Genomic DNA, 255,308 nt, shown 5'->3' with positions numbered 1-255,308 from the left:
CATGCCACTGAGAAAATGCCTTATGCATATTCTGGGGGGAAAAAATTTATCCAAATGGGGTTCTTTCTAGTTGCCTGGCAACCCAGGTATGCGATTAATACATGGATGAAAAAAGACGTTTAAGAGATTGAGAAAAAGAGGCTGAAATTAAAGGCTTTGACTGAATAATAAATAGGGCCAGCAGCAGTTTATATGTGTTCAGCTGTTTAAGTCATTGTAAAACTGCTGACTTGAGGTTATATCATGTATTATTGATCTTGAAGCAGGTGAAGGCAGGTGCTAAACGATTGTGAAACAGAGTGAGGCGTACCAACAAAGGTTACACGTGCCTTTTATTGCGTAGACTCCTCCCAAGGAATGTAAATGTTTGTATAGACTTTGATTTTTGTTACATGTGCATGTGACCAAACTGGGTGTAAAATATTTGATTGTAAATATTGTAATGGTTTTATTTAATGAGCATTTCTCCAGAGAAATAAACAAACAAACAAACATTAAATATATATTGTGGATTTCCTTGTCCATTTTTGTAACCATAGCTAGAGTTAATTCAGTATATTGTTATTGCTTCGTTTTCATGCTATCTATAGCAGTGATATGGTTTAGTTCCTGTTTCCTTTCTGTGATTATCTATCTAGAATCAGTGCTGTCATCAGTAACTCAGGAACAGTTTTGAAGCATCATACACACACGCACACAATACTACTATCAGGGCTGAATCACACGAAGACATGTTGCAGTCACATTTTTTTGTGGCCATACAGATTTTTTTGCATTGTGACAATATTTCTGTTTGCATATTTCCTCCAACATTTTCATTTCCATTTCCATTTTGTGTGTGTGTGTGTTAGTGTTTTGCTTTGTGATGTTTTGATTGTGTATTTTTAGTTCCCATTTTTTGCAGTGGTCATTCTCGTTCGGTTCTTATTGCTCTAATACATTGATTTTTGTATTTAAATCGGCATAAATAAAAGGCAGTTGCTACAACAAATACTATACTACCATGATACTAATTTTTCATTTCCGTAATGAGAATGTACAATAGGGGAACTGCCTACTTGTTTTAAAAAATAATGTAAAAATGCAAAAAACTTGAAGGTCCTTAAATAGGCTGCATTTTCAGCAAAATATAATTTCTTATTCTTGACCGGTTTCGTGAGATTTCCCCCACAGATGAAACAAATTGTGTCTGCCTTTCTGAACATGGACAACCCTCGAGGGAATAACTGATATTTCCCTGGCTAATGGTGACAGAAGACTCAGACGTGACATTTCTAGCAGGGATTGATCAAGCTTTCTTTGTCCCACCGGATGTAGGTGAAAATGACGAAAGTTTGAACTTGTAAAAGCATTTTGTAAAACAACAACAAAAACATATTGTAAGAACTTTTTATTGACTGTGGGAACAACGAGCTGAATTGCATTGGCCCTCTGATGTTGTTCCAGACTGCAGAGGGAGATGGGACTTTCCTTAAAGACCAGTGTAATTTAAACAGCACTCATATGTCTTCATTTCATGTGTAAATCGTTGTCATTAACTAGTGTGGGCGTGCTTATCTTTCTTTCCTCGGAGGATTGTAGGGAAATGATGGACGAGAGGCATCAACGTGATTGAGACGATATGTCCCTGAAATGGTATATGATCTTAGACTGTTCACAAACATCATCCATCATACGTAATTAAATTAAATAATCAATTTAAAGGAATAGTTCACCATCATGTCTTTCCAAACCTGTATGAATATCTTTCTTCCATGGAAGACAATTGAGAATGGCGAATTGAACTGTACTAAAAATTTACTGGACGCTCTTTTCCATATAGTGAATGTGAATGGGAACTTGCACTGTTTCACTAAAGAAGTCAATATTGTATTCCATTCTTCTGAAGTTGTGTAATAAAACAGATGGACATTTCAGTCATTATTCACTTAAAATCTTGCAATTCGCTGTTCACATCAGGTTTCAATGCTGACGTGCTCCCCCAATGCTGAAATTATTTTCAGTGAATAACAACTTACATCAGTCTGTTCATTAACACAAAGCTTTCATATGGCTTCAGAAGATTTGGAATATTTGAAACATTTTTTTGTCCTTTTAGGAGCTTGACAGCCATTATATGAAAAAGAACGATCAGTAGATTCTTCAACAGTTCTCCTTTTTTGTAAGTCATAAGACTTTGGCATGACACGAGTATAAGTAAATGATGACAGAATTTTCCATATTGGGTGCACTATTCGTTTATTATGCAGGCGCTTTTTTAAATTGCTCTATTAGACTTGCGAGGAAATGCTTGATATGCTTCGGAGGAGACATTACACATGCATTCAGACGTTAGCACAAGCCTCTCATTCATCACCGTGTATCTTGCTGCGGCACATCTGCCATTTTTGGCGGTCCCACCACTTAGCCGTGCTTCTGAACCCCTTGAGCTGCTGCGTTGTGGCAGTCCTCACTCCCTTTGCTCTCAGGGGCATTGCTGCTTCCCGTGGAGTCTGCTGAGGGGTGATAATAAGAGATTGTGTCAGAAGCAGTGAGAGAGATGGAGGATGGTACCTCGGCTGCACTGTGATCAGTGGGTGCGGAGAGGCCAGTGCTCATTTTGCTCACCACAGGGGGACCGCTGTATCTGCTCTGCACAGGGCTATGTGTGCGGTGATGGCCTGCTCTTACACAGCTTGCAAGAGACTTCTCTCCTGAAAGCAAAGCTGGAGGGGAAGAGTTGAATTTCAGATAAGTGTGAAACGGTTAAAGAGCGAAACAGGGAAAAAGAAAGTGGAATTAGAAGAGTGGTGTGAGAGATTTGGATATACAGTATAATATCTGTTGTTGTACTGTAGAGCAGTGGTTCTCAACTGGTTGGTCATGACCCTAAAATGCATATCTGATCTGATTGGGTAGCAAATGGCAGCAAACAATGAAAAGAAACAATGCTAAAAGCAAAATGAACTTCTTCAGACTAACCATATAATCATTCATAGTTAAGAGCACAATAAATAGGCATCAATTTTTACAGTTTTTCTCGACTACTAAGGCACATTTCATTAAACAATTCACCAGTTTCTTGAAACAATAAACACAGTCTCAAAACTTCACACCACTTTGTACAAACCTACAAACTTGCATATTATGTTCTGTCAAAATGTTGTAATTGACAATAAATGGCACAAACTCAGCAAACACACAAGCTATTGCACTCCTCACTACACATCAGATCAGTGGCATCAATTCAAAACACTGCTACAAAAACCTCTATCAACCAGGGAGAATTTTACAGGTCCATCTCTATACGTGTTGCTGTTATAGCACATAATGCTATGTAAAATATTAAAGTGTTCAAAAAAGTGTATTTGAGAGTAAGCCTACATTTAAAGATCTGTAAATGATGCTGGGTGATAATCACTGTCAAAAGGAAAATTCAGTAACTCTCAGAAGTCAGTCTTCTGGAAAAGTTCTTTGAAACAACCGTGCAACGGTATACTGTTTGCGAACATTCAGACACCCGCCAAACTGCTGTGAAAGGCATTTAGAAGGACATTTAATTATAAGGATGCTCAGTAAAACCTTAACTAATGTGACATTAAAATGTGTTATCAATGGCTTTATGCATCATTCTATGAGTAGAATTCACACTATCTGTAAAACGGTGCCACCGTTGGGCCCTTGAGCAAGGCCCTTGACCCCATCTGCTCCAGGGGCGCCGTATCATGGCTGACCCTGCGCTCTGACCCCAGCTTGGCTGGGATATGCGAAAATTGGGGCAGTGGTAGCTCAGCGGTTAAGGCTCTGGGTTACTGATCAGAAGGTCGGGGGTTCAAGCCCCAGCACCGCCAAGATGCCACTGTTGGGCCCTTGAGCATGGCCCTTGACCCTATCTGCTCCAGGGGCGCCGTATCATGGCTGACCCTGCACTCTGACCCCAGCCTAGCTGGGATATGTGAAAAAGAAGAATTTCACTGTATATGTGCAAATGTATAATGTGTGATAAATAAAGAAAATTATTATTATTATTATTATTATTAATTAATTATTATTAATTATTATTAATTATTAATTATTATTAAAATGCTTTTTTTTTTAACCACTCAATAATGATTTAAAGTGATATGCAGTAGAAAATGTGCAATTTGTCTTGTTTACATTCTGAATTCATGGCACTAATGTTAACATGCTATACGTGGCCATAAAATGCACCGATTACACTCTGTTGTTGTAATTTATAATGACACTGATACTACTGCAAATATTGGTGTAAAAAAGTGTGCTAATGTGAAGAATACAGGCAAAAGAATGATGATAGGCATACCTTACTATGGGCAGATGTGTGAATGGCTTTTACTACAGAAGGTAAATCAGTGTAGCAGAGTATAAAACAAAAGAGTGAATGGGCACTTTGAGTAGTATTTGTGTAGATTTGAAAAAAATAAATGCATGACATGTTCTTGGAAAATGTCTCTATAAGAACAATCGTACAGATGTCGGTAAGTTTGCACCAGTTCGCTAGTAACTGCACACATGTGTGTTCATGTTGACTGATCTTCCAGGTCATACCTACCGATGACGTGGACCAATGGCAGTAAGAAGGTGTTTAGCAGCCGGTAAGAATTTTTGCTAAAGTTTGCCCAGGCACCTTTTTGGCTTACTTTTTCATTCTTTGATATAAGTCTTCGAAAGTATATCAGGGCCTTAAAAATTAGCATGAATTTAAGAATATAATATACTGTAAATCTGTAAGTAAGAGTTGGCCCAAAAAATCGTACTACTCTGCATTGTAAGATGCAGAAATACAGTACATTACAGTAGAATAAGTACTGTCGGTTAGACAAAGTAGACATCCATTTTTACAAATTAACAGGGCAATGAACATGTGATATAGTACATGCACTACACAGTACATGTCCTCTAAACTTCTGTAATTAAGTATAGAAGCCTTGTATGTTACCTACTTGTCTACAGCAAGTTACTGTAACTACTGTACCTATTTTCTTGTCTGAAGGTTTACGTAAATGATAGATGTATGTAACTGTAAAACTACTCCGATTTAGCTGGACTTGTTGCCCAGCACTTTTGTACCATGCACAAGAACATAGTCCACCAGAATAATGTAGAGCAAATATTGTATCAACAGGGACAGCATTTCTTTTGCCCCTTTATCTTCCTCTTCCCCTATGTCTCTGTCTGTTTTCTCTCTGTCTTCCACATCTTCAAACACTGTTAGAATCAATTTTCCAAGGCACATAATCACCTGTGGCCATTTTTATTTATTTTGATATTCTGACTAGTGTTTTAAAAGTTTTGCTACTTAGTGTTTACACATGAAGAAATTTGTGTTAACTGATTCCAGACTTTGATGCCTTGGGTGAATTACTTTGAGTGCATGAGCTTTCTGAATGAGAACATGGTTAAACCTGTGCAAAATGAGGACATTTTTGTGTAGGGTTTTGCAGAAAATATTACACAAATTGGAACATGTGTGAAAACAGATGAATTGTGTTCATAGTTTAGATAAATGTGTCTTTGTTTCCAGAGCTGATGTTGGAGAATTGGGCCAATAGAATCATTTAAGACTGTAGGGCAGAGTCCTGCATAGGTCCTGTTTTGTTAATCCACACCCGCTCCACAACTGCAGTACTTAACAGAACAGCAGCACTAATTTAATTCTGTACCCGACATGACCCATTTAAAATAAAGACTGCAATCCGAACCACACCCGCAATAAAATAAATCTACTACATCAGGAAGACAAAAATTGTTTATTTGCTCACGTCACACAAGCAATCAAACTAACAATAGGCAGCATTTAAGAAATTAAGACATGTAACCTAACATTGTGGTGACAATTAACAGAAAAAGATAAGAAAGATGAACATTATTAGACATTTTAAAAAATAGCCTTGGCTATTTGACCCGCAGTCTGCCCGTGCCTATTGATTCCTGACCCGCACCCGCATCGCTAATGACAAAGTAAATATTTTTTCACCCGTTACATCAAATATTAGCGGTTCACCTCTCGGGTACCTGCGGATATCCACCTACGTGCAGGACTCTGCTGTAGGGCTCTATTTTTTCATGAGTGCGCCAAGCGCAGCGCTACGTGCGAAGACCATGCGCAACGTCTTATCCAGTTTTCGTGAGAACGCTAATTCTAAGTGCAATTTTCATGCCAGCACAAAGCACAAGTGTGAGTGGGTGGGAGTGTTTGCGCTGTCTGTGGGTGTATGTGCGTAAACTGTGGGTGCACTGTATTTAAATGAAGTGGTGCAAAACGCAATAGGTCATTGCGCTAAGATGTTTAAAAAAGCACATCTTATCTCAGCACAAAGTCAAAACTCAGTTCCTGCATTTGCAGATTCCACCAGCAGGTGGTAATAAAGTTAATGTCCAAATTCTGAAAATTTAGTGGAACATCATATTATGTCCCTGATGATGTTGTAGCCGTTTTATGAAACAATTATTAGATTTGCGTTAAACTATATTTAGGTCATACATATTATTATTATTATTATTATTATTATGTGTGTATTTACAATTGTATTTATGATTTAATTTGTATTGGTATTTTTCCATCTGTTGTTGAGTGATTTTTAGGTCACTGCAAAAGGTGGAAGTTGGTATGTTAGAATGTAAAATGTTTGGATTTGGTATGATTTTTTATTTTTTTTTTTAACCACACGTTATTTTGATTATAATTAATTTTACTTGAAGTGTAATTTGCATTTAGAAGTATTTTTTGGAATAACTGTTTTCAATAAATGAATAAAAATTGTCATCAAAATCGACTGGTAGGAGCGAAGTGCTTGCCGATACAATCACTGTTAATACTAGCCATGATTTTTGTGTCAGTAGATGAAAATGATTAATAATACTTACATTTTCTATAATTTAACGGAGCCTGACGAGAACCTAATTTTCCAATGCGTATAAAAGGAGCATGTCACTGTCAGAAATATGCCTGAACGTAAGTCCATATTTCTATTTTTCTAATTCATTGCATACAGTCAATTTACACTACCAACTTCCTATGCATGTGCTGTCTTTGTTTATATCACTGGTGCTTGACAAGGAATGGACTTTATAATAGGACGCAGATGGTGCAGGAGAAGAACCTTAGAATTAAATTGCACTTGACCCAGCCCATTTGTGCTTTGCATGTACAATTTCACCAAACCCATTTGGGCCTAGACTTAGTGCATGCTTACATGAAAATACCAAAACTTCATGGCCATGCCCATTGACTTTGCGAGTATGACTAATGGCATAGTGCTGCACTTAGCGCTAGCACTCTTAAAATAGGGCCCATAGTGTGTTTGAGGAAAAACTGGAAATTGAGAAAAACTGTAAAAGGGAGGAGAAAATTATTTCCGTATCGTTTGTTATTGATGTCAATGCTGTGCGTCCAAACTCTGAATTGTGTCACAAATTCAACTACACTGCAAAAAATGACTAGTAAGATTTACTTAAATTTTCTTTTGCACGTTTTTGCACTATAGTACTGAGCAAAAGTTTAAGGCACTTGTGAAATTTGTTGTATACTGAGCATGAGTTTTAAAAAATAATGCCATATATATATATATATATATATATATATATATATATATATATATATATATATATATATATATATATATATATATATATATATATATAAACATCATATAAAGTGCAGTGAACATAAAAATAAATAAATTAATAAAAACTAAATCAGTATTTGGTGTGACCACCCTTTGCTTTTAAAACAGCACCAATTCTCTTAGGTACTTTTTTTAATTAATTTTTTTGCGCACAAGGTTGTTGGCAGTTAGGTTGTTCAAAACATCTTGGAGAACTTGCCACAGTTCTATGTATTTAGGCTGACTCCATTGCTCCTGTCTCTTCATTTAATCCTAGACTGACTCAGTGATGTTGAGATTCAGGCTCTGTGGGGGCCATACCATCTGTTGTAGTGCTCCTTATTGCTCTTCTATTCAATTGTATTTGCAAAGGAAATGTTGAAATCTACTGTAAAATTAATATTCCCTATTGACACACTGAATATATTATCTTAAGACAAATGTTTTTGTGAAACATCTAATGTGCCTAAGACTTTGTTTTTTTTTTATTATTTGTCTTAAGATGGTTATTTATATCTTCAGCTTTAGAGTGTCAATAGGAAATATACATTTTAGACTCCCAAACATTCCTTTTGCAAATAGAATAGAATAGAAGAACAGGGAGCCCTGCAATAGATGGCATGGCCCCCACAGTGCCCCTCACTGAACATCGAGTCAGTCTGGGATTACATGAAGAGACAGAAGCAATTGAGACAGAAACAGCCTAAATAGATAGATAGAAGAACTGTGGCTAATTCTCCAAGAATTTTGGAACATCTTATCTGCCAACAACCAAGAAAAACTTTGTCCAGATATACCTAGGAGAATTGGTGCTGTTTTGAAGGCAAAGATGGTCACATCAAATATTGATATAGCTTTTTTTTGTTTTGTTTATGACTTTGTATGACATTCATTGATAAATGAAAACTATTTATGGCATTATTTTTGAAGACATCCTCACTATGCGACATTTTGTAAATGTGCAATATCAAGCAGCTCTGCCTAATCTTGTTATTTCTGGCACATTCAGAGATTCACCAAAAAACATGAAAACAAACTGAATTTTAACTGATCTTCATTTAAGAACAAATGTTTAATGACATGGTAGAGGGAGCATATTGTTCATGATTCAACATATATATGTACATGCATAAATGATATACAATATTAGTTCAGGTCAACTCAGAAGAAGCATGGAAAATTTTGACCTAAAATCGAAGTCAAAACACAGCATTCCAAAGCAGTGTTTGGAGAGAGTCTTTACAGGCAGTCGTGTAACTACATTGTGAAAGTGACATTTAAAGAGTCAGCCAGACCATTGATCTACTGCTGTCAAACAAAGGCTGGAGCACAAACCAGCGTTCACTGCTGTACATCTGTGTGTCCTCTTCCTGTATATCCTTAAATTTGGGAAAGATTAAAGCTCTTCAAATATATTGAGACCAAAAGCCGGAATGCACATGGTATGCAAATGCTTTCCTGATACACATCCAAGGAATTTAATGCCTTTTCCTTGAAGACAATTAACCATCATCCTCTTTATAAAATAAGTACAGCAAACTCAGGAAACACTCTTGAGATCTAGCACTTGGATTCACATTTGCACTTTTTTCTCGCCTATGCAGAGCTGTTATGACTTTTTTAAAGTCTTAATGAAGATCAGCTTAATTAGTCTTTTTCTTCTTTTTATCTTTGTTCTCCTGCTGCCCAGTTGACAGCTATTTCCAAGGCAAGAAGTTGTAGGATACAAATGCAGAAATGAGGTATGTCACCATCCCTGAGTATCCACCTATAATCAAACACAGTGGCTGGATCAGCACAAACAGTCAGAAAACATTGACCGTGGCACTGTCAGGCAGCTCCACACGGGCTTCATTGCTTGCTTGTAACATGCCGAAAAAATAGATTAATGCCACAGCTGGGTAAAACGCTAGCTCCACCATGGTGCCAACTTGGTCGACCTTGTTTACCCACGCAAGTATACTCTCTCGAGGGTGGTCTCCCGTATAAATATCTCACCACCAGTGGAGCTGGGGAATGCAGTATAACGATGGCACTTCCTGCGACCTTTCATTTAGGATTGAGGTAAAACATTATCTTCTTGCTGAGATAACATGCACAGGCGTGTTATCAAAGAGTGAAGTGCAAGTTCCTCTCCCAGCATCAGGAGGCCCCCAGAGACTGACCTTAACTCTCTAATGGAGTTTGAGAATGAGCCAACATCTGCCTGCAGGGCTGCTAGTATTAGCATCAAATACATGAAAGGAGACAGCCCAGAGTCCCCAGCTTCCAACAGATGCTTGGATTAGTCTAGTGCACTGTGCTTGGCAGAGTTTAGGCCCTAGGAAAGGACTTCTTTGAAAAAGTCCTCTATTGCCTCCATTTTATTTTTTATTTTTATTTTTTTGCCAGGGACTGGAAAAACACTGGTGGGAGGAAAGAAAGATGCAAAAATGGCTCTTGGTTTTTGTGATGTAATTTATTCATGAGAGTTTGGCAGACATTTGCTAGCAGCTGATGGCCTTTTGAGCCCCTGTGATCAGTGTTCATTGTTAGATTGTTATCTTGGTCTCCTATTTAAAAGATGGCAAAACAATAGATAAGATGTCACACAAATGCTGGCTTTGACACCGAGCAGGATGGGAAGTACATGCCTGTCTGTATTTGACCCCTGGATCTTTTTGCACCCTTATTAAGCATCTTATCAAGACTTTGCAAGGGTCTTCATTTGGACCTTACCCCTCCAATTCACTGTGTTTAATTGCACTCAGAATAGCCTATTTCTGGTCCCTTTGACGCAATGTGAGTAAAACACAGTAATTAAAGCCCCCAGTTCACAGTGAATGGTGCTGTTTGGCTGACATTATGGAAAACATTTCTTTTTTTCCTGCCTTTGTTCTTTGTGGCAACTTAGTCTTCCCATCTGCTGCCATTACTGATGCCAGTTACTAAGCCAGAGATCCAGATTTGCATCTCTGCCTCACCCTGGCATGACTGTCAGATCACCTACAGCAGTGTTGGTTTTGTTGGCAGTGGATATTAATTAGTCTTTGTCGGGGGTGAGAGTTGAATATGGGCACTGATTCTCCTCATTGCTTTAGTACTGAAAGCACCTCAATTAGACAGAATAATTGATTTTCCCCACATCTTTTTCATCTGGTGCACAAACAAACAGCCCCTCATCAGGAGTACATCTGCACGTGCTTGTGTCCACCCACATGCACATCCGGATGCCCACTTGCTTTAACGTAGCCTTTAAAATCATGACTCACTCGGAAGGGGATAGAGAGAGAGAGGGTTAAAGTGGGGAATGTACTCTGTGCCAATGCAAGGCTGTTTCCATGCCCATTGATCTCCAAAGTGGCGCCTACCTCTCCCCCAGGAGCTTGGACCATTCTGCTTAAGTCGTCCAAGGAAAAATGAAAACAATCGCTTTGCTTTTAATAGACTCGCATCCTGCGGGAGAGTGAGAAGTGGCTGCAAGAAACTTGGATCAGACACTACCCATAGCGACAAATATAGAAGAGCAGAACATTGTGTGAATGTACTGCATTAGCCACACATCCATTATGTGTGCTTGCTTTCTTTGAAATGGTTATTTGGCTCTGAAGAGTGATGCAATTTTCCAAATCCTGAGGGAAAAAAAAACATCACTGCCCACTACATTGCCCAGGACATGTCAATTTAATTAATTTATTTATTATTATTTTTATTTTTTTACAATCCCCAATTAAAAAGAGATTATCTATAATTTATACTGGTTCTATTTATTTTGCAAAATATTATTCTACAAATACCAGGATCTGGAAGGATGTAGGCTTATATTCAACTGGAAACATGTTTGCAAATAATGGCTGACTTTTCTGTGGTTTGGCTGCTATGCAACAAGTCTGGGAGCTGTCCACACATGGTGGTGCTGAACAATTTACATTTCTACTATTCAAGGATGGATCTTTAATGCCTTATTATTATTATTATTATTATTATTACAACAAAATAGCGTGTTTCATGTCCGTCGGACAAGTTTGGGATGCGAACGAATAAGATTGCATTTTGACTACTGATGCTACAGTATTTATAGCGTATTTTATTCTTTAAAGGAATATTCCAGGTTCGATTCAAGTGAAGCTCCATTAACAGCATTTGTGGCATAATGTTGTTTTCCACAACAAAAAAAATAATTTCGAAGACTCATTTTTTTAATATTTAAAATTAAATAAATAAATTGCGTTTACAGAAAGGCACTTACTTTACAATGGAAGTGAACGGGCCAGTCTATAAACATTTAAATGCTTAAAGTATAGCCAAAAGATGTTACCTTATCTGTGTAAAGCTGTATGAAATATTACAACTTCGTTGTCATGTCAACAAAACCCTGTAAACCTTGTAATGGATATAACTTTACACAGATAAGGTTAGTACGTGATTTGTATAATGTATAATGTTTACATCTTGTGGCCATACTTTTGAAGTGGTGCGTATTTTAACGTTTATGGACTGGCCCCATTCACTTTCATTTGTTACTTTCATTAAAAAAAAAAAAAAAAAAAAAAAAAATGTAGCCTACGCAAAACAATGTATTATAGAACGGATATGGTTCTGAATTCTAAATTCTGAAATGTAAAAAAAAAAAAAAGAAAAAAAAGTGACAGCACATCAGCTATATAAATATATGAATGGGCCAAATTGCTATGTTGCCAGGCAACCACACACAGCTTACTGCAGTTAGACTAATGAACTATATTGCTTAACGGAATAAGTGTTTTTTTTACTCATTATTACAATTTAAAAAAAAAAAAACATTTTGAAAAATCATTGTAAATATAATTGAGCGTAAAAAAAAATAAATAAAAAAAACTTGCACGCCCTTGTACACATGTGGTTGCGCTACTACACGGAAGACCGTGCGTTACTTTGATTTTACAGCCTTTAAGCGGTTTTAGGATGTGCAGCCTCTACCCCTTGTAAAATAACTGTAAGGCACGGACTCCAGATGGTTGTTGCTTTAATATTTCATATCAAAATTGCTTTTGGCACTTGGTGACCAAATTGGTGACAGATGTTTGATTTAGCTCTCAGTTCAACCCTAACGCCATAAGCAATCCGCCTATATTTAGTGTATTGGAGAGAGCAGTAGCACGCAGGGGCGTGTTATAGATAGTAGGGTAGGGGTGGAGAGCGCTGGATGCTCTTTAAAGTGTGCACATGTAGAGCACTTGATGTGCAGAATAGATTCCTCTCTTTTTCTCTGGTGATGAAAGGCAGCTGAGCACCCACCCGCCTTTCAGAGTGATTCGTTACCACACTTTTAAGCGACTTCCCTCCCCGACTTTTCACCCCAGTCAAGTTTCTTGAGTTGTGGTAGGGGCTCTTCATCAATACCCTGGCCTTGTTAACTCCGGGTTGGTCCGAGCGGGACCGTGAAAGCGTCCGCGGGGCCAGGCTGCGCGAGCCGTGGAACTGCCCCGAGCCCCGCGCGCTCATGGAGAGAGACATCATGGACAAACTGGAGGACATGGCTTCGGTCTACGAGTTCGATCCGTTAACGGGCAACATCCCCGCCACCAAAGTGGAGATCACAGTTTCGTGCAGGTAAGAACACTGGCGTGCGGTGACTCACGTCTGACAGCATGCGCATCTGGACGAACACTGAGGAAAAATTAGTGTGCATCACAAAATGCGCCTGTACTAACGTGCAATCTCATTTCAGATGTGTAAAAATGTTGATGGTGCTCTTTTACGCAGAAAAGTTCTCCAAAAACTTCTGCCTTTATTCATTTTATGTGAATGGCACACTCAAACCTTAATGTCGCATGTGATATTTGTGCATGAAAACTGTGTGAACTGAATAGCACTTAGAGACACTACAATCGACCATGCTCGCTTACATACGTATATCTTTTTACGTGTTTGAACTTGTGAATTTTCTATGGAGAGTCTGCATATGTATGTTTTGGTTATGGGTGGGGATAGTTGCGATTGCATGCAGCCAAAGTATGCCTGGAAAATGGGTAATGCTTTAAAGTGTTTAACTATTAAATATAATTTCTCACTTTAATTCAGCCTAACATAGGCAATATGCAGATAAATGCTTTTATGTAAGGTTTTATGTAAGTATTCCCGACCCACCCAACTGAGCTGTCTTACTCTCACAAACATATATTATGGCTTTCTTTATGCTGATGTTTATGAGATACAAGTGCATTGATTTATTAGTAGGAGTATGTGTAAGTGCGACTGTGTTATGTGTTGAGAGGCTCGAAAATGACATGTGATATGATAAATACAGGACAGTATATAGGCTAAACAATGCACACTGCTCTATTGTTCATTGATTTGACTGAGCTGATACTCACTGTAGGCTAAACATACTCTACACAGTGAAGAGAAGCTCAAAGCATGCCTGAATTGAGTGGTTGCACATTGACGGATTTTCTTTCTCTTTCTTTCTCTTGCCTGTGCAAACACACACACACACACACACACACACACACACACACACACTCGCTCTCTCTCTCTCTCAACTAAACTTAATGCAAATTAGATGCACAGTGCAACTTGTGTATTATTTACACTTTACCTGTCTTTGATGCAAAACAACTGGTTTTCAGCCCTAATCATGGGCATTCAACCTTCCCATTCCAAAAAAGAAAAACCATATTACTCAAAGCGGATTAGACATAAATATGACTCCTTGCCCCAGCTCAATGCCCTTAATATTCATATATCAGGACTTTCTCAGTTATTGACAGACTTATATGTGTATTCATATGGTCAAATGGATATACTGTAGGAGTCTTCGTTGGTTCATGTAAAGACATCATATAAAGGTATGAATTAGGTATGAATTTCACTATACAATGGTGATGATACATGGAGTGGTTTCTTAGATGATGAATTGCATATAAATGGAAAAGAATCTCTGTGGATAAGTGCAATTATTTTGTGCCAGGATGATTTGTCTTGATTTAAAGTTGATTTCAGATAAAAGAAGAGAGTGAGTGAGAGAGAGAGCACATTTGTATGGTGATTTATGGCAGTCTGTACCTGTGTACCATTTATCCTATATCTGTCTACCCCTAGATTTACTGCTAACATGTTATTAATAAATAATAAACAATATTGATTTGTTGCATCCTTATAGGATACACTGCGAGTCAAAATACCAATAAATAAGTGTGAAATCCATTGGCTAAACTCGAATACTCTTAATTGAAATGTCCTGTACATTTTTTTTACACAATAGCAGCATTTATTTTCTCTTAGCGCGTGCAAGTAATGCTGACAACATATGCTTAATATAGCAGATTTTAAAGCAAATTTGTACGATTTAAGCACTAAATACACTTATAGATATGAATATAGCAAACTGAAAAAATAAATACACTGAAAACCCTAATAATTGATAAAAATAACCCTAATTGAGTAAACTCAATCCTTCAATTGAACTGAGTAATGGCATCTGCAAAACTCATGTAATTAAGTTCAGTTAACTTGGTGATCATACAGAACAAACGTAACTATTTAGGTTAACTAGATATAGGTAGACTAAAATCAGATTTGCTATTTAAATATGGTTGTTTCTACTGTTGTTAATAATTTTAATTGAATTGATTACACTTTAGATCAAACAATAGCACAGCTCAAGTAAAGATCATAGCTGATTCTAGGTCAGTCATTAAAGGTGCACTCAGTAACTTTTGTCTTTGTGTCATCTTGGACTTACACTGACACCTTGCGGCTTGGATGCAGCATCATTTAAAATCAATAGTTATCAATTTCAGATGCCATTGTAGAAATTTAGTATTCACAGCCAGCCATGATTACTTTAATCAGTGAGTGAAAGTGTCAAATAACAGGACGGTTACTGATTTTTGTTTTGGGGCCACCCTGTATACGCGTAAGATTAACGCATTTCAATATCATAACATATTTCCATCAAATTGAATTGAGTAATCTTTAAGAAAATTTAATTAAGAACCTTTGATATTTTTTGTTTTATTCATTTAATTTGGTTAAAGATTACACAATTCAATTTGAAGGAAATTTGTTATGAAATTGAAATGCATAAATCTTTAAAATAGGCTTAAATATAAAAACATTCTACTAATACTTATCTGGGGAAACCCTTAGAATTTACATATTATTCATGAAATCATATAAAAAATACATTTTACATTTTTATATTACATTAAATGTTATTCTTCTGACATGAAATGCCATTAAAAGAGATTCATTTGTCACATTTGGATTGTAGGATACAGTTATGACTTGGACATGACCTCGGGCAGTAGAGCAGAATGTAGGGATCGACACATTTCAGCCAGAGAAGGCGAAAGAGGAATGATAGTGATTCCATTAGTTCCATTAAACAGGAGATTCATTTACCCTGGAGACCTGAATTGACATTCCTGTCACATATAGGGCATGGTTGAGAGCTGTTGTCATATAGTGACAAACAAAGGGGTCAGCAGATGAAATCAATAATGGGTTTCACCAATTTCTATCAAAGGTCCAGCCAATAGAATTCAATACAGTACATCTCACTGGTTGTCTGATGGTTATGCGTTTTGTAAACTAAATGGATGCCTTGTGGTGTGGAGCCTGGATCCCATGGTAGTCCTTCAATTTAAGCTCTTTTATTATCAATGAGATGTGCTGTGTTAATTTTGTGCATATGCCATAATGATGTTGAAAATGAAATGGCAGTGGCTTCCTTCTCTGGAACGCCAATCAAATGTTTCCCAAGTATACACCTGCCAAGATTGAACCAGAAGACTGTTACCATAATGTTCATGCAACATTCATACTTCATTATGAATTCATTCAGTTACTTCTTTAAGTGTAAATATTAATATTCTCTATAATCTGAACCACTCACTCCTCCCCCATCCCTCTTTATATAACATTTCCAAATCTCTAATTGGTGCCTGTTTAGAACCAAGAGATGCTTGGATCTCATATCATACTATACATATAGTTGTGAGATCAGAGCTTTGCATGCTTGGGAAGACTGTTTCATCTCTTCGTTTCTACCTACTGTAACTAGACATGTCTGATTTTAATCGCAGCCATTAACTTATTCAACAGCTTTGGAAAAACCTGAAAGGGATGTGGCACGAAGATCAATCAAACTTGTGTGTTGCATTGATTTGTATTTGTAGGGTTGTAGGGTTGAAATGAGGAGAAAGCTGTGATGTTTTAAGGTGAGCTCTGGGGTGTAGCCCCCCTGCTTTTTTCTTTTTTGATTCTCTAAATACAGTACCCATTAACTGTGCATGTTTTAGCAACATTGCAATTCAACTACGTAAAATGAGACACACAATCTCTAATATTTACCACCAGAGACCGTACCAGGTTTTTTTATAACCTTGCCATTCAAGAGATCCTCTCTTCATTAATATTCTGTGTGCATTGTGGGAGGCATGGTGTAAAGATGACCGATGCTTCCAAAAGCCAATCACAATGCACATAATCCTTTCTGTGAAATGTCAGTGTGTACCTGAGGACAGATCTCTCAGACCCTCTCCCCCTTCATGTTCATGCTCCAAACCTCTCAGATATGGTGATTCACCATTCTTCCCTGGCTTCTGGGGAAAATAAAAATTATGGCCTGTCTTTTGGCGTAATTACTGTGATTTTAGAGTAATTACCAGTTCGCTTATTAAAATCCCTTTCACAATGATAAGGCATCAAAAACCTGTCAAAGAAAAATCCTTGTTATGCATTTTCTCCTGCTCGGGGTGTGTGAGATAAGGATGGGATTACTGTAGCTGGATAACGGGGAAGCCAGATTACACCACACACGGTTCAATACTTTTCAAGTGCTGTCGACAATGGGGATTTTGAAACACCTGTTTTCTTTATCAGCAGCAATGCTGTCCGATCACAAAGATATGATGTTGGTGGGCAAGTAATCTTAACCAGCAACAAACAGTACAAGTTGTATGGAATTGCCTCATTGGCCCTGTCACAAATTGCATGGTTGTGGAGTCAATGACACTATAGGGAAAGGTTGCACGATAATGGTTAAAATGATAATCACGATTATTCTGTCATTTGAGAATTCTTTTCTATATTACAGGGTTGAATGATTTGGACAAAAATAATCACTGTTATTACTGCTTAGATATCAATTCTAAAAAATAAAAAAAATACATTAAACAGCAGCTCTTATGTTGTGTTAAATCTACAAACTAGTAAAAGAGTTACACTGTGGGGTGTTCAAACTTCAGTCCTGTTTAAAAAAAAAAAAATATATATATATATATATATATATATATATATATATATATATTATTATTACAATATACAATATTTTCTGTAATAATTCAGCACACTGCATTGCTATATGGAAGTGTGTGTGTTGTTGTTTCTGTGTTTAGTTTAGAAGGAGAAGCACAAAGCTGTTGTCAGCTCAAACATAGTGAAATGCTCTCATCTTCTCCTCACTTAACACAACCCCGGTGCCTTGCGGTTACTTTAGGTATGTTTAGAAACTTGTAATGATCAAAAGTATTTGGAATTATGCAAACTGAAGTAAATCTGGAGCACTTTAAATATAATGCGGTTGGCACATGTTAACGATGCGCACAAACCAAACTCCAAGAACAACTGTTCTGTATGTGACCAGAGACTATTTAGCAGAGTCGGGCCACTTCTATTAAAATCAATGGGAGAAATTGAACCATCAGCTCCTGCCAGAAGCGATGATGGCAGGGGAGAGGAGCTTACCCCCAGCCAGGACGGGACCTAAACTGGTGGTGAAGGAAAACAATGGAAGTATGCCAACAATGAGAGATAGCTGAGCAGGCTTATAAAGCGGATGGTGTATTGTGATTGGATGAGATGCCTGATAGAATGAATCCCAAGATAGATTAGAACTATGCCTACGCTTACATTGATCTTAATATTGACAAACTGTTTTTGAGATTTCGGTGTTCCCCCATTCAAGTAGATAGGAGCTGCACTTTCATGACTGGAATTAGCTTCCCAAGAGTTTGCCAAAGATGGCCGCCAGTGGACTGACATGCTGGAAAGACTTTGATATAACACACATAATCAAAGCACGAGATGGAATTAATTTCACGTGCGTCTAGCATAGAATTGCCTTGAGACCACTGAAATACCATAACATTATGTGTGTACCTACAAATCAGAGTGACGCAAATACGATACTCGTAAACAACTATGGCTCCACATTTGCTCGAAAGTGAAACAGTGATTGGTCAGTGCTGAACTTTTAAAAAGATAGGACAGGTGAGGTGAAAATGGACCTCGGATGAGCTTGTGGTTTGTTCTGTCATTCATAGACACAGCCCGTAATGAAAATTAACAACAATTTGCAACTTTAACTGGTTTATAATTTCTGCTTGTTAGCTTACTAATACCGTAGACAGTTATGCTTAATTAACCATGGGAGGCAGAAACCGTGATTGTGGTTAAAATATGATTTATTGGGCAGCCATACTATTGGGTGTCCCATTTATCTTTTTATGCTTCAAAGGGATGCTCAAGATTGTCCCCTTTGGCCCCTTGTTGTGCCTTGATGTGCTCACTGTGACAGATATTAACTGGTCTACTACCCAGCAGTCAATGACTGAGAACGCAATTTGGTACAGAGCCTTATTTTTTTAACATAACAGTTAGAGCTACTAATTAGTCATTTAGCTGATGCTTTATGCAACAAAACTTACAGTGTGCTTATTACAATGACAATGAGCCAGGCTGCTGCTCAAAGGGACTGCGAGTGATTGGTGAGCAAAGTTCTATAGCTGCATTCTTGCATCTCACAGAACTTCATATTTCGGAATAGTCTCTGAAAGCTTCTGCTATTTAGCTCAAGGTCCTTTGAGAGTTTCATGAACTGTGGCTTTATTTTCTGCTACATTAAATGGTCTCTCTGAAAGTTGCTGTGCAGGGTGGTGGACAATGCAGCTCCATGGAGCAGCTGGCATCACTTGCGCTCCACTTCTCCCATTTGTAACCCCTAATATCTTCTTCAGTTCGCACTGTCCTCGGCTAAATATTGAACTGAGTGGGCGCTTTCAAACTTTCAAGCCTCTCTGCAGATAGCCTGAGAGAGAGAGAGAGAGAGAGAGTTCAGAAAAAAGAGAGGGATATAAAAAAAGAGATTTAATGTAATCTTTGAGGTGAGCAATGTCGACAGCCTGCCCACATTCAACAGTCACTCTAATGAAAAAAACATATTCAACAGACAATCTGCCATGAAGACACTGGCAGTACTGAAGCATTGAGGAGGTAAACAAGAAAAAAAAACAAAAAAAAAAAAATGTAAATAAAAAAAAAAAAAAAACACAAGCCAAGAAAGTGCAAGAGATTACTTGAACTGCTGACAGGTATTTTGGTCAGTGGCAGATGTGATCGTCCCCAATAAGGATCACAGAAAGATTGGTGTTAGAGGCAGAGGTGGTGACAACCCTTGAAACCCCAGCTGAGTACTAGTTCAGCCTGAGCTGTTATGATCACAAGGAACAATGATTTTTCAAATCCTCAGAGGTCTGACCCTTGTTCTTGGTATTCTAACACGCAAACACTTGCCATTTGTCAATCTTGACTGGTGCTTTTTATTGTTTTTTCTGATGGACGTGTCAGAGAAGCCGTAAATAACTTCATCCAATTGTTCATTTTCTTGGACATGGTTGCCATGCCGGCGGAGAGACTGACTTTTGTTAATTCTGATTTAAAGCAGGAGAGCTCTCTCGTGAATAATTTTTTAGTGAGTGTGTTCATGAGGCACTCGACTCCACTGATTTGTTTTTTATATAAGTGATTTTAGAAACAATTCTCTGAAAATCTGACATCAGGTTCTAAATTATTTTGTTATTGAGAAATTCAAGCATGAGTGTAGAGATGTGCTGCAAACATCTGTTCCATCAAGCTAATTAAGGGAGATATTAGTGCCTTTGTACACATATAGTGTGACAACATTGATTTTAACAAAAGTAAAAAATGGCATGATTCAACATCGTTATATCATGATTAATGTATTAAAAAGCAATTCACCATCCAGTAATAAGTTAAATGGAATTGTTTACCCAAAATTGAAAATTCTCTCATTCACTTACCCTGATGCCATCCCAGATCATGTGTATGACTGTCTTTCTTCAGCAGAACACAAATTAAGCTCTGTCAGGTCCTTATAATGTAAGTATACGGGTACCAGCACTTTGACGGTCCAAAAGTCACATTTAGGCAGATTAAAAGTAATCCACATGACTCCAAGTTGATCTATGAATGTCTTCTGAAGCAAATCGATACATTTATGTAAAAGAGAAATAGATAATTAAAATGTTACTCACTTTTAAAAAGTGCTTCCTGCCAGCAGCTGACGCAAATCATGACATAAGTGCATTGGCAAGTTCACACGAGAATTCGGAAGCGGTGCTTATTTACAAAAGAAGAATGAACATCACGCGAGAGTTCGGCCATTTCAAACAGCAATAGAGCCATGGATGGAAGTGCTGATTTAAAGATAAAGACTTTTTAATTATCAACTTGTTTCTTACATAAACCAATTGATTTACTTCCGAACACATTCATTGATCGACTTGAGTCGCATGGATTATTTTTATGCTGCCTAAATGTGACTTTTGGGCCATTAAGTGCTGGCACCTGTGCACTTCCATTATAAGGACCTGACAGAGCTCTATCTTTTTCTAAAAATCTTCATTTGTGTTCTGCTAAAGAAAGACAGTCATACACATCTGGGATGGCATCAGGGTAAGCGGATAATGAGAGAATTTTCATTTTTGGGTGAACTATTCCTTTAAACTCATGTGCGAGGAGGCTTGAGCTTCCTTTGTGCTGCTTTGCTTTAAACCGTTCTGTGCCTCTTGGCTTGTGAATGAGCTGTTACCTCAACAGCAGTAGACAGGAATAAAAAGGGCAATAACATGCTTTCAAAAGCCCTCTAAAAAAAATCAGTCACTGTAAAAAAAAAATAAAAAAAAAAATTTATTTCAATGTAATGAAATATTTGCTATTTAAAGTTGGGGAAACATGATTTTTAGCATCGCAGGATGTAGTCATCTACCACCATCTACCAATATGTGCTAACAGTCCTTTTTATTATCAATCTCTACTTTCACTTTTTCATTCTTCTTTTTTTGTTTTTGGCGATTCACATTAATCACGAATATCGCTACCTACTGGGCATGGAGGAGAATTTAAAGTAAAAAGGACTTAAATATTGATCTGTTTCTCACCCATAATTACCACCACATCATATCGCTTCTAAAGATATGGATTTAACCACTGGAGTCTGGGATGGCATGAGGGTGAGTAAATTGAGAAAAAATTCATTTTTGGGTGAGCTATACCTTTATGGAGTCAGTTAATGCCATTATTTGAATGAGTTATCAGTTTATGCATGCTGGTTTATCTCAGATTTACCCACTCCAAAATGTCACATTCAAAACAAAATGTGATTGGTCGCTTTCCTTGTTAATAAGATAGTTGTTAGTTAGTAAGGTTTAAGTGGACAATTCTTTGCCAAAATAAACTGCACTGTGGACAAGACTTTGTCAATAGTCAAAAGTCTGGCTATGCACGACTATAGCTTTAATGAATTTTGAACCTCTCAGATTATTTGTGATAATCACTATTAATCACTAAAAGTTGTCCAACCTGTTGCATCCTCATCTTGAGTTCCCAATCATCCTTCTTTTTTTCCTTAGACTCTATCAGAAAAATAATCTGTCTCCTGTTTTTTGTGGATAATTTGACCAGATGAGACTGGTCACGTGGACCCTTTCATAAGCAAGCCATGTGGCGCTGTCAAAACAGTCACAAAGCACGCACAAACAACAACACACGCAGCGAACCACATGTCATTGCCAGAGAGAGGGAAACGTGACCAAGACGACAAATAACATACCCAAATGCACACATACTCACGGAGCATGCCATTCAGTACCGAATCCCGACAGAGAATTGGCGTCTCCCGATGCTCTAGGAGGGACTGACCTCCGACGAAGATGGAAATCATCGATGCAGAATGTCCTGAACAGACACCCAACACCTCGCCTCCGGACCATATTCCTCCCAGTCCACTAGATACTGGTACCCCCGACGTCTGACATCGGGGACGGTGGTAGTGTGAAGAGAGGACTGGAAGACCCTCAAGGATGCGGGAGATAGCATCAGGCTTGAAGTTTTTTTTTCTGTCCTGGACCCCGGACGAAAAGAGATTAAACCTGCCGAAAAAGAGGGCCCAGCAAGCTTGACTAGAATTTAAGCGTTTGGCAGATCTAATGTACTCTTTTTTTAATTTTATCCCCTTTTCTCCCAATTTGGAATGCCCAATTCCCACTACTTAGTAGGTCCTTGTGGTGGCGCAGTTACTTAACTCAATCTCCGCTTCAATCCGCGCATCTTATCAAAATGGGGGCAGTTGAGAACCGAAATTTGAGAGTATTAAAAGCCTCTTGTGCCTGGAAGGTCCAAGCAAATGTAACCTGGAGGTTAAACGTGTGAGGGGGAGTGGCCACCTGACTATAATTGTGAATAAATCACTGATAAAAGTTGGCAAACCCCAGAAATTGTTGCAAGGCCTTGTGCGAATCTGGGGTGGGCCAACTAGCTATGGTTCTCACCTTAACAAGGTCAGCCCTCGGAGGACACAATGTACCCCAAGAACGAAACCAACAGTGCATGGAACGCACACTTGTCAGCCTTGACAAATATACGATTTTCGAGAAGACATTGGAGCACTCGCCAGACATGCTCTATGTGTGCTTGGAGAGTTCTGGAGAAGATCAGAATGTCATCCAAGTACACAAACATGAACTGATTAACCATATCACAGAGTACGTCATTGACAAGTGCCTGGAAGACGGCGGGGCATTGGTTAATCAAGAAGGCACCCTGTATTCGAAGTGCCCAGAGGGAGTATTGAACGCCGTCATCCACTTATCCCCCTTCCTCATCCTCACCAAGTGGTAGGCGTTGCGGAAATCTAACTTCGTGAACAGTTGCAACAGCTTGAAGGCCGAGGACGTTAACGGCAGGGGATACCTGTTTTTAACCGTGATTTTGTTCAGCCTTAGGTAATCAATGCAAGGGCGCTAGGAACCGAACAGATGGAGAAACGGTAGAGGGAGCGGAGCCCAAGCTGGACGAGGAACAATAATCGCTCCACAAAATGACAGAATTTTCAGCCCAGTTAATGTGAGGACCATGCTTTACCAGCCACGGTTGCCCCAAAACAACAGGAGATCGGGGGGACCATAGCAGGTAAAAAACAATGCTCTCCCTATGATTACCAGAAATAACCAGACTCACCAGGAACGTGGCTTGAGTGATAGTAAACTGCAATACCCCAGTGAGGGAGTGAGTGTGGATGGGAGAGTCCACAGGCAGCACTGGAATACCCCAACGGGCTGCCACGTCCGGGTCCATCAAATTCCCTTTGGCCGATGAGCGCCCGGATGGAGGGAGAGGTATTTCACCAGGAGTTGATAGCAGGGAGGCCGGAATGAGGATCAGAGCATGATCCTGCTCACCAGTAGCCCCTGGTTTACTGGTGAGTGTTGGCTTTTACGGGGCATTTGGCCAGTACATGCCCCTCCCCCCCCCACAATACAGACAAAGTCCCTGAACTAATCTCCTCTCTCCTTCTTAGGCAGGTGGGCGTGGTCGACTTTCATGGGCTCCGTGTTGCCCATACCCCCAGCATGTGCAGACAAACCCAGGGCCTCTGAACAGAGATCTCTTCGGTAGGATATGAAGAGGGCTGCAGAGACAGAAAGGCTTTGCAAATAGCGGGATCCTCATCATAAGGGGCGGGTGTATTGAGGCGCTTTCCTTGGTAACGGGGGCTGGGGATGCACCACCCTGCGGCTCCAGAGTGGGAGGTTCAGTGAAGTGGCGAAGTTGATGAACTAGGACTGAGAGCTCCGTTAACTGGGTGGTGATCGCCTCCTGTGCCCGGTTGGACACCGCTAGCTGTTCGGCATGACTCCCTAAGAGCACATCTTGTTGGGCGAATGCTGTTCTCAGATGGTTATCATCTGCTGGGTCCATCCTGGCCAGATTGTACTGTCAGGAATGACGCGGACCCAAAAGCTGGATGCTAAATTCAAACGGTTTATTTGAAACAAAAAAACAAAGGAGCAGTACAGTCGTGGCTGAGCACTCTTGGCTTGGAGGCGGTGGTGGGCAGCGCTGAGGCGAGTTGAGCTGCTGAGTCTTCAGGGTCTGGGGGAAAAAAGAGGGAAGGCACAATGACTGGGCTGGAAGCAGAGAGAGACAAGGTGTTACGGGAAGGAATGGCCGATCCAATAGAGGGAGGGGATTAAGGTTGCAGGTAAGAGAAAAAGAAAGGGCAAAAATTCTCAAATGAAGATGAACTACTAACAAACAGACTGGTAATATAAGCAACAGACTGAGAGGGCTAGAGAGTGAGCAGTAGTAACTAACAATCTGTTGACTAGAGCCAGACAAGAGGAGAAATATAAAGTGACAAACAAACTAGCATCAGCTGAGAGCAATGACAGCCACAACTGTGTGAAAATAGCTCTCACAAGCGACAGGTGTGAAATGTCAAAACCCCCACCACACACACACAGCAAAACATGTGGCAAGTCATGTGGCGCTGTCAAAACCACCATTAAGCACGCACCAACAACACGCAGCGAACCACGTGGAATTGCCAGCGAGAGGGAAACGTGACAGAGACGACAAAAAACACATTCAAACGCACATATACTCACGAGCCTGGCGCTCAGTACCGAATCCCGACAGAAGGACATTGAAACAGAAAGGAATGCCAGTTGCAGTGGCAGAACTGGATGTGTGTGGGACAGTGGGACCACCCCAGTGCTTCCATCTGTTACAGCCACAGGCACACAAACACAAAGGCACATACATGGCTGTGAGGCACTGGAGCATGGAGGAACCTTCATATATACAGTATATTCAGACCACCACAGAGAACAGGTCCTGTCTAAAATTCAAAAGATAGTCTGATATGGAGTCTCCTAAATTATAATTGAATTATTAGTGGATGAAAGGAGCTTGACACCATAAGGTTTAAAACCAACGATGTGTTTCAGATAACTGAAAAATAGTTCTTGCTGGAATTAGATGGCAGAATTTAAATAATCTGGTAGTTTAGAGCATGGAATTTGAAAGCATGGCCATTGCACTGAAAAATCCTATTCTTAATCCATGTATTTTTCAAATTTTGTGCGCATGTCTTATGCATAAACGTTTAAGTGCAACTAATCTGGCAATAACACAAGACAAAACACATTTACATTTAAGATATATTATTGGAAAACAAGTCTCACTAATGTATGGAATTCTTGTTTAGATATTTTTACTAAAGCAAAGATACTGTGGGGATGGGGGCGTGGTCATGTGTCTGTCTGCAGGAGAGGGAGAGCGGTAAGGCTTGTCACCTGGGTTGTAATTATCTCTAACACCTGTCTCTTGTTATAGTGATGGCGGAGGGAGACCTGAAAAGGCGCACCAGCGCATCAGTTTGGGAGAGAGAGAGTGACACAAGAGCACGGTGTCAGCATGTACTGAATGTATTAAAGTTTTACTGAGTGTGGCGAAGAAGCTACGTGAATTGAGTGTTTTGATAAAGCAGCCAAACAATACAAAACACTGAAAGAAAATAAAAAGACTTTCCTAAAACTGCTTCATTGTCTCCTGAATCCTCCATTGCCCTGAAGAACCAAACCCTCCCACAGATACTTATTCAGAATAGGATTTTGGATTATAATTCAGATTCTCATGATACTGATATGACAGTAATAACAAATAATGCATATTTCAATTGAAAAATATCAGAATATTTAAATATTCTGAGGGGCAACAACAATCTTTTTTGGTAGCCTATAACAGAAAAGTCAAATAATGTCCTTGTTGCTTATTTAGCATCATTTATATTAATCCAATTAAACTGACTATTCCAGATGTTATATACTAATTGAATCTAAGGCTGAGGTTGTATCATTAAACCACATGGTTCAGTGATGTGGAATGGTTCATTGGCTTTTGAGCGTGTTCAAATGATTGATTGTTTTGTGGTTAAGGCCAGAGTTGGTTGTGCATCAAACAATCTGCATGTTAAAATGTGCCATTTTGGCAGGCTGAATCGTATTCACCAATGGTGGTGCTCATTTTGGGCAACATATGTTCCCTGACAGGGCTCATCACGTGTGCTGTCGTTGTGTTCCCCCTAGCTTGATGATGAATTTGCACCATTAGGTTTTGCTTTATTAGAATGAATTCACTTGCCAAGGCAGAGCATGCTGGGTACAGCTGTTGAACATCAGCATTGTTAGGAACATGTTGAAATTTCTTTTATTTGGATCAGATCAATTGCTTACAGAAACGTCATGCCCATTCAAACTGATTGTACATCCCCCTCAGTTTTTTGAGCCAAGCAGATTTTGAATGTAACTTGCAGGTCTTACACATTTTCAAAAAATGACTAAGAAAAAATGACTTTGTTTTTTCATTGGCATTGCATAATCTCATCTAGTGCACCAAGTGAGCAAAAAAGAAAAAAGATATTGCCTTTGATCTGATACACTATAATTTCCAAAGATGCTGCAAACTTTGAGGGAGGAAAATGGGATGGTTGTACTGTTTCATTTTCTAGTTTAGTGTTTCTCTTCTGTCCATTATGTTAAAAATTATAGCGAGACAAATTTATTCAGTTCTCTCACACTTTGAAATCTGAAACTGTAATGAAGGTTAAGTTAGCCTCTGAGTGCCAAAGGCCATAGATCAGTTTCAACATCACTGGTGTCTTGGGTGAAAGATCTCAAACAAGCCGTGTATCAAAGGCTTAAGTTGATCTGCTGTACCCCTGTAGGATTCATTCTGAATCTCATTCTGAGCACTTTTAACAAAACCAGCGAACTATTGCACACAGTGTGTGTAGGAGTAATTAATATCACTCTTTATAGAACAGATACATTTTAAGCATGTAGGAGTCTAGATGCACATAAATGAATGGGGTGCTTAGAAGGCATAATGAACATTTGCTTCACATAGATCATAAATAGATCTTATTAGTTTAGAATGTAAAATATGCACATTCAAATGTTTCCCAGAAACATTCATAAACCTCCTGAGACTTGAGTGTGACTGCTGTGTGCATTTTCCATTTCCCTTTTTGATATGTAGCTAATAGCACCTAATAAACATGGAGAAAAAAACTTTCTAGAGCAAATAGTTTTCCTAATCATTGATGGCAATATACAGTATGTGGACAGCAGGACTATGTTGTGAAATATGAAATAATACCAAGATGTAGAAAGTCAGATTTTTTTATTTATTTTTTTAAATCAAAATTGTTATTATATTTCCAAGAGTGTTGGTTATTCATGTTTTTGAGATGTTACAGACATTACATCAGAAATTAGCATAATTAATTCTGATTTAAAGTAATAGCCAGCCACATCCAAATACTGCCAACCATGTTAAAGAAAAATTAAGCATTGCAAATTCTGAATCTATGTACTGATTACCATTGTTTCATGCCTGCCAAACATGTTGCGTGGTCGAAACATCATCTGTAGCCTGAAACTGAAATAGGAAGTTTGGACTGAATGTACTTATTTAGTGAATGACTGTCTGGATTCCAGAATGGCTGTCTGGATGCACTGGTCTCAAAACAGTTCAAAATGTACCTTATATTCATCCTAACTCCATATACAGCCTCTAAAAGCAAAAATTTTCAGCTTTTGGATGACCACTGATTCTCAGTATGATAATGCACCGTGAATATAGGATTTCTAAGGAGAAATGCGCAAAAGTACACATTAGTGTTCATTGTGTTTAGCAGCGAGACGTTTCGCGATAAATCTCTCAAATTTTAAAAACGGCATATAGAATGAAACTAGAGACTCTAATCTTTTCACTCAAACAGGTTTCAATGTAAAAACATTATTTTGTTTTTTTACAAGATGTATTTGTTTTTGGTGTTTCTCCCAAAGACAAACTCCGCTGTGGTTGGCGCTATGTTTTTTTTGACCCATGACTCTGTGTGTTGAATGTTTAACCCTTTACTGACAGCACAGAGTCAAAATAGCAAAGCCAAAATACAACGTCCACGCATGTGCATGCGGGGTCACACGAGGCTAATGATTTAACAATGTTTCAGGTGCAAAACAAGTTAGGTTCTATCAACAGTATCTGTGGCATGCTATTGATATTAATAGAAAATCATTTTGACTTGTCCTTCAGTTAATAAATGTTTAAAACGCAGAAAATGTCCAGCTTTTATTTTGTTAAAGCACCATTGATAATTCATACAAATGTGTTACTTGAGATGTTAAGTTGTCTAAATCATCCTTTTAGCAGTGGAACTACTTTTCTAGGTGGATGACCTTCTGGTTATGCGTTAGTAACGTTGTTCCTGTGAAGGAATTTTCTCCATGTTAAGTACTTCGTGTGTAGCTACAGTATGTCATGCTTATCATGCACAATTTATAGGGTTTACCAACTTTACATATTCATGACAGGAATGAAAAATTTGGATATAACTTTGTGCAGTGTTATTATGTGATTATATCACTCTAGTCTCATATTAACATTGTTTGTGTCTTTACTTTCAAAACAGTGTGTATTTTAATGTTTATTCCTGTGCAATGCTTTGCCCCATATACTTTCATTAAAAGTGCATTACTGTAAACATGATTTTCCTTTGTTTTTACAAACTGAGTCAAAATTATTTTCTGTGGTAATCAGCAGCATGCACTGAACCTGGAACATTCCTTTAGTGATTTATTGACCATTAACATGTAAGGAGGACTGCCTGGTCTACAATGCATGTGTTTCCTTTGCAATATCTTTAAGTAGGTTAATTCTGGTGGAAAAATGATCATCAAAACCAGATCTAACATTTTGCTGACTACCACACCTGGAGTCGCAAGTTCAAATCCAGGGCGTGCTGAGTGACTCAAGTCAGGCTTCCCAAGCAACCAATTGGCCCGGTTGCTAGGGTGGGTAGAGTCACGTTGGGTTAACCTCCTTGTGGTCTCCATAATGTGGTTCTCGCTTTCGGTGGGGCACGTGGTGAGTTGTGCGCGGATGCCGTGGAGAATAGCGTGAATCCTCCACACGCGCTAGGTCTCCGCGGTAACGTGTTCAACAAGCCATGTGATAAGATGCGCGGATTGACGGTCTCAGACATGGAGGCAACTGAGATTTGTCCTCTGCCACCCGGATTGAGGCGAGTCACTATGCCACCACGAGGGCTTAGAGTGCATTGGGAATAGGGCATTCCAAATTGGGGAGACAATGGGAGAACCCCACCCCCGCACCCTATAGATGGATCATATCTATTTGCTGAGGATTACACTGACAATCAGTTTCACTGAATGTGATTCACAAATGTCATGCTCAGAACAAAAAGCTTAGAACAATTCTCTAGCAGCTCCAAAGCAGTTCACACACACATGCATTAATCTGAACAGTCTTTAGAGTATGTGTATAGAGCACATTCTTTGCATTGGGTTTTATGTAAGATGAAATTTCAGCTCACAAGAATGTTTTTATACCGTAAATGAGACTTGTGGGCTGGAGATGTCAGGGTGTGTGTGTAAGAGAGATAGTGAAAGAGAAAGTGTGATAAAGAAGCAGAAATGGAGCAAAATAAGTTTTTGGAGCCAAGATAAGAGTTGTAACAGTCACTTAGAGCAGGGGTTATAAATAAAAAAGCTTAGAAAGAGAGCTAGCAAGACCCTCAATGCAGATTTATAGAAGGAAAAGCTTAAGGAACAAGACAAGACCGTTCTACAGAGAGCTGAATTTCACATTGCGTGAGCTCTTTTGAAGAGACCACACAGGATGGCGAACCATTTGGCAGGTGCTGTAGAGATGTTTCCGCCACACTCATTGGTGCACTTTCCTGTTCTGGGACTCATGCAGGACTTATTCTTTAGTCATACTGCAGTATTAAGGCAACCTACAATGCTTTGTAGGTACAACCTTCTCTGCCAAGAGCCATTAAACTAATTCTAAAGACCCTTTCACATGACTCGTGTAATCATTCCCCAATACACTGAACTCTATGGATCGAAGCCTCAAGCTATTACCCCTGGCTCTGTGTTACATGCAGGTCGATAGAGATGGTGAATCAATCCTAAAGTATCGACTACTGCAATTTCATGAGTCTAGTTAAATGGAGCTTTTATTTTGGCAGATGTTTTTGACAACTTCACTTCTCACTTCACTTCGAAAAGCAGTTCGCTAAATGGGCTAATGTGCTTATTAAACAGCAAAAGCCTATGATTTAATTATATAAATATATAGTCTACATGTGCTATGCATGTCTGTGTCATTAATACACACACACAGTGCGCACGGGATGTTAATGATGCAGTTACTGTATAAGAAGTGTCTTCTCACATTCACTTACTATAGAAGCACGCAGCTAATGCAGAGTAAATCTCAGCCTTTTGTGGTTTAATCATCACACTAAGACATATGATTTTAATTTGATTACTTGTGCATTTATACATGAATTTCATCCCAAATATGTCAAATTCTGTGACATTATGTATTTTATAGTTAATTCTGTTTTTTGGACTGGATTACGCAAGTCCGTCCTTGTTTTCGTAGGGCCCTACAACTCATGTGAAAGGGAATTAAAGCTGAAGTGAGTCATTTATGCGCCGTTTGCATTACCAAATGGAAATACAAAAATTATGTTTTCCTGTTTTCAAACAGGTTTCTCGAACACACCAAACTTACGCTATTGGTTGAGCAAATGTTATTGTGTCAGACTGGTTGGGATGCTCAAACTAACAGCAATGATTTGATAGGGCCACAGAGCCACAGTTTTAAACATTTTTTAGGTAAATCAACCTAGAAAAGGCTTACTTACAGTCATCTCTGCATATTAAGCCAAGATAGGAGAAAGTATTTTGAAATAAAAAAAATTAAACACATCACCTAAACAGTAGGCTAACAGATATGGTTCACTTTCTTCCCCAGAGAGGGAGACTGCGACAGTTCTGCAGTGATACACCCTGCAATGGCCAGGCTTTCCTCTGCAACCTCTAACATTTCACACACTGCATAGAAAGCCCTAGAGGACATCTGGCCGGAGTGAATAATTAAATAGATGGTGGGAAAAGCATACTGTGTGGGCATCCAGATTGACCCGGAGAGTCCCAGCACAGTTTGCATCGTAAAATTTTTTTATACGCCTAGTGGTAAACTGGCTCCAACAACCACATATTGCACCATGGAATTGATCATGCTGAACTGGGTTGTGTAGTTGGGGAAAACACAGCATTAGCATGCAGAGGAGAGGAGGGCAAGTATTCCCAAATGGCAGAACAACTGAATGCTTTCCAAGAGAAAATCTAGAGATTTTGCAGGAATGAGGTGGTGTGACTGGAATGGAAGATTGTCTACGCTCACGTGGTTGGGTCACTTCACGAAAAATAATTTTAACTGAAATATTGTGAACTATGGCATATAACTGCAGTATTCTCTCTTGAGATCGGACACATAATTGCTTTGGGGATTAGAGAGGTTTTGTTTTTGCTGGAGCAAATTATATCTAGCAAATATCCATTATAAGAGCCTGCCCCTACTTTGAGCCTGTTCTTGGACACATAATCAGTCATGGCCTCAGATATTAGTTCTAATCTTCTACGCAAAAAGAGAGATCATTCAGAGGGATAGCAATACACAAACACCAACATATCCTGCTGTATTTCTTGTCAGGATATAATGTGCTTCAACATATGCATATAATTTGCATTGTAAATCTTAAAGGTTGATATGAGAACATCCTCAGTGGCTTGCATCCAAGCATGAAACTCAAGATCTTTATTGTGCATGTGTGGGTCTGTGGGCTCAGTGAGTTCATCTGAAAATGTATTGTTGCAAATGAATTGTATTATGATGCAGTCAGGCATTATTCATGATTCCTTCGATCTGCACTGACAAACAGTGTGTTGACAGCATTAATTGTACTGACAGCGCCTCTTTGGACAAGTTGTTTGGAGCACTTCTCTGTGGTGCATCTATTTATTGTTCTCAGCACTTTGATGTTTCATTTGTTTGATGAGTAAAATAATCAATCCTTCTATTGAAGAAATATGCAATTCACATATTTTATAGAGCTGTGTGGTTGTAAGGACCTGAACATTCCTCTCTTGACTCTATAAGCTATCACACTCTACCTCCCAATTTACTGTCTGACGTGGTTCTGACAGATCCAACCATGTGATAACATCAGTTACAGAGTTGCCAATGCGATACTTTGTACCACATTCTATGATTATTACTTCATTAAATTTAAGAAAATTTGTGTTGAAATATAAATACTTGTGCTTTGACTGAAAACTATATCAGTTTTATAAAGGTGCCTACACACTAGAGTTGTACACGCTACGTAAAAGCTGCTTGTCCATTGATTTCAATAAGGATGGTGCAGTGCAAAAACCTCATTTGCAAAAGTGACAATCTGTCATGCGACCAAAAGTTGAGAAAATCCTCAACAATCCTCAATACATATTTTAAAATGAACCTCGGTGCACTGGAGTGGAACATATATATTACATGTAAAACCATTTACACAGTACATGCAGTGTTTCCCATTAATCGCCTAGATTCTGGCGGCCCGCCACAGTCTAATTTGTCCCGCCACAGTTTCATAATGAACCGAAAATATTTTTACACTTCTCATAACATAAGATCTCTAACATTGTGTTTTGCACCATTGCTTGAGCAAAACATCTCTCACTCCCAGTCAGTCAGCCACCTGACCGGACTAGCAGACTGATTAAAACATCAATAACAAAAAAATAACCAGATATTTTTGCGATAGCCTAGGCCTGTGTCACTTGTTAGAAAGTTAATATTCTTATTCTGCTGTTGAAAGTAATCAAGAGCAAGTAATTTTATAATTCACAAGCGATCTAGTAACAGATACGCCCTGTTTGATTGACAGGTGGCGTATGTGTGTGTGCTGAACATGTGCGCGTGTTCTGAAAATACTTGCGCTAATGCGCGCCTGAATGGTCAAATACATTTCAAAATTCCGCCAAAATGCCTGTCTTGGTGAGGTATTTATGTAAACACAGAGAACGATGTCTAAAGTGAACGTAAACAGCTGAGAAAATGCGGATTTGTATTAAAATGTTGGACTTGTAAGTATAAATGTAAGCTAATAGACCTGCTACTGTCTAGTGTGTCATAATAATAATCAAACAACCATAACATGAAAACGAGAAAACACTCACTGCTCTTGACTGAATAACTTTAGTAGCTTTAAAAAGTATTAATGTATTATAGTCATACAGTGAAGACCAGTAGTAGTTTTATTTTGCATTTCATTCTGAATGTTTCCTTGAATACTTGATAGCCTACTGCTGTTAAAAAAAACACTGAATTGTTTTAATTTGCATTTTTTGTTCTATTATTTTAATTTATTTCTATTCATTTCTGTTTTTTATTGTTATTTTATTACTGACTGTTTACTAGTCTTGAATAATTACTTAAGAACTTGAAAACATTCTTCCACAATTAACATATTAGTTAGTGTTATTATTTGTTGTGGTTTTGAAGCTGGTATTGAGAATTGTCAGATATCACTACCAATAACTGAAATATTGGTACCATACATAACATAAAATAATTAACATATGACAATAGCCTCCTCCCCTACCCGGTGCAGTTTACATTTCTGTCGCAGAGAATTGAGTTGATTGCATAGGTACACTATAAGGTTGAGCGTCGGTCATAAATTTAGAAAAATATACAACATAAACTTTGCATGTTACTTGAGCATGTAACTTAAATATCCTTTTTTCTCTCCGGACAAGTAACTTTTCACTCGGACAAGTAAATGACCAATTTACTTAGCACATGACAATGCTTAATGTCGTGCCCTGGCTCAAATGTATGCTCTTGCCGATTTTGTGTTTTGACTGCGTTAAACTCTGTCTCGTTTATGCTTTTTGGGTGTGACTTTTTTTGCCATGTCATCACCATTCATATCTTTTCAACCAATGTGTTTATGATTAAATTACTACTAGAGCACAAAATTGTTTACAAGAGCACAAAGTTCTTCATAGATCTAGCCTCTTATTTTTGCTCTCAAATTGCACCAGATTGATGTATTTAACTTTAAAATGTACAACATTTTCTCACGGGGAGCATGCCCCCAGACCCCCCCAGAGGGTCCGAGGTCCACCCACCACAGTCTCAAAATATCCTGTGGGAAACACTGGTACATGAAAAGCAAAGCACCTGCACTAAAGGGAATAGTGTGCAGTTATGGAAGGCAGAGACAGGGTGGGAAGATACTTGGGAAGGAACAACACTGATTGGAGCCAGCGACCCAACACCCAGAGGGCAAAAGATGACTGTTATTCAGAGGGTATTATAATCAGTCCTATATTACAATCCCCCAACAGCCCTACTCAGGGTCAAATCACTGTTCCCGCCTCTTTATGGACCTCCATCTCTGAGATATGACTAGTCTCACCCTTAACAGCATCTCTCTCAGCCAGCTGGCCCATACCATGAACATTATCTCCAGCCCGGGACTAAAATAGTCCTCTAATGGAGTGAATGGAGCTCAGCTCCATCTAACCTCACTAACTTTACTGCTCAGGCAGAGTGTTGAGAGGAGGGCTGACGGTGATTGGAGGTACTTCAGGGGCAGGAACGGGTGCCTCTTGCCTGTGTTTCAGTCACATTGGCTATGCTCAAAATTCAGTGTTAGGGATTGTAACTTTTTTCAGATTGTCAACTGTAACAAATTATATATTAACATATTAACAGATTCAGCTGTCAAATTAACCTGTTCATACAACAGCTTACAGGAGTGAATACTGCTTGTATGAATGAAAAACCAAAGTCAAGCCCATTTTTGGTTCTTTTGATAGCCATGGATAACACATAGTTACGGTGATTAAAGCAAATATCAAAGATGGTGACTTCCATAACTCTGGAAAGTCTTTTTTTTACAGTAGAAACGAGTCCAATCCAGGTGCAAGTTTATCCATCAAATCTGAAAGGGGCACTCACTTTTCACAACTTGATAATGTTGTGGTGACACCTAGCGGCGTAGATGTAACATCACACAATGACAAAAGTTCTCAGTTACCAATGTCACTGTAAAAATGTGCTGTTCACAGTCAGCCATGATTAATTTATTCTGCGACTGATAGTATCCAAGTACAGGGAATTATCGAGCAATATTTGACTGGTCATATAATCTCAAAATGGCGGCGCTCATTAATGTGCGCCCAGCACCATGTAGAATAAAGCCGCTTTTTCTCTAAGACTGTGAGATGAACATCATTTTAAACAAGTAACACATGAGACAAGCATGTTTTCAGTTTACATTGGTTATTGCATTGTGTCATGACAGACAACAAGTTGTCCAGTGCAGTTCTGTTCAAAAAGAACATGTTTACCATACTCACTTTAAAAATGCAGGTGTGAGTCCTAAAAAATGTACTTCGGTTATAGAATGCGTTGTCACTTTTGTTCATAAATAAGCTATGTGTGATTTTAACCATATTTAGCATTGTAAAACAGTACTGACCACTGTGCACTTACTAAAAGGTACCAAAGAGTACAATGGTACTACCATAATATTTTGGACATGATAGCATGGTTCTACCTTATTTTTCTGTACACGTACCATGGGATTCTTGGAAGTACCTTGATGTATCACGTAAATACTGTGTGTAAACGTAGCCATTGTCTCGGCAGGTGGTGTATCTACAGTGTGTGTGTGTGTTCTTTGCGGGGTGTGTGTTAAAAGTCCAGCAGAGCTACACAGGAGGACACGTTGGAGAGAAGAGACTTGTAGCAGGAAAAGGTCTGTTTTATGTTACAGATCAACCCCTGAGCTTAGATTTTACATGCTGTTAGCCTAGCGGCACTAATTCACAAGAGAATCTGTCTTGTGCATTGACTCACTACAATTAAGCTGGACTGCTGAAGTAGCCGAAAAAATTGGCTGACAAAAAACACGACCTCAAGGTAGAATAATTCTCAAGGGTGATTTCTAATTGAGTCAGTTTATAATGCGAGAATCCTGGAGAACTAAATGTGATTAGCATATACAAAAAGCTTGCAAAATAACATTATGACTACACATTCCTCATGGTTTTTAACGATCTTCAAGAATCCATTAAGCGTGTAATATTTCAGTGTCATTTTTTGGTAACTTTGTGTCATTACATGCACATTAGACATCTAGTTAATCATTGCTAATTATCCAGCTCACTCCCTAAAGGGAACATTACTGAGGCAAAAAGAAGCAGAAATGTTTTTAAACAAGAAGTAAACAGAGGGAGCAAAACAATGCCTCCCACAGATCATTTAAACTCTAAATCACAATTAGAATCACACCTAGCCCCCTCATTAACACTTCTACATGCAGAACTGCGCAAAAAGAAAGAGAAACATGATGTCAAAAGATTGTTGTGGGTCTGTCTGCTGTCAGTTGAAAACTGTAAACTCATACAGAAATCTGTCACATTTATGATGAGGTCAGAATATCCATCTTACATTTTAATAACACATTTCCTCCAACAAAATCAACATCAACATGTAAGTTCTCACAACACACTCTCAAAAGAAAAAATCACTCTACTGACGGTTTTTCAGTCCACCACCAAAATGTCGCTTTGGTGTTTTTAACTTATGGAGGTTTCCATATAGCCTCTGGTATCTTCCAATCTCTTTCACGGATTTGGCTTTGATGTGATTTCATTGTTTTCTGCATGCGATATTCGAAATGTGAAAAGTATTGAGTCATTGTGACTAATATTAATTTAAGTAGCCTAATTTTAGTTTTGTCTATTATTTTAGTATAATTGATTTCAGATAAAAACTCTAAATGAAGATACCTAAACACATTACAATTGTACCTACTTTTCAGAGGCTTTTTAAATGTAAACCCTTAATAAAATCGAGAGTTCATGGCAAATTTGCCGCAAATTTGCCACTGATAATTTTCACATGCAAATGTGCTTTGTGGCAAACTTGCGGCAAATTGTCCATTGTTGCCAAAGGTTTGCTGGAGGTTTTCCACTACCGGCAAAGAGCTGCAAACTTCTGGCAAATATTTGCGGTGAATCAAAATCTCATTTGCATGTGAAAATAACAAGCAGCAAATTTGTGGCAAGTTTGCAGCAAGTTTAGATTTTTTGTTAGGGAAAACAGCACAATGTACTGGGGTGGATAAAGCTAATTCTTTGGATAATGGATTGTCTTTTTGAGTTTTGTTACTAATTAGCTTTGGTGTAAATTATTGGTGACTAATTTGATGCAAAGCTAAATAAACACAGCAACCTTAAATTCGTGGTCTGGTGATGCCAGATGCAGATTTGGTGTCTTTATCTTAAGACTGAGTTACATGGTCCCATGATACAGACTCACACCTCTCAAACATGCATTAGCTCTCCCTGAAGGTTTCCTCTATTTAGAGATCCAGAGATCCTGCCGTCAAATTGATACATCATTCCTGATATGCTGAAACATATTACATCGTTTCCTCTGATCCAGCTTAAGAAAATGGGCTTGCCTGAAGCTAATTTAACACAACATCAAAGCTTTGTTGCTTTGAAATTTAGAGGACCGATTTGGGATGGTGACAGTACACTCTTATTTTGGAACTCCTTCATTACTTTATGAAAGTCTTTTGTTTATTGGGTTTGTTATGCAGTAATGCAGATCAGTGGCAAGGCTAGAAATCTCCATGTGGGGGAGGGGGGACCTCTGTTCTGGGTATACTTCCAAATTTTATTGTGAATAAAATTCACCTATTTTATATTAAACAGCCTAGAAACGAGGGCTTGATCTACATGATGCTTTTATTAACAAAGTTTTATGGCAGGTGAAAAATGTTAATTGCACAGTGGATGTTTTTGATTCTTTTTTAATGCTTTTCCTGCTTCCACAAACACATGCTCTCTCTCTCAATTACACACACACACACACACACCCACACACACCAACACAGAGGACTGTGATTCCAGGGCATTGATTTAAGGAGGGGCGAGAGTTGTATTTTAAAGATCAAAGCTTTGGAGCTCATAATGACGGGAGTTTGATGCCAGAGAGAGACAGAGAAAGTGACACAGAGAGAGAGAGAGAGAGAGAGAGAGATGGCAAGAAAAAGAGAGAGAAATATGGTATGAGAGAACTGATGAGATAAAATATGTGAAATCAAGCAGAAGGCTGCAGAAAATAGAGCTGACATCTTCTCTCAAGCAGTCAGTATCTTCTCTCTTGTGGGAGAGCATGCAGAACAGTTTCTTTATTGTATTTCTGCTTTGGATGACAATTGTAGTGGCAAAGCAAAACTGCCACTATAACACTTTCTGGACTGCTCTCATGTACCTGGCTCACTTGGGATTCATTCACTGTCTGTCGTCCACTTCACATGCCAACTCGCAGGTTTGTGGTACACTGCATAACACTGCCACATTCCCATGTGGATGCCAGGAATCTTCTAAATGATCCCAGAAGAGGCTGTTGCCCTGGAACAAAGATAACTCTTTGATTCTGTGTTAAAGGAATGTTCTGTGTTATTTTCCACCTAGTGTCTACCCAAAGGAAAAACATACTATCTCTTTAATATCTCAATTGTTTCTCCAAGACAGCAATGAGGTTAAATGGAGAACAAATGGAGACCTTGGTTGAAGTCCCTTGCTTCTGTTCTCCTGGGATAAAGACACTTGTAAACTCATTTGTGTCACCTCTAGAGTTTCAAAAGAGAGCTAAACAATGGCTGTTTCTGAATCTGTGTTCTTATGTGTTCTTATGCTCTTGTTGACTCGTTCAACGTCATCATCCACTGCTGCAATACTCAAGATCGCAAGAACAGAGAATGCATAAAATGACCCGGATGTGTTCTTGATCAGGCCAAATATCGATGATGCATCGCATGGTGACTTGTGAGTAAGAACCCATTTGAAGTCCCAGAAATCATAGCGGTACTACAGTGGCAGAAGCACATTTGTCATTGCGTTTTCCCTCAAGAGTTGCCTGCTGTAAACTAACGAAAGTATGACGGCTTGTGAGAGTCATTATACTCGATCAACAATTTTTCTCTACTTATTTATTTACATGTTTGTTGAACTGTTGAAAAAGCATTATCACACTCAAAATTGTGTTGTATTGTCCATCTATCAGCACAGCTGTGATTCGGCAGTAGGCACGAGGCTAGACATAAAGCTGAACATACAGCACTCTTGCTTGTGTGATATTGCTTGAGTATACTCTATACTCTCTTTTCTATTACTGTATGTCAACAAGTTTCTCATTTGCAAATCTCATTTGTTAGTCCTCATTTGTAAGTCACTTTGGATATAAGCATCTGCTAAATGACTAAACGTAAATATAAAGTATTTTTATTTCTCCTAAGGAATTTTAGGGGTAGTTAATGGTTGGGTTTAGGGAAACGGTTAGGACTATGTTTTGTTTCACATAATGTTGTTCCAGTGCTAACAAATGATCCAGAAACTTGTCCTACTTGGCTAACTTGCAGTCACCTAACTGTAAGCATGTTTCCCATTTGTTTATACATACTGAGGGATATATAGTAGACTTTGCATTAATCTTAGATGTCCCTAAAACTGCTTAATTTTATATGATTGTGATATGAGCAGACCATGTCACACTCAGCAACAATACAATTGTTCCCTTTGCTACAAGAACTCATAATACTGGTACTCCAGACATGTCCAAGTAGTCCATACCCATCCAGACAGCTCTGAGATAACCTTTTAGAAATTAAATAACATTTTTGATTAATCTTTATTGAATTCTCTTTTGACCTCAACTGCACTTTTCTCAGGGTCACTAATTATCGAACTGAGCTCTTCTGTGAGATAGATAGATTTCACTGGGAATCAAATAATAGACACAGATATGTGGAAAACAAGGTGAAGTTATTCCTTGCACTTGAGACAAGGGGGCTCACAGCTATACTCATACTCAGAATTTAATGATGGCACTTTCTGTCAAGGAGAAAGCAGTTAACGGTGAACGGCAGGTACCCATGCTGAGATATCACAACAAATTGGTATAGCTGTTTATCTTTCAGAGGGTGTTCCTCAAAATTTTATTTTATTTGATCTTGATTGCTTTTCTATTGTTTTGAAAGATGATTTCAGTGCTAGATATTATTAGCAATAGATTTATAGCTTCAGCAATGAAACCAGGGGCCTTTGTTTGATTATTTCTTAAGAAGTGTCTTCTCTTTAGTTCTAGCATTTGCAATGTATTTCGACAAGCGTGACGAAGAAGATCTGGCTGATTATTTGCTCTTTGGTATGCAGAGGACAGTACTTAAAATTAATAAAATTTTAGGGCATTGAAAAGTGAATGAGTAATCGAAATTAAACTCACTAAACAAAGAGTGTAATTTGTGAACGTAATCATCCACACCTGCTTCCTGGTGTTTTCGACAAGCTTTCTGGACACAGCACAATATTTCACACGTTATCATAGAAATTCATTCAGATCTTTGAGTCTAATTAGAAAGGGCATGCTTCACTCTCTCTCATGTTAACAATGGATTTCACTTTCAAAGTATTTTTATGGAAATGCATGAATAAAATGGCTTTCACGCTAACATCAATTAAATTGCTGGAGGTCGCCAAGTTGCTGTACTGTTGGTTGCCAAGGAGGTCTATAATACCTGGAGAGAGCTATCCATTAACATTCCCTTTCATCTCAATGGCAGTTGCTTGGTTGGTGCAGGCCTTCCAAAAAGTATGCAACCTGCACATTGCCAAATTATTTAATCAGAATATACATCTACTTTTGAATGGTAGTCAATGAGGAAAAATTATTTTTGCCCTCAGAATGGTGTTGTTACAACATCTACTAGCAGGGGCTAACTGGACCATGCTAACCAGTCAAACCTTTACCCCTTGTTGGTTGCTAGTTGGTGTTCCTACTTGAATGCTGTATCCACTTGAGGTGGATTACGTGAGACCAATGGGAGTCTGCACTCATTTTATCAGTATGTGCATTCATTGGGAATCTAACCCATGACATGGTGCAGTACAGTTTGAGCTTCAGGAAATTCTGCTCCAACTTTGTCGCATTGCAATGGGTCTCTGTTGCTCATGTTGCCTCAAATAGCCAACTCTCATTGAAAATTAATGGCTGATTTGTCAATGCAAACCTCTCTCAGTGTGAATGAACCGTAATGGGAACTCCATGAGCATTTTTTTTTAACTCCCATATTAAAACCGGTTAAATATTTTGAGCATAAGCAGGGATGAGTGTTCTGGATAGTTATGAGCAAAGATGGTTATGAGTTTAGTCACTCTGATCTGTAAATGTTTCCCTTAACCTTTTCTGTCATCTGCATTTGTTCTGCGCGCAAGGAAAGTAATAACGTTGGTGACATTTGGCCTCTGAGCAACCATTTATGAAAGAGCAGGGAAGATTCATTTTCATATTTGAAATCTAGAGCACAGATTGAATGAAAGAGGAAGAAACAAAATTTCCTGATATAAATACCTGTGATTGCTGCCTGACCTCATAAAAACACGTGGCTGTTGCGACATTTTTGCAAAATGACATTGTGGTTTATTACATGTATCGCTGCAGTTCAAAGGTAAAATGTCCACTGTGTGGCGCTAAAAGCGAGTTAAATGTTCTCCTAAACAAGTGAGTTTTCAATGGTTAATGCTCTATCAAGTTTTAAATCAACAAAACTTAACTCCCTACCCTATACCTTAAACCTAAACCTAACTGATAGTGCCATAAAAAGCAAATGTGAGATGTAAAACAGATTAGGTTTTTAAGGTGTTCTAACGAGTTTTAAATCAACAAAACTGACATCCGTACCCTGAACCTTAGTTAAACTTAACTAATGGCATCACAAAAGTAAATGTGAAAAACACAATTGCTGAAGTAACCACATCATTTTATGGCACTTCGAAGGGCGTTTTCAGACCTGTAGACCATTTGCTTTGTTCCCACTTGGGGAAACCGTACTGCGGAAGATACATCACACAGGGTTACTCACGGGCAACCAGCACATGTGGAGCACCTACCCCAGTACAGGGCCTACTAGCACAGGTAATGGGCCGGCATTGAATTTCTCCGCTGAATTCGCCTGCCACAGGGCTAAGGAGGAAGGACATCCAGGGTCCACAGTCTCGTGTACTCGGCTGGGGGGAAAAAAGCACATGTCTTCCCCGCCAGGAAGGGAAAGGTGCTGTTCACAAGCGGAACACCCCGGCCAGTTGCCCCGCATACTTACCTGTTCTTACCTGACAACACACGGGATGTAACCGGCTCAACCCGGAGATTGTAGAATCTCGTGAAGGTATTGGGTGTTGCCCAGCCCGCTTCTCTACAGATGTCTGCTAAAGAGACGCCATTGGTCAGGGCCCAGGAGGCCACCACACTCCTGGTGGAGTGTGCTCAAAGCTCCAAGGGGGGTGGCACGTCCTGGGCCTGGTATGCCAAAGCGATGGCGTCAATGACCCAGTGGGTGATCCTCTGTTTGGGGACAGCCCTCCCTTTCCGCTGTCCTCCGAAGTAGATGCGCAAAGCATGCACCGGACACAGCAATGACAAGGCTGAGTCTGCCGCCTCCTGCGGCAGCGCTTGCAGGCTCACCACCTGATCCCTAAAAGGGGTCGTGGGAACCTTGGGCACATAGCCCGGTCAGGGTCTCAAGACCACATGAGAGTACTCTGGACCGAACTCCAGGCATTTGTCACTGACAGAGAACGCCTGCAGGTCCCCAACCCTCTTGATGGACGTGAGCGCAGTCAGGAGGGCAGTCTTCAATGAGACAGCCTTTAGCTCAACTGACTCTAGGGGCTCAAACGGGGCTTTCCACAGGCCCAGCAGGACCGCGGAGAGATCCCACGAGGGAATGGGGCACAGCCTATGAGGATTCAGCCTCCTCGCACCTCTAAGGAACCTGATGATCAGGTTGTGCTTCCCGAGGGACTTACCATCCACCGCGTCGTGGTGCGCCGCTATAGCGGCCACATACACCTTCAAGGTGGAGGGGGACAGCCGGTCCTCCAACCTCTCCTGCAGGAAGGAAAGCACCGACCCGACTGTACATCTCTGGGGGTCTTCACCTCGGGAAGAACACCAATTTGCGACAAACGCTACTTCAAGGCATACAGGCTGCTCGTAGAGGGAGCCCTGGCCTGAGTGATCGTGTCAACCACCGCCGGGGGAAATGCATACTTGCGCAGCCCCCAGGGCCAGCTGTGTGCCAGTGTGTCTGTGCCGAGGGGAGCCTCAGTCAGGCCATACCAGAGCGGGTGGTGGGAGGACTCCCGGGAAGCAAATAGGTCTACCTGCGCTTGGCCGAATCGATTCCAAATCAGCTGGACCACCTAGGGGTGGAGTCTCCACTCTCTCCTGAGTGTGACCTGCCGCGACAGTGTGTCCACTGCACCATTGAGGTCACCCAGGATGTGAGTGGCTCACAACGACTTGAGTCGCTGCTGACTCCAGAGGAGGAGACGGCGGGTTAGTTGCGACATGCAACACGAGTGTAAGCTGCCTTGGCGGTTTATATACGCTACCGTCGCCGTGTTGTCCATCCGGATCAACACGTGCTTGCCCTGGATCAATGGCCAAAGCCTCCGCAGAACGAGCAATACCGCCAGCCTTGTCGTTGCTGTGTCCGGTGCGTGCTTTGCGCATCTACTTGGATCGCACGCAGAGCTTTAGACGCTCTGAGCAGCTCTTTGTCTGCTCTTTGTCTGAAAGGGAGGGCTGTCTCCAAACAGAGGATCACCCACTGGGTCATTGACGCCATCGCTTTGGCATACCAGGCCCAGGACATGCCGCCCCCTTTGGGGCTTCGAGCACACTCCACATGCTACTGGTTGCCCGTGAGTAACCCCGTGTGATGTATCTTCCGCAGCATGATTTCCCCGTTGGTAAACCCGCGTCTTCCTTGGGCAGAGTTCCCTCTGCCACCGGTCGCTGTGTTTGTAGAGCTCCGTCCCCTCTGGGTAGGACCTACCATGGGGACTTCCTCCACATAAGATACTACCGGTCGGTAAGTCCATGTGATGTATTTCCACACAACTACCTCCCCTTCGGGCAGGGTGTGGTCTCTGCGGTGTCTTTCCCCTTGGGAAAGGACCCCCCCCCCACCCCGATGCGGACGCTTATGGCCCCAGCTGAACGATTTCCACTTTTTGGGGAGAAAAAAGAAGAGAAGAGGCCACGGCTGGTGCGGCCTGTCCCCATTATGGGCAGTCGGCTTGTCCCCGAGGTGCGGGGGACTGTATGACCCTCATGGAGCATTGGGGGAGGTTACGTGAGGGCCAGGTGCGCTTGCTACGAGGCACACAGTGGCTTGCCCGCACCTGCACCGCCAATCCACGTAACACAGTTCAGCTAGTTGTGGCGTTTCGTATAGGGAACCCTAGTGTCACTACATCGACACAACGTCAAGTGAGTGACAGATAGGGAACGTCTCGGTTACTGTCATGACCTCCGTTCCCTGATGGAGGGAACGAGACGTTGTGTTCCTCTTGCCACAACACTGAACTACCCGCTGAAATGGCCGGGACCCTGTCTTGGCTCCTCAGCACAAAACTTGAATGAGTAGTTGCGATCCAGCTCCTTTTATACCCGTATGTCCGGAGGAGTGGCATACAAATTCCACTCGCCAATTCCCATTGACCTTTTCTCAAAGATAAGAGGTGTTTGGGGCTCCCAAGAGCGACCCCTAGTGTCACTACATCGACACAATGTCAAGTGAGTGACAGATAGGGAACTGAAATATACCCATATGAATCAATATTGAATCGGAATCGAATCGAAAGCTTGTGAATCGGAATCGAATTCAGGAAATCTGTATCTATCAATACCCAGCCCTAGTTGGCACCCCCTTGTTATTAACATGTATGGCTTGCCCCTTTATTCCAGTGAAGACAATTTTTAAATGTAATGGCATCCAGTGGAATTTTAGAGAATTGTGTGCTTCCATTTTTGTGACAACAGATTTGGAAGGGGATTTTATTGTTCCACAAGACAATGCCTTTGTGCACAAAGTGAGGTCCATAAAGAAATTATTTACTGAGTCTGGTGGTGTGGTGGAACCTGACTTACCTGCGCAAAGCCCAGACCTGAACACATTTGCTGACTGTAAGCCAGGTCCCATCACCCAATATCAGTGCTTAACCTCAATGATACCCTTGTGTCTAAATGGGAGCAAATCCTCACAGGCATTGTCCAGCATATAGTGTAGAAGCTTATTGGGAGGCTCCCTATTTATGCCCATGAAATAATTCAAATCCATAAAAAAACATTGTTGTATGGGCCCAGTATAGCCTTCCTGTTATCATACAAATTAGCATAACATGTTTTTAGTGCCATAATACAGTGAGATACAGAATAAAGTCATGAATATGCAATTGAGAAAAGATTAAAGATTATTTATCTTGTGTATGTTTTCTATAAAACAAGGTTTTTATAATGAGATTAACCTGAACTCTGACAGAGATGCACTGTAACACCTTAGCAACAAACAAATGTGTTGCCTTATTACCATTATCGGTTAAAAATAATCCTTAGGTAGGATGCACACCAAGATCTGTTGCACTTATAAATAGAAACAGCAATCTACTACTGTTCCAAACACCACTGTTCCATATTGTACTCAACACACAGAGAGCACTGCTTGACTAGTGGCTAGAGTGTAGGAGTGAAAGTGTACAATGCTCTTTTAGGATTTTCACACTTGAAATTGTTAATCCAGGGTCATGTTTAATACTGGGTAGGCCTATATGTAATCCTAAATTGCCTTATTCTATTTTCTCATTTGCTGTACCTATAAACACAATGTGTGAACATTTCTGAGATTATACAAAGCACATTAATATTTAGTAAGGCAAGCATTGAAGCAGTTTATGGTTAGTTGTCTGTTGCGAAAAACAACTCGCCATAATGCTGTAGCACCGCATTGTTTCACACTGTATACATTTGGCACCACAATTAGGTGCTAACACTTCAGGAGAAGGGTGTCATAACTGAGGGTTAAAAGTGGCGCTAACCCCCTTTCAAAATTACAAGTGTGAAATGTTGCTTAAACTTGAATTAAAAGTGGCCTTTACCCAGTTTTAAAAAAAGATGTTAACCCAGGTTTGTGAAGGAACTTAGAGCAAACACTTACTTATGCTATCTTAAACCTTTATCCTGATATCTCCTTTTTGTGGAATTCTAAAAAGCAAATTTAATGAATTGTCAAAAGGCCTCTTCAGTAGAGCTTCAAATGTTAACGTATCACTGATAGCTTTAATCGTGCTGTCAAAATTATACTAATCTTATTTTTTTCTTTCTTCCCAGAAATCTTTTAGACAGAGACACGTTCTCCAAATCTGATCCACGTGAGTACAGCCAATGGAAAATTAAACTAAGCTTTGCGCCTCTTCATTTTCCACTCTTTCTGCATTAATTAGCGACCCCCACTCATTTTCTCCATAATCTCATCTTTCTCCTTTCATCAAACATCAGTGTGATTCTGATGAGATCTTCTCATCTGCAGGTCTTTGCTTGTCTCCAAAGAACCTGAATGAAACATGAACTCAAATGTGCAATAGAAACAAGCTTCGAAGAGACCCTTTGAAAAGAACAGAGACTTTAAAAAAGAGAAATTGAAGAGAGGATTCATTAGTGGATAAATACTGTATGCTTTAGGGAGATACAGTTTAAGATAGGGAGTTATTGTCTTAGAAATATGGTCTGGCCAAGCTCAGGCACATTATTAATTCTAACTTGATTATTTACAAAAGAAAATTACCCATTGATCAGTGATGGATTAAGTGTTAGCATGCGGGTGTCAACTTTTAAAGTTCATTTTAATATTTCTTAACCATCTTTTCTTAACCAACCAAATTTTTCATAAAATACAGATTTTTTTTGGTTATTTTATCTAAGAGTATGGAATGTTTTAGAGTGAGAAAAAAACAACTAATACCACAAAACTTTACAGTATTCATCAAATCCATTACTTACTGATGTTTGTGCTGTTTTTCCAACTGAAAACGATGTTACTTCCTGGTGGATGATGTGATTAATGACCTGGCTTTTAAGATGCTATTCTTCTCACCACAATTGTACAGAGCGGTTATCTGAATTACCATAGATTTTGTCAGTTCGAACCAGTCTGATCATTCTCTGTTGACCTCTCTCATCAACAAGGCATTTCCATCCACAGAACTGCTGCTCACTGGATGTTTTTTGTTTTTGGCACCTTTCTGAGTAAATTCTAGAGACTGTTGTGCGTGAAAATCCCAGGAGATCAGCAGTTACAGAAATACTCAAACTAGCCCATGTGGCACCAACAAACATGCCACGGTCCAAATCATTGAGATCACATTTTTCCCCCATTCTGATTATTGATGTGAACATTAACTGAAGATCCTGATCCATAACTGCATGATTTTATGCACTGCACTGCTGCCACATGATTGGCTGATTAGATAATCGCATGAATGATTGTTGATGCCAGACAGGCTGGTTCGAACTGACAAAGTCTACGGTAATTCAGATAAACGCTCTGTACAATTGTGGTAAGAAGAATAGCATCTCAGAATGTACATTTGTAACCTTTGTGTGTATGCATCCTGTGCAAGGAGCTCTAAAATATCTGTCCTATGTTGTGATATCTGTGCTTGCGACCTGCTTCAGTAAATCACCCCCTTGTGGTCTCCCAACACTATTATGGCAGACATTTAAGAAGCCCAACTGAGTGAATCGGAAAGCATGCAAATTAGACTTCTAATTTAAATGTCAGCTAATGTTAATACTGTATATAAATATTTTATGACATGACTAATATATATATATATATATATCACATGATGTGGACATTACCATTTACTACATAATAACATCTGTAATAATAATACATATTTAATAATCATTTATTTTGTTTGTGTTATGTTTTTTTTGTATGTATTTAGATATAATGCCACTCATTTATTCCTATTTTTTTGTCCTTTTCACAGTGTGTGTCTTGTACACCCAAGGGGTGGAGACCAAGCAATGGAGAGAGGTGAGCTCAAACACACAAACACACACACACACACACACACACACACACACACACATGCTCGCATGAACGCACGCATACATGCATGCACACACAGAGTTCAACCACTTATGTTGGTTGTGTTTTTGTGTCTGGCTGAGCTCTGACATCCCTGTTTAGTGTTTTGTCTAGTCTATGTGAGAATGCATGGCTCGCCCTTTTGGCGTTGTCATGCATTCTCTTGTCTTGTTGGTTATTGGCACGAGTGCATTGCTCTTATGTCATCTTGCGGCATGTCAATTGTTTTGTGTTTGCCTCTCACAACCTCGGGTGTGTGTCACGTTGCACTTGCTTTGCGCTGCGTGTCTGAGTCGCGATCCTTTGTCATGTTGTGCTGGGGTTCGGCCGCTTCGGTCTCGGTGTCTATTTATCTGTGGCCGAGACCTAGCACAAATGTCATGTGGCATGGGCGCATGTTGCCTTTGTCTCTGGCGATATGTGCTCCTGTCATTCGGGTGTTTGTGTCTTGTCTGTCGATTGCCATGGGCGCATGTTGCCTTTGTCTCTGCTGATATACGCTCGTGTCATTCGGGTGTTTGTGTCTGTGAGAGCGCATGGCTTTGTTCTGTTTCTGTATTGCCATGTGTCTCTCGGTCTTATGTCACATCCCGCCTCCTTGTCTCCTCATTATTAGTTTATTGGTTTCACCTGTCCCCTGTTATCCTCATCACTCTCCCTTTATTAGCTCCTCGTGTATGCTGTCCTGTGCTGGATTGTTTCACTTAATTTATTGTTCCTGTCATCATGTGCTTGTGTTTGCTGTCTGCCTTCCCTGTCAGTTCCGTAATTCTAAATAAATGTTTATTCTAGTTTGGTTTTGCTTTGGTTGTTCTCCATCGAGAGAGTTTTGGTTTTGTTTGTGTAACAGGTAAGGATGGGCAAGGAGGAGGCTGGAACCGGCTGAACAGTAAACATAAACTTTAATGGTAAACTTAAAACCAACATAAACAAACGTGCAGCGTGGCTGCGTGCGTCTCTCTCGAACTGGCGTTTCTGGCTCGTCTTTATCCCCCTCCCGGCTGATTAGCCCGATTCAGGGCCAGCTGTGTGTCCTCACAGCCTGGCCCCGCCCTCCTCCTCATCACAGTATGTTTTTGGTTTTATTTAATAAAAGCTCATTGTTGCCTATCTGAGCTTGCGTCCTTCCTTCAAACACCCCATCCTGTGACAGAACAATCCAGCCACTACTGGACCCAGTAGAGGCACAGTGGGCATCTTCCTTTTTCCATCTCCACCATGGTATTTTCCATCTGTCAGCGCATGATCCAGATCATCCACCTTCACAACGTCTGGCAGAGGGGAACTGACATGAGGGATTTTGCCTGTGATATTTTATTTTTATTTTTTATTTTTTGGATTTTTCCCCTTTTTCACCCAATTTGGAATGCCCAATTCCCAGTGCGCTTTTAAGTCCTCGTGGTTTTGTAGCGATTCGCCTCAATCCGGGTGGCGGAGGACGAATCCCAGTTGCCTCCGCGTCTGAGACCATCAACCTGCGCATCTTATCACGTGGCTTGTTGAGCGCATTGCCACGGAGACATAGCATGTGTTGAGGCTTCACGCCATCCACCGCGGCATCTGTGCTCAACTCACCACGCGCCCCACCAAGAACGAACCACATTATAGCGACCACGAGGAGGTTACCCCATGTGACTCTACCCTCCCTAGCAACCAGGCCAATTTGGTTGCTTAGGAGACCTGGCTAGAGTCACTCAGCACGCCTTGGGATTCGAACTAGCGAACTCCAGGGGTTGCCTGCTATTTTTTGATTGCAGTGGACGAGCTGGATTATGATGAGACTGATCTTAAGGAGGTATTTAAAATCTGCCTCAATCGGTCTCTCAATTGGGCGGAGATGGAAAAGCTGGGGCATTTGGGCTTTTGGGACTTTGTGAATCCTACCCACAACAAGCCTAATCCCGAGACCTCCTATGACCCGTAAATGGAAGAGGAGGATGAATGGGTTAGCTGCAGCCCCCCTACCTGTTCCCGCTGCCGACCACCAGGAGGATTTGCCCATTCCTGCTGTCAACTGCCAGGAGGCGGCGGCCGTTCCTGCTGCAGTTTCCCTGCCGCTGCCAGAGTTCCTGGCCATGGAGGCCGTTCCCCTGCCACTGCCAGCGCTCATGTTCACAGAGGCTGTCCAGTGCTCTGCTGTTGCTGACAAGCCCATCCAGTTCCCTGTTGCCACTCCTGAATTCTTCCCAGCGAACATTACCCTGCTTGCCCTGCTTAGTGTGTCTGTCCTGTCATCCCTGTTGAGACCTCATCCCTGGCTGCCGGACTCTGACTCTCTTCAGAGACTTCCCCCTTGGCCACTTGACCCTGATCCACTCCTGAAGCAAATTCCCTGGGTGCTTCATCCGGACCGGGCCTTATAACTCCCTCCTTCGCCACCGGACTCTGGCCTTGGTCTGGATCCCCTGTCCTGTTTTCCCTCTCCCTCCCACCCTTGGTTGGTCCTGCTGGCTCTGCCCTGGTCTGTCCTGCCGGCTCTGCCCTGGTTGGTCCTGCCGGCTCCTCCCTGGTCTGTTCCGCCGGACCCATCCTGTTTTCCCTCTCCCTCCCACCCTTGGTTGCTTCTTGGTGCCTGTTTATCTGTGGCCGAGCCCTCGCACAAATGTCCCCATCTTGTCTGTTGTTTGGCATGGGCACATGTTGCCTTTGTCTCTGGCGATATGTGCTCATGTCATTCGGGTGTTTGTGTCTGTGAGAGCGCGTGGCTTTGTTTTGTTTCTGTATTGCCACGTTTCTCTCAGTCTTGTGCCACACCCCACCTCCTTGTCTCCTCATTATTAGTTTTTTGGTTTCACCTGTTTCCTGTTAACCTGTTTAATTTCTCTCCCTTTATTAGCTCATTGTGCATGCTATCCTGTGCTGGATTGTTTCACTTCAATCGTTGTTCCTGTCATCGTGATCTTGTGTTTGCTGTCTGCCTCCCCTGTCAGTTCCGTAATTCTTGTGTTTATTCTAGTTTGGTTTTGTTTTGGTTGTTCTCCATTGAGAGAGTTTGGGTTTTGTATGGTTTTAGTTTTATTTAATAAAAGCTTATTGTTGTCTATCTGCGTTTGGGTCCTTCCTTCAAACACCACATCCTGTGGCACACACACCCATGCTTTGTTAGGCTTTGTTTTTCATTGTGGTGACTTTCCTTTGTTTGCACTGCACTAATTATATTTTCCATCTCCTACGTAAATCTACCCCAAGACTTACCCTCAAAGAAACCTTTTTGCAGTTTTATATTTTTATTTAAACACTATTTAGTATATTCATTAAGCCATTTTCCTTGTTGGGACCAATGGTCAGTTCCAAAAATGTGGCTGATTTTAGGTTTTACTATGCTTGATGGGACATATATTTGCTCCCCACAATGTAGGTAACAACGGACCCACACATACATATCACTCTTCTTCACAGCTTGCATTGCTGTGGTTTGACCTCTGGTGTTGTCCAATCATGCGTGTCTGCACCCTTAAATGCTTCTCTATTCTCCCTCCTCTTTTTCACCATCAAAACACAATTTTCACTAACAAGCAACACCCAACTCAGCTCCTGTACAACAGCTCTCAGTTCTGTCTCCACATGTTTTACTGCGTGGGTGTTATTTCTCTGAGTGGTGTCTTTATAACAAGATCATTTTCTGTACTTTCCAATCTAAGGTAATAAATCAGAAGAAGATTGTCTTGCTGGGTGCTGCTGTGCTTTGCTTTGGTGTTTTGAACACTGTTTTTCTCACTGTGATATTTTTCTCTTATTGGTGATAAGATCTGGTACATGTTTAGTAATTTTATCTTTTGTCTTTACAAGGACAATCCATAAGTTAATGGACAGAAGACCAATAAATATAATTTTCAATGGCTTATTGTTTTTAAATAAGTCCAGTCATTATTATGTGTGTAACGCTTTTCACAACACACATCGTTTCAAAGCAGCTTTAGAGTAAATCATGCATTAACTGAAAATGAAACTGTAATATCTAAAAAGTCTTAGTCATCATTGTGTAGTTAGATTAAATATGATTGTAAATTGTGTATAAAAATACATAATTAAATAATAATTGTATTTAGAACACAGTGAGCATGCCAAAGGCGACTGTGGCAAGGAAAACAAAACTCCATAAGATGTTGGTTAATGGAGAAAAATAACCTTGGGAGAAACCAGGCTCACTGTGGGGGCCAGTTCCCCTCTGGCTAAACATCATGAATATAATGCCAATATTAGTTATTTGTGTGCAGTGCAAGTCATGGTTTAAAATTAGTAAACTAAGTTAATGTTAAGTGCCAGTGTTTAAACAAAGATTTTATATGAACTGTAAGATTAATGACTAGTGTCTTTGAAGTACATCCTGGATTAACTGCAGAAGTTCACATAGATGTATTGTCCTTTGTCAGTTGGCTGATGAAGGCTTTTGTTGGCAATTAATTGATTCTATGTATTCCATTTTAAGAGTGTAGTCCATCATTAGACCAAGGTGATGCAGGAAGAGATCAGTGAGGTGCATCGCAGTTCAACCGGCAGGTCATTTCGTGGAGGTCTATCCAGGTTCAGGCAGTGGCATATGAAGTATCCCATGTCTTATGGTTGAAGTTTGCATCAGTTCATCCGCTGAAGTCCAACGTAATAGACTGAAGTGATGTCTGGATGGCACCAGCTGCATTTATTCGTCATCACTCAGAGACATGTAGCAGTGGAGAACGACACAAAGCAGGAATGGAGCTGGATCTGGCCGGCTCTGGTAACCTCGGGATATGAATGGATATGAAGACAGGGAAACAAATAGAATAATATTAGTGTAGATGCCATTAAAGTTTTTGCAGAGTTATAGGTCATGATAAATGTTTCTGGTTCCGGCAGACCTAACTAAAGCAGCCTAATTGTGAGTTGATGGATAAATTAGGTGTATGCCTGGCTAAATAGATGAGTCTTTAGTCTAGACTCAAACTGAGAGAGTGTGTCTGCGTCCCGAACAGTGTTAGGGAGACTATTTCTATAGTTTAGGAGCCAAATAAGAAAAGGATCTACCTCCTTTTGTGGATTTTGATATTCCAGGAACTTTTAACAGGCCAGAATTTTGTGATCATAATGAACGTGATGAAATATAGTGTGGTAGAACATCACTTAAGTACTGCGAAGCTAGACCATTCAAAGCTTTGTACGTAGTTTACAAAATTTAAAAATTAATACGAAATTTAACAGGTAGCCAATGTAACAATGATAAAATGGGGCTAATATGATCATATTTATTGGTTCAAGTCAACACTCTGCTGCTGCATTTTGAACCAGTTGAAGTTTATTTATTGAACTTGCAGGAAATCCTCCCAGTAATGCATTACAATAATCTAGTCTTGAGGTCATGAACGCATGAATTAGTTTTTCGGCTTCCGCTACAGAGCATGTGTTGTAACTTAGCAATATTTCTGAGGTGGAAGAATGCTGTTCTACAAACATTGGAAATTCGATTTTCAGAATATGCTGTACCAATTAGATATGTCCTCTTATAAAAAGTCTTGGTCTCTGACATCAACAGACTAAATGTAGTATAATTTTGAACTGTTCACCTCCTGGTTTTATTTTTAATTTTTTATGGAAACCACCAATTTTTTCTACTTCATTTTTCTATTTTTTTCCAAACTGAATTAAAAGGATAGTTCAACCAAAAATTTACATTCTGTCATTAACCCACACTCATGTTGTTCCAAACCCGTATTACTTTCTTTTTTTTGTGGAACACAAAATTAGACTTTTTTAAAAGAATAAATATAAAAAATAAAATCACTTCTGCCCTGACATTCACCGTTATAGCATTATTGACCTGATATTCACAAAGTGTATCCAATGGTTTCAGAAGACATGGAATATAGCGCACAAGAAAATTGACTACTTTTATGGTGCTTTTTTGTCATATTTGGATCTTGACATCCTATGGTTACTGGATACTGTCATTATATGGAGAAAAGAAGCAGGAACTTTCTTCAAATCCATGTCCTTTTGTGATGAAAAAAAGTCATAAAGGTTTGGTATGACATGAGGGTGAGTCAATGATGACAGCATTTTCATGTTTGGGTGAACTATTCCTTTAACTCTGCAACAAGAAGTCCCTCTTTTTGTCATCTGACATGCTGATTTAAGGTGAAAATAAAACACAGAAAGTCAAACATAAATACAAAGATATATAAAAAAATTTCATCCAGCGGCAGAAGCTTCTGCCCTGTACCCTGACTGTTATAAAACTGAAAGCTGGGGCAGACTCATACACCTGCAGAATATTTGAAGATCTTTGTGTAGGTGATGACAGCCTGCCACAGCAAAATTCCTGGCATGCTTCATTTCTCAGATGTCTATTTTTATAAGCAGTCTGCTCTGATCTCATGTGAACAACAGGAGAAACATGCCATTAAAGAAGTCAAGCGATCTGAATGAAAAGTTGTTTTTTGTTGTTGTTTTTTTTTTTATATATATGCTTTTGTTTGTTGCTTTCAGAATATTATCTGAATCACATATTGCTTGTAGGAATTGTTTACCCAAAAATTAATCATCTGTCGTCATTTACTCACCCTCATGTCGTTCCAAACCTGTATAATATGACTTTCTTTCTTTTTTGGGAACAAAAAAATCTGCTTTTGTAGAATATCCTGGCTTCTCTTTTCCATATAATGAAAGTGAAAGGGGACTTGGGGGTCTCATGCTACAAAAAAAAAAAAAAAGAAAAAGCATCATAAAAATATGCCATATAACTCTTGCACTATACGCCATTGGCTTTCCCATGTCTAGTGACCAAAATGTCAAACAATTATAAAAACAACATAAGTTTTATAAAAAATAAAAAAAAAATACTTTTGTCAAATATACTGTATGTGTGGCACAATTATTGGCACCCTTTTATTCAATACTTTGTTCTACCTCCCTTTGCCAAAATAACAGCTCTGAGTCTTCTCCTATAATGCCTAATGAGGTTGGAGAAGACATGGCAAGGGTTCTGAGACCATTCCTCCACACAGAATCTCTCCAGGTCCTTCAAATTCTGAGGTCCATGCTGGTGGACTCTCCTCTTCAGTTCAACCCACAAATTTTCTATGGGGTTCAGGTCAAGGGACTGGGATGACATAACCTTGATTTTGTGGTCAGTTAACCATTTTTGTGTTGATTTTGATGTGTGTTTTGGATCATTGTCCTGCTGGAAGATCCAGCCAGGGCCCATTTTAAGCTTTCTTGCAGGGGCAGTCAGGTTTTTATTTTTTATGTGTTGGTATTTGATAGAGTCCGTGATGCCATGTATCCGAACAAGATGTCCAGGACCTCTGGCATAAAAACAGCCCCACAACTTTAAAGATCCACCACCGGGGCCTGGGTAGCTCAGCGACTATATAATGCGCTTAACAAGCCACGTGATAAGATTGACGGTCTCAGACGTGCAGGCAACTGAGATTCGAAGTCACTACGCCACCACGAGGACTTAGAGCACATTGGGAATTGGGCATTCCAAATTGGGGAGAAAAAAAAAAGATCCACCACTATATTTAACCATGTGCATGAGGTACTTTTCCATATGGCTACCTCTCTGTGTGCGCCAAACCCATCTCTGGTGTTTGCTGCTAAAAAGCTCTATTTTTGTTTTATCTGACCATAGAACCCGGTCCCATTTGACGTTCCAGTAGTGTCTGGCAAACTGAAGATGCTTGAGTTTGTTGTTGGATGAAAGCTTTTTTCCTGAAACCCTCCCAAACAACTTGTGGTGATGTAGGTGACGTCTGATTGTGGTTTTGGAGACTTTCTGACCCCAAGACCCAACTAATTTCTGCAGTTCTCCAGCTGTGATCCTTGGAGAATTTTTGGCCACTCGAACCATCCTCCTCACTGTGCGTGGAGACAATATAGACACGCGTCCTATTCCAGGCCGATTCTTAACATCTCTAGTTAATTGGAACTTCTTAATTGTTGCTCTGATGGTGGAAATAGTCATTTTCAATGCTTTAGCTATTTTCTTGTAGCCACTTCCCATTTTGTGAAGTTCAACAACCTTTTGCCACACATCATAACTTTATTCTTTGGTCTTACCCACTGTGATGGATGACTAAGGGAATTTGACTTGTGTGTTACAGGAAACAGGAAGTCATGGCTGAACAATTTCATGTTCCTAGTCACCCAGGTGTACTAAAAAATGTAAAATGGGAATGGGAATATACTTTAGAAATAATTTACTCATAAGAATTTTTAGGGGTGCCAATAATTGTGGCAAACGTGTTTTGGAGAGAAATATTTATTTACACTTTCAATTGGTTTACTTAAATTAAAGGTTAGCTTTTGTGAATATTTGAATGAAAGATCCAAAGGATAAACAATAAAGACATATTTTTCATAGCCGCCTTCGCTCTTATTTAACAAGGGTGCCAATATTTTAGGCCACAACTGTATATATTTAAAATGTATATACCTCTTTGTGCTCATTTCATATAGGCTTAAATGATAACCATTCTTTAAATAAAATAACCCAGAAAGTTTATGAATGTATTGTCGATGGGCATTATAACAATCTGAAAAGTGTGTGTGTGTTGTGGGGAGATGGGGACATTATAAACCTTATCAGATTGGCTCATGAGTATTAATTAGGTGACATAATGTTTGCCCTGTAGCCCTAACTGATTTGCTGAAAGCTAAGTGAGCGCTAGTCACAGGAGACTTACCGCTTGCACATTCATTCAGACCACCCTAATGCCACCGATTGGCAGAGATGTCTTCTTGGTCTTAAAGCTGTTGTTTAACATGGCCAGCAAAAAAATTTCTTCTTCACAAACTATAATGTTTACGTGTATAAATGAATTAACGCCAATATTATCATGACCTGCAGGGTTAAGACAGGGTTATAGTAGTTTATAGTGGTCTGGTGAGCATCCCTCTGTCTCACTCTGCCTTATACAGTCTGAAGATATGACAGCACTGACCAAAAACGGGTGACTGCCTCTCACTGGCAGGTGTGTGTGTGTGCTGTCACTGGCAAGTCAGGTGGAGAATTGTCTTGGCTTGAGTTGCTTGCCCGAGAAGACCATGGGTGAGTAGTTTCACATCAGTTCTTAATAGATTAACCTGCAGTATCAACCACTAATTCTGTTATTATTATTTTGTTGGTTACATTTTTAGCATAATTAGATTATTAGAGAGCTTTATATTCATCAGAAATTATACTGAATGACGTAATAGTCCATTATGTCTTTTCACAAAATTATCCAAAATTCAGTTGAACCAACTGTCAAATGTATTGTGTTTTTAATTAATTAAATTATTTTTTAAGATGGAAAAGAACTGACAATTTTTAAAACCATCAACACAATTAAAACAAAAACTGCTTGCCATATTCTATCAACAAATGTTTAATTTCAAAGTTGTCAGTCATGAAAAAGTAATTGCTTATCTAGCTTTTGATTTCTCGCATAGAAAGACCTTTTTGTCACGGTCCTGTCACTCTGTCAGTCTGAGATTTGGTGACTGACAGGACCGTGGCATCATCGTCCTATGTCTTGTGTTTCGTTGGCCTGTCTTGTTTCATGTCGGGAGCATGGTGTCTGGGTGCTGACTTCCTGTCTGGTTCGGTTTCTGTCTATGTCGGGATCCGGACACTCATGCTTCATGTCTGTCTGTTACTGATGTGGGTGCATCACGCTTATGTCATCTTGGCAGCATGCACTTGCGTCAGTAGTTTATGTCTGTCTCTCGCAAACATGGGTGCACCTCACGTCATTTCATGTCTGGAGCGTGGTGTCTGGATCCGGACTTCCCTGTCTGGTTCAGTTTCAGTTTGTGTCGGGGTCCGGACACTCATGCTCCATGTTCTTTGTCTGTCTCTTGTGAACGTGTACACACGTTGCGCTCGCTTTGCGCTACTCGCCTGGGTCGTGAGTTGTCTTCACGTTGTGCTGAGATTCAGTCAGTTCGGTCTGAGATTTTGGGTTCGTGTGTGGGTGAACTCTCGTAAAGGTGCCCTGTTTGTTTTTGTCGCCTGTTGCACGCATCGTGTGGCGTTTGCCTCGCGATATACGCTCAGGTTTCGTTTAGTGTGAGAATGCGTGGCATCGCTTTGTTTAGCGTTGCTACGCATTCTCTCATCTTGTTTGTCGGTTGGCATGTGCTGTCATGCCATTCAGGTGTTTTGTTGTCTTGTGAGAGCAGGTGTCTTTTTTTTGTTTCTGTATCGCCATGTTTCTCGCTGTCTTACGTCATACCTCGCCTCCGTTTGCCCATGATTAGTTTATTAGTCACACCTGCCCAGTCTTGTTAACCTGTTGATTTTTCTCCCTATTTTAGTCTCCTCGTGTTTGCTGTCCAGTGCCAGTGTGTCTTGTTTCCAGTCTTGTTTGTTCTCCCTTGTCGGTCCTGCCAGTCGGTCTTGTTACTCTTTCCCTGGTTCCAGTTTTCCAGTCCGGTTGGTCCTGTTCCTTGTTTCCCCTGCCCAGCCTGGATTATTTACTTTGTGTTTTTCCTCTTCGGGGTAGTTTATGTTGTTTTTCCCCCTTGTGGGAGTTTTGGTTTATGTTTTTGCCCTTTTGTATTAAATAAATTCAATTTTATTTTTCAACTCTGCACCTGGGTCCTGTCTCTGACATTCCGTGACACTTTTAGTTTTTCCTTGGCAAAATGAGAATAAAATGAAACATATAACATTATTATACAGCCTACAGAGTGGCCTGCTATCTGACTATTTCAGAGTGATTATAGCAGTAGCACACATTAGCCAATAATTGCTAATAATTAAGGCTCCCTTTACATAGCTTTTAGCTTGTTTTAGCTTTTGAAATTAACAGTGGAGTTTGAATGGTTAATTTATACCAACGCAACAGCACATTGCTTGTTTTTAATTAGATTTATTCATTAGATGGTTGCCAGCTCTTTGTGGATGCTGCAATTAAATTTGTTAATTCTTGCATAACTTTGACATGGTTTTGCAATTGGCTTTGACTCTAGCATTTATTTTGATTACTACATTATTAAAAATGTTGTTGGTTGTATATCTTTTCTGCACTGAACATTTTACTCTTACTCATTATTCTATTTTAACAGAATTGTACTTTAAAAAAGATACAGGAGTAGAATCTGAGAATTTCTATAATATTTAGGATTTATAATCATTAACATAATTCTAATTTATTTGTGTATTTATTTTTATAACAAATGTTTAATTTACATAATATATTTAAAGAAGTTGCAAAACATTTTATATAAAATTATTTATAAAATGTAATAAGCCTGTTATAACATGTTAATACGCAATAGTTGGTCTATATATTGCTGGTGATAACTTCTCTCTCATTAAACTGTGACAAACCTTAACACAGAGTAATGCAAACATTTTGTTTACAAAATGTTTACATGATTTACATGTCATTTCATGGAAACAGACACTGTTTGCAGGCTATTTTTTCATTTATATGAACTCTTTGTGACACTGAATAATTTATGGCCAAAATATATTGCATGAACAGTCACAAGCCCTCTAGGTTAAATGTACATGTAAAACAAACAGTTGCTTTAACTACTATTCAGTTTTGAAAGCACATTTAACCTTAGAAGGAGGGGAGGGACCTTTCCAATTATTTTGTCTTTTTTACAAGAGGAAAAGGAGTTAATGATGGAGTGATGTGCCCCTAGCTGGGCTTTGGAGGGATATAGCACATTGTTTGGCTGAAGCCACCCCCCTAATTATGCAGACCTAATTGTCACCAATCTTCAGAGCTTTCCAGCTTGTTGAGGAGCCACACTGCTGTAATTAACACTGGCAATGACGACTTGTAGTTCCACTGAACCTCTCCCTTCCCTGCACAAGAGTGCACACCTCAGCAAACCAAACCTTTGGCCTTAGATGAGTCTCGGGAGGATAGTACGTTGTTAGAGGAAAAAGAAAGTAAAAAAGAGAAAGAGAGCCAAAGTTACTTGTCCTGTCTGACTACATAACATAGTCTTATTACAACTCATTATATTTCTTACGCTGAAACGTCTGTAAACAAATTTGGTTACTCATACCATATTTATTTATGCAATACAAATAACTGTGTATCAATAACCTATAATATTCTTCCCACGAATTTTCAAACCCTGATGCTTTCTTTCTTCCATGGTATAAAATATTGATTTTCCTATTAAAATCATGGTTAGGTTTAGGGTTTTGAAAAGGGGTTAGATTTTATTGTTAGATTAAGGTGGTTAAGCTTAGGAAAGAATCGTAAAATCATTGTTGGTTTGTTTATTTTTCTTTATGGGAATAAAAGTAGTACATATTTGTTCTAGGGCTGTATCGCCAGCCACCTCACGATACGATACATATTGCGATACATGTTACGATTCAGTATATATCGCGAAACATCACAATATCAAGGTTCGATTTCATATATAATTCTATATAATTCTGTTATAATGTCCATTTTTCTTGCATACAGTATGAAACAAATAATCTTTCAGCTAATGCTGTTAGTCATTATGCAGGGGACATTCTAACTAAATTATGGCCATGTCAGTTTTACAAATTTTATTTTATCACTAGTTTTTCATCTTTTTTTTAATTCTTATTATTTTTATGTAGTCCATATATTACATAAATAAATATAGTGTATTCAAATTGAGACAAAAACTCCAGGAAAGTCAGCACACTGTTGCTCCCAAAACATTTTTAATGAGCTCACCACAGAACTTAACATATGTGACGTTATGAGCTACATGCTCTTCATCAGGCTAAATTGACACTCACCAACACACCCATATATACACCTGTGTATACCAATCAAGAAATCACATGACAAACAAAAACAAACAAACAAAAACAAAACAAAACAAATCTGAATATTTAAACAACCATACAAATAGGATAAATATACCTAAACAAACATTTAATGCAACAATCACATCAATTTATATTTCATGTGTATATATAGAAAATAAAAATAAATATTTTTTATAATGAGCAGTATTACAATTATTTACCATTAGTTTCTTAACATCAATGATACAATGGCTAAAACATCAGGTGAAAACATCATCATACTACCATGTAAATACTAGAAACAGGTAAACACAAGTGTCAGAGTTAACTCAAATGATGAGACAAATATACAAATCCTAGAATAGAATCTTAAAATCTTACAGTACCCACAGTCTTACAAAAGAGTTCAGATCTAAGTCAAAGAAAGGGACGTATATCAAAGTCCTCATTAAGACCTCTAGGTGATAAAGTATTAAGAGTAAATATCCAGAATGCCTCTCTTTTAAGTTATTGCATTTTAACATCACCCCCTCTCCGATGTGGTTTAACAACTTCAATACCAATATATTTAACAGAGTAAACTGGATGATGTGCTGAAGTGAAATGTGTTGCCACAGAACTCTTTGTATCGTGATTTCTAATAGAACTTCTTTGTTCTGAAATTCTAGTCTTAAGAGATCTACTTATCTTACCCATGTAAGTTAAACCACAGGGACACTGGAGCATTTATGACGTTTATAGTCTTGCATGATATCACGCCTATGATCCTAAATGACTTTCCCTTATGAGGATGGTTAAAAGTTTTTGTTTTGTAAGTAAAGTTGCACTGCTGGCAACTACCACACCGAAAGTTACCAGAATGCACCTCACTCAAAAAATGAGAAGCAGTCGTAGTTGGTGGCAAGTCAACCCTAACTACCATATCACACAGATTAGGGGGTCTTTTATATACTATATGAGGGGAACTCTTAAGGGATGGATCACTATTGATAATATACCAATGCTTCTTCAGAATAGACTTAATTTGTCTGGTGAGAGGAGAATACTGTATAACCCTGTATATAACTAATCCTCGTATCTATAGATTTTGAAGTTCTTTTATTGAGGCACTCATGTTGGGACATCCTTGAAGCGATTAGCTGATGACATAATCCACTCTTCAGCATAAGACCTCTGCCTGAACCGCTGTATCAGGTCAGAAGCTTGCAGTTTATAATCATAATCTGAACTACAGATCCTTCAAATTTGGTTAAACTGAGAAATAGGAAGTGACTGTTTTAAAGGGACAGGATGATATGAAGTACCATGCAAAATAGAATTTCTGCCTGTAGGATTTCGAAATAGACTTGTCATTAGTCCATTCTGGCCTCTAATCACATACACATCCAGAAAATTAATTTTCATTTGTGAACTTCAAATCACTACTGTTAGCATTCACAAATGAGTGAAATTTCAACAGTTGTGATTCATTACCACTCCAAATGAAAATATGTCATCAATATACCTTTTCTACCCTTTAATGAACTGAAATTCTCTGTTCGAACAAGCCACAAAACAAAGAGGCAAAACTCTAAGCCATCTTAGAACCCATTCTTATGCCAGATATTTGTAAATATAAGTCAGAGCCAAAAAAGAAAATAGTTGTATATCAACACCAGTTTAATTAATTCCACCAAATAAGGAGTACTAGGTACATTGTTATTGCGCTTGTGTATATTCAAGAAAAAATCTGTTGCTGTAAGTCCTCCCTCAAATGGCACATTGGTGTATAAGAATTCAATGTCCAAAGTAACCAAACTATAAGGTAAAGGAGGAAGTTGAATGGACTGTAAAGTATTAACAAAATCCATCATATTTCTAGTATATGATGGAAGAGATGTTACAAGAGGTTGAAGAAAATAGTCAACAAAAGAAGAGATCATTTCAGTCAGTTAACCAATGGCAGCAACAATTGACCTGCCTGGAGGCAGGATTGGGAGGGTTACTTTTGAAATGTATTCCACTACAGATTACAGAATACATGCTGTAAAATGTAATTTGTAATGTATTCCGTTAGATTACTCAAGGTCAGTAACGTATTCTAAATACTTTGAATTACTTCTTCAGCACTGGTAGATTTTTTCACTTGTTTTGACTATAAAAAAAACTCTGCCAGTACAAGTAAGACAAAATATACATGTTAAAAATACGTAAAAAACCTAAATATCTTATGCAGTGTTGTTTCAAAAACAAGATATATCAAATTGATCTTGTTTTAAGGATTTTTAGATATTTTTACAGGAAAACAATACAACAATTATTATCAAGAATATAATTTTTGCCCTAATATCAAAGGTCTTACTAGAAAAAAAGAAATTATGATCCAACGTGAATTTTCTTGATAAAAAAATATGATCGTGCCTGGTAACGTGCATGTAAAATGGCTAGAAATAGCATTTTAGCTTAGCGTAAAGCTGACAATTTACACAAGGTTTATTTCTATTTCTTGTGCTCCAAACTTACTTCAAACTTACTTCTCTGTCTGCTCGTATGAATGTAACACATCTTAAATAAGTGTTTCACTGCTGTTCAAATGCACTTTGGATCGCATCATTTATATGTATAAATTTTTTCCATCTGAAAGGACTAAATATTAAATGAAACAAATGACAATAAAATGCAAAGTAATCTCTTCAGTAATCAAAATACTTTTTGAATGTAACTGTATTCTAATTACCAATGATTTAAATTGGAACTGTAGTGGAATACAGTTACTTATATTTTGTATTTTAAATACGTAATCCCGTTTCATGTATTCCGTAGGAGGTGTGTCAATGTAAGTGTATAAAACTGGCATTACAGGGTACTCAACACATAAAATTATATTCAGCCTTAGCAATTTCACCTAGATCCAAAAAGTATTTAAGATTTTGATGGACATGATTTTAAACTCATTTGTAGGATAACTGCTCAATTTCTGGTAAAACATAGTGTTGCTTAATTGTCTCTGAATCTCTTTATCATAGGCAGCCGCAGTACGATCAAGAATTACCAAGGCTCCACCTTTGTCAGCACTCTGAAATCCTATAGATGTGTCAGATTTAAGAGCCACAAGTTCCAATCGTGGTTTATGTGATTAGAGGCCAAAATGGACTAATGACAAGTCTATATCGAAAGCCTACAGACAGAAATTCTATTTTGCATGGGACATATCCCGTCGCTTTAAAACGGTCACTTCCTGTTTCTCAGTTTAATCGAATTTGAAGGATCTGTAGTTCAGATCATGATGATAAACTGCAAGCTTCTGACCAGATACAGCGGTTCAGGCAGAGGTCTTATGCTGAAGAGTGGATAATGACATCAGCTAATCACTTCAACTAAAAGAAGTTCAGAATCTACAGATATGAGGGTTAGTTGTTATATACAGTATTCTCCTCTTGCCAAACAAATTGAGTCCATTCTGAAGAAACATTGGTATATTATCAATAGTGATCCATCCCTTAAGAGTTGTTTTAGCAGTTCCCCTCATATAGTATATAAAAGACCTCCTAATATGCGTGAAATGATAGTTAGGGCTGACTTGCCACCAACTACAGCTGCTTCTCATTTTTTGAGCTAGGTGCCTTCTGGTAACTATCGGTGTGGTAGTTGCCAGCAGTGCAACTTTACTTACAAAACAAAAACTTTTAACCATCTTCATAAGGGAAAATAATTTAGGATCAAGGGCGTGATATCATTTAAGACTACAAACATCATATATGTGCTCCAGTGTCCATGTGGTTTATCTTACATTGGTAAGACAAGTAGATCTCTTAAGACTAGAATTTCAGAACATTTCACTTCAGCACATCATCAAGTTTCTTCTTTTAGATATATTGGTATTTAAGTTGTTAAACCACATCGGAGAGGGGTGATGTTAATACACAGTTACTTAAAAGAGAGGCGTTCTGGATATTTACTCTTAATACTTTATCACCTAGAGGCCTTAATGAAGACTTTCTTTGACTCAGATCTGAACTCTTAAGTAAGACTGTGGGTACTGTAAGATTTTAAGATTCTATTCTAGGATTTGTATATTTGTCTCATCATTTGAGTTAACTCTGACACCAGTGTTTACCTGTTTCTAGTATTTACATGGTAGTATGATGGTGTTTTCACCATTGTATAATTGATTTTAAGAAACTAATGGTAAATAATTTTAATACTGCTCAGTATAATTTTATTTTTTTATTTTTTTAATAACACAAACTATAAATTGATGTGATTGTTGTATTAGATGTTTGTTTAGGTATATTTATACATTTGTATGGTTGTTTATAAACTCAGATTTTTTTTTTAGGGTCATGTGATGTTACCATGTGATACTGTCATGTGATTTTTTGATTGGTATACACAGGTGTATATATGGGTGTGTTGGTGAGTGTCAATTTAGTCTGATGAAGAGCATGTAGCTCGAAACCTCATGTTCCATATCTGTCACTCACTCGACGTTGTGTCGATGTAGTGACACTAGGGGTCACTCTTGGGAGCCCCAAACACCTCTGCTTTTTTTAAAAAAGGCCAATGAGAATTGGCGAGTGGAATTTGCATGCCAGTCCCCCGGACATATGGGTATAAAAGGAGCTGGTATGCAACCACTCACTCAGCTTTTCTCTTCAGAGCTGAGTGGTTGTATTCAGTGCAGTGACCTCCCATTCCCCAGCATGCTCACTTGCCCCGATCGGGCTCTCGCACGAGACCGCCGGCTCGTCTCAGCGCAGGTTCGACTTCTCGTTTGGAACGATGAGTTATCCAGCGCAGCATCGGAGAGCAGGCTCGTCCAGTCTGATGCAGAGGCTTCGGCTGGGCTTCCTCCTTCAGGAATGGTCGCCCAGTCTCACGCCGATGCGGAAATGTCAGACATGCTTTCCCGGGCGGCTGCAAGCGTAGGGCTAGAGTGGAACTCTCCACTCTCCCCTGAATCCTCGCGGTTCGACGATTGGTTCCTGGGCTCGGGGCGCCACCCACGGCCATGCCTCGCCCCCATTCCTTTCTTCCCGGAAGTGCATGAGGAGCTGACAAGATCATGGGAGGCACATATTAAAAATAACCTTGGGAGAAACGAGGCTCACTGTGGAGGCCAGTTCCCCTCTGGCTTAACAGCATGAATATAATGTCAATATTAGTTATTTGTGTGCAGTGCAAGTCATGGATTAAAATTAGTAAACTATGTAAGTGTTAAGGGCCAGTGTTTAAACAAACATTTTGTATGAACTGTAAGATTAATGACTAGTGTCTTTGAAGTTCATCCTGGATTAACTGCAGAAGTTCACATAGATGCATTGTCCTTTGTTAGTTGGCTGATGAAGGCTTTTGTTGGCAATTGATTGATATTCTATGTATTCCATTTCAAGAGTGTAGTCCATTAATAGACAAAGGTGATGCAGGCAGAGATCTATGAGGTGCATTGCAGTTCAACCGGCAGGTCATTTCGGTGAGGTTCGGTGGGGTCCATCCTAAATCCAAGGTTCAGGCAGTGGCATATGAAGTATCCAATGTCTTACAGTAGGAGTTGGCATCAGTTCATCCTCTGAAGTCCATCGTAAAAGACTGAAGTGATGTCTGGCTAGCACCGGCTGTAGTTTGTTGTCATCACTCAGTGGCAAGTAGCAGTGGAGTCCGACACCAAGCATGAACAGAGCTGGATCTGGCCGGTTCTGGTAACCTTGGGATATGAATTATATGAGTTATAGATTATGAGAAATGTTTCTGGTTCCGGCAGACCTAACTAAAGCAGCCTAATTGTGAGTTGATGGATAAATTAGGTGTATGCCTGGCTAAATAGATGAGTCTTTTGTCTAGACTTAAACTGAGCGAGTGTGTCTGTGTCCCGAACAGTGTTAGGGAGACTATTCCACAGTTTTGGAGCAAAATAAGAAAAGGATCTACCTCCTTTTGTGGATTTTGATATTCTAGGAACTATTAACAGGCCAGAATTTTTTAATCATAATGAATGTGATGGAATATAGTATGGTAGAAGATCACTTAAGTACTGTGGAGTTAGACCATTCAAAACTTTGTATGTAGTTAACAGAATTTTAAAACAAGTAGCCAATGTAACGATGATAAAATGGTGCTTATATGATCATATTTCTTGGTTCTAGTCAGCATTCTGGCTGCTGCATTTTGAACCAATTGAAGTTTATTTATTGAACTTGCAGTACATCCTCCCAGTAATGCATTACAATAATCTAGTCTTGAGGTCATGAACGGATGAATTAGTTTTTCGGCATCAGCAACATAGAGCATGTGTCACAACTTAGCAATAATTCTGAAGTGGAAGAATGCTGTTCTACAAACATTGGAAATGTGATTTTCAAAGGACAGATTGGTATCAAATATAACGCCTAAGTTCTTCGCTCTAGAAGACAACGTAACAGTACATCCATCGAGAGTCAAATTATATTTTAGCTGCTTATTTTTATTTATTTATTTATTTTTTTTATTTTTTTTAGAGTTTTTAGAGTTTTTTGGTCCAATAATTAGTACCTCTGTTTTTTCGGAATTGAGTAGAAGGAAATTTCTGGCCATCCAATTTTTGATTTCATTGATACACTCTGCTAATTTGGAGAATTGTGAAATTTCATTGGGTTTAGAAGAAATATAAAGTTGGGTATCGTTGGCATAACAGTGGAAACTTATTCATAGATTCCTGATAATATCACCCAGGGGAAGCATATATAAGGAGAAAATCAGAGGCCCTAAAACTGATCCCTGTGGCACTCCATACTTAACTTTTGTTTGATTTGACAATTCCTTGTTTACACATGCAAAGTGGTAGCGGTCTGATAAATAGGACCTCAACCATGCTAATGCAAGTCCACTAATGCCAACATAATTATCCAGCCTATTCAAGAGAATGTCCTGATCTATGGTGTCGAAGGCAGCACTAAGATCTAAAAGCACTAGAAGAGAAATGCAGCGTGATCAGATGATAAGAGCAAGTAATTCGTAACTCTGGTAAGTGCAGTCTCTGTACTGTGATGGGGCCTAAATCCTGACTGAAATTGTTCATATATACCATTTCTCTGTAGAAATTAACATAGTTGGGAGGACACTACCTTTTCTAGTATCTTCGACATAAATGGGAGATTTGAAATCGGTCTATATTTGGCCAGTTCTCCAGGATCAAGCTGTGGCTTCTTAGTAAGCAGTTTGATAACTGTCATTTTAAAGTTTCTTAGGACATGTCCTAAGGATAGGGAGGAGTTAATAATATTAAGAAGAGGTTCTGACTACCACCACTGGAGTCACAAGTTCAAATCCAGGGCATGCTGAGTGACTCAAGCCAGGTCTCCTAAGCAACCAAATTGGCCCGGTTGCTAGGGAGGGTAGAGTCACATGGGTAACCTCCTCGTGGTCGCTATAATGTGGTTCGCTCTCAGTGGGGCACGTGGTGGGTTGTGCATGGATGCCACAGTGAATAGTGTGAAGCCTCCACTATGTCTCTGCGGTAACGCGCTCAACAAGCCACATGATAAGATGCATGGATTGACGTCTCAGATGCGGAGGCAACTGAGATTCGTCCTCCGCCACCCAGATGGCTAGTCACTATGCCACCATGAGAACTTGGAGCGCATTGGAAATTGGGCATTCCAAATTTGGGAGAAAAAGGGGAGAAAAAAAAGAAGAGGTTCTGAGATTACAAGGGCATACCTCTTTTAAGAGGTTAGTTATTATTGGATCTAACATATATGTTGTGGCTTTTAATTTTTTGATAGGTGTTTTTTTTAGCTCTTCATGACCTAAGACAGTGAAGGATTGAAGTTGCTCTGTTGCTCTGAGACACTGTTTTCTGAGGTAATGTGACAGTTGATTGCATAATTCCAAATTAATTTCTGATGATTTCTATTTTATCAGTAAAGAAATTCATGAAGTCATTACTATTGTGCTGCGACGGAATATATGGTTCAGGCGAGGCTTTATTCCTAACCAATTTAACCACAGTACTGAATAAACACCTAGGATTGTTGTGGTTATTTTCCATGAGTATGATAAAACATGCTGACCTGGCAGCTTTTAGTGCCTGTCTGTAGCTACAGACACTATCCTTCCATGCACCGCAAAATACCTCTAATTTTGAATTCTTCCACTTAAGCTCCATTTTCCGAGCTGATCTCTTGAGAGCATGAGTGTGATCACTGTACCATGGTGCAAGGATTATTTCTTTAATTTTCTTTAATCAAAGGGGGGGGGCACACTATCAAGAGTGCTAGAGAAGTCTGTATTTATATTTTCTGTTATAACATCAAGTTCTTCTAGACTTTTTGGCTTACTGAGTATGTGAGACAATTCTGGAAGATTAGTAGTGAAGCTATCTTTAGTGGTCAAAAGAATAGTTCTACCTGAACGATAGCATGGAGTAGATTGAGTGACATTAGCTGATCACAGCAAACAAGAGATGAGGTAATGATCTGAGATGTCATTGCTCTGCAATAGAATTTCTATAGTAACAGCATCAACTCCATATGACAGAATTAAATCTAGCATATGATTATGGTAATGAGTTGGTCCTGTCACATTTTGTCTGACTCCAAGAGAGTTTAGAATATCGATAAATGCTCATCCCAATGTGTCATTTTCATTATCTGTGTGAATGTTGATGTCACCAACATTTAAAGCTCTATCTACAGTAACTACTAGATCTAATTTGCAAATTCACAAGGAAATCAGAATACGGCCCGGGTGATCTATATACGGTAACAAAGGCAAAAGACAACAGGGATTTTTTATTTATATCTGACGGTGTCACATTAAGCATTTATTAGTTCAAAAGACTTTTAATCTGTCCTCTGAGTAACACCAAAAACTTCACTGTAATTTGTAGCAACACCTCCTCCTCGACCCTTCAGACGAGGCTCATGATTATAACAATAACCTGGTGGAGTAGATTCATTTAAAATAATATATTCATATGGTTTAAGCCAGGTTTCAGTCAAGCAGAGCACAATCATTTACAATTAGTGCTTTGGTTGAAAGGGATCTAATGTTTAGTAGCCCTACCTTTATATGTTTATTTTCATTTATGTTTTTATTTTTTTTTTCAAGTTTGACATTAATCAAATTTTTTCTAAATGATTTAGTGAAGGGTTTGTGTTTGGTAGTTTGGGGAACAGACACAGTCTCTATATGATTCAAATTCAAAGTGAGATCAGTTTGCTTGTACTATTATTACAACTTCTCATTAGACCTACTACATATAGACTGTTCCATTGGTATATACTATATGTATATAGAAGGTATACATCTGTTTGTTGTCTCCATAGCTTATATATTTTAATATTTAAATTATATGACATTTTATGTATAAATTATAGATCTGAGTTTGGAAAAAAGGTCCTTGCATCTGCTGCCCCTGCAATGTTGAGGTTGACTGCATATGTCAAGCTCAACCATTCATCCCTCCAGGGACTAACCTGGAAAATGAAAGTTAAAACATATCTGGGGGATTATACAGATTCTTTTTTCGAGAGGAGTTCTACTTTATTTCAACATCTCTACAGTGTTTTACAACAAACTTTTCCATCTCTCATTTTGTCTTCCATTACTCTGATGTAATTTTGTTCTTTAAATCCAATCTCATTGCTCCCTCTCCTCTTTCCTCCCTCTCTGACCCTATCTCTCTCACCACTGTCCCCTAATCTACTTTCTAGTTTGGAAGAACGGAGGTGATTGACAACACATTAAATCCGGACTTTGTCAGGAAGTACATCCTTGACTACTTTTTTGAGGAGAAGCAGAACCTGCGCTTTGATTTGTGAGTTATTCCTTTTGATCCCTGTCCTTAGGAGTGTCACATGATTGAGTCATTCTCCATACCTCAATAGCTTTTTGTGGTAATCATCATAATGCCACAAATGCTTTCGACTGAGCCTAATATATTGAACCCGGAATATTCCTTTAATTGAGAGGCAAATACTGTATGTGTGTGTTGAGCATGTTTCTGTGACCATTATGCTATTTTCTTTTTTCTTTTTCAAAGTCAGTCTTTCATGGCTTATCTTTTAATTCGCTACTAATTTTGTTATTCCCACACAAAGCCAGTAAAGTAGGTTAAAAATTTTTGTTCTTTTTTTTCTTGTATTCAGATACGATGTCGACTCTAAAAGTCCCGACCTTTCCAAACACGTAAGTAGTGTCGTAATGTGACTTTCATGTTACCTGAATGAAAACATTTACTGTATATGCAAGTCGATTTCTTTAAAAATAAAAGTATCCAAATATATTTTAAAATGTATTTACCCCTGTAAGGGCAGTCATTTTAAAGTCATATTGTATTGTTGATTGCAGTATATTGAACTGATAAATGTTAAATTGCCTTAGAAATCAATTCATCTTTGACTTCCACCATTGACATCATGTAGAATTGTATAAAACTACTTTTGATACAGCTTTTTTAATCCACATTTAAAACCTATGGGAAAGCGTTTTTTTGGATTATGAAAATAACTTGTTATATAAACACTGAATACAATTTCTGTCTGATGCCATGTGGAAGCAAAAAGTGAAACCATCCACAAAAGAAAATCAACGATCATGTGATCATATAATATATTTGGATATTTTTATTTACAAGTTCGCCATATTCCTATGATTTTCATCACACCTCATTAATGCATGCAGTGCATTCACGTAGATGTCACTAATGAAAGCTCTCTCACTCCCTTCCACAAAAGCATCTGTTCTGTGTCTTGTGCTTTCTGTTACTTGCTGTGCTCTGTTCTGCATGTGGTTGCCCTCCTCACCAGAAGCCCCTTGAACTATACATATGTCTTTGCCTTTCAATTCATTTTATAACAAGATAGCTGAACAGTGGGATTTGTGGAACATGATAAGCTCTAACCACCTCTTGCACTTGATTCTTGCCTGCCCGATCTAGGACTTTCTTGGCCAGATGTTCTGTACCCTGGGTGAGATTGTGGGGTCACCAGCCAGCCGACTTGAGAAACCACTTGGGTGAGTAGAATCTAAATAACAGTTGGCACCTGCTGAGTTTTAAAACGATAAAGCTCTTTTGGCTATTTTTCAGTGTCCAAAATTTACCTTTTTGCCACACATACCAAATGCTGGTAACTATTTCTTACTGACCATGAAACATGTATTTTGCATAATTTTTTTTCTTATTTATTTTTTCGTATGATAACTGAATTATGAAGTTTTACCCTTTCATATTTGAGAAAAACAGTTCAGATCATTGTATCATGTACATCATATACGAGAAGAGCCAATCTCTGTCTCTCGGTGAAACTGAAGCTGTCACACGAAAATGAAGACCCATTGTGATTTTGTTGCTCATATATTTTGTTATGGTGGCTTAATGCAATGAATATTTAATGAATACAAACTTAGATAATCTTCTGATTTCCACTAAGCTTAAAGTTGTTAGAAAATGCAGGGGGTTACAATTTCTGGGGTTCAAAACCAACTGTCCAACCAGGGGTGGGGCTATATGTCTAAAAAAATCTCTATATTTTTCAGGCTGTTTACGATATTTGAAACATATCTTGATAATTTTTTATTTGCTCTGAAATGACATAATGTTTTTTTAAATTATTATTATTATTGTAGATTCAAAATGTTTAATGAAATACAAATTTTCACCAAATTAACATAAAGAAGAATGGTATGTAATTAGATATATAATAAATATAATTGGTATGCACCAATACAACAATACAGTATAAAAAAAGAAATAATAAAAAAAGCAATTTTTATCTTCATATAATTTTACAAAACATTTTTGTGAATGAACAGGGTGTGCAATAACTACAACTTAACTTACTTCTTGGAACCCTGTTTGTTATTATAATGTAATGCAGAATTATTATTATTCTTTTTGAGGGCTTGTTTTATACAGTAGTAATATATGTATTTCTGTTGTATTGACTTCACATGGGGCTTTTATTTTGACAGAACAATGATAGTGCACTGCAATGTCAGTATGTATTTCAGTGTTTACAATGCTCCTCATTACAAATTTGGTGAAATGTGATCACCTCCTCCATTTCTGTGACACTGTGTCACATTTTTAGATTTGTATAAATCTAATAATCTAAAATGTTTGGAATTGGCCGAATGGGTGAACCTGTATCACTTTGCCTTTACCATGAATATGAACCGCACCACAACCACTGAAAACAGCATATCAGCACGTGAACACAGAACCCCGATGTGAGGGGCCCCAAACAATTGTGTGGTTTATGTGGTGATTTATACCTCTACTGAGAAGATGCTCAAGTTGCAAAAGATGTTTTTGTAGTAGGTAATCTGTATGTCATGGACTTGAAGTGCACATGTGCCATGCATCAGTGAGGGTCACACTATTGTCTGATTTAATCCATCTATTATGTTGCAGATACTAGGGTCACTGGCAAGTAACTCTAACTTAACTCTGTGGGGGGAATTCACTAAGAGTGTTTTGCGCCCGCTGATAGCATTGTTTATATGCATGCACTGTCTGTATTATTCCAGCTCCTGATTCACTAAAAACTATGAAAATTAGGTAACGGTGCAAATATGCTCAAAGATTTTGTGCTGAACGCAATTTGCACAATTCCAGAGTTATGGGTCACTTATGAGTGCTTGGTTAAGGAGGATTTAGCAAACCACTGCAATCTAGCATATCTTGCTGGGAATGTACAGCACTGTTCCACTACTGTGATCCAGGCACCTGAGTCAGTTCTTTAAAATGGCGAAGTTACACTCGACTACACCACCCGGTTGGATATATTCTCTTCTCCATCATTTGATATTTTTTTGATGAATATCTCCTGCCATGATCAATAGCAAATATACACAAACATCTCTTTGTAATACAATTCTATTTACCGCATGCTTTATGTGGGTCATATTAGTGGAATGATAATTGAATCAGGCAAAAGTGGCGCAACTGTGAATATGCCATTTCAACTAATTCTGTGTTATTTTCTTACCAAAGCCAATTTTTACTTGCATTTGATGGTTGGAAAATGCTCATTTTGGACTCTGCTTGTTTCTCTTGGCTGTTTCAGTGTTGGCAAAGGACTTGCTATCATAAACATTCCTTTGTGGCCTGTTTTTTTTTTTTAAAGCATTGTTAGTATTTTTGTTTTCCCGACACTGGTCCTGGTAATGCCAGTCCATCCAGATGGAGTCTGATGATGGAGCACAATATTTCTGGCTGAGAATCTCTAATTAGAAAGGCACCATGATTTCAACAGATTTCAAGGCTTAGCTGCTGATTCTCATTAGCTATACCCATGAGATGTGGGTAAACTTGTCAGAGAATGCTTTCCTTGTAGATATGTTGACACATGCGATTTTTCCTACTCTCCATAAGTTTTTGTGCTGCATTATGTCTTGCGATAGAAGAATCATGTACTGTATTTATGAAGTCCCAAGGCAGACAGAAAAATGTAGTACAGTAACTCACATGCCATTATTTAGTATCAAAATCGTATTTGTGAGTTGAGAAATACATTCACATGAGCTCTGTGTTAATGCAAATGACGATATTATTCGGAAAATTGCCCCAGATCTTGATTCAAGGCCTTCATACATGAAACACACACACATGTATCTCCCTATAAACCCCCGTTCTCCCTCCTATTGGATGTGATGATGCTTATGGCGTGTGTGGTAAAAGTGTTTGCTATTGATTCATGCCGTTTTCTTTGGGGAGTATCTCATAGTCCAGGAAACACAGGCTAAATTGCCTCCTTCAGGCTTATAGACCATCTAATAAACTGAAAAGGATAACAAAGTCTGCTTAAGAGGCATTATGAGCATCTGTTAGTTATGCTGTCAGCATATGTGTTTCCATCACATCCACAAGAAATCCAGTTTTCCCTGCTGCCATTGTCATGTGCAAGCTGCAATAAGTCTTTATTCCCCTGCAGGCATCTGAAGACATGCTTTGACCACAGGAAACCCTTATGACTTTGAAGAAAAAGGTCTAAAAAAGTAAACCTGAAACTTTAATGTCTAGCTAGCCTGCCCAGAATATTTTACAGGTGCTATGGATGCTCTTGTAAAGAAGACCTATTAAGAATACTGCAGAGATCTTAAATGGCACTTTCCATGAACAGGGTACAATTTGGTGTTCCATTACTTGTGTTAAAGCAATTGAAGCACAAATCAAATTTTTTTTTAGAGTGAGAATGTCATGTTTATTCTGCTGGTTCATGTTTTTCATGTCTTTTATTTTGAAAATCTAGTTCCTGTTTCATGTCATGTGGTCCCCTGGTCATGTGATTTCATGTTTCCCTCCATGTTCATGTGTCTTGTTTTCATTGGTTTATTGTCTAGTTATCTTGTTATCAATTCTGTCTTTTCATTGGTTAACTTGTTTGTCTTGTTACCCTTGTTCATGTTTTTAAGCCTCATGTTTGCCATTGTCCATTGTCAGGTATTGTGTGTTAATGTATCATTGTTGGTTCCATGATCAAGTCAAGTCTAGTCAAGTCATGTTTATGTTTATGTTTTGATTCATAGTCTAACCAAGTCATGTCAAGTTTAGTTTAGTCAAGTTCATGTTTATGTTTTGTTCACGTTTAGAGTTAGGGTTTCTGGATATCACGATTTATAATAAACTGCGCTTGGGTTCTACACTTCATTGTCGTCTTCGTCTGCATTGTCATTGCCAGCACCAGCCAAACATTACAGAGAACTATTAGAAAATGATTATACAACAAAAACATTTATTAATGAAGCATGAAAAGTATATAGTTTGTAGTTACTGATAAACTTTATTTGATAGTTTTTGATCAAATTGATATTTTTCCATGAATTGTAAAAAAATTATTGTTTGATCATCTTATAATCATTTTGGTATGATTCAATGGTTGGGACTAGGGCTGGGCAATAATATTATATCGATGTTTAGAAACAAAGTCATTTATCGTTGATAGACTGAACGATGGTCGATGATCAGGTGCGTGCTGCTAGAAAAACTCAAGCAGTTCGGCAAAGTTATAAACACATCTTACTAACTGAACTTAGTAATTAAATCAGCTGGCTATTAGCTGGCTAGCGGCTACATATAGTGCGTAATTTGGTACACATCTATAGCCCTACTGTCATATAAACCAGTAATAGCACCTAGCTATTTGGCTAATATGATATCGTTGTGCACCGAACAGCTATTGACTGAACACAACAGCAACTCCGACATCAACACCATTGCTGTTTATTTATGTACTATTTAGTTAAACGTTTTTTCACAATCCATAGCGCTGTCACGTTGGCTAATTTTTTGACACAGGCAAGAAAGTAGGGCTGGGAATCGATTCCAAAAATAATTGATTCCGAGGCGTTGTGAATTGAGAATCGACTTGAAACATTGGAATCGACTCGCTGTATTGTTTGGACATTTTATTCAGTGTACAAGCGGTAGTGGACAATTACTGTACATTATAATATAAACCTCTTTCTAAACAAGAACTCGTGAGTGATAACAGACAATTTCAGTGTAGGTTAAATGGTGTTTTTAAGATTATATGTGGTAGTTCTTCGAAATACAGGCACAACTTCTCAAACTTGGCTCAAATTTATCTCATGGGATTGAAGCATTGCGCTTTGGTATGTGCATATAGGCCCTGATTTAATCTTAGAATGGAGCTATTAATAGTAGGCCTAAATGTCATTCATACTATTATAAATAGTGCAAAAAACGCTTTGTGGTAAGCTGTTTATTATGAGATATAACTTTTACCTCCTTCGAAAAAATGAGTCTGGAATCGACTCTAAAACCAGGAATTGGAATCAGAGTCGATTCCCAAATTTCTGGAATTGAATAGCCCTATAAGAAATTATTTTTTCTTCTTGTGATGTTTATTTTCGGTTGGCAATCCAGATTAAGGTGCGTTACCACCACCTACTGAGCAGAAAAATTCAATTCAATTAATATAAATTCAACAGATTATGTCAAAATATGACATTGTTGTGTGATTTTAATTGTTGAATTCAATCATGAAGGACAAAACCACTGAGGTGGGACAGGTCAAAATCACACATTTAAAACCAACATTTGGTATCAAACTAACTAGCCTCTACTCAGTGATAAATTTGACTAAATGGGAAACCCTATTACTTACAACACTGAGCACGTAGTTTACATGCACCGCAATAAGATAACTACCAAAAATCAGTTTATTAAAAACTGCATTTACAGAGCAGAGCATGTGTACAGCTCTCTGCACATGCATCAAGCGGAAGGAAGTGTAATAGAACTTCTCTTATGAACGCACCAAGGAGACTGCAGATGTCAAGATATGTAGTGAAAATTTTACATTTTGGTCTGTTTCTCACCCAAAACCGATCATATCACTTCAGAAAACATGGATTAACCATTCAAGTCAGATGGATTTCCTTTATGTCCTTTTCAGAGCCTTTTTTTTTTGCACCCCATTGACTTGCATTGTATGGATAAAAACACCTCATATCGCCATCAAAATATCTTTGTTTGTGTTCTGCAGAAGAAAGTAAGTCACATGAGTTTGAGATGGCTTAAGGGTGAGTAAATTATTAGAGAATTATAATTTCCTTTAATTACTATTCCTTTAACCCAAATATGGGATTCGTAAATGAGCCCTACCTTTGGTCCTCTCGGTAATTTTTGACTGGAAAGAGCAAAGGTGTTTACTTTATTTTTTTATTTTTTTTTTTATGATGATGATGATGATGATGATAATGATACAATTTATTCTTAAAATAAAATAATGTACTTTTGGGATTTTATGCTATTTTGATCTTATTAACTGTATATGTAAATTTCTCAATTTTACCATTGATTTGCATATGCAAATAAGCACATTTATGAAACATTAGTACAGTAAAAACCTACACTTCTATAAGTTGAAACATGACGAAAATATGAGAATGTGACATGTATTGGAGGCAGATTATTGCCATCTGGTGAACAAATTAAAAATAACATGACTTGAAAATCATGTTGTGACTATAATACACAGTAGATGGCTGCAGGGTCTCCTGAACAGTAAAGTGTTTGCCATGGTGCTGCTACAGAATGAACTGTGAGTAAGGCTCAACGAGGCCACATTTATAACTAAGAGCTGTGCGAAAATGTCTTTGTTTCCATAACAGAAAGATGCAGGGTTTTGTCTAGAAGGTTAGGCACCTGCATCTAAGTGTAAATGTTCCCACAGTGGAAAAGATATACTTTTGTACATTGGGGTCACTCAGAATTTTATCTTTGATCTTTGTTCTCTGCGTGTGTATGTGCATGAGTGTGTGTGTGGGCAGGTTTAAGTGGTTTACGAGGACATTTTTTTAGGTTACAGACTGGTAATTACAAGGGTATTATGCTATAAATGTGGTTTATGAGGACATTTCTAGTGTCCCCATAATTCAAATCGCTTAAAAAAATATACTAAACGATGTTTTATTGAAAATGTAAAAATGCAGAAAGTTTTTTGTGAGGGTTAGGTTTAGGGGTAGGGTTAGGGGATAGAATCTATAGTTTGTACAGTATAAAAATCATTATGTCTATGGAGAGTCCTCATAATGATAGCTGCACCAACATGTGTGTGTGTGTTCTGCATTGTGGGTGTGTTATTGTCTCACCCCTCATTTCTGAGTGGATGTGGTTAGCAGTGTGGCTGATTTATTGGTTTTATTTGACAAATTAAAGAAAAGCTCTGTGTTATAGTCTCACCAGTTAATTTTTGAGTGTGAGTGGGTGTGTATGTTTTGCACTCTGGATGTTTAATAGTCTCAAACTTTAATTTCTGTGTGTGTTTTTCTGAATTGTGGCTGATTTCCATGCATCCATCACACAAAATGTGTCGCTTTTTTTCACAGCCACTTAGACTTATCGAATCATGCCCACATTTTTTTGTATGTTCAGATGGTAAGTGGAGGAACATTCACCAAGTCTTGTACCACTCAGATAAAATAAAACATTTTTATTAAGTCATCAAAAGTGATTCCAGTAAAAAATGACCAAAGACCATAGGTGGGTTAAGCACCTCCTTTCACCGATACTTTAATGAGTGTCAAGCCCTGTTTTGTACCCTATTCCTAGAAAGTGCCACATATTTTCAGCTATATTTTCTTGAAACTTTGCCAAACGTTTTACATATGGTCTGCCCCACAGTGAGCTGTCGGGTATCCCGCAAGTATTGCAATTAGTGTACTTTAACTCACTTTGCTTGAGCACCATCTGCAAATGGCAGGAAGCTAACTTTAAGTACTGGACCACCCTCCCACCATAATGAGGTCTATTACGTGTTGCAGTAGATGTAAATGTCAGAGTTTAATGACATGGAGAGGCAGCATGAGTGAAGGTATGAGAGGTTTTTAGTGTTTATTTCCCCCTTTCTGGACTCAGCAAATCCCAGCTCTCCCACCACACATATGTCTCAGGAGGGGAGAGCTCAAGGCCGGCCGGCAATCTTCAACGGTTTAATAAGCTCTCCTAAACCATTTACACAGCTTCTTTAAGAAGAGCCAACCTTCTGTCCACAAGACTCTTACCATGTTCTGCCTCTCCATTTGTCTGTGTTTTATAAGAGTTGTTTGCTTAGGCAAGCATCACTATTACTGTTGCTCATACTTCGGTTTAGGGATTTGAACAAGTCCCTTATCCAGTGTACTAAACTTCAACATGTAACTCATCCCTCATGCCTGTACGTACATAAATAATAACTTGAATCATGCGGCTTGTTGAGGAGAGGTATGCTATCATTTTTTTATGCAGTCGAACTTATGATTTTTGCCTTGCAGATGAAAAAAAAAAAAAACAGGCAAAAAAATTACATAGACTTACATTGTAGGAGAGATCCGAGCCACATCTAAAGTTCAGACTTAGTCAGGTACCAACCACCCAGAACACTCTAGCAACAGCCTAGTTAAGGCTTAGCAACCACCCATTGCACCCAATGCATTAAAAACACCCAGAACACATTAGCAGCCTCAAAGTAATGCCTGGCCAACCACTCACAACACCATAGCATTGTGATGGGGAGTTTTACCCAATCTGGTCATTTATTTACACTCTTTCTCCTGTTTTTGTAGTACTGCATAAATTACAGCTTATTTTAATACATGAACTATTTGACAAACAAACAAACTACAAACTAAAGAACTCAAGTCTTTCCTACCAAAAACGGTCTCTTGTCACTCCTCCTGGCCTTGGATTCAGTGTAGTTGCTATGGACAATTGTTCTTTGGGCCACATATATTTTTTCAAAACCACCTCAATGCAGCTTACCAAACAAGCAAACAAAAGCTTCTTTTTGTATTTCCTCCTCCATTTCCTGCCCCTGTCCTTTGCTTTTTAATTTTTTTGCCTTTAATCTTCAGGAAATTGGACCACACACTAATTATGAGGCGCAAGTCGGGTTTGATGATGAAAGAGGGATGTGTGAGAAGAAAGGGGAGGAAAACACTGAGCATATTCAGTGCAAAAAACGCTACAGATCAAGTGTGGCTTTGCGTGTGCTAGTCTGAAAGATGAATAAGAGCTAGTGTGAAGGTAACAAGCAATAAGTGTGAGGCAATTCTGAGCAAGCACAGGGGAGATCATATAAAGTGACTGGATTAATTTGAAGATATACAGTGTTGGGCCTCATGTATTCAGATAGAAGACAAAGGCAGGCCTAACACAGTCGTAAAAACCTAACTCAAGCCCCCACATTCCAAGTCGTAAATTATACTGATAAAAATCGCGCCAAAATCAAACAAAGGGAGTCCAAAACAGACTACAAATCCCATGAAGCCTTGCTCACTAAAGGATCGAATTCTCAACTCCTATTGGATGAGGCACACAACAGAACGTCCCTCAAACATGACATCATCAGGAGTTGAAATACCTCTGAAATGCTTCTGGGATTTGATTCCAGCAACTTTGTTCACAGTGTATAGACGCAGCTCATCGCTGCTCTCAGGTGCAACCTCGTGGCACAAGGAAGTAACGTCTGACTTGAAACTGTGGCCATACAATCTCCATCTCGCTGGACGGGTTGAGATTACTCTGTGTTCAACCGAACACTCTAACGGATCCGAAGGAGACCGCCGAGCAATCTGCATCTTCATCCGTTTGCCTACAGAAGTGAAGAGATTAAAGATTTCTCTTCCATCTTCAATCAAGTCGACATTTCTGAGTTCTCCGCCAGCCCGCCGAGAATCAACAGCCGTACCGCCCGCCGACAGAGTGAGGAAACGGCCTCCCGTCATCACCCGAGCCTCAAGGCACCGGGTCAGAGTTAAAGGACGGAGGAAAACACATTCTACCTGTGTCCTCATGCGATTCAAGTAAGAGGTTTACGTCTGGGCAGAGATAGAATATTATAGTGTGTTATTCTTGTGTTTCAAGGTTTTTTTGTACAGTTTACGGACCGCCATGTCCGCTCATTATTAATACTCAGGGTATTAATTATCACGAATTTATTTTGCTGTATTGTGGTCCAACCAAATTGGGCTGTTGTGCAATTTCGCCATCTCGGGTGAAACAGGTAAACTGAGTTCATCCATTAAAGAGTCAAACTACGCGGGACTGTTTACGAGCCGTCCACCGCGTCTCTGAGCGATGAACTAACAGCTGCTTTCTTTCCCACGATCACGAAATCGGCTTTAGGGCCGTCACTTCTCTCTCTCTCTCGTACTAACCACACACACACACACACACACACACACACACACACACACATGCGCGACCCCTCACAAACATTCTGGCATACATTTTTGGCTCCTTGATAGCTTAATGCTAAAGCTGATCTTTGTCCCTAAGCTATCGTACAAGCGGATACACGCGGTAACTGGTAGATGCCATTTACTGGTTTCTCGCCGCCTCCATTCGCGGTCATATTCCCTGGCCGGAAGTCTCGTGTGACATACTCTCCACGAGAGTCACGTCCGCCATTTTGTGCGCGTCCCTCCTTACACACACACACACACTGTCACACACACACCTTATGTGTTATAGGATTATTTTTATTTCCATATCTAATCATATCACTGTTTAGTTTATAGTTGTAAGTCAGAAGTTTATTGACTGCATTGTATTAATTATTAATTGATATTACTGCATAAATAAACTTTGTTTATATTACAAAGAGAAGTGTTTTGGTTTGTTTGTGTGTCATGCTGACGGTATGTCAGTGCTCGGATTCAAACCTTCATTCATTGTTTTTTTCCCGAAAATCGATATTCTTCGGATGTCGATTTTCCTAAGAAGACAATCTAATATTGAGACTGTTTTACTATCTGGTTATTAGTCCCTGATTCCAGGGTGGTGCCCCGTCAATGTTAATCCTTATTAATATTCTATTGATTTTTGATAATTGATAATTATCTTTGATCAATAAGCCAGTGTTAATTTTAATTAATGTTTTATCGATGTTAACAATTAACGATTATCTTTGATAATTGTTGATTTAAAGGATTAGGAAAAGCTAACATTGATTCTCATCAATGTTCTATTGATTTTAATAATTAATAATTATCTTTGATAATTATTAATTATTGCTAATAACCAAACCCGCTCCTAAACATAGCACACTACATTTACTGGAGCCCCATATGAGGTTTTAATGAGTTAGATTCAATTGATTAATTTAAATATTAATTAATAACTAAATAAATAATTATTAATTATTTCTGATAGTAACACTGATCTAAACAACCAGTAAAGCCCTACAACAGAATTGCATTTTGTCAGCCATTGATTTTTAGAATAGAAACTATCTTGAGTGTTTCCAAGATTCCCTGTTTTATCTGTAATATAAAGCCACTGGACTGTTTTATTTAGAAGTAAACAGCCTTTTTTATAATGTATCAGACCTTTTGTATTTTTGAAAGAGCCCCATTAGAGCTACAGCATGTAAAGCTGGTTTTTATCAACCTTCTCTGATCAAGTCAGGAATTGGTTTTCTATTCCAGATACATTCATCGAAACGTGTTGACTCAATCTATTGTAAGATGAATGTTAATTTACCTCTCTTAGACAGAAGGTCTCACATGCTTGCACAAAGTGTCTTCACTATTGGTAAGTCAGCGTGTGTTAATGCACTGGGATACGTTCTAATATGAACTCTTGAGATAAAGAAGAAATTGAGATGCGTAGACAGTTAGATTAAGATCCCAAGGACTTTCTTTCATCTTTACATGAAATGCTATTATTGCAGTGAATTTTATCGGTTGGAATGGCTTTTTATGAATAGAATATCAAAATAAAACTGATTTCATGATCAGAGATTGTATTATATATGAGTCAAAAACATTTTGACAGCCCCAACTTAAGGTTTCATTAGGAAATACTGTATGTCAAGAAAAGAAATCCATTTCATGGGGTCTTTAAAAGCGTTTTAGTTTACTTTGCTCATTTTTTAAAACAAAACTGTGGCTAAATTGAATTAATTCATATAGCAGAGATTATGCAACATAAAATGAGGAAAAAGCTTATAATAAAAATGGATTTGTAGCTTTTATGTGGCTATGTATGACCTGTAATTAGGCACATATACAAAATACACACTAATTGAAATTCAAAGGCAGTCCCACTGGCTGAGTAATAGGATGCTGCTAAATGACAGCAATTAACACCTCTTGACCTGAATTATTTTGTTCAAGCTCAAACCTGTTACATATACAATGTTCAAATTAGTGCACTGCCTTGGAAAAACAGTTCATGAGTTCATGACTTTCAACATTTTATCTCTCTTTGGAAAATCAAATTAGATTAACAGTGCTAAATACAAAGCTAATTTTATATTTTTTATCAATGCAGTGAATCTTGGGTGTCCATGTTCTTCTTGGGAGTTATTTGAATATAATTATATATAATATAAAGTTTGCACATTTTCTTCTGTAAAAATAGAGATCATTTGAGAAATGAGAATGTGAAACTGCCAGCTTTTTGCTATAAGACCTTTTTGTATTCAGCTTTGTGTTTAAATTATTCACCAGAATTATATATGCAAATGTTCAGTAGGACCAGTTTTATACTTCAGTTAAATTGAAATATGAGAACGAAGATCTTTTGCTACATGCCATCTGTGGCCTTATGTCACTTACCTCAAAATAATTTTGACTCGTCCCCTTTAAAAAATAAAAACAAAACATAAACAGCAACAGTAAATTAAGTTCCAAATGTACGTTTGCTAGGAGCTTGTTAATCTTGGCCTGCTAATCATATCCCAAGGATATATGTAAGAGGCTGCTTCCCCTGCACCGGTGATGATTTTTCCGGCATCCCTCCACCTCCCCATCTCCACCTTTATATTTTATAATGCCTATACCAATTATTTCAAAATCATCTTTCTATTTCTTGCTTTAGTCAGATCTAAGGGGATCTCAGAGCTCAAACCCAGTCCTGTGCTCGAGCCCCTCTGTAATGGACAGCACGACAAATACGTTTACCTTTTTGTGGTCTAGTACTATATGAACCAGTGAACTCATGAAATACACTTACAATGGAAGCGTTTGCAGCATCTCGAATAAACTATCACACTATTTTGAAAGTATAACCAAAATGACGTGTTAGAATGACTGTAAAAGAAATGTAAATTAAATGCTTACTAACCTTGTCTGTGCAAAGACCAATTTTTTAACTCTTTGTAAACTCATTGCTCATGGCTTTGTAAACTCATTGCTTTCAGTTTCTTTCGCATGATATCCACAAAAGGATACCGGTAAGGGACAATATGATCACACGGGAAGTAAGCATGTTGTTTCCAGTACCCTAATATCTGCCCCATTATGCCATTGACAAGCATCATCTCCCATCAGACATTTTTGCATCAGTTCAGTGTACTTACCTTCTTCTATGATGCAGCTGATAGTGCATTGCATCAGCAGTGTGGGAGACCCGGGTTCTTGTCCCCCATTTTACCCAGAAAGTACTGTAATCGTGTTCGCATAATCATTGATGAGTGCGATTTGGAGATTCCAGTTTCCCTCTAACATGAAACTTAGATTATTAACATTTACTCCACTGACAGTTAGGTTTAGGGTTCGGGATAAAGTTAATAAAATATGCATTCGTCTTCACTGTATTACATAATTTTCAGCTACAAACAACTTACTTTACAACTCACTTTTATCGTCCCTATGTTGCCATTTCACCTGGAAACTGGAGCTCACGTGCTATTACGTTTAAAAACACTTACTACTTAGGCCACTGGGGGCAGTGCAGGGATGGACTGGCCATCAGGAGCACCGGAGCTTGTCTGGTGGACCGGTTGAGTAGTAGGCCGTTTGGTTGAGTAGTGGGCCGATCTGCGAAGCAATCAAGTGCCATTTACTGCTGCGCATGGGAAACACCAAAAGCCAAATACTCCAAAATTGTGACAAAATGGCACTACCCAATTAATCATGGCTGAAGAATCTGTCCAGTGGTAACGCATGGCGTGAGTCATGCGACCATTTGAATTCCACACAGAATTTCTGTTATACACCTGGATAATATGGGAACATTAAATGGCCCGTGTAGCCCCAATATTCTAAAGAGCAGTGATAAGGTAAACAGGAATTTTTGTCCCAGTCCAGCCCTGGGGCAGTGTTTCGAATTTCAGTAAGAACAGACTGAGTTTAGATTAAGATAAATTCACTGACTGTTTCCAAATTCACTGTGAGATCAATCTGTATTAGATAATTTTACAGCTTTAAAGGCCAAGCTTTTTTTTTTTTTTTTTTTTTTTTTTTACTGATGAATTCATGTAAGTGCTTTAACAAAAATACAAATTTCTGCTTTTAAAGCTTATTGGACACTTGGGTGGACTTTCAGTCATTTTTGCAAATTGAGGGAGGAGCCGACAGGGGTGGATTGTCTCTTTATGGAGAGGTCTGACAGCCCATTTGAGGTGTAAAAAAAAACCTAAACAGGGATCATTATGTTTGAAAATATTTGTGTTTTACTGTGTAATTTGCATAATATCTATAAAAAAGAGTTTATGGCCATACTTTCTTATGATTGTCAGAAATTATTGTGTTGTTCCTGTGAATTCTAAGCCCATTACAAAGCAGGATTGCTAGGCAGTTTAAGCAGCCATTTCTAAGATATATTTGTTAATAACAACTGAGCCAAAACAGTCTATGTGCACTGTGAAAGACCATTATCTGAAATTAGCTGTCTGATTTGGGTTTCATAAGGGCATCTTAATATCCGCAGGAGCTTTCTTCATTTCTGCTGTGCATTTTCCAAGCAGCTTACATGAAAGCAAAAGAAACGGAAGATTTTAAATGATTTTTTTGTCAAGTGTTGTTAGATGTGACATTTGCAGATATTGCTGTTCTCTCTGGTTAATGCGTAAGACAAAGTCAAGAGGGAAGGAGTGAGAATTTTCCAATTCCTGCATTTAGAAAGTCTCTGTTTTTTAAGGAACAGTTCACTCAAAAATATAGATTATGTTTCCATTTACTTAGCCTCATGTCGTTCCATAGCCTGCATGCTGTTATTTATTTTTTTCTGGAATGCAAAAAGAGAAATATTTGAAGATTTTTTTTATGCAGTTCATGCCATGCAGTTCATAGTGACTACGGCTGTACAGTTACGTTATTATTCACTTATAATTTTTAATTCCCCTGAATTTTGATGCTAGCCCGTGTGTGTGGCCAGAATTAAAGAGAGAGAGAAAAAAATCAACATTGACAATGTAAACTTTGGTGGAGGTGAAGATTAACAATGAATAACAACTTTTTGTTTGAAACGTTGTTCTATTGTAAAAAAACAAACAAACAAACAAAAAAAAAAAAAAAAAAACAGCATATGGGTTTGGAATTAAATGAGGGCAAGTAATAAAAGAATTTTCAATTTTGGGTTAACTATTCCTTTTAGCATCAAGACCATATCTTTTTCTAATGATCAAAATCATGATGCAAAACATGAAACAAAATCTTTGAATCTTTGAAATTTGAATGCCTTTTAAAAACATTCAATGTCTACTTTGTTAAAAGCAAACAAGTTATGTATTTGTTTGTTCCGAATTATGATTGATGTATTCTTCGTGCAATGAGGGAGATATTATGATTGATGAATTCTGCATGTAATGAGGGAGATTTTAAATTGGCTGTGTCTCCCAGAATCACACTAGTTTGCATCACAGGAGACATCATAAACACTGTCACAAGCGATACACCTCATCGTTGGTATGGCGACCAGCTATTTAGAACCTTACCTAGATCGTGGCGGCTCCTTTGAGGATTGTTATTGTGTATCTGCAATATGCAGATGTGTATTAAAGCAACGGCATAGTAAGCTACCTTTCCATACAGCCCTTTTTCAGCCTGGCATTTGAGTTTGATAAGGAGAGTATTTTTAGCTCCAGGAAAGAGATTGCATTTTGTTTGCACCTCATTTCTCTTGCTCCTGGTTTCTACTCCGAGAAGTCCGGGATGTGCTTTATATGTAATTACAGATTTTGAATTCACCTATCACAACTGCCAGAAGGCAGAAAAACATTAAAGCTTTAAAGCTGCATTTAGATACAGTATATAATGGAAGCATGGAAAATACTATGGTTATGCAATATTTCTGTTATTTGTGAACTAATAGTACCTTGCTAATTTGATTTCATATGTCAGAAGATGTCTCAAACTGTGCTCAGATAGCACACTCAAAAAAAGAAAAAAAAAAGAAAAAAAAAAAGCTCTTTGGCTGAACTAGACAGTAGTTCCATGTGCTCAAAATTATTTTTCTTAACCTAAAATTATTATGTAATCCCAAAACAAACACTTTGTGTAGAAAGAATCTGGTTGAATTGGGTAAATCCAAAAAGAATTAAAAATTTCAATGTTACTCAAATTAATCTCTTTTATTTCTTTATGTAGTAACTAGTTAAGTGAATGTCAACATGCTTAATACATGCTGATTAGAGTGTAGTTTAGAGTGTTACAGAGTGTATATTGGCAATTATGTTATGGTTAGCACAGCATTTTCTCAGTTAAGTGAGCAATCAATTTCATTTGTGACATCTACCTGGCCTCATCGTTAGCTCAAGCTCAAGCTCAACTCTTCACCAAAATGGTAACCCCTAAAACTCCAACATAACAGAAGCTCTGTTAAAAACAAAACATTAAACACTAACATTCCCATTTATATTAATCTTTCACAGAAACACATAAAACAACAATTAATTTTAACATTTAAAATTAATTAGGGAGATTACTCAGAGATTAGTCTCCCTACTAAGTCCTACATTAACACCACAAAAAGTATTCATATAGTTCCAACTCAAATGGATTAAGTAAACTCCCATTTGCGTAGAAAACAGTTAAATAAAGTTGTGACTTTATTCTGGAATTGTGTTGCATTAGCTCATTTTAAAACCCCTTAAACTCTGGTGCATTTTTGGGCTGCCACAATTTTTCACACTCAAATTTAAAAACTCACCATTCATACTGTGGACTAATTGCAAAAAAAAAAGGACTCCAATTATTCATAAATAATATTGTATGTATTTACAATCTTATGATAAACAGATTTAAAAAAGAAAGAAAAAAACATTTTTGTTGTTGTTCTAAATTTGTAAACATGTAATTCTGGTTCTGTTCACTCAGTCTCATTTTGAAAAGTCTCATTTTATTCCACTGGGTTGCAGAAAGCACTAGAAATTGTTTTTTTCTCTATCACATTCCATCACAATATACAGATCTGAAATGTAGGTGGCTCTCTAATGTATTTTAGCCCTCACAGATGTGCTCGTCAATAGGCATTCAGTCTAATTTTCAGTTCAAGCACCACCCTTGTTGTTTCATTACCTTCTCTTAGAATATCTTAGCCTCTGAGTGGACTAGAAGCGCAATCTATGTGTCATTAGAATGCAGAGATCCACCCCTTTGCGATGATATAAAACATTTTATCATCAATAGTCGAAAACATATTTTCTGATGATTTGTTTTGCATGCTTTTTCTTCTGGATAGCATATTTTGTTCTGGACGTCTAAGATACAACATTGGAATATTCAGCCAAGCACCTTTTTGACATGGAGTGCCATTTTTTATTTTCCAGGTCAATGGCTGTGCCGACACCATGCAACCATGGAAATGTATGCGATTTTCTCCTTGTGAAAATGTTTCTATTTTGCATTTTTCTAATTAAACGTTTATTTTTCATTATAAATTATATTAAACTGTTTGAGTGAAAATGTTGTGCAAAACCCGATGATTATGATATAATCATGGTTCTGAATTTTCAGAGCATCTAAAGTGCTTTAATGAAAGAAAACCCATCCTTTTGTGTTATGAGTTAACAAAATTAATGTCACAAATTTGCTTATTTATAACTGATCACGAAATTGTGTGGAATCTTAAATATTTTTTATATTATGTCACTGTAATCATTTAATCACTAGCACGCAAGCAACAGTGAGAGAGGAGCAGGCTATTTTATTTATATGACATTTTTTGCACCTGCATTCCAATCTGCATCTTGATGTAGCCTAATCCTTCCTCATGATCACGCAGCGTGTTTTCATCAGATGAATGGGAGGCTAAACAGTATTAAAGTGTGACGAGACTCGCGCTGCGCATGCAAGCCATTCGCGCATCACAAGCCGATCAACTATTTTGCCCTTTTCAGTTAATCGCACCTGCAAAATCATCTCGGTTACTGTCATAACCTCCGTTCCCTGATGGAGGGAACGAGACGTTGTGTCGATGTAGTGACACTAGGGGTCGATCTTGAGAGCCCGAGACACCTTCAGATCTTTGAGAAAAGGCCAATGAGAATTGGCGAGTAGAATTTGCATGCCACTCCCCCCGACATACGGGTATAAAAGGGAGGCTGGAATGCGGATTCATTCAGGTTTTTGCACTAAGGAGCTGAGACAAGGTACCGGCCATTACAGCGGTGTAGTTCAGCCTGTGGCAAGAGGGACACAACGTCTCATTCCCTCCATCAGGGAATGGAGGTTATGACAGTAACCGAGACGTTCCCCTTCTGTCACTCACTCGACGTTGTGTCGATGTAGTAACACTAGGGGTCCCTATACGAAACACCACAATGGCTGAACTGTGTTACGTGAACTGCCAATGCAGGTGTAGGCAAGCTACTGTGAGCGTAGGAACAGATGCACTCGGACTGCACATAGCCTCCTCAGATGCCTCAAAATGTCATGTAATTCCCAACAACCCTGAGGGGGGGAAGGAGACGTATCTAGTATGGGAGCAGGCCACGCCAGCCGAAAAATTAGATTCAGCTGGGGCCTTTAAATGCCCATAAAATGTGCCGGAGAAGGCGTTCTTTTCTGTTCCTATTCTTTCAGGGGGGGAAGAATAGGGGAGGGTAAAAAAGTGGTGAATATGTCATATGGGCCTAAGGCCGCACATGGAAGAGGCATGGCGGTAGGTCCTGCCCTTCGTAGGGGAGGAGCTCTACAAACGCAGTGACCGGGGCAGAGAGGGCTCTGCCAAGGGAGGCGCGGGTCTACCAAAAAAGGGAGACCGTACCGCGGAAGATACATCACAGGAGGTTACCGGGGTAACCGAGACCTGTACTGCACATGTACTGGGTCCGACTACAAATTCCTCCGCTGAATTCGTGAGCCAGAGGGCTAGGAGGAAGGACATCCAGGGTTCACAGGTCGTGAACACGCATGGGAGAGAAGAGCGCATGGCTTCACCTCGTGGAGGGGAAAGGCGCTATACACAAGTGGTACACCCAGCCAGCTGCACCGCATAACGAAACTTACCTGTTCGTACCTGAAAGAACACGGGACGAAACCGGCTCAACCCGGAGATTGTAAAATCTCGCGAAGGTATTGGGTGTTGCCCAGCCCGCTTCTCTACAGATGTCTGCTAGAGAGGTGCCATTGGCCAGTGCCCACGAGGATGCCACGCTCCTTGTGGAGTGTGCTCGAACCCGCAAGGGGGCGGGCACGGACTGGGTCTGGTAGGCCAAAGTGATGGCGTCCACGATCCAGTGGGCAAGCCTCTGTTTGGAGACAGTGTTCCCTTTCCGCTGTCCACCGAAGCAGACAAAGAGCTGCTCAGAGCATCTAAAGCTCTGCGTGCAATCCAAGTAGATGCGCAAAGCATGCACCGGACACAGCAACGATAAGGCTGGGTCTGCCTCCACTGGGAGCAGCGCTTGTAGGCTCACCACCTGATCCCTAAAAGGAGTCGTGGGAACCTTGGGCACATAGCCTGGTCGGGGTCTCAGGATCACGTGAGAGTCTTCCGGACCGAACTCTAGGCACTCTTCGCTGACAGAGAACGCTTGAAGGTCCCCGACCCTCTTGATGGAAGTGAGTGCGGTCAGGAGGGCGGTCTTCAATGAGACTGCCTTTAACTCGACTGACTCTAGGGGCTCGAACGGGGCTCTCCATAGGCCTAAAAGGATCACGGAGAGGTCCCATGAGGGAAAGAGGCGTGTCCTCGGAGTGTTCAACCTCCTGGCGCCTCTCAGAAACCTGATGATCAGGTCGTACTTACCGAGAGACTTACCTTCAACAGCGTCGTGGTGTGCTGCTATAGCAGCTACATAGATCTTGAGAGTGGAGGGGGACAGCCGCCCATCCAACTTCTCTTGGAGGAAGGAAAGCACTGACCCGACTGCGCACCTCTGGGGGTCTTCGCTATGGGAAGAACACCACTTAGCGAAGATACGCCACTTCAGGGAATACAGCTGACTTGGAGAAGGAGCTCTGGCCTGAGTGATCGTGTTAACCACTGCAGGCGGTAGACCAGTTAGGTCTTCCGCATTCTGTCCAGGGACCAGACATGGAGATGCCAGAGGGTGCCCCATCCCTGAGAAAGAAGGTCCTTCCTCAGGGGAATTTGCCAGGGAGGTGCTGTTGCGAGGGGTGTGAGGTCCAAGAACCAGGTCTGGGTGGGCAATATGGAGCCACGAGAATGACCTTCTCCTCGTCCTCCCTGACCTTGCACACAACCTGTGCAAGTAGGCTCACTGGGGGGAACGCGTATTTGCGCAGCCCCCGGGGCCAGCTGTGTGCCAGCGCGTCTGTACCGAGGGGAGCTCCCGTCAGGACATACCAGAGCGGGCAGTGGGAGGATTCCCGGGAGGCGAACAGGTCTACCTGTGCCTTGCGAATCGACTCCAAATCAGCTGAACCACCTGGGGGTGGAGTCTCCACTCTCCCCTGAGCGTCACCTGCCACGACACAGCATCTGCTGTGGCATTGAGGTTGCCAGGGATATGAGTGGCCCGCAGCGACCTGAGTCGCCGCTGTCTCCAGAGGAGGAGGTGACGGGTGAGTTGCGACATGCGAAGAGAGCGTAAACCACCTTGATGGTTTATATAAGCCACTGTCGTCGTGTTGTCCATCCGGACCAACACGTGCTTGCCCTGGATCAATGGCAATTGCCTCTGCAGGGTGAGCTGTACTGCCAGCAACTCGAGGCAGTTGATGTGCCAATGCAGGCGAGGTCCTGAACAGGAGCCAGCGGCTGCGTGCCCATTGCACACGGCGCCCCAGCCTTTCTTGGAAGCATCCGCCTGGATACTTGCTGTATGGGGACTCCAGCCCGCAGGAACGCAAGGTCTGTCCAAGGGCTGAAAAGGCGGCAGCAGGCGGTGTGAGAGCCACACGATCTGTGCCGCGGCGCCATGCGTACTTCGGGACTCGGGTCTGGAGCCAGTGCTGTAGCGGTCTCATATGCATCAACCCGAGCGGCGTGACCGCTGCTGAGGATGCAGTTTGCCCCAGGAGCCTCTGAAAGTACTTCAGTGGGACCGACATTTCCCGCCTGGATAAGTTCAGGCAGTTCAGCACTGACTGTGCATGCTTGCATGTGAAGCGTGCTATCATTGACACCGAGTCTAACTCCATGCTGAGAAAAGAGATGCTCTGAACCGGGGAGAGCTTGTTCTTTTCCCAGTTGACCTGAAGCCCTAAATGGCTGAGGTGCGTGAGCACCAGGTCCCTATGTGCACACAGTAACTCTCGAGAGTGCGCTATAATCAGCCAGTTGTCGAGGTAATTGAGTATGCGAACGCCCACTTCCCTTAATGGGGCAAGGGCTTCCTCTTTGACCTTCATGAAGATGCGAGGGGACAGGGACAATACCTTGTACTGATATGCCCGACCGTCGAACGCGAACGGTAGGAAGGGTCTGTGTGTAAAATCGAGACATGAAAGTACACGTCCTTCAGGTCTACCGCCGCGAACCAATCTTGATGCCGGATGCACGTCAAAATGTGCTTTTGCGTCAGCATCTTGAACGGGAGTCTGTGCAAGGCCCGGTTCAGAACTCGCAGGTCCAAGATTGGCTGAAACCCACCGCCCTTCTTGGGAATGATGAAGTAAGGGCTGTAAAACCCCTGTCTCACCTCAGCTGGAGGGAAAGGCTCTATCATGCCCTTCTGTAGGAGGACCGCGATCTCCACCTGCAGGATGGCGGCACTATCGTCCTTCACTGATGTTTAGAGAATGCCGCGGAACCGGGGTGGGCGCCTGGCAAATTGAATTGCATAGCCGAGTCGGATGGTTCTGGCCAGCCAGCGCAACGGGTTGGAAAGCGATAGCCACGCGTCCAAACTCCGGGCAAGGGGCACTAACGGAAGGATCGCTACCACCGGCTGGCGGGGGTGTGGTTTGTGTGATGCAGTGGGGCACGCAAAGGCGGGGGCCGCGTTTGCGAGGCCCAGGCTGCAGGCGCTCAGTGTCCGCTAGCTGTGGGGATGGCGACCGTGAGCACTGGCGGTGTGACCCGAGGAGAGAGGAAACTGCTCTTTTTTTGACAATGTCAAAAAGCCCGTACGGGGTGCAGTGAACAGAAAAGAAAAAGGGAACAAAAGATTTTCCTCCTGGCCCTCCACCGGGGGATGGAGTGGTCTGGCTACCAGCTCCGGAGTTCCCGCAGACATCTCGATCCTTGGGTGTCCCGTCTCAGGGGGGCTTGGGAGCCCTCCTGGGGGTCTTCGCGGGTGGCTGAGAAGCGGGGGTGTCCCTCTCCTGCGGGGGGCTCTACGCCGGGGCCAATGCCCACGGCGAACAGACGGGGTGCACACTCTTGAGCCGTGTCGGGACAAGATGTGCTGAATGGCCTCCGTCTGTTGCTTCACCGCCGAAAACTACTGGGCGAAGTCCTCGACGAACTGCGCCTTGTCCGCATCCCTCATCTCGACCAGGTTCAGCCACAAGTGGTGTTCCTGGACCACAAGCATGGCATCATCTTCCCGAGTGCGTGCGCTGTGACCTTAGTCACACGAAGGGCGAGATTGGTCGCCGAGCGCAGCTCTTGTAGCACACCAGGATCAGAACTAGGCTCAGTGTTACTCTTTCAAAGCCTTGGCCTGATGGACCTGTAAGAGGGCCGTGGCGTGCATGGCGGAGGCGGCCTGACTGGCAGTGCTGTAGGCTTTAGTCACCAGAGATGACGTCTTCCTATAGGCTCGGGAAGGGAGTGCCGGCGACTCTGCCAGGTGGTGGTGCTCAGCGGGCACAGGTGTGCTGCGATCGCCTTTTTTTCTTATTTTTTCTTTATTTTCTTTTTTTTTGTATCCACCTGGGGTATCGTGGCATAACCCTCAACCGCCTTACTGTCGAGGGTAGTGAGAGCGGACGAACTGAAGGATTGGGTTCGGGCAGCGAAAGGTGCCCTCCACGATCGCGTCAGCTTGTCATGCATTTCCGGGAAGAAGGTGACTGTAGGGGGGCGTGGCCGCGAGTGCTCAGGGGCGGGTGGAGGGTTCCACTCAAGCCCAACACTCGCAGCGGCTCGGGCAAGCATGGCGGTCAGCTCCGCGTTGGCCTCAGACTGGGCTGCCACACCCAAAGGTGGCAGCCCGGTCAAGTCCTCGGCATCTGACATTACCAAGGCGCTCTCCGATGCAGTGATCGATATCTCATACTGCTCACGAGCACCGAAAGAGACATTAGGCTGGCACTGAGGCGAGCTGCCTGTCTCATCCCAGAACTGGACGGGCGCAAACGAGCGTACCGGGGAGTGGGTGGTCCGTGGGGGTTTACCCGGCGGAACCGTACCCATTGAAGCCCCGAATCACCTTCAGCGTCAACCAGGGGCGGCCTCGTACCCGTAGGTAGAAGGACCAGCGGGGGGGACAGCTGAAGTGGCTTTCCCTTGAAAGAAGGAAAGCCGCGACCGCAACGTTGCCATGGTTATGTTCTCGCAATGAGAACATGAACCATCCACGAATGCTTCCTCAACGTGATTTTGGCCCAGGCACGTGAGGCAGTGATCGTGACCATCAGAGGCGGAGAGGTGACGACCATATCCAGGAACTGCACAGAGACGGAAGGGCATCTTTAAAAAGACGTGTCTTTAAAAAGACGTTCAACGTCACTGTGCCTGCTCTAATAGAGGCAATATACTCTTTAGAGGAAATAAACTCTTTTAAAGCGCTGTCGAAGTTCCCAGGGGCGTAGTCTGCAGTGGAGTGCAGAGTGGAGAGAAAGCCGCTGGAATGCACCATATCTCCAACAGCACACGCTTCTGAAGAGGTGAATGGATCAGTCGTAGTATTCAGCTCGCTGAAATACAATCGCTCGACTCCGAAAAAAAAAAAATCTGAATGAATCCGCATGAAGGTGTCTCGGGCTCTCAAAATCGACCCCTAGTGTCACTACATCGACACAATGTCGAGTGAGTGACAGAAGGGGAACCTAAAACTTTATTTCCAGGTTTAATTTATATTTTGAATAGACTCAGATTTTTGAACCCCACCATGTGGGTTTATGTATTCTCTTTTAATCGTTTAATGTAATTTTGAATATCCATGGTTTAAGGAGGGTGTACCTGTATGCTGGGTTGGAAATCTCAAGGATTAATAGTGGTGTTTTTCTTATTGCATTACGTGTTGTTCTGAAAGCAAAAAGAAACAAATGAAACGGAATGTAGGCTGTCATCCGTGCAGTCTGACCGAAGCAAAGCGGGCGCGTTTACTCAAGCGATTAAAAGAAAGTGAAGTGCTACCTGCTCGTAACTTTTTGTTTAGCCTCCCATTCAGCTCATAAAAACATGCTGCGTGATCATGAGGAAGGATAACATCAAGATGTAGATTCGAATGCAGGTGTGGAATTTATATAAATAAAATAGTCTATTCCTCTTGTTGCTGCCGTGCCAGTGATTACCCCTCCGTGTGCCAATGCTGTTACATGTGCCATAGTTTGCCGACCCCTGTCCAAATATAAAAGCAGATATAAAGTTTTTAGCTATTTGGGGCTTAGAGCAGCAGTTATCAGAGCATAAAAGAGACATTTGTATTTTATGACTTACAAAAATCATATTTCACTTTGTTATTCTTTTGAAAATCTTTCGAACTGTGGTATTAGGGCAACAAAATTAACTGCACATTTACATATCTGAGAGGGAGAGCTTTCATTTGATATATGACTTGCCATTTATGTGCTATGTGAAGGACTGTTATTTTTATATAAATATTTCTACCCTATTACCTCTTGGGAGACAAAGTTGATACTTTGCATAACTGAGAGCTTAGTTACAGGACTAGTTCACTCCAAAAAATTTATTCTGTAATTTCTTTCACCCTCATGTCGTTCCAAGCCCGCATGCTGTTATTTTTTCAGGAAACACAAAGGGAGAATTTTTGAAGAATCTTCACAAAGCTCTTTCCCAGTGACAGTTGTCAAACATCAAAAGGTCTAAAAAACACCATAAAGTACCATAAAAATTGTCCATAGTACTCTTTTGCTATATTCTATGTCCTCTGAAGCCATACAACAGCTTTATGTTAGAAAAATAAATCAAATGTATATCTTTTTTCACTGAAAATATTCCTCTACACGGTTACACAAACAAACACAGCAGTATACATTTTATTTATATATTTATTTATTTTTCTGCCCAATTTGGAATACCCAATTCCCAGTGGTGGCGTAGTGACTCGCCTCAATCTGAATGGCGGAGGATGAATCTCAGTTGCCTCTGCATCTGAGACTGTCAATCCATGCATATTATCACGTGGCTTGTTGAGCGTGTTACGGCTTCACGCTATTCTCTGCGGCATCCACATACAACTCACCACGCGCCCCACCGAAAGCAAACCACATTATAGCGACCACGAGGAGGTTACCCCATGTGACTCTACCCTCCCTAGCAACCCGGCCAATTTGATTGCTTAGGAGACCTAGCTGGAGTCACGCAGCACGCCCTGGATTCAAACTTGCGACTCCAGGGGTGGTAGTCTGAGTTTTTACTCGCTTAGCTGCAGTATAAATAATAAAATAATTTTTATCGTGGGGTGAACTATTTCTCCTGAGCTACATTAAGTCCCTGAGCTATGACTTCAGAGCAATAATAATAAAAAAAAACCTCGGTGTAGTTAACAGGCTGCTGGAAACCTAGGTACAAAAATTACAACATTATTAATATTTTTCTCAATGCTTTCATCTGGTGTTGAATGTGACAGTAATTTTTCCATAAAAGCCTCCGAACTTTGCAGGGGAGATTGAAACAACAGCACAAATGGCGGTCGGTTTCTGCCACCTACAGAAGTGATGATGCCCCCCTATAGAAAATGGGCATCCCTCCCGCTGGCCTTTGGCTATAAACTGCTAAGACTGTGGTCATGTGACCTGCCTGAGTGTATCTTAATTAAGACTTCATGTACTCCCACACTCCATTTTTCTCTGGGCTTCTTTCCTTCCATCTCTCTCCACAATTTTATCCACACGGGATCCAAAAGTCTCAGACCACATTGAAAATCTGGGATTTAAAATAACATTTTAACCTTGAAATAAGTGCATTTTGGGGATTTTGAAAAAAGAAAAGAAAAAAGTAAAATAAACAAATGTTAAATAATTATGTAATTCTGCACTAATTCTACTTCACTAATAAAAAAATAAAAAATATGACTGTACAAAGGTTAATATTTCCTTTTTTTCCATTGCAGCACACAAGATGCTCTGTGGAACATTCTCAAATCATGCTGGAATATCATGGATAATCAGGGTTAACAAACTTGTGGAGTCAATGCCAGCTTGAGTGCATGCTTTCAATAAATCAAAAGGGGTACATACCAAATGCTAATAAAATTTGAAATTCTTGTTCATTTATCATTATTTTTTCACTGAAATTGTTAAGATGATAGCATAATTTGAAAAAACAAAAACAAACAAACAAACAAACAAAAAAACTTTCAAAGTGCAAAATAGAATTTGCACTAGTCATGTCAGACTTTGGACCTCACCATAGCTGAGTTAACTCCAATATACATTTACCCATCTAAACTTGCAAGAGTACTCTGGGAGCTAGTTGTGACCTATTCTCTGTAGTGTGATGAAAGATATGATTTCCATCACTCACAGCTCCTTGATTGTTCTGCTGTAAGGGTTTGATGACAGGCCTAATGTGTAAGGGAGACAGATAGAGAGAGAGAGAAAGGAAAGGTAGACTAATGCTAGTCCTATTGCTCTAGTGCTGATGAAGAGTAATGGACATGTATGTTATTAGTTCTTTAGGACCCCCTTTTCTTCCTTTAACACACATCTTTTCTTTCTCTTTTTCCCCTCTAAGTACCTGTGTGATGAATGGTTGCTCGTGGTGCCGTTCATGAGCATGGCACGGAGGACCAGTGGGTTTGTTTGTACTGTAAAGCAGTTTTGTCAGTTAAATACTCTCATTTTATCAGCCTGCGAGGTGTTGTGGATGTTGTAGTTGGTGTTTCTTTCCAATGATTGATGCAGCTGGTGGCTCTTAAAATGCAATGTGGTTGAATTACCAAGCAATGGCAGGAGTAAGTGTGATTTTGAGGGTGTATTCGGAAATCTGTTTGAACACAGTTTTTATGTTTGCATTCCATTTAGTGACACTAGTGTTGCAGAAATTCCACATTTCAGCTTTATGGGTGGTTTCTAGGGTGTTGCTAAGTGATTTCTAACTGCCCCAAATCTAAAGAGCTGAAGTATCAATGATATCCTGGTCCCATAGCAAGTCTATGGGATTTTTTTCAGGCATTTTATCATCCACCAGTTTTCTAGTGAAAGCAGCACAGGGCCTCATTTCTGACTAACGATTAATCTTAGTGGTTTTGAGTGTTTTTTGTTGTTTCCATTAACAATTTTACGAATGTTTGTTATTTTTTAACATGTGTTTCTCAAAGCTGCACTTAACATGAATGTGCGAGGATGCACTTAATGTGCTACTTAAGAGAGTCGCTGTCCAGTGTGAAGTGCTGAAATATGACCATGTAGTGCCGCTTGTATAACTTCATTGTTTATACATAACTGTATAAATACTTATAATTTACCACGCTGGAAAATGTTTACATTTATTTTCTTAAATACTCTAATTAGCCTAATTATACTGCATATATTAAATATTTAGTTTTGTTAATTTTGTGCAGAACCATCACTTGATACTTTTCACAATCACTGCTTCGTTTATCTGTACGCCTCTTTTCTGGTTTTTCAGCGGTGAAAAGGTTGAGCCCTGTTGGACGACACGTTGAAGGCATTGTGTCCCGTACTGAAGCTTAAAAAGGCCCAGGGGCGACCACTCCCCCCACCCCCCTCGAACAGCACCATCCTGTTTAAGCTCTCAAAATGTTTAATTCACCTGTTTTTGCATCACGAAAAATTGGCAACACTACCTCCCAAATACAAGCATACTGTATATGAATATGAGGTTTACTGTGATGCCAGTATTGCAGAGTACAAAACATGGAGGTGGAAGCTACGCAAGTGATGGTCTGCTCTTTACCACTCCAAAGAGATTACTATGGCATAAAACAATGTTTAGTGATGCGGGCGAGAACACCTTTAGGTGTGAGAAAAAAAGACACTTTTTTTTCTTCACTCCCTCTGAATTTGAAACATAGAGTTGTCTGCAACAATCATCCCACGCATAAATCAGTGTAGGCCATATTATTCATTTACTAATTAATATATGTATTCTTTCATTTTTCTATTTTATGCATTAATTATTATTTTTAATTGTTTATTAAAATAAAAAATAAATAAAACATAAAAGTATCCTGATATTAAAGTGTCATTGTATATTGCATTAAGTGTCACAGTTGAGTTGCAGAGATGAAGGACCCAAACGTAACGATGGAACAAAAAGGCTTTAAGCAAACTACAAAAAGCAACATAAACCTCTCACAGTGGAGGGAAAAATGCAAACCAAAACAGAACAGGAATATAACTAGAACACAGGTGAAAATAAAACTGACCAAAGACTAGAAGATAACACCATCTGACTGACTAAACTAGTCACCAGAGGGCTTTTCCGCCTCCTGGTGGACTGCAGCAGGAACCAATGCCTCCAGGCTATCAGCTGCAGAGGGCTCAGCTGATGGGCTGGGCTTCTTCCTTCTCCTCTTCCTAGGTGTGAAAGCAGTGGCTGAGGTGTCCACTTCCATGTGGGGGGGTGTCCCCATCCTCGGGTTGGGATGAAGATTGGAAGTCTTGTGGCTGTGATGAACATCCTATTTCATGGCCAGCCTGATTGTCTCGAAAAGACTCCCACCCTCACCCTGATCTGGGATGCACAATTTAATGGGACATCTCCAAGTAATTGCCATGACATCTCCAAGTAATTGGAGATGTCATGGCAACGGGGCTGGCATACTGCATGTCACCTGCAGACACAAGAGGAAGAGAAACAAACAGGGAAACAAGCAGACATGACAAACTAATAGAGGGATGGAGGCACAGTCACAGTCAGACTGTGACAGTACTCCCCCTCCCCCCCAGTGGACACCTCCTGGCATCCAACAATCAGACTATTACTGGTAGGAACTGATCCAGGGAGGGGGAGTGGGGTAAACCATGGGGGTGATCCAAGTTAGGGTTAGTGTCCAGTGGTGTGGGAGGAGGCCTAAGGAAAGGGCCAGGGAGCCAGGACAGGTCTGGTGGATGGCCAGAGAACCAAGTCCGGCATGGCAGATGGCCATGAGACAGGACGGATCCGGTGGGTGGCCAGAGAACCAAGCCCGGCAGGCAGACAACCAGGTAGCAAGGTCAGATCCGGTGGGAGCGGCCAGAGAAACAAGCCTAATAGGGCAGACAACTAGGGAGACAGGACAGATCCAGTGTGGGGCTAGGGACAGACCAGGCAGACGAGGAAGTGGACCCAGGGAACCAACAGGGACTAGGGAGTGGTTTGAGAAAAGACTGATCAGACTGGTGGGTGGCCGCTGCGGCAGGCTGGACCGACTGGTGGGCCGCTGCTGTGGGCTAGACAGACTGGTGGGCCACTGCAGTTGGCTTAACAGACTGGTGGGACACCACGGCAGGCTGGACAGACTGAGCGTTGGACGCTGGGGGCTGGGCAGTCTGTGCGCCGGATGCTAGGGGGCTGGGCAGACTGAACACCGGATGCTGGGGGTTGGGCAGACTGAGTGCCTGATGCTGGGAACTGTAGGAGATCAGGCAGGGTGATGGCCATTTGGGAAGGTCGCTGGACAGGGGTCATACTGGAAGTGGGCGGCTGCTGGGCACTGAATGGATTGAGCCACAGATTAGTGGCAGGTGTCTGACAGATGCTGGACACTGGACTGAGAAAAAGACTCCTCTGCCTCCTGGCGGTCACCAGCAGGCTCCTCTGCCTACTGGTGGACTGTAGCAGGAACCAACGCCTCCAAGTTGTCAGCCGCAGAGGGCTCGGCCGATGGGTTGGTGTGACAACGAGGAGGGCGTGGCCGGACTGTGATGACTGGAGTCATTCAGCATGCCCTGGATTCGAACTTGCAACTCCAGGTGTGGTAGTCAGTGTCTTTACTTGCTGAGCAACCTAGTCCACCCTGTCTTTGTTTTGTTTATGTTGGAAAGCAGTTTATGTTATGTTTAAGTTCCTTTGTGGCATAAAAAGTTTATGTTGATTGTTCAGCAGGTTCCCGCCTCCTCCTTGCCCATCCTGTGAATACGTTACAGCTGGGCTTCTTCTTTCTCCTCTTCTGAGGTGTGGAAGCAGTAGCCGAGGTGTCCACTTCCATGTGGGGGTTGTCCCTGTCTTCGGGTAGGGATGAAGATTGGAAGTCTTCTGAGGCACATGCTGTGATGTTCTCATTCCATTTCATGGCCAGCCTGATCGTCTCGAGAAGACACCCACCCTCACCGTGATCTGGGATGCATGATTTAATGGGCTCAGTAAGACCTGCCCTAAAAAGATCAATAAGGCAGATCTGATTGTATCCCAGACCCCAGGATAATGCCAAAAACTCTAAAGCATACACCCACATGGACTTGTCCTTCTGCCGTACCCTGCGCAGCTTCTTCACGTGCTCTACACGTTGGTGAGCAGAAGAACCAGGTTTTTAAAAAATCTATCTCTGCTGGGTATATCTGTGGCTCAATTGTTATGTCACAACTGTGTTGCAGAGATGAAGGACCCAAATGCAGAGGTGGAACAAAAAAATGCTTTATTAAGCAAACTACAAAAAGCAACATAAACTTCTCACAGTGGAGGTAAAAAGGCAAACCAAAACAGAACAGGAATATATCTAGAACACAGGTAAAAATAAAACTGACCAAAGACTGGAAGATAACACAGACTGACTAGACCGACTAACACACAAAACAATTGAGCACAGGACAAAACATGAGGGAAGCTAATATAGGGAGAGGTAACGAGAGACAGGTGACACAGCTGATGAGCTGATGGCAGTAATTGGTGATGTTATGGCAATGGGGCTAGTATACAGCACGTGGCACCTGCAGACACAAGAGGAAGAGAAATAAACAGGGAAACAAGCAGACATGACAAACTAAGAAATAAATTTCATACAATTCTTGAAAAGGTGTGTTTGCTGACTTTTTAAAGACATAAATCCAATCCAAAAAATTATTCTAGCTATACTATAATAATAATAATAATAAAAGATCTAAACAAACAAGAAATGTGATGGCATATTTCATTCATTCAAATCAATCAAATCAATTTATTGTCACTTAACCATATACACAATTGCAACAGTAGTTGAAAGTGTTCTGTGCAGTTCCAAGCAACATAGCTGTCATGACAGTGATGAGACATGTACCAATCTACAATAAACATCTAATTTACACATGACACAAATACAGTATACAAAAATAATATACAGTATACAATATACACAATATAAAATACACAGTATACAATAAAAATACACTGTATCCCACCCCCTCCCTCCCCATTTACACATGTAATCTGTTGGGAATATATATGCAGTAAGGTGTTGTATAGTGTTGTATAGACATTCGGGCTGTCGGTTGATAGTAAGGAGCCAGTGTGTTATTAAGAGAAAGTATAAAGTATGAGAGTCCAGTATGAGAGTGCAGTGCTGATGTATATTGATCGTGAGAGATCAAGAGTTCAAAAGTCAGATCGGTTGGGGTAAGAAGCTGTCATTAAGTCTGCTGGTTTGGGTCCTGATGCTTCGATACTGCCTGCCTGATGGTAGCATTGAGAGCAGCACATGGCTTGGGTGGCTGGTGTCTCTGATTCTCTGAGCTTTTCTCACACACTGCCTAGTGTAGATGTCCTGGAGGGAGGGAAGCTCACTTCTGATGATGTGTCTGACCGTTCACACCACCCTTTGCAGGGCTTTGCGGTTGAGGGTGGTGCTATTGCCGTACCAGGCAGTAATGCAGCCAGTCAAGATGCTCTCTACAGTGCTGGTATAGTAGAACAGTGTGAGGATGCAGGGTTCATTGCAAACTTCCTCAGCCATCTCAGGAAGAAGAGGTGCTGGTGAGCCTTCTTCACAATGGCCTCTGTGTGAACGGACCATATGAGTTCCTCAGTGATGTGGACACCAAGGAACTTGAAGCTGCTGACCCTCTCCACTGGTGCTCCATTGATGGAGATGGGGCTTTGTTCTTTATCTTTTCTCCTGAAGTCCACCACAAGCTCCTTGGTCTTGCTGATGTTGAGAGAGAGGTTGTGCTCCTGGCACCAGTGTGTCAGAGTGTGCACCTCCTCTCTGTAGGCTGTTTCATCATTGTATGTACAGGAGTGAGCTGAGAACACAGCCCTGCGGGGCTCCAGTGATGAGGGTCAGCGATGAGATGTTACTGCCCATTCTGACCACCTGACAGAAGTCCAGGATCCAGCTGCACAGCGAGCTGTTCAAGCCCAGAGTTTCACGTCAAGCTATGAGGGCACTATGGTGTTGAATGCTGAGCTGTAGTCCACAAACAGCATTCTCATATATGTGCTCCTTTTTTCCAAGTGGGAAAGAGCTGTGTGTAGTGTAAATGCAATGGCATCATCAGTGGAGCGGTTGCTTCTGTAAGCAAACTGTAGTGGGTCCAGGGAGGCAGGCAGCACAGAGCAGATGTGGTCTCTGATAAGCTTCTCAAAGCACTTGCTGATGATGGGAGTTAGGGTAGCAGGACGCCAGTCATTTAGGCAAGTTATCTTTGACTGTTTTGGTATGGGCAGAGTGGTGGACATCTTGAAGCATGTGGGAACCACAGACAGGAAGAGGGAGAGATTGAAACTGTCCGTAAAAACACCAGTTAATTGATCTGCGCATGCTCTGAGCATAGTCGCTTTGAAGTCTGTGATGATGTTGATTCCCTGTCACATACTCCTCACGTTGGTGGTGTTGAACTGTGCTTCTACTTTGTTCTTGTATTGCTGTTTGGATGCATTGATGGTTTTGCAGAGAGTATAACTGGCATGTTTATACTCCTCCATGTTCCCAGAATTAAGAGCAGAGGTCCGTGCATTAAGTGCCGCATGAACATTGCCATTAATCCATGGTTTCTGGTTCGGGTAGATCTGTATTGTTTTGGTCTGCACCACATCTTCTATGCACTTCCTGATGAAACACGGTATGGTGTCTGCGTAGACCTCGATGTCGTCATCAGAGGCGGACCAGAACATCTCCCAGTCCACGTGATCAAAATAGTCCTGTAGCATAGATTCTGATTGGTCCAACCAGCACTGGATCGTTCTGAGGGTGGGAGCTTCCTGTTTTAGTTTCTGCCTGTAAGCGGGCAGAAGCAGAACGTAAAAGTGGTCCGATTTGCTGAATGGTGGGTGGGGGAGGGATTTGTAAGCATCCTGGAAGGGAGAGTAGCAGAGATCCAAAACCTGTTCCCCCCGTGTGCTGCACATGATGTGTTGGTAGTATTTAGGCGTGATTGTCCTGAGGTTGGCTTTGTTAAAGTCCCTTGTAACAATGAACTCAGCCTCAGGGTGCATGGTTTTCTGCTCACTTATCCTCCCATACAGCTCACTTAGTGCTTGCTCTGTGTTGGCTTGGGGAGGAATGTACACGGCTGTGTTGATGACCTCCATGAATTCTCTTGGAAGCCAGAATGGTCGGCACAGTAGCATGATGTATTCCAGATCAGGCGAGCAAAAAGGCTTGATAGAGACTTCCTTCGATCACACCATGAATTGTTGATCATAAAACATACGCCCCCTCCTCTGTTTTTCCCCAAAAGATCTTATGTTCTGTCTAGGCTCAATTGCTGAATCTGGAACCTCAGTAGATATCCAAGTTTCTGAAAGGCAGATACTGCAGCAGTCTCGCATCTCTAAGTTTGCAGAGCTTGTTTTCCAGAGACTGAACACCCAGATAGAAGAATGCTGGGTAGTGGAGGTCGGTTGTCATGGCCAGCTCTCCTTCCCCTTTTCCGGCTACACTTCCGCGGTCGCAGCTGCACATTCCAAACAAAGGGCTCCACTGCTGTGTTTGTAAACAGAGCGTCGTTGGCATTGTGGAACTCAAAGCTTGGTTTGCGATATGTGACTGAAAAGACAATGTCTAGAATAGTTTGTCTGTCGTAGACAAAAACACTGATGACATCTTACACAAAAATAACATGAACAAGAACATTAAAAACAAAAAACTGCTAAGTTGTGTAGGAGCTCGCAACATGGATGCCATCTTCTGCGCCATCGCTCGGTTAGTTTAAATAAAATTCCTTGTATTACAAAACTCATGTATCTTTTATTAAACATTGCCATATGTACATCCAGTCAGTAACTGCACTGCTTGATTAAAGAAACATGACATTACAACAGTTCTAGAGACAGTTTAGACTGTTCTGTTGTCTAATGTTGTACTTCAAACTTTTAAGACTTCTACAGTTCTTATTTAATTTAGAGTTGGACATTCCTAACTTGCACATCAGTGTAAGATTAATACCATACCGGATTATACCGGAAGTGGCGTATGTTTCGTGCTGTAGATTCAAAGTAACCTTCTGACTTAGTCATTCTTTCGGGAATCGGACTATACCGGAAGCACTTTTGCGTTATAGCGCAGTTTGCGCTATAGATTCAACAGAATCGGCTTATTAGAGTCATTCATTTGTGTGTTTTACACTGTAGGAGGCAAATTGCACATAGGGGAACCATTACCGGAACCGAAAATCATGAAGAAGATATGATTCTGGTATTTTTTAAAGAATGGAACCGGTTCTGAACAAGAACCGGTTCCTGTTTACCTACCCTAATTAAGTGGAAGTACCTCAACATTATCTGCATTAAATTAAGTGTATTAGGTTTGATTGTCCTGCAGGCGTTTGTATGTCTATCTCCCTACGATGTTCTTAGCACTCGTAATTTCTACAACCATTTTCAAGTACTACTTAAGTAACGATGGCTTTGGGAAACAGGCCGTAAAGCTAAGATGAATCTTAAGATGGATTCTAAAATCTACTTACAGGGAAACAAGGCCCTGTTTTGTGGTAACTTTATGAGAGTAAGAATTTAATAATGACTTTTTGGTGTTTAATGTTCTAACCTGAAATGCAGCTCGGTTCTATTAGTTTTTTAGCACTCCTCACACGCAGTGCATGGGATACCTGATTCGCATCTGAAAGGAATGCAGTACTTGAATGAGCATAAATATGCATAGCACACACACATTTTGGGTTGTCAGCTTTCTGTTATTTTAAACTATTTTAATCAATACTTTTCAGTATTAAATGGATTATATGTATCTTTATAATAAAATTTCTTTCGCTTCATCTGCCATCTTGGATTTTCAATGTTACCTTAGAATTTGGCCAAGATGCAGTGTCTTAGGAGGCAGCATAATTAAGAACAGGAACAGCCGTATCACTTTGGGACAGCGAGACTTAAGTTTTAATAAATTGTAAATACTTGCCGCTAATTTTAGATGCAGAATACAGTAACTTATCTGTCAAAAGATATTAGCTCAGAGAGCAGCAAATATTTTCATTTCATTAGATACAAAACCCAAACCTCCCACTAATATCTCCATGTTATTGTATATTTTGTGGACAGATAAATATTAAACCTTGAGCTGTGAGAATTCACAATGTTTTGTTCAGGGAAAGAAGTAACCTATAATCAAGGAAGATGAATCACTGAAGATGAAAGTGTTTTCCTGCAGCTGTGCCAATGAGTCAGCTGGCCATGGGAGTGTTGCTGCAAGAATAGCTTCATCAAAATATTTCTATTACACACCAAAGCCACTTTATCTATTTTTATAACTCTGTCACTGAAATGTAGAGAAATGTAAATGTGTGATTTTGAAATGTACATATGATCAGGAACTTATCCACCTTGTTCCGTAATGCTTTGCGTGAAATATTGCCATTAATTCCGTTAAGGAGTAAACACAGTTCTCGTCGCGGCATACGTCCATTCATTCTTTTGTTGCAGTGTTGGTCATTAATTCATACATCTAGATGTGTTGGGATTTTGAGAAGAGGGTCTCTGATTTCATGACAAAATACATCAATCTCCATGTCAGTTACTGCAAAAAAGTGAGTGCAAAAAAAAAAAAAAAAAAAGGTACACTGTTTCTCCCAGATACAGTTGAAATTTAATCTGAGCACAAACGCAACATTTTGAGCAAAGTTCTCAGTTATTATAGTGGAGTACCTGTATTGCTTCAGATGAGTGCTTGTCATGTGTGTCCCTGCTTGTTGATATCAGACAAACTGAAGAAGATCTGTGAAGATCTTGTGCCTGTATCTGTATATGTAAGTGCTTTTTAAAATGTTCCGATCTGATTATTATTTTCTTTTAAAGCCGTCTGTAACGGGCAAAGTTTAAAACTCTTGTTTTAGCGCAGTTTTATTGTCACCTGAGGCTGATGCTGCGCTGTTGTCGTTGACGCATGAGCGTGGAGTTAACACCTCAACTTTGTTGTGGACACATATGTTTTTGACTTACTCCTTATGTGTTTTTTTTTGTGATCTGAACACAAAATGTTTTGCACCCCCTTTACACCGATATTTAGCGCTGACCACTTATGATCAGATCATATGAAACACAACTTAATACCAGTTTTAAACTGGGTCTTAAATGACTGCAGACGGATATAGCCAATGCTATTGAACGACTATCAGTGGAAGTCACACCCGCATCCACTTCCCTAGTAAGACCCTCAGGAAAAGGTGGATATACTACAAGACCAAAAGTAAGTGGTCACCTCATTCTAGTTAATGGCTATGGTTAATTTTAGATAAAGCTACTACTAGCTGGTGCATAAAATCAAGCATACAGACATGCAAGCTCCTTACACAGTTAAATGTTCAACAAGCATATATGGGTGTGGTGTTTGGCTGTCCTCATACTTTTGGGCATGTAGTGTATCAGACGTTTATGTTAAGCCAACCAATCACTCTAACCATTGCTGTTCAGCGGTTCTCAGGAGAATTCATTGATGTACTGTAATGTTCTTATGGATTCCTGACTATGACTGTTGCTTCATGGCACACAGAGGGAAGCAATCAGGTTTGTGTCAAATCTTTTGAGTGTACTTGTCTCCGTGTGTAAAAATAGGACGTGTGTTGGATATCCTGGTGAGTTGCGAAGGTATCTCTTTGCCACATAACTTAGAGAGCAGGTTTGAAGCAGATTCTCTCAACAGCCTAATTCAGCCGCAACTCATTAATCCAAGCGTTTGAACGATGGCACCTCAGCTCAGAGATCTGCTGTCTCCATTATAGATGACTGCACAAAAACAGCTCCCCAAACCCTGCTAATTGGAAAAGTAAACTTCTTTCTTTTTAGCTTCATTAGGAGATTTTTCACATAATTAATACCTTAAAACATTGATGGCCACTCACTCAACAACAAAGTACAAAGTTGCTCTTTCTGTGGGCATTTAAAAAGTGACCTTATCAAATTTTAAACACATTAATAAATGAGACAATTACATTTTCAGTAGGTATTGAAACGGTGTTTGACACAAGTTTTTAACCTTGCAATCTGCTGTGAATGCTGCTGGTTATCTCGCTAATTGGTTTTGAAAAGATGGACATTCATCACTGTGCGCAACGTAAATAGATAATGGCCGTCAATAGAAATGACTGGTGACTTTATGGCCACTGCCAGACATCTCATTATATGTACTGGCTAATCCAATTATGTCAGTGTGAGTGCACATCAGTGCAAATTATTCTGCGAATACCCGTGAAATTAGGTGCTCACAAACATGTTTCCTCCTGGGAGTTAGGAACATGTGTATGATAATCAACTTCTCCGATCGTCTTCCTCATTGAATGTTCCCACAATCTCAGTACCTTTCTGTTGCACCCTCTTCCATGCAGCTGTTGTGTCTAGAACAATGCAGAGGCCATGTTCTCTGTATGGCAGTGACAAGTCATGCTGACTTAATTGCTTTGGTCTGCATTTATATCTGGAATCTTGTGTTGATAATTTGCATTGACATTATTTGTGTGGGAAGTACCACTCAGTGAACTGCTTTCCTGTTCAACATTGTAATAATATCCCATTGACTTGGAGTACCCACACAAGTATGCTTGTTTTGCACAGGTGTGCAAGCAGAGAGCAAATTTAAAAAATGCACCACAGCATCCTATTCAGATGCCACTGTGAGTACGTTAAAGCAATCTTTTATCATTTTTCAGTGACATTGTTGTCCAACTCAAAGGGATGCAACACCTGCTGTTTAGAGAATCATCTATCTTTATCTCCATAAATTTATAACAGCCACTTCCAGACCTCTTCTGTTTCTTTTTGCTGTTTCAATGATTGATGTATGACCCACTCCTGTGAGTTTGAAAAAGCTGCTCCCATATTTTACGAGCCTTTCATTTGGATGCAGACCTGCTGTGTAGATGTATCACCACCAGGGTTCCATCTTGTAAGATGCCAAAGGCCCCATTTCTCTGCCTGAAAACTGCAGAATCCCTCCTTAGAGCGCAGATTACAGCTGTTAACTGCTCCACATAACTGCCAACAGAAGTAGCCTTTGGCATTATTCTCTATGTAGAGAGCAAGTACGGCACTACATTAGAAACCCATTACTGTGACTTATTTTACTTTTTTTTTGTGCCTTGAGAGGCTTTAGTTGATGCTGTGAAGTGCTAACAGAAGGCAGCTGCTCCTACAAAGATGCTTAAGACTTCTTCAAAAGTGAAAAAGTGGCAATGCATTGCCTAAATACCTTTTCCATGTTTTGAATAAAACACATCTAGATGTTTTCCCACCAATGGGAATACAACAGCTATTTGAACAAGAGCCCAGTGCGTCAATATGCATACGGCAAAAGCAGCTTTCGTCGTCCGTTTCCTTATGCGGCAGATAAGCCCAGGGCAGTCTCATAAGGAAGATAATACTGTCAATCTTTGGATATTATTGCTTGTACAAGCTGGTACAAGTACAGTCAAAATAATGTATTAAAAAAATAATCACTATAAATGTATCCCAAACCATTTGATTTGTTACTGCGAACACCGGGGGATGGTGAACATTGAATAAAGAAATGTGGGTCGGTTCTTCACACAAATCAATCAGAATACTTGTAATACACCTAAAACAGGTCACTTTAGCAATGCAGAATATGTACAGAAAGCGAATTTAACTTTAACCATTGTGAACTAATAAATGTTGCCAGTGGTGGAAAGTTTTTTTTTTTTACTTAAGTAAAAGTACTGCTACTGAAGAAATAATTCGCTTGAGTACAAGTAGAAGTACTAAGAAATATTATGACTCAAGTAAGAGTAAATAAGTAGCTTGCCGAAAAACTACTCAAGTAATTACATTACAAGTTACTTTATGAAGATTATATTATATATAGTATATACGCTTCCATTTTTAAAACACAAAGAAATTTTTGTTCTTGTTCTTCCTATCACCAAGGATGCATTAAATTGATCAAAAATACTGCCAAAATCATTAATTGCAAATTATTATTATGGTTTGAAATAATTGTTTTAAGTGGTATTTATTCCATTTTTTCTTTACCAGTGATGGCAAACATATACTGTGTAACCTATTACTTACAAAAGCATTCTAAAGAGGTAATTTGGTACTTAAGAACATTTTCTTATTATTAGAACAAATGAAATTTGTTGCGCTACCATGTGGAAATCACAATACAGTGAGGTTTTCCCCCATTTGCTGAGGTGTTGAGTTCTTACAAGTTGATTTACACTTGCAAGTCAAATTTTGGTTTTAAAAATAGGCAAAAAGAAACACATTTCTCCTGAAATTCTAATTTCTGCTAAAGTCAAATTTTTTGGAGAGATAAAGGCTATTCCATTCATTACTGTTTTGAAAAAAGAATCTCTAACCAGGATAGAGAGGGAAGTGGTCAGCCAGATACACAACAAAAAGACGAGTAAATCACAGTCTCTAGTTTGAGAAACAGACCTCTCACAGGTCCTAAACTAGCAGCTTCTAAATGCCAAAGACCTGCATTGGTGCAAGAGGATTCTTGGACAAACAGGAAATTTTAAGAATACAACATTTATTTAAATAGAAATAGCAATTTGTAACATTCTAAATCACCTCTAAACTACATAATGTGCATTGTAACTGAAACACATTCATATCTCTGGTTTATTCTCATTCACATATGTCCAAGTATTTTAGCCATTAAGTTAACATACTGTACAAAAATAATATAATGCAATATCATAGAGGAGGAAATTTATCCTCTATGATAGTGCAGCAATTATCCAGATATGGAATGAGATTTTTAAGCAAACTGTTATCAACTCCTACATGCCAGCTGAATACAATAAGGCAAAAATAAACATTTCACACAGTGTTTAGTGAGAGATATGATTGATTCAAACACTAAAAGTGGTTGTTCTGTATATGTATTATTGTATTATAGTTGTAATAATAAAGTCTTAATTAACCCAATTGTTCCAAACCCATATTACTTTTTTCTTCCATGCAACACAATAAGGAGATTTTAGATAGAATGTCAGCCTTGGTCACCATTTACTTTCAGTGAATGTGTTTTTTTCTCTATATATTTTGAAAGTGAATGGTGACAGAGACTGTCAGTCCCTAACATTCTGTCTAACATCTTTTGTGTTCCACAGAATACAGAAGGTCACACGGGTTTTGAACAACATGAGGGTAGGGAAATGATGACGGAATATTAAATTATGGTTGAGCTATCACTTTAAAATGAAAATTCTCTCATCATTTACTCATCCTCATGCCATCTCAGATGTATTTGACTTCCTTTATTCTGCAGAACATAATTTGTGTTCTGCAGAACACAAATTATGATTTTTAGAAGAATATTTCAGCTCTGTAGGTCGGTACAATGCAAGTGAATGGGTGCCAAAATTTTGATGCTCCAAAAATCAAATGCAGGCACCATAAAAGTAATGGACGATCTTCAGAAGTAATATGATTGGTGTGGGTGAGAAACAGATCAATATTTAAGTCATTTTTTGCTAGAAGTTCTTCTCCCACCCCAACAGGTGGCGATACGCAGAGAAGAATGTGAATCACCAAAAACAAAAGAAGAATGTGAAAGCGATCTGTTTCTCATCCATACCCATTCCATCGCTTCTGAAGATATTGATTTAACCAGTGGAGTCTTATGGATTACTTTTATGCTGATTTAAGTTATTTTTTTATTTTATTTTTGCTTTAAAATATTGGCACCCATTCACTTGCATTGTATGGACCAAAGGAGCTGAGAAATTTTTCTAAAAATCTTCATTTGAGTTCAGCAGATGAAAGAAAGGCATACACATCTGGCATGAGGATGAGCAAATGATGAGAGAATTTTCATTTTTGGGTGAACTATCCCTGTAAGGGCACTTTTCAGATATGGATGAATTTGTCAATAAGAAGAGAGATTTTGAAACCTTTCTAGTAATTATTACGATGTAAACGTGAACAATTTTATATTTTATATAATGCTGAAATATAGACCAAAGCAAGATCATGTTTTATTAATGCCTACTTTCACTATTTCATAGCTTTTAGTTCTTAGTTCAGTGTAGTTACAGTTTTCAGTGTCGAAAGAATTTAGATCATTAGTTCTGTACGCAGTACTGCCGCTCCCTAAATGCAGAGTACACAGCCTGCATAGGGCACCACGTGCAGAAATGCTGTCTGTTCGTGCTCCAGTTGTCAATAACGCGATTGACAGAGCAAAAGGCATTTCCACTTGGATACTTACATGGATTTATAAAGTAGGAAGTTTAATCCACATGTTAAGGATGTTTCCCTGCACTAATCAGCCCGAAGTAGCTTTGATAGTTACCAGTATCCCCACGAGGGTGCGAGGTAAATGCGTAAATACTGCTCATGACATGCGGGACGAGGGACAAAGCACACTGATATATTGCTGCAGATTTAAAAATTTACACTTAAAAACTGATGTCACAAGAGCCCATATTTACAGAATCACCCTGAAAATGAGCATCACCATGTTTACAGAAAAGCCTGTGTTATCATTAGAGCCACAACTTACCTCAGCATGCTTCCTTAAATTGGAGCTGCAATTTTAATCTTGAAATATCCGCTTGACTTGGTGTAAAATGGTGTTGCATGACGAAACTATTCTTTTTTCACTGTGCAGAGTAAAGAAAGTGTTTCACTTTGTTTGAAGAGCTAGATGCTGCAGCAGTGATGGACTCGGTGAGTGACAGTCTGTGACAGCGCATGCAGCTGTGTGAACTTCCACTCTTGTAATAGTCCTATTCAGTAATCACTCAATAAATTACGCATTTAATTAAAATTAAACCCAGTAATGTAACGACAAGAACGCCGCCCATTATTACGAAGTAAAAGTTAAAAAAAATAAATCATTAGAAATTTACTTAAGTGAGAGTAAAAAGTACCCACTTTTAAACCTACTCTAAAAGTATTTTTTTTTTCCAAAAAGTTACTCAAGTAAATGTAACAGAGTAAATGTAGCACATTACTACCCACCTCTGGGATTGATAGAAGGGATAGCCCGTCTGTGCGTGCAATGCTGCGAGGAACTGGACAGCGGTGGGAACATTTTTTCCATGAAAAGTCAAAAGAAGATCGCAGTATATGTAATTGTAACTATATCAGATATTATTAATAAAACAAGGTAACTCATTGCATGGGCATTTTTTTGCCCCCATATTTTGAATTTCTGAGATATTTTTGACAATTTCGGTAGCATTTTTGCCCGAGTCCCTGTTACTATTGGCATTGTATCTTTCTAAGGTATATAAAAGGTTTGTTTTAGACATATAGTAGCAAGTAAACAAGATATCCCCACATATATGTCAAACTACATTGTTTTAATGTTTGACACAGTTAAAACATTGGCTACCTTAAAAACAAGTGAAGTTTGATCAGTGGTTAAACATGTTCAGACGGTTCCCTCTGTACCTGAATGAACAGCTCCTTTCCAGAATAAAATGAAATATGCAGAAAATCACAGTATTACAGTTCTTGTATAGTGACAGGGCAGAAAGTCATGGAGAAGCTAGAGAAGAGAGGACACCGGCGGCAGTTTATGCAAGCTGCTGCTGTGCTCATGATGCTTTCCCTGCAGGCTTCCGTCGTGCACGCATAGTGTGTTTTAGTTTATAAACAGATTTAGCGCTTATAACTTTCTTCTTCCCAAAAATTCAGAAATATTATGTCTTTTTTTGTACTTTGTAATTGTGGTGGAAAATAATTGTAGCGAAGTTGAATACTTCATTTTTAATCAACTCAATTAAAAGTAAAAGTACTATATTTATTTATACTTAAAAAAAAGTGGAAAAATGTGAAAAATGTACTCGTAGTTGAGAGAGTAGTTGTAATTCGTTACTTTCCACCTCTGAATGTTACTGATTAATCTTTAACCACTGTGAATAAATGTTGCTGAGTTCAATTGAATTGAAAGATTTACATATCATGTATATGACATATATCATGATGGCAAAATGTTAGCCCAGCATATAATTTCACAATTCTAAAATTCTGATGTCCTTCGTGTCAGTCTATCAAAGCCAAAGGTTTCTCAATGAAAGAAGAGAAAACTGCTTTTGGCATCTACATATTGACACATGGGGCTCTTGCACAAGAATCAGTATTTGATGCCTTGGGAGTGAGAATGAGTTGGACATGACTAAGGCCGTCTACACACTAGAGTTTATGCTGCATCAGAGAACATTGCAACTGCATTCATTAAAATGGTGATGGTGTCAGATCCAGCTTCATCCTGCTCGATGTTCGACTCCCAATGCTATGTATCGCTGAGTGATGACTACAAACTGCAGCCTGTGCCAGCCAGACATCTGATGGCAGATGAACTGCTGCCAACCCCAACCGTAAGACATGGGATACCTCACTGGCCACTGCCTGAACCTTGGACATAGAATGGCCCTCACTGGAAATGAACTGCCACAAGCTTCCAGCTGGACTGCGATGCCACCCAATGACCTCTGCCTGCATAATCTTGGTCATAGGATAGACTACACTCTCTTAAAATCGAATACATCAACAATAAATGAATCGCCAAATAAAGCCTTCATCAGCCAAATAATAAAGGACACTGCATCTCTGTGGACTTGCGCAGTTAATTGAGGATGGGCTTAAAAGACTTTTAGTCATTACAGTTCATACAAAATCATTTTGTTTAAACATTGGACACCAACATTAACTCTGTTAACTTATTTAACCCATGACTTTATTACACATAGTTAATTAATATTGCCATTATTTTCATGCTGTTTACCCAGAGGGAAAATGTTAACTTTTTCTGCAGCTTACTCTGACGTAGACATCCATTAACCAAAGAATATTTGTGACAGGCAGGTCCAGTTGTGCTTTCAGAAATCCAATTCGCTGTATTGAACCAGACTCATTCCTAAAAACACATCTTACGCATTCTTCCTGTCAAACACTCCATCAGACTTTTTCTGCTGTCTATGTGCTCTATCTGTCTACACAACACCATCAAGTGTCATATATTTTACACTGTACAATTTGCATTTCCAGTAAAACCTGATGAAAAGCTCTGATAACTACGAGAAACTAAAATTATCTCTCTTTGCACCGCCTGAGGAAAGTATCTACACATTGCTTTCATCCCCACAAATCTTGGCAGTTCCCAAGGCAAATATGAGTTGAATATGTACAGTGCTGCCTCCATTATTAAGTTTCTCCTTTTGTTAGTTTTCTCTCTGTTGGATTTGTAATTACATGCTCTGGTTTTTGCAGAGAACAAAGGCAGTATAGCGGGAAGTCATGAGCCAGTCAGTGAGTGTGTGGGTTTTAAGGAAGTACAGAAGTCCACATACATTTGATTAGAACTCAGTCCAAGTCCCAGAGTGGAGCTCAGAGAATATATGTAATTCAAGCTTTTTTTTTAATTCAAGGTTTTTTTTTGTTTTTTTTTTCAGAATAACATTTTTATTGGTTGATTCTCAAATATAACATAGAACAAAGCAAAATATACATACACAGAGTCAACCATTGTCCCCCTTAACCCCCATTAACTGAAGCCCACCTATCCACATCACACGAGAACCATTTCATTATTGGGTCAAACTGAACTAAATTATTCAAATTTGCTGCAAATAAAATGCCTAAATACTTAATGCCTTGCTTGGGCCATTGAAAAGCACCATGTTGGAAAGCCATGGCAGGGCAATATGCTGTCAGAGCAAGAGCTTCCAATTTAGACCAATTCACCCTGTATCCTGAAAATTTGGAGAAAGAATTAATAATTTTATAGAGGCTAGACATAGATCTAATTGGGTCGGAGACAAATATTAATATAGCATCTGCATAGAGTAGAAGTTTATGCACCACACCTCCTGCTACAACACCAGGAAAATAATCCTCTTTTCTTGTTGCGGCTGCTAATGGTTCCAGGGCAAGACAGAACAATAAAGGGGGGAGAGGACAGCCTTGCCAGGTTCCCCTACCAAGAGAAAAATAATCTGAAATTAATCCATTGGTTTGCACTGCTGCTAACGGTTGTTTATAAAGTAACTTAATCCACCCAAATAAAGTGTTCCCAAACCCGTACATTTCCAAAATCTTAACAATATAGTCCTATTCCACCCTATCAAACGCCTTCTCGGCATCAAGTGAGATGGCAGCGATCGGGGTCTGATCATTCGCTACTGACCACATAATATTTATAAAACGTCTGGGGGCCTGGGTAGCTCAGTGAGTATGGACGCTGACTACCACCCCTGGAGTCTCGAGTTCGAATCCAGGGTGTGCTGAGTGACTCCAGCCAAGTCTCCTAAGCAACCAAATTGGCACTGTTGCTAAGGGAGGGTAGTGTCACATTGGGTAACCTCCTCGTGGTCGCGATTAGTGGTTTTCTCTCTCAATGGGGCATGTGGTAAGTTGTGCTTGAATTGTCGAGAGTAGCATGAGCCACCACATGCAGAGTCTCCGCGGTGTCATGCACGATGAGCCACGTGATAAAATGTGCAGATTGACGGTCTCAGAAGTGGAGGCAACTGAGACTTGTCCTCCATCTCCCGGATTGAGGTGAGTAACCACGCCACCATGAGGACCTACTAAGTAGTGGGAATTGGGCATTTCAAATTGGGAGAAAAGGGGATAAAAATTTATTTAAAAAAATAAAACATCTAATATTATCAGAAGAACTATGACCATGAATAAACCCCACTTGATCTATATGTGTAATAGATGTAATTACTCTACTTAATCGATTAGCCAGAATTTTAGACAATATTTTTACATCTAACTGGATCAGGGAAATTGGATGATAACTTTTACATTCGTTTGGTCCTTATCTTTTTTAAGAATGAGACTGATCAGGGCTTGCGTCAGGGTTGGGAGGGTTACTTTTGAAATGTATTCTACTACAGATTACAGAATACATGTTGTAAAATGTAATTTGTAACGTATTTCTGTAGATTACTCAAGGTCAGTAATGTATTCTAAATACTTTGAATTACTTTCTCAGCACTGATAGATTTTTTCACTTGTTTTGACTATAAAAACTCTGCCAGTACAGTAAGACAAAAGACACAAGTTAAAAATACATTCTCTGAAAAACCTAAATATCTTATGCATTGTTGTTTCTAAAACAAGATAAATCAAACTGATCTCTTTTTAAGGATTTTTTGATATTTTTACAGGAAAACAATACAAAAATTATTATCAAGAATACAATTTTTGCCCTAATATCAAATGTCTTACTAGAAAAAAAGAAATTATGATCCAACGTGAATTTTCTTGATAAAAAAATATGATCGTGCCTGTAAACTGGTCAATAATGGGGAAAGAGGACAATCCTGCCGGGTGCCCCTATCCAGAGTAAAATAATCTGAAATTAATCCATTTGTTTGTACCGCCGCTACCGGTTGTCTATAAAGTAACTTAATCCATCCGATAAACGTACTCCCAAACCCGTACATTTCCAAAGTCTTAAAAAGATAATTCTATTCTACCATATCAAACTTCTTTTCAGCGTCAAGTGAGATGGCAGCGACCGGAGTCTGATCATTTGCCACTGACCGCATGATATTGATGAAACGCCTAATGTTATCAGAAGAGCTGCTTCCCCGAATAAACCCCACCTGATCTATATGTATAAAGAAGTCATAACTTTACTTAATCGATTAGCTAATGGTCGATTTTAACGTCTAGCCGGTAACTCTTACACTCGCTTGGATCTTTGTCCTTTTTAAGTGTCAGACTGATCCGGGCTTGTGTCAATGGTCTTGCCCTGAATAGCCAAAACTCCACCTTCTGCGACAAAATAGTATTATATCTGTATTTCAATCGGATCAATTCTCTGAGGCCATCAGACGACATTCGGCACTTCAGCTCTGCCTCTGCACTTTTAATATTCCCTTCCAACTCCACGAGTTCTCATGGTTTGGACTTTTTGATGAATGAGGCATACTGTATGATCTGACCCCTAAGAACCGCTTTAAGTGCCTCCCAAGCCACGCCCACAGAGGATACTGAGGACCAGTTGGTCTCCATATAAACATGATTTCAGCCATTATCATTTGTTGGAATTCAGGATTTTGCAAAAGGGATACATTAAAGTGCCAACTATATGATTTCTTTTTCTCCATATGTGGCAACACCTCTAAACTCACCAGGGCATGATCTGAGACTAAGATGTTTCCAATTGAGCAATCCACAACAGATGAAATGAGGGACTTAGATATAAAAATAAAAAAAAATTATATTCTAGAATAAATCTTATGGACTGATGAAAAAAAATTTATAGTCCCTACCAGATGGGTTCAAAAGAAGAAGCCTTTATTTTTTGTCACACATTATACATTTTGAACATATACAATGGAATTCTATTTTTTGCATATCCCAGCTAAGCAGGGGTCAGAGCACAGGGTCAGCCATGATACAACACCCCTGGAGCAGATAGGGTCAACAGCCTTGCTCAAGGGCCCAACAGTGGCATCTTGGCAGTGCTGAGGCTTGAACCCCCGACCTTCTGGTAACCCAGAGCTTCAACCGCTGAGCCACCACTGCCCTGTCTCCAAATATCTGTAAGACCAAGTTTTTTACACATCCTGTGAACCATCAATGTTGCTCTAGGGGGCTTACACACTTTTGCTTCACTATGATCAAGGACTGAGTCCATCAAATGATTAAAGTCTCCTCCCAATATTATATCATGAGGGTTGCCAGTGACTTGCAACATCCCTTCAAGATCTATAAAAAAGCCCTGATCATCAGAATTAGGTGTGTAAATATTAGCCAAAATCAAACTTTGCAACTGAATTTCTCCTAAAACCATAATTACTCTTCCTAATTTATCTTTAATCTGTTTGAGACATTTGAATTATAGATGTTTACTTATCAATGTAATGATTCCCCTGCTCTTACTCGAGCCAGCACTAAAGAAAACATGTCCACCCCATATCTTCACAAACTTTTTCCTGTGGGGAAAGATGCGTTTCTTGAAGAAACACTATATCATATTTCTTACGTTTAAGAAAATAAATAGCCTTCCTTCTTTTTATGGGGTGCCCCAACCCATTTACATTCCATTTGGAGAGAGACAATCAACTCATACTAACATTTGACATTTTGACATATTAGAAAAAATAGATTGTGTCAAAAATAAAATTATAAAGACCACATTCCAAATTAGTGCAACAATCAAACCCCGAACTTCCCCCAGAACCAAACAAACAGAAAAAACAAAAACAAAAACCTGCACATTAACCCGGCGCACGACAGCGCCAACTGGCCTTCCTCCAAACTCAAACAGTCCATGTACGCCTACGAGAGTTCCCACGACAACTTTGCCGTCAGATTGCTTCTATACAAATTTTGTGAGACAGAATTACACAACAGAAAATAATCTATAAAACAAACTCCAGCCAATAGGCAGAATAAGCACAAAGAACTTGTAGACGCTAGCAGAACCAGCACAAAAAAAGTTCAGTTTCCTTGGGCTGTCAAATGAATGTTCAGTGAGCCAGCCCATTCGGCTGATACATGAGTGTAACAAATGCCCTAATCGTTCTAATGATTTGCAAGAAATATTACACAAAAAAAACTACATCCAATAGGAGGCATAAGCACAAAGAATGTGCAGATTCATCCACCAACTCTCCCGCAGGGTGTGTTATTCTACAAAACAAGCTCCAGCCTCTAGGCGGAACCAACACAAAAGAAACAATATAGGCACTCAATTTCCTCGGACAGTCAAGAGAATGTTCAGTGAGTCAGGCCCACTTGGCTGTTACACGAGTCCAACAAATGCCCTAATCACTCCAATATTTGCAAGAAATATTACACAAAACAAATTCCATCCAATAGGAGGCATAAGCACAAATAACGTGCAGATTCATCCACAAACTGTCCTGAAGGAGTGTCATTCCACAAAACAAACTCCAGCCGCTAGGCAGAACCAACACAAAAAGAAACAAAATAGGCGCTCAGTTTCCTCGGACAATCAAGTGAATGTTCAGTGTGTCAGGCTCACTCGGCTGCATCAAGAGTATCACACAATATCTTACTCACTCCATTGACTTTATGAAGGACATCGCTTGCTGTGGGCATGTAAATATTTTGCGGCCATCCTTAGTATCTATTCTCAATTTGGCCAGGAACATCAGTGCAAAAGTGACATTTCCATTGATGTAAGAGTTTCGTAACATGAGATCTTTATCGGATGATCTCAGAAATTTAGCCAGAATTGATTGGGGCCTGTTTCCATCAGCAGATCTCCGAACCGGAACTCTGTACGCTCGCTTGATTTCCAGCTTATGGCCTGTTATGTCGAGCAGACTCGGGAAGAGCTCGTCTAGGAATTTCACCTTATCTCGGCCTTCTTCGTTCTCAGGAATTCCAACAATTCGGACATTGTTTCACCGATTACGATTCTCAAGGTCTTCCAACTTTTCCCAAATGCACTCCAAGTCCGCTTTGGTCGCTAGCAGGTTAGCAGCTAATTCCCTCTCCAATGACTCCAGATAATCGATACGTTTGTCGACCTCCTCCATTCTTGTAACCAACTCAGTGAATTTTGTCTCCATGGCAGTGATCGATCGACTTATTACAGCAAGATCCTCCAAGTCAGCAACGACCTTCAACAGCATTGCCGTCATGTTCGACAGTTGACGCTGGATCTATTCCACCGCCTCGGCCTGTTGTTCAGGGGCTTCAACTTGAGCACATAAGTGTCTTTTAATATCTCCAGAGCCTGAAGATTTTGAATTCTTTGTCATATTGTCTTCATAGAACAGTTATGAAACTGAGTGTATCGAATCTCACCAGATTATGACACAAGTATTAAAACTAGTAAAGTGCACAGAGCTCGCCGTTCACACATCCGTACCTCGCATGGCACCCCTTGTGGCTATCATTCAAAGGCTTTATTAATATCTGTGGCAGAAGTAAATATATTGTCTCCAGAAGACTTCACTGAAGGAGTGGTGGAAAAAACTCTCTCTGTTTTATGTAGCTGGTAAGAGTTTCCCTGCTTTGTCCCCAATTCAAAATATGTCAAAATAATACTCAACCTTCTGTAACAGAATAGTATTGTACCTATATGTTAGCTGGGTCAACTCTCAAAGACCATTGGATGAAATTCAGCAATTCAGTTCTGTTTCAGCACTTTTAATACTTTTTTCCAATTCTATGAATTCTTGTGCTTTGATATTTTTAATAAATGAGGCATATTGTATGATCCGCCCCTAAGAACTGCCTTAAGCACCTCCCATGCCATGCCCACAGAGGACACTGAGGACCAGTTGTTTTCTACCTAAACATTGACTTCTGTCTTTAACATTTGTTGAAATTCAGGGTCTTGTAGAAGGGATGTATTAAAGTGCCATCTAAATGACTTTCTTTTCTCTATATGCATCAACATCTCTAAACACACCAAAGCTTGATCTGAAACCAAAATGTTCCCAATTGAGTAGTCACTGGTAGATGGAATAAGTGACTTAGATATAAAAAAAAAATCTATTGTAGAGTTAATCTTATGAACTGATGAAAAAATGTGTAGTCCCTCCCAGATGGATTCAGAAGTCTCCAAATGTATGTAAGGCCAAGATTTTTACACATCCTCTGAAGTGTCAACGTTGCTTTGAAAGGTCTACACACTTTTGCATCACTATGATCAAGGACTGGATCCATTAAAAGATTGAAGTCTCCACCCAAAACCATATCATGAAGGATCCCAGCAGCTTGTAGCTTCTCCTCAAGATCTATAAAAAAAGTTCTGATCATCAGTGCTGGGTGCATATATATTAGCCAAAATAAGGTTTTGCCACTCTATTTCAGCCAAAACAATAATGACTCTTCCTAAATTATCTTTGATCTGTTTGAGACATTTTAATTGTTAATGCTTATCAATGTGATGACTCCCCTGCTCTTACTCGAACCAGCACTGCAAAACACATGCCCACCCCATGCCCTACCAAGTTTTTCAGCTTCCTGTAAAGAAAAGTGCATTTCTTGATGGAACACTATATCATATTTTTTTAAACTTAAGGAAAGATACAACCTTCCTTCTTTTTATAGCGTGCCCCAGCCCATTAACATTCCACATGGAGAGAAACATTTTACCTGTATTAAAGTGTGACATATTGACATAAATTGTGTACCCAAGGCAACATTATATAGACCACTTTACATCATTGATGTAACAATCAAATCCTGAACAACCCACAGAACAGAAAAAAATGCGCTTCAACCCTGTGCACAACAGTCCCAACTGGCATCCAACCCCCAGAAATCCGATGGTCCATGCATGCTCACGAGATTTTCTGCAACACTATTGCTACCAGATTGCTCAAGTCCAGTGTTTGTTTGTTTTTTTTCTCCTTGTTTTGTTTTAGTTTGTTTTTGTTTTTTAACAAAACCATGCCATTCAATTTCACAAAAATGTATTCCATAAAATAAGCCCCAGTAAATAATCACATCGAACCCACAAAGTGAACAAATGAACTCAACAGTAAGTCAATAAAAGGAGAAAGAGAAAAAAAAAGAAAGAAAATAAGAGTAGAGTGAGAGTCAGTGGGCAGCCAACAGAATAACATACCCTCTCTGGCTGCATCAGTAAAATGCACGATGTGTAGTCTGTATTGTTGACCAAGTGTAGGCAAAATTACCCACTCACACCATTGATTTAATGAAGGCCATAGCTTGTTGTGGGCATGTAAAAGTCTTGCGACCACCCTTGGCATCAATTCTCAGCTTAGCAGGAAAAAGCAGTGTGAAACCCACCTTCTGTTGGTGAAGCAATTTTTTACACTCTGAATCCGTTGTGCTTTGCCGATTTGAGTCGATCTAGCAAAGTCCAGAAAAACCATGAACATTATTACGCCTGCTCCAGTTTTCCATATCCTCTAGTGTTTCCCACACGCGTTCCAAATCAGCCTTGGTAGCAGTTGGGTAAGCCTGTAGCTCTCTTTCGGCTGACTCTAGAAACTCAACCTGTTTTTCAACATCGTCCATTCTTGTGATCAGGGTGGAAAGTTTCGCCTCCATAAATGTGATCACTCGACACTGCATAAATGTTCGAGATATCCCAACCTACTTCACGAAGCTCGCTGCCACCATCGACTGGACCTCCACCATCCTGATCCTGCGAGGCGTCCAACATATGAGAATGTAAGTGCTTTTTAATGTCCCCACAGGCCGACGATTTTAGAATTTTTCGACATCCTGCCCTCCCAGCACAGTTTAACAAACACACTATTACAGTTCTCACCGGTTAATGTTGCTTAAAAGGATAATTGTTGCAAAGTTTAAGTGGAGCTTGCTTTTAAGTGACCAACCTATGCATAGCATCAACTGACTCCCCCAAGCTAAGGTTTTAATATCGATGGTGCGCACAGAGATTTATGAATGCGCGTGTGCTCCTCTGGCATGTTACTATTAATGAGACACCCTAAAGTAATGGTAGAGTTGTACTCATGAAAATACATAAATCTAGATCTCCTTTGAGATCAAGATGGGGAAGTGAAAGAGAGCTACTGAAGATCAAGGTGTAGGTGTAAATGTACATAGACAGAATGAAAGACAAACCAGCTTTCTAGAGCAGTGGTTCTCAGTCCTGTACCTGGAGTAATCTAGCACTCCCTAAATAAGGGAGACATCCAAAATGCACAGTGCTTGGGTATTTAAGGACCAGGATTGAAAACCACTGTTCTAGAGCTCCTGGTTTTTGAAAGATGACTTGTTAGGTAATTGAACAGATGGTTTTAAACTTGGTTGACGTACAGCAGAGCTCACAGCTTCAAGTCATTAATCACAAGATAATGTTTTCAGTTATCGCAAAGTGTATCAATGTCAGGTCAAGTAAACACCACAGACAAATGGCACAAACCTTGGATAAAGTCAATTTATCATCTTAAACAGAGTGTGTGAAGGTGGCCACATCATTTTGTGAAGTTTTCTGAAAAGTAAAGGCCACCTTCAACCATCAGAGCAATGAAAGTTTGAGATGTGGCTTCATTATAAATTTGGAGAACTTAATAAGGCAAATATATCATCTGTTTATCCCTCTCTTTAGACTCTGCATGGAATAACGATGTAATAATTTGCATTCAGGACTAAACTGCTGCAAGTTTGACTTCTTAGCTCATAGGTTTGCCTTCTTGGAACGTGTCTTCAGCATTTCAGATGCATGACTATTTTCGACATCTAAAGGCCCAAAAGTGCCTTTCTCTAGTTTTATGTACTGATTAATTGATAAATACTTATTTCCATTAAGTATTTGTCTATTTGATTGGTCTATCAATATCGATTCAAATGTTTGTGTGTTTAGGGTAGAGCTAAATAAAATCTTCTGGCATGAACAGGCAATGAACGCACAATGGACATCAAGATTTTCATTAAAAAATTACTTACATTTTGGGTTGTGTCTCTCCAAAACCTACCGAGTTGAATAGACTACATTTATTATACTTTTTTTGTCCTTTTTTAAGCTTAAAAGTGATGCAATATCTACTGTATTTCCATTGTATTAAAAAAAAAAGATGGATCGCAGATTCCTTTAAACATCCTTTTCTGTTCAACATAAGACAGAAACTCATACAGTTTTGGAACAACATAAGGCTATGTAATTAAATGTTCCTTTAAAAAACAACCTTTAGTTTGCTGGCTGATTTGAACAAGAAACACTGTCATGTTTGTATCTCTACACAAGCAGTCATAGCTGTTTTTTACAAGGCCCTTTTGTAAGAATACAACAGTATAAACCAAGACTCTTGTTGTTCCAGGGGGAGGTGAAGACTGAGAAATGAACTAATTTGCAAACACTTGAGTGTGAGCAAGCACCCGTGGGACCTCTGTCCAAACAGAGTAGAATGAGACATTCTCTCACCTCTATAGTTAAATAGTTAAAAGGATAAAAACAACGTGGTTTGCACAGTTGGCAAATGTATTAAAAGGATTAATGTAATATTTTAATTACAAAGTCTTTGAGGTGCAGTAGTGGGTTACACACTAAGAACTGATATAAAAAAAACTTGGCCACTTCGTTGTTGCAGAGCAATGCACAGACTGACAACCTGTCTGAAATGCTGCAAACACAAACACAAAAAGGGAGTGACACAAACAGTGAAGCATCCCTGTGCTGTTATTCTGTTTTACCATTAACTGCTGTTTAATGAAAAATAACATAGCTTTTACAGTTATCTGTTGGTTTGTTTTCAGATTTGTTTGCAAGTAGCTTACTTTCAAGAGATAGACAGGTTAAATTTACACATTTCAGATGTGTTTTGTGAGCTGCAGATCATAATGATTATATTAAATTCATATTATTCATATTAATTCATATTAATTTGGTGTCACTGAATTTGGCTAGAAAGAATCTGAGGATGGTGTTCAATAAAATGTTCATAACAATTAGTTTTAAACTGTAACAAATTCCTTTTTGCCCATTGTAACGGGTAAAGCTGGGAAAGGAGGCGACAGAAACCGGCAGAACAGTTAACGTAAACTTTAATGACAAACACAACTTAAAACAACATAAAACATAAGACACACACAGCGCGGCCGTGTGCGTCTCTCTCGAACTGGTGTCTCCGGCTCCCCTTTATCTCACTATCCCGCTGATCAGTTGACTCAGTGCTGGCCATGCACACTCATTGCCCGGCCACGCCCTCCTCCTTGTCACACTGCTCCCCCGCCCAATTCAGGCCAGAGCGCCATTCGACTGACCTACTCCCCCCCCCCCCCCACAAACTCTGGAGGGGAGACGCTGTCCTTCTGGCTGTTCCGCCAGCCGGTGGTCCACCCCGCCTCCTGGGAACCTGGGTGAGAGACAAGGGGAGGGAGAGGGGAGAGGGAAAGGGCAAGCAGGAGACACACACAGAGAGAGAGAGGAGAGAGAGAAAAAAACTTGCTTGTCGGTCCCAGGGCACACCGTCGCCTGGTCCTCAACCACTCCTCTGCCCTCTGGCGGACGACAGCAGCCCCTACCTGGCGGACGGCAGCAAGTCCTCCAACCCCTGGTGGACGGAATGGCTCCTCCCCTTCCTGGCGGATGGCAGCGGTTCCTCCAACTCCTGGTGGCTGGCAGCGACTCCTCCATCTTCTGGCGGACGGCTGCAGCTTCTCCCCTGGCGGACGGCAGTGGCGAGGACTCCAAGACAGCGCATCCCTCCTCCCTCCCGGGTTTCAGCACCAATGTAACGGTAAAGGTGGGCAAGGAGGAGGCGGGAACCGGCAGAACAGTCAACGTAAACTTTAATGACAAACTCAACTTAAAACAACATAAAACATAAGACACACACACAGCGCGGCCACGTGCGTCTCTCTCTCTCGAACTGGCATGTCCGGCTCCCCTTTACCTCGCTCTCACGCTGATCAGTTGACTCAGCTCCCTCACGGCCCGGCCACACCCTCCTCCTCGTCACACCCATATAACAGCTTCATTCATCGTGTCTTAGTGGTCTGACTATGTTGTAGGAAATGAAGTTGGTCAAATCTTTTTGAAGCTGATTGTTTTGCTTGATTGCTTTTTTGTCTTCTGCTAATGGCACAAGCCCCAGGCCTCGAGGCTGTCCATCTGGTGAGATGGTAACTTTGTTTTATGGCGATGTTATCCCAGAGAGCAGGATGTTTGCCGACAGTAGTCATGTGGAGCCATTATGGTTTTCAGCTAGAAAAAAACATGTCTTACAAAATGGTTTTCAATTGTGAACACATGTCCAAAGCACTAACACAGACTGCCTACATCTGCCTCTATTGCAAATGCATAATCCTGAAGGAGAACTTAGCCATATGGAGGATGTCAATGCTAATGAAACAGTTTATGCATTTTAGGGAGCGTGTTCCGTTTTAATGGGAGGTTGAGCAAAGTGCCTTGAATCTGAATGTAGGGATGTACATATGATGGATCTGTGGTGCCCAATAACAACCCTCTTTTGCAGATTTGCCATCTTTTTACAGCTGTTTGGAAGGAGATTTATTTATAGGCTATACATTTTGCATGTGTATATGTAAAATGTTACATAATGAATGCCATTTATAGTATCTCATAGTTGCCCATACACTTAATTAATGCTATTAATGATGACCAAAGACATCCCACTGGTACATGTATACATAGACCAACAATTTAAAAATAGTGCAGACAGAATGCAAAAACATGCTCTATGTTAACAGTCTTTTCAGCAACCAGGCTCTGGTACAACATCTACTATACTGTAATGGAAATATTAGCTAAATAAAGTAAATATTGCTATATTAGAATACACAGATCATTTTTAATTTGACGTCAATGGAACAATATTCTTTTAGGTACCATATTAATTGTAATTTCTGCACCAATAGTGCCACTAAATGGAATTGCAAAAATAAACGTTATTTTCAAACATCTTTTTGAATACAACATGTATGTCTTGCATTGGTTGATCAAACAGATAGTCTGGCCTCAAACTCACGCCATTGTTGAGTCAATGTTGTTGTGTCGGCCTGGATGGACCGCTCCAAATAAACAGAGCAATTTTTTCAGTGGTTCGCAACCTGGGCACAGTGGCACCCTGGGGTTCCGCCACGACTTGCTAGGGGTGCCACGGAATCTCTGCTCTGTTCAGTATTTTAATAGCCACTGATGTTAAAAGTACCAGCAGCACCATGGATGCCACGGAGTATAGCGTGAAGCCTCCACACGTGCTATGTGTCCATGGTAATGCGCTCAACAAGCCACGTGATAAGATGCGTGGATTGACAGTCTCAGATGCGGAGGCAACTGAGATTTGTCCTCGGCCACCCAGATTGAGGCAAGTCACTATGCCACCACGAGGACCTAGAGCACATTGGGAATTGGGTATTCCAAATTGGGGAAAAAAAGGGGAGAAAAAAAAACGTACCAGCAGCACCAAGGTCTGACTTAATTCGGTATCTGCACGCTCTTGGACTGCCGCTGGCTGCTTTCAAATACTCACATGCATATGTCTGTGCGTGCTTTATAGAGCACTTGTGTATCGCTGTGAATGCTGCTGCGTGCGTGAATAGTCAGATGCGGTTGTTGGTCAAAATTCCCTTTTTGACGCAATATTAATGTAAACACAGCTGTTAATGTATTGGGAAAGTGTGAACAGATGGGACAAAAATCTGTGCCGCCTTGACACAATATTAATGTAAACACAGCCGTTAATGTGTTTCCTTGTGTGTAAGCAGACAGTACAAAAAACATACACTACCGGTCAAAAGTTTTGAAACACTTGACTGAAATGTTTCTCATGATCTTAAAAATCTTCTGATCTGAAGGCGTATGCTTAAATGTTTGAAATTAGTTTTTTAGACAAAAATACAATTGTGCCACCACATTAATTTATTTCATTATAAAACTAAAATTTAATAATAATAAAAAAAAGTTTTTGAAATTGATGACTTGGACCAAATAATAAAGAAAAACAGCCAATAAGTGCCCAACATAGATGGGAACTCCTCAATACTGTTTAAAAAACATCCCAGGGTGATACCTCAAGAAATTGGTTGAGAAAATGTCAAGAGTACATGTCTGCAAATTCTAGGCAAAGAGTGATTACTTTGAAGATGCTAAAATATAACAGTTTTGATTTATTTTGGATTTTGTTTAGTCACAACATAATTCCCATTTATGTTATTCCATAGTTTTGATGACTTTACTATTATTATAAAATGTAAAAAAAAAAAAGTATAATAAAGAATGAGTAAGTGTTTCAAAACTTTTGACCGGTAGTGTATATCTCCAAATATTGAATCTGTGCGATGTGTAAATGCAGTCTGATAGACCTGCTGCTGTCTGTTATAGGCCTATCGTTAATATTAATTAAAAAATAATAATTAAACAAACAATATTGAAAACAAATAGAGAAAAGCACTTACTCCTTTGCTGGATAACTTTAGTTCAGCCATGACAACTCTGAAAGATTTAGCATGTTAATGTGGGTATGACATATTGATAGGATACTGGTCTTGGTGGACTAGATCTGCAGTGCTGCTGTTGCAGAGCTAGTACTGAGACTTGCTACTGCTAGAAATACACAGACATACTAAGTAAAGCATGTGGACATGCTGCTGCTGCACAGTTAGACCAAATGCAAGATATGCTGCATCCAGCATGTATGACATGCTGCTGCACAATTAGACATAAATACAAACCCCCAACAAAGTAGGGAAGCTGTGCAAAACGCATAACATATAAATAGAAAACACAATCCCCCAAACAAGCAGATCTATCACCAAGACTTGTGCACTGCTGCTGCTCCGAAGAGCCACGTGCACTATGTGTATGTGAGCTAGGTGTGCCTGGCCTATTGGCCGAATGGCTTAAATGGCTAGTGACCTGACTCATAATGTGTGTCTGGACCAGGAAGGCTTATTTAACTAGTGACTAGCTATGTGTGGATTTATTTAAATGTAATAATCTAAAATAGTGATGTGTGCAAGCCAAATTTGGCTTACCTTGTTATATGTTATATGTGTCAAGGCCAAAAGCAGACCTTATCGTGCAAGCTGACAGAGAAAATCCCCAGAAACCACCTGAGCAAGACCACTGACCTGCAGTCAAACTGGCTTATCTAAGTGTTAGACAAAGAGAGAATTGATTGGCTACCCGATTACATGTGAAATGACCAATCAGCTTACACCATACAAGCCGATTGGCTAACGGATAACAAGTTGATAACTTGCACCACATAGAGTTTCATAGCTGAAATTTTTTCATTAGCTTTAAGCCCAATAAGCTTTTCAGTCAAACTCTGACTGCATTGATTCAGTATTAATGTATTAATGAATCTAATAATCACAGAGTAATGATTATGTTAGTAATTTAAGAAGTTTTATTTTGCTTTATATTACTTTTTTATTGTTTTTATATAACGATTTTTCTCTATTCTCTATTGTATTTCTCTATAACTGGCTCTTGAATAATTACTAAAAAAGCTTGAAGCATGTTTACTTAAGAAACTAAGGCTACATTGTTTTAATTTAATTTAGTAATGTTAATGTTAATGTTAAACTTTTTTAAAAAAGGAGTGTTTTCAATAGCATATTTGTATATTTAGTAATTTTTTTAGTGGTTGGTGTGCCGCTGGGAAAAAACACTGCTCTATTTTTTCATATTGTGTTTGCAGTTTTTGCTTGTTTCTTATTTAATTACAGCTGTAATTACTACGAGTTAAACATCTAATGGTTTGATGTCATCTTTATTATTTATTTCAGAGGCATACCAGGGAAGAACTGTGGAATTATCATCTTAACCGCTGAAGAGCTTGGGAACTGCAGGGTGAGTCTGTCAGTCTATGATGTGTCTTTAGACATGTGTTGCAGTCATTGTTTTCAGTCTTCAAGAATATGGGGAAAAAAAACATGTTTTAGCAGATGCCGGCAATTTATTTTGTGACCTTCAATTAAAAAGACCTTGTCTCAAAGCTCAGAATGTGCAGCCTTGCAGATAAGAGAGTAAATTCTTAGTTTTTGCATTTCATCCATTCAAACAATAGAGACTGCCTCTTGTCTTTGCTGCAGAGGTCTTTAAAATGGGTGTTATCTTACTTAGATCATGGAGACGTGATGATAAGTGTAGAACTTTGTGCTTTGTTGTAGTTGTAATTTAAATCTTTCTTTTAATAGGCAAAAAAAAAAAAAAAAAATATATATATATATATATATATATATATATATATATTACTGATTATTAATTGAATTAATGAATTAAACTGTATTACATATAGCTAATTATTTACATTATAGCTATAGTCGCAGTATTAGTTATTGCTTGTTATTGCCAACTTAGAGTCTGCATAGTTGGTCAGAAATTGTTTTCCATTCTGATACACAATAACTTCATAATTATGAATTGTGTTATTGGTTAATGTTAACCAAAGCCAAATAGCTATTTTGGCATTGTTCACTTTTTAAAGTATTCTATTTATTTTTTAATAACCGTTTTTTTGGGGGAAATACATCACATTACAGAAATAAAGTGGGTTATGAACGCCAATTCATGTTGATTTTACTGTAATAAGCCAAGGGTTCATAATACCACTATGAATGTTAAGGCAAGAAAGAAAGCTCTTTTGTCATGGAGATTAATTCACCTCATCTCATGATTTTAAAGACAGTGGCACACTGCCAAAAAAAAGAGTGTTTTTCTCCTCCATTATAACGGAAGCATTAGAGGTGGAATACGTCTAACAGTACGGGCCGACAGTTCATTGTTAAGTGTTTGTGGTACTATAGCATTTTGCATCATGTGCACTGCTCTCTTGTTAGGACTGTGACTGGACAATGATCCTGTGAAGCACCTTCATTAAAATTTCAAAAGGATTTTCTACTTGCTCCATGCTCTCTGGATCAATATGAGAGTTCATTTGTAGCTCTTTTTGCCTCACTGTACAGGGCAGACTCTTGTTGTTATGTACCCACCCCAGATCCCTCTGCTGTAAGAGTCCTGAGCTCCAGTTCAATGCAGACTTTTCCCTTCCTCTTTGAAGAGACTGAATTGTAAAATTGAGAGAAAATTGTAGTTTTCACATATCCTTCGAGTACATAAAATTGATTATAGGCCACCGGAAAAACCTAGGAAGTTTTAATAAAATGATCCATCCTTTCCCCTTTACATTTTATGATGCTTAAAATAATTCCTCCAATCCCATTTTAATGAACTTAGACAAGTAAGCCATTCATACACTCAAAACTGTAAATACTGTACTGTGGCATTTTTAAAACTCTGTTACTACTATTACTCTCTATATAATATTTGCTTAAATTTATTTAGCGCTTTTCTAGACACTCAAAGTGCTTAACATAGTATAGGGGGAATCTCCTCAACCACCACCAGTGTGCAGCATCCACCTGGATGATGCGACAACAGCCATTGTGCGCCAGAACACCCACCACACACCAGCTTTTGGTGGAGAGAAGTGACAGTACAGTGATGTAGCCAATTCATATATATAGGGGACTATTAGGAAGCCTTGTTGGATAGAGGCCAAATGTGCAAATTGGCCAGGACACCTGGGTTACACCCCTACTCTTTACGAGACGTGCCGTATGATTTTTAATGACCACAGAGTGTCAGGACCTCAGTTTAATGTCTCATCTGAAAGACGGCGCTTTTTTACAGTATAGCGTCCCTGTCACTATACTGGGGCAATAGGACCCACACAGACCGCAAGGTGAGCACCCCCTGCTGGTCTCACTAACACCTCTAACAAATTCTGTTTGTTTGAGTGCTCTGACAACCTCTGGTGCAACCAATTGTGTTAGTTTAGAGCGGAGCTAACGGTTTGTCCTGACAATGTATACAGGTGGTGGAGCAAAGTGTGTAAAGAAACTTTTACCTGTTACTTCCAAAAAGCATACTGATTATGTGACATTCATTAGTAATGAGTTTCCACCAACACAGTGTGACAAATTTAGTTTGAGGTGTGCTTCATGTACTGAGCCTTTGTTTTAGAGAATCATCTGACAAACGCAGCACTGTCTTGTCAGTGTGCTAAGCATGAGAGTTGTGAGATCTGCAGTTCTTATGTTGAATGAGATTATACAGTAGAAAAATCCATCTTAAATTATTTACTAATGATTCTTGGTAATACTAATTACTCTAGTAGGCTGAGTAGAATCATTAAAAAAGCAAACTGAGTTTACCAAATCTTGAATTCAGTGCAACTCAATGAGTTTTAAGGGGATTTCTCATTAGAGCCTTTGGTCCAGACTCAAGTCCTTTTCACATAAGAGTTTACATTTACATTTATTCATTTAGCAGACACTTTTATCCAAAGTGACTTACAAATGAGGAACATAGCAAGCAATTTGTCATACAAAGTTCAGCAACATCTACAGCTTTGTACTGCCAAGCTCTCAGTGTGGCTGGAGTAGTATAGGTGCTAGCGCAGAAGAAAGAGACAGAGAAGGATTTTTTTTTTTTTGTACAGTAAGTGCAAGTTAAGTTCAATAAAAGTAAGTACAATTACTGTGGATTGGTTAAGTGCTAGCAGAATTTATGTGTTGTCAGCCAGTTCTTGAATGTTGAGATGGTATCAGCAGATCGTGTGAAGGTCTGAAGCTCATTCCACCACTGTGGAACAGAGAAAGTGAACAATCGTGAAATAAACTTTGAGCCTTTTGTGATGGGACCACTTGGTGCCATTAGTTCATAGACCGCTGAGAGCAAGTTGGAGCATAGACCTGGAGAAGTGCATTGCAGTAAGAGGGTGCGGTTCCATTGGTTGTCCTGAAGGCCATAGTCAAACCTTGAATTTGATGTGGGCAGCTACAGGTAGCCAGTGAAGTGAAATCAAGAGTGGGGTGACATGAGCCCTTTTTGGCTGATTGAAGCCCAGATGCGCTGCTGCATTATGGACCATCTGCAGTGGTTTAATTGTGTTAGCTGGGAGGCCAGCCAACAAAGCATTACAGTAGTCCAGTCTTGAAATGACCAGAGTTTGGACCAGGAGCTGTGCAGCATATTCAGACAGAAAAGGTCTGATTTTCCTGATGTTGTAGAGAGTGTAAGGGCCGCCCTCTGGTCCAAGGACAGCAGCCAATGGCGCGGTAGAAGGGTATCTGCATATTACTGTTTTTCCTTTTACTCAACACTACAAGATTAAATTAAATACATTTCCTTATATGTATTATTTCTTTATTTCATCTAACTCCAATAATGAAAAAAGGTTTAAATGATGTTTGATAATCATTAAATTTAGGTGAATGTTTGATTATTCTATTTAACACTTTACTTTGCATTCTACACTCGTTCATCCGGATTTCTACAACACTTTGAGTCTCGCACCGGCCAGGTATACGATCTCATAATCACAAATTCGTCAGTCTTGGTCATTAGACAGAGGCAAGTGACTAATATCCTAGACGGCCGTACTCCACTTTGCTCATTCTAGAATATATTATCTAGTCCCCATAGATCTGAACATACTTAATTAAGGTAAGACTATATCTAACCAGAGGTCATGACCATTACCATAGAACTAAGCTGACCAATTTAACTTCTTCTAATGGTAACTTTGTATAATCATGCCATGGCTTCCCACGTACACTTAGTTAAAATAATATTACAATAATCAGAGGTTGAGGCTCACCCCTATTTAGATTGGTCTGACAACACCTTGTTGTTCTGAACGGAAAAACCCATTATTAGCCTCTACAGTCTAAGTATACATGACTAATGCCAATGTGTTAGTTGGAGCTCTAAAACATCAGTCTGTGTGCCCCTCTGCTCCACCGAAGCTGTATTTTAGTCCGTTACTAACCTGAGCATAGATTTGTGGTGTTATGGACTTAACGTAATCTACTAGAGTTAATAACACAAGGTCAATTAGAATAATTTTAAACATAACAATTTATTAACCAGGTAACAAAACAATAATTCAAAATCCAATTCAAAGAATAAAATCATTAGCCAATCACATACAATATCAACAATTCAGAGATCAAGGAATTTAAGAATATTTACCTGGCAATGAAAACTACGCACAGTGATCATGCGGGAGATCTGTCTACATATTCTCCGAACCCTTTTGCCATCTCTCCTTAAATTCCCAGATAATTCAATAGGCTTACCAAATGGTGGTGTCTGCAATTATAATTAAGTTTTGGTCTCCTATTCAGGGGGTCACAAATGGGCAATCAAAATTTGTGATTGAATGGGTTCTCGATACCTGTAGAAGAGAGCACTTATTTACATACAGGAGGTAGTTTGAATGAAGGGTCTGGGGGAGGGCACACCTTAAGTGGCACACAATATTTCTCATCTTCTAGAACTTCTTGGAGGTTTGTACTATGGCTGGGAGAATGAGACCATTTTACCATACGCACTGAGACATTTGAAATGATACTAAATATGTATAGTGACTTATTGCACACACTTAACCTTGCATAGATCTTGAGTGAGTTTTAGGTGAGGGAGAGAAGAGGGGGAACAGAGAGTGATGGGGAGAGTGCAAGGGTGAGGTGTAAACTGCTCGGTGTGGTGCGTCTCAGATGGTGTTGCTACTTATGCAAGAGAGTGTTCAAATGTTAATTCTCAGGAAAGTCATTTGTTCTCCCAGGGAGTAGTCATCCCTTAGTCCAGACATTCCGACTCCAGCCTTACAAGAGCAAATCTGCAAGACCGGGCAGCTGTTGAGATGTGGGCGGTAAAATTAAGCTGGTCATTTACCACCACTCCCAGGTTCCGAGCTGTTATGGTTGGTGTTAATGTAGTTGAACCGAGATGAATAGTGAGGTTGTGGTCAACAGATGGGTTGGCTGGGATCATGAGGAGTTCTGTCTTTGCAAAGTTGAACTGAAGGTGAAGTTCCTTCGTCCAGGCCGAAATGTCAGAGAGGCAAGCAGAGATACGAGCTGAGACAGTAGAGTCATCAGGCTGGAATGATAGGTAGAGCTGCATGTCATCTGCATAGCAGTGGTAGGAAAAGCCATGTGCCTCAATGTTCGGTCCGAGTGATGTTGTATATATGGAAAAGAGGAGGGGTCCAAGCACTGATCCTTGAGGAACACCAGTGGTCAGCTGCTGTGACTTGGACACCTTTCCTCTCCAGGAGACCTTGAAAGATCTGCCAATGAGGTAGGACTCAACCCATCCAAGCGCAGTTCCTGTGCCCAGGTCAGAGAGGGTGGACAGGGAAATCTTGTGGTTCACTGTATCGAAAGCAGCAGACAAGTCAAGGAGGATGAGGACGGATGATTCAGAGTTAGCTCTCGCCAGTCGCAGGGTTTCAGCTACTGACAAGAGTGCAGTCTCTGTTGAGTGTCCTTTTTTGAAGCCAGACTGATGGATTGGTTTGTTTGGTTGGTTGGTGTGAAAGCAGTTTTCCTAAGACATAAAGAAAAATAAATGCCTTCGTATAGCGGCTTGCATTCCTCGCATCTCTAGCAAAGCATCCACGGCAGACAATCACAAATGCTGTTCTGTGTATATGAATTTTGGTGGTAAATCCACCAAAAAGCAAACAAATTAATGTTAAATCAGTTAAACAGGCATCTTCTAGAGATTATACCTAGCTACAGTGGTACAAAGCTGCCACTAATACTCATGGTGGTACTCTTAAGTACCAGAAGGGGGGTAAAATCAAATGCTGGTCTGGAGCAAGCAATCAAACCAAGAGTGAAAACAGCTGAAAGTAAATGTGCTCCTAATTGTGTGCCAACAGGATAACAGCCTAAAATTCATAGCCCTGAACTTCTGCACTCTCTGTTTAATAGGCTTCTAATGACCTAGAGAGGAAATTTAACACAGTGTTCAGGTTAAAGGGTGCATATTTCTCTTTAAGCAGGATCAAGCCGTATTATCTGGCACCCCACATGCTTACCAGGCTCATGTGTTGAATTGAGAAAGGAAATAGACATTGACAATACTGATAATACTGATCTTCCTTTTTATGCCTCAGGCATATTGATACTGTCTTAGCTTGTCTCTATTGAGAATTCTGCATATAAATGTCTTTACATGATGGACAATATTAGCAGATTACCTCTGTTTCTGATTGATTCTTGAATGCCTCCTGCTGAGAGTTGATAGCTGACTTCAGTTGTACATCATTTGCTTATGAATTATCCTCACTTTCACACATAATTTAATTCTTGTTTCATCTCCGAATTTGATTTCACTGCCAATTTAGAGCAGATTATGTACCTCAGTTTTATTTTGAGTCAGAGAAATCTCTTCTTTTTTATATATATTGTATTGAGGCCCCAACACACTTATGGAGAAGTTTTATTCATTCTTCGATCAAGGGTAAAAAGAAGTTTGAAACAGCTGAGCAACAACATACGGTTTGCGAACTTTCAGACACCTGCCACATGCATTTAGAAGTACATTTAAATAATGTGCTAATACGCTATACGCGGCCATAATATGTGCCGATTACACTTTGTTATTGTTGTTTATGATGACATTGATACTACTGCAAATATGGGTGTATAAAAGAGTGTTAATGGGCAGAATACAGTCAAAAGAATGATGATAGACATATCTTACTATGGGCAGACGTGTAAAAGGCAGAGGCCTTTACTCAGGCACTCTTTCCAGTATTGTTTGTTGAAATTTCATACAATAAAACCATAGGGTGTCAACCTATCATTTCTCATTTCAACCTATCATTCAAGGGAAGATTTTAGGGGTAGTTAATGGTTAGGTTTAAGTATAGTGTTATGACTGTGTTTGTTTCAGGAATGTTGTTCCAGGACCAACAAATACTGTATGTTGATCCAGGAACATGTCTTGTACTCAGCAAAATCACGATCACCAAAAATCAACAAGTATAATCTAGAGCAGTGGTTCTCAACTTGTGGATCAGGAGTCCAAAATTGCTGGTCTGTTCTAATTCGGGACCTCCTATCATAGATTGTTTTTGTATTTTGGCACAAATTCATATGTCACTTGGTAGAAGCTAGCCAAATTAGTTGGGTGCCAACATGGACCATCCACTCATCCTTGAAAACAATGCAAGGTAAAATAAAATATGACCCAGACTACATTAAATATGGGTCTATGTAGTTCATGATAATTTTAATACATTTTAATGTTTGATTTTAAGTACGCTCATTTTTGTTTACTTTTGTATGATGGTACTTTGTTTGCTCACCATTTGATGCCCAATCTAAAATCAGTATCCTGAAGCAAAACCAGTTGAAAAGCACTGTGATAGAATAGACACTGAGTGATCTGCCATTTGCTGTAATCAGAATAAATTTTAGCCTTGCTTATCTGACCACATTTCCATGCTTGACGCTGAAGGAGAATGTCAGGCTCCTGTTCCCTTTATAGCCCTCATATCCAGTAATGCAGTATATATTTATGGGGCTTTGGGGCATCACAGAGATTGAGTGGCATTATTTTATAGCTGTAAAGGGGTGTGTGGGTGGAGATCGCATTTCAGTCCATGTGCATCCTGAACTTTCCACCCTTACCTCCCTCTCATAAAGTGCCCTATTTAGGGGGTGTGTGCTTCAGGCAGATACTCAAACCGCCTCATTTTAGCTGGTGTCATTGATGATTTCTAGAGAGCTGCACAGCAGAGAACCCTTCAGCTGCTCTTAAAGTGTGATGTCCCTGTTGCGCTGGCAGATTCCTGAAGGTTGTCATGTGCAAAGACACCAGGGCATCATTCGCCACTGGGCCTTTTATGGGAGGGTGATAGAGGGGACATGATAGTTCTCATCTGCCATGCCATACTATCTAGACTGCTGGAGGGATGAGGTTTGAGGTGCTATAACAAGGGTGACTGACTTCAGAGGACAGTAACAGATGATTAGGGAGGGAAAGAGGAAAGTAAAAAAAACAAAAAACAACAACTCTAGAATTAGTTGATATTCAACAGTGGCCCCAAAACATATTTAGACACTTAAGCCACACTTAAAAATGTATAAGTGTAATTGCATTAGTTAGAAAAATATCAAACCGTTGATACTGTTTATTTGAAACAGTAAGCAAAACATTTCACACACAACTTTTTGTTTAGGTTTTAAATGAGAAAATATTACTGTTCAAAATGAAGACAAAACTTATTTGGACACTTTCTAGAAACTTGTTTTCTTACCCCTTTGGTAAATATATATATATTTTGTGGTTATAAGCATAAACAACATTTAAATTTTGTTAGATTTCTTTAAAAAAAAATTTTTTTTTTTAATTGGTTCAATAATTATAAAAATGGCTCAGAAAAGAGTTTTTTGCAAAATTCACCTATGATTACTTATTTTATTGAGAATAGATATTAAGGCTTGTTTTAGAGAATATATCTTAAATAAAATGTATTTTTCTTAACCCATTGATAAATTGTTTTTCTTGTTTTAAAAACCTCACTAAATTTAAATAGATTTATGCTTATACAATAAAAAATATTTGTCAATGAGTTTAAGAAAATGTAACTTAATTAAAGACATTCTCTGTAAGCAATTCTTAATTTATCATGCAAGATTGCTTCTCAAGTAATTGTCTCTTTCTTTCCATGGATGTTTTAATGTTTTACTGGAAAACGTCCTGGTTACTTTCGTAACCTCCATTCCCTGATGGAGGGAACGAGACGTTGTGTCGATGTAGTGACACTAGGGATCACTCTTGGGAGCCCCAAACGCCTCTGCTTTTTTTGAAAAAAGACCAATGAGAATTGGCGAGTGGAATTTGCATGCCACTCCCCCGGACATACGGGTATAAAAGGAGCTGGTATGCAACCACTCATTCAGGTTTTGTGCTGAGGAGCCGAGACCAGGTCCCAGCCGTTTCAGCGGGTTGTTCAGCGTTGTGGCAAGAGGGACACAAAGTCTCATTCCCTCCATCAGGGAATGGAGGTTATGAAAGTAACCAGGACGTTCCCTATCTGTCACTCACTCGATGTTGTGTCGATGTAGTGACACTAGGTGTCCCTATACAAAACGCCACAACTAGCTGAACTGTGTTGCGTGAACTGGCGGTGTGTGACGGGCAGACTGCGGTGTGCCTCGTAGCCAGCGCACCAGGCCATCACGTAACCTCTCCCAACCCTCTTATAAGAGTCGAACGGTCTATCAGGAACAAGTCGAATGCCCAACTATAGGGACAGGCTAGCCCAGCCGAGGTCTCTTTTCCCTCTCTTTTCTCCCCTAAAAGAGTGGAATTTGTTAACTGACTGGGAGCCATAAGTGTCTGCATCAGGGGGTGTCCCTTCCAAGGGGAAGACTTTCAGAGGGGCCTCTGCCTAAGGAAGACGCAGTTTGCCATCAGGGAAACAATTTTTGTGGAAGATATCACATGGGGTCGTCTTCAGGGAACCAGCACATGTGGAGCACCTACCTCAATACAGGGGCTCATTAGCGCTCATACTGGGCCGGTCAGTGAGTTTCTCCGCAAACTCAGCTGCCGGAGGGCTAAGGAGGAAAGTCATCCAGGGATCACAGTCTGTGAACACGACTGGGAGTCAAGAGCGCACGTCTTCACCTCAAAAGAGGGGAAAGGTGCTATGCGCAAGCGGTACACTCGGCCAGTTGTCCCGGAACTTACCTGCTCGTGCCTGCCAATACATGGGACGAGACCGGCTCAACTCGGAGATTGTAGAACCTCGCAAAGGTGTTGGGTGTTGCCCAGCCCACTGCTCTGCAGATGTCTGCCAAAGTGGCACCACTGGCCAGGGCTCAGGAGGCCGCCACACTCCTGGTGGAGTGGGCTCGTAACCCCGCAGAGGGTGGCATGTCCTGATATGCCATCGTGATGGCGTCGATGACCCAGTGGGCAATCCTCTGTTTGGAGACACTGCTTCCTTTCCACTGTCCATCAAAGCAAACAAAGAGCTGCTCGGAGCTTCTAAGGCTCTGCGTGTGATCCAAATAGATGCGTAAAGCTTGCATCGGATACAGCAATGCCAAGGCTGGGTCTGCCTCCTCCTGGGGCAGCGCTTGCAGGTTCACCACCTGATCCCTAAAAGGAGTCGTGGGAACCTTGGGCACATAGCCCGGTCGGGGTCTCATGATCACGTGAGAGTAACCCAGACTGAACTCCAGGCACGATTCGCTGACAGAGAATGTCTGCAGGTCCCCTACCCTTTTGATGGAAGTGAGTGCAGTCAGGAGGGCAGTCTTCAAAGAGAGTGCCTTAAGCTCAGCTAACTCCAGGGGCTCAAAGGGAGCTCCCTGTAGACCCCAAAGGACTACAGAGAGGTCCCATGAGGGGACGAGGCACAGTCCGGAGGGTTTCAACCTCCTAGCGCCTCTCAGGAACCTGATGATCAAGTCGTGCTTCCCTAAGTACTTACCATCTACTGCATCGTGATGCGCCGAAGTAGTGGCCACATACACCTTCAGGGTGGAGGGGGACAGCCTTCTCCTGCAGGAAGGAAGCTCCTTCTTCCAGCTTCTCCTGCAGGAAGGAAAGCACTGATCCGACTGCGCATCTCTGGGGGTCTTCGCGTCGGGAAGAACACCACTTAGTGAACAGATGCCACTTCAAGGCATACAGGCGCCTCGTAGAGGGAGCCCTAGCCTGAGTGATTGTGTCTACTACCGCAGGTGGTAGGCCACTTAGGTCTTCCGTGTCCACTGCGGTGTTGAGGTCGCCCGGGATGTGAGTGGCTCGTAGCGACTTGAGGCACTGCTGACTCCAGAGAAGGAGACGGTGGGTGAGTTGTGACATGCAATGGGAGCATAGACCGCCTTGGCGGTTGATGTACGCTACTGATGCTGTGTTGTCCATCCGGACCAACATGTGCTTGCCCTGGATCAATGGCCAAAACCTCCGCAGGGCGAGCAGTACAGCCAACAACTCTAGGCAGTTGATGTGCCAACGCAGCCACAGGCCAGTCCAGGAGCCGGCGGCTGTGTGCCCGTTGCATACGGCACCTCAGCCCGCCTTGGAGGCGTCTGTTGTAACCACGACGTGCCTGGAGACCTGCTCTAGTGGAACCACTGCCCGTAGAAATGCAAGGTCAGTCCAAGGGCTGAAGAGGCGGCGACAGATCGGCATGACGTCCACGCGATGTTTCCCGCGGCACCATGCCCATCTCGGGACTTGAGTCTGAAGCCAGTGCTGACGCGGTCACACATGCATCAACTCGAGTGGTGTGGCCGCCGCTGAGGATGCCATATGCCCCAGGAGCCTCTGAAAAATTTTCAGTGGAACCGCTGTTCTCCATCTGAACGCCTTCAGACAGTTCAGCACCGACTGTGCGCGCTTGTTCGTGAGGCGCGCTGTCATCGAGACAATTGCCCCATGGCCGTGTTGAGTCCAGGGACATCGAAGCACTTACCTGGCTCCTGCCTCCCACCATAAGATTGGCCAAGGAGGGGGGAGGAGGAATCTCGTCCCTGTAGTCCACTGGAACCAATCCCGCATGGGCTTGTTTGTGCCACAGCTGGGCGCACAGGGGCGGGGGGTCCGCCACTGGAGCGCCATACCTGCCAAAATGGGATGGTGGACGGTGGTCGTGATGACAGCCGTGCACACCAGATATGTGACCCAGGAGATGAGGGAACCATTCTTTTGTCAGGCATTTGGGTGCCACAGCCTCCTGGGCATACAGTGACAAAAAAGATTCTCCTCCCGGCCCTCCACCAGGGGATGGAGTGGTCTGTCAACCAGCCCCAGAGAAGTGGGTCTCCTTGCCCCTGGTTCGCCTGTCTCGGGGGCGCTTCGAAGCCTTCTTCGGGTTCTTAGCACCGGCCGCGAGATGGGTGGCATCTGCTTCCTGTGGAGGGCTCCATGCCAGGGGCGGGCTGCAGTAGAGCCGGTGTTGTTGCTGCAGGAGGATGCCCTTGGTGACGAGCAGACAGGGTGCGGGGTCTTAAGCCACGCCGGGGCAGGATATGTTGTAAAATCTCCGTCTGCTCCTTCACCGCCGAGAACCGCTGGGCAAAGTCCTCAACGGCGTCACCAAACTGGCCAACCTGGGAAATGGGGGCGTCAAGGAACGTGCCATGTCCGCCTCTCCCATCTCGACCAAGTTGAGCCAAAGGTGGTGCTCCTGGACCACCAGGGTGGACATCGCTCGCCCGAGAGACCACGCGAGATCGGTCGCCGAGCGCAGTTCCTGCATCAATCCTGGGTCAGAACTACCCTCGTGCAGTTCTTTTAGCGCCTTGGCTTGGTGTACTTGCAGGAGAGCCATGGCATGTAGGGCGGAGGCAGCTCTAGCCATCAGGGATGACATAAACCTACAGGCCCTGGACGGGAGTCTCGGGCGCCCACGCCAGGTGGCAGTGCTCTGCGGACACAAGTGCACCGCGAGCGCCTTGTCCACCTGGGGGATCACCGAATACCCCCTGGCCACTCCGACATCGATGGTAGCGAGAGCGGGGGAGCTGAAAGACCGGGACCGGGCAGTAAAAGGTGCCTCCCACAATCTTGTCATGCATTTCCGGGAAGAAAGGAATGGGGCATGGCCGTGGGCGGCGCCCCATGCCCAGGAACTGATCGTCGAGCCACGAGGGTTCAGGGGAGAGTGGAGGGTTCCACTCTAGCCCGATGCTCGCGGCCACCTGGGAAAGCATGTCCGTCATTTCCGCGTTAGCATGAGACTGGGCGACCGTTCCCAAAGGAGGAAGCCGAGCCGAAGCCTCTGCGTCAGACTGGACGAGCCCGCTCTCCGATGCTGCGCTCAAACTCATCGTCTTCTGGAGCTCCGAACGAGAAGTCGAACTCGCACTGAGATGAGCCGCCTGTCTCGTGCAAGAGCCCGATCGGGGCAAGGGAGCGTGCTGGGGAATGGGAGGTCCGTGGGGGGATACCCGGTGGAGGTGGTCCCATTGATGTCCCCAAATCACCCCCAGTGCTAACCGACGTGGCCTCAAACCCGTAGGTAGAAGGACCGGTTTCTTACGAAAGCAAGCCGCGACCGCAACGTTGCCATAGTCATGTTCTCGCAATGAGGACATGACTCATGTGTGAACGATATCTCCATGTGGCCAGTGCCCAGACACATAAGACAGCGATCGTGGCCGTCAGAAGTGGAGAGATATTGACCGCAACCAGGAATAACACACAAATGGAAAGGCATCTTTAAAAAGACGTTCCATGTGTGCTGCTCTTTTAGAAAGAAAATATACTCTTTTTAGAATATACTCTTTTAGTTGTTTCTGCCGAAGCGCCCAGGGGCGTTCTCTGCACTTCACGGGTGCAGAGGGGGAGAAGCCACTGAAATGCACCGTAGAATCCAGCAGATGAGGTGAATGAACTTTGCGGATGAATTCAGCTTCAATGAATAGAACCACTCGGCTCTGAAGAGAAAATCTGAACGAGTGGTTGCATACCAGCTCCTTTTTTACCCGTATGTCCGGGGGAGTGGCATGCAGATTCCACTCACCAATTCTCATTGGCCTTTTTTCAAAAAAAGCAGAGGCGTTTGGGACTCCCAAGAGTGACATTTAGTGTCATTACATGGACACAACTTCAAGTGAATGACAGATAGTGAACAAATCAATATTTGTTTATTTAATCAACAAATATTGATTAAGAAAATTGATATATTTTTCATTTGGTCCAAAGTAATTATAAAAATGGCTCAGTAAAGTGAAATGAACTTCTGAGAAAAGGTCTAGCATAATTTCTTTGCAGATTGCACCTGATTTGATACTATGTACAGTATATCTACAATGACATTTGACCTAAGTGCCCAAATACTTTTGGGGGCCAATTAAGCAGTCTAGGAATTACCCTTTATTACAAGTGTGCATGTTGCATTTGAAGCAGGCTATCGTTGTGTATGATAAAATCAAAACCAAGCTCATCAGCAATAAAAGTCCATTAGCATATCATCAGTATTCTGCATGCTGCTGGGCTTGCAAAAAACAAAGTTTGTTTACTAAGTGCTTTCTTGTGCTCTGACACCACAGCTCTACAGATAACAGGGCTATTCAACCTCTGCTTTTAGATTAGCCATGCCTGAGTCCATCCCTGCAATCACCCATGCAAGAGGCTGTAATTTGCAATACAAGCTCTTAAGAGTTGGCTTTTGATGCAGAGGCGTCCTCTTTGGCGCCCTCCCAGCAGGTGTCTGGGAGTTTGCCTATGCCTAGAAACAGCCCTGATCCAAAGCCATGTGGGCAGGGTAAAATAATATTTACTAACAATACATAGCCCACTTTTCATAACCCTATCAAATCCAGATAAATTCAATTCTGAAATGAACATTTACTTAGACAAACACATTAACAGAAGTTGTGTGAATAAATGTGTTGCAAATTCCTTTTCATGTTGTCTTTAACAGGTGTGAAAAATACTTGTTTGTGATACATGTTTTATATTTCTCTGTTGTGGGTGTTAAGTTTTTGACCGAGGTTTCCCTTGAGTCTACTTACTGTAGGAGTATAGTAGTCTTTCAGCTCTTCAACTCATTTGTAAGTGTGCCCTAGCTTAGATAATATATCTCTTGTTCAGCTTTGGAACCATGTGAACTCAATGCACAGTGTACTCACAATGTTTAATAAAAGTGGCATAAGCAAGGAACAAAGACAAATTGCTTTCTTAAATCAACACTGTGAAGTTTTCTTTAAGGACAAGTAAAAAATACAAATAATATCTCCAAGGTAGGCTGCTGAGATGGCATATCTTTACCAGGGGAGTGAAAAATTATTTCTTGGGAGCTCTTTGAACGCAGAGCAAGAGAATGAGAGACATTTTCATTTAAATAGTGTCAATCAGTAAAAGGCAGTAAAGAGAATCTCACCCTTGTTGTCAAACTGAAATGCTTTTTAGTGTGTTATTTTAAAATAGAAAGGAAACTAAACTGCGACTGGCTTAGGTACAGATAGAATGAATTAATGAGACCATTGTTTGCCTATAATGTAGACATGAAGCTTTTACTATTATGAACAAGATCAAACAAGGGAAGCTATTGTGAGGTTTCAGACATGTTGAGTCTTCTGAAATGTGGGACTGATGAGGAGAAAACTGATGTAGAATGTTTATCTGAGGAATATTCTATTTATCTAACTGCTAGAAGCCTTTTGAAAATGAATCACTTTAACGTTGACCCATTTCAGCAATAATATTTGCTGTGGTTTCCTATTAACCTCTATACACCAGTGGCAACATTTACCATGTTATAGTTTTTTATTTTTGTGTTCCAAAATTTGAAATGTGAATAGGGTCCTTTTTGAGTAAATCAACATACAGCATACTCTTCATTTATAGACGTCATCAACCTATGCTCACACTCCATTATTTACCATAGTGGTAACCCCCATAACACCAACATAAAAGAAACTCTTCTAAATCCCAAAATTATAGAACATTAAAAACTAACAAATCTCCCCCTGTTTTTAATTGCGCAAAAACACATAAAATAAGTTATTTATAAAAGTGTTATATATTACATTGTTAAATATCCCCTGCCCTGTTTAAGCAATGCTACATTAATGGCAATGGAAATTATTATTTAGTCCCAAAGCAAATGGATTAACTAAAATACTATTTTACTTTGAATTTAAAAGGATTGCACATAATTAAGTTGTTTGGACACATGCATTTGTGTTACTTTTAATTAAGTATATATATATATATGTAGTGTATGGACATCACAATCTCTCCAAGAGGAATTATCTTATTGCAGCCTATATCACAAAGTCATATCACTTGCACACTCAGTGAGTAACACATCTAATGCTGTGCAACACCTCTGGGGCAGAAGGGATAGCACCATAGTGATGCAGAGAATGGGCTGCAATTTATATCAGAGATGTGTTATACTCGGGGGGCATTGAGATACTGCACTGTTTTTCCAGTGACTTACTGCTAAGACTAGGGGCGGATTGGGACTAAAAAGTGGCCCTGGACTTTCTGGCCCAGAGTGGCCCACCAAACTTGGCCCACAACACACCACACCATAACACACCGACTCATTGATTTCATTTTCTGGCTCAATTTTAAAATTTTGTGTTGAGAAAAAAAAAAAAAAAAAAACGTTTCTATTTACTGCTAGTCATGACAACGGGCCACACAGTGCAACAATTGTTATAACTTTAATATATATAAAACCACTGTAAACGTGATGAGTGGATTTTTTTAGAGAAAGTACTAAAATAAGCACTTTATAGCTTAGACAAATAACATGTCCATAAACTTTTTTACCAGCATATACAGATGTTAGGTTAAAATGTACATGAAAGTACAAGGGAAACTGTGTATTTGAGGTGCTGTGACAAGTCAGCATTTTTTGAAGTTTTTAAAGATCTCAATCACCTTTCAACTTTTTTCTAGAAGTGCAAATAAACTATTGTCTTTGTTAAAATGAGGTTGTGGAAACAACAAGTAAAATAATAATATATTATACAGTATATGTATATATAATAATACAAGATCATAAAATGTTTAAACACTAGACACTGATGACAATGCTTAAATTTCATGTCAATTACTCACATAACTATGTGTAAATATTATAATTTTTTTTAATCAATGAAAACAAAGTTGGCCAGAATATGTACATATACAAATAAAAACAAATTTAAATATATGTAAAAGAAAATAAACATACCTCTTAAAATGTTGAACTTTGCGGATATTTTGCAGATTAATTGCTCATATTTTCACTCTATGTGAGTTTGTTGCGTCTTTATATCTGTATATATCTATATATTCCCCAGATTATTCTTGAGAAAAAGTGAAAAGCCCAATGCATTGAAAAGCGCTGTTTCTGCTGTCCTTTAAACAAAAGTAAGCCTCAAAGACTCAAATAGCTACAAAGTAATATTTTTCATGACTTAAATTCAGCAGTTTTTATCAGGCATGAACATTATTCAGCAAGCCACACTTTAGTTCCCTGTGGTATGAATAGATTATGCAAATGCCTATGTACTGGTCATAGCTTTACTGATTTTATATACGCTGCTGTTATTGTATTTGTTCTAACTTGCAGTTATTTGTCATTTTGTCATTATTCAGAGCTCATCTAATAGCCTTAGAGAGCCTTGGTAGGTTCCTCCAGGTGGCTGCACCCTGCGGGCATAAATGCACCGCTACAGAACGCTCTACCTGGGGAAGTTCGACATATCCCTTAGAGACACACACACTAGACACATCCGCTGTCGAGGGTAGTTAGGGTGGACGAGCCCGTGAAGCGTGTATGGGCAGAGAAAGGTGCCTTCCATGACTTTGTGAGTTCCTCGTGCACTTCCGGTAAGAAGAGCACCGCGCTCGGAGCCCAGAATCCAGTCATCCAGCTGCGAACACTCAGGGCAGGGCGGAGGGTTCCACTCCAGCTCGATGTTCGCAGCCGCCCGGGCAAGCACGGCTGCCAACTCAGCGTCCGCCTCATCCTGAGCTCTACCGCCCGAGAGCGGGAGCTCAGAAGATTCGTCCGCTTCTGAAAGCAGAAGCCCACCCTCCGATGCTGCGACCGATAACTCATCCTTGTCGTGAGCCCCGAACGAGACATTAAATCCACCTTGAGCCAACGGAAACGCTCCCATATCCACATCCAGATCGCCCATGGTGCTCGCCGACCCAGCCGCCTGGGTTTCAACCCAGGACGGACCGAAGAAGGAAGAGAGCCGTGACCGCAATTTTCTCATGGGCATGTTCTCACAGTGAGAACATGACCCCTCCACAAAAGCTGCCTCGGCGTGCTGACTACCCAAGCACTCGAGACAGATTTCGTGGCCATCCGGTGGGGAGAGATAACAGCCACACCCAGTAGCACAAAGGCGAAAGGACATCTTTAAAAAGATGCCAATCATTTGTGCGAGCTCTTTTAGAGAAAATATACTCTTTTGAATATACTCTTTTTACACCTGTGGACTCAGGGGCGCCCAGGGGAAGCACAACACTCGACCATGCGAGGGTGACCGCTGATATGCACTGTAAATCCAGCAGCAGACAGCAAGGTGATGGGACGAACACACACATGCGCTTGGCTCCGAAGAACAAGTCTGAATGAGTGTACGGCATCTCCTTTTATACTCGTATGTCCGGGGTGGAGAGTGGCATGCAACTTGCCAATTTTCATTGGCCTTTTCTGAGTAAAGCAAAGGTGATTCAGGCTCTCAAGAGAGAACCCCTAGTGACACTACATCGACACATCGTTGAGTGAGTGACAGACAGGGAACTGTCATACATTTAATGGCATGAATCACACTGAAGTCCTAGACTTTAAATGTACGGCCCACCGCTGATAGCATATATGGCTGTCACGTGACAAAAGAATGAATGACTCGGACAAGAAGATTCGGACCAAAAGAGTTGAAAGGTGAACAAATAATTTCTGTTTCCTGTACAGCGCCTATGTGGTTTTCACGTAACAAACGAAAGGAGGTTGCCCTATGCGCATGCGCGGCCAACACACAAACACTGTCTGAGACTACTCGTTCTTCTGAGTCACATAGAAGATTCGTTCAAAATGAATCGTTCATGAACAACCCATCACAACGAGGTACAGAGTTATGGCATTTATGCGGAAATGCCTTACAATGTGTAAGAACTTTCAAAATAAAGGCCATTGTTTTGGCTCTACCTTACAGAGTATTTTGAATAGCTGTGTCTTGTTTCAAAGGCTGTGTGCTAGCTAGGACGCGTCCTTTGAAGGCTGCAGTATACAGAGTATCCTCCTTTAAACAAACCTCGTTTAAACGAGATGGGCTTCATAGGACAAACGGAAACAGAACTTATCATAGTTGCTATGACAGCAAGCCACGCTTTAACAAGTGCGAGCGCTTTGAGTGACAAGGGAACAAATTCCCTTTGGAAGGGAATGTATGAGGTAAATTTTAGGAGAGTTCTAATGATGTAGAGAGAAAAGAAAATAGATTTTACAGATGTACTTTTAGTCTATAATACATTATTTTAATTATATGTTACTATAATTATACATATTATATACGCTACACCTGTCTACTGAGGTACTTCAACTTTATTATTAACATTACTTGCGTTTGAACATCATATTTACGGGCATATTGGCGTAATTTGTTTTTGGACAAATTATGTTAATTTCCACTGAAGCAAAGAATTGTGGGTTGTGAGTGCCCCTCATGCATCCTCCGAATTCCCGTGAAAGAAGGTCGCATTCGAAGGCTGCATTTGGAGTGTCCTACTCGCTTTTCTGAAACGAGACAGCCTCGATGATGCATGCGGCCGACAAATGCGACTTCCAGAGGACACAGTTTTCGAAACGATACACAGCTATTGTTCACTCTGTAATGGGGTCTGCGCGAGCATGTTGGAGCCCAGGGCGGCCGACTATATCGCCTGATGTGCTGGTGTTGTGAGAAAATGATTCCTCTCGAAAATCGTGTCTCCCTCTGATGTCACAGCAATTTCATTGGCTGAGGGACCCATTAATTGGTACTATATTTACTGCCTGAGTAGAAATCCTTTAAAATCGTTTTGTGTCGATATAACTTTTTAAATATGACATTTAATGAATTTTAAACCATAAGATACACATAATAGTTTATAACTGAAGTTATAGATTGTGAAATTAAATATGTGTCGTTGTTTGTGTTTTTCAGTTAGCCTAGACTTCAATGACATGCTATCACGATAACATGATAGGTTTTTGTTTGGGCATTACAAATGGTTACCCCCATGGGGACTCGATTTATCGGGCGGACTCAATTTATCATGACACCGGTACTTGCGCAGCAACGGGCCGGCCCAATTTACCCAGCGGCCCATTGGGAAAATGCCCAGTGCTCCCGACAGCCAGTTCGCCCCTGGCTAAGACCAAAAAAATTTAATAAAACTGCCCTCAGATATCCATCCTCTGTTTGTAGGACTGACATTGATAAATGTCTTGATGTATAGATCTAAAAACAAACAAACAAACAAACAAAAAAACATTTCAGTTTTTCAATATTTCAAACCTTTAGAAAAAACTTTTAAGGATACTATATATATATATATATATATATATATATATATATATATATATATATATATATATATATATTATATACACTATATAATATGGTCGCTTTAAGAATGCAATTGAGAATTTCACATTGACCTTGTTCTAGTTGAAATAGACACATCTTTCACACTAAATGTGCTTTACCAAAAGGGCCAATCCAAAAATTGCAAGCATGAGTTGATTCACATCCAGACTTATCCTTCACCACAGCATAAAACTGGTGATCCAGGCATGGTCATATTCATTATGACAGGTGAAGCAGAAACTGATCAGAGACCAGCACTCTTCTTCTAAGTGGTGTGAGAGATACAACCCTTGATGTACAAATTTTTTTTTTTCTGAGATCTTCACTATGAGCTTCTGCACTGAATAGAGCTCTAATCTGAAAAGTATGTGTGCAGACTTCATTAGTTGTTTTTTGGTATTGTGTGTGTCTTCAAAATCACAATTTAGCTGTAATGAGCCTCCTGCTCTCCCAGCTGAATTAGATGAAAGAGTTTTGGATCTATTCTGTCTGCATTGTAATCATTACAATGCACAAACCAGTACATTGCACTTTTTGTGTTTTTGCTGTCAACACACTGAAAGTAAAAACTGAAACAGAGCTAGAACTTTTTGGGGTTTTCTTTCTAGGACAGTGCAACCATGCAGTTCTGTGCCAACAAACTGGACAAGAAAGACTTTTTTGGGAAATCCGATCCCTTCATGGTGTTCTACAGAAGCAACGAAGATGGCACGTAAGTGTCTCATGTCTGTTTAAAGGGGAACTCTAGTTCACCTAAAAAAAGGAAAATCTTTTCATTACTTACTCACCTTCATGTCGCCCCAATCCTGTTTGACTTTCTTTTTTCTGTGGAACACAAAGGGCAAATTTCTAAAGAAAAATCCTGGCCACTCTTCTCCATATAATGAAAGTGAATGAGGAATGGGGCTGTCAAGCCCCCCAATGACAAAAAAGCATCATAAATATAAGCAAATTAAAAGTAGTCCATTATTCACCGATAATCTACCCATCCAGTTATCTGTTAACTGCTTCGATCGGGTCTTTTGGCTACACTTATTTTGAAACAGTGAGTATTTTAATGTTTATGGATTGGCCCCATTCACTTCTACTCTAAAGGGGCTTTTCCACTGCACGGAATGGCTCGACTCGTCTCTGTTCGCTTTTTGGGGGTTTTCCACTGTGGATAGTACCTGGTACCTGATACATTTTTTAGTACCACCTCGGTCGAGGTTCCAAGCGAGCCGAGCCGATACTAAATGTGATGTCAAAACCCTGCAGATCACTGACTGGTCAGAGAAAATGGTCACTACCAGCGTCATTGCTATAAGCTAGATGGCAGGTTAGCTTACCCTCGTGCGTCATCTTTGAGCTAACACAGTGATGTCCTCGTCTGCGCTTTGGTGTATGATTTCCCAAACTCTCCTGTTTTTTTTTCGCAGTATTTTGTCTTGCTGCCGTCAGCCTTTTTTGAAACAAAGTTTGTTGTCTTGCTGTGAAAAACAGCCACATGCAGAGAATCAAGAACACCATTCCATCTATATCCTCCATTGCTCCTTTGTTGTGTGTTTGTGTTGTGTTTAGGATAATGTCACTGCAGTAGAGGAGGCGCAACTATGACAATCAGCCTATAATCCCACCCACGTTGAGGCTGCACTAAACTGCAGTGGAAAAGCAAGTTCAGAAAAGAAAGGCGAGCAGAGTCGAACCGTAACGTGCAGTGGAAAGTGCCATAAGTGCCTCAATGTAACCCAAATTTGTATGCCTTTTTTTATGAAAAGGAGGAGCAAGTCAAACTGCATTCAACACTGTGCCACAGATGCTATTGATTGAATTTAACTTGTATTGAACCTGGATTATTCCTTTAAGGAAAGAAAATACAATTATAGGCTTCAAGAGTACGGTTCGGTGATTCATTTGGATTACACATATTAAAATATTCCCCCTCTGGAGATTTATGGTCTTAAAATGGCATTCTGTATGTGTATAGACCAACATAAAAAGGCCTTACTGTATGTCCCCCATAAAAGCCTCTTAACTTAAGTGACCATGGTTTCATGCTTTCAAGAGCTTTCATGTACTTTGCCCATTTTGTGTTTTAGAGCAAAAATATTGTGAAAAACTAAAAAGTCTCTGCGGAGTCTTGGATGTCAGATGATGCTTAAAAAAGCTTTAGGGTGTTTAATGATGCTCTTGGGCACTGATGAAGAGGCTAATTATTAAATGTAAAAAAAAAAAAATCTGTTTATAATTAGGCTAAAATGCCATTTCAAGGATTAGAAAAGTTAGAGACCTTTGCTCTTTCTTAGCTTGTACACCCCGAACATTTGTATCATTAAAGGATGTTTCTTCAACTCTGGAGACTTTTTGCCCTATTGACTTCTAGAAAATAAACTCCGCTAACACACACTTTTAACACCCTCACTAGTCTATTTAATTTGTCTAATAAAAATGTCCAACTATAACCTAAATACACACAATCAAACAATCTTTTTTAAATAATTGGACAAAAATACAGCTTGATTAGAAGTGACGGACCATAAAAGTATTCTGTTTGCAAGTGGTATTTACCTTGATTTCTATTTTTCTTCACATATCAAATATCTCATATTTCATCTCTCTGACAATGTTGTCTCATTTAACTTTTAAATGAGAAAACTTTTTTGGGGGAAAAAAAATCGCTGGCAAAATTGTTGGTCATGGTGGAAATTATGCCACAACTGAGAGACGGTTGTAAGCTATGTAAAAATGTATATACAGTATCTACATATTTAATTAGTTTATGTATATTTTATTTTATTTTGTTTAATATTTTCATATTTTAAGATAAAAAGTCTGGGATAAAAGAAAAAAAATATACATAAATGGCATTTGATAAGCAGCTAATCTAAATGATAAATAAATAGTAAATAAAGAAGACAGTTTTAATGTGACATTTATATTTACTCATGTTTATTCTTTTAATGCGTGGCTGACAGAAATCTGTGAGTATATCAACAGTCTGAAAACCAACAGGATAAACATGGTGACACATTAGTAATGAACTGATTTCATACTTCTTTAACTTTGCAAATAATTGAAAAGATATGGTTTGTCAGATATGACCACAAGCAGATGAAAAGAGCAGGTGGCTGATGTCAGTCATATTTAGAGTTTCCTCAGGAGTTATGCCATGTGTCCATGTCTTTGTCTCTTTCCATTCTCTCAACATGAAGGTTTACAATTTGCCATAAGACAGAAGTGATGAAGAACACCCTGAATCCTGTCTGGCAACCATTCACCATTCCAGTCAGAGCTCTCTGCAATGGAGACTATGACAGGTAAGACACAGAGACCACCAGTGGCTTTGACGTTCTTTGATAAAACCAATAGGGCTCTTCACAGATCACCCATAAAGCCTATACATATGTATGTTTACAGTTTGGCAGTAAAGACATAAATGCTACTTACTGTCCTATTTCATATATGTCCTGCTTTTGAATGTGTGCTCTGTTTTTTGATAATTTTGTTTAAAAACTTTTTTCAGTCTCGTGTAGCAAGACTTTTGACCATAAGAACTGCCCACTAGACAAGAATAAATTTTCTGATGACCTGTAAAGTGATGAAATGCAGTTTGTTTTGTTTTATGCACTGTAAAAAAAAAACAAAAAACATTCTGCTCATAGATATTTACCTTACCAGCCACTAAGCATTTTTTAAGCCACCAGCCTGGCATACTTTGGCAAACCCAGTGATTTGTTCTTCCTAAAATGCACTGGTTGTATCAACCTAGTACCTTGTAAACAATGTTGTTTCCAGGCAGACTGATGCATCACAACTCCCAAAGGTTGCATAAAGCCAGCCAATCATTTAGAACTGCTGGGTTTTTTTGGAAACACGTTTGCATGCAATATGCATCAGTCGGTCAGTGAATGGACTGTAGGTGGTCTGTGGGCATCCCATCTGAGGTTGAGACTAACCTGACTGTAAAGTGATAAGCCTCAAAGGAATTATGAAATGTCAGTGCTGAACTCTACACTTGCCTCAAGATGAATTCTTGAGATACAAGTATAAGGTAAGGTAGGTACAATTATTATATATATATATTTTTTTTTTTTACTACAGAAGTGAGACCATAAAGAAAACATATACAGTCCAGGAGAGTTGGTGTGACTTGATTGAGTAGCTACAGTATTTTTAAACTTACAGATGCCTGGAAAGGACTACATGATCTGCATTCCTCTCACACATTTAACAAAGAGAGGATCACCACCTTGTTGTGACCAATCAGCTTAGGGAATTAGAACTGCATGTAAAAAAAATTGAATCTTGAAAAGCTCTGGCCTGTGTGTGCTCTTGCTGCTCTCCAGGGTTAATCTTTCATGACAGGCACCACACTGTAATACAGTGCAGAAATGTGGCACATGCTGTGCAAAATCAAAAACTGAGGCCTTATGACAACATTTCTTGGTGCCCACATTCAAGAGAAGAGGGGAAGCATATTCAGTTTACCTTATAAAATTGCTATCTACCTAGATGAACCAACATGCTGGTCTTGGATGGTTTAGCTGGGAAGTGCTGGTTCAGCACTGGTGTAGATGGTGGTCCAGCATAGCCTAAACTAACAGTAACTGATAAAATGGGTCGACCAGCATAGTTTTTTGGGTAATGCTGGTTAACCAAGTCTTGCTGGTTAAACTAGTCAAAAAGCCTTTTTGGAACACCAGCCCACCAGCATCCAGTGTTGTGAACAAGCTTTCAAAGCACAACTGGTGACCAGCTATGCTGGTTTTATTCATTAGGTTTCTTGAGTCATTATAGCCATTCATAGGTTGACTTCCAATAGAGTGTAAACACTTAGGCTCTGTGGCACTATCAAAACATTGCTCTGTTTGTTTGAGCATCCCAACCATGGATGCGTTTCCCAAAAGCGTCTTTAGCAAATTATAGTCACAATTTTCATTATTACCAACGTTAGCATTGTAAAGTTGTGTGGTTGGAACTACAGCTCTACAGCTGTGGTTAGATGCATAGTTTCTTGTTAATTTGACTTCGCTAAGATCTTCTATGTCTTTCATTCCACATCTTTCATTCTGTAAGGCTTAAGACCGTTTACATGCACTATAGAAAACGACTTATTCTTTGGGGTTTTGCAGATAGCGGCATACTGAAACATAGGCCAATAAAGGGATTAGGAAAAAAGCGATTTAACACCTTGGTTTCGATCAGATAACGCGGCTTTGTGGTAAATGCATAAGAAAAGTTCTCATAAGTTTTTAAAGAGTGCGCATGTTCATATGTGCTCAAATGCGCCGGGGGAACCCCACGTAAGAGGGGAAATTTACAGAGCCGCATGAGTATGTGGGTAAAAATAATGGTGATAACAGTGCACCCAAACACGGACACCATTTTTGCAGACATCCACTGTCATGTGTCTATGTAAACATGCTATAATTTGACATCAATTCAGTCTCCACATTAATTATAACTCCAACCCTATGTGACATAAGTAACAAAAACCTCTATATTGTTGAATCAACGTGTTTCGAACGACAGATGTGTGACATAGTTACTACGGTTTCAGGAAACAGTTGTGACTAGCTAGTTAATTGCTCCAACGAGGCTTCATACTATGGTAATTTAGCAGTGAGTTACGTTGTTGTATGGGAAATGTACCTCAACCCGACACAGCAATGTTGGCTAAACCAGTTGCATGTGTTTGGGGCGGGACTACCTGCAAAAAGCAGTTTAGTAGGGAATTGACTAGTCTGTCTGAATGATTGCACATGAATGGAATGGAAGTGGCAGGTGGAAAGTTAGGGAATCCTGTTTGTAAACAAGCAATTTTGTTTCAGTCCCGTTTGGTGTGACTTGTGGTGCAGCAATTGCACACTTTCACCTCAAATATTGAGCTACAACTTGAAAAACCACCATCACCAAACTAAATTACAAAATAATGACAAGGTTAATAACAAATAACAATAGGTTTTCCAAACACTCCCCCATACTTGATCGGAAAAACAAGTAGTCCTTCGCCAAACTCACACCATTAGTTGAGCAAATGTTACTGTGTCATGCTGTTTAATCAAACAGAACAATGTTGAAAGAGCCACAAGTCTTACACTTTTCAAAGATATAAACCTATGAATGGCTTACTTATAATTGTTTCTGCACATTTAACTGGAATAAGAAAAAAAACATTCAAATTGAAAACATTACACACATCACCTTTAACTCTGAGTTGCAAAAACAGAGGCAGCCTGCTTTATTTATAAACATACAAATACTCTTCTCTTTCTGTATCTGGCAGTCTGCTTTGGCTCATCTGGCACTCCACCTGCCAGGCATGGCCGTATCTTTGACAGGCCATACACATCATGAAGGAATGTTAACAGCAGAGAATAAACCAGGATGGTGTATATGCTGTATATGGAACATCAATTATTTTATGGTGTGATGGTACTGCAGGCAGTTATCTGCTTTGGCCCCGGGGGAGTGCTTCGATCTCTGTGAATGAAGTTCCCGAAGAAGAAACCATCAGTACATGGTCCATGCTATTTGTTTAGATGGGAGGAAGCTCCAGAGCCTTTTCTCCCAATTTGGAATGCCCAATTCCCACTACTTAGTAGGTCCTCATGGTGGTGTGGTTACTCACCTCAATCGGGGTGGCGGAGGACAAGTCTCAGGTGCCTCTAAGACTGTCAATCCACGCATCTTATCACTTGGCTCGTTGTGCATGACACTGCGTAGACTCCGCATGTGGAGGCTCTTGCTATTCTCCGCGATCCACGCACAACTTACCACGTGCCCCATTGAAAGCGAGAACCACTAATCGCGACCACGAGGAGGTTACCCCATGTGACTCTACCCTCCCTAGCAACTGGGCCAATTTGGCTGCTTAGGAGACCTGGCTGGAGTCACTCAGCACACCCTAGATTCGAACTCGCAACTCCAGAAGTCCAGGCCCCCACACCAGAGCCTGAGATGTCAGTGTGCATTCCTTTTATTTAAAGCCTAAAGAAAGCAGATACTAAACATTCCCCACACATCTCCATAGTTTTATTCTGATGTCAATTAATATGAGACACTAATGAAATTAATCATAGATGTACTTCTTAAGACTAAGAATAAACTGCAGAGAACCAATGTGCAAAAAAAAAAGTTTTTGAAATTGCCAGAGGGTTCAGAATTTCACTTGACATGTTTCACTTGCATACAACGACTGTCATGCAGAGTTTGAAAATACAACTCTTTAATATTTTACCAAGAAACTGGTACAGCTTTGCAATAAATGGTGATGTTGACATTTGGTGTGGATTTCAAATCCCATACTACAAAATTTCCCTCTTTCAAATGTTAGTGCAATGCCCTCAGCAAGGAGGAACTCAAAGCAAAATTTTGGTTTGAGGTCAATGCAAGGGAATTAAAAACAGCCCAGAATTGAATTCTTCCAGCCTGCATAGCTCCTTCCCCACCTCCTACCCTCGCCCTTCGCTGTTTGGGCTCAGAGCTCAATCTATTTTCTTCTCCTATGTTGTAGGCTTGATAGACAGCTGCCTTGGGAGCCTTCTTGGCGGCTGTACTCTCTTACTGTCAGAGAACATGACACCCAGGTGACAGATACTCAGAGAGTTGCTGACTCACAACTTTGAAGATAACAAACGTCAAAGGCGCTACCACCCACATTTCCTTGAAGGGAGCGTATTTTGATGCCTTCCTCAACTACAGCAGATTTTGTGATATTTTGTATTCACTTTAGAAGAATGAGCATTTTTATGCCTTACTGGTGAAGTGGGCAAAACTTTTGCCTACTAGTCAAACGACAGTTGGGGGGAAAGTTTTTCAAGCTGGGAAAACAACGTGCCCTTTATGAATCTTGCCTATAAGCCTTTTAAAATGTGTTGAGTGAGTGGGTTAATATCAAAGGACATATTAGTCTACTAATTAGCTTCCCTCAGTGTAAACATAAAGATTACTCAGCAGAACCAATGCACTCACCCCAGGACATTCATTTGTGGTATTATTCAGTGTCCTGTAAACAATAGGCGCTTTCACACATACAGCCATTTCCATTAATTTAAAAGAATTTTTCCACTTTGAGTTCATGTACGTGTATGAACAGAAACTATTAGCGAAATTCCAAATCAGCTATAGAAAAAGTATGTAACTTTTTCGTTGATAAAATACTTTCTTCTATCCCAGCTTAATATGTAGAGACAACTATAATAAGCCTTTCATAGATTCATTTTCTTGAAAACTGTAAACACTGCCTGTGTGGCACTATAAAAATTCCTGTGTTTGTTTTGCATGACCCACTTAGACCCGCTCCAACGACGTTAGTCAACCAATGGCGTGAGTTGGGGGCGGGAATGTCTGACTGCGTATTCAGTCTGTAGATGACGTTCGTATTCAGAAAGCTGTTTTGAAAACATTGTTTATTTTTGCAATTCCATTCGGTAGCACTATTGTTGCAGAAATTTCAGACTTCAGCTTTAAGAAATTGTAACATTGCCGGAAAAGTGGACCTTTTATTTTTTTGGCCGCAGCCGAAATGGAAGAAACCGTTGAAACTGTATTTATCAACTGCGTTAATTAAATGTGATGGAATTGAACATTTAATTAATCTTATTGATTATGAATACAATAAAATCAACGATTACTTTCATAAATTCTATATTTATGGATTCAGTAAGGATTCATAAACATTTGAATATCACTAAAGTTGTTCATATGTAAAATTATTTACAGTTTAGATTCTGTCAATTCGTCAATTGTTAGCAAATGTAAATGTGCTAGAACCACACTTGACATAAGAATGCCTACGAATACTCATGAGATCACGTTGGAATAGCAGATGTTGTACATTTATCTGTCAGTTTTACTTCAATTTAGTGGGTTTCATGTGTGAATGTGACTATTGACTTTGTCAACCTAATCATATGAATTATTCATAGCCAGCACTTTATAAATCACCTCCTTTTAAAATAGGTTGAGTTTCATTGTATGAATTTAGCGGTTACCTCTGCAACTGCTCAGTGTACACTTTTCAAATTTGCAGACATCAGGGGACATATTAGCCCACTTATTAGCTTCCCACAGAGGTGAAGTAATACAGTTACCCCAGGACATTTGTGCTTATATTCCGGAAACATTGTGTCCTCTGAGCATTGACGTTGTTAGTGTAATGATAAGAGTTATTCACTCTTTCTATAAACGGCTGTAATGATTTGCGTGGGAGTCTTGGTTGGTGAGCAGAAAGGAAGTAAACAAGAGAAGGTTTTTCGCTAATCTATAAAGCTTTCTGAAAAGCCTCTCAGTGCACAAGCTGGTCTTGCTAATGAGCATGCTTTAGGAGAGTGTGTTAATCCTCATTAATATATGAGCATTAGCTAGCATTTTTTCTTCTCTCAATCTTGTTGAAGCCGTTGATCAAACACCTGCATCATGGACGTGTTTGCCGACCCACACTATTTTTGTTTAATTGTGACTGATGACTCAATTTAGGCTTTAGCAACGAAAGACCAATCAAATTGCGCTGAAATATGTTCAATGAAAGTCTTGCGCATAAGTGATTAGCCGAGTAATCCCCCTGAATCAACACCACATAAGGTTCATTATTGCCTGGGAAAGGCTGATTTTTGTCACCATTAACTGTTATGTTTGAAAGTGCTGTGTAAAGTTATTGAGAGTTATACAATTATTTTTCAAACACACCTGGATGCCCCCCTGCTTTTTGTTTTGTTTTCCAGAACAATCAAAGTTGAAGTATATGACTGGGACCGTGATGGTAGGTGAGTTGATGATTGGCTTTTGATGTGTTTAACCCTCAAAGACCCACAGTAATAAAACTGAACAACACTTGTCTAAACAATTTAAATAATACCTTTTATATGCCCCCTTTGTATGGCACCCCTGTACATTGCATATATAGTTTTTGTGCCTCTGAATCCTTGGGTCTTAGGTCTCTTAAATTGAAATAGCAAAAGAAAAGGAGAGTTTTTTTTTTAAAGAGTGATGCATAGTATTTTCTGTAATACATTTGTGCATCTTCCAACATTCCAGCCACGATTTCATCGGTGAATTCACCACCAGCTACAGAGAGTTAGCCCGAGGTCAGAGCCAGTTCAACATATACGAGGTGAGATGTCAACAACAACACTGCATAGTATGGTAATGCACATGAAGCACTTTTCATATATTATATATTCAGAGACATTGAATGTCTTAAAGGGATAGTTCACCAAAAAGTAAAAATGATTTTTTATTTTCAAAATAATTTACTCACGCTTATCTCATGTCATTCCAAATCCTTTCTTTCTTCTGTGGAACATAAAATAATTTGTTTTGCAGAATGTCCTGGCTGCTCATTTTCATACAATGAAAGTGATTGGGATCTGGAGCAGGGTTATTATAGTTTTGAAAATTTCACTAGTTTTTATTTGATTTTGCTTTGTGTTTTGCTTTTTTAATTTCAGTTTTGTTTTAATTTAAAGGAGCATAAAAGTTTTTATTTGGTTTGTATTGTTTGAACATTTATATATATATTTTTTTATTTAGTTTTACATAGTTTTAGTTTTTATCCATATAACACCACAACATATTATCTGTAACACTTTACAATAAGGTTGTATTTGTATTTATACTAGCAGATATTTGACTTTAAAAGTCATGGTAATGTATGGTATATGCTACCATTAACATTCACCAATATAAAAAAAATACTATAAAAATATTGTTCTTTGTTTGTGTATGATGCATTTACTAATGTTAACAAGTACAACCTTAGTGTAAAGTTTTAGCCTACCAAATTATCTGCCTGCGATGACACATCATCTCAAACTAGTCATGCTCAAAATCATACCATAAAAGTTTGTTAAAAGTTTTATTTCTCAAATTCACAACAACATAGCATACGTCAGCACTTATTGACATGAATGAAATGTGCTATAAATGTTACATTGCCAATAAATTTGCCAGTAAACAACCTGACATCTCCGCAGCATTTTTTAGCTGTGTGCACTGGAATCACACATCCTGTTTCAGACATCCTGCACAGTAGTCACTTTTTGCCAAAGTTTCTGAAGTTCATGGAATGAAATATTCGCAGAAGTTTTGTTTGAGGTCAACTAAATGAGGCTCTAATTTCTGTCGTGCTGTTTTAGCAATGTTTCACAGACGGCAGCACCATCATTTTCCTTCACCGATTTGCGTGTGGCGATTTATTGTGGTGTTGTCCAGAGCCCCTCCCCCAGATTAACATGCCTTTAAACATCATAGTTTCACTTTAGTTTTATTAATTAATTTTTTTAATTCCCATTTTAATTTTTCACTGTTTTCATCTTAGTAATAATTTTTGTTAGTAAAAAATACACCTGTACTGGGGTTGTCATGCTTAAAAAATAACAGCACCACAGAAGCCCCATAAAGTGGTTCATACAGCTTGTATGTACCACTTTGAAAGGTCCAAATCTTCTGAACACATTCAATAGCTTCATGTGAGGAAAAAAAAAAATATTTCCTGAAATCTTCCCCTCTATCGTAGCTTTCAAATCCAATTTACATACATTAAAACAAGCTGTGTCAATGTCACAGCACATTTGATATCAGTGATGATTGGTCATGAAACACTCAAGAACCACTGCCATATTTGAATATACGTGAACATGAATGAGATTTGAGAGCTACAATGGAAAGCTATTATATTGCTTCAGAGGTATATTGCACCTGGTTATATAAAGCACATTTATGATAATTTTATGGTGCTTTTTGTTGTTTTTGTGCTTTTGGAAAAAGCAACCAGGACCTTATGCAAAATAGCACCTTTTATGTTCCATGGACGGTTGAAAGCCATTTGCTTTTGGAATGACATGAGCGTGAGGAAATGATGAGAGTTTTCATTTTTGGATGGACGATTCCTTTAATTTTTTCAGATTATTTATAAATAACCTATGATCTCCACTCTCTACTAATTAATGTTTCCGAGAAACACAACATAGCACAATATACCATGCATAAATAACTTTTTTTTTCTTTCTGTTTTTAACTTTAATTTTGATTTATTTATTTTTTTCCTACTCTCGTCCCTATCCAATTTAGCAGGTATCCACACGTCTCTTTTTTGTTATTTGGATGTTATAACCATTTACGCCTTTTGGGAAGCATGCAAATAGGGATTAGCATGAACATGTTCCAAGGATTGTAAATTATTACAGTGATTTAACATCCCCTACCCAAAGGATTGTGTCTCATATCACAAACATTCCCTGTCCCGCTACTGTACGTATAATGTGTTCTTGTTTGACAACACAAAATATTTCATGCCAGATGAAACAGTGATCCAAGTGGTGTGTGAAAATGTTGTTGGGAGCTGTGCAATCACGGCTTATGAAACATTCATAGTGTCTCTTTGGGAGCTGACGTTGTATGGTTGAGACTTAAACAAAAATGTCAAGTGTGTTTATTTACCTTGGTTGAGTTCTGGTGTATGATTTAGTAAGGACAGCTCAAGTTTAGCTCAAGAAAAGTCAGCCTGCTGTTTTCTGAATTCACTGAGATTCATCCAAACACTCTTCCTACGCAGCACCATGTGGCTCAAGCATCCAGTGTGAATTCTCTAACCTATTAATATGGCACCAAAAAATACTTATTGCCTTTGATGCAATATGAAACAGGCCTATTGCTCATACTTCAACTATGGATATGCTACGAATATGAATGATACCTTAAATCATGCAGCTCATTGAGGAGAAATGAGCTACTACTTTTGTAAGTGATTGATTGGACTTATGATTTTCACTTGGTGGATGATAAATTGGGTAAAAAAAACATAGATTTATACTAAAGAAAGGACTCGAGCCATATCTTGGGACCAGAAAATCATAGACCCTTGGGGGTGGGCTCCTTCAACTTGGCCAACACTGCAGCAACCACACCTTACACCTTAGCAACCACATAGCAATATACTGGAAACCAACCACAGCACCCAAGCATTGAGGCGGCACTGATTTTTTTTCTCAAAAAATAATTGAGAATATCATAGATTGATTTGTATCTGACACACCATTCTCTGAGGAAAAGGCTGTTTTTATCCATTTAAACCAAATTATTTTCTGATTGTTCCTAGGTGGTGAATCCAAAGAAGAAGATGAAGAAGAAAAAATATGTAAATTCAGGCACGGTGAGTGGTGACTGTGAGATTAGTTTACTAAACAAATTTTACGATTGTGAACGTGTTCAAACACATGCAGAACCTTTAATTACAGTGGTTTCTTGTGTTTAATTATGTGACGTGAAAAGCAAAGACATGCACAGTAGCTTTCAATGGTCTTCCTGCATGTATTAGTATCTCTTTTTACACCCCTGCTAATTAAAACAAGTGCTGAAAACACAAGAGCAAGCTTTTCTTTTTTGAGGCACAGAGACACTGTTTTCCTTTGACAGGTCCTTATAAAACATAAACTACCGGTCATAAGTTTTGAAACACGTACTCATTCTTTATTATAATTTTTTTCACATTTTTGAATAATAGTAAAGTCATTAAAACTATGGAATAACATAAATGGAACTGTGGGAATTATGTTGTGACTAAACAAAATCCAAAATAAATCAAAACTGTGTTATTTTTTAACATCTTCATAGTCACCATTTGCCTAGAATTTGCAGACATGTACTCTTGACATTTTCTCAACCAACTTCTTGAAGTATCACCCTGGGATGCTTTTTAAACAGTATTGAAGGAGTGATGGGCACTTATTGGCTGCTTTTCTTCATTATTTGGTCCAAGTCATCAATTTCAAAAACTTTTTTTTTTTTTCATTACATTTTAGCTTTATAATGAAATAAATTAATATGGTGGCAGAGTTATATTTTTGTCTACAAAACTAATTTCAAACATTTAAGCATACGCCTTCAGATCAAAAGATTTTTAAGATCATGAGAAACATTTCAGTCAAGTGTTTCAAAACTTTTGACCGGTAGTGTAGTGTTGAAGTGCTTGTATGACATCTCTTTGTAGTCAACAAATAGTGGGATTGATGTTTAAATGAAAAAAAAAAAGAAAAAACTCAGGCAGGCACACAATAAACCAAATGTAATGCCAAAGTGAACATTTGTGTATGTGTATGTAAGAGAGAGGGAGTGTGGGTGGACAGAGAAAATGGAAGTGAATATGAAAGCAGGAATTTGTTGCACAGCAGAGATAATATGATATGAGCATTTTACTTTGATTGATGACAGTGCCAAAGTCTCCTTATTGCTCTGTATTATGAGCTCATCCTGAGAACATTTCATCCCTGAGGGTCCAACACCCGCATCATTCACTGCCTCATTCATATCAACAGAAACAAGGAAAGTTACAACAGTTTATGACATGCAACATCATGTGGCATAAGAATATGTTCATATTATTGTCTTTTTGTTTTGTAGAAAACAATTTGTCTCTTTTTATCTCTTTTTGATGCAGGTGACACTGCTGTCGTTTTCTGTGGAATCAGAGTCGACTTTCCTCGATTACATCAAAGGAGGGTGAGTAGGGAGTGGAACGTTCCTGCACATGTGCTGGAATACTGTGAATCTAGATTAACAACAGGATGGGTCACATGACTTCTATATTCTATAAATACATGTGAATTTCTTGCTGTTATTCATTATTTAAAAAGACAACCTGGTCTCATCACAAAAACGTGACTATAGCTATATTTTTGCCAAAGCGTTAAAACATGCAGTGCTGTATGCATTGATTCAGTTTCCAGGTAAAATGTCCACTGAATGGTGCCAAAATCAAGTTCTTTTCTCCAAAAAATAGTAGGCTTTACACGAATACGGTTAAAAAGCAGAATACAGTATATCTCAAAATAGATAATTCTTGTGAATTTTAATTAAATTAATGCACATTTTAATAAACCTTACCCCTAAGCTTAACCTAACTCTTTGTGTATTTGAAAAATTCAATTTAAATAAAAAATAAAACCTTAGTGGAAAGAATGACATTTTCTGATGCATTCACATGACTTACAGTTCATTTAAGGTACATGCTGTGTACTACTTGGGACTTGAATTCATGACCTTGGCACTGCAAGTGTCATGCTCTACCACTAGAGCTACACGGAAACTTACCTAAATTGAAATATTTGTATTTCAATAATTAACTAAAAATGTTAAATGCTTGTATTTTCCCTCAAACCCCACCTTTTCATACAACTTGAACACTTGTTTCAAGTGTTCTGAAATGATTGTGTGAGGAACAGATCAAAAGTTAAAGTAATTATTAATTAATCATTTTCTTCTCTTATCTTACTTTAATGAAAGTAAAATCATAGTGTTTTAAGCGTCACTCAGTGGACATATCACCTGGAAACTGCAGCGATACATACACAATGTAATGTTAAATGGCTTTTGGAAAAATTTACCCATAGTCACGTTTTTGTAATGCGACTAGGTAGATAAATCAGGTTAATTGTTTTTAAATCAAGCCAAATCTTCAACATAATTGAAACCAAACAAGACTAAATGGTCAGCAAAATCTTAAAATGCAGTGCAGTCGCACAACCTTACATCACATAAGCGTCACTATGGTGACATTTTACCTTGTTTCTGAGGATTTCATCAAGCATTTGCGAGCTTCTGATTTTATCATGCATTTGAATCAAGTAGAAGATATTACTTAATTGAATAATGCAAAATATGGAAGTAACTAAAACCACAATATGCAGAGATCTTTGTAGACACAGTGCAATATGCACAACATAATGTATGTTTGTGTGATCATTGTGTACTTTATACAGTAGAATAGCTCTGTAAAGTACATAAAGTATTGCAACACAAATGTTAATAGTGTGTAAGCCAACATACGTTATACCTGTAATGATTGAAGTCCTGAGAAGCGAGATGAGGATCTAAGTGCAGCTCTTACTGGAAATTGAAATCAAACTCAAGAAACCAGAACACAACAAACACTACAGCCTTACAACTTGGACAAGAACTGACAAAGACACAGAGAACATTAGGGCATATATAAACAAAGACTTACAAGGTTAACAAGACTAGTAACAAGACACACCTATAAAAAGTCAACAAGAAAAACAGGAAACAAGGGCATAACTTCAATATTAAAGAAGCAGGAGACCAGTAGGATCTAGAGAGGGCGGAGACTACAGGGGATCAGGAGGTGACAGCAGGCAACCAGGAGACCAGGGCAGGGCTGGAGGATGACCAGGAGACTACGGGGGATTCGGTGGACAGCCAGGAGACCACGGGGGTGCCGGTGAAAACCCATGTTGAGGCCATGGACCAGGGGACCATGGAGGTGTGGGCAGATCAGGAGACCACAGTGGATCCGGCGCACCAGAGGAGTCAGAAGAGAGCAAGGGTATGGTCAAGGCGGCTGAGGATTCTGGCAAGGGAAAGGTTAAGTGCAAGGCAACAGAGGACTCTGACAAGGTAAAGGGCAAGGCAACAGGGGACTCTGGCGAGGTCAAGGGCCAGACAAAAGGGGAATCTAGTGAGGTTTAAGGTTAAGGCACTAGGGGACTCTGGTGAGGTCAAGGCACTGGGGGACTTGGGTGAGACCGAGGGAGCTGCAGTGATGGCAAACATCATCAGGAGAATTGCAGAGATGGGCGAGCACCTCCGGAAAGTTGCAGTAGGGTTGTCCTCAAAGAAGGGGGCTGCAGCAGTGAGGGCAGCCGCCTCCATCGCGAGGACCTCCGGGATCACAAGTGTAGGGAGCGATGGGGCCTCCGTCGCTGGGACCTCCGAGACAACCAGAGCAGGCGACAAAGGGTCCTCCATTGCTGGAACCTCCAGGACCACAGGAACAGGGAGCGAAGCGGGCCTCCACAGCAGGGAGCAGAGAAACCTCCATGGTCAGGACCACTGGAGCCAACTCCTCCTTCTCCTCCTCCTCGAGCTCACCCCCTCTGGCGAAAGAGTGCTGGGTGCCACCTCCGGCGAGAGAGCACTGAGTGCCATAGTGGGGGTTTGGCTGTAACCAACCGTGTAGAAGGAGAAGCTGAGCCTCAAAGCATAATCGATGTAGTCCACCAAGGAGAGTTCACATTTGCTTCCTGACAGACATGATTTAATTGGCTCATTTAGACCAATTTTAAAATTGTCTGTCAGGGCTATATAATCCCAGTCTAGCCTGTGAGCTAAAGCACAAAACATCTTAACATACTCCTTAATGGAGTCAGTTTCCTGCTGGAGAGACAGGACTTTCACGGATGCTAGATCCATAACTTGGTCAGTTCTCCTGTAATGATTCAGGATAAAGACCTGAGAAGCAAGATGAATGCAGCATTTAATTGAAATTTAAATACAAGAAACAAGAAACACTACAGCCTCACAAAGACAAGAACTGACAAAGACATGATGGCACAAAGATGCACAAAATATTCAGTCAAGCCATGTCTTGAGCGAGGAAGCACAGGAGCATCCGATGTGGATGACTTTTCTGTTGTGATGCACACATAATTTCTCCTCTCCCTTTACATCTGGCACAACAGTTTTTATGTATGTTTCACCTTTGCAGTTTAAAAAAACCATAAATGTCACATACTTTAACAGTGCATCTTGAATTATTAGGTTTTATTATGAAAATATCAATCAATCAAGTTTCAACAACATAACGGCAAGCACTCTAAGGTGATGCAGCTGCACAGAGACGGCGCTTTAAGATGGCGCGTGAGTGAGCAAGACATTCCGTTTTACAAATCTGTCTTGCTTCGATTCCTCTGTCCTCGTTTTCTTTCCTTTCATCCTTTCCTTGTTTCCTAAGATGGAGGAGTTAGGAAACAACGAAAGGAAATGAGGATGCACATTTTCAGAAATGAGAAGCACCCAAGACACACCTGGGAAACAGAAAACAAGGGCATAACTTCAAAATAAAAGACAAACAAGAAACCTATGAGAATACCTCTCCACAAAAGTCATATATTAAAGGTAACAGGCTGATAATTTACAGTCTAGAATAGATAATTTAATTCTTTAAATTTTGCATGAAAAATTCATCAAAATCACATGAAAAACCACAGCCACCAAAGAGATCCAAAGATAAGCAATACTACCTCCAAAAGAAGATCAGGGAACAACCAAAGGATTTATGGAATCCTCCCAAACAAGGTTAGAATGTTCCCAGAGCAATGTTTTCATGGTGTACGGAAAAATATTGGTAGTGATGTTTCCTTACGAGAGTGTGCATACTTAGTGTAAAAAATTGCAATAAAATGTATTTAAATCAGCCATGGGAGTCTGTAAAGAACATACAGATTAATATTATAATGTGCGGCCACATTTTGGGGGGGAATTCACTAAGAATGAATTGCACACACTGTTATGTGCACGCCAAATTCACTAAAGGAATTATGCTGATCAGGAAATGACGTGAACATGCCTACAAAATCTGTGCTGAACGCAATTTGCACACCGCAATCCCCAACCTTACAGGTTTTGTATTGTGTAGGATGCAGTAGAACACCAAGAATTTTATGAAATGACAGTCATGGAATGGCTGTCACCACATGCTACACGGGAGCATGCAGTGAGTGGATGTTCTCTTAAACTGTCTGACAATTCACAGAAAGGACAGGGTGATTTATTTGCATCAATCTGCTTGAAGCTCTCCAAAGCTGTTTGACTGAATGTCACACTTTCCTCACATATGTTTGAAATTGTTTGGTTTTTCTAAGCAATACCCATGTTATCGTTCACCACAGCAAGCCTAAACCAGTGGCAGCATATCTGCTGTTTCGTCATAAACAGTATATTTGTAAAAGCTATACACCAGCATTTAAAATTAATTAATGTAATTCAGTAATAAACTTTAGTTTAGTGCTAGGGAAAGCATAACTATTATTATTGCTCATACTTGGGGTTAGGGATTTATTCTAAAATGTTAAAATTTTCTTTTCCGTTTCTGAAAAAGAATCTCTGCCATTTAAACCATCCAGTTGGACTGACAGAGTTCATACTGCTCTTTTTAACTTTCTCTCATTTCACGTTGTTGTGCATGACACATTTGCCAATCATCTATACTTTGATTTGCTTTTATTCACCTCAAAGAAAAATGAAAATTGTGGTTTTTAGAGGGAAATACTGTACATGCCAAAGTTTTAAATGATGATGGTAGTCCACGCTAAAGTGTGCAGGGATGTGTAAGTGTGGCCATCTTTAGTGTTCTAAGGATGGAAGGACACTCCATTCTGCACACTAAATTTAGTGTCGTTAGACTAAACAGACATAGACATAGACTAAACAATACGTCTTCTAATGTGGTTATAATAAAGGCCACTGGGGTAGAAGAAATATAGTGAAATGTTTAAAAAATCTGGGGAAGAGAGTGGGGCAGAAGTTTTGAGCCTAAGGCAAAGTGACATTTTGGCGAATCCCTGTCAGTTTCGACTGAGTGCACAGGCAGCCCTGATAGGGTTAGAGGTTGTACCGCCAGTGGGTTGTGTAAACATCAGGAGACCACCCACAGGTTTATGCTCGCATGCTGACAATACAATGAAATTTGGAGAAAGCAAGAGTGTTTGTGTGCGCATGAGTATTCATGAAGCTGCAACATTGCGTTTAAGAGTGTATGCAGCATGTGAACTTGTTTAGTGGTCTGACAGACCATAGATTGCCTAAAGCCCTTACCTAAATGAAAACCAGAAATTGCCACTTAGGAAGAGGTACCCTCTGCATTATTTTATTTTATTTATTTATTTTAATCCCCTTTTCTCCCAATTTGGAATGCCCAATTTCCACTACTTAGTAGGTTCTCGTGGTGGCGCGGTTACTCACCTCAATCCGGGAGGCAGTTGCCTCCACTTCTGAGACCGTCAATCCATGCATCTTATCATGTGGCTCGTTGTGCATGACACTGCGGAGACTCCGCATGTGGAGGCTGATGCTACTCTCCGCGATCCACGCACAATTTACCACGTGCCCCATTGAGAGCGAAAACCACTAATCACGACCACGAGGAGATTACCCCATGTGACTCTACCTTCCCTAGCAACCGGGCCAATTTGGTTGCTTAGGAGACCTGTCTGGAGTCACTCAGCACACCCTGAATTCGAACTCGCGACTCCAGGGGTGGTAGTCAGCGTCAATACACGCTGAGCTACCCAGGCCCTGTTTGCCTTCTGCATTATTGACAAATATTACTCTCTAAGTGACTGGGTATAGAACAGAAATAGAAATCATGGGTAAAAGACAGAGAGATGTGGAGAACATCAGAGCTGAGCTGCTCTGGTTTGATATTAGATCCTCCATGAAGAAAGTCAATCAAATCATAGCCAATCAGAAGGCAGACAGCACTGTGTTGACTCATATGTAGAAATCGATTATGACCTAAATCACATGTGCAGCAGCCAAGCAGAAAGGGATATAAACAGATAATTGGGGCTTTCGAGGGGTCTTGGCCAGTAAAACTAATACTTGCTATGTGGAGGTTCACCTTTGTTGCAGTGAGTGTGTTCTGATTAAGCGGTGACCTTTACCTGCGTGGATGTGCTCATGGCTGAGTGGCAGATAACCTGTTATAATGTGCTCGGAGTCTCCGGCCAGCCTGTGCATCCCACGCAGGACCACTTTTGACATTTCTATTAACTTGAATGAGATTGTGCTGGCCTGGGTGAGAGTCTATTTTGTGTGTGCGAGAGAGAGAGCAAAAGAAAAGAGGATGTTCAACATGCCATATTGTGGTGCTAGTGCAATATGTATGCAACCGCATTTGGAAGCAGTGAATATTTTCAATGCATAATGGTTTGTGATGTATCAGGCTACAACAAGACATGGATCCAATAGTCCTCCCAAATGAAAATACCAGCACTGCTGGCCACCGGCTTATGTTGTGTTTTGGGTGCTGGTCCCCCAGAATGGGATGCTGGTGTACTGGTGTCTGCACCAGGATTTTAAACCATCTTATCCAGCATCATCAGAAAAACCATGCTGGTCAACCAGCTTCACCAGCTAGGTTTTGCTTTTGAAAACCATGGCTATGCTGGTCCACCTGCTAGGCCAGCACCACACCAGCACAAACCAGCTTAAACCAGCCAGCACTATCATGGGAATTGCATGCTGGTTATGCTGGTCTTTTTAGCAGTGCTTCCAGCATTGTCAGTTGTGAAGGCCATTGTGTCAGATGAGCTACAGTAATAATAGTAGGCAAAGCTAGCAGAATTCTCTGTCGCAACATCAAATTTGATCATGTAAAAATGATAAAAAAAATTTTTTGCAGAATAAATACTTAAATATTGAGATATTTATCAAAAGGCTGATAAATAACAAGCTAAAGATTTGTTTCTAGCTATAAGTCCTAGCCCTGACACTGATGTAGAAGTCTTTCCAGCATTATATGTACTATCCAGCCCATTCTGCAACATGCAGGTGGATTTTCTGTCTCTATGGACGGCATCCCTACCTCCCTCAGCACTGCAGGCATCCTCTGCACTTCACCTGATAAATGAAAGGACGACACGTAGTGACATTTGCGTCTCCAAAGATCGATTTTTGTCCTTCTGTTTACCACATCCCAGCAGACCTCTGGTGTAGTGCACTAACCCCTAAAGCAGGGGATCCTTCTCACAGTCTATTAAATTTCTGGGCCATGGAAATGCCCCTGTGCCAGAGGCTGAAACTGGCGCCACAGCAACAGCAAAAAACTGCGGAAAGTAGCTCATGAGTTGCTCCAGTATGTTTTAATATCCTATAATTTGGAATGGCATGTTTATGAAAAGAAAAATTCAAAATGAAAATTTCTGTTTCATTTTGCTCCTCATAAATGATTAAAAACAGTGTTAATCATAGATAAATAGTGTGTTTCTAAGTTTTGGTCTAGAAGGTCATATTCTTTAATCTGGTCATGTGACACTCCCACAATCACCTAGATTCCCAAAATGAGGGAATTGTTTTTTGATGTGGAGATGCATACATAATGAGATCTGAGAAAAAAAAATTATTTTAATGAATTAATAAAGAGGATAATTGCTCTCTGGGCTACACAAGGGCATGAGTTATGTATTAGCTTGGGATTCTATAAGTTAATTTAATTTTCTCTCCTTTTCATTAAGATTTTATCAGTTTTTTCCTTCATTTTAGTTGTTCTATCTTTCCACTGAATTTCTAATTGTCTTTTTTCTTTTTGGAGGGTTTGGATGCTGTATGCTGATGCTAGATTGCTGTCTGTGGCACACATTTTTTGAATTTAGAAAATTACACTATTATTCCTTTTTAAGTGGTCCATCATCTTAATTACTTGGCATTGAGTGTACTGTATCTGTCCGATGAAGAGTTTGCCCGAGAATGTGTTTTATGCTAATGTTGTGGTATATTAATTTAGGGTACTTTAATATAACAGATTTGACAATAATTGCTTTTGTCCGGTCAACCAGTAATGTATGCTGCTATGACCTATTTATTAGGTTATAAACATTTCTACAAGAAAGTGTGTCATCCTTTATGGGGCCAAAGGGACTAATTTAGCAGGCAGAGCTAACATACTGTACACAGTAGTTTTATGGCCATCGGGAAAAGCTGCGGAAGGATGTTCTTATGTTAGGGATGTAGCAGGACCTACGGAGACCACAATAGCCTGCTGTTTGAGTGCAATAAACTTGTAAAGGGAACTCAAAGTAATTATTCTTCTTACCTATTTGTTCCTAATTAGACTGTGCAGCTGGGGTTGACTACACACATCAGCAATCATTTAGTGTTTGTATCTGTCCATGTGTGTATGTGTATATGTGTGTGTCAAAGAGGTCTATAATACCTGAAGAGAGCTGTCTGTTAGCATTTCCGTTCATCTCAATGGCAGTTGCTTTGCTAGAGCTTACACCCCTAGAAGAAGAGGACCTGCATGTTGCTCTCCATAAAAAAAATTAATAAAAATGTATATGTTCCAAAAAACCTACAGAACACATGCCAACATTTCAATGGCCGGCAATGTAGAGGGATGCATTTTTCCCAGTGCAATAGTGTAGTTACATAATCTACCAGCAGTGTGCGTGCTTGTGTTTTCAAATGGATACACACAGACATGTGTTCCTGTCTCCTTTGAGGCTACGAAATCACTGCTGAGACTGCTTTTTGCTTACTCTTTTGTTTTCTCATTTCTGCCTCCTTTCCTAGGACCCAGATCAATTTCACTGTGGCCATTGATTTCACCGCCTCTAATGGTAAGTAATTAAGTGGATAGAAGGGTGTGTGACCACTTAAAAGGTTGGGGAATCCAAACCAAATCACCTGTCTCTGAAAGCTAGGCTTGACTGCTCGAGGCCAATGATTATGTTGCTCAATGCATCTCTATTAGCTGTCAATGGGCAGCCCCCTGTGCTGTGGGGCTGAATGGGGAACTGTGTAGGGGTTCAAGCCATGCTGTGAGGTGTTCTGGTTCCATAAAACAGTCCTAATGGCTTAGCTACTCCAACAGCTTGTGAATGGGACTCCCTGTCATTTTCAACCCTGCTCTTGCTGCAAGTTCAAATCATTACTGCTCTTGCAAACATCATTGAATTATTCAGTAAATTAACAAGATTTGTTCAGAATGCTGTAGCGAGTGAATGGAAATAGAAGGCTGTGTAAGACTAGTAGTTTAGCATTAATCCAACCATCGCTCAAAGACTGTTTGGATCCCTACTGTTACAAGACCTGAACAACATCAATAGCTTGACAACCGCCTTAGAGCTCTCGTTTGTGCTTCTTAAGTATTGGCTACTTCTTGGCATGCTGTGGTGACCACAATTTGACAATTAAGTATATGAAGAATATTTTCACACACATGAAAAGAAACCTCTTGTATTAAAGCCATCTCACAATCTGATGGATTTAAATCTTTAATGCATGCCCTGTTGAGCAGACCAGCTTAAGCCAATATGAATTTTATAGCCGGACCATGGTGGTTAACGCTGGTTTGGTGCTGGTCTAGCTGGTGGACTAGCATAGCCAAAATGTTTACTTAGCTGAAGAAGGTTGTTGACCAATGAAGTCTTGCTTGTTAAAGGAATAGCCTAGTTCACCCAAAAAGCTATATTCTGTCATCATTTACCCATACTTATGTAGTTCAAACCTGTATGATGTCCTTTTTTTCTGTGGAACACAAAAGGAGAAATTCTGAAAACTGTGCTCGTCACTCGTGAAATTGCAATAAATGGGGAATGATGCTTTCAAGTTAAAAAAATTAAGCAAAAGTGGTCATAAAAGTAAAATAGAAGTGGTCTATATGCCATTCAGAAGCCATACAATAATCTCAGCAATCAATGACTAAATGTGTTTGTGACAGTGCCACATTAGGACACTAAACTTGCATGCTCACACACAACCTTGTATTTACCAAATGCTGACGAGTTATTGAGTTGGACTTGATGACCAGGGGTGCGTTTCCCGTAGAACTACGTAACTCACTGCTTAAACACCACAGTACGTTGCATCATTGGAGAAATTAGCTAGCTAGTTTCCCGAAACTGTAGTAACTATTTTGCACATACATCATTCAAACCACATTGGTTCAACAGTAAAGAGCTGTCATTAATGAAGTAATGCTGGGGGTGTAGTAATAACTTCTGCCTGATATCAAATTAAAATAGCTTATTTACACGTACCTCAGAAATCTATTTAATGTGCAAAAGCTGCTGGAGACACGAAAGCTGCGTGCACTATGTAATGCAACAGATGATGTGCACTCTTCAAAAACATATTAGAACTTCACCTATGCGTTAACATGGACACATAAGCTGTGTTATCTGACAGAAACCGTGTGTTAAAGGGATTTCTCTTAATGGCATTTAATCCCTTATACAGCTGCATTCGCAGCTACGAGACGTTTCAGAATGCCGAAATAAGCAGTTTTCTTGTGTGCATTTAAACATGGTCAAAGTGTTGACAGAATAAAAGATATATATGGAATAAAAGATATAAATTCAAATGATGTCCACACAGCAAACTAACAAGAAATTATGCTTCTAACCACAGGTGGTGAGTACAACCACACAACTTTGCGATACAGTTTGCGAATGTTCATTGGAACTGTGGTTTCGGGAAACACCAATGTTGAACTATGTTGGTAATAATAGAACTTGTGGCCAAAGTTGGCTAACAAAGCTTTTGGGAAATGCACCCCAAATCAGTCCAATTCATGAACAAATCAGACTGTGTTGTGAATTGGATCAACACATTAATTAAAAAGATCAGACTCAAAACATTGTGCACAAATCTGGCAATGCTACTTCTCTTATGATCTACAATGAACGTGCCAAGGAGAGCTTGGGTGGATGTAAAAATTTTTAGTGAGTAACAACTTAAGTATCAGTCATATGGATTCCGAAGTGGTACACCACTTTTATGATAATTTAATGGTGCCATTGCATCATTTTTTAGCTTAAAAGCTTTGGTCTCCATTTATTGTAATTGAAGAGGGGCGACCAGCACATTCTACAGAATTTCTCTTTTAGTGTTTCAAGGAAGAAAGAAGTCATACAAGTTTGCAAAAACATGAGGATGGGTAAATGACAACTAAATTGACACTTTTGGCCAAACCTTCAAGAAGCTTGGTTGGGACACCAGTATACCAGCATCCCATGCAGTGGACCAGTATTTAAAACACAACATATGCTGGTGGGGGATTTATGTTTTAAATGAGTTATCCAGGTTTGCTGTTTAATTTCCAGGTAACCCATCCCAGTCCACATCTCTCCATTACATGAACCCTTACCAGATGAACGCCTACGCGCTGGCACTGAAGGCGGTGGGGGAAATTATCCAGGACTATGACAGTGACAAGATGTTCCCAGCACTGGGCTTTGGAGCCAAACTGCCCCCTGATGGACGCGTCTCTCATGAGTTCCCCCTAGTGAGTGAGCTGATTTTTAATTTCCTGTTGTCCTGAACTTCCTTGAAAATCTCTGGTTATTAGTCCAAACAAGCTTGTTGATGCAAGAGTCTCAATGCCCTTCTGTTCTCACTCTCTTAATTGTGAATATGTACAGGTTTATACTAGTGCTGTCAGTCGATATAATATTCTTTTAATCATGATTAATCACATATTTTTTTTTGTAGTTAGTTGCGATTAATCGCAGATTTAGAAAATGCTGAAATTTGACTCCATTTATACTTCTTTTCCTGTCAAAATGCATTTATTTCCATTTTAGGAAAGAAAACAAAACAATATGTAACAACATAATGCTTTATCAACATTTTCCAAACAAAGCCTTCCACAGTATAAAGATTGAAATGCACTAAAATAGCACCAGTTCAAGTAACATTAAATGTTTCCTAAAGTCTAAGTGGCAGTTTGACAGAAAAACTAAAGTTAAAAGTTAAAAGAACTAGTCTCCTCATAGGTTGCATATTCATTGCAATTGGCATTAAATCTCTTAAACTCTCATCCTCCACAATTTTAATCTGTGGCTATCCTGCTGTCCTCAGCAATCGAAAAGCTGCATTCATGATTCGTGTCAGGGCATCAACGCCAGCATCAAGCATCATTTTGAACACCGCATGAAAGAACTTGCAGTCAAAAACATCTCATTCTACATTTTGGTGATAGTTAAAACTTGACAAGCTTCTGTGGTAATTAAAATGTGCCTTATATAGGCTGAAAAATACTTAATTTCTATCACAAGTCCCATCTGGGCTTGTTTTGTACATCAAATAGCATCCTTCATAATTTTATCAATGACAGGGAAATGCTCTTGTGTGTGTGTTGTAAAATATGCGTTAGTGTATTGACTCTGGGCGGACACATTACAAATGTTCTGCCCTCCCAACCATTTTTTATGCTGGTTTATGCTGTATTAACGGTAAATGTGTCAATTGCAATTAAGAAAAATTAACACGTTAAACTTATTTCACCTACACCTGTTACTAACAAGTGCATAAAATCAAGCAAAGAGCCATGTTATCTCCTTAGACAAACATATTTAGTAAGATAGGGCTTGCCTTTTCTGTTCCACCACAAAGTGAGCTCCATAAAAAAATGGTTTACTGAGTCTCGTGTGGAAGAACTTGGCTTGCCCAGATAAAACCCAACCTGAAACCCCATTGAATACCTTTGAATAAATTGGAACGCTGACTGCGAGTCAGGCCTCATCATCCAACATCAGTGTCTGACCTCCTGACCTCTTGTGTCTTAATGGGAGCAAATCCCTGCAGCCATGTTCCAACATTTTAGTGGAAACTGTTATAGCAGCAAAGGGAGGACCAACTCCCTACTAATGCCCATGTTTTTTTAATTAATGTTCATCAAGTACAAATGGGTATGATGTTTGGGTGTCCACATACTGCAGAGTAGTTTGGGACCACATAAGGACCTCCACAGGCCTTGATGGAAATTGTTTTTCTCATTACAGATAGATTGGAAACACACCAGTTACAGAAAACTCAATTAGTTATTCTTTTGCTAGTCATTGGTGCTCTGGAAGCAGTTCAGTGATGCTGAGACCAGACTGCAAGGGGCATGACTTTAATTGGCAATGCCTACTGTCATATCGATTGGCATAATCCATGTTTTCTCTCCATTGAACTGCTGTTTGCTTAAAAGGAAACACATACGTAACCATTAATTCCTGTCCTTTAGAACGGCAACATTGAAAACCCCTACTGTAATGGTATTGAGGGGATATTGGAGGCGTACCATCAGAGTCTAAAGACCGTCCAGCTGTATGGGCCCACCAACTTTGCCCCTGTCGTAAATCACGTGGCCAGGTAGGTTTTTAACATACAGTGAGTTTTTAAAATCCAGACTCGGTTTTGAAATTGACTTGTATTGTCACTGTTTACATGGAACACTTTTTTTTTTTTTTTTTCATAAATAAAAGCAAGCAATCATTGGTTTGCTGCATGTTTTATAAACACTACTACCACTACAAGTGAAATATTTTGAAGTTGCTTATTGCACAAAAAATAGTTTTTGTCTTGTTTTACACATAGATTAGTGGTAAATTATATGGGGTTTTCAATGCACGATTTGGCAAAATGTAGCATATTATTTTATTTCTTATCTACCTAACAATCATTTTTTGTGTGAAATCTTCAGTATTAGGCTTATCAATTACAGTGCAGCATAAATGCTGATGATATTGACGTTCTTTCATTATTTTCTAATTTACTCAATTAAATTGCAATTCAAAGTGATTTTCTCTTGTTTTTGTTTCCATGTAAAATGTCAGCATATTTGCACTTTGCATACAAATGATAGATCGCCAAGATTTTACGGAATGCAATGTAAATTTAATTTGCTGCATGAATAGTGAAATTGATCTTTTGTTTAGATTTTTTATATAGTTGTGCATATGAACAGCAGACATGTTATGAATCAGAATAAGGCTGGCATCTTAATTATTGTTTGGCTGAGCAATTTGTGTATAAAACCCATTTGCTTGAAAATGTTTGAGATTTATTAATTGCTTCAGATTGTGACTCGCTCTGATGTTCTATCAAAAACAACTTTCTGTCAATCAAAGCACAACTCTAAGCTTGAAACCATAAGCTGCCTGTAACGTTTGGTTAGTGGAGTGGAAGAGGAAGAGAGGAGACGCAGGAGTATATACTTTAAATCCTTTAACAATCATTGGAGTGGAACAAACTATAAAGCTTTACATCAAACTAACACCACAACATAACACTGCAAGGACTGACAAATGAATGAACAAAACTAGAGGGTATTTAAACACAAGGAGCTAAATGAGGGAATGGAATACAGGTGTGGATGATGAACAGATGGAAGTGATGTGGGCAGTGAAACATGGGAGATGTAGTCCAGAGGAAAACTTCAAAATAAGAGTCCTTGAACGTAAGGGAGACAGACTGTCACATTACACCCCCCCCACCCCAAAAGGGCGACTCCTGGCACCCAAAGATGGATGAGGAGGGTAGGGTGACGCAGAACGTGAAGAAGGATCCAAGGAGGATGATCAGGAGGCCTTGGGGGGGGTGGCTTCGGGGCTGGGAATGGATCTGGAGGCCTGGGAGGTGGCCACAGGGCAAGGACTGGGACAGGAAGCGGAGCCGCTCGAGGAGGAGACTCTGGGGAAGCGGGTGGAGCCTTGGAAGAGTCTGAGGGCGGAGCTAGGAGGCACGACTAAGGCAGGCAGAGCCATGGAAGGCAGATCCGTGAGAGACCCCAGGGGTGAAGCCAGGGAACTTGGTGCCCAGAGAGTAGCTGACGGCTCAAAGGGCCAGGGTGGAGCCAGGGGATCTGAGGACAGAGGCGGAGCCGGTCGGACTGAGGTGGAGCCGTAGGGAAGGAGGTCCCCGGTGAAGCTGGAGGCTCGGAGTGACGAAGCGTAGCTGGAGGATCGGAGAGCCAAGGCGGAGCCAGGTGACCGACTGACCAAGGCGGAGCTGGAGGGACGAGGGACCCCAGAGGTGCTGATTGGCTGAAGGACCATGGTGGAGCCAAAGGGACATAGAGCTGAGGTGGGACAGAGGGAACAAAGGGCCAAGGCGGAGTCCAGGGCTTGGAGGGTCTAGGCGGAGTCAGAGGGTTTGAGGTTCCCCTTGACCATGGTTTCACAGGGAGTGAAGGTTGAGCCGGTGACGTGGGAGGAGCTGGCTGACCAGGAGGAGGAGGAGCAAATGTCTTGAGGAGCCAGCAGAGGAGGAAGGGATAGGGCACTGGATGGAACAAGGGTGTCCATTATGCTGGCTGGAACCAGCAGAGGATGAAGGGTAGTCAGGGTGGGAACCAGGGTGGGGAACAAGTCCAGGTCTATCAACTTGGAGAGAGCTGGTTCAGGGGCGGTCAAGACTACAGGCACTGGGACGATCGAGGCTACAGGCACTGGCTCTGGCTCATTGACCGTGACAGGCATGGGCGCTGGCTCGTTGACCATGGCAGGCTTGGAAGGAGGACCCGTGGAAGGCATGGAGAAGGCTGGGAGAGGATTAACCATGGTAATGGAAGATAGCGAGGGGTGATGGATGTTCAATGTGGCAAGGAGAGATTCTCCGCCTCGGGAAGCGCTGTAGGTCAGTGAAAGTTTAAGCCCATACCATAAATGGTTTTGAGGTACATGTCTGATATGGAGGTTGAAGCAGCGAGTTGGATGAACTTGGTGGAATTTTCCAAGAGTGGAAGATCCTGCCTGAACAGTTCCATGTATACACCTGTTAGCTCCATGCTCTGTGATGTGCTCGTAGAGGTCTGACTTTCTAGGAGAGTGGGATCAATGGAGTAAGAGGACATTTGAAGGAACAGGTAAGTGAATCAGTATTCTTTGTCAGTCAGTCCTTCTGTAACGTTTGGTTAGTCGAGTGGAAGAGAGGAGACACAGGAGTAAATACTTTAAATCCTTTAATAACAATCACTGGAGTAGAACAAATGCTGGAGTGGAACAAACAATAAAGCTCAACAATAGTAATCGCTGGAGTGGAACAAACACTGGAGTGGAACAAACTATAAAGCTATACATCACAAACTAACACCACAACGTAACACTTCAAGGACTGACAAATGAATGAACAAAACTAGAGGGTATTTAAACACAAGGAGCTAAATGAGGGAATTGAATACAGGTGTGGATGTTGAAGAACTGATGGAAGTGATGAGGGTAGTGAAACATGGGAGATGTAGTCCGGAGGAAAACTTCAAAATAAGAGTCCTTGAAGAACGTGAAGGAGACAGACTGTGACACTGCCTCTGTGAGCCCAAAAATGGACACAAAGTAAGTTGCTGACATGCACTGCTGACATGGAGCAAGCTTGTTATCCCATTGTAGAGCTCACAACATAGATGTCATAACAGATTGACTCAAGACTGACTACAGCTATTTTTAATTGTCGTTTGAAAGGATAGAGGGTGTTTCCAGAAAAGGAAAGAGACAAAGTAAATGTTGAAGACATCTCCACCCCCTCTCTCTTATCTTACTGCCAAATCATTTTCCATCTAATTACACTGCATCCACTGTGGTAATTAAAAATGCCATCTCGATAGATTTGAATTAGACTTTTTAAATTGAAGCATGATACAGCTCCTTGGGTTCTTGCACAGAGCTGGCAGAGGCAGAGAATTATTTAAACAAACAAAGGAGAAACATGGGTTGTATTAACATGATAGAATGGGTTTGAGAGATTTGAAAAAGCAAATCTCTCAATATTAAAGAAAGTAGAGGACAAAATACATAATGCACAGAAAATATATATATCTGCAGTACTGATATACAGTGGCCTCAAAAGGTTTTTGGAAATTAAAGGTACAGTTCACCCAAAAATTTTAATTCTATCATCATTTACTCACCCTCATGCCATCCCAGATGTATGACTTTCTTTTTTCTGCTTAACAAAAACAGCGATTTTTAGAAGAATATTTCAGCTCTGTAGGGCCTCACAATGCAAGTGAATGGGTACCAAAAATGTGAAGCTCCAAAAAGCACTTGAAGGCAGTATGAAAATAATCCATAAGACTCAAGGGGTTAAATATATATCTTTAGAATTGATATGATAGGTCTGGGTGAGAAACAGATAAATTTAGTCTTCTTTAGTATAAATTCTCCTCCCTGCCCAGTAAGTGGCAATATGCATGAAGAATGTGAATCACCAAAAACAAAAGAAGAAGAATGTGAAAGTGAAAGTGGAGATTGATAATAAAAAGGACGTAAATATTAGTCTGTTTCTCACCCATACTTATCATATCGCTTCTGAAGATATGTATTTAATGACTGGAGTCAAGTGGATTACTTATGTGTGGCCTTTATGTGATTTTTGGAGCTTCAAAATTGTGGTACCCATTCACTTGGATTGTGAGTACTTACAGAGCTGAAATATTCTTCTGAAAATAATTTGTGTTCAGCAGAGGAAAGAAAGTCGTACACTTCTGGGATGGCATGAAGGTGAGCAAATGATGAGAGAATTGTCATATTTGGGTGAACTATTCCTTTAAGTGTCACAGTACATTTTGGGGCCACTGTGTGTATTGTTATTGTAGATAATTTACTCATCTATTTTTGTTTTTTCTTCTCTCTGAAGCTATGCAGCTGCTGTCCAGGATGGCTCGCAGTATTTCATCCTCCTCATCATCACAGATGGAGTTATATCAGACATGTCACAGACCAAAGAGGCCATTGTGAATGTGAGTATGACTTTATTTCATAGAAGAACGTACACAATGAATATCATCAGATTCAAAAGCAGTGTTATCCTGTGCACCTGCTTCCTTTATTTTAAATGGTCGAAACTGCTAAATTGTTCAGAGGACTGAAAGGAACACCAAAAGAGGACATGTGTCTCATCAGGACAGGATGCAGACTGAATTTTAGATCTTATTATAGATGATATATTATAATAATGTGATATTCAGTTTGAATGACACATGCAAAACCGGTGACTCACTTTGCACTGAGGTCACCATTTGTGCTTAAAAAGTCAAGTTTGTCTCCAGTGGAGCTTGTCATTCATCCAGCCAATGAACAGGCCTGACTTCCCAGCAGACTGGATTTAAAGGGAATTTGCGACTGTTAGTCAGACCTGTAGAACAGCCACACCTTCCTTTTAAGATCTTGCCTGCTGCTCTTTCCCCACGGCCTGCATCTGCCAAGAAGGCTCACGTTTCTGCCCCTGCATGACATATAAGTCCTGAATGCAAGGTAAAAATGAAGTCTCACAACAAAAGATGCTTATGTTTGTGTATTTCATGTCAAACTAATGAGATTTTAGTACAGAACATTTGAATCAAAATCATTTGAATATTCAAATTTGAAATGGACATTTTCATCAAAATGTAGTGAAAAAAGTAAAGTTAAGGAATGTAACATAGCAATGCAGAGAATCGCAGATATGATTAATGATTTCAGGTGGTGCTGAATCAGAAACAGGATATATCTGCATTGAAAAAGACCACTCTTATCTAGATTGAGGGCTGCATCTTTTAAGTGAAAAGGTCAAATCTCGGTCTTAGTATGTGATTAGCAATGTGAGCAATCCAATAATGACCATTTTAAAATATGCAAAACTTAAACTATGTTGAAAGGCATCGTTCATTTACTTCCATTTTTCTATGGAACACAAAATGAGATGGTTTGTACACTGCTCTTGTGTATACATTGACAAGTATGGGCGCATTTAAGCTTCAAAATGGAAAGAAAACACACTATTAAAGTAGTCCATACAGCTCATGCACTATTTTCCAAGTCTCATGAAGCTATACGATAGCTTTGTGTGAGAAACAGACCAGGGGGTCCTTGGCAGTGCAGTCGTTGGTGTACAGGGAGAAGAGTAGTGGGGAGAGCACACATCCCAAGGGGCGCCACTGCTGATCGTACAGGTGCTCGAAGTGAATTTCCCCAGTCTCACTAGCTGCTGCCTGTCCGTCAAAAAGCTGGTGATCCTCTGAGAGATGGAGGTGGGAACAGAGAGTTGGTTTAATTTAGTACGGAGAATAGCTGGGATAATGGTGTTGAAAGCCGAACTGAAGTCCACAAAAAGGATCCTTTCATATGTCCCTGGTATGTCCAGATGTTGCAGGATATGATGCAATCCCAAGTTGACTGCATCATTCACAGACCTGTTTGCTCAATAAGCAAATTGAAGGCCGTCCAGAAAAGGTCCATGTAAGGGGGTTCGAGGGAAAGGAGGAGGCGAGAACCGGCTTGACAACTTAAATAATAATTTAATGAACAACTTAAACAAAAACACACAACCATAAACACACACAGTACAGCTGCCTGTAATTTTCTCTCTCTCGAACTGTCGTCCCCAGCCGCCTTTATCCTTCGTGCGCCCCATCAGGCTGATTGGAGACCGGGCGTGCGTCATTCCAGCCCGGCCCTGCCCTCCTCGGCTCTACACTCCTCCCGGCATTGCCTCAGGCCGGGGAGCCCCCGGCATGACGTACATCCCCCCTTCCTCTCCGGGGGGCATGCCTTGGGCCCCGACTGCCGGCGGGTCATCCCCGCCTTCCTCGACCTGGGAGGAGACAGGAGGGGAAAAACAACAACAAAAACAAAAGGGAAAGGCCAACACAGAGCAACAGAGAGAGAGAGAGGAGAGAGAGAAAAAGAAACTCACCAGTTCTCTGATGCGCCGTCGTGTGGTCCTCGATCACTCCTCCACCCTCTCAGGCGGACGGCAGCCGCTCCTCCCCGGGTGGACCGGAGTCAGACCTCTGACCCCCAGCGGACAGAATGCCCCTCCACGTTCCCGGCGTCCCGTGGGGACACTCCTCCGCCCCTGGCAGCAGCCCTACCACTCCAGGCGGTCAGGGAGTCGCTTCCATCCTCCCCCCATGGACGGCGGTCTTCTCTCGACCCCTCCGTGTTCTCTGCCCCCGGCAGCGGCTCCCTCGCTCCAGGCGGTCGGGGAGTCCAGTCCCCACTCGCCTCGCGGACGGCGGCCGTTCCCCGCGTCCGGGTGGTCGGGCTACTCCGTCCCCCGTCGGATGGCAGCGGCGCTCCCCTGGGTGGATGGCAGTGTCGAGGACTCTGCGACGGGAATCCCTCCTTCCTCCCAGGTTTCGGCACCAGTGTAAGGGGGTTCAAGGGAAAGAAGGAGGCGAGAACCGGCTTGACAACTTAAATAATAATTTAATGAACAATTTAAACAAAAACACACAACCATAAACACACACAGTACAGCTGCCTGTAATTCTTTCTCTCTCGAACTGTCGTCCCCGGCCGCCTTTATCCCTCATGCGCCCCATCAGGCTGATTGGGTACAGGGCGTGCGTCATTCCAGCCTGGCCCCGCCCTCCTCAGCTCTACAGTCCAGTGATGTCCTTCAGTTGGGCCAACACCAGTCTCTCAAATGACTTTATGATCACAGAGGTCTATAGTCATTAATTCCTTCTTGGGTTTCTTTGGGATGGGTATGATGGTGGAGCATTTGAAGCAGCAGGGAACTTTACACTGCTTCAGTGATCTGTTGAATATCTGTGTGAAGATGGGGGCCAGCTGGTTAGCACAGGCTTTTAAACAAATGCTGTCTGGGCCTGATGCTTTCTTTGTCTTCTGTTTCTGGAAGACCCGGCACACATCCTCTTCACATATCCTATGTGCAGTTTGAGTAGCAGGAGGAGGGGGGTCGCAGGAGGTGTTGATGTTTGAGTGAAGAGAAGGTCAGATTGGGTGTGGGGTGTGAGACTGGGCTTTTCAAATCTACAATAAAACACATTCAGGTTGTCAGCCAGTTGTTGATTCCCTACAGAGTTGGGAAGTGGTGTCTTGAAAATCGTTTTTCAGATTCACAGAGTAGCTTCTCTTAGCCACTCTAATATCTGTTGTCAGTGTGTTTTTGGCCTGATTGTACAAGATGTTATCCCCACTTCTGTAAGCATCCTCTTTGGCCTGACAAAGCTGCCTGAGTTTTGCTGTAAACCATGGTTTGTCATTGTTGAACATTAAATATGTCCTGGTAGGAATAAACATATCCTCACAGAAACTGATATATGATGTTACAGTATCTTTGAGCTCATCCAGATTTGTATCTGCAGCTTTATAAACACTCCAATCAGTGCAGTCAAAGCAGGCTTGTAGTTCCAGCTCTGCTTCATTGGTCCATTGCTTTACAGTCCTTACTGCAGGCTTAGCTGATTTAATTTTCTGCCTGTAGGTCGGAAGAAGATGAACCAGACAGTGATCAGAGTGTCTCAAAGCTGCTCTAGGGACAGATATGCATCCTTTAATGTTGTGTAACAGTCTCTGGTGGGGCTTGTAATGTGCTGTCTGTATTTTGGCAGTTCACGGGTGAGACTGGCTCTGTTAAAATTATGGAGAATAATAATGAATACAAAAATAAATTCGGAAAACTCCCGTGGCGAGTAGAAAGGCTTACAGTCAATAAAGAGCATTTCCAATTAAGGACAGCACATCTTCTTTAACGTTACATGTTAACATTTAATCTGTACACCAACTTTCAATGGTGTAAATGCACGTTCCACCACCTCTCATTTTCCCCGATAACTCCGCGATGTGATCCGCTCTGAACAGCTGGAAGCCCGGCAGATGTAATACGCTGTCCAGAATGGCTTCACTCAGCCAGGTTTCTGTGAAGCACAAGGCAGCATAGTTTTAAAAGTCCTTGTTTGTACGGGTGAGGAAAAGTAGTTTGTCCGTTCTGTTAGGAAGAGTGCGGAGATTCGCTAGATGAATACTTGGCAATGCTGTTCGAAAGCGCACTGTTGGAGCTTAACCAGCGCGCCAACTCGCTTCCCTTTCTTGCATCCCTTTGCGTGCTTGAACAACACCGCTGCTCCTCCAACTAAAATGTCCAGCAAAACATCTCAAGAGTCAAAAACCAGGAAAAGATTGTCTGGTATGTGCTGCCGAATGTTCAGCAGTTCGTCCCTGGTAAAACTGATTGGAAAAAAGACTAAACAAAGGACAAACAAACAAAAACAGCAAAAGAATTGAAGAGCTCCACACCAAGGCGACCATTCGCAGCACCATCATGCGTCATGAAAATCTTCACCTCTGCCACAGCTCTCAAATCTTTTTCATTCAAAGATGGCACATCAGGATGCATAGTTTTATTAAACTTGAATGCAAAAAGAAAAAAAAAAATCAGATTATTTAAAACTACATGAGGGTGAGTAAATTATGACAAAAATGTTTTTTTGAGTGAACAATTCTTTTAAGCTGCATTTGAAAGAAATGGTCATATTTTACATACTGTATAGTTGTGAGTGCTATTTTGTGAATGGCACATTTTGAAGTTTGGTAACTCTCTTCCAGCTGTATGTTGGGGAAATGTGTCAGAAATTTAGGGCTGTATGTGAAGTGCTAATACAATCTGCACTTTGTTCTCAAGCACAACATGACGGGGAAAGATGTTCTTACAAGTGCTAAATCATCTCTAAAAAAATTATTAGTAAGCTCGAAAACTTGTTGAAAATCTGTTAACACATCCAGATGGACTACTATCCAAATCACTTTTACAGATCCTCGATATTTTGGATGGTCCTGAGGGGAGCCACATATATTATGTTCATATACTGTTTCATAGCGGAGTGTGGAATGTTCACAAAAACCTTAGAGGAACACTGACCTACTTCTCTCCTCTTATTCAGTGGGACAGACACATGTATCATTCATGAGGAAAGCTGTTACTCTAAGCAACTGTTTGCCTGTCACCCTCCTCTTCTTGATTCTGTCATTTAAAAACATGTCATTGAGGAATGGACATTCGACCACTAATGGCCATTTTGGTCTGAGGGTGTTTCAATAACATCCTTCACTTCCCACAACCGTTGGCAATATCCTTCGCTAAGCTGTCTCATTACTGTTTCTGCAGAAATGTGAAGTATGCCACATGTGTTGTGGCATATGTGTATATAGAAATATATTAACAAAGAAGAGATGGCTAGGCAAAATGTACATTGTTTTCAACATTCTTCATTGTTTTTTTATTTGTCAGTTTTATGTCAAATGTCAGCTGTATTTAGGGTTTTAAAATATGGATTCCTCTACAGATCTGTCTTTTAGGTTGCTACTGTATACTGGCTGTGTGGAACTATGCATCAATCAGTAACACTTTACAATAAAGTTCCATTTGTAACTTTAGTTAATAGGCACTTTCCCACTGCAAGTACTAAAGCCCTTTTAAGGTACTTTTCCCCGGGACTATTACTAGTCGCATTTGCACCTAAGGAACTATAGTTCCTTGGAACCGTTTTCAGGGATTTTTAGCTCCTACTCTGGATTAGGTACTTTGGGGTGTATAGGGACTGTGCGAGACTGTGGGAGGTGCTGCAGCCTGTGATTGGTCAAAAGCCTATGACACACAAAGCATTGAGAAAGGAGAGGAGTCCACATCCACCATTAGTAAACAACTAGCTGCTAGCAATTCCCTTAACAGAAATAAAATAAAACCACAAAGTATACAAAGAGGATCACCCGTTTCACATGTGTGTATGTGTGTAACTTTATCGGGAGACATGCTTTGAGTTTTCATCACATCTGTACTGTTTGGACTGTGTGACTATACAGAAAATAAAGTGATTTCTGGATTACTACATAAAATTTTTCCTGGGATGATGGATATAAATAATCTGATGTTTATCGAGAGTGGGTAATTGAACTCTATTATACACTAAACCATCATGAAATCTAGCTTACATGAGGGAAGTATTGCGTGCCTGTTACTGTGTGGAAACTTGCATCAAGATGCATTTTTTAAGTCAAACAATGAGTGAGTATTTCAGTACAGTAATTATGTTGAGTCATAAAAGCCTTTATTGTAAAAGATCGTGTTGATAAATAGGTTTATAGTGCTTTCAACATCTTGTCCACTAAATTGAGCGCGTGCTGCATGGTAGTCTGACCGCCTCCCCTCTCCTTTCACTGTGTAGGGCTTTACTGGTTGTTTAGATCAGTGTTACTCTCAGAAATAATTAATATTTAAATGAATTAATTGAATCTAACTCATTAAAACCTCATATGGGGCTCCAGTAAATGTAGTGCGCTAGGTTTAGGAGCGGGTTTGGTTATTAGCAATAATTAATAATTATCAAAGACAATTATTAATTATTAAAATCAATAGAACATTGATGAAAATCAATGTTAGCTTTTTCTAATCCCTTTAAATCAACAATTATCAAAGATAATCATTAATTGTTAACATCGATGAAACATTAATTAAAATGAACACTAGCTTATTGATCATTCAAATTCAATAATCATCAAAGATAATTATCAATTATCAAAAATCAATAGAATATTAATAAGGATTAACATTGATGGGGCACCACCCTGGAATCAGGGACTAATAACCAGATAGTATAACAGTCTCAATATTAGATTGTTTTCTTAGGAAAATCGACATCGGAAAAATATCGATTTTCGGGGAAAAAAAAACAATGAATGAAGGTTTGAATCCGAGCACTGACATCCCGTCAGCATGACACAGGCATATGCAAAACAAACCAAAACACTTCTCTTTGTAATATAACAAAGTTTATTTATGCAGTAATATAAATTAATAATTAATACAATGCAGTTAATAAACTTCCGACTCCTTGAGGCTCGGGTGATGACGGGAGGCCGTTTCCTCACTCTGTTGGTGGGCACGGCTGCTGATTCTCGGCGGGCTGGCGGAGAACTCAGAAATGTCGACTTGATTGAAGATGGAAGAGAAATCTTTAATCTCTTCACTTCTGCAGGCAAACGGATGAAGATGCGGATTGCTCAGCGGTCTCCTTCGGATCCGTTAGAGTGTTCGGTTGAACACAGAGTAATCTCAACTCGTCCGGCGAGATGGAGATTGTATGGCCACAGTTTCAAGTCGGACATTTCTTCCTTGTGCCATGAGGTTGCACCTGAGAGCAGCGATGAGCTACGTCTATACAGGGCAAACAAAGTTGCTGGAAGCAAATCCCGGAAGCATTTCAGAGGTATTTCTACTCCTGATGATGTCATGGTTTGAGGTGCGTTCTGTTGTGTGCCTCATCCAATAGGAGTTGAGAGTTTGATCCTTTAGTGAGCAAGGCTTCATGGGATTTGTAGTCTTTTTTGAACTCCCTTTGTTTGATTTTGGCGCGGTTTTATCAGTAAGATTTACGACTTGGTATGCGGGGGCCTGAGTTAGGTTTTACGACTTGTGTTAGGCCTGCCTAACATGAGATACATGAGGCCCAACAACTGCGTCTAAAGCAGCACGGAGCTCCACACACACAGCTCTCGTGCCCAATTTAAACTGTAACCTGAAGACACAGACTGTGTCCGAAAACAGGAAAATGCTGCCTTCAGTGGGCTGTATCCTTATGAAAATCAAGAGTTCATGGCAAATTTGCTGATCATTTTCACATGCAAATGAGCTTTGAGCAAACTTGCAGCATATTCTCCATTATTGTCAAAGGTTTGCTGGAGGTTCACCATTACCGGCGAAGAGCTGCAAACTTCTGGCAAACATTTGCAGTGAATCAAAAGCTCATTTGCATGTGAAAATAACGAGAGGCAAATTTGCTTCAAATTTGCGACAAGTTTGTGGCAAGTTTAGATTTTTTTTGTAAGGGAGGTAGGACGAAATAAGGTGCTTTTTAAACTGTTCAGAGACCAGTTTCCTTTATAGTTCCATTCATCCAAAAATGCTGTCGTTTGTAACTGATTAGACAGCTGCCTACGTTTTTGGATGCAGCCAAAGCTCATGTAAAACAGCCCTAACTAAAGTATAACTCCGATACTGGCGTCCTCCGTTGGTGATGTTGATATTGGTGTTGTTGCTATTGAATCGTGCATGCAAATAACATCATAAGAAAAATGGCCGACAGATGATGTCACTACGAGGGCACTTCTATGAGTCAGAACGCAAAAGAGGAAAAGTCTCCACGGTTGTTCCGTTCCTCGTAAGAGTTCTCATCTAGAAAGTTACTAAAAGAAAAGTACTGGGACTGTAGATGGGAAAGGGCCTAATGCATTTGGTATGAACTAACAATGAACAATATTTTTTTTACAGCATGTATTCATCTTTGTTAATATTAGTTCATAAAAATACAATTGTTCATTGCTATAAATCTGTTACTATATGTTATATATTAACATTAACCCTTTAAGCTCGCATGGGCCAGTGGGCCCGTGAGAAAAAAAAATCTAAATATTAATAACTACATTCTTGACCAACACAAAATAGGTATTGTTTTTAAAGCTTAGAAGCTCTACTTTATGATTCATGTAGGCATTATGACAAAAACTAAAAAAGTGCTTTGAAATTTGCAGACAAATCAGAAGCATTCTGTTTTGTATTGTAATTGGTAAAAACATCAAATTCATCAAATAGCCATGTGTCATATGTTGTTGGAAAGCTCTCAAAGAGTAGAATACAGCCTATTTGTTTTACTCATAAGTTTCATGTGAACAGTTGTGCTCATATGCCGCAATTTCGCTTATAACTTCACAAAAAATAAACAGAACATAAAATACACCGTTCAGCCACAGTATTAAAACTTCCTTCATAATATTGTGTAGGTCTGCCTCGTGCCGCCAAAACAGTGCCAACCCGCATCTCAGAATAGTATTCTGAGATGCTACTCTTCCCACCACAATTGTACAGAGTGGTTATCTGAGTTACCGTAGACTTTGTCAGTTCGAACCAGTCTGGCCATTCTCTGTTGATCGCTCTCATCAACAAGGCATTTCCATCCACAGAACTGCCACTAACTGGATGTTATTTATTTTTGGCACCATTTGGATTAAATTCTAGAGACTGTTGTGCGTGAAAATCCCAGGAGATCAGCAGTTACAAAAATACTCAAACCAGCCCAAATTAACTCTTTTATCAGGCACATTCTTTAAACATGTTAGGCTGGCATTCCCCACTGAATTTTATCCTGACTTTTAAAAAACATCTTAAATTGACTCTGACATTGTCGATGGGCACAGCACATGATAATATACAGGTGCATCTCAATAAATTAGAAATTCGTGGAAAAGTTCATTTATTTCAGTAATTCAACTCAAATTGTGAAACTCGTGTATTAAATAAATTCAGTGCACACAGACTGAAGTAGTTTAAGTCTTTAGTTCTTTTAATTATGATGATTTTGGCTCACATTTAACAAAAACCCACCAATTCACTATCTCAACAAATTAGAATATGGTGACATGCCAATCAGCTAATCAACTCAAAACACCTGCAAAGGTTTCCTGAGCCTTCAAAATGGTCTCTCAGTTTGGTTCACTAGGCTACACAATCATGGGGAAGACTGCTGATCTGACAGTTGTCCAGAAGACAATCATTGACACCCTTCACAAGGAGGGTAAGCCACAAACATTCATTGCCAAAGAAGCTGGCTGTTCACAGAGTGCTGTATCCAAGCATGTTAACAAAAAGTTGAGTGGAAGGAAAAAGTGTGGAAGAAAAAGATGCACAACCAAACGAGAGAACCGCAGCCTTATGATTGTCAAGCAAAATCGATTCAAGAATTTGGGTGAAATTCACAAGGAATGGACTGAGGCTGGGGTCAAGGCATCAAGAGCCACCACACACAGACATGTCAAGGAATTTGGCTACAGTTGTCGTATTCCTCTTGTTAAGCTACTCCTGAACCACAGACAACGTCAGAGGCATCTTACCTGGGCTAAGGAGAAGAAGAACTGGACTGTTGCCCAGTGTTCCAAAGTCCTCTTTTCAGATGAGAGCAAGTTTTGTATTTCATTTGGAAACCAAGGTCCTAGAGTCTGGAGGAAGGGTGGAGAAGCTCATAGCCCAAGTTGCTTGAAGTCCAGTGTTAAGTTTCCACAGTCTGTGATGATTTGGGGTGCAATGTCATCTGCTGGTGTTGGTCCATTGTGTTTTTTGAAAACCAAAGTCACTGCACCCGTTTACCAAGAAATTTTGGAGCACTTCAGGCTTCCTTCTGCTGACCAGCATTTTAAAGATGCTGATTTCATTTTCCAGCAGGATTTGGCACCTGCCCACACTGCCAAAAGCACCAAAAGTTGGTTAAATGACCATGGTGTTGGTGTGCTTGACTGGCCAGCAAACTCACCAGACCTGAACCCCATAGAGAATCTATGGGGTATTGTCAAGAGGAAAATGAGAAACAAGAGACCAAAAAATGCAGATGAGCTGAAGGCCACTGTCAAAGAAACCTGGGCTTCCATACCACCTCAGCAGTGCCACAAACTGATCACCTCCATGCCACGCCGAATTGAGGCAGTAATTAAAGCAAAATGAGCCCCTACCAAGTATTGAGTACATATACAATAAATTAACATACTTTCCAGAAGGCCAACAATTCACTAAAAATGTTTTTTTAATTGGTCTTATGATGTATTCTAATTTTTTGAGATGTTACCTATTAATCTTACTGCAGACTCTTGAAGGAAACCCCAAAATGAATATTCTTCCATTATTTATTAACCCCATGTGGTTCCAAACCCATATGCTGTTACAATTCTTTGGTTACAAGGACGTGGTCACTATGAAATTCCAGCATACAGATTTCGCATGACATAAGGATAAGGTAACCCTTTTTTGGATATACAATTTTTTTTAAAGTCTAACAAAATGCAGTGTCCTGTGCTGGACTCTGACAGACTCTAATGAACCATACATATTCATTTTCTGTCTTCGATAATTAGCATTGAAAGCAGTAATCCTCCCATCCGTCAGCAGAAGATATGCAGCCTTTTTTATTTGACATGGTAATTACGAATAACAATAGTCATGGGTAAGGGCTAATTGGAGAATGATAATGAGAAACAACAACATTAGGAGCACATTCATTTGTCATGTTGGATGTGGCCAGGCTTCGAATGATAAGCCAGTTAGGATGCTCGAAGGCAAGCAGCGGTCCGTCATCAACCAATCAGAGATGACTTAACATTAAAGACGGTAGGATTAATCAATTATACAGCTCTTTGTCAGATTGAACCGTCTGCTTGCTGTGTGACTGATGATAGCCTTAATAGAAGTTCTTGTCCTTAGACACACACACTGACAACATTTCATGCCATTTTTGCCTCCACCCTGCTTTTGCACCCTTCATTAAAACATGGACCTCATTAGTTTAGCCTCAGACTGTCTGTCATACAGTCGCTCTAGACATCTACAGGGTGCATTGTCCTCACGTACATGCTTATAGATTCACACAGAAGAACAGGAATAGTTCACCCAAAAATAATAATTCTGTCATTGTTTACTCACCCTCATGTTGATCCAATCCGGTATCCTGTTTTTTTTTTTCAGTGGAAGTAGACATCGCTACTCATATAGAAAAAGAATCATTACTCATTCAATTCATGCACCTTGCCATAAATCAACAGTTCATAGTAACCAGGGACTGTCAAGCTCCAATTAAAAAAAGAAGAAGATAAAAGCACCATAAAAGTAGTCCATTTGACTCATGCACTATTTTCCAAGTCTACTGGAGCAATATTTTTCTTTTTTTATTTCTGTCACTATGATCTATCATTGTATGGAGCTTGAAAATATTCTTTAAAAAAATTCTCTTTTTGTGTTCCACTGAAAAAAACAGCATATGGGTGCAGAACAACATGAGGTTAATGACATTTTTTTTTATGATGAACAACCTTTTTAAAGCTCTGCTTTATGTCCTAAAATCAATTTAATTCTCCAAACCATGCCTTACTTCCACCAGAATCACAATAATATCCTACACCAGCTGTGTATGAAAGACATTAGTATTCTCTCCAGATCAAATAATAATGCTGTCAGCATGTTGTTTTCTAATAAAGAAATGTAGTGCAGGTAATTTGTGGGTTCTCAGAACTGAATCCCTCCTTTTTGTTTGAACACGGTGTGCGTTTCTGTGTTCATATATGTCAGTGGGGGGATTTGAAGCTGTGCATGATGCGTTCATGTGCTGAGCTTTTTTTCCCACTGTTGTCAAGGAAACTATGTGGAATTAACAGACTGTTTTGTTTTTCATTACCTCAAATCTGGCCTGTCAATCACGTCAGGACAGGATGGCACAAATGGGGCAACCTACTTTAATTATTCATGGTGCTCTTATGACATGCAGACATGACACGACTGTCATAAACTCTGCTGTGCACTGATCATTTAAGATTGTGGTAGATGGAGACAACTTACACTTGCAGACAGTAATAGTCTATTTGCTATTACTTTCTTGGAGTGAAAAATTAAGATTTGGTCTTCAAAACCGACAGGAGAGCAGTATGAAAGTTGTTTTTATTTGAGAACATCTCAAAGAGGATATGGTAATGTTGGGTTCGAGTCCACCTTAGTCGAGTCTGAGTCAAGTCCGAGTCTTTAAACAATCGAGTCCGAGTTGAGTCCGAGTCCAAAAGGGGTCGAGTTGGACTCAAGACCGAGTCATAACAGGCCGAATCCGAGTCGAGTCCGAAATGAATCTGTCCATGAATCTGAATTCAAATTGTAACCGTAAACTCAACATCAATATTTTAAGCTTATTTTAACTTTCACAACTAAGAAAAAACAATTGTCAATATAAATGTAACAAAAACACCTCTATATGATAAATATGAAATCTATTAAGTGAAACTCTTCACCGATCGCTGATCTCCTGTGCGTTCACGAAACAGACTGCACGCAAGCTTTAAAGCTACTGATACGAGAGCAAACCCTTTAATATGGTGTGTTGCTTTCTCTATGATTAATGACTGTTTGTGTATTAATTGTTCATGAGAACAAAGGGCACTTCTCATAATGATTTATTTAAAAAAAAAAAAATTTAACTAAACGTTAAATATATTAACACAACTCTGACTTCCTTACCAATTTATTTTAATTCCCTCACACTCACGCAATTGTTTCATACTCAACAGATTTCTACAAAATAATCAGTTCACACAGAGACCATGGTCTTCTTTAGTATTCACTAGGTTTATCACAAGAGCAGGCAACAGCAAAGGAAACTATGCCACAATGTGCATGTTTTCTGTGCTACTAGTTTCAAGTATATATTTAGAATAAATGACTGCACCAAGGAGAGGGACATAGTTTCACTAATAATTTGTTTATTTTGCACAAGGCAATAAATCGTTTTAGATGAGAAGCCTACGATCAAAATTATGAAGTTACTGTTTAAGGCAGGACACTTTTTTCATGTAATGGTCAATTTTGAGATTTTGGTCTATTTTGCTTCCATGTCTTCTTTTACTCTAATAGAAAGAAAACTTCCAAAATACACATTTAGATGGTGTTTGTTTTAAACCTACTACCCTCTGTCTGTTTACATTTGTAGATTTCTTCTAAATTAACCAAAACAAGCTAATCTGCATATTTAAACATAACATTTCAGGGGAAAAGACTCTTGATGTAAGTCATTAACTGGGGAAGTTCTGTGGTTATATGCTTTAGTTATTTTATTTATCCTATTCACCTGCAGTGCCTTGTCAAATGTATGCAAATTAGTGCATTTTAATTAGTTAACGCCTAATTTGCATATCAATGTGGCGATTGTGATGACATTATTAGACACAAATTTTACTGTATTCACCTGTAGTGTCTCCATTAAGTACAGTACATTGGCCTGTATGGCCATGATATATTGCCTTAGCTAAACTTTAGCTAACTTATTACATTAGCTAGTAGCTCATGAGTCATGCATGTTAGCAAGACACAAGTTAACTATATTTGTCTTTTGGGTTTTGGCTAATTAGCTGTAAAGTCGAGACATTGGTAGCTTAGTCTTTTGTTCATCACCACTCAACTCCACACAAGCCAAGAAAAACACAACTGGGATAGGAGCTGGGAGGGGCTGCTGCCTGCCTGTCTGCCTGTCTGCCTGTCTGTGTGTCTGATGTGCCAATGTGTGTGCACTGCTGTGCGGAGATGCAGAGGGAGAGAGAGAGGGAGAGAGAGAGAGAGGGAGAGAGAGAGGGAGAGAGGGAGGGAGGGAGGGAGGGCATCAGAACTCGACAAAGTCTCATCTCCCAACCTGATATTTAGATTTTTTATTCAATAAATATATTTGTTTGACAGGAAAACTGTGCACAAACAGTAATATATATATATATATATATATATATATATATATATATATATATATATATATATATATATATATATATATATATTCATTTATTATTAAAAAAAAAAAAAAAAAAAGCACTCCAATAAAAAGGGCACTTTCTCTCGAGGAAGAAAGAGGGCAGATGCTCAATCCCCCTTTGATGTCTATGTGTGCACGTGCCTGTCCTGAGCTGTGAAGCTGCCCACTTTTCTTAAGAAAAATACTGTACATTCTTTGGTTTCCCAGCATCTTCTGCACATTTGAGTTCTTCCCAACATTGGCTAAATGATATAGACATCCAGCTTTTGACACTTAGGACAATTGATGGACAAATACACAACTATTGCAAAAGTTGCAAGCATTCATTTATGCTCAAGAAGACAACACAAGAACCAAGGGGATGCAAACTTTTGAACAGGATGATTTGTGTAAATTACAGTACATTTTGTGTAATGTAGCTTTTGAAGGGCAGTACTACATAAAATATATAACCTTTTATCTCTTATATTTGCATCCATTCTGAAAGGGGTGTGAAAATGTATAGGCCTGAAACAAAGGGGTATGCAAACTTCTGCAATATATAGTTTGTGAAAATGTATATTTATTTTATATTTCGTTTTTCACTATTTGACCACATTTTAGCTTTTTTTAATTTACAAATTCCACGTAGCCTATTCTATCCATATAATTTCATATTGCATGTGTAATTATGAGTAGACTTGTCATGTCAGGTACACATTTTAACACAAAATTCACAACACTGGAACCTAAAATTCAAAATACAATACAATCCCCACATCTCAACATTTAAAAGAATGTTCCGGGTTCAATACAAGTTAAGCTCAATCAACAGAATTTGTGGCATAATATTGATAATCACATAAATTAATTTCGACTCGTCTCTGCTTTTCTTTAAAAAAAGCAAAAATGAGGTTACAGTGAGGCACTTACTATGGAAGTGAATGGGAAAAATGAAAGTGAATGTAACCAATTTTTGGAGGGTTTAAACAAAGAAATGTGAAGCTTATAATTTTATAAAAGCACTTGCCTTAATTCTTCTGTTAAAACTCATGTATTATTTGAGCTGTAAAGTTGTTTAAATAGTCATTTTTATGGTCGTTTTAGGGTTTGTTGACATTACATCATCATGGCAAAGAAGTTGTCAAATCACAGAAAAGGTTAGTAAGTGATTTTATCACACTAAAATCATGTTAACACACATATTGTTTATGTCTTGTGACTATACTTTTGCAACAGTATTTTAATGTTCAAAAATTGGCCCCATTCACTTCCATTGTAAGTGTCTCACTGTTTTTTTTTTTTTAAAGAAAAGGAGGGACGAATCAAAATTTATTTTTGTGGTAATCAGTATTATGCCACTAATGCTGTCTATTGAGCTTAACTTGTATTGAACCCGGAATATTCCTTAAAGTGCTTGTAAAAAGTGCAGTGAATCTGTCTAAATGTGACATTTGTCTGATTTACCTCCATACTCGTGGGGAAAATGAACATTCAGAAAACACCCCACTTACATTTTCATGTGTTGCGCGAATACATGGATCGATTTCTTTCAGCTCGTTGTTGAAAACGTTATTTTGGGCATTTGCGCTAACTGACAGGATGACATAGAGCACATGACATCATTGCCATGGTAACCAGACACATTTCAGCTGATTTGCGAAGACTAGAATGATTGTATCGTCAAATCAACGTGCGACGCAACAAAATTGATTTTCTTCTCTGCAAACGATACCAGAGACAGTAGCGAGAAGGACAATGAAGAGATTTAATTTAAGAAGAAAACAATCAGTGACCCTACCAAAAACCGGGACTGTCCTGTGTAATAAACTGGGACGTCTGGTCACCCAATCTATAATTAAATTATAAACAAAACATTTTGCTGCCAAAATAACTTTAAATTTCACTGTGCATTTTATTGTGGAAAAAACTGTAAAATAACATATTTTAAGTAGAAAACAATAAACTGGTGTTTACAATTCAAACATGTAAACATTTATGCTCTAGCTCTTAAGTAAATATTATTTATGATTGTTTGTTATCTTTAAAATTTGCTATCATGTATCAATCCTAAAGTAGAAAATCTTGCAATATGTATTTGCTAATTTGAGCAAATTTTACCGGTAAATAAAATAAGTAAATTATACTTAACTTTTCGAAGCTGGTGTTCCCAGCATACACTGGGCTTGAATAATGAATTATCTTGCATGGTTTCACTGTTTGTAAGTTTATTTACTCCATTTTCATTGTTTATTTTGTTGTTATGTTTGGTAACTTCTTGTTTTGTGAAGTCAGAACTTCATTTTCTATTCAAAATCACCCTTTCATAATAATAATAAAAAAAAAAATCTGTGTTATCGTGTTTCATACACAAAGTGTTGAGGTCTGCGTGTGCAGCTCTGTAACTTGTTTCTATTGCCAGTAATGCAACATTAAGTAGTCTTATAGACTAAATAGCATGCATTAAGATTTCCTGTGGAAGACTTCTGTATGTACTGTGGTACATGATTAAACGTGTGAAATATTCTTAAATAATCATGTCAAATGAACTAAATTTACTTAAGTACCTTGTATATCAGATTTGTAAGTAAGTTTCTATATTAACTGAAAGGTTTAAGTTAAATGTACTAACTTTTATGTCATGAAGTTAAGTAGATTTTACTTAATTTTATACCATTAAAATTTACTTTTAAAAAAAAAAATATTAAGTAAATCTTATTAGTAATTTTTTGCAGTGTAGGCAGATGCTATGAGTACTCCATTTTAAATGGTAAAATATGCAATTTTCATTTGGGTGTATTTAGTATTCTGTTCTTTTTTCACCATGGTGAAAATCACAAGATGTAATATACAGAAATGGTCACTGATCAAATCAGTAATTTAAATAAAAATTAACAATTAATCAAAATGACACTATTTGGAAATCCGGGAGTAATGATGGAAACGTCTCGGTTACTGTCGTAACCTCCGTTCCCTGATGGAGGGAACGAGACGTTGTGTCGATGTAGTGACACTAGGGTCGCTCTTGAGAGCCCCGAACAACTCAGATCTTTGAGAAAAGGCCAATGAGAATTGGCGAGTGGAATTTGCATGCAACTCCCCCGGACATACGGGTGTAAAAGGAGCTGGCTCGCAACCACTCATTCAGGTTTTGTGCTGAGGATCCGAGACAGGGTCCCAGCCATTTCAGCGGGTAGTACAGCATTGTGGCAGGGGGGACACAACATCTCGTTCCCTCCATCAGGGAACGGAGGTTACGACAGTAACCGAGACGTTCCCCTTCTGTCACTCACTCGAAGTTGTGTCGATGTAGTGATACTAGGGGTCCCTATACGAAATGCCACAACTAGCTGAACCGTGTTACGTGGACTGCTGGTGCAAGCAAGCTGCTGTGTGCGTAGTAGCAGGTGCACCGGTCTGCATGTAGCCTCCCCCAACGCCCCAAAAATCGTCATGGGGGGGGAAGAGACGTATCTAGTATGGAAGCAGGCCGCAAGGAAACCACATCTTGCCCAAAGGGGAGGTAACATGTGGCAAGCACGTCATGTGGGCACAGAGCCGCACATGGAAGAGGCACAGTGATAGGTCCTGCCTGAAAGGGGAGGAGCTCTACAAACACAGCGACTGGGACAGAGAGGGCTCTGTCGAAGGGAGACGCAGGTCTCACAAAGGTTTTGGGTGTCGCCCAGCCCGCTGCCCTGCAGATGTCTGCTAGAGAGGTGCCATGGGCCAGTGCCCACGAGGATGCCAGACTCCTTGTGGAGTGTGCTCGTATTCCCGAAGGGGCGGGCACAGCCTGGGCCTGGTATGCCATAGCGATGGCATCCATGATCCAGTGGGAATGCCTCTGTTTGGAGACAGCGTTCCCTTTCCGCTGTCCGCCAAAGCAGACAAAAAGCTGCTCAGAGCGTCTAAAGCTCTGCGTGCGATCCAAGTAGATGCGCAAAGTACGCACCGGACACCGCAACGACAGGGCTGGGTCTGCCTCCTCCTGGGGCAGCACTTGCAGGTTCCCTGAAGGGGGTTGTGGGAACCTTAGGCACATAGCCCAGCCGGAGTCTCAGGATTACGTGAGAGTCACCCGGACCGAACTCCAGGCAGGCATCACTGACAGAGAACGCTTGCAGGTCCCCGACCCTCTTGATGGAGGTGAGCGCAATCAGGAGGTCCGTCTTCAAGGAGAGGGCTTTCAACTCGACTGACTCTAGCGGCGCAAAGTGGGCTCCGCGAAGGCACAGGAGGACCATGGAGAGATCGCATGAGGGGAGCAGGCGTGGCCTAGGAGGATTCAGCCTCCGGGCGCCTCTCAGGAACCTGATGATCAGGTCATGCTTCCCTAAGGACTTACCATCCACTGTATCGTGGTGTGCTGCTATGGCAGCCACATACACCTTCAAGGTGGAGGGGGACAGCCGTTCCTCCAGCCTCTTCTGCAGGAAGGAAAGCACTGACCCGACTGTGCATCTCTGAGGGTCTTCAGCTTGGGAAGAACACCAATTCGCGAACCGATGCCACTTCAGGGTATAAAGCTGCCTCGTGGAGGGAGCTCTGGCCTGAGTGATCGTGTCTACCACTGCTGGTGGTAGGCCACTTAGGTCTTCCGCGTCCCATCCAAGAGCCAGACGTGGAGGTTCCAGAGGTCTAGGCGCGGGTGGCTGATGGTGCCCCGTCCCGGAGAAAGAAGGTCCTTCCTCAGGGGAATTCGCCACAGAGGGGCTGTCGTGAGGAGTGTGAGGTCTGAGAACCAAGTCTGGGTGGGCCAATACGGGGCCACGAGGGTGACCTGCTCCTCGTCTTCCCTGACCTTGCACAGGGTCTGTGCAAGTAGGCTTACTGGGGGGAATGCATACTTGCGCAGCTCCCGGGGCCAGCTATGTGCCAGCGTGTCTGGGCCGAGGGGGGCCCCCATCAGAGAATACCAGAGCAGGCAGTGGGAGGTTTCTCGGGAGGCAAATAGGTCTACTTGTGCTTTGCCGAACCGACAACAAATCAGCTGGACCACCTGGGGGTGGAGTCTCCACTCTGTGGCGTTGAGGTTGCCCAGGATGTGAGTGGCCTGCAGCAACCTCAGTTGCCGCTGACTCCATAGGAGGAGATGGCGGGCGAGTTGCGACATGCAATGTGAGCTACTGTCGCTGTGTTGTCTGTCCGGACCAACACATGCTTGCCCCGGATAAATGGCAAAAGCCTCCGCAGGGTGAGCAATACTGCCAGCAACTTGAGGCAGTTGATGTGCCAACACAGTCGCGGTCCTGTCCAGGAGCCAGCAGCTGTGTGCCCATTGCACACGGTGCCCCAGCCTCGCTTGGAGGCGTCTGTCGTAATGATGATGTGCCTGGACACTTGCTGTAGGGGAACTCCTGCCCATATAAATGCAAGGTCTGTCCAAGGTATAACCAGTGGCGGCAGATAGGCGTGATGGCCACGCGATGTGTGCCGCGGCGCCATGCCCATCTCAGGACTCGAGTCTGAAGCCAGTGCTGAAGTGGTCTCATATGCATCAACCCTAGTGGCATGACCGGCGCCGAGGATGCCATATGCCCCAGGAGCCTCTGAAAGTGTTTCAGTGGAACCGCTGTTCTCTGCTTGAATGACTTCAGGCAGTTCAGCACCGACCACGCGCGCTCGCTCGTGAGGCGGGCTATCATCGAGACTGAGTCAAACTCCATGCCGAGAAAAGAGATGCTCTGAACCAGGGAGAGCTTGCTCCTTTCCCAGTTGACCCGAAGCCCTAGCCGGCTGAGGTGCCTGAGCACGAGGTCCCTGTGTGTGCACAGCAACTCTCGAGAGTGAGTTAGAATCAACCAGTCGTTGAGGTAGTGTCGAGTAGACACCCACTTCCCTTAACGGGGCAAGAGCTGCCTCTGCGACTTTCGTGAAGACACGAGGGGACAGGGACAGGCCGAAGGGGGGGACCTTGTACTGATTCACCCGGCCGTCGAAAGCAAACCGTAAAAAGGGTCTGTGTCAAGGTAGAACCGAGACGTGAAAGTACGCGTCCATCAGGTCTACCGCCGTGAACCAATCTTGATGCCGGACACATGCCAAAATGTGCTTTGGCGTCAGCATCTTGAACGGGGGTCTGTGCAAGGCCCGGTTCAGAATTCGCAGGTCCAAGATTGGCCGCAACCCACCGCCTTTCTTCGGTACGATGAAGTAAGGGCTGTAAAACCCTTTCTTCATCTCGGCTGGAGGGACAGGCTCTATCACGCCCTTGCGCAGAAGGGTCGCGATCTCCGCGCGCAAGGTGGCGGCATTCTCGCCCCTCACCGAAGTGAAGCGGACACCGCTGAACCGGGGCGGGCGCCTGGCGAACTGAATCACGTAGACAAGTCGGATGGTCCTGGCCAACCACCGCGATGGGTTGGAAAGCGCTAGCCATGCGTCCAAGCTCAGGGCGAGGGGCACTAAGGGGATGATCGCGTTCAACGTACCTGTGGGTGGGGCCTCATGGCGGGAGGGAGCAGGGGATGCCACGTCGAGGAGCCTCGCTTCGTCTCGAACTCGTGGCTGTGCTGAGGGGACCCTCGAAGCATTCACCTTGCTCCATGTACCCGGTGTCGGGGGGGTTGGCGACGGGGGAGGAGGGACTTTTTGACCGTCCTCGTAGTCCGTCACAACCACCTGGCCGTGGGTGTGAGTGTGGTACGACCGGACGTGCGAAGGCAGGGGGCCCACGTTCACGCCGTCTAAGTCGCAGGTGCTCAGTGCCTGGTTGCTGTGATAACAGCGGTCATAAATACTGGCTATGTGACCCAGGGAGTGAGGAAACTACTCTTTTGAGAATGTGGGTACCGCAGCCCGTTCGGGGTGTGGCGAACATAAAAGAAAAGGAAACCAAGGATTTACCTCCTGGCCCTCCACCAGGGGATGGAGTGGTCTTGATACCAGCTCTGGGTTTGCAGCAGACATCTCACTCCCTGGGACGTCCATCTCAGGGGCGCTTAGGAGCCTTACGGGTCCTCGTGCCGGCCTGTGAGGTGGGGCGCTCTACGCTGGGGCCGAGAATTGGGCTCGGGCTGAGGCGGAGCTGGGGAAGCCCTCAGCGAGCAGATGGGATAAGGGATCTTGAGGATCTTGTGTTGTATAGTCTCCGTCTGCCGAATAGGCCGATCTGGGAGATGGAGGCATTGAGAAAGCGAACCTTGTCCGCGTCCCTCATCTCAACCAGATTCAGCCACAGGAAAGTTCCTGGACCATGAGGGTGGACATCGCCTGCCCGAGTGCTCACGCCGTGACCTTTGTCGCCCGGAGGGCAAGGTTGGTCGCCGAGTGCAGCTCCATCACATCGGGATCAGGACTACCCACATGCAGTTCCTTTAGTGCCTTGGCCTGGTGTACTTGCAGGAGGGCCATGGCATGCAGGGCAGGGGCAGCCTGACCAGCGGCGCTGTAGGCTTTGGCCGTCAGAGACGACGTCGTCCTACAGGCCTTGGAAGGGAGTGCCTGGCAATCCCGCCAGGTGGCTGCGCTTTGTGGGCACAGGTGCACCGCAACCGCCTTATCCACCTGAGGGACCTCCGTATACCCGTGGGCCGCCGAGGGTAATGAGAGCTACATCGACACATGTCGAGTGAGTGACAGAAGGGGAACAGTGAAGCATCCCAGTACTGTTATGCCAGAAATCGGGGGAGAGGCTCTGGTTATACTAAATATCAGCACTCTTGCAATGCACTTTGTCCGGAACTCTTGTATAATGCTTGTATTTTGGTAGTTTGAATAATACAGAACCACAACAATATGGCATTACTCACACTACAAGAGTGCAAACATTAAACAGTTTCACAAAGAAGTAACAGTTGTTGAAAAAGAGAGAATTTGTTTCACACAAATTACGGTATGATTACATTGACAAAGACAATGTGAGTATGCAAAGAATCCAAGTGAGTTTCATCAAATGTGCCTCACTATGACCTCAATAATATATCTTCTCTTAAAAATACGGTGAGAGGAATATTTTATCATCTTGCAGGTGACATCTTGAACACCCAGAGATATTTGTCTCCTCTGAATCTATGACATACATACACTCATCAACATGAGACTTCACTTTTATTGTTTATCACCCTGTTTCAGATATGGAATTTCTGATCATTTGATGTTTATGGTGACCTGACTGGCTGGTTACAAGTCTCTAATCTTTTTGTTATGGATAGACTGCAAAATCACATGGTCTTTTACTGCTGAAATACAGCTTGAGTTGTTTTTATTTTAGCCTATACAGGATACACACAATGACATGACCCATCTGAGACTTAAGAATGAACTGTTGTCATTAAAACCTGTTGATGAGACTATATTAAGAATATAAATGCTGTTGTTTTGCCATCAGGCTGCCAAGCTTCCCATGTCCATCATTATTGTTGGAGTTGGTCAGGCTGAATTTGATGGTAAGTTTACTATATTTTCTATATTTATTTTGAAGAGAATGGAATCCATCTTGTAATTCTACTTCATATTGTATGGATCCATTTTGAAGAATTTGGGGTAAAATAGAGCATTCTGGAATATTATGTATTCTTGCATAATGATAAAAAATTTTGTTTTTAATTTATTTATATAAGTAAATGAATTACATTTTAATGAAATGAAAAAACAATAATATATAAAGTACAATATATACTGTATACAACCTTTTTGTATTTCATATGTAAAATTAAAATTCCAAAATGTCAAAATTGCATTTTAATATTGTCTAATATTTCTGGGAATAGCCCATATGTATGATAACATGTTTATGGGTAATTCATATTGAAAATATGAAATGTTTTAATAAAAAACAACACTTACACTTACTTACTGGCTACCTGTTCAGGGTGTTTTATATGCCTACGGTGCAATATATATAATTCTAAATGTAATTCTAAATGGTGCCCAACTTTTAAAAAATGTAAATAAATGCAAAAATAAATATACTTTTGACATTTTTGCCCCATTCTGCATTAACATTTACTCCACCCATAATTAACAAAGAGCCCCCAAAGGTTTTTAAAAATGGAGAACAAATCAATAATTCAAAGCTTTAATATTAACTAAACCCAGGTGAATGCCCCTGAAGTTGTTTACAGTAATTAGTCATACAAATGATCCAATAACAATTAACAAGATTGTTTTTCTTGGTCAGAGCTGTGTATGGAGTAAATGTCATTTTCTGGGGATCATTTAAATAGACCCAGAATGGGCTAATCACACAGCAAGAATATAATTATCAACCATATTGCATTGCGTAATAAGCACATACCATCATGTTGGTGCATGTAGTGAGCAGTCAGTCCACTTGGGAAGTTGAGAGAGAGACTTTGATCAGTATTGAAATAGAGTGTCCAATAATAAGAACATATCCTACACATGCAGAGGTGGAAGATGAGCTGCTATTGGATGAGATTAGCAGGTCATGTGGAGAGGGCTTGTTGTTTGAGAAGTCGGTAATGGAATTCTCTGCGTGTACTCTTGTTACAGAGACCAATTACTTTCATCTGGTACCAAAGCAGTGATAGATGATTAAGGAAATTATGGCCTTGAGTAGATTTAAGACACCCAAAAAATGACTTTATTAAAGTTACTTTGTAACGATGAATACAATTAAAGGAATAATTCACCCAACAATGAAATTTTCCACACAATGACAGTTAGATAGTGACAAATAATAATAATAATAATAATAATAATAACCATAAACATTCCATATGGCTACATGAAGATTTCTTGCTTTGTGTGAGGAGCAGACAGAAATTTAAACCTAAAATATTTTTATCTTAATTTATACCAGCTAAAAATATGCAGAAACAACCTGAAGTAAGCCATTCGTAGGTTGATTTCCACTGTCTGGACATAACATAATGAGCTCTATTTTCGTGAGCACATAAAGCACAGCGCTACACACTAAGACCGTGCCCAACATCTTATTAAATTTTCTTGAGAGTGCTAATTCTAAGTGTAATTTTCGTGCCATCGCAAGTGGGCGTGGGTGGTATTGTTTACACTATCTGCGGGTGTTTGCGTGCAAACTGCAGGTGTATTTTGATGTAAATGAAGTGGCGCAAAGTGCAATTTGCTGTTTTCCTGAGAAATTTGTAATTTCCCTAAGATTTTTCAAAAGCATGTCTTATATCTGTGCAAAGTCTAAAATCAATTCCTGCATTTGCGGTTTGGAAATTCTACCAGCAGATGATAAAGTTTGTGTGCAAATTCTGAAAATATAGTGGAACATCAAATTATGCCCCTGACAAAAGCTGTTTTATGAAACAATTTTATTTTATTTGTGTTAAACTATCTATAGGTCATGGTTTATTTTCCAATTATTATTATTGTTCTGTATGTATTAAAGAGGAAAATCCATATTTCTATTATTCTAATTCATTGCATACAGTCTATTTACACTACCAACTTCTAATGAATGTGCTGTCTTTGTTTATATTGCTGGTGCTTGACATGGAATGGACTATATAATAGGATACAGACGGTTGTGGAGAAGAACCTCAGAATTAAAGTGCACTTGACCCAGCCCAAAACCCACTTGCGCCTAGATATAGCGAATGCTTTCACAAAAATAAAAAAACTTCATGGCCATGCCCACTGACTTTGTGCTTATTACTTAAAGCATAAGCACTGCGCTTAGCGGTGGTGCTTTTAAAATAGGGCCCCAAATGTCATTGTTTCTTAATTGTCTCTCAATTAAACATCATGATGTCAAACCCTCTCTGTAGGCAGCATATTTGATTTGAGAGCTGCTCCTGAGGTTGAGATTTTCATTTAATATTTACACATAATTTGGTCTGTTCATCACACAAATCTACTTTTATAGTGTCTTTATAGTGTCTTTTAATTTTTTATATTGGAGATTTACAGCCGATTGTGACAATATGAACTTGTTGTATGGAGAAGATTTATGTGAAGATTCTTTAAAAAATGAGGGTTTGTGTCTGTGTGTGTGTGTGTGTGTGTGTGTGTGTGTGTGTTAAATGGAAAATTACAGCATGCAGGTTTGGAAAGACATGAGGGTAAATAGTATGTCAATAAATTTTTTTTACATTTTTTTTTTTTTTTTTTGCATTGTGTGTAACGCAGTGTAATATATGAGGTCACAAATAATTTCTTGAAAAATAAAGTTTGTCAGTTAAATGGCTGAGATTATTTAGTTAACTTCCTGTCCTTTCCCACAGCTATGGTCGAGTTGGATGGTGATGACATAAGAATCTCCTCTCGAGGGAAACTAGCAGAGCGAGACATTGTTCAGGTGATACAAGCAGTCCTCTACTTCTTTTAATAACAATACTCTTTGAAAGTTTGTTTAAATCTACATGCATGTTACGTTAACCTTTTGGTTTTAAATAGTTGTAACTTGTAGCTCCATTTCTCTTTTTTCAGCAATCAAATCTAGTATGCTGAGAATATTAATTACTAATCCAGTCACTGTGGAATTGAGCCCTTGTGTAACAGCTCCACACCATAACCCACATTATTATAATACAATTTATTATGTAGGTCCCCTGTGCATGCAACCTGTCATTAGTAACTGTAAGAATATATCAGTCTATTGAGTCACATCCTTGAAAAAGACTAAGAGCAAAGTGAAGGTAATTCTCTCTTGAGGCAGTCTTAACTTGTTTTATTCTGGACAATAAGGAAATATTATGTATCTAATCCTTAATTTGTGATACGATTGTCTGAATAAATGAATCAATGAATTTATGAATGGATATATGAATGAATGAATCACCCCTAGTCCCTCATTAATTTATCAATCCATTCATAAATCTTTGTATGTATGTATGGATGGATGGATGGATGTATATATGTATGCATGTATGTATGGATGGATGGATGGATGGTGATTGAATGGGAGATGGATGATGGATGGATGGGTGATGGGAAAGAATTAAAGGGCAGATGAAAGAATGAATAGGGGAATGATGGATGGATGGATGGATGGATGGATAGTGACTGAATGGGAGATGGATGATGGATGGATGGATGGATGATGGGGAAAGAATGAAAGGGCAGATGAAAGAATGAATAGGGGAATGATGGATGGATGGATGGATGGATGGAAGGATGATGGGGAAGAATGAATGTGCAGATCAAAAAATTAATAGGGAGATGGATGGATGGATGGATGGATATGCAAGAATGGAAGGAATGACAGATGAACGAATGAATGGGGGAGTGCTGGATAGATTGTTTAAAACTACATGCATGTTACATTAACCTTTGGGTTTTAAATAATTGTAACTTTTAGCCCCATGTCTCTTTTTTTCAGCAATCAAATCCAGTATGCATGAGAATTTTAATTACTAATCCAGCCCTTGTGTAACAGCTCCACACCATAACCCACATTATTATAATACAATTTATTATGTAGGTCCCCTGTGCATGCAACCTGTCATTAGTAATAGTAAGAATATGTCAGTCTATTGAGTCACAGCCTTGAAAAAAACTGCGAGCAAATTAAAGGTAATGAAAGGGCAGATGAATGAATGAATGAATGAATGAATGATGGATGGATGGATGTTGGGATAGGAATGAAAGGGCAGATGAAATAATGAATGGGAAAATGATGGATGTATGGATAGATGGATTGAGAAGAATGAAAGGGCAGATGAAAAATGAAAAGTGAAATAATGGATGGATGGAAGGAAGGATGGGGCAAGAATGAAAGGGCAGATTAAATAATGAATAAAGGAATGATGGATGGATGGATGGATGAATGGATGGATGGATATGCAAGAATAAGTGGAATGATGGATGAATAATTGAATGAGGGAGAGGTGGATAGATGGATGACTGAGGAAAGTATGGATGACTAAATGAGGGAAGAATAGATGTATATATGAAAGAATGGATGAATTAATCAATAAATGAAAACAATGCTTCCTTACCCTCACAGTTTGTGCCATTTCGTGATTACATGGACCGGACAGGAAACCATGTGTTGAGTATGGCAAGGCTAGCCAAAGACGTTTTGGCCGAGATTCCTGACCAGTTCATTTCTTACATGAAGAGCCGGGGAATAAAACCCAATCCAGCACCACCTCCTTACACACCCCCTGGACACACACACCACACACAGATCTGAGCTCACCCATGGGCTGGAAGCTAGTTTAAGACAATGGCTCTCTTTCTCTCTGGAATTCTGGGGTAGCTGTACTGGAGCTGTTAGGGTTTAGCTCCCAGTGTTACAGTGTGTTTGAACTCTTTGAGACACTCCGGGATGCAGTGGCATTTCTGTTTGTGCATTTTATGTTTTCTGCCCGTTTTCCTTGGGTAGGACCAAGAATCAGTCCCAAGGGCAATTTTTTTTATTTATTTTTAAAATATAGATATTGGCCTGTGACTGTTTCTTATTTTGTGGATTGGTTGACAAGAGAGGACGAGGACGAAGAGAAGGAGGAATGAGATGATGTTTGTGGTTTCAGTTTGTGCCTGTCTGTGGCTATCTCAGTGTATCAGGACAAGTGTGCCCTATTGTGACATTTAAACCCTTTTCCACATTGGTATAATAGAAGTGTGTGTGTTATGGTAAGGTTTTTAGATCTGTATTGCTTTAATTTTGTATCAAGTCATGCCTGTGTAAATTTGATTTATTACATTAAGCATTGCTTGTGGAAAATGTTAATGTTTTCTGATTATCTGTTTGAATCCATTTTGGTTTATGAAAGCATGCATGAGAGTGGAAAGGACAGCAGTTTATTTTCTATCAATTTAGTTTCTATCAATGAAAGGTATGATGAGTGGCAATGAGAGATGTAAAAGTCTATCAGGATTTTTTCACCATAATTCCAAACAGGACACCTACCTATGGTGACTAGAGAAGCACAACTGCAACAAGCATACTGTTGGCTTGCGATGCATCAAGAATCAGCAGGACTGGTCACAAGTACTACATGAACCATTGCAACTTAGCTCATACATACACTTTTGTTGGAATGAAAAAGACTGCCCTGCAGCCCCCGTGGCCTTATGCGGAGGGGCCCCTGATGTAATTATGAATCATTTTAACAAAGCAAGGGCAGAACAGACATTGCGGCATATATATGGGGTCGGCATAGATGAATTTACACAGGAATCATAATTGTGGCCTTGCTGTAACATGCACTCAAATGTAAGATTGTTAATTCTTGTGCACAGCAGACAGAAAACAAAACGCGAACTCACTGTCATGGCAGAGCGGCAGTGCATAAGTCAACTCCTAAATGCAGTACAGCTAGTTTCCATTTTCTCTCTCTCTCTGGCAGGAATGAGGCCTGGAGTGTGCTCAGAATGGTTTCACCCACTCAACTGTAGTTCATTCACCAATTCAATTTTGTCGAGAGGCTTTTAATCAAATAAGAGTGTCTGATGTATCTGCGCACTCTGCCAGTAGAGGACTGAATGGAGCAGCTTGTGTAATGGAGCACATTACAGTCCTGTCTGGGTATAATAATATGCATTTAGCCCTGTGACTGTGTATGGGCATTAATTATCTACAGGCTGTTCAGATGTGAGATGTAATTCTGCCAGCTTACAAGGCTTTGTGATATTATATTGCTAACTATTTATTTGTTTTACATAGAGAGTTTGCTTAAGTCATCACAACATCAAAGCATGATGTTTTTTTTTCAAGTGTCATTAATGCATCATATTTCCGGTGTTTTTCAGCCTAATTTAAAAATTAAAATGAATGTGCTTTTTAAAATTTTACACAATAATTTAAGTCAAATGTTTATTAATTTCCTTAAAGGTTTTTTGTTGTTGTCATATTTAGTGCATAAAGAAGTTTGAAACACATTCACATCAACACACACACACACACACACACACACACACACACACGTTTACTTCGCTATCTTAAGGGGGCATACCATAGACTCATATTGTTTTTATATAAAGCCAAATATATTACTGAAGACTAACCCTAAATCTAAAAGAATTAATATATATTTTTTTTTTTTAGCATTTGAATGAATGAATAAATGGACCGTTTTTCATGAGGCCATCCCAAAATAACTCACTTCTGGGTACAAATTTATCCACAAACTATAGCTAATAATATATAGCTAGTACACACATACACACACAGACAAAATGTTATTGCTTTTTTTTTTTAAGTCTTCATTTTTTGTTTTTGTTTAAATACTGTAAATTAATGAATTGTACACAGCATGTCTGGTTTGGGGCACAAACACTCTCTTCATTATTATTTAAATGTGCATTCCATACTTTTTTGAATTTGTCGTCTTAGACTTACACTGACACCTAGTGATGTGGATGCAGCATCATTCAAACACAAAATTTTCTGTTACCAATGCCATTTTAGAAAGTCAGTTTTCAATCTTCCATGGTTAATTTAATCTATAAGTGAAAGTGTCAAATAACAGTCTGGTTACTAAGATTAAACGAGTAGTATTCATCTGGTCATGTGATCCTGACATGGCAGCCCCCATGAGGGGACCCTCTCCTTGTAGAATAAAAAAGCTTTAATAAGGTTACTGATATGGCTCGAGTCCTCATCTCATGTAAGTGGTCATGATTTTATACATATGTTTCAAAATTACAATTAATTTCTTTAGGAGTTAAACTTTTTAAAATGAGGAAAAAATTACTGAGTGCACCTTTAACTACAGTAGAACAAAAAATAGATTGTTGACTGCCACATTCATGAATATTCTGCCCTTAAGATAATCATTAAAAATATTTTTACTTTTAATGAAAAAAAGTTCAAAACCAGCTGCTAAACCTTAATAATACAAAAAATGTATCAAATGAAACTGCCAGTGAGATAATTTAAACCAACTTAACTATGCATACAGTATCAGCTAATGATTTCAATACACAGAGGCTAGGTAAACTTTCATAACTAGCAGTATAATCAATCCAATTTTGGCTAACATTTTCTAAATCTAGTGTTTTATTATATTTTAATGCAAACACACAACTTTGTAATGTAACTGTAACTTTGCACACTTCACACAGTCTAACTGCTCTACTCATCTTGGTTTTTTAATACTGCATAAAGTCATGAAAGAGTTATAAAATCTTTGGTGTTTACACAGCTGAATTTCTCCAAAGAGGGTCCATAGATCATCTAGAGATCTATTGATGTAGCTGAATGGGATGTTTCTCTGATGCAGGCAGCAGCTTAGACAGTAATTGTATTGTAATCATCTTTTGCAATGATTTCAAATTAATAACCTTTATTCAGTAACAATCCCATACTATTTAAACTGTTCATTTGTTCTTCAGCTCTTTGTAATTTGCAAAGTCAGTGACATAAATTATTTTTTCTGGCAGGGAAGCCATTGTGTTTGTAATATCTGAATTAGCACAGAGACGATTTGTCCGTGTTTATTTAGAAAAGCACACAATGGAGATTCAAGCTTTTTGCATATTCTCCCACAGCCCTCACAGTGCTTCATGACACCAGTGTAAGCATCAGTCCAAAGATAGCTAAAGATGAACAATTCATAAAAAATGACCTGTATTTCACCTATTACCTTAGTTATTGAACACTGCAGTGGTGAATTCACAAAGTGTTCACTGAGAGTATAAAGACAGAATAATGGAAATTACTGGTGTCATTTTTTCCCTCTTTTTGTCATGGCATGAACCTACAGAGTTTACAGTTTACTATTTTTCATGAGCAATTATTTCTTTAATAATATACAGTATGCATCTGTATCACTTTCTTGAGATAATGTTATAAGAAAATATATTTATTTTTGTTCCTGCTTGGAATGTACAAAAAGCCATTAATTACAATCCTCAGCAGAGAAAATGAGGACTGAATCACTTCAAAAAGACAGCAGATCATGTGCAGTGGATATGTGTGTATTCCTGTGTTAAAGGAGCACTGTCCATATGTAACATACTGTAGAGACTGATTTCATTGTAATACCTGTGCATGTATGGCCTGAATTTTAGTGGACTGATTGGGTTTACTTTTCTCTTGTTATTTCTGTAGTTACGTTGGGATATTTTTTTATGATTTATGTTCACCAGAGGAATTGGCAGCCAACCAGCATAACATGGCCATTATTTATTATTATATTTATAATTGTTAGAATATGATTTATATTATTATAATATTATTTACATTTAATATTATTTTTGTTAAATATAATTAAAAATAATTTCTTAAATCTAACTTAAAAATAATGTTTCATTATTATGTTTTAAAATTGGTTTTTACTTTTAGAGTTATTTTCCACGATTTATTATTATTATTATTATTATTTCAAAAACAACTTCTAAAATATAATTTACAAATAGTGTTTCATATTATTTTTCATAATTTGTTTTTACTGTTAGGATTATTATTTATTTATTTTTTATTTCAACTATTTTTTTGCATGTTTGCTCCCAACAAATTCTATTGTACATGATCTTTGTCATACGGTGGGTTGTGAAATGCGTTGTATTGAAATGCCTTAACTAAATATTAATAAAAGAAATGAAGTCTTCTACAAACTCTTACCTAATTGATTCTCTAGAGTGCATAGAACTCAGATTATCTAGAGTGTGTTTTCACCAGCACTGCTCGTGAACTAGTATAAATTGGATTGTATATTGAGAGGTTCAGCAGCAGGTTTATCACATGTTCGCTGGGGGACTGTGACCCTTAATGGGCTTACTTGCTATTCCCCACTGCTGCTGAGTCATGCAGGAAACCTGTGACATATTTAACACTTCTTCACAGAAAATGAACAGTACAAGGTAAATCAGACTTTCAGGAGGCGACAAGAGCCGCATTCAGAAGGGCTAATAACATCTATTTTAAGGGCAATAATGAGTGAATAAAATTTTCAAGGTTCTTTCTGTTCTCTGAGTCATTTTAATTAAAAGGAGATGCTGTTGACTAAATTAAAAATGTGAAGAAAAAAGTTAGAGGGAAAAAACATGCAGGATTAATTCAAACAGATAATTATTCCAAATAATTAACAAAATGCAATGTTATAGTTCACTGAAGAGATTCAGTCTTTGCTAATCCAATGCAAGACATCTCAAGCATTCACATCCTCAAATTTCCCAAGACAAAAATCTGACAAGAATTACAAATTAGAGGTGGGAGAATTCAAATGACATTGCTAATGTAAAGATTAATTTAGGCTTATATCACAACATGAAATTCCTAACCATGCTATATTCAGTGGACATCAGGTAAGGGAATAGTAATTGTAAAAAGATATGTTTAAATTAAAATGCATCACAACTTTTGACATAAGAAAAATGAAAGACCATCCAAAATACTTTTATACTTTTTACCTTAATACCTTACCAGATTTTTGCTGAAAAATTGTCACAAAGCATTATCATCACATAATGTCCAATCAGTCAGCATCTAGCTTTAGTTATTGTCCAGAACAATGTGTGTCATGATGTCTAAGAATCTGAAAAGATATTGTAAATGAATTGGCCCCACAAAATTAAGTGCCAAATTCTGATCTAGTTCAATCTGTTGGATATTTGAAATGTATTGTTCCTACACCACTTGTAACTGTTCATTATTACTCAATTTGAAAGAAGAATTGAGCTGATTTAGATCACGAGGATCACAACCACAGAGTATTTGCCACTGATTAAAGTTAAAGGGCAGTATCGCATGCAAATACAAACCGTGACCCGTCCTTATGACTGGTTTCTAATTGACACCTGAATCAATGAGACTGTGAGCTCTCAATGAATGCGTTGTCATTTCTTTGTACTCCTCTGTCACTCTCGTGCACATACACATTTACTTTCCTTAATGAGAGGCTTTGCCTCCATGCCATCTGTGAGAGTCGTGCAGCTGTCAGAGCCTCAAATCAGATCTGAGACCGGGCACCTGGCGGCCTCCTCTGCCCCCACACAATTAGAAACACATTCTCATAATGACTCTGAGTGAACTGATGGTGGTGGCATGGGGCTGTGTCAAAGCTGACAGATGGATCCAGACCACTGCTGCAATAACCGTGTGTGCTCCCATTAGATTAGTGCTATACCGTTCATTCGTCCTACTAAACTTGTTGAGGGATGACAGGGGCTACATGGGTGTATTTCTTTTACTTTATTGCAGATAATGTTGATTACTGCCATTTATTTTTAGCTATCCAGAAATTAATAACCAGGGTTGTGATTATATATTGAGAGCTCTCTTTTTTTCCAGAGCTGTACACCCCCCGGACACTTTTTATGATGATTTTATTTTATGGTTGGAAGGGTTACTTTGAAAATGTAATCTGTTACAAATACTGATTACTTAGCCCAGTTACCTCAATAAGAAAATAATGTAATAGATTACTTTTAGTTACTTTTTGATTGCCTCAAGATTGCATATGTGAATAAAGTCAAAAGAAAAGCGATATGTTCTCGGAGACTTTTAATCATGCCTTCTGAATGCAAACAAACCGTGTTTGAGTAATGTAGTCATTATTATATATAAGAAGAAAATAAAAAACATGAAAAAAAGGGACAGTGCCTCATTAGGAAAACAGAATATATTAATATGTAAAACAACTCAGCATTTTTAACCAAATCTGGTGAGTCCTCTTTCTGTTACATAAAATGGTTTATTTTCTCATCAACAAATACAGTTAGAACAGATGCACTGAATTATGTCTTGGTTAACATTAAACAAAATATGAAAGAATATACACCAGATTCAAGCGCCCATGCCTGCCATGGTCCATGGGCCAGCGCCCACGCCTGCCATGGTTCACGAGTCAGCGGCCACGCCTGCCACAGTCTACGAGCCAGCGGCCACGCCTGCAACGGTCCACGAGACAAAGGCCATGCCTGCCACATTCCACGAGCCAGAGGCCACGCCTGCCATGGTCCACGAGCTAGCGGCCACGCCTGCAACGTCCACGAGCCAGTGGCCATGCCCTCGACCGTCCCAGAGCCAGCGCCTGAGGCCTCGACCGTCCCAGAGCCAGCGTCTGAGGCCTCAACCATCACTGCCAGTGCCCACGGCCACGGAGGCCGTTCTCCTGTCATTGCCAGTGCCCATGGCTACGGAAGCTGTCAACGAGCCTGTCCTGTTCCCTGCAGACATTGACTCTGTCCCATTCCCTGAGGCTGTCGATGAGCCTGTCCAGTTACCCCAGGCTGTTGAGAGCCTGTCCAGTTCCCCGAGTTTGTCCAATTCCTTAAGTCTGTTCAGTTCCTCAAGTCTTCCATGGCTCTGCCCCTTAAATCCTCAGCTTCCCTGGCCTCTGAGCCCTCTGCGCACCCTAGTGCCTTGCTCCCTACTGCCTTGCTGTCTGAGTCCCCAGCTGCTCTGAACTCTGAGCCCTCTGGGTCCACAGCTGCCATGACCTCTGAGCCCTTGCCTACCGTAGCTCCGCCTTCTGATCCTCCTGCGGCTTCACCCCCTGAACTTCCAGCTGCTCTACCTCCTGAGCCTCTGCTTCCATCTCCACCTCCTGAGATTCAATTCCCTGAGCCTACTGCGGCTCTGCCAGCTCCGCCTCCTGCGGCTCCATCTCCTAGGCCTCCTTGGTCTCCGGGCCATCCACCTGATCAGCCCTGGTCTCTTTGGTCTTCTGGCCAACCGCCTGATCTGCCCTGGCCTCCTTGGTCTCCAGACCGTCCACCTGAACTGCCCTGGTCTCCTGACCGTCCACCTGATCTGCCCTGGCCTCATTGCCATTTGGACTCCCTGTTTGCTCCACTTTGGCCACCTGGTTCGTTTTGCCCTCTCATTTCCGCTGTGATTTCTTGTACTGCCGGTTCCATGATGTCCTGCTCCTCCCATGAATATTTTTTTTTTTTGTGTGTTTGTGTTAAGGAGCTTCATGGTGACCACTTGGGATCGCCATGTATGTTTATTGTTCCCTGCCTGTCGTGTGTTTTGGTTATGGGTTTTGTAGTTCTTGTCATTGTCTTAGGTTCTTATTTGTCCAAGGTGTTCCTTGTTTCCTCATTTGCCCCTTGTGTATATAATCCCTTGGTTTTCCTGTGTTCTTTGTCAGTTGTTTGCCATTCATGGATGTAATGGTTTGTTCTGTTTTCATGTTTTAGTTTCCTGTGTTTATTTTCCTACGTTTTTATGAAATATGCCTGCATTTAGATCCTCTTTCTTTCGACTCCTTTCTGAAAACCTTACAGCAGTTAGCATGTAGACTAATTGTCACTGACCATTCATTAACTTCCGACTGCAATAGGTAGATCACAGGCTATCTTCATCATCATCATCATCATCATTATTATTATTATTAATGCAGTGCCTCCAGTGTCTGTCCTCTACTTGCTCATGATTCACAGTCAAACATCACCAGCTAACATTTATGGGTGATTCTATGTTTATGTTTAAAGAAGGTTTTAATGACAGATAATAATATAAATAAAATATTGTTTTAAAGAATAGATCGAAATAGATTTAAACCTTTTTAGTGTCTTGATTTACTTATTCCTACTTTCTATGAGTTTTAAAATGTTACATTTGCCAGTATTTCTCCCTCACCCATACTTCTGTTCTTAACAATAGATTTATAATAAGAATCAAAATCAGATCAATTATCCATTTCACTTTTCCTCAAAGAGCTTAATAACTTTTTCAATTCATTTGGTATTCATGTGTACAATCTGGATTTTAACAAAAAAAAAAAATAAATAAATAAATAAATAAATAAATAAATAAATAAAATGGTGTCCCAATTACAGTTGTCATTACAACATGAACATTTCAGAGAACAATTTTAGAGTTTCAACTGAAGTTAAGATGGAAATGAGAAGTCACAAAGTTTCGACAGTAGGCGAACCGTGTACCGGAATACTGGCAGTTCACCGGGGGAGTGGTCGTTTCTCTGCTTATATTCCTGCTCCTGCGAAAACAACTGACAGATGGTCGGACGGCAAAATTAGGGAACACTTATGACTAATTTTAGCCATCCTACCTAACGTGATTTTCGTGTGGGTCTTTAAATTATATGTTGGGTCCTTGGAAAATCACTACATTTCACAGTTGGAAGGTAGCCTCTAAACAGTAGCGGTTTTAACCACCACGCAAACCACGCAATTGCGCGGGTCCCCGGACGTCGAGAGGGCCCCCACGCAAAAACCGCTTGAGGTGACATGTTGTTCTGGGTACACGCGCGAACGCGCCATTGTCAGCGCTCTCGGAGTGGTTCACGTTAGAAGCTGCCGGGTTCAGGTCAGTAGGACTTTGGGTTTGAGTTTGTAATGTATGAAAAAATATATAGACCTTCCGAACTCAGATATGCGCGAACAGATGGGTTAGGGGCTGTTCACACCAAACGCGTTTTTGTGTGCATCTGCTCTGTTTTTTCATTGTTTTCCTATATAAAGCGCAGGACGAATGTCCTTGACTGCTGCACCTCATCTCGGTGTTTCTTCAGTGTGTCGCGCAGTTACCGTCACATTTTTAGAGACTGTTTCAAGTTAATAAGAACTTCAGGTTTCAAAAACGCATGTCGAGACACCAGCGTTCTGTTTCATTCGTTGCGCTGCGCCTAGACTGTTTTTAGCGCAGGTGTCACAAAGATTTAACGTTCTGAACCAGTTCAGGTCGCAAAGAGGTGAATGTTACGAACATTATTCCAGTTTGTTCTGTACCAAGCAAAGTTTCAGCGCTTGATAAACTGCAATATTTTTTCCCCTTCTGCTCTAGTGTGCTGAGGGGCTGCCATGACTTGTATGTTTACTGTTACTGTTATGAATGTTGCCAATGATGCTTACAAAAAAAAATACGGCCTTTTGTAACATGGTGAACAATACACTGCAGCGTCATAATATAAGCTCCAGGTGAAAGTGAGACAGGAATATAATACTATTGTATACAACAAATCCTCAAAGTAATAATAATAATACTGTATCGTGTTATAATGACAAACTGGACAACAATAAATAGTTGATGCGTTATAATATTAATAAATACCAACTACATTCCAAAATGTTACTGGTTGAAGTAGTAGGTTTTGCACACCCTGTTCACACACACACAATTTTTTTTTTTATGTTGGTACGGCTTATAGGATGAATTTAAAATTATGATTTAAAATCAATTTTATGCAATTTTTTAAGCAACATTTTTTAAAATGGGGCCCCAGGTTGGTCGGTTGACTGGGGCCTCAGAAATCATAAACCTGCCGTGCCTCTAAATTGCACTGAACTGTAATGTTGATTCACTTTTCTCCATTGAAGAGACAAGAATATCGGAATTTTCACAAAAATAATCACATTTCCCAGTGGCCATTGCGATGAAACAGCACTTAATGGTTTGACCTGGTTTGCCTCGAGATCACAGTGTTGATGTGAAACAGATGTTATTTGACCATGTGTGGCGCCAGATTCATGAGAGAGAAACAGAAGAGATCTCGAGCGTGCATCTGATCATATCTGTATTCTGTACTAAAGCAAGCAGCGGTCTTATCTTTATGTCAGGAGGATCTTTTGTTGTGTTTTTTTTTTATATATATATATAAATTAAAAATTGTAGTCCTGCTAGTAATCCCAATTTTCAACAAATGTAACTGTAATCCTTTTTATGTAACTGTAACGGATCTCAGGTGGATCCTTACCGCTTTCTCTCTCCCCAGACGGGTGCTTGACCACGCCCTCACCTCCACAGACATTGTTACCAGTCATTTGAAAGTAAAGTTATGCAATGTTTCTAATTATAATAGCAGGAGTTTATGTCTTCATGTCACACATTTTAAAAACTCTTAAGAGAACATAAAAACTAAATTATTGTGCGATTAAAGACTGCAATCTTCACAGGGCCATTGCCAGAACATATGGAATAGGAAACACTATTAACTTACAGGTAAGCTAGTGATATTTTATAAAAGCAATAACCACACCAATATATCTTAATTAAACACACTGCTATTTAATCCGTTGTGGTCGAGACTGTTGAGCTTAAAAAGCTGCCGTTTTAACATTTTCACCATACGTTCCATAAAAAAGCAATTTCACACTATAATGTGTCATCATATCATACAATAAAATACAATACAACATTTTTTACACCCCTTAAATATATACACAGTACATAGGGCCAGCACTAGCTAGAGGCAGACTAGGCAGCTGTATACAGCCTACATTTGCTGGGGGCCTCCAAAAGACAATAGGCTTGTTTGAGATGCCAAACGCCTCGTCTTGAAAGTAGACAAGAGTAGGCGGCTGCAGTCAGTGGAGGAGTGAAATAAGTGCTGTCAAGTCAGACAGATCTCACTTTTTGTAGTGGATCAGCCACCTACTAGACCAAAGACAGATATTGTGTGGTTTGCGTTCATTTACTTTGTTGCTGACAAAGAGGATGCCATTTAAATTATATTGTTATTAAATAGAAATGAATATGATGAACAAATCACCCAAAATACCTGTTATTTAATTCCCTGCAAAAGTCCTGTCTTTTACATCCATTTTTAGTGTAATAAAGACATATTTTAAATATTTTAGAAATATGACAATCACATATCCCATACAGACATCGCACTGATCTCAGTTACAGAAATACTCAAACCAGCCCATCTGGCACCAGCAATCATCCATGCAATTACACTGTGTAACAAATATTTTTTTGTTTTTTTTGTTCCTGGGTAGTAAGTGTTATTTCCTAATTGCTTATGCCTCAAAAGTATAGAAAATGGCTATTATTACCCACAAACTTTGCTTTTGTGACCAGGACAGTGATATTTTGAAATTTACCTATTTCCAATGAGAAAACGGGTGAATTTGTGTCTTTTCATTCACATAAAGTCAGAAAAAAACAACATATGAATCCAAATTAACATGTATTTATACTAAAGTAATATTCAAAGCTGTGCTGGTCCAAAATGGTAACAAGTACCCATCTCTTCCCCTTGGCTGACTCGGTGCACCTCAAAGAGGATAACAATAGCATCAAGACCCTGCTGGACGCCTTGAAGTATGATGAGTATGGCTGGGAGGACATAGGAGACTTCAGAATGGTGGCATTCCTGATGGGTCTCCAAGGCGGTTTTACTAAGTTTCCCTGCTATCTTTGCCTTTAGGACAGCAGGGACACCAAGGCGCACTACCACAGCTGGGACTGGCCACAGCGGACCGAGTTCTCTGTGGGGAGGAACAACGTCAAGTGGGAGACACCGGTGGACCCCCGGAAGGTGCTGATGCCACCACTGCACATCAAATTGGGCCTTATGAAACAATTTGTCAGAGCTCTAGATAAGAAGTCGACAGCCTTCAAGTACCTTCAAGACTTCTTCCCTAAGCTGCCTGAGGCAAAGGTCAAAGCTGGTGTCTTTGTCGGACCACAGATAAAGAAGGATTTTGGATTCATATGTTGTTTTTTTCTGACTTTATGTGAATGAAAAGACACAAATTCACCCATTTTCTCTTTGGAAATAGGTACATTTCAAAATATCACTGTCCTGGTCACAAAAGCAAAGTGTGTGGGGAATAATAGCCATTCCCCTTCTGTCACTCACTCGACGTTGTGTCGATGTAGTGACACTAGGGGTCGCACTTGAGAGCCCCGAACACCTCTATTCTTTTGAGAAAAGGCCAATGAGAATTGGCGAGTGGAATTTGCATGCCACTCCCCCGGACATATGGGTATAAAAGGAGAAGGAATGCCCACTCTCATTGAGATTTTTTCTTTGGTGCCGAGCGGTTGTACTATCAGTGAGCTGAATACTACTGCTGTTCCATTACCGCTTAAGAAGCGTATGCTGTTGGATATACGGCGCATTTCCAGTGGCATTCTCTCCTTCTGCACAACGAGTGCAGATTTCCCCCCATGCGCTTCGACAGCGCTAAAAGTGTGTATATTCCTGCTAAAGAGTATATTTTCTCTATTAGAGCACACACATTGACGTTGAACGTCTTTTTAAAGACGCGTCTTTATAAAGATGCCTTTCCGTCTTTGTGTGATTCCTGGATGCGGTCGTTATCTCTCCGCATCTGATGGCCACGGGCGCTGCCTCACATGTCTGGGCAGCAATCACACTGAGGCAGCGTTTGTGGATGGTTCATGTTCTCATTGCAAGAATATGACCATAGCAATGTTGCGGTCGTGGCTTTCCTTCTTCCGAAGCAGGAAAGCCACTCTAGCCTCCCCCCGCGCTGTGCCTTCTACCCACGGGTATGAGGCCGGCCCGGCTGGCGCTAGAGGCGATTTGGGGAGTTCAATGGGCGTTTCGGGGTGCCGCTCACGGCCACGACCCCCCCCCCCCCCCCACTACCCTCGACGGCCCTATTCCTGAAAGAATAGGAATGGAAAAGAACACCTTCCCCGATGCGTATAATAGCATTAGATGTCCCCAGCCGGATCTAATACTCTGTGGAGAGAAAACATATAGAGAAAACGCGACCTGCTCCCATGCTAGTTACGTCATGCTACATGACGTCTTTTTGGGGCGTTGGGGGAGATTATGTGCAGACTGATGCACCTGCTATTGCGCACGCAGCAGCTTGCTTGCACCTGCATCAGCAGTTCATGTAACACAGTGCAGCTGTTGCGGCGTTTTTCTATAGGGAACCCTAGTGTCACTACATCGACACAACGTTGAGTGAGTGACAGAAGGGGAACGTCTTGGTTACTGTCGTAACCTCCGTTCCCTGATGGAGGGAACGAGATGTTGTGTCCCTCTTGCCACAATGCTGTACTAGCTGCTGAAATGGCCAGACCTTGTCTCGGCTCCTCAGCACAAAACCTGAATGACAGTGGGCATTCCTTCTCCTTTTATACCCGTATATCCGGGGGAGTGGCATGCAGATTCCACTCGCCAATTCTCATTGGCCTTTTGTCAAAAGAATAGAGGTGTTTGGGGCTCTCAAGTGCGACCCCTAGTGTCGACACAACGTCTCGTTCCCTCCATCAGGGAACGGAGGTTACGACAGTAACCAAGACGTTTTCTATACGTCCGAGGCGTAAGCAATTAGGAAATAATACTTACTACCCAGGAACAAAAATTGTGTTGCGTAGAGTAATCTAATCAGCCAATCATGTGGCAGCAGTGCAGTGCATAAAATCAGGCAGATACGGGTCAGGAGCTTCAGTTAATGTTCGCATCAACCACCAGAATGGGGAAAAATGTGATCTCAGTGATTTTGAACGCTTTGTGGGTTCCGCACATAAATGCGTGAGATCTTCTGTGTCTTTGGTTGCACAATGTTGACTATCGTGAGTGGCCAGAACACATTCATGCAACAGATCGGCAACCGATTCACGCATGCACGCAACAGATCCACTCATGCTCAATTTACGTATCCACGCACCAGGAGGATGCACAAATATACGGTATTCTTTGCTCAGAATATCATCCACAAGTACATAAGTGTATGTGTAATTTAATGCACAAAAAAATGCTGAGCCATTTGTTTTGGTATTCTTCTCTGTGAATGACTGTTCTGCAGTCATGACACACACACGCAATGCAGGGGGGGTGTTTTAGCGTGGCTGACAGCAAATGCCCATTCATTAAAATGAAGGGAAATATCCAGTAGATTTAGCTATTATTTTTTAAAGAACAAAAAATAAAATAAAAATATGTTCAGAATGTTCAGTTTCAACCAAGAATTGTAATTTCTCAAGTGTAATGTGGTTATAGATTACAAAGATATAATCTCTATAATCTGAAATATTTCTGTTTTTATTTATAATAAAATTACATTTTTATCCATGATGACAAAACTCCATTTTCAGCTGCCATTACTCCAGCCTACTAAGAAAAGAATGTGTCAGATACTCCTAAAGGAAGCATTTAATTAATATGTTAACTTTGTACTAAATTAACATTTATTTTTGTTATAATGGTTAAAATGGTTGTGCTACTTAATGAAGTGTGGAAATCGCAATATAGTGTCTTTTTCCAGCTGAGGTATTGCTTTTTTTAGTTACTTTACAGTAAAGTTACTTTACACTTGCAAGTCAAATTTCAGTTTTAAAAATAACCAAAAAGAAACTTATTTCTCCTCAAATTCATCAATCTATTGTTCTTTTGAGAGATGAAGGCTATTCCATGCAACCCAGATGCACATCAACAAGAATACAAGTACATCAGAGTCTCTAAGTTGAGAAAAAGACTCCTCACATGTCCTAAACTAGCATCTTAAATTAACAGTATATGCCAAACAGTTGCATTGCTGCAAGTATTCTTGGATGAACAGAAAGTTTGAAGAATACATCATTTATTTTAAAAGAAATATGAAATTGTAACATAGAGTCCCCCAAGTCAAGCTCGGCCATTTCCACCACTGTATATATATATATATATACACACACACACACACACAGGGTTGGGGAGTAACGAAATACATGTAACGGGATTACATATTTAAAATAGAAACTATTAGTAAATTTATTCCACTACAGTTACAATTTAAATAGTTGGTAATCAGAATACAGTTACATTAAAATATTATTTTTATTACTGAAGAGGTTACTTAGCATTTTGTTGTGATTTGTTTCATGTAGTATTTAGTCTGTTCAGTTAGAAAACATTTATCCCTATAAATGATGCAATCAGAAGATGTGGTTGTCTACACTCTGTGGGGTTTGAAGTAAGTTTGGAGCAGCAGAAATAGTTAACCTTGTGTAAATTGTCATGCGAACATTTAGCTTGTGCAAAGCTAAAATGCTATTTCTATTTCTAGCCCTTTTACTTGCACCTGTTACACGAGGCAAGCACGATCATGTTCTTTTCTCTCTAGTTAGACATTTGATATTAGGGCAATGATGTACTGCAAAAATCTTATTCTTGATGAGAAGTTTTGTTTTTTGTTTTCCTGTTAAAATATCTGAAAATACGTAAAACAATATAATTTTGCTCTATCTTGTATAAGATATTTAGGCTTTTTTTTAGAGAATGTATTTTTAATATGTGTCTTACTGTACAGGCATTTTTTTTCTTGTTATTTACTTATTTATAGTCAAAACAAGTTTTTAAAACAATCTGCCAGAGCTGAAGAAGTATTCAAAAGTATTTAGATTACATTACTGTCCTTGAATAGTCTAACAAAATACGTTACAAATTACATTCTTCAGCATGTATTCTGTAATATGAAATGGAATATATTTTAAAAGTAACCCTCCTCATGCCAGATGGTTGTTTTGTTAAATCACAAATAAAAGGGCGATTAAAAATGTCCAGTTGTGGTCATGTCTTCACAACAATTTTGTGATATGGTATTGGTACAAATGAATCTGCCTTGCCCATCTGATCATCAGTTCAGCCCACCCATGATACCTAACAAAATACCATTAGCATGGAACATGTCATTAAAACCCAGGGTAATAATACCATGGTACTTTTTTGTACATACAGTTGTGCTCAAAAATTTGCATATCCTTGGAAAATTTGTAATATCTGTACCTTTTTTAAAGAAAACATGAGTGAGCAGGCAAAATACATTTATTTTATTTCTTATGGGATTCATATTCAACTGTAGGTTATAACAGAATGGCACAATCATAAAACAAAACATGGCAACAAAGAAAAAAATGAAATGACCCCTGTTCAAAAGTCTGCATACCCTTAGTTCTTAATACTGTGTATTGCCCCCTTTAGCATCAGTGACAGTGTGCAGTCTTTTGTAATAGTTGTCTATGAGGCCCCAAATTCTTGCAGGTGGTATAGCTGCCCATTCGTCTTGGCAAAATGCCTCCAGGTCATGCAAAGTCTTTGGTCGTCTTGCATGAACTACACATTTGAGATCTCCCCAGAGTGGCTGGATGATATTAAGGTCAGGAGACTGTGATGGCCACTCCAGGACCTTCACCTTTTTCTGCAGTAACCACTGGAGGGTCAACTTGGCCTTGTGCTTAGGGTCATTGTCATGCTGGAAAGTCCAAGAGCGTCCCATGCGAAGCTTTTGTGCAGAAGAATGCAAATTGTCTACCGGTATTTTCTGATAACATGCTGCATTCATCTTACCATCAATTTTCACAAGATTTCCACGTGCCTTTAGAGCTCACACACCCCCAAAACATCAGTGAGCCACCACCATGCTTCACAGTGGGGATGGTATTCTTTTCACTATAGGCCTTGTTGACCCCTCTCCAAACATAGCGCTTATGGTTGTGACCATAAAGCTCTATTTTGGTCTCATCGCTCCAAATTACAGTGTGCCAGAAGCTGTGAGGTGTGTCAAGGTGTTGTTGGGCATATTGTAACCGGGCTTTTTTGTGGCATTGGTGCAGCAAAGGCTTCTTTCTGGCAACTCGACCATGCAGCTCATTTTTGTTTAAGTATCGTCGCATTGTACTCCTTGAAACAACCACACCGTCTTTTTCCAGAGGAGCCTGTATTTCTCCTGAGGTTACCTGTGGGTTTTTCTTTGTATCCCGAACAATTCTTCTGGCAGTTGTGGCTGAAATCTTTCTTGGTCTACCTGACCTTGGCTTGGTATCAAGAGATCCCTGAATTTTCCACTTCTTAATAAGTGATTGAACAGTACTGACTGGCATTTTCAAGGCTTTGGATATCTTTTTATATCCTTTTCCATCTTTATAAAGTTCTATTACCTTGTTATGCAGGTCTTTTGACAGTTCTTTTCTGCTCCCCATGGCTCAGTATCTAGCCTGCTCAGTGCATCCACGTGAGAGCTAACAAACTCATTGACTATTTATACACAGGCACTAATTGCAATTTAAAAAGCCACAGGTGTGGGAAATTAAACTTGAATTGCCATTTAAACCTGTGTGTGTCTGTAACAAGGCCAAACATTCAAGGGTATGTAAATTTTTGATCAGGGCCATTTGGGTGATTTCTGTTATCATTATGATTAAAAAGGAGCCAAACAACTATGTGATGATAAATGGCTTCATATGGCCAGTCATGTTTTCAAAATCAATGCCAATTTCACAATTTCTGCCAGGGTATGCAAACTTTTGAACACAACTGTATATATATATATATATATATATATATATATATATATATATATATATATATATATATATATATATATATATATATATATATATATCACACTACCGGTCAAAAGTTTTGAAACATTTGACTGAAATGTTTCTCATGATCTTAAAAATCTTTTGATCTGAAGGCATATGCTTAAATGTTTGAAATTAGTTTTGTAGACAAAAATATAATTTTGCCACTGTATTAATTTATTTCATTATAAAACTAAAATTTTATTAAATTTTTATTTTTTTTTTAAATTGATGACTAATAACAAAATAATAAAGAAAAGCAGCCAATAAGTGTCCAACATAGATGGGAACTCCTTCAATACTGTTTAAAAAGCATCCCAGGGTTATACCTCAAGAATTTGGTTGAGAAAATGTCAAGAGTACATGTCTGCAAATTCTAGGCAGAGGGTGACTACTTTGAAGATGCTAAAATATAACACAGTTTTGATTTTTTTGATTTTGTTTAGTCACAACATAATTCCCATAGCTCCATTTATGTTATTCTAAAATGTGGAGAAAAAAAAAAATATATATATATATATATATATATATATATATATATATATATATATATATATATATATATATATATATATATAATAAAGAATAAGAGTTTCAAAACTTTTGACCGGTAGTGTGTGTGTGTGTGTGTGTGTATGTGTATGTGTATGTGTGTATATATATATATATATATATATATATATATATATATATATATATATATATATATATATATATATATTTGTCCCAACTGTCCAGCCCACCCTGAGTGGCCCACTTTACATTTCAGAGCAGGAGCCAGCTAAAATAGACCATTCCAATTTCTTTTTTGGAATGGTGCACATCGTTTATCCATTAATGGGTGTTTCTGCAACTACAGGCATTTTTAATTCCCAGCAGTGAAATTTTAGATTTATGTTAAAATTTGTCACATGATGCTTGATAAATATAAACATGGTGTCATTACACACCTTGACATAAAAAAATAATTACTGATTAATGTGATTTAATACAAAATTATGAAGCATTTATAGGTCCAAACACCATTTTTGTTCATGTCCCACAACTGTGGTCTCAATGTTGTTACGTAAAATGAGCTAATTCAATTACAATATGACATTATTTCAAATTAAATTGTTTCATATAAATATTACTTTACACCATCTTAAAGTTTTTTTTTTTACTGATCATTTATATATATATTTTTTTCATCTAAATGCACCTGTCCCACACTTTTGAGTCCTTACAGCAACACTGAACAAATGTCATAGTAAAAAAATGACAAAAAGGGAGAAAAATCTGAAAAGAAGACAGTGGAGGATAAATAAAAGAAACCAAAGGGCAAAACTCAAAATACTGCAGAAACCCAGATCCATGCACCTGCTTCAGCCCCACAGTGCGTCACCTTTGCTTGTGCATCAGAGCCTTCCACAGGAGCCCTCCATCAGCATCCTCCGACATTCCAGGAAACCAAGGTGATACAAACCATTTCTGATGTCAATGAGGTGCTGATTGCTAAATGGTGTGTTGTTCTGTATGACAATGACCGTTATCCAGGCATCACCAAGATGTTGATTCCGAGAGTTGTGCTTTGGTCAAAACAATGCACAGGGTTGGGGCCAATAGGTTTTATTGGCCAATGAAGGATGATGTGATCTGGTACACACATGAGAGTGTGGTTGGGCTTGTGCCACAACCACAACCAGTGACAAGGCGCATGATGCTTACTGACTCAGTGTGGAAGGAACTCTGTGCTCATTTTAATTATTTACCTGTACATGTACCAAAAGCCTCAAAGTTGCAATGAGATTATTCCTCAGTCTGAAATGAGAAATAGTTGGGCTTGGTACACAAATGTAATGTTGTGGTGAGATGCTGTTAGTGTTATGGGTTTGTGTTAGTGTAGTATCAATGTTTGTGCCACATCAACTTTAGGCCATAATATTTTTGAAACATGAAAATCAGTTTGACCCAGTCTTTACTGCACTACCGCTACTATCTTTGACACATGTAATACCTTCTGTTTTTGTCTGTAACTGATGTTCTCTACAGTAGCCTATTGTTAAGGTTACATTATTAACATGTACCATTAACATTGTGTCCCTACCGACACAAGATGTCATTACTGCAGCAATGCTTTATTTGAATTATTATTCAGATTTTTATTTGCAAAAATTATTTTAATACTTAAGTAGAGATGATTTACACATTACAATTGTGATATCTGTCATAAAAAGCAAAATATTTTATCTTTTGTGTGTATGAAAACAATTGACATCTAAGGTTACTGTCTAAATTTTACATGGCGTAGAGAAAACCATGAAATCCCCTATTTTTAAATTATTTTTTAATATCAGTATTTACAAAGATGCACAAAGCTTGAAAAAATCTATTTAAATATCTTACATTTTTATTGAAATTAAAAAAGAAAAATGCAAAAAATGAACGTATTTGTAATGTTGTGGTAAGGACATTTTGTAAGAACAAGAGATGAAAACCATAAAAAATAAATATGTTCCAGATTAAAATCTTAATGACTACATGCAATTTTGTGTACCTTTTTATATGTATTACAGACTCTGATGGTTCAAATTGAAATTCATAGGGGTAGATTTTATTTTTATTTTTTAATTTGGGAGTGTCAAAAGTGACCGTAGTTGCAGAAACACCCTAATATGTCTTAATTGTGCAGCAGTAATGTTGCTATTCTAAAGCTTCAACTGCTCCTCCATTATTCTTGTCTTTATTTCAGATACACGGGTGTGGTTGCCAGTGGTAGCAATAAACTATTCTAATACTCTAGCGTCCTCTGCTGATCATTTAAATAATATGACGTATGAAGAGTATGACGACACTATTCAATATTTTCGCGGCTAGGCAACTCACCCGAGTAGCCCCAGATTGCAGTCTGGACGATGGGGCAGGGCGACACGTAGGGGCGGAGCGACATGTGTCACCCCACCCCTAAATACCGAATAGCTTATTGTCATTCACAGCAAATATGAAGCACCATACTGTCTTATCAGAGATAAGTATGTTGTATGTTGTGTGTATGTTGGCCAGTATGTTGGTTCTTTTAATTTTTTAAAGCTGTGTAGATAGTTGTTGCGCTCACAAAAACTGACAATTCCTGCAGGTGCGTGGAGCCACAGAATGGAATTTTGTATACAATAAAGATGGATAATTTTGATAGACTTGACTAGTCTGGATAATCTTTCAGTGTGCGGACATCAAACTCTAAAATCTGTAAAAAAAAAAAAAAAAAAAAAAAGCTTTTGATGTTAAATAACTTTATGACACTTATTTGCTATGCACATCTGTGACCTTAGGCATTCAAAATCCAATTAAAGTATCTTAGCTGCATTATAATAGTCAGCTGGACCTGTGACCATTCTGTGCAGTCCACTTTGAACACATTCAGACATTGGGCTCGTTGTGCCACAGCAGCGGAGTGCTGCGTAACAAAACAAGTGTTTACAATTTGACAGTTACAAAGGGACCTCCTTATCATCCCCCCTGGAATCTACGCCCCTGCGTATGCCATCAAAATACCGCGAGAGGATTCGAGAGCAGCCGGCTGGTGCAGTCGCTGCAGTTGCTCCAGAGAAGCTGCACAAGCGCTGATGACAACACAGCTCATTTATGATTGGCCAGACTCACAACGTGACAACGGTTCCACATGTTTCATGGGCTGCATTAGCAATTGCATACCTCCCATACCTCTCTTACTACTTCTGCTATGTGAGTCTAGGGCAGAAATAAGAGTAGTTTGGTAGTATACCATTACCATGGTGTTTAAACTCTTACTACTCCGTGTTTTTATAACCGTACATCATGTTTATATCATGTTATATTATGTTTGTCATAGTAATATTGTGTTTATTCATTAAAAATTATTCAAAATGATTACAAATACTGACTCCTTTATTGGTACTAAAATAATACAGGCTTTTATTGGACTTTCTTCTTGCACACCAAACATGCACTGTATTAAGCAGCACATAAACCTTTCAAATGAATAATGATTCTGATTATTTTGTGTAAAATTCAAGCATCTGTCTATCTGAATCACATTTTGTCTGCAAACATCGCGTGATCTTCCGTGACTGGTGTAGGTTGGTTCAGCAGACGACGGGAAGAGCAAAGTGTCCGGCTGCTCTTTTTCAACTCCTGCCCCGACTGCAAACGGCAAATCTCGCCGATCGGTAAATCGAGATGCAGTTCAAGTCGAACACACCTCTTGACTCACTCGCATATTGGGCGGATGGACGTCAGTGATGCTATGAAAGCATAGAACTGAAACTATCAATCAATCAATCAATCAGGGTATTTTTATTAGATCGTGCTGTTATTTTGTATCACAGAGAGCTCCAAGAAACAGAGAGAGCTAGAAATGGCTTCTTTTTATTATTATTTTTTTGGTCAGGCCTGTTCATATACGCAATCGGAAGTTATCTTATGGTTGGTTATTTTTAAGAAAGATACTGTCTGTCACAGGTGCGGCCTCTGCGTTTACATGACGGTGACAGCACCGCATGGTGTTTACCCGTTTATCAAGAGCTCTCCCGGTAAACGCTGTGGCCCCCACTGACATCCAGAAACAAACATGCAACGTATACTTCCTCTTACAAAATGAACGAGATTATGATATGATAGAGCATGATGGCCCTGAAGACGGTAAGTATCAGCAAAATTGACTTACCGTGTTTTCAAGATTTGTTATATTTGTTTTAGAATTTGCTTTATGAGGAGATATCACAACTTGGCTTGTAATTTTAGGCATATGAGTGAAATATATTTACTTTTACAGTAATATTTCTCTATTACACATTAATGCAGGACCGCCTCCTCTACCCCTCAATATTCAGAATAGTGGTCATCCACAATGGGATTTTCAATTGTTAATCTTTGAATTATTTCATCCCTGCTTACAAAGACTACAGTTTTTACACTACTACTAATAATAATCAAATAATTTGTTCTCCAGAAAACTCTGGAGAATTTGACCCAGTAACAATAGCTTCTAAACTCAGAGAACTTGGTGATGATTATGATGAGAAAGTGATCCAGCCACTGATCAAGAACGTTCAGAAAGCTGCAACTGATCAGGTAAGTCTGATTACAGATCTTCAGACATCTTCCAAATCAAATATGCCCCTAAAGGGTTAGTTCATCCAGAAATGAAAATTCTGTCATCATGACTAAGGAAAAATTTTGAAGAATTTTGATGCTGCTTTCATTTCATACAATGAAAGTGAATGGGGACGAGGCTTTTAGTCCTTAATATTCTCCCTAACATCTCTTTTTGTGTTCCATGGAAGAAAAAAGTAATATGGGTTTGGAACAACCTGGGGGTGCATAAACCCTTTAAGCATTTTGTTTTCCTGCAAAGACCAACTGACGTGAAAGAGAAGTAAGATTTATTGGACAATTAAGACAATTTGTATTACTTTGTAATCCTGAGAAAACAATCAGACAATATTTTGCTACCAAGTGTTTAATTACAAGGATCTATAGGCTTCTGATTGGAAGCAATATTTATGTATTTGGTTCCTTCCTTGAATCTAGTTAAAGTGAAACTTCTAAAACAGCCAGTGTATGCTGTATTTCCTGCTTAGATGTAATAACTTGTACTTCATATCAATTAAGTGGTGACCACATGACAAAGTGTGAATTGTCAACACAGGGTTGTCAGTATTTATTGTTTCAGAATCCAAGTGCATACTCCACACTTTGACACCTGTGCATCCTTTAGGTCAGTAGTTCTCAACTGGTTTTGCTTCGAGACCCAGATTTTACATTGGAAATCAAGTGGCGACCCACCATAGTAAAAACATAACCTGTATTTAATGTATCCTGGGTCGCATTTCCTTTTGTCTTGCATAGTATTGTTCATGGTTTTCAAGTATAAGGGCATGCATCAGTTACATTATTTTTGTTGTTGACAAAAGTGACAGGATGTTTTCTCTTCCCCCCCCCCCCCCCCCCTTTAAAACAATAAAGAGCATATTTATTTAAATGAGCCCATTTGTTTCCTAATTTCAAAAATCATTCAAACTGAACATACATATTACACAGGAGGAAAGGCTCCTTATTACCATGGTTAGGTCAATGTTGCTAGTCTATAATAATATATAATAATAATAATAAACTATAGTATATATGAAAAAATACTAGCTTAAACACACTGAAACTTTAACTACAACTGCCACTATTGATATAAAAATGATGTGTAATAGATTCTACCTATAGATTTATTTCATATGAAACTATAACATTTTGTAAAAATATTTCAGTTACTTTTACTCATGTAAAATCATAAAACAATTTTGTAAAAGTGATGTGTAATGAAAAAAAAATGTAGCGCATATCACAGTGTTGCTCTTTTCCTCCTCAGTGCTATTTGGCATGTCAGGGCTGCCTACTGCTTGAGAGGTTCGACTTGAGTTTCTCAGTAACACTTTAAACTAGAAAAGTCTCACAAGAATTGAAGTTGATCTAATCAGTTTTGAGGTCTGTGCACCGCAATATCGAGAGAAGCACGGTTGTTGCGCGAGTGCTAGAGAGCCAAGCGGATCATAAGCGCAATTGTTCCATTACACTCGTGTGAAAGCTATAAATCGCACCTCGAAAATATCGCAGTGCAGATGAAAAGCCTTTAGCTGCGAGATTATCATTAAACTTGCCTCGGCAGTCCTAAATAGGCTATCACTTGCGCAGCCGCTGAAAAATCTTCAAGGGAGAACCATGGCATTGTTCTTTCCCTGCTGTCCGTGACCCAGTCCGAATAGACCTGCGACCCACCAGTTGAGAAACACTGCTTTAGGTGGTGACTGCATTCACTGGTAGTGTAGACAGTCTGTGTATGACGTGGGTTGTGGAGAGAGCAGAAGTGGCATCAGAGAAGCAACTCCTCAAGACTGCCGTCACACTGGGACTCTCAATGAAAAAAACTGCCCTGAAATGACAAGTGTGATTCAGATGGCTATGGCGGGATTTATCAATAACCGTCTTACCAACTGGATTGTTGAACAGGGTGGCTGGGTAAGGACAGTTTTATCAGATGTGCACTGACTGATGAAAAAGTATATTTAAACTAGGGTTGGGCGGTTTTTCTGATTTTTATTTAGTTTTATTTATGTTTTTGAAATTAATTCGAATTTACGTTTTGACACAATTTTTTTTTTTACATTGAGAAATAGATTTTTTGTATAAAAATAGTAGCAAACGCTATAGTTAGATGTGTTGTCAATCCACCAAAGGCTGACTAAGGAAGATATACTTTTTTTTTTTATTAGTCTATAGTATATTTGAATAACCCAGAAAAAAATAGGCTAAATGCGATTTGTCAAGTCTACTTGAAAATAGTCCAAATTATCTTTGATTTATGCTCTTTTGTTTAGCTATTTTCTCTTTTTTGACATTATGTATTGCTTGTTCTGCCTGTATTTACTGTTTCAATAGTTTTGTTTGTGGTACTAATGATAATATCTTGGAATGTAAAGTGTCCTTGAAATTGAGAAAGGAGCTATAAAAATAAAACATACTTTTTATTACTACTCAGGAGAAGTGTGCTTTTATCATATGGCGAATGATAAAATGGATGAAAAAATATTTTATAGGCTTACTTTGGAGGGACCCAATCCATATTTCGAAAACCAGAATATCATGAACACTTGGGGGTGGGCTCTTTTGATTTGGGCTAGTAAGCAACCACCCAGAACACTCTAACAACTACATAGCAATGCCTTTGGCAGTCTCCCAAAATACCCCAGTATCATTGCAAGGAGTTTTGTATATGGACAAGCACCACCCACATTTTCTTCATAAAATATTAAAATGGTTGTTTTTCTGTTGATATTAGTATTTGGTAGCGTATGAACACTGACTTTTTTCTTTTGTCATTTATTTAGTGTTTGAGGTCTTTACATGTTGCCGATTTTTGTTAAACTCCCAGAAGTTACTATATAATGTTTTCTTTTCCTTTACCAGGTCTCTCTCACTAAGAACATCACATATTGATTGCACATCATGCTCTCTCATTCTCTTCCTCCTTCAGTTATTCTGAACTTTTGATGTGAAATACAGGTTGAACTGTACATTTTAATTCCAAGGATTTTTTGTAATACAATCACAAAACCAGCAATCTGAAGGGACATTTCTGCAGCTCTTTTACTTTGTACAATTATACTACAATTACTCAGAAAGGTGTTTGAATGTTTTTTGCTGGGATACATTAAAAAAAAAAAAAAAAAACAGTGAGTCTTTGCAATATAAATTTCTCTTGTAACCCATCCTGGTTAGTGGTGACAGTGCTTGTGTTATAACCAAAGGATGTGAATGGACTATGGCTGGAATGTTATTTAAAAATGTTATTTAAAACAATAAAACCTGCTGAACAACTTTTATGTGTAATATATTAGGCCATGTCCACACTAATAAATGTTTTGGTTGAAAAGTCAGTTTTTTGTTTTCTAATGTCATCATTTTCCTAAGTATGTGATACTACAGTGTGTTTTCCAAAGTCTCCATTTTGGGTGGAGGAAATCGTTCCATTGTGGATGAGAGGCATACATTTGTATCAATTTTTTCCCAAGAACATAGTAGTGTGGATGTGGCCTTATAGTAAACACTTTAGATTTGTTGGACTTCCTGCACTAGACCAGATAATGGTTGATAAAAAATAGAAAATTAAAATGTATTAAATGCTAAGACATGTTCTGTTATCTTTGTGGTTTATGGTTTTATTGCGTTGCTTTTCTCTTTTGTCCCCTCGCATCATTAATTCCACATGTCAATAAATTATGTGGAAATAACAAGATCACTCATTTATGGTCTTATCATTCCCAACCAAGTCACTTTAAAACTGATTAAACTAATCAAGTTCCTGTTTAAGTAAATTAAAAGTTCCTTGCTTGATGTCTATCTTGATTATTTCTAATGAACCTTAGGATTAATTTGTTACATATCCTCTTGCTTTTTTGTCATATCACCACAAGGGGGTACCATCATACAGAGTTACCTTCCTGGAATGGTTGTTATTATCGTTTAAGCCGGACTGAAGCATTGCTTCTTCAGACTTTAATGTCAGTAAACTGAATTACACATATTTAGTTCATGTATTTTACATAAATGGATGGCACTTTTTATGGTTAGAAAAAAAAATCCCAGCATAAAGTAAAAAAAATGACCCTGAAAATCAATACACATGGGGAAATATTGCCCCTCATTTAAAAAAAAAAAAAAAGAAAAGAATTTTATATATATATATATATATATATATATATATATATATATATATATATATATATATATATATATATATATAAAGTTAGTTTTGACACTGTTGTTTAAACTATTTTCAATGGGGATGTGGAATAGTGTTAAGATTATGAATACAGAGTTTTTATGCCCTCAAGCCCCATGCTGATGCTCTGTACCATAACTTTGTGTTACATGCAAAAATTAGTGCACTCAGTGTTTTATAGCATCTTGGAATTACACTGACACCTAAGGACAAGGATACGGCATCATTCAAATGCAATAGATTTGTTCAGCTTGTAGTCCAAAAAGCCAGAAGGGAATTCACCATGAGTTCCCTCTGGATTTTCCTATGGGTTTTTATAATGGGTTTTTTTCAACTTATGAGTAAAATAAGGTGTGTGATAAACATTATTTGACACGTAGATATTTTATTCTACAAAATAAATTACACACTTTTATACCTCAAATGTTTTTTAAAAAATAAATAAATATGCAATTAACTGATTATCACAGACCTTATTTTACTCATAAGTCGAAAAACTCCTTTATAATAACCCATAGGAAAATCCAGAGGCAACCCATGGTGATTTCTCTTCCAGGTTTGTGGAAACAGAACAACTCTATAGTTCATCACCCACAGTCTATACACATAATTGTAAAAAAAACAACTTTCGAACCACTAAGTACAAATTTGATTGGCTGGCTTAATGGAACTTCCGTGCGTGCACACAGGACTGTTCATCAGTCCATCTGGAAACAGAATCCTGTTCACAAGGTTCCGCGTTGAGACAATGAGTGCTTTTGAGGACAAGATAATCACCAGATTTGTCCAAGTTTGCCAGGTTAGTGGCATCAAATCTGTTAAAGATATTCAGAGTTCCCTTGCGAACATTTTACATTGCATTTATTAACGTATATGGGGAGTGCCTTCTTACACGACCTAGTTGAAACCTCTCTACAATAACGGCAGTATTCTAATATTGGCTATGGTGTTTGAGCCTCGCCTGTTTTGCCGCAAAACTGTCCGCTATATAAACAGGTGCACACACACCATTTCCTCATAATTTCTTCCTTCAAGACAATGATCATCTCTCGTCTAGAAGCCCTCTACCTTCGCTGTCGATATACACGAGTCAGCGGGCGGAATCTTCACGGCAGTGAGAAGACTCTCTGCTCCCCTGCAGTGCTCCGGCGAACATCTCTCTGCCTCACCGCTTGATGCTTCATTGGTGAACGGGCCTCAGCATCCTGATTCTCCGCAGCACTTCGGCAGGTGTTGAGTATCCTTAAAAAGCAATTGCACATTGTGTATTATGTGTGATATAAATATATTTTTATTAATATATTTATATATCTTTTTCAAGATGTCGTTCCATAAGTGTTCATTGTATGAGAGACACATCCTGCCATCAGATCAGCATGAGAGCTGAGTTTACTATCTGTGCTGCACCCACGCAGATACAGCTCTCATGGAGACAGACTGTCCTCACTGCGAGGACATGAGTCTCAAGTCGCTTCACTCACAAATTGCCTTCGTTCTGATGGACAATTCAGCCACACGCGCCCTCCCGCTCTTCTGTGATAGCCAAGGATTCACATGAGGAGGCACGGCGGGGCCGTGAGGTCGACCAGGATGTATTCGAGGTGGACCTCGTGCCGGCACACGCCCCGCAAGCCCCTCAGTCTCCACGAAGTGCATGTTTCCCGATACGCTATGTGCAAGACGAACTCTGGCCCTCTGAAAGAGCGTGTGGCCTCATCTCATTCTGCGGTTCTGGCTCTGGGTATGATAATGATGATGTCATCAGGCATGTGGTCAGTGGATGATGATACCGCCCCTCCCCCCAGCGAGGGCAAGGACCATGTATGCCCCACTGACAGGGAGATGCTTCGCATCCTTACAAGGGCGGTCGAAGAGCTCAACCTCAAGTGGTCTTCCCCAGAGGAACCTGAGCAGTCTCGCCTCGATGAGTGGTTCCTGCAGTCTGGGCACTGTCAACCGGCCGCATCCCGCAAATCTGCCCCATTCTTCCCCGAAGTTCATAAAGAACTAAGTCCTGGCGCACGTCCCTTTCAGCACGCACGTGCAGTGACACCATTCTCAAGAATGTGGATCACAGGGAAAAGAATGGTTATGCCCAACTAACCCCTGTGGAGCAGGCAGTAGCGGCACACCTCTGCCTAGCAAGTAACAGGGCGTGGAAATCACGCACCATACATCCTTCAAAGCCGTGTCGACTGATGTCCACACTGGTGAGAAAAGCTTACTCACAGGACAAGCTGGATCAGCACTCCACGCAATGGTGGTGCTCCAAGCCAAGCTCCTCAGGCAAATGGACGAGCAAGGCTTCGATCCAGAGACTTTCAAAGAGCTACGGGCAGCTACAGACTTAGTGCTGTGTGCCACAAAAGTCACGGCACAGGCCATCGACAAGTCCATGGGCAACCTGGTCATTCTGGATCGGAATATATGGCTGACCCCCATGGAGATAAGTGAAAGGGAAAAAGCCTCTCTGTAGAATGCTTCAGTGTTTCAAGCCGGCCTCTTTGGCGGCATGGTGAATAAGTTTGCTGAGCGTTACATTGCGACTCAGCAGCAGTCAAAAGCTATGAGACACTTCATGCCCAAACGGAGCATATCACGCTCTGTTTCGAGCTGGCACCTGCCGCTTCCAAGCCACCGGTGAGGCCACGCAAGCCGTGTTCCAAACGGAAGCAGACATATCAGCGCCCACCTCGCGCCGACGGGAGGAACACCCCCACACAGCGGAAGCGCTCCTGACGGGCGCAACACTTTGAAGCGGAAAGCAGAGCCCATGGTTCTCTCCGGGTCTGCTCCGCAGAAGGTTTGATTGGAGACACAGACCACTCTTCCCCATCTCCCCACTGCTGTTCGTCGAGAAAGGAAAATTGTTCTCACAATGTTATGCAAAATGTTGTTTCTGTGTCTTATGCAATAAAAAAAAATGCTATAAAAATGCAATAAAGAATACAGCACTCGTTGCAAATGCATGAGATGCTCATACATTCTCAAAAAAGAGCCCTTTTCCTCTTCAAAGCATACACATTATGCACAACCACTTCCCTATGGTGAGCGCCACGCCCATTACATGGACGCGTGGCGAGCCCTAACGGGTATTTCAGAATGGGCGCAAAAATGATCAAACATGGTTATACAATCCAATTTGCATGCTTTCCATTTCAACGGCGTTCTGTCTTCCACGGTTTCACCCGAAGATGCGCCAGTGTTACAAGTGAAATACACAATCTCATTGTGAAAAGCGCGATAGAGATTGTGCCAAATTGTCAAGCCTAAAAAGGGTTTTACAGCCGTTATTTTGTTGTTCCAAAGAAAGACGGCAGGCTTCGAGCGATCCTGAATCTGAGGAATTTAAACTCACATAGCGTCCATTCAAAATGATTACTCAGAAGTACAAGTACAAACACACAGTTGGTTTGTGTCGATAGATCTGAAGGATGCTTACTTTCATATCCAAATTGTACAACATCACAGGATGTTTTTGAGATTTGCATTTGAGGGAACAGTGTATCAATTCAAAATCCTGCCCTTCGGACTGTCTCTGGCTCCTCATGCATTCACAAAGTGCACTGATGCGGTTCTCGCCCCTCTGAGACTGAGCAGCATGAGCATCCTGAAGTACCTCGATGATTGGCTGTTACTGGCGCAATCAGAGGCTCTGTTATGCCAGCACAAAGACTTACTGCTTCAGCATCTAAAGAGCTTGGGCCTCAATGTGAACTGGGTGAAGAGCACGCTCTCCCCCAGCCAAGTTATCAGGTGGAAAGTGGTGACTACGGATGCTTCCAACACAGATTTGGGGGCGGTGTGTGATGGACGCCCGACTTTCAGCACCTGGACAGGGGCGAAGAAAGTGTGGCACATCAACTGCCTAGAGCTATCGGCTGTATTTCTAGCCTTAAAGGCTTTTCAGTCAGAAATAGCAAACTGTCATGTCCTGGTTCGCTCAAACAACATGACAGTTGTGGTATATATAAACCACCAAGGCGGAATTCATTCACTGCCACTGCTGAGACTGACACGTCACCGCCTCCTATGGAGCGAGTGTCATCTCATCTCCATGACAGTGACATATGTCCCAGGCCACCTGAATTACGGTGCAGACCTACTGTGACACCAAGGGGTGATACCGGGCGAATGGAGACTTCATCCTCAAACTGTAAAGCAGAAATCGATCTATTTGCCTCAGTGGGGAATACCCACTGTCCCCTCTGGTACTCAAAGTCACGAGCCCCGCTGGGAGCGGACGCAATGGCACACAAATGGCTGGCGAAACACAAATATTCGTTTCCCCTGGTATGCCTGATTCACTCTGTCATATGCAAAGTCTGAGAGGACAAGGAAACGATTCTATTGGTTGCGCCAAAATGGCCCAACCAGCCATGGTTTCCGGAAATGCAGAGATGCTGTACAGCTCGCCATGGGAAATACCGTTGAGGAGGGATCTCTTCTCTCAGGCGTAAGGCACAATCTGGCATCCCCAGCCCCAGCTGTGGAACCTGCATGTGTGGTCCCTGAACGGAGCCCGCTAAATGCGCCAGAACTGACACATTCAGTCATGAACACCATTTAACAGGCAAGAGCGCCATCCACGAGACGCCTCTACATGCTAAAATGGAAGGTGTTCACTGATTGGTGTCTCTCACATGGCAAAGATCCAGTAAACTGCCCCATACATGAAATTCTCATATTTCTTCAAGGGCAATTAGATGCAGGACTCACTCAATGATCAAAGTGTATGTGGCAACTATATCTGCGTATCACGCACATGAACCCAGTGCCTCAGCATGATTTAATAATAAAGATCCTTAAATTGAATTGGGACATGACTTTAGTCCTAAAAGCTCTCACAGGGTCCCCCTTAGAGCCTTTGGACTCTTTTGATTTGCGCATGCACTCTGTTAAGACCACACTACTGCTGGCTCTGGCCTCAGTAAAGAGGATCGTGACCTGCATGCATTTTCAATTGACAATTCATGTCTAGAATTTGGCCCAGGTCTTTCAAAATCCACTGTCAATTCCAGAAAAGGCTATGTGCCTAAGGTTCTAACCATGCCCTTCAGAACACAGGTGGTTCATCTTCAAGCATTCTTTCCTCCTCCATTTAATTCAGATGAGGAACAATCATTGCATTTGTTATGCCCTGTGTGGGCACTACACGCATACGTTGAGCGTACATGCCAGTTCAGACTGTCTGATCAGCTTTTTGTATGCTATGGAGGATGCATGAAAGGAATGTCCATCTCCAAGCAAAGACTTTCTCACTGGATTGTCGATGCAATTGCCCTGGCTTATGAGTCGCAGTGTAAGACTTGCCCAATTGGTGTTAAAGCACACTCAACTAGAGGCATGGCCTCCTTATGGGCATGGACGAATGGTGTGTCCTTAAAAGACATATGTTTTGCAGCAGGATGGTCCTCTCAAAACACATTCGCAAGGTTTTAGAGCCTAGATGTAACGTCTCCCTCTTCACAAGTCTTCTCTGTTTAGATCGCTTGCTATTCATTGGCCAAATATATATACTTATCCTCCATCCTTTAAGGACGAGCTCCCCATCTTTTACACAACCGCCTGCATTCGGGGTGTTGTACGTGCTTGTGAAATAAGTCACAAGCACTTACATTATATATAAACTCCCTTCCCGACTGGGTTCGTGAAGGAGTTAATTCACACTATATGACTATAGTTCATATATTCATTCTGAGTGCTCCCCTCCTGGCCCAACACGAGGGTCACTCACTGCGGCATACTCATGTCGGTCGCCGTCCCACGAGATTACGGTGTTATGCATCCTTTCTGGGAGGTTATGTCGTGTAGTGTGGCTTGATGGGATTCTGTTCCCCATATGCGTTAATAAACACAATGTCAACTGAGTCTGAGTCGTAAGGGAACGTCTTGGTTATGTACGTAACCTTGGTTCCCTGAGATGAAGGGAATGAGACATTGTGAATGCTAGCCGCACTACAAGACTCCGAGTTCTTGAGGCACAAGCGATGTGCTCCTTTTTCTCAGTCAGAAATTCAGAGGAAATGGTGTTTGTGCACCTGTTTTTATAGTGGACAGTTTCATGCCAAAAATGGTGGGGCTCAAACACCATAGCCAATATTAGAATATTTCCGTTATTGTAGAGAGGTTTCAACTAAGTCGTGTAAGAAGGTACTCCCCATATGTGTTAATAAATGCAATGTCTCATTCCCTTCGTCTCAGGGAACCGAGGTTACCTATGTAACCGAGACATTTCGTTTGAGGCACGTAAAAGAAAGTAAAGCAGATATCCATGAGCAGAGCTGAATGCTTTGTTTAAATACTCTGTGATGAAGCTTTCTGTGTTTTACTAAGTCTTTATAAATATTTCCCGCTATTTTCCCATGTATATTCTGTGCAATTGCTCACGGAGACTTGCGCACCATTATATACTGTAAATTATAACTTTCCCCATGACGATCTTTTATTATGGAATTAAACATCTCTGATAACCCCTAAACTGAACGTGATGACTAAATCAACTGTGATTGATCACTTTACATGTCACTTAAAGGTCTAACTGGGCAGTCCCTGTTCAATTAAAGCTACTATATATCCCAGACCTGTGCCGTTTTAGGTAAAGGTCTGGCTATGCGAGACTAGTTTTTAGTTACAGATGCCATTTTAGGAATTTGCTATTCACAGTCAGCCATGATTAACTCATTAATTAATGAGTGAAAGTGTCCAATAATAGGGTGGTTACTCTGATTAAGCAAGTAGTCTTCGACTGTTCTTGTGATTCTATCATGGCAGCCCCCATGAGAGGACCCTCTCCATGTAGAATAAAACATCTTTTATAAGGTTGCTGATATGACTGCTCATGATTTTATACATGTTTCTTTAAGAGTAAAACTTTTTTAACAAGAAAAAATGACTGACTGCACCTTTAAATGCTGCAGGCAGGTTGGCACACACATGGGGGCACCATGGAAACAGGGGTCAGCTGTCTAGTCTGAAGACATTTAAAGGTGCGGAACTTATGGAGGTCACATAAGCTTTGATTCCGACCTCAAGACCAACCCAGGAAGTTTGGGAATGGTCATTTAACAGGAAGCAACACAAAAGACCACCTCCTTGCAAGAGGCGGAATTAATTGATTTGATCTTGAATACGATCTAAGATTGAGAAGTCCTTGCTACTCTGAACAAGGTTGTTTTAATCTGTTAAGTGGCTTGACCTTTTCAGAGGATACATTAGGAACTGTCACCTTATTTCAAGGACACAGAGTCAAAATTACTGTCTCAGCAGTAAAGTCCATTTGAAGCACAAATGATTTATAATCAAGTTTTCAGGTGTTAAAACACCACTTGGTGACAACATGGCAAATTCAGTTCCTCTTCAAATACACTCAGAAAAAGTAACTATTTTAGTGAAAGCTCTGAATGTCTTTTCTATATTACAATTTAAAGGGATAGTTCACCCAAAAATGAAAATTATGATTTACTCACCCTAAAGGTATTTTAAGTCTGTATAACTTCCTCTCCCCTTTTGTGTTCAATGGGGAAAAGTCATATAGGTTTGAGGGGGAGTAAATGAGAGAACTGTCATTTTTAGGTGCACTATTCCTTTAAAGGGAGGCCTTGACATTTGAGAGATCCAACTGCGATTGTCCTCACTCACAGGTTATGCATCATTTATGATAACAATGTACCTTAATATTAAGCAGAAAAGCACATCAGACCTACAGTAGTATCATTCAATCTAGATTTATTCAAGGTTCCTTCCTGTGTGTCAGTGCACAGCTTTCTCAGGTCCTCTAAATATTAAGTGCGTAGAAACCTGTCTACATTTTTGTTTCATTATAGCATTATTCAGTGAGATCCAAGACACGTAAATATCTTAAAATTCTCACACAAACAAATATTAAAATGTAACACTCATCAAAAAGTCATCTTCCAGTGGTTATTGTGTTACACCTACAACAAAGTAGAGATGAGTATAACATCACTGGACCTATTAATTCAGAACATAACATTGAAAAATAAAACAAATCTAACACAGAAAACTTTCCCTGTCATTTTGATGAAACTGGACCAATAAGTCAACCAAAGTTCTCCTTAAGGCAAAGTGGGCCCACTTGCATTTCTGAAAACTGGGGACTTGCACCAGTCTTGCAAAGCAACAAACATCAACAACTCATTGTCCTTTCTCAAGGTTCCTAGTCTGCAGACAGACACTGCTATGCTGTTGACTTAGCAAAAGAGTGGTGGTTCAGATGGTTGTCATACCAAGCCAGCTTTGGCTGCACTTTTGCTGTCAATACATAAAGCCCTTTTCAGTCAGAGCACAATGATCATGATAAATATTTTCCCACAGATCAAAGTGCCAGTTGGACTGTGTGGCTATTTCTGTGAAAGAGGCCACTTTCATTCGTTTTATGGTCCCCCACCAATTATGTAATTTATTCTATGCACCACTGATTGGAAAACTGAATTTTTCAAGGAAACCTTTCCACTAATGTTTCATCTGGTTTTCTCCAAATCTGTGGCAAATGTGTTCTAACAACTGGCAGCATTTATTTCAGGCTGCATTTCCATTGAAGAGTTCATCTAATATAATATTTAAAAAAGTTATATAGAAACCCGGTTTAGTGTTTAGTCAGATGTCATTGTGCCGCAGTCTTCTCTCTTTACTATCTCTACGAAGGCTGGGCCGATCATCCAGATGTGTAACCTCCATGCAGCACACGTACTGTTTCCAGATCTTAACGAAAGCATTCTGGAATTTTTTAATGCGAAATGCATAAACAATGGGATTGACGGCAGAGTTGCCGTGACTGAGTAAGATAGCAATATAGAGGAGGTATGTGGAATTGTCACAATCAGGGCAGAAGAGAGTGATGCAATTCAGGATATGCAAAGGCAACCAGCTAACAGCAAACAAAAAGAGTACCAGCGCGAGAGATTTTGCGAGCTTTAGTTCTTTTCCGTAATATCGGGTAGGGTCAGTCTGGTTGATAGTGACTTTCTTATTAAGCTGCTTGTGAATCATGTAGAATATCTCAGCGTAGATGAGCAACATGAGCACGAGAGGTGGCAGAACCCAGCCGAAGAAGTTGAAGTAGACCATGTACTCCATACTGATGACATTCTCAAACTCACAGGTTACAAGATGGTCAGCTCCCAGAGTGCCGTTGGTTTGCCGTAGCTTCTCCAGATTGTTCCAGCCCAACATGGGCATCAGGCCAACTACAATGGCCACCATCCAGCACACCACCACTGCTGTGCCTGCACGTTTTGGAGTCACCACTCTTTTATAGCTATGGGGAAAAAATTTGTTTTCAGAATTGACAATTCGGAGAAATGCCAGCAATGTAAGACTAAGGGGAAAGAGGAAGCATTGGATTATAAATTACAAAAAAAATCAGGCCTATTTTTTAAGGAAGTGCAAACTATTCCTTTCTATGGGAAGTAAGCAGTCTTAACTAAAAATGATCCACTATACAAACTCTGCCAGGACGAATTACATTCAGATTCAGTTACAATCCCTTCTCTGTAAAGAGAGCAGCAGGTCTTTTCAGACTATACAAATGAGGTTAGTGAAGCATGCCATCCATTCAGCTGGCAAATTGGCACTAGTCATACAAGCAACTAACTATGCACTTTTCCAGTTTAATTACAACACAAACTCAAACCAGGTAAAGAATGTTATAATTCATTTCTATCATTAATATAAATTAAGCGGACTTTGAAGTTTTCCTCTGTGACATGGTACATAAAGATGGCACAGCAGTCTTACTTTAGAAGAGTCGTCTATAATTAGTCGTTCTTTGTTTTGAGTCATCTATACGTATTTGAATATTGTTTGGTTTTACAGTTCATGAAACAATGCTTGAAATCAAACCCTGTAAAACATAAAACTACAGCTTTAGCATGTGCTACACATTATTGAAAGAGGCCATAGCCAGAACAGGAAATTAGGGACTGTGGGTGTTATGTTTGAATGCAATTTTGAAAGTGACTTCCATAACAAAAAATAATTAAAGAACCATGCAGCCCACAACAAACCCACCAGGTCAAACATCATTCTTCAGTCAGGGATTGTGTAGAAAAGTATATAATCAGTTCCAGCTATGCTTCCGTGCCACACTCTCTATATCTACAAAGATATACACCTCAATATTTCTCATTGACACATTAAACTGTGCTCACTATCGGGTAGGGGTGCCCAATAATAAAGTCAAGTTCTCATATGGGATGTTCGGAACCACTGTTTTAGTATAGTTTTAAAAAGCCAATGATCTACATTTATGCATTTGGCAGATGCTTTTATCCAAAGCAACTTACAGTGCCCTTATTACAGGGACGATCCCCCTGGAGCAACCTGGAGTTAAGTGCCTTGCTCAAGGACACAATGGTGGTAGCTGTGGGGATTGAACCAACAACCTTTTGCTTACCAGTTCAGTGCTTTAGTCCACTATGCCACCACCACTCCATCTATTTTGTGTAAATCTGTCTTATATTCCAGGTTCAATACAAGTTAAACTCAAACAACAGCATTTGTGGCATGATGTTGATTACCACTAAAATTAATTTTGACTCATCCCTTATCTTTAAAAAAAAAAAAAAAAAAAAATCGAGGTTACATTGTGGCACTTACAATGGAAGTGAATGGGGCCAATTTTTGGAGGGTTTAAAAGGCAGAACTGTGAAGCTTATAATTTTATAAAAACCCACAATTAATTCTTCTTTTAAAACTTATGTATTATTTGAGCTATAAATTAGTTTAAATTGTCATTTTTAGTCTTTTTAAAGTTTGTTTACATTACATCATCATGGCAACAATAGTTGTAAATTTGGCTATAAATTTACACCGTAAAGTTTAGAAAGCGATTTTATCACATTAAAATCATGTTAATACGCATATTGTTTATATCGTGTGGCTATACTTTTGAAACAGTGAGTGTTTTAAAGTCGGCATGAAATGAAAATTCAACCTATCTATTTTCTAAATGCATGTTATTGATCTTATTGTGAACAATTCATCCATGCATATGTTTTATTTGTAAAAAAAATAATAATTTGACCTCGTAATCTTTAATCAAAATGTAATAACCCAATCTTCCAGTGAAACGACAGACTTCTCTCTGGTGACATATGCAGGACTTCATTTATTCCACTTAAACCCTGTACCTTTCTTATAAATACCACAACCTTGCGTAGAGTTAAACAAAGCATCAATTGCATGTTGATGAAGACAGCAAGGTGTGTTTTCGTCTGTTTTCCTTCAAAACAATCATTCCTTAACCCAAACTTCCTTGGTTATGGGTCAGCTGGCTTGAATTTACATTTCGAATGAGGAGGAATAATGGCAAACTTGCGGTTGTGTTTGAGACATTTCACGCCTGAATTGCTGCGGTGATCACTAATGAATACAATGCTTCGGATGACTCTGGAGTTTATTTATATTTTTGAATGCGGTTATCTTGGGATGCACAGCAGGAGTAGTGTTTTTTCCTTAATATTTAGTGTATTGTGATTCAAAGAGTTCAAATATGGTTATCTTTTACTCACTAATTTTTCAATGGCTAAAGCCTCTTCATAAGCAAAGATCGCGAGGTACTCATCAGTTTGATCATAAATGTGTCGAGATCGCTGCTCAATTTCACCGATAACCGGCTCTGAATCAAGCAAACTCGCATTCAGATCTGCCTCCTTTCCGCTATGCAACGCCCACTTTTCACAATCCAATCAACCAATAGATAAACTCAAATCCCCACCCTACATTTTTTTCTTGTTAGATGAGTTGTTTCACTAGGAAACACATCACAATACAGAAGTTGGTTGCAACTTCCGTTTCATGCCGACTATTAACGTTTACGGATTGGCCCCTTTCACTTCCATTGTAAGTGCCTCACTGTAACACAGATTTTTGCTTTTTTTTTTTTTTAAGTCAAAATTTATTTTTGTGGTAGTCAATATTATGCCACAAATTCTGTTGATTGAGTTTAACTTGTATTAAACCTGGAATATTCCTTTAAGATGTCCACCTAATTTTCTGAAACTGTGAAATAGTTCTTTAAAATTAACTTAACTATAAAAATAAAAAAATCCTCACATTAATAACAGAAAAAAAAAAAAAAAAAAAAAAAAACAGCTGTCATTTCATTTTCTCAGAGGTAAAACAGACCTGAGAATATATATATATATATATATATATATATATATATATATATATATATATATAAGACCCTCCTAAAATAAATTAAGAACTGGCATCTTGATGTTACCTCATTGGTATCTTGACCCTCAGATAGCGGTCAATAGCAATAGCCAGGAGGGCAAGTATTGAACTTTGAGTAAGAACCAGTACAGTACATGCCACAAGCAGACAGCTATAAAAATGAGTCTTCAATCCGATGCTTATGGTTATAGCCAGAGGAATGACAAGTGCTCCAACAGCAATGTCCGCCAGAGCCAGACTGACGATGAAGTAAATGGTCGTGTCCCGTAAAGATCGGTTAATTCTCACCGCCCAGACCACCATCACATTCCCAGTGACAGAAAAAAGAGCAGTGAGCACTTCCATTGCAATGTAAAGAGACAAGATATCTGGCATCCTTGCGAGGAATACAGAGCGTCTGTTGAACAGGATAAAAGATCCCCCAGGCTTTTAGTATGTGTTTGATCCTCGAGTTCGACGTTTGAGAAGACAGAGCATTCATTCAAAACTGGCCCATTTATTCTGGTTTACATCTCGGTTTTAGTTACATTGTGCTAGATGAAGACATAAATTTTGAGAAACCGGATCTGAGAGCAAATGCCTCCTCTCCGAAATGCCTCCGCGGCATCATCATCATGTCCGGTGTCTAAAAGTCCAGTTCCACAGTGAACCAAAATGAGTCACTTCAGACATTTCGCGAGTACACATTCCCAGCGCATTAGATTCAGTCACAGTTAATCAGAACAGCCTGACTCAACACCTGTGCACAAGAGTCGGTCAAGAAAGCCTCCAAATGGATTAAAAAGTCTAGACAAATGTCAGTCGATGCTGTGAGGTTTCACGTCCGATGCAATAGTCTCGTCAATCAGATGTTCCCTCCTATCACCAAAGGCAAGGCAAGGCAAGACAGCGCAGCAGACGTGCATCAACTTTAATAAGTTGCAGTGGTTAATCACATCTATTATTTTGATTTATATAGGCAGCGTCCAAAAAAATCCTAAAATTTTTAAAGATTACAATTAATGTCCCAGATCCTAGTACGTTGAAAATAGTTTAAGAAAGAGACCCGGATGGCGTAATTTTTCAGTGGATAGTTCAAGTATTTATTCATCCGTTAATGCACAACCCCTTACGCAGCATTAGCGGAGGAGATGGTTCACTTTTGAAGTTTTCGTTTTTTTTTTTTTTTCATTTTTATAAAAATGGCAACATACTATATATTGAGGTTGAAGCTTCCTCATCAGTTTTTAGATGTATGAATCTAAAAGTTGAGTGGGCCTAATTATTATTATTATTATTATTATTATTATTATTATTTAAGTTTATGAATTTAGCAATTCAGCATTATGCTAATACATATATGCAAATAAAAACAGTAAAAAAAAAAACGCTAAATGAAAGCTTCATTAAAAGCTGAAATTCTTGAAAAAAGAGATGTTGGCAGAAATAATTTGAAATAATCGTTTATTATTATTTCCTTTTTTCATTCTTTTTCTTTTCTTTCTTTTTCTTAAAAAGAAAAAAAAAGCAGTGAAACAATTTAGTTTTAAAATAATATTAATATTTAAAAACTTTTGTCTGTCAAGTCAGGTTGTGTAACCAGTATGCAGCCAGCCATTTTGTTGTCATGTGACAAAATAAAATAACAATTAAAAAAACAAACAGAAAAGATCCCTAGATCTTCATGACTGTGTAAGATGTTTAAAAAATATCAGATGTTTTTACATTTTGATGAAAAGGAAAATTTGTTCAGGAGTCACCCTAAGAAGCCTTATGTATAGTACCTTAACTTGCCTTACTTTAACCTATAAAAATGCTTGGCTTTTTTTAATATATTAATGATAAAGTTGTGTACTCTCAAGTGTATTGAAGGTGCAAGGAAAGTATTTTACAAGTCATTCATTTTTTTTTTTTTTTTTTTTTTAAGAAATAGCTATAAATGTTTTTCAAAAATGTATGAAACCAGCATGGACACAAATAGTACATTTCTTCAAAAATGTCAATTTATACAGTATATTACACATACACTCACTGAGCATTTTATTACGAAGACCTGTACACCTACTTACAGTATTCATGTAATTATCTAATCAGCCAGTTGTGTGGCAGCAGTGCAATGCATAAAATCATGCAGATATGGGTCAGGAACTTCAGTTAATGGGGGGGGGGGGGGGGATGTGATCTCAGTGATGTCGATCGTGGGATGATTGTTGTTGCCAGACAGGCTGGTTTGAGTATTTCTGTAACTGCTGATCTCCTGGGATTTTCATGTACAACAGTCTCTAGGGTTTACTCAGAATGGTGCCAAAAACAAAAAACATCCAGTGAGCGGCAGTTCTGCTGACGGAGATGCATTGCTGATGAGAGAGGTCAACGGAGAATGGCCAGACTGGTTCAGGTTTACAGAAAGGCTACACGGTAACTCAGATACCCACTCTGTACAATTGTAGTGAGCAGAATAACATCTCAGAATGAACAACACGTCGAACCATGAGGTAGATGGGCTACCACAGCAGAAGACCACGGCGGGCACTTTATTAGGACCAAAGTGTTCCTAATAAAATGCTCAGTGAGTGTATACAGTAGTGAACTGCTTTTTATCCATACATTTGTGTATACATTTTACAATTCATATGTTAACTCATTTAGGCCGAAATATTGGATTGAGAAAAATGCACCCCTGGTGCAGTTGGAAAAGAATGTCTGGATAAGCTCAGAGTAGACAATGGCATAGAGAAAAACACATTTCTCAATTCCTGGTTGTGTTTGTTCTGTATAAAGGGCATGAAAATACCAGTCTTTCCTCATGCATTTCTTTTCTCTCCATCAGTTCTCCAACTGAAAAGAAAGACAGAAAAGAAACCCAGAGTGACGTCAGTCACCGGCACACTCTGCTACAGATTTCATGAATGTTGAACAGAATTGATTGGATAAGCAAAGTGCTTTCACAGATGGCAGGAGCTTCTGCCCACATGGTGGTCTTTCAATAAAACTCTCTCAAAAGCCTCTATCGCAAACAGACAGCCTGGTGCATGCTTCCGAATCTATTGTGTCCACTGAGAATAAAATGTGTTGAGCCACATTCCCCTTTGAGTAGTCATGGGTTAGGTTCCATCAGCAGGGTATAGATGAGGCACAGCAGGGTTGCTTGTAAACAGAAAAACACAGAACACATGAATCTATAACAGGATGTTTTCTCGCTACTCATTATTACAAAATAAAATAAGGTGATTCACTGGGGCAACAGTGAGCTACTCCCTTGTTGCTGATATTTTCTCACCCTTTTGTTGGCCATTTCAGCTGAGCTACTTTTTATGCCAATGCACTGTAAAAATTGAATTGTTGGAAAGAAATAAAAAATTAGGGCAACGTGATGCATTGATTAAGGTTTGTCTTAATAGTTGTCCTCAGTAACATCAGGCTTTGTTTAGCCAATTGAAATGTTTGTTCACTAAATGCAAAATGTCTTGTACAGCGAATCAATTCACATCAAGGAAACTAGATTTCATGTTTAACAAATTATAAATTGTAATTATTACCTACTTTAATTGGTCACCATTTCATTCTAGCTTTTAAATGATTTTATATTTGTATTTGTGTTTCAGCTAGACTGAAAGGCCAATTTAGTTTAAAGAGGCACTGTGTAAGGTTTCTACATGATGTTATATAACCTGGCTTTGGCAGAGCAACACATTATTATTAATGTGTATTTTCATACAGCATCAATTTGTCTTTGTGTGGGAAACACATACAGCATAACAAATATGTTCTGAATGGGACTTCTACAGCTTTTCTAACATAACAGCTTTTCAAACCACTTATTCTTTTGCCAGAATAAGGGCACACTAAAGCTCTGACAGAGCATTTGATGGATAGGAATGAATATTCGTTATAAGAGCCGTGTTAGCTTGAAATCAAGAGGCAATACAACAAATTGGATTTCTGTAAGCACAACTGGACCCGCCTGTCTGAAATTTTCATTTGTCAGTGGAGAATGTTAAAGGGATAGTTCACTAAAAAATACAAATTCTCTCATCATTTACTCACCCTCATGCCATCCCAGATGTGTATGTGTTTCTTCTGACAGAAACAGATGAATATTTAAGTCATTTTTTATATAAATCTCCACTTTCACTTTCTTTAACATTTCGAAAGTGAAAGTGGAGATTTACAGTAAAAACTGACTTAAATATTCATCTGTTTCTCACCCACACTTGTTATATCGCTTCTGAAGATATGGATTTAACTTTTATGTTGTTTTTGTTTTTTTAATAGCTTCAAAGTTCTGGTCACCATTCATTTGTATTGTAACGACCAACAGAGCTGAGATATTCTTCTAAAAATATTTTTTGTGTTCAGCAGAAGAAAGAAACTCAAACACATCTGGGATGTCATGAGGGTGAGTAAATGATGAGAGTATTTAAATTTTTGGGGTAACTATCTCTTTAAGGTGCATTGCAACAAAATTTTTACACTGATTATGCTTAATTATCCAACAACGTGTGTGGTCAAGTAAATGCATTAAATGGCTTTTCTTTATTGGTGTTAGTTCATTATGGCTTAAGAATAAACTGATCGAAATGGGTAGATTTTTGCACATTTTTGCATTGCCTGTAAACACCTTTACCAGCTTTCTTACCGGCTTATCCAATGTACACAAGTGATGTGTGCATGCCTCTTCAAGACATGATGTCAAAAGCAGAAAATAACAATTAGTAAGCACGTTGTTTAACGCTGATTTTGGGAGTTATTAGTGTATTGGTGTGCGTGTCAACTGGCTTTTTTCCGTATCCTTGTCCTTGAAACGCACCATCTCATTTGAATTCAGTTGATTTGCAGCGTTCTCTATAAGCTCGGTCTCATTTTACCTTTGCACGGCAAAATATCCATGTCCAGTGTGAATATTCAGTTTAGCTGTGTACGAAGCACAAAGCAGATTCCCATTTA

General features: G+C 39.9%; 2 protein-coding genes across 4 annotated transcripts; one reads left to right on the top strand and one right to left on the bottom strand.

Moving 5' to 3' along the window:
- The first annotated feature begins 12,823 nt into the window (after positions 1–12,823).
- On the top strand, positions 12,824–215,474 carry LOC127426529 (copine-5). Of its 3 annotated transcripts, XM_051673391.1 has the most exons (20): positions 12,824–13,178; positions 46,920–46,960; positions 48,584–48,630; positions 71,080–71,183; positions 71,515–71,554; positions 72,306–72,382; positions 131,568–131,631; positions 152,312–152,415; positions 154,895–154,999; positions 161,408–161,449; positions 161,721–161,796; positions 164,782–164,835; positions 166,120–166,181; positions 174,771–174,817; positions 177,305–177,486; positions 179,212–179,339; positions 183,600–183,702; positions 206,372–206,429; positions 209,202–209,275; positions 210,926–215,474. In XM_051673391.1, exons 1-20 carry the CDS (start codon positions 13,069–13,071, stop codon positions 211,112–211,114), a joined length of 1,707 nt encoding a protein of 568 aa, XP_051529351.1. In that variant the 5' UTR covers positions 12,824–13,068; the 3' UTR covers positions 211,115–215,474. The 3 variants fall into 3 exon arrangements, with proteins under 3 accessions (XP_051529351.1, XP_051529352.1, XP_051529354.1); XM_051673394.1 differs by lacking the exon at positions 46,920–46,960 and having other exon boundaries at positions 13,095–13,178; XM_051673392.1 differs by lacking the exons at positions 206,372–206,429; positions 209,202–209,275; positions 210,926–215,474 and adding an exon at positions 188,632–188,755.
- A 30,435-nt stretch (positions 215,475–245,909) lies between these two features.
- LOC127426350 (adenosine receptor A1-like) lies at positions 245,910–251,428 on the bottom strand. Its single transcript, XM_051673106.1, has 2 exons — positions 250,429–251,428; positions 245,910–247,458 (listed from the first exon to the last, which is right to left on the bottom strand). Exons 1-2 carry the CDS (start codon positions 250,755–250,757, stop codon positions 246,798–246,800), a joined length of 990 nt encoding a protein of 329 aa, XP_051529066.1. The 5' UTR covers positions 250,758–251,428; the 3' UTR covers positions 245,910–246,797.
- Between the last annotated feature and the right edge of the window lie 3,880 nt (positions 251,429–255,308).

The sequence above is a fragment of the Myxocyprinus asiaticus genome, chromosome 35 (assembly GCF_019703515.2).
Source record: "Myxocyprinus asiaticus isolate MX2 ecotype Aquarium Trade chromosome 35, UBuf_Myxa_2, whole genome shotgun sequence".
Taxonomy (NCBI): Eukaryota; Metazoa; Chordata; class Actinopteri; order Cypriniformes; family Catostomidae; genus Myxocyprinus; species Myxocyprinus asiaticus.
This window is presented reverse-complemented; position numbering and strand designations above follow the sequence as displayed.

Bases quoted from the DNA above. Each gene is read 5' to 3' on its own strand.
- LOC127426529 (XM_051673391.1), top strand. From the start codon at position 13,069: ATGGAGAGAGACATCATGGACAAACTGGAGGACATGGCTTCGGTCTAC. The intron at 71,184-71,514 runs GTGAGTTATTCC...TCTTGTATTCAG, and splicing joins CAGAACCTGCGCTTTGATTT to ATACGATGTCGACTCTAAAA. The intron at 161,797-164,781 runs GTGAGATGTCAA...GATTGTTCCTAG, and splicing joins GCCAGTTCAACATATACGAG to GTGGTGAATCCAAAGAAGAA.
- LOC127426350 (XM_051673106.1), bottom strand. From the start codon at position 250,757: ATGCCAGATATCTTGTCTCTTTACATTGCAATGGAAGTGCTCACTGCT. The intron at 247,459-250,428 runs GTAACATCAAGA...TTTTCCCCATAG, and splicing joins AGGGTCAAGATACCAATGAG to CTATAAAAGAGTGGTGACTC.